At 38.0% G+C, this 279528-nt stretch overlaps 10 protein-coding genes, 4 long non-coding RNA genes, 1 other non-coding gene and 1 pseudogene across 23 annotated transcripts; 7 read left to right on the top strand and 9 right to left on the bottom strand.

The window, feature by feature from the left end:
* The first annotated feature begins 75909 nt into the window (after positions 1-75909).
* LOC142533741 (putative ribonuclease P/MRP protein subunit POP5) lies at positions 75910-81487 on the top strand (annotated as a pseudogene).
* Positions 76040-170340, top strand: LOC142533743 (uncharacterized). 2 transcript variants are annotated; one of them, XR_012816797.1, is made up of 3 exons: positions 76040-76429; positions 169681-169715; positions 170207-170340. It is a non-coding gene; the product is annotated as an uncharacterized LOC142533743 (long non-coding RNA). The 2 variants fall into 2 exon arrangements; XR_012816796.1 differs by lacking the exon at positions 170207-170340 and having other exon boundaries at positions 169681-169778.
* Positions 81974-82683, bottom strand: LOC142533742 (uncharacterized). Its single transcript, XM_075640622.1, has one exon. It carries the CDS (start codon positions 82630-82632, stop codon positions 82195-82197), a length of 438 nt encoding a protein of 145 aa, XP_075496737.1. The 5' UTR covers positions 82633-82683; the 3' UTR covers positions 81974-82194.
* Positions 170341-170671: 331 nt separating the features above from the next.
* Positions 170672-177255, bottom strand: LOC142533740 (transcription factor TGA2.3-like). Of its 7 annotated transcripts, none has more exons than XM_075640618.1 (10): positions 176958-177255; positions 176820-176862; positions 175796-175987; positions 175532-175597; positions 175399-175458; positions 173471-173548; positions 173324-173375; positions 172622-172893; positions 171461-171706; positions 170672-171105 (listed from the first exon to the last, which is right to left on the bottom strand). In XM_075640618.1, the coding sequence occupies exons 3-10, from the start codon at positions 175859-175861 to the stop codon at positions 170965-170967; spliced, it is 981 nt and encodes a 326-aa protein (XP_075496733.1). In that variant the 5' UTR covers positions 175862-175987; positions 176820-176862; positions 176958-177255; the 3' UTR covers positions 170672-170964. The 7 variants fall into 7 exon arrangements, with proteins under 7 accessions (XP_075496733.1, XP_075496735.1, XP_075496731.1 ...); XM_075640620.1 differs by having other exon boundaries at positions 175796-175925; XM_075640616.1 differs by having other exon boundaries at positions 175796-175925; positions 176820-177255.
* Positions 175994-176748, top strand: LOC142533744 (uncharacterized). Its single transcript, XR_012816798.1, has 2 exons — positions 175994-176413; positions 176504-176748. It is a non-coding gene; the product is annotated as an uncharacterized LOC142533744 (long non-coding RNA).
* Positions 177256-190105: 12850 nt separating the features above from the next.
* LOC142533360 (uncharacterized) lies at positions 190106-191485 on the bottom strand. Its single transcript, XR_012816729.1, has 3 exons — positions 191357-191485; positions 190902-191087; positions 190106-190494 (listed from the first exon to the last, which is right to left on the bottom strand). It is a non-coding gene; the product is annotated as an uncharacterized LOC142533360 (long non-coding RNA).
* A 9119-nt stretch (positions 191486-200604) lies between these two features.
* Positions 200605-201566, top strand: LOC142533306 (uncharacterized). The gene is made up of 2 exons (XM_075640033.1): positions 200605-200879; positions 201193-201566. Exons 1-2 carry the CDS (start codon positions 200736-200738, stop codon positions 201355-201357), a joined length of 309 nt encoding a protein of 102 aa, XP_075496148.1. The 5' UTR covers positions 200605-200735; the 3' UTR covers positions 201358-201566.
* Positions 201286-204085, bottom strand: LOC142533305 (UNC93-like protein 1). Its single transcript, XM_075640032.1, has 2 exons — positions 202717-204085; positions 201286-202643 (listed from the first exon to the last, which is right to left on the bottom strand). The coding sequence occupies exons 1-2, from the start codon at positions 203883-203885 to the stop codon at positions 202421-202423; spliced, it is 1392 nt and encodes a 463-aa protein (XP_075496147.1). The 5' UTR covers positions 203886-204085; the 3' UTR covers positions 201286-202420.
* A 9244-nt stretch (positions 204086-213329) lies between these two features.
* Positions 213330-217358, bottom strand: LOC142533507 (uncharacterized). Its single transcript, XM_075640313.1, has 9 exons — positions 216994-217358; positions 216307-216550; positions 216064-216213; positions 214997-215054; positions 214792-214884; positions 214606-214704; positions 214227-214318; positions 213836-213895; positions 213330-213729 (listed from the first exon to the last, which is right to left on the bottom strand). The coding sequence occupies exons 1-9, from the start codon at positions 217200-217202 to the stop codon at positions 213472-213474; spliced, it is 1263 nt and encodes a 420-aa protein (XP_075496428.1). The 5' UTR covers positions 217203-217358; the 3' UTR covers positions 213330-213471.
* Positions 217359-218946: 1588 nt separating this feature from the next.
* LOC142533251 (large ribosomal subunit protein uL6-like) lies at positions 218947-220907 on the bottom strand. Its single transcript, XM_075639941.1, has 3 exons — positions 220461-220907; positions 219406-219528; positions 218947-219236 (listed from the first exon to the last, which is right to left on the bottom strand). Exons 1-3 carry the CDS (start codon positions 220833-220835, stop codon positions 219150-219152), a joined length of 585 nt encoding a protein of 194 aa, XP_075496056.1. The 5' UTR covers positions 220836-220907; the 3' UTR covers positions 218947-219149.
* Positions 220908-229145: 8238 nt separating this feature from the next.
* LOC142532337 (uncharacterized) lies at positions 229146-234221 on the top strand. The gene is given in 6 exon segments (XM_075638655.1): positions 229146-230765; positions 230875-231180; positions 231259-232829; positions 233190-233539; positions 233600-233655; positions 234207-234221. Coding segments are annotated over 6 exon segments (3663 nt in total). The 5' UTR covers positions 229146-229400.
* Positions 234222-234558: 337 nt separating this feature from the next.
* On the bottom strand, positions 234559-236131 carry LOC142532336 (uncharacterized). The gene is made up of 3 exons (XM_075638654.1): positions 236115-236131; positions 235282-236033; positions 234559-235205 (listed from the first exon to the last, which is right to left on the bottom strand). The coding sequence occupies exons 1-3, from the start codon at positions 236129-236131 to the stop codon at positions 234559-234561; spliced, it is 1416 nt and encodes a 471-aa protein (XP_075494769.1).
* Positions 236132-236453: 322 nt separating this feature from the next.
* Positions 236454-240943, bottom strand: LOC142533147 (uncharacterized). The gene is made up of 2 exons (XR_012816685.1): positions 240570-240943; positions 236454-236713 (listed from the first exon to the last, which is right to left on the bottom strand). It is a non-coding gene; the product is annotated as an uncharacterized LOC142533147 (long non-coding RNA).
* Positions 240944-251759: 10816 nt separating this feature from the next.
* Positions 251760-251844, bottom strand: TRNAM-CAU (transfer RNA methionine (anticodon CAU)). The gene is given in 2 exon segments: positions 251760-251795; positions 251807-251844. It is a non-coding gene; the product is annotated as a tRNA-Met (tRNA).
* Positions 251845-270621: 18777 nt separating this feature from the next.
* Positions 270622-272415, top strand: LOC142533860 (heavy metal-associated isoprenylated plant protein 9). 2 transcript variants are annotated; one of them, XM_075640771.1, is made up of 5 exons: positions 270622-270826; positions 270981-271128; positions 271223-271395; positions 271635-271725; positions 271853-272415. In XM_075640771.1, exons 1-5 carry the CDS (start codon positions 270806-270808, stop codon positions 272329-272331), a joined length of 912 nt encoding a protein of 303 aa, XP_075496886.1. In that variant the 5' UTR covers positions 270622-270805; the 3' UTR covers positions 272332-272415. The 2 variants fall into 2 exon arrangements, with proteins under 2 accessions (XP_075496886.1, XP_075496887.1); XM_075640772.1 differs by having other exon boundaries at positions 271223-271406; positions 271649-271725.
* A 3842-nt stretch (positions 272416-276257) lies between these two features.
* Positions 276258-276777, top strand: LOC142532335 (uncharacterized). Its single transcript, XM_075638653.1, has 2 exons — positions 276258-276473; positions 276592-276777. Exons 1-2 carry the CDS (start codon positions 276258-276260, stop codon positions 276775-276777), a joined length of 402 nt encoding a protein of 133 aa, XP_075494768.1.
* Positions 276778-279528: the final 2751 nt, after the last annotated feature.

Here is a 279528-nt window from a genome sequence, read left to right as displayed (position 1 = left end):
AAAACAAATACTGTGACAAGATCGATGCATAAACGAAAGAATATATATGTCCTCGATGATTAAACTCATGAAACGACGGATAACGATGCAAAGGAATGCGAGACTCGATCTGGACGACTCGTGGCACAAATTTTGCTCGAAAAACCAACGTAAATCTTCGGGAATTAGCAAGGGGAAAGGGTGGCTGCTGAAAGGAGGCTCGAGAACCCTAGTTATTCTCCAACTAATGCAACGTGTGTGTGTATGTGTAGGGTGTGTGCGTGAATGTAGTTATAATTAGGTGGAAAATATTGCTTAATTAACTAATTAGAGCTAAAAGTGCTAGATTAAATAATTAGTAACACAAATAATATCGCTTTAATTATTCAATACTACTCAAAGATGAAATAAAATAATTGAGTACCAAGTTTCAAGATTAAATCTCTAAATTTTCAAATTGATATTTGAAAAGCTTAAAATCTCAAAATCACCTAATAAATTAAATTAGGCTTTAAAATTCTAAAATTTCGTAAATTAATTAAAAATACAATTTTCTTGACTTGAAATAAAATACCACATTTTCAAAAATGGTCTAAATCATCACCGGTCTCTTTTCCCAATCCCGCATCGAATATTCGCCTGCAACATAAAACTCAAGAAAATATTTTAACGTGCATCAATTTAACATATAATAATTTAAAATAATGCAAAGATCATAAATCATGCATCGCTAAAATCATTTTAAAAATTAAACAAATAATTTTAAACATTTAATAAATGTAAGGGTTTACGTGTACTGATTTTGGGCTCTACAATTCCCCCCCACTTAAATAAATTTTGTCCTCGAAATTAAATATTACAAAATAACTCTGGATAGCGACTTCTCATATCCACTTCGGTCTCTCAAGTGGCCTCCTCCACTGATTGTTTCAGTCACTGAACTTTGACTAACTTGGTCACTTTGTTCCTGAGTCCCTGCTCTTGTCTGTCTATATTCGGACAGGTCCTTCCTCATATGACAGATCTGGAGCAAGCTGCAATGGCTCAAAACTCAGAACATGCGAAGGATTTGCCATATACGTCCTCAGCATCGAAACGTGGAACACATTGTGTACTCCGGTCATATTCGACGGTAGAGCTACACGATAAGCAAGTGTCCCAACTCTATCCACAATTTCGAAAGGTCCAATGAATCTCGGACTCAGCTTTCCTCTTTTCCCAAACCTCATAACACCCTTCATGGGTGTTATCTTCACGAATACGTGATCTCCTACGGAAAAATCAAGATCCCTTCTTCTCTTGTCAGCATAACTCTTCTGCCGACTCTGTGCGGTCTTCATCTTGTCTCGGATCTTGATCACCACATCTGCAGTCTGCAGAACAATCTCTGGGCCAAGTTCTGATCTCTCGCCGACTTCATCCCAATGAATCGGCGATCTGCACTTACTTCCATACAGTGCTTCGTAGGGAGCCATACCTATAGATGATTGGAAATTGTTGTTGTAGGTAAATTCTACTAGAGGTAGTTTCGATTGCCAATTCCCATGAAAATCGATCACACAAGCTCGCAGCAAATCTTCCAATATCTGAACCACTTTCTCAGACTGGCCATCTGTCTGAGAGTGAAATTTCGTACTGAATAGCAGCTTCATCCCCATAGCTGAATGCAAGCTCTTAAAAAAGGACGATGTGAATCTCGAGTCCCTGTCAGACACAATAGAAACTGAGATCCCGTGCAATCGGACTATCCCCTGGATATAGAGCTCTGCATACTGAGTCATGGAGAAAGTCGTCTTCACCGATAAGAAGTGTGCCGATTTAGTAAGTCGATCCACTATAACCCAAATGGCATTAGATCCTCAGATTGACCTCGAAAATCCAATAATGAAATTCATGTTGATATTCTCTCATTTCCACTCGAGAATATGGAATGACTTAAGCATTCCTGCTGGCCTCCGATGCTCTGCTTTCACTTGATGACAAGTGAGACACTCAAATACAAATCGACGAATGTCCCGCTTCATCCATGGCCACCAATACAATATATGTAAGTCCTTAAACATTTTGGTACTTCCTGGGTGGATAGAATATGAGATGTATGTGCCTCTCTCAAAATATCATCTCTGATCGAATCAACACTTGGCACCCATATCCTTCCTCTGTACCTAACAATACCATCGTACTATATGTAGAGTACACTACCTTCGGCTCCATCCTTCAGTCTCCATTTCTGTAACTGTTCATCTGAAGGCTGACCTCTAAGGATTCGGTCTAGCAAAGAAGACTGGACTGTCAGATTCGATAGATTGGGAGCTCTGCACTTAGGATAAACTTCTAGGCCAAATCTCTGAATCTCCGACGTAAAGAGATCTCTGCATTCACAGCTGTGTTACGCCTGCTACCTTTCTGCTCAAAGCATCTGCCACAACATTAATTTTCCCTGGATGGTAGCTAATTTCACAATCGTAGTCTTTTACTAACTCCGACCACCGTCTTTGAAACGTCTCCTCGTTTTTTAAAGTGCGGAATTTTTTTTAAAAGCTCGCCATTACAAAATAACATTTAAAATAATCGTCTTTATTTTACAATAAAAATCTCACAGTTTAAAATGACCAACATCAAACATAAACGTAAAGGAGTAAAAAAAACGTAATATCCTCAACGTATATAAAATGTTCATCTCCTCTCAAATCTCATAAAACATAATACGGAAAGCATGTGGTCCTCGGGTCTATCACCGTACCAGGTCTGCCTACTCAGAGTTCGGCACCTCCAGTCTCTTCATCATTAAGCTCACCTATATCACACACGCCTAGTGAGTCTAAGAACTCAACACACCTGTACCAAGAATAACAAGTACATATACATAGCACACATCAGTGAAAAATATCATACTCAACATATATTTCATGAACTTAAAATCGTAACGTGAACGTGTTATGTAAAATCATATCGTGTCAAAGCATGTCATCTCATATCATCATATTCGTAAACATGTCGTGTAAAATCATGTCGTGTCAAATCATGCCATCTCATATCATCATATACGTGTCAAGACAGCTCATCATGTCATCAAGGTCTCTTACCAACATCCTAAGGGGTGGCTTGAACCATGGCTAAGGGCACTAGGCCAACCACAATTCAAGCAAATACCTAGGACAACACAAAGCTTCAACCGAGAACTCAAAAATTATGTACTGTGATGTATCGAATTGTTTGCTGTCTTGCATCGTTCCAGTGGCCATATGATCGACCATGGCTCGATCTAGACATGATGAGGTGTTGTATGAACCATGGCTAAGGGCTAGGAGCCAGCCACGATCTACCCAATCACCCAAAATCGAAAGCCAACTCACACAAAAATCAGAAATGAAAAAAACGTGGGGCACTTTGCATCGTTGTTGTATAAATTTGATGGATCCGTGAACCAAGCCTTGAAAGGTTGTCTTGGTCACGTCCTAGAAATGCCAAGGGAGGGTTCCAACCATGGTTACAGGCCTTGGGCCAACCAAGATTCGAACCTTCATCTTCGGCGACCAAACAACAAAATCGAGACCCCAACTTGCATCTATGGGGAGATTTGCTGTCAAGTCCTTACCTAGAGTGCATGGGCTGAAACCAATGAACCAACATGACTCTAACACACTCTAATACATTCCTAGATGCAGCCTGGAGCACTTGGAACCGAGCCAACCTCCTGAAACCACAAAAACATCCCAAACCGTGAAGCATAGAAGAAATGGCCGAGAAGGCTTGTACATAATTTTACAAAGTTGCTGTCATTTTCGATTTTTGCTCCTTAAATTATGAACATATAATGTTTTAAAATATCTATAGGACTTGATTGAAGAGAAATGAACAATATATACATGCCTGGAAATCGGTTTTTGAAAGAACAAACCAATACGACGAACACGGCGCGGCGGAGTCGGAGTTCCTTTTCTTTCTTGTTTTTCTGTTGAAAGTTCTCGATTTTTGCTGCTGTTTTGTCTGAAATTTCGAAGCTTAAGGATGGAGGAAATGCTAGACAATGAAGGGGAAGGTAACAAGGTGATAAATGAGTCAAGAATGCTTTAAGATGGAAGTTTCATGTGAGGGGTGGAATGGCAATAGGAAATATATCTTTTCGGGGGGGGGGGGGGGTGGTTGGCATTCTAGATTAGTGGGTTGGGGAAAGTTAAGGGAATAATGGTGCTAGTATTATCACTAATTGGTGAGTTAAAAAGGGAGGGAATTATTATACCAAGAAGAGCTAATGAAGGGTGACTAGAAGGGAGGGTTACCAAACTTAATTAAATTGGTGAGGGGGTGGCCGAAACTTGCTATGAATTTGCAAGGAAATTTGTTGATTAGTTCTAGTAAACTTTAATTCTTAAGGTTTTAAACACCCATTACACATTTTAGTGAATTAATAAATTAAATTAGGGTAACAATTTCTTGCATGACATGGCTTGGGCTAACAATTTATTATTAAAATGTTAGGTTTTAATTTCTTGAATATATTAGGCTTAGATTAATTTATCCCAATTGGTTACACATTCTAATTTAGGCTTTTAATTAAATATTGGACATGGGAGAACTTAATTAATAACTTAACTCCAATCAACTTAATAAATCTTAAAACATTCTTTAACATTAAAATAAATTATTCCTTGGCTTAAATTAAATTTAGGAGTATTTTCTTTTTATTAATTTTTATCTCAATACTCCAACTCCAGTCCGGCCTCGCTTATTTAATCGAAAAAATAAAACTAAACTTCTGCGATAAAATAAATCATGACTTAACAAATTTTTAAAATGAATAAAACACTCCATAAATATATATAAAAGAATTATTTTTAATTTAAATAATAGCAATTATCCATGGCATATACAAAATCTGATTTTTCGGGTTCTACAATTCTCTCCCCCTTAAAGGAAATTTCGTCCTCGAAATTAAAACCTATCGAATAATTCGGGGTATCGACTCTTCATCTCTGGCTCCGATTCTCACGTAGTCTCCTCCTCCGAATGATTGAGCCATTTGACCTTCGCTAGCTTCACTAGTTTGTTCCGAAGCTTTTTATCCTGTCTGTCTAATTTGCACTGGTCTTTCTTCATAAGACATGTTCGGAGTGAGCTGCAACGGTTCGAAGTTCAAGACATGCGAAGGATTCGCCATATACTTCCTCAGCATAGATACGTGGAACACGTTGTGTACTCCGGCCAGATTCGGCGGAAGAGCAACACGATAAGTTAACGTCCCAACTCTGTCGAGGATCTCGAATGGTCCGATGAATCTCGGACTAAGCTTTCCTTTCTTCCCCCGCATGACGCCTTTCATAGGTGCTATCTACACGAAAACATGGTCGCCAACGGCAAACTCTAGATCTTTCCTCCTCCAATCCGCATAACTCTTCTGTCGACTCTGAGCAGTCCTCATTCTATCACGAATCTTGACTACTAAGTCGGCAGTCTACTGAATAATCTCCGGACCCAATTCTGATTTTTCCCCTACTTCATCCCAATGAATAAGCGATCTACACTTACGACCGTACAGTGCTTCATACGGAGCCATACCTATAGACGACTGAAAACTATTGTTATAGGTAAATTCCACCAATGGCAACTTCGACTCCCAACTCCCTGAGAAATCGATGACACATGCACAGAGAAGATCCTCCAGAATCTGGATAACTCTCTCTGACTGACCATCATTCTGAGAGTGGAAAGCTGTACTAAACAACAACTTCGTACCCATAGCTGAATGCAGACTCTTCCAAAATGAGGAAGTGAATCTAGGATCTCGGTTAGACACTATAGAAGCGGAATAACATGAAGTCTTACTATCTCTCGGATATACAACTCTACATACTGAATCATGGTGAAAGTCGTCTTAATAGGCAAGAAGTGCGCTGATTTGGTAAGACGATCAACAATCACCCAGATAGCATTTGACCCTCTGACTGACTTCGGCAAACCGACAACGAAGTCCATGGTAATATTCTCCCACTTCCACTTGGGGATAGGGAGAGGCTTAAGCATACCTGCTGGTCTCTGATGTTCCGCTTTCACTAGCCGACACGTCAGACACTCGGATACGAAACGTCTGATATCCTTCTTCATTCCGGGCCACCAATACAATAACTACAGGTCTTTGTACATCTTCGTACTCCCAGGGTGAATAGAGTACGGTGACATTTGGGCCTCAGATAAAATATCCGCTCGAATCGAACCGCCGATAGGAACCCACATTCTGTCTCGATATCTCACAATACCGTCGCTAACTGTATACAAGATGCTGTGTAATAGCCAAGCCTGGTGTACGGTACGGTTTAAGTTTTCATAAGTTTATTGACTACTTGGTCAAGTTTAGGTATAGTTTGGATGTTAAGAGTTTCGATTTATGATTTATAGTATGGTTGGTTATAGATGATGTGTACTGCTTTTGTAGCGGCGTTACGATTAAATTCATGATAAATTGTATATTGATCCAAATGAGGTGAGGCCTTTTCTATTAGAAAGATAAGACATAGAGGTGTAACTTTCTTGTTTTGAGTTTTGTTCAAATCATTGTGGAAGGTAAGCCAAAAGTGCCCCGAAGTGTTTCGTGTGTTTCGACGTTCCTCTAGTGACACATGTTGGGAGAATAGGCATAACCTTTTCCTCAGACGTTCAATTATTTTGGAATTTTGAGGGATTCAAGATAAGACATAGAGCTACAACTTTGTAGTTTACCACTTTTCCAAATTATGAAGGGAAGAGGCGTTTCAGAAGCGATCTTTGGAGTGGCAGTGCGCAGAGTGCGCGCCCGAGCGGGAATAAATGTCCGCCCGGGCGAGCCTACTTCGAAAATTTTGGATTTCTGGCCGAGAGTTCTGCGCTCGGGCGGAAAAAGATGTCCGCCCGAGCGGCCAGCGATTTTTTTAAAAGCGTGTTTTTGGAGTTTTAAGTGCTTATATACAAGTGTTGCTCCATTTCTCTCATTTCTCAGCTCTCATTTTCGGATTTCTCTCCTTGGGAAGGCTAGGGTTCCTTATTTATTTCACTTCGTATCTTCGATTCAAGCTTTTAGTTGGTGATTTGAGTTAAGATCGAAGTTCTTCTTGGTGCTAGGAAGCTAAGGTAAGCTTTTGGTGTTGTTATTTCTTGGTTTTGGAAGAGAGATGATATGTGTTTGTTGTTTATGTTGGTTTTATGGATTATTTGGCATGGGTTTATGATTATTGAGTTGTTGATGGTTCAATACATGGTTTATTGTTGTAGGTTTTGTACCAAGATTATAGATTCAAGGTGTTCTTGTGGTTTGAAAGTGGAAATTCATCCCTTGTGCTCACATGATTATATATGTATTGTGTTTCAAAGGTTTTATTGTGTTATAACCTTCATTTGATTCACTATTATGTATTGATACCTTTGTTGTATATTGTGGAGGCAATTGATGTCTCAACTTTGAGAAGGGAATACAAAAGAGAAAGAATATCAAAGTGTTTGATGAAATGTCCCAAAGAAAGAGTTTAAATATTTTATGGATTGATAGATACATAGTCAGAGATTGCATGCAATTAGTTGATCAACGACCATAGGCTTATATCCCTCAGAGTTGTCGATTTATATCGATGGGATACGAGCACCACAGACAGAGTACCTATTGATATCAATCCACCATAGTAAAGAGAAATACCATCTCATTGTTATGCTATTGCTACGATATACATGTTTCAGAGTTGATGGTATTTTATGTTTTCAAAGCCATGTTTTACAGAATATACTATGTATCATTGCTATGTAAGAGTTCCACTTGCTGAGTTTTATACTCATTTCAGTTATTTCATGTAATGCAGATAAGAGTGACGGACCAGGACGTTGATTGTGGCCCGGAGTCATATGCATACGAAGTTGGAAGGAAGATGTTATTTTGCAAGTATTTTTGGATCATGATCATAGGAATGATATTTTGTATTTTGTTATATCATTTGAATGATCATTTATTTACTTTTAAACATTTTATGGTGATGTATTTTGAAACCTTCCTTCATTTTATAAGAAAAATTTAAATTCCGCTGCTACTGTTATTGTAAACGGGTCGAGGTGTCACATTCAGTGGTATCAGAGCACCGTTCTTTGGACAATGCATATGACTTCGTCTACTTTCAACTGTCCGGGTATGTTTTTTTTTGCATCTATTCATTGTTATTTATTGATATGTCTTTTGCGAGCACATTGTAGAGTATGCCTCCTAAGCGTAAGGCGTCAGAGGGTGAGGATAGTTCTTCCTCGAGAGTTGTCGACGAGTTCGGCAAGTTGCTTAAAGAGCAGGCCAAAGTCCATAGCGAGCAGATTCAGCAGTTGCTTCGTATGCAAGGAAGAGGACAGGGCAGAGGCCAAGTGAGAGGCCAAGTAGCTCAGGCAGTTGGCACTGATGCCGTCTTTCTGCTTTTAAGAGAATGGATCCACCGGAATTCGCAGGTAGCAATGATCCGTTTGTGGCTGTCGAGTGGGTCAAGGCGCTTGAAGCAATCTTCGACCATCTTCAGTATGAGGATAAAGACAGGATCAGCTGTGCAGTATTCATGTTGATAAAGGCTGCACGTATCTGGTGGAATGCCACTAAGGTTGGTGTCGATGTTTCAGCTTTGAAGTGGCAAGAGTTCACAGACTTGTTCTATGACAAGTACTTTCCCGACGCACTTCGAGCTAGGAAGGTGACTGAGTTTCTGGAGCTTCGACAGGGAGGCATGAACGTTGATGAGTACATTCTCAAGTTCGAGGAGGGTTGTTTATGTGCTCCGTATATTGCTTCAAATGACAAAGATAAAGGTGCTCATTTCATTCGAGGCCTTAGAGCTGAGATCAGGAGAGATATCAACATGTCCAAGGCTGTGACTTCCAAAGAGATTGTGTCTAAGGCGTTGTTGGCCGAACAAGACGAGAAAGATATCGCCAGAGAGAGGCAGGAGAGGCATCAAGCTGTTGCTCAGAGAGGCCAGGGCTCGAATCAAAGAGGCAAGGATCGTTTCAAAGGGAAGGGCAAGATGGAATCGAGTCCTAGACCACCGCCAGTTCCAGTTGATCCTGAGAAGCCTCTGTGTCCCAAATGCAGCAGACATCATCGAGGAGAGTGCAGATTTGGCACTCATATGTGTTATCGTTGTGGCACAGCTGGACACATTGCTAAAGATTGTCCAAGGGGAGCGAGCAAGGATAAGGTGCAGGGTCGCATCTTTACGATGACCAAGGAAGGTATAAACCATGATTCTTCTGTGATCTCTAGTACTATTTTAATTTCAGGCAGAGTAGCTACGACTTTGATTGATACAGGTGCTACTCATTCTTTTATGTCTGAATTGTTTTTGAGATCTTCGGGTATAGTTCCTTCTATTCTTTCCCTCCAGTTCAATGTTGTTTTGCCTTTGGGAGATGTGTTGTGCCCGACATCGATTGTGTATGCGTGCTCTGTTCAAATTGATGGGCGTATGGTTTTTGCTGATTTGATTGTCATCCCGATGGTTGCATTTGATGTTATTCTTGGCATGGATTGGCTATCAACCTATCGTGCAGTGATTGATTGCGTTGCTAAGACGGTGACTTTTGCAGATGATGGCAATAGGGAAGGTATGCTCGCCAGTGCAGGTACTTCGCTGGTCCTTCCTTTTATTTCTTGTCTTAAGGCTGAGAAGTTGCTGTGTAGAGGTTGTGATGTGTTTCTGGCTCGATTGTGGATGTGGATAGAATGATTAAGTTGAATATAGATGATATCGATGTTGTGAGGGAGTTTGCTGATGTGTTTGAGGATGATGTGCCGGGTTTGCCGCCGGACAGGGATGTTGAGTTTGTGATTGATCTAGCTCCAGGTACGGTTCCTATTTCTAAGGCTCCGTATAGGATGGCTCCTACCGAGATGAAGGAGTTGAAGACGCAGTTGCAGGATCTTTTAGACAAGGGTTTTATTCGACCGAGTTCTTCGCCTTGGGGAGCTCCGGTTCTGTTTGTCAAGAAGAAAGATGGGTCGTTGCGGCTGTGTATCGACTATAGGGAGCTCAACAAAGTGACTATCAAGAACAAGTATCCGTTGCCACGGATAGATGATTTGTTTGATCAGCTGCAAGGTGCTACTGTATTTTCGAAGATTGATCTTCGGTCTGGCTACTATCAATTGAAGGTTAGGGAATCTGATATCCCTAAGACAGCGTTCCGGACCAGGTATGGTCACTATGAGTTTCTTGTGATGTTTTTTGGTCTGACCAATGCTCCTTCAGTTATCATGGATCTGATGAACCGTGTGTTCAAGCCGTATTTGGATAGCTTCGTCATTGTCTTCATCGACGACATTTTGATTTATTCCAAGACCAGAGAGCTTCATGCAGAACATCTCAGAGTTGTTCTTCAGTTGTTGAGAGAGAAGAGGTTGTTTGCTAAGTTGAAGAAATGTGAGTTCTGGTTGGAGCAGATTTCTTTCTTAGGCCATGTTGTTTCGAAGGATGGCATAGCTGTTGATCCAGTGAAGATCGAGGCGATTCAGAGGTGGCCTATTCCTACCACTGTATCAGAGGTACGCAGTTTCCTTGGTTTGGCGGGTTATTATCGTCGTTTCATCTCAGATTTTTCTAAGATTGCCCTGCCGTTAACCAATCTGACGAGGAAGACTGTGAAGTTCGAGTGGTCCAATGATTGCCAGAGTGCATTCCAAGAGTTGAAGGACAAGTTGACGACAGCTCCTGTTCTTGCTTTGCCCAGTGGTTCATAGGATTTTGTTGTGTATACCGATGCGTCGAAGAAGGGTCTTGGAGCAGTGTTGATGCAGCGTGGGAAAGTCATAGCCTATGCTTCTCGCCAGTTGAAGGATTACGAGAAGAATTATCCTACGCACGATTTGGAGCTGGCAGCTGTGGTTTTCGCCTTGAAGATTTGGAGACATTATTTGTATGGCGAAAAATGTGAAACTTTCACGGACCACAAGAGTTTGAAGTATTTGTTCTCTCAGAAAGAGCTCAATATGCGACAAAGACGGTGGTTAGAGCTTGTCAAAGATTATGATGTGACGATTAGTTACCACCCGGGGAAAGCGAATGTTGTAGCAGATGCTTTGAGCCGTAAATCGAGTTCTTCTTTGAGTTCGATGATTCAGCAGCCGTTGTTGTTAGACTTGCAGCGAGAGGAGATAGCTTTGGTGGTTCCGGGGACCATTGCTCGCTTTTCAGCGTTGGTCATTCGGGCTACTTTGACGGACAGGATCCGTAGAGAGCAGGCTGTTGATGTTCAGTTGTCAGAGTTGAGAGCCAGGGCTGAGGAGAGAGGTAATTCAGAGTTTGGAGTGAATGGAGACGGTTTGATGACATTCAGAGGTCGTATTTGTGTTCCTACTTGTGATGATATTCGGCGAGACGTCTTGACAGAGGCACATACCGCACCATATTCGATACATCCAGGCAGCACCAAGATGTATCAGGATCTTCGTAGACTCTACTGGTGGCCAGGTATGAAGAAAGACATTGCCATATTTATTTCTCAGTGTCTAACTTGTCAGCAGGTGAAGATTAAGCACCAGAGACCTGCTGGGACATTGCTATCTTTGCCGATTCCTCAGTGGAAATGGGAGCATATTACGATGGATTTCGTGACTGGTCTTCCCAGAACGCAGAAAGGTTTTAACTCTATTTGGGTTATTGTCGATCGATTGACCAAGTCAGCGCATTTTCTCCCAGTCAAGACGACGTATTCCATGAACCAATATGCCGAGGATTATATAGCAGAGATTGTTAGACTTCACGGTGTCCCTATGTCGATTGTGTCTGATCGTGACCCTAGATTTACCTCAGAGTTTTGGAAGAGTTTGCACAGAGCTATGGGTTCACGGTTAGCTTTCTGTACAGCATATCACCCTCAGAGCGACGGTCAATCAGAGAGAGTTATTCAGATTCTAGAGGATATGCTCAGAGCTTGCACTATTGATTATTCTGGTAGCTGGGATTCTAAATTGCCTCTTGTGGAGTTCACGTACAATAACAATTACCAGGCGACGATTGGGATGGCACCGTACGAAGCACTTTATGGCAGGAAGTGTAGATCTCCCTTGTATTGGGATGAGATTGGTGAGAGGAAGATGTTGGGTCCAGAGTTGGTCCAACAGACTGCTGATGTAGTTGCTGTTATTAGAGAGAGGATGAAGACAGCGCAGTCGAGACAGAAGAGCTATGCAGATGTGCGTCGTAGGCCGTTGCAGTTTGAGGTTGGCGACCATGTGTTTTTGAAGATAGCACCTCTTAAGGGTGTGATGCGGTTTGGCAAGAAGGGAAAGTTGAGTCCGAGATTTATTGGTCCATTTGAGATCTTGGATAGAGTTGGTGATCGAGCTTACAGATTATCCCTACCGCCAGATCTTGACAGAGTCCATAATGTTTTTCACGTATCGATGCTCAGGAAGTATATTGCGAATCCTTCCCATGTTCTTCTCCACGAGCCATTGGACTTGACGTCGAATTTGACGTACCAAGAGACTCCGGTTCAGATACTGGACCGCAAAGTTAAAGTTTTGAGGAACAAAGATATCGGCATCTTTAAAGTTCTTTGGAGGAACCATTTGATCGAAGAGGCCACGTGGGAACCAGAGGATGAGATGAGAGATAAGTATCCTAAGTTGTTCGTGCAGTGACGTAAATTTCGAGGACGAAATTCCTCTAAGGAGGGGAGATTGTAATAGCCAAGCCTGGTGTACGGTACGGTTTAAGTTTTCATAAGTTTATTGACTACTTGGTCAAGTTTAGGTATAGTTTGGATGTTAAGAGTTTCGATTTATGATTTATAGTATGGTTGGTTATAGATGATGTGTAGTGCTTTTGTAGCGGCGTTACGATTAAATTCATGATAAATTGTATATTGATCCAAATGAGGTGAGGCCTTTTCCATTAGAAAGATAAGACAGAGAGGTGTAACTTTCTTGTTTTGAGTTTTTTCAAATCATTGTGGAAGGTAATCCAAAAGTGCCCCGAAGTGTTTCGTGTGTTTCGACGTTCCTACAGTGACACATGTTGGGAGAATGGGCATAACTTTTTCCTCAGACGTTCAATTGATTTGGAATTTTGAAGGATTCAAGATAAGACATAGAGCTACAACTTTGTAGTTTACCACTTTTCCAAATTATGAAGGGAAGAGGCGTTTCAGAAGAGATCTTTGGAGTGGCAGTGCGCAGAGTGCGCGCCCGAGCGGGAATAAATGTCCGCCCGGGCGAGCCTACTTCGAAAATTTTGGATTTCTGGCCGAGAGTTCTGCGCTCGGGCGGAAAAAGATGTCCGCCCGAGCGGCCAGCGATTTTTTTAAAAGCGTGTTTTTGGAGTTTTAAGTGCTTATATACAAGTGTTGCTCCATTTCTCTCATTTCTCACCTCTCATTTTCGGATTTCTCTCCTTGGGAAGGCTAGGGTTCCTTATTTATTTCACTTCCTATCTTCGATTCAAGCTTTTAGTTGGTGATTTGAGTTAAGATCGAAGTTCTTCTTGGTGCTAGGAAGCTAAGGTAAGCTTTTGGTGTTGTTATTTCTTGGTTTTGGAAGAGAGATGATATGTGTTTGTTGTTTATGTTGGTTTTATGGATTATTTGGCATGGGTTTATGATTATTGAGTTGTTGATGGTTCAATACATGGTTTATTGTTGTAGGTTTTGTACCAAGATTATAGATTCAAGGTGTTCTTGTGGTTTGAAAGTGGAAATTCATCCCTTGTGCTCACATGATTATATATGTATTGTGTTTCAAAGGTTTTATTGTGTTATAACCTTCATTTGATTCACTATTATGTATTGATACCTTTGTTGTATATTGTGGAGGCAATTGATGTCTCAACTTTGAGAAGGGAATACAAAAGAGAAAGAATATCAAAGTGTTTGATGAAATGTCCCAAAGAAAGAGTTTAAATGTTTTATGGATTGATAGATACATAGTCAGAGATTGCATGCATTTAGTTGATCAACGACCATAGGCTTATATCCCTCAGAGTTGTCGATTTATATCGATGGGATACGAGCACCACAGAAAGAGTTACTATTGATATCAATCCACCATAGTAAAGAGAAATACCATCTCATTGTTATGCTATTGCTACGATATACATGTTTCAGAGTTGATGGTATTTTATGTTTTCAAAGCCATGTTTTACAGAATATACTATGTATCATTGCTATGTAAGAGTTCCACTTGCTGAGTTTTATACTCATTTCAGTTATTTCATGTGATGCAGATAAGAGCGACGAACCAGGACGTTGATTGTGGCCCGGAGTCATATGCATACGAAGTTGGAAGGAAGATGTTATTTTGCAAGTATTTTTGGATCATGATCATAGGAATGATATTTTGTATTTTGTTATATCATTTGAATGATCATTTATTTACTTTTAAACATTTTATGGTGATGTATTTTGAAACCTTCCTTCATTTTATAAGAAAATTTTAAATTCCGCTGCTACTGTTATTGTAAACGGGTCGAGGTGTCACATGCTGCCCTTGGCCTCATCTCTATGCCTCCACTTCGCCAACTGCTCATCTGATGGTTGTCCACTGCGAATACGGTCTAGAAGAGAAGACTGAATCGTCAAAGTAGATAGACGGGGAACTCTACCTCGAGGATATGTCTCTAGATCAAACCTCTGCATCTCAAACTGAAGAGGTCTCGGAATCGCCATATATGCCATCACTGCGACTTTCCTGCTCAATGCATCCGCAACTACATTAGCTTTGCCAGGGTGGTAGCTAATGTCACAGTCATAGTCCTTCACTAGCTCCAACCAACGCCTCTAACGCATATTCAACTCTTTCTGCGTAAAGAAGTACTTGAGGCTCTTATGGTCGGTAAAGATCTGACACTTCTCTCCGTACAAATAATGTCTCTAAATCTTCAGGGCAAATACTACGGCTGCGAACTCTAGGTCGTGGGTAGGGTAATTCTTCTCATGGATTTTCAACTGAGGAGAAGCATAAGCTATCACCTTCCCATGCTGCATCAACACTGCGCCTAAACCGAGCTTCGAAGCATTGGTATACAAAACAAAATCTCCGGGCCCTGATGGCATGGCCAATACTGGTGCTGAAATAAGAGCTTGCTTCAAAGAATCGAAGTTCTTCTGGCACTCATCGCTCCACACGTACTTAGCCTTCTTCTTTGTCAACGACGTGAGTGGAACTGCGATAGAGGAGAATCTCTGAATAAACTTCCGATAATATCCTGCTAGTCCAAGGAAACTACGGATCTCTGATGCATTCTGCGGCACAACTCAATCTTTGATTGCTGCAACTTTCGCTGGGTCTACCTCGATACCGTTGCTAGAAACGACGTGGCCTAAGAACGCCACCTTCTCTAACCAGAACTCGCACTTACTGAACTTTGCAAATAGCTTGTGCTTTTGCAAGGTCTGCAAAACTGCAGTCAAATGTCTGCTGTGCTCCTCATGATTCTTTGAGTAGACGAAAATGTCGTCTATGAATACTATCACAAACTGATCAAGATACGGATGAAATACGCGATTCATGAGATCCATGAAGATCGATGGTGCATTCGTCAAACCGAACGGCATCACAAGGAACTCGAAGTGACCATAATGAGTCCTAAAAGCAGTCTTGAAAACATCGGCGTCTTTCACTTTTAACTGGTGATAACCAAAACGTAGATCAATCTTTGAGAATACTGAAACTCCCTGCAACTGATCAAATAAATCTTCGATCCTCGGGAGTGGGTATTTTTTTTTCACTGTCACTTGGTTCAAATCCCGGTAATCAATGCAGAGTCTCATCGAACCACCCTTCTTCTTCACAAATAAGACTGGTGCGTCCCATGGCGAAAAACTCGGACGAATGAATTCCTTGTCAAGAAGTTCCTGGATTTGCTTCTTGAGTTCTGCCATCTCTGTCGGTGCTAATCGGTACGGTGCCTTTGAGATCGGTGCGGTGCATGGACATAAGCTCAATAGAAAACTCCAACTCTCGCACGGGTGGCATACCAGAGACGTCATCAGGAAACACGTCTAGAAATTCTCTGACAAATGGGACATCGGAGGCTGACTGACTGGGGGTTTCGGGAACAGATACAAAAGTCGCTAAAAACGCTCGGCACCCTCTATGCATGAGCTTCCTAGCCTGGACACAAGATATTATACGCGGTAAATGAAAGTACCTGTCTGGTTCGAATAAGAACTGCTCTCTCCCAAGCGGTCGGACTAGAACAGATCACCGCTGGAAGTTAATCAAAACTCTGTTCCTTGATAGCCAGTCCATACCCAGAATGATATCAAATTCTGGCATCGGCAATACGATAAGATCCGCATAAACAAGATTACCATGAAGTTCGAGGTCTATGTCCCGGATCACATTAGTAGCTGTCATCTTTTCTCCAGAAGGCAGTACTACCGATTACGCTATATCTAGCCCAATGGTCTTGACCTTGAGGAAATTCACAAAGGTCTCCGAAATTAACGAGTGAGTAGCCCCTGAATCTATCAAGGCATTTGTAGCTGAACCAGCTATAAAAATTTTCCCTGAATGGTTGGAACATCATGCTAAACCAATAATTTTGAAAGTTATAGACATGCGAAGGTCAAAGTTATTCTACTCTAAATTCCCGGAAGTAACACTGATTAGAACATGCAATCCTATCACCAATCCTAAGTTCAAGATCTTAACCCAGACTCCCAAAACATTAAATCTCAAATATAAACTTAAAGCTTTAAGATACTTGTCAAGAGCATCGTCTCTAGGATTGTTTCCGCTGCGTGAAGAGCAAAAACCCTGCCTTGGGTAGGCAGACTCCCCTGAGGGCAATTCTTCAGTAAGTGGTCAGGACTACCACACTTGTAGCACATCCCGGAACCATACCTACAAACTCCAGTATGGCGGCGTGTGCACTTGGCACAGATTGGGTACTCCGAGGACCTCGGGACTACACGTCCTTGCTGCTGCTGTCCTCTACTCTTGGATGGGCCGTGGAAAGGCTTTTCACTCTGATGTTGCTGCTGAGGAGGGCGGTGCAGCGCCTGAAATGGTCGCTTACCATGGCGATCGCTCTCAATATCATTCTGATCCTGCTCTGCAGCTAGAGCCCTGAAGACCGCGACATCATAGGTAGTAGGGTCAGCCACCCTAACATCACGGCGCAAGATCGGCCGCAGAACATCCATAACTTGCCTCAACTTGGCTCCAGCATCATTTGCAATCAGTGGTACAAAATGGCAATCCCTCTCAAACTTACGGATAAACTCCCTAACAGTCATGTGTCCCTGCCTCAGGGTCATAAACTCCCTGGTCAACCCGGAACGCACCTCCTCAGTAAAATATTTAGAGTAGAATACCTCTGTAAAGCGCGTCCAGCTCAGAGTAGTTAAATCCAAGGCTACAAATGCTCCTTCCCACCATAGGCGAGCATCTCCTCCAAACAAATAGGTTGCACAACGAACCCTATCCTCATCTCCAAGCCCCCATAAATACGAAGATAACCTCAAGGGACTTAATCCAGCCCTCGGCAACCAAAGGATCTGTCGTCCCTGAGAACTCCTAAGGCCTCATCTTCATGAACCGTTCACAAATGGCCTCAAGTCCCGTCTGCCTGGCTACCACAGCATTATTCCCCGCTAAACTGTGCGAAGAACTGAGTCATTCCAGCTATCATCTGGGCGTTCATGTCCGGTGGAGGGGGTGGCGGTAAATCTCTCTCCTGCCTACGATTCTCACCGTCTTGCTGACGTTGTTCCTCATCTCTCGTGCGATCATTAATGCGCCTAGGAGGCATATTGTTCCATATATAACCCATACGTAACCAACATGCATAATTCCATTATTTCTTTAAATTCAATTAAATACTGCATAATCAAAATCTTGACATAAAACATTTGATGAAAACATGTTGTTAAAATATTTCATGCTTTAAATGAAATGCTTAAACGTAAAACTTACAGACCGAAGATGTGACTTCATGAGATTCTCGAGATCAGTAGTAGTACAACCCTTTACAAGAACATAGGCTCTGATACCAACTGTAAAGGCCCGTATTTCGTATTCGTAATTTCGCGGAATTACTTAAAATTTTTCTCTTTAAATAAATAAATTGCATCATTCATAAAATAAAATGATAAATAGATTTAACTTTAAAATAGCAGCGGAAGTAAATATTGTGTTCAAAACCACAACTTAAAAATAATTCAACATATTAAAAACTGAGTTTGAACATAAAAAGTAAATGGTGAAATGTGAGGTCCTCGGGTTCCTACTACTGCTGACCCAAGCTAGCTCACTGGTCCCCGCCCTCGGTATCGACCTCATCAGTACCTACAACAATCAAGTCTAGTGAGTCTAAAGACTCAACATGCATATATTGTGAATAACAAGTAAATATACCATAAAATCACGTGCAACGTAAGAATATCGTATCGTAACGCGTAAGGTGAAAATCGTGTCATGAGTAATTATAAATACGTGCATATCTGAAAATCGTACGTAAAAGATTTGCTCGATAGAGCCCTGTTATAAAATACCATATCGAGATTTTTCTAGTAGAGATAATGCTTCAACGCAAGTGGCCCGTAACATAACATGAACGTCTGAGAAGACTAAACCACTGTATACTGGGCGGTATAGATCACCAAAGCCCTTGGACTGGATGTCCGTACCCATATATGAACATAAATCGGTCGTAAGTAACCGGGTGGAGAGATCCCATAAGCGTGAGGTGGCCACAAGACATGTCACATATATCTCAAAAATAAACCTTTTATTTATTTATGCATGTAATATAATTATAACCCTGTTTTTACCAAATGAGTTGGATCGTTCCCAGGCTTGCTGTGACCTAATCCTAACATGAGAAAACATGCAAATAATCTCAACTTGACAAAAACTTCATATCCGAACAAAAAACGAGACAACCGAGACCAACAATCTAATTTCCAACCATGACTCCGTACCAACCTGTACCAACGTCGAACCATCGTTTAGTCATGATCAAAATGCACCTAAAATAATGAAATAATGTTCCTAAAAACTGTAATACACGAAAATAGTGAATGGAGGCCAAAATCGTAAAACGCTCTTTCGAGAGTCATTTTGGCACATTGCACCGTAAATTCTCGTACGACCTCTAAACTTAACCAAATCACAAACAGCCAAAAACATGGCCTTTCTAACTCATTGAGGTACTGTCCAGTCCAAGTACATAGGCTAAAAGCCAACCAAGAACTCGAACCAACCTCCTGAACCGAAACATTGCTGCTGTCCAGAAGCACGGTGGCAGCAGCTTCGTTTTTGCTGTGGTTTATGAAACTAATGGCCATTGGGGCTTGAACCACCGACCAAGGTCTCTTACCAACATCCTAAGGGGTGGCTTGAACCATGGCTAAGGGCACTAGGCCAACCACAATTCAAGAAAATACCTAGGACAACACAAAGCTTCAACCGAGAACTCAAAAATTCTGTACTGTGATGTATCAAATTGTTTGCTGTCTTGCATCGTTCCAGTGGCCATATGATTGACCATGGCTTGATCTAGACATGATGAGGTGTTGTATGAACCATGGCTAAGGGCTAGGAGCCAGCCACGATCCACCCAATCACCCAAAACCAAAAGCCAAATCACACAAAATTCAGAAATGAAAAAAACGTGGGGCACTTTGCATCGTTGTTGTATAAATTTGATGGATCCCTGAACCAAGCCTTGAAAGGTTGTCTTGGTCATGTCCTAGACATGCTAAGGGAGGGTTCCAACCATGGTTACAGGCCCTGGGCCAACCAAGATTCGAAACCTTCATCTTCGGCGACCAAACAACAAAATCGAGACCCCAACTTGCGTCTATGGGGAGATTTGCTGTCAAGTCCTTACCCAGAGTGCATGGGCTGAAACCAATGAACCAACATGACTCTAACACACTCTAATACATGCCTAGATGCAGCCTGGAGCTCTTGGAACCGAGCCAACCTCCTGAAATCACAAAAACATCCCAAACCGTGAAGCATAGAAGAAATGGCCGAGAAGGCTTGTACATAATTTTACAAAGTTGCTGTCATTTTCGATTTTTGCTCCTTAAATCATGAACATATAATGTTTTAAAATATCTATAGGACTTGATTGAAGAGAAATGAACAATATATACATGCCTGGAAATCGGTTTTTGAAAGAACAAACCAATACGACGAACACGGCGTGGCGGAGTCGGAGTTCCTTTTCTTTCTTGTTTTTCTGTTGAAAGTTCTCGATTTTTGCTGCTGTTTTGTCTGAAATTTCGAAGCTTAAGGATGGAGGAAATGCTAGACAATGAAGGGGAAAGGTAACAAGGTGATAAATGAGTCAAGAATGCTTTAAGATGGAAGTTTCATGTGAGGGGTTGAATGGCAATAGGAAATATATCTTTTCCCTTTCTAGTTGAACGAAAGGGAGTTTTAAACACCCATTACACATTTTAGTGAATTAATAAATTAAATTATGGTAACAATTTCTTGCATGGCATGGCTTGGGCTAACAATTTATTATTAAAATGTTAGGTTTTAATTTCTTTAATATATTAGGCTTAGATTAATTTATCCCAATTGGTTACACATTCTTATTTAGGCTTTTAATTAAATATTGGACATGGGAGAACTTAATTAATAACTTAACTCCAATCAACTTAATAAATCTTAAAACATTCTTTAACATTAAAATAAATTATGCCTTGGCTAAAATTAAATTTAGGAGTATTTTCTTATTATTAATTTTTATCTCAATACTCCAACTCCAGTCCGGCCTCGCTTATTTAATCGAAAAGATAAAATTAAACTTCTACGATAAAATAAATCATGACTTAACAAATTTTTAAAATGAATAAAACACTCCATAAATATATATAAAAGAATTATTTTTAATTTAAATAATAGCAATTATTCATTGCTTATACGAAATCTGATTTTTCGGGTTCTACAAAAGACCTTGATTATACTTTAATACAAATGAATCGTAATTCGATGTTGAAACTTGTTTGTTAACACTGTATGATCTAAATTCGTTCCTAGTCAATTCAACCGTCTAAAACATGGATAAAGGTCGCTTGAGCTCGAGACTAGCATCTGTGATGTTGTGTACTGCGTTTCTTGGTACGGGCATAGAGATGTCCAAACATGCAGATGGGTAGTCATATGATGATTATACCGAACAACCCTCCCTCGGACTTTCTGTTGCGTGTTTTCTTGATTGCTCGCAAGCGCACGATATCAAGTTATAGTAAAATGTAAGTAGAGTATCGTTCCCACAAGGAGTGTAAACTAAAAATATATCAATGCTTGTAATTAAAATAGTCTCAACTTTATTTAGAAAAATCAAAAGAGATTTGGTTTGCTTAATCGAATTAATTGAAAACAAAGAATTAATCTAATCACCGAGTTGAGAAATAACAATGAGAGAAAGTATCTAGAGAAATGATTTCACCAAGTTTCCACGATAATTATTCCCAGTTAAATTTATATTCATGAATTACAATTATTTAATGACCAAGAACACTTAATTATTTTATTCCCTCTTTCCCAAGTGACGAATAAAATGTATCAATCAAACTTAGATTCAATTATTTCTAATAAAATATAAGTTTAATTGATAAATGCAAACAATGTTCTTACCTAAGCCTCGCTAAAGTTATACGCCTTACGAACGATATAAACATTCAACGATGTGTGTCTAATGATCTATAATTATATTTCCTCTCCTGAGTTGTAGAATTAATCAGACAACACACACTTTATGGCCAGTAAATTGCAGTAGAAATAAATACAGAGAAACACAATTAAATAAAAATGGAATTCAATCATATAAAATAACCACGTCAAATTATCGTATCCACAAGGCTACATCATTCTCTAGACTGCAGAATTAGTTCATCACGAAATCCAAGTGAAAACAAGACATGTTCAACATTTTAGACATCGCAACACAATAAAATATAGAAAGCGAAAGAAGAGATGACAAATCAGAAGTGGCGTCTCCATCCCCAGATTCGTTGTTCTTCGTCTTCGTGATCTCTATTCGTGCTTCTTTCCGTTTTGTGCGTGTGCTCTGCGGCTCTCGCGTGTCAATTTCTCTCACGACGGCTCTATCGTGTGTTTCTTTCCCAAGGCGACTGACCCCCTTTTCTGACCTAGCTCACGCAATTTATACTTTGCTGGACGCACGGCGCGCGTGGTTGCGCGTGAAGTGGCGCTGGCCGCGCGAATCATCTGGTTGCTGGCTCTTTTCTGCGCGCGCGCGGTGCGCCTGATATGGCGCGGTCGCGCACGCCTCTCGGGTTTTCTGTTGCTTCTGTGTGCGCGCGGTTGCGCGTGAAGTGTCGTGACCGCGCGCGCGCCTCTGGTCAGTGAGCTGCATGTGTGCACGCGGTAGCGCGTGATGTCGCGCGGCCACGCGCGCATCTCTAGCCGAGATGTGCTTGCACATGCTATGCTTGGTGTGTTTTCTTGCTAATTTTGCACTATTTTTATCACTCCTGCAATGATAACAAAAACGAAAAACGCATAATTCCGTTCGAAACTAACATATTTCAATATGGATTCATATATAAATTAAGTGCAAATCTTGCACTTATCAAATCCCCCAAACTTGAACTTTTGCTAGTCCCGAGCAAAATAAAAGTAAAAACAGGAACTCACTCTGTAAAGGCCCGTATTTCGTACTCGAAATTTTGCGGAATTATTTAAAATTTTTCTCTTTAAATTAATAACATACATCATTCATAAAATAAACTGATAAATGGATTTAATTTTTTTAAAATAAGAGTGGAAGTAAATATTGTTTTTCAAAACAATCACTTAACAATAATGCAACATAATAAAACTGAGTTTGAACATAAAAAGATGAATAAACTGAAACATGAGGTCATCGGGTTCCTACTACTGCTGACCCAAGCTAGCTCACTGGTCCCCGCCCTCTGTCTCGACCTCATCAGTACCTACAACAATCAAGTCTAGTGAGTCTAAAGACTCAGCATGCATATATCGTAAATAACAAGTAAATATATCATAAAATTTCGTGTAACGTAAAAATATCGTATCGTAAAGCGTAAGGTGAAAATCATGTCATGAGTAATTATAAATACGTGCATATCTGAAAATCGTACGTAAAAGATTTGCATGATAGAGCCCTGTCATAAATTATCATATCGTAATTTTTCTGGTAGAGATAATGTTTCTACGCAAGTGGCCCATAACATAATATGCACGTCTGATCAGACTAAACCACAATATAGTGGGCGGTAGAGATCATCACAGTCCTTGGACTGGATATCCGTACCCATACATAATCGTAAACCGGTCGTAAGTCACCAGATGAAGCAATCCCATAAGCGTAAGGTGGCTACAAGACATATCGCATATATCTCAAAAATAAACATTTTATATTTTATGCACGTAATATAATTATAACCCTGCTTTTACCGAATGAGTTGGATTGTTTTCACGCTTGCTGCGACCTAAGTCTAACATGAGAAACATGCAAATAATCTTGACTTGACAAAGACTTCATAACCGAACAAAAAACGAGACAACTACGCCCAACAAACTTAGTATTCAATCATGGATTCGTACCAACCCGAACCGACATTGAACCATCGTTTAGCCATGATTAGAATACACCTAAAATACTGGAAAACATAACCCTAGGGCTGTAGTACACGAAAAATGTGAATGGAGGCCAAAATCGTGAAACGCTCTTTCGAGAGTCACTTTGGCACATTGTACCGTAAATTCTCGTACGACTTATAAACTTAACCAAATCACGAACTGCCAAAAACATGACCTTCCTAACTCATTGAGGTACTGTTCAGTCCAAGGACATAGGCTAAAAGCCAACCAAGAACTCGAACATGACCTTTGAATCGAAGACAAAGTTGCTGTCATAACACAATGGCAGCAGCTGCGCTCCCTTGCGTGGTTTGTGAAACCAATGGCCATTGGGGCTTGAACCACCGAACGAAGTCTCTTACCAAAATTCCAAGGTGTGACTTGAACCATGGCTAAGGGCACTTCGCCAACCACAACTCAAGCAAACACCTAGGAAAACTCGAAGTTCAAACCGAGAGCACCAAAGAAAATTCTGTACTGTGATGTATCGAAATGTTTGCTGTCTTGCATCGTTCCAATGGCCATATGATTGACCATGGCTCGATCTAGACATGATGAGGTGTCACGTGAGCCATGGATATGGGCTAGAAGCAGACCACGATCCACCCAACACCCCAAGACCGAAACTCACACAACCCAAACAGAAAAGTGAAGCCGAGGGGCGCTTGCATGTTTTGTTTTAAAAATCGATGGGACCATGAACCAAGCCTTGAAAGGCCATCTTGGTCACGTCCTAGACATGCTAAGGAAGGGTTATAACCATGGCTACAGTCCTTAGAACAGCCATGATTCGAAAACACACTTTAGACAACCCAAACACAAAAATCGAGCCTCAACTTGCAACTATGGGAAATTTGCTATCAAGTCTTGATTCCCGAGTGCATGGCCTTGAACCAATGGACCAACATGACTCCAACACACCCTAGTACATTCCTAGATGCAGCCTTGAGTGCCTGGAATCGAGCCAACCTCCTGAAACCACAAAAACAATCAAACCCGTGAAGCACAAGGAGGAGCCGAGAAAAATCTGTGCAAGTTTTCGAAAAATATGTGCTGTCAAATTCGATGATTTCGTGCTTCATGAACATAATATGGTTTAAAAATGTATTTATGACTTGATTGAAGAGAAAAAAATAAAATATGCATGCCTGGAAATTTGTTTAAGAAAGAAAACAAATTATACGACGAACACGGCGCGGCGGAGACGGAGTTCCTTTTCTTACTTTTCTCTCTTATTCTTCTTGATGCAACTCACGATTTCTTGCTACTATTCTCTCTGAAATTTTCGAATGAGAGTGAGGGAGAATGGCTAGGTAATGGAGGGGGAAGGTTACTAATTAAATGAGGAGGTTGAATGGCAAATCAAATCATTCTATCCTAGTTGCTAGTGAGATATGGAATGAGGTGTGCTATTATTGGATTGAGGGAGGTTTAGGGGGAGGTGATGGCCGAGATTGTGGTGTCTAAAGCAAGGTAAAAATATTGCTTAATCTTGCATTTTAAATTCTTAAAGTTTTATACACTCATTAAGTATTTTAGTGAATTAATAAATTAAGTTAGGATAGTAATTTTCTTGCATGCTTGGTTAAGTCTTAAAATAAATTACTAACATGTTAAGTTACAATTTCTTAAAAAAAATAGGTCTAGATTAATTTATCCCAATTGGTTACACATTTTAATTTAGGCTTTTAATTAATTATTGGTCAAAAAGAACTTATTTACTAACTTACTCCAATTAATTAAATAAATCCTTAAACATTATTTAACATTAAAATAAATTATTCATTGGCTTAAATTAAATATAGAAATATTTTCTTATTATTAAATTTTATCTCAATACTCCAACTTCAGTCCCGCCTCGTATAATTAATCGAAAAGATAAAACTAAACTTCTGCGATTTAAAATAAATGATCATGACTTAACAAATTTTAAAAAATGAATTAAACATCCATAAAAAAAACTACTTTTAAATTTAAATAATAGAAATTATGCATGGCTTATACGTAATCTGATTTTTCGGGTTCTACAACTCTCCCTCCCTTAAAAGAAATTTCGTCCTCGAAATTATAACTTACCGAATAACTCGGGATATCGACTCCTCATCTCTGGCTCAGATTCCCACGTAGCTTTCTCCTCCGAATGATTAAGCCATTTGATTTTCACTAGCTTAACCAGCTTGTTCCGAAGCTTCTTTACCTGTCTGTCTAATATTTGCACTGGTCTCTCTTCGTAAGACAAGTTCGGAGTGAGCTGCAATGGTTCGAAATTCAAGACATGCGAAGGATTCGCCATATACTTCCTCAGCATAGAGACATGGAACACATTGTGTACTCCGGCCAGATTCGACGGAAGAGCAACACGATAAGCTAGCGTCCCGACCATGTCAAGGATCTCAAATGGTCCGATGAATCTCGGGCTAAGCTTTCCTTTCTTCCCGAACCGCATGACACCTTTCATAGGTGCTATCTTCACGAAAACATGGTCGCCAACGACAAACTCTAGATCTCTCCTCCTCTGATCCGCATAACTCTTCTGTCAACTCTGAGCAGTCCTCAACCTATCACAGATCTTGACTACTACATCGGTAGTCTGCTGAATAATCTCCGGACCCAATTCTGATCTCTCCCCTACTTCATCCCTACTTCATCCCAATGAATAGGCGATCTGCTCTTACGACCGTACAATACTTCATACGGAGCCATTCCTATAGACGACTGAAAACTGTTGTTATAGGTGAACTCTGCCAATGGTAACTTCGACTCCCAACTCCCTTAGAGATCGATGACACATGCACGGAGAAGATCCTCCAAAATCTGGATAACTCTCTCTGACTGCCCATCAGTCTGTGAGTGGAAAGCTGTGCTAAACAACAATTTTGTACCCATAGCCGAATGCAAACTCTTCCAAAATGAGGAAGTGAATCTAGGATCTAGATCATACACTATAGAAACGGGAATACCATGAAGTCGGACTATCTCTCGGATATACAACTCCGCATACTGAATCATGGTGAAAGTCGTCTTAATAGGCAATAAGTGCGCTGATTTGGTAAGACGATCAACAATCACCCAGATAGCATTTGATCCTCTGACTGACTTTGGCAGACCGACAACGAAGTCCACGGTAACATTCTCCCACTTCCACTCGGGAATAGGAAGAGGCTTGAGCATACCTGCTGGTCACTGATGTTCCGCTTTCACTAGCTGACACGTCAGACACTCGGATACAAAACGTCTGATATCCTTCTTTATCCCGGGCCACCAATACAATAACTACAGATCTTTGTACATCTTCGTACTCCCAGGATGAATAGAGTACGGCGACATGTGGGCCTCAGATAAAATATCTGCTCGAATAAAATCACTGCTAGGAACCCACATTCTGTCTCGATATCTTACAATGCCGTCGCTAACTGTATACAAGATACTGCCCTTGGCCTCATCTCTCTGCTTTCACTTTGCCAACTGCTCATCTGCTGGCTGACCACTGCGAATACGGTCTAGAAGAGAAGACTGAATCATCAAAGTAGATAGACGGGGAACTCTACCTCGAGGATATGTCTCTAGATCAAACCTCTGCATCTCAGACTGAAGGGGTCTCGGAATCGCCAAATGAGCCATCACTGCGACTTTCCTGCTCAACGCATCTGCCACTACATTAGCCTTGCCCGGGTGGTAGCTAATGTCGCAGTCATAGTCCTTCACTATCTCCAACCAACGCCTCTGACGCATATTCAACTCTTTCTGCGTAAAGAAGTACTTGAGGCTCTTATGGTCGGTAAAGATCTGGCACTTCTCTCCGTACAAATAATGCCTCCAAATCTTCAAGGCAAAAACTACAGGCTGCCAACTCTAGATCGTGGGTTGGGTAATTCTTCTCATGGGTCTTCAACTGACGAGAAGCATACGCTATCACCTTCCCATGCTGCATCAACACTGCGCCTAAACCAAGCTTCGAAAGCATCGGTATACAAAACAAAGTCTCCAGGCCCCTGATGGCATGGCCAGTACTGGTGCTGAGATAAGAGCTTGCTTCAAAGTATCGAAGCTCTTCTGACACTCATCGCCCCACACAAATTTCGCATTCTTCTTTGTCAACGACGTGAGTGGAACTGCGATAGAGGAGAATCCCTGAATAAACTTCCGATAATATCCTGCTATCCCAAGGAAACTACGGATCTCGGATGCATTTTGCGGCACAACCCAATCTCTAAATGCTGCAACTTTCGCTGGGTCTACCTCGATACCGCTGCTAGAAACGATGTGGCCTAAGAACGCCACCTTCTCTAACCAGAACTCGCACTTACTGAACTTTGCGAATAACTTGTGCTTTTGCAAGTTCTGCAAAACTGCGGTCAGATGTCTGCCGTGCTCCTCATGATTCTTTGAGTAGACGAGAATGTTGTCTATGAATTGTAACGTACCGTACTTTTAAACTACTTGAAATTTGCGGAAAAATAAAAATTTTCTTAAATACAAAATAAACTTTCAAATTTGCATTAAAATAAATTTCTCATCTAAAACATTTGAAATAAAAAAAACCACAACAAAATTTGCCAAAAGAAATTATCGTTTAAACATCATAAACACTTCATAAAAATCATAGTATTTGAAACAACATGCATAAAAGCATTCATAAAAACATGGGCGGTCCTCGGGTTTAGCCTCCCGCTCAGTCCAAGCCAGCTCACTGGTCCTCACCCCTCGTCTCCTCAAATGCATCCTTACCTGCATCGATCAAGTCTAGTGAGTCTAAAGACTCAAAATGTATAAACTGGGAGTAACGAGTAATACATAATAAAATCACATGAAACCTTAAAATAGAGCGTACGTACTTGAAACTTGAACTTGCATACTTAAAAACCTGAACGTAACATACTTGAAACTTGTGCATACATACATAAACATAGACTTGCCATCATCATAAGACTTTTCTTAAACATGCTTGCATACTTGTACATACTTGAACATTCATAAATTTCATCATTTTGCGTAGATGCATGTTTCAAAGCAAGTGACCCATACATAAATTCGCCTGATCAAACTAAACCACATTACTGGGCTGACAGGGAAGATCCACTGCCACATACATGAGATCTCCGTTCATTCTTTAACGGGTGGATTGGTCCCCGTTCTTGCTTTAACGCTTCCCAATCCTGATCTAAACCCGTTCATGCTTTAACGGGGTGGAGAGGTCCTCGGCCACGTTCACCGACTTCCAAACCCATTCATAATTTGGTCACGAGACATTTAGCATACCTCAAAAATTTAAAATATTTTTTTTGCACGTCGAACATACTTACTTGGCGTTGAGCGATTCGTTGGATCTCCCTTGGGCCCGCTGCTGCAACATACTAACATGAGTTCAAACACTTATCTTTCATAGCTTAGACGTAGGTACTCGTGCTCACCACCGAAGTAAATAAATAGCTTTTGACATTCTAAATCTCTCAGGACTTGACCTCGCGTAGTAATAATCTTACTAAGCCATGATATAGAACCCAAAACAAAATCCTATATTTTTAAATAAATAAATTTTAACCATCGTACTAAACCATGATATAGAACCCCGAAGCAAATAAAAAAAAATTTTTTAATTTTTTTTAGAGGGGGGTACACGGACCCCGTGTAGAGGTCCGGGTAGGCACGAAAATTTCGTATTTTTGAAGGAAAAAGGACACGAACTCCGTGTCGAGGTCCGGGAAGGGGTCCGTGTAGCCTCTGGACGTGGAAATTCACTAACTTAATGATTCATTCTTCCAACCCAAGCCTAAGGACCATGAACCAACACCTCAAGACTCATCCTAGAATGCTATTACATTGATTCAAACCCGTACAAACACCCCAAAAATCGACAAGAAACTTCAATACAACAATAACCCGTAATTCGACATCGTTTCGCTTCCTACAACTTCTATTACATCCCAAGACAATCCCGACTCAAACGAACCACCAAATATCACCTAAACACATCCCATAACATACCTAAATGCAGTAGCACAAGCCCGGCGATACCCAATCAAGCCTGCAACAAATAACTTCAAGAACATGATGAACATCATTTTCATAAGATCAAAGGTTTGAGCAGTCACACGAAAATAACCACAACTCACTCGTTTCTTGTTCGAAAATTACGAATTTTATATCAAATCGAAGGTATTGAAAAGTTCTACGTTTTATATGTTGAGAATATTTTCAGAAAACGAACCGAAATTACACAGGAACCGAAATGACAGCAAAACGTCTTTTTGAGATCTAAAATACTTCAGAAATCGATTCAATGCATAATCGCTCAAACTTTGCTCATAATAATTAAACTTTTACGCATAACATACATGAAATATCTACTATGACGAGATCGATGCATAAAACGAAAGATTATACATGCCTTTGGTCTTGAAACGTAGGAAATCTCGCAAATCTCGACGATCCGGACACGAGGAAGAAATTTGGAGCTTCTTGCTATTCTCTAATGGTAGATTAGATGGAAATGGAGTTCAAGAACACTTGAGGAGAGAAGGGAAATAAATGAGGGGAAATGGAGGAGAATTGATGGGAATGAATTTTCTTCCGGAGAAGACTTGGACAAAGTCTTGCAATTGGAGGCAAGTGGAATGGATTTAAGGTAATTTAGGAATAATTTAAATATATTGATTATGTTTAAACTAATTAATCAATATATGGTGTAGTCCAAATAAAATTTAGCTTAATCGAGGCTTGAAAATAAATACATAAAATATTCCTAAATTTACAAAAGTTGCACCACAATTAAGGGAAAATAAAATATTAATTGTCATAGAATAAAATACTCCATAATTTAAAAATTGCTTTTAAACTTAAATAAATATTTTTTTTAAATTTAAATAAATGCACGTGTTTTACGTGTACTGATTTTGGGCTCTACAGTTTCTCCCCCACTTAAATAAATTTCGTTCTCGAAATTAAATCATACCAAACAGTTCCGAATAGCGACTTTTCATATCTGCTTCGGTCTCCCAAGTGGCCTCCTCCACTGATTGATTCAGCCACCGGATTTTAACCAATTTGGTCACTTTGTTCCGAAGTCTCCGCTCCTGTCTGTCTAGAATTTGAACAGGTCTTTCCTCATACGAAATATCTGGAGCCAACTGCAACGGCTCAAAACTCAAAACATGCGAAGAGTTTGCTATATACTTCCTCAGCATCGAGACGTGGAACACATTGTGCACTCCAGCCAGATTCGGCGGTAGGGCTACACGGTAAGCTAATGTCCCAACTCTGTCAAGAATTTCAAACGGTCCAATAAATCTTTGACTCAGCTTGCCTCTCTTCCCAAACCTCATAACACTTTTCATAGGTGCTATTTTTACGAAAACGTGATCACCTACGGCAAACTCTAGATCCCTTCTCCTTTTATCAGCATAACTCTTTTGACGACTCTGGGCGGTGTTCATTCTGTCTCGTATCTTGACCACCACATCTACAGTCTGCTGAACAATCTCTGGACCAAGTTCTGATCTCTCACCGACTTCATCCCAATGAATCGGCGATCTGCACTTCCTCCCATACAATGCCTCGTAAGGAGCCATACCTATAGATGATTGAAAACTGTTGTTATAGGTAAACTCCACTAGAGGTAGATTCGATTCCCAATTCCCATGGAAATCTATCACACAGGCTCGCAACAGATCTTCCAATATCTGAATCACTCGCTCAGACTGACCATCTGTCTGAGGGTGGAATGAAGTACTGAATAACAACTTTGTCCCCATGACTGCATGTAAACTCTTCCAGAAGGACGATGTGAACCTCGGGTCCCTGTCAGACACAATAGTAACTGGGATCCCGTGCAAACGAACTATCTCCCTGATATAGAGCTTCGCATACTGCGTCATGGAGAAAGTCGTCTTCACAGGCAAGAAGTGTGCCGACTTAGTAAGTCGATCCACTATAACCCAAATGGCATTGGATCCTCTGATTGATCTCGGCAAACCAACAACAAAATCCATGGTGATATTCTCCCATTTCCACTCGAGAATAGGGAGCGGCTTAAGCATTCCTGCTGGCCTCTGATGCTCTGCTTTCACTTGCTGGCAAGTGAGACATTCAGATACAAATCGGCGGATGTCGCGCTTCATTCCTGGCCACCAATACAGCATCTGCAAATCCTTGTACATCTTGGTACCTCCTAGATGGATGGAATACGGAGATGTATGTGCCTCTGACAAGATATCTTCTCTGATCGAATCAACACTAGGCACCCACATCTTCCCTCTGTATCTCATAATACCATCGGACACTGTGTAAAGTACATTGCCTTTGGCTTCAGTCTTTCAGTTTCAATTTCTGTAACTGCTCATCTGAAGATTGTCCTTTACGGATTCGGTCTAGCAAAGAAGACTTGACTGTCAGATTAGACAGCTTAGGAGCTCTGCCCTTAGGATAAACTTCTAAGCCAAACCTCTGAATCTCTGACTGAAGAGGTCTCTGCACTGACAGCTGTGCTACAATTGCTACCTTTCTGCTCAAAGCATCTGCCACAACATTAGCTTTCACTGGATGGTAACTAATTTCACAATCGTAGTCTTTTACCAACTCCAACCACCGTCTTTGTCTCATGTTAAGCTCTTTCTGTGTGAAGAAATACTTGAGACTCTTGTGATCAGTGAATATCTGGCATTTCTCGCCGTACAAATAATGTCTCCAAATCTTCAACGCAAAGACCACGACAGCTAACTCGAGATCATGAGTCGGATAATTTTTTTTTCATGCACTTTTAACTGTCTGGAAGCATAAGCTATAACCCGACCATGTTGCATCAACACTGCGCCTAATCCGAGCTTAGATGCATCGGTGTACAACACAAAATTGTCTTGCCCTGATGGCATGGCTAAAACTGGCGCCGAAATAAGAGCTTGCTTCAAAGTATCGAAGCTCTTCTGACACTCTTCACTCCATACGAATTTAGCATTCTTCTTGGTCAATGAAGTGAGTGGCACTGCTATCGAAGAAAATCCCTGAATAAACTTTCTGTAGTAACCTGCTAAGCCTAGGAAACTGCGGATCTCTGATGCATTCTTCGGCTCAACCCAATCCTTAACGGCTTCCACCTTTGCTGGATCCACCTCAATACCACTGCTAGATACTATATGACCCAAAAATGCTATTTTCTCCAACCAGAATTCACACTTACTGAATTTTGCATACAACTTGTGGCTCTACAAAACCTGCAATATTGTTCTTAAATGCTGACTGTGCTCCTCATGGTTCTTTGAGTATATAAGAATTTCGTCAATGAACACTATGACGAACTGATCTAAGTAGGGATGAAATACTCGGTTCATGAGGTCCCATAAAAATTGCTGGAGCATTAGTCAGTCCAAACGACATCACTAAAAACTCGTAATGCCCATATCTAGTCCTGAAGGTTGTCTTAGTTTTACTTTACTATGACCTCGAATTCTGACTTTTCTCACAATTTCCAATATTAGAAATGGAGGTTCAAACTTATCGTATCTTACTTTCTTTATACTATACCCGTAATGTTCATCGATCTATTCCCTTAGCATTTATGCAGTTCACCCTAAGAAATCTTAGCACCAAAAGTTACTGATCAACTTCTATCCGTGGTACTACACTCAAAAGTTAAACCTTATCTTAACCACGTAATAATATTGACCTACGATCCTTGAATCAAATCTTTACCTTACGACGCCAAACTTATGTAACTTAGCTATTTATAAGTACATCCCAAATAAAGATTGTTGCTAATCTTAAATTTCGAGTAACATTAATCCATAAAACCCCAAAATATAGAATATCGATATTCTGCTTAGATAATAAAACCTTCCTAGCATCAAACATATGTTAAACTATTTCCTTCCCAATTCCATTATAGTTGAGGCCTAAGACACTTAAACCTTCCTCATGAACGAATGTCACACTTTGACGTATCCTCAATACTTAATTCATTCGAACGTATAAAGCTTAATAAGTTTCCCCCTGTTAATGATACTTATTCTAATAAATCAACTTCACTTATAACCCACAGAATTCTAGAATCCTCGTATAAAGATTTTAGATTTCTTACTCGATAAAAATCATAATATTCGAACATTGGTAACCTATGTTGAATACAACTAATTCCTTTTTGTTTTTATTTCACCCAATATCCCCTATGATCACCTATTTCATAAACTTGAAATTAAAACTTACACAACCCAAGTAGTTATAGATAACCTAATTCCAGTACTCATATCCACTTAATCCTAAGTTTCTTAATGACTTACAAAGATTCCTCAAAACAAGGTGCCTGATAGGGCCTCTTGCCACGCCTATCGACCTCAATGTCCATCTGGTCCTGCCCTGCCGTCAAAGCTCTCGACACGGCAACTGTATAAGTCGTAGGACCAGCAACCCTGACATCAAGGCACAAGATCAACCGCAAACAATCCATACAATGCCTCAGATTCTCCCGGACTTTGTTAGCAATTAGGGGTACAAAGTGACACCCCCTTTTGAACTTCCTGACGAAGTTTGCCACGCTGCTGTCTCCCTGTTGCAGCGACATGAACTCCCTGGTCAGGCGGGAGCGTACTTCTTCAGTTAAGTACTAGTACTCACTGACATTTACGCGCCTTCCCTCCAAAGCCTGGCGCCAGCAGTCAACAAGAAGGTGGCACATCTAACTCTGTCTGCATCATGCAGCTCCATAAACGAAAAGATTACCTCGATGGACTTAATCCATCCTTCAGCTATCATCGGGTCAGTAGTCCCCGAAAACTCCTTCGGATCCATCCTTTAAACCTCTCATAAACTGTCTCCGGTCTGGGCCTCGCCCCTGTGTCTACTGCAGTCTGGTTCCCCGAAAACTGTGCGAAGAACTGGGTCAGCCCTGCAAGCATATGAGCCTGCAAATCTGGGGGTGGAGGAGGAGGAGTGTCTCTCCTATCCTCTCGAGTCTCTCTGTCCTCATCCCTTGATTCCCGGTTAATCATGCGTCTAGGAGGCATACTGTACCCAAAATTTTCCCAACACTTAAACCCAACATGCATGAACATACTACTAATATCATAAGATGCATGTAAATCGAAATTAAAACACGGACATGCTGAAATCATGACTTAATGCTTAATACATAACATAATTCAAAACTTTAAAACTTACAGACTTGAGGTGTGGCTTTGTGAGCTTCTCGCAACTGGCAGTAGGCATAACCCTTTACAAAAACATGGCTCTGATACCAACTGTAACGTACCGTACTTTTAAAATACTTGAAATTTGCGGAAAAATAAAAATTTTCTTAAATACAAAATAAACTTTCAAATTTGCATTAAAATAAATTTCTCGTCTAAAACATTTGAAATAAAAACAACCACAACAAAATTTACCAAAAGAAATAATCGTTTAAACATCATAAACACTTCATAAAAATCATAGTATTTGAAACAACATGAATAAAAGTATTCATAAAAACATGGGCGGTCCTCGGGTTTAGCCTCCCGCTCAGTCCAAGCCAGCTCACTGGTCCTCACCCCTCGTCTCCTCAAATGCATCCTCACCTGCATCGATCAAGTCTAGTGAGTCTAAAGACTCAACATGCATAAACTGGAAGTAACGAGTAATACATAATAAAATCACATGAAACCTTAAAATAGAGCGTACGTACTTGAAACTTGAACTTGCATACTTAAAAGCCTGAACGTAACATACTTGAAACTTGTGCATACATACATAAACATAGACATGCCATCATCATAAGACTTTTCTTAAACATGCTTGCATACTTGTATATACTTGAACATTCATAAATTTCATCATTTTGCGTAGAGGCATGTTTCAAAGCAAGTGACCCATACATAAATTCGCCTGATCAGACTAAACCACAGTACTGGACTGAATAGGAAGATCCACTGCCACATACATGAGATCCCCGTTCATTCTTTAACGTGTGGATTGGTCCCCGTTCATGCTTTAACGCTTCCCAATCCTGATTGAAACCCGTTCATGCTTTAACGGGGTGGAGAGGTCCTCGGCCACGTTCACTGACTTCCAAACCCATTCATAATTTGGTCACGAGACATTTAGCATACCTCAAAAACTTAAAATATTTTCTTTTGCACGTCGAACATACTTACTTGGCGTTGAGCGATTCGTTGGATCTCGCTTGGGCCCGCTTCTGCAACATACCAACATGAGTTCAAACACTTATCTTTCATAGCTTAGACGTAGGTACTCGTGCTCACCACCGAAGTAAATAAATAGCTTATGACATTCTAAATCTCTCGGGACTTGACCTCGTGTAGTAATAATCTTACTAAGCCATGATATAGAACCCAAAACAAAATCCTATATTTTTACATAAATAAATTTTAACCATCGTACTAAACCATGATATAGAACCCCGAAGCAAATAAAATTTTTTTTTAATTTTTTTTAGAGGGGGTACACGGACCCCGTGTAGGGGTCCGGGTAGGCACGAAAATTTTGTATTTTTGAAGGAAAAATGACACAGACTCCATGTCGAGGTCCGGGAAGGGGTCCGTGTAGTCTCTGGACGTGGAAATTCACTAACTTAATGATTCATTCTTCCAACCCAAGCCTAAGGACCATGAACCAACACCTCAAGACTCATCCTAGAATGCTATTACATTGATTCAAACCCGTACGAACACCCCAAACATCCCCAAACATCGACAAGAAACTTCAATACAACAATAACCCGTAATTCGACATCGTTTCGCTTCCTACAACTTCTATTACATCCCAAGCCAATCCCGAATCAAACGAACCACCAAATAACACCTAAACACATCCCATAACATACCTAAATGCAGTAGCATAAGCCCGGCGATACCTAACGAAGCCTGCAACAAATAACTTCAAGAACATGATGAACATCATTTTCATAAGATCAAAGGTTTGAGCAGTCACACGAAAATAACCATAACTCACTCGTTTCTTGTCCGAAAATTACGAATTTTATATCAAATCGAAGGTATCAAAAAGTTCTACGTTTTATATGTTGAGAATATTTTCAGAAAACGAACTGAAATTACACAGGAACCGAAATGACAGCAAAACGTCTTTTTGAGATCTAAAGTACTTCAGAAATCGATTCAATGCATAATCGCTCAAACTTTGCTCATAATAATTAAACTTTTACGCATAACATACATGAAAATATCTACTATGACGAGATCGGTGCATAAAACGAAAGATTATACATGCCTTTGGTCTTGAAACATAGGAAATCTCGCAAATCTCGACGATCCGGACATGAGGAAGAAATTTGGAGCTTCTTGCTATTCTCTAATGGTAGATTAGATGGAAATGGAGCTCAAGAACACTTGAGGAGAGAAGGAAAATAAATGAGCGGAAATGGAGGAGAATTGATGGAAATGAATTTTCTTCCGGAGAAGACTTGGACAAAGTCTTGCAATTGGAGGCAAGTGGAATGGATTTAGGATAATTTAGGAATAATTTTAATATATTGATTAGGTTTAAACTAATTAATCAATATATGGTGTAGTCCAAATAAAATTTAGACTACTCGAGGCTTGAAAACAAATACATAAAATATTCATAAATTTACAAAAGTTGCATCACAATTAAGGAAAATAAAATATTAATTGTCATAGAATAAAATACTCCATAGTTTAAAAATTCCTTTTAAACTTAAATAAATATATTTTTTTTAAATTTAAATAAATGCACGTGTTTTATGTGTACTGATTTTGGGCTCTACATGAATACTATCACGAACTGATCAAGATATGGCTGAAATACGCAATTCATGATATCCATGAAAATCGCTGGCGCATTCGTCAAACCGAAAGGCATCACAAGGAACTCGAAGTGGTCATAACGAATCCTAAAAGCAGTCTTGAGAACATCGGCATCCTTCACCCTCAACTGGTGATAACCAGAACACAGATCAATCTTTGAGAATACTGAAGCTCCCTGCAACTGATCAAATAAATCTTCAATTCTCGGGAGTGGGTATTTGTTCTTCACTGTAACCCTGTTCAATTCTCGGTAATCAATGCAGAGCCTCATCGAACCATCCTTCTTCTTCACAAATAAGACTGGCGCGCCCCATGGTGAAAAACTCGGGCGAATGAACTCCTTGTCAAGAAGTTCCTAAATCTGCTTCTTGAGTTCTGCCATCTTTTTCGGTGCTAATCGGTACGGTGCTTTTGAGATCGGTGCGGTACCTGGCATAAGCTCGATAGAAAACTCCACTTCCCGCACAGGTGGCACACCAGAGACGTCATCAGGAAACACGTCTAGAAAGTCCCTAACAATTGGGACATCGGAGGCTGACTGACTGGGTGTCTCGGGAACATATACAAAAGTCGCTAAAAACACTCGACACCCTCTACGCATAAGCTTCCTAGCCTGGACACAAGGTATTATACGCGATAAAGGAAAGTACCTGTCTGGCTCGAATAAGAACTGCTCTCTCCCAAGCGGTCGGACTAGAACAGATCTCCGCTGGAAGTCAATCAAAATCCTGTTTTTTAATAGCCAATCCATACCCAGAATGATGTCAAACTCTGGCATCGGCAATACGATAAGATCCGCGTAAACAAGATTACCATGAAGCTCGAGGTCTATGTCTCGGATCACATTAGTAGCTGCCAGCTCCTCTCCAGAAGGCAACACTACTGAATACGCTACATCTAGCCCAATGGTCTTGACCTTGAGGAAATTTGCAAAGGTCTCCGAAATGAATGAATGAGTAGCCCATGAATCTATCAAGGCATTTGTAGCTGAACCAGCTATAAAAATTCTCCCTGAAAGGTTGGAACATCAAGCTGAACCCAATAATTACAAGAACTAAACTTATAGACATACGAAGGTCAAAGTTCTTCTAACCTAAATTCCCGAAAATAACGCTGATTAGAGCATGCAATCCTATCACAAATTCTAAGTTCAACATCTTAACCCAAAACATTAAATTTCAAATACAACTTAAAGCTTTAAGATACCTGTCAAGAGCATCGTCTCCGGGTTGGTCTCCGCTGCATGGAGAGCAAAAACTCTGCCTTAGGTAGGCAGACTCCCCTGAGGGCAATTTTTTAGTAAGTGGTCAGGATTACAACACTTGTAGCACACCCCGGAACCATATCTACAAACCCCGGTATGGCGGTGTGTGCACTTGGCACAGACAGGATACTCTGTGGCCCTCGGGACTACACGTCCCTACTGTTGTTGTCCTCTGTTCCTGGATGGGCCGTGGAAAGGATTCTTACTCTGATGTTGATGCTGAGGAGTGCGGTGCGGTGCTTGGACTGGTCGCTTGCCCTGGCGATCTCTCTCAATATCATTCTGATCCTACTCTGCAGCTAGAGCTCTGGAGACAGCGACATCATAGGTAGTAGGGCCAACCACCCTAACGTCACGGCGCAAGATTGGTCGCAGACCATCCATAAATTGCCTCAACTTGGCTCCAGCATCATTTTCAATCAGTGGTACGAAATGGCAACCCCTCTCAAACTTACGGATAAACTCCGTAACAGTCATGTCTCCCTGCCTCAGGGACATGAACTCCCTGGTCAACTTGGAACGTACCTCGTCAGTAAAATATTTAGAGTAGAATACCTCTGTAAAGCGTGTCCAGCTCAGAGTGGTCAAATTCAGGGCTACAGATGCTCCTTCCCACCACAAGCGAGCGTCTCCTCCAAACAGATAGGTCACACAACAAACCCTATCCTCATCTCCAAGCTCCATGAATTCGAAGATAACCTCAAGGGACTTAATCCAGCCCTCGGCAACCATAGGATCAGGTCGTCCCTGAGAAATCCTTTGGTCTCATCTTCATGAACCGTTCGAAGGTAGCCTCAGGTCCCGTCTGCCTGGCTACCCCAGCATTGTTCCCCGCAAACTGTGTGTAGAACTGAGTCATTCCGGCTAACATCTGGGCGTTCATGTCCGGTTGAGGGGGTGGTGGTAAATCTCTCTCCTGCCTATGATCCTCACCGTCCTCATGACGATGCTCATCATCTCTCATGCGCTCAGGAATGCGTCTAGGAGGCATACTGTTCCATACATATAACCCATACGTAACCAACATGCATAATTCCATTATTTCTTTAAATTTAAATAAATACCGCATAATCAAAATCTTGACATAAAACATCTCATGAAAACATGCTGTTAAAATATTTCTTGCTTTAAACGAAATGCGTAAACATAAAACTTACAGACCAAAGACGTGACTTCATGAGCTTCTCGAGGTCAGTAGTAGTACAACCCTTTACAAGAACATAGGCTCTGATACCAACTGTAAAGGCCCATATTTCGTACTCGAAATTTTGCGGAATTATTTAAAATTTTTCTCTTTAAATAATTAACATACATCATTCATAAAATAAACTGATAAATGGATTTAATTTTTTTAAAATAACAGCAGAAGTAAATATTATTTTTCAATACAATCACTTAATGCAACATAATAAAATTGAGTTTGAACATAAAAAGATGAATAAACTGAAACATGAGGTCCTCGGGTTCCTACTACTAGTGACCCAAGCTAGCTCACTGGTCCCCTCCCTCAGTCTCGACCTCATCAGTACCTACAACAATCAAGTCTAGTGAGTCTAAAGACTCAGCATGCATATATCGTAAATAACAAGTAAATATATCATAAAATTTCGTGTAACGTAAAAATATCGTATCGTAAAGCGTAAGGTGAAAATCATGTCATGAGTAATTATAAATATGTGCATATCTAAAAATCGTACGTAAAATATTTGCTCGATAGAGCCCTGTCATAAATTATCATATCATAATTTTTCTGATAGAGATAATGTTTCTACGCAAGTGGCCCATAACATAACACGCACGTCTGATCAGACTAATCCACAGTATACTGGGCGGTAGAGATCATCACAGCCCTTGGACTGGATATCCGTACCATACATAATCGTAAACCGATCGTAAGTCACCGGATGAAGCAATCCCATAAGCGTAAGGTGGCCACAAGACATATCGCATATATCTCAAAAATAAACATTTTATATTTTATGCACATAATATAATTATAACCCTGCTTTTACCGAATGCGTTGGATCGTTCCCAGTCTTGCTGCGACCTAATTCTAACATGAGAAACATGCAAATAATCTTGACTTGACAAAGATTTCATAACCGAACCAAAACCGAGACAACTACGCCCAACAAACTTAGTATTCAACCATGGCTTCGTACCAACCCGAACCGACATTGAACCATCGTTTAGCCATGATTAAAATACACCTAAAATACATCAAAACATAACCCTAGGGCTGTAATACACAAAAAATGTGAATGGAGGCCAAAATCGTGAAACGCTCTTTCAAGAGTCACTTTGGCACATTGCACTGTAAATTCTCGTACGACTTCTAAACTTAACCAAATCACAAACGGCCAAAAACATGACCTTTATAACTCATTGAGGTACTTTTCAGTCCAAGGCCATAGGCTAAAAGCCAACCAAGAACTCGAACATGACCTTTGAACCGAAGACAAAGTTGCTGTCATAACACAATGGCAGCAGCTGCGCTTCCTTGCGTGGTTTGTGAAACCAATGGCCATTGGGGCTTGAACCACCGACCAAAGTCTCTTACCAACATCCCAAGGTGTGACTTGAACCATGGCTAAGGGCACTTGGCCGAACACAACTCAAGCAAACACCTAGGACAACTCGAAGTTCAAACCGAGAGCACCAAAGAAAATTCTGTACTGTGATGTATCGAAATGTTTGCTGTCTTGCATCGTTCCAGTGGCCATATGATTGACCATGGCTCAGTCTAGACATGATGAGGTGTTACGTGAGCCATGGCTATGGGCTAGAAGCAAACCACGATCCACCCAACACCCCAAGACCGAAACTCACACAACCCAAACAGAAAAGTGAAGCCGAGGGGCACTTGCATGTTTTGTTTTAAAAATCGATGGGACCATGAACCAAGCCTTGAAAGGCCATCTTGGTCACGTCCTAGACATGCTAAGGAAGGGTTATAACCATGGCTACAGTCCTTAGAACAGCCACGATTCGAAAACACACTTTAGACAACCCAAACACAAAAATCGAGCCTCAACTTGCAACTATGGGAAAGTTGCTGACAAGTCTTGATTCCTGAGTGCATGGCCTTGAACCAATGGACCAACATGACTCCAACACACCCTAGTACATGCCTAGATGCAGCCTTGAGTGCCTGGAATCGAGCCAATCTCCTGAAACCACAAAAACAATCAAACCCGTGAAGCACAAGGAGGAGCCGAGAAAAATCTGTGCAAGTTTTCGAAAAATATGTGCTGTCAAATTCGATGATTTCGTGCTTCATGAACATAATATGGTTTAAAAATGTATATATGACTTGATTGAAGAGAAAAGAATAACATATACATGCCTGGAAATTTGTTTAAGAAAGAAAACAAACTATACGACAAACACGGCGCGGCGGAGACAGAGTTCCTTTTCTTACGTTTCTCTCTTATTCTTCTTGAGGCAACTCACGATTTCTTGCTGCTATTCTCTCTGAAATTTTCGAATGAGAGTGAGGGAGAATGGCTAGGTAATGGAGGGGAAAGGTTACTAATTAAATGAGGAGGTTGAATGGCAAATCAAATCATTCCCTCCTAGTTGCTAGTGAGATATGGAATGAGGTGTGCTATTATTGGATTGAGGGAGGTTTAGGGGGAGGTGATGGCCGAGATTGTGGTGTCTAAAGCAAGGTAAAAATATTGCTTAATCTTGCATTTTAAATTCTTAAAGTTTTATACACTCATTAAGTATTTTAGTGAATTAATAAATTAAGTTAGGATAATAATTTTCTTGCATGCATGGTTAAGTCTTAAAATAAATTACTAACATGTTAAGTTACAGTTTCTTAAATAAAATAGGTCTAGATTAATTTATCCCAATTGGTTACACATTTTAATTTAGGCTTTTAATTAATTATTGGTAAAAAAGAACTTATTTACTAACTTACTCCAATTAATTAAATAAATCCTTAAACATTATTTAACATTAAAATAATTTATTCCTTGGCTTAAATTAAATATAGGAATATTTTCTTATTATTAAATTTTATCTCAATACTCCAACTTCAGTCCGGCCTCGTGTAATTAATCGAAAAGATAAAACTAAACTTCTGCGATTTAAAATAAATGATCATGACTTAACAAATTTTAAAAAACGAATTAAACTCTCCATAAAAAAAACTATTTTTAAATTTAAATAATAGCAATTATGCATGGCTTTTACCTAATCTGATTTATCGGGTTCTACACACTCAACAAGTAATAATAACGACTAACAGTCATGGATATGCAACCATTGATCTTGGCCTCTGACTAATCCATTTTTATGTAATTCATAATCACTCAAGAGTCACATGCGTGTGTGATATGTCAATGTTCATTACCCAATCAAATGCTCAAATAAATTTACAACACCCATTAGCCTTATAAACTCAAGAGATCTTCAGTTCAATTTAACTCACACTCCATTTAATATACAAATTCACTTACACAGATCTCAAATGGCTTTATTGAGGATTATTTGGCTCAAAAGATATTCAACATAAGTATACCAAAGATGAAGTCACACAATGAGATGCTTTCATGCAAATGATTAAAGTCTATATTCGTTAACCATGTTTATCAGGTATCCATAAGCTTGACTTGAACAACTTTTCTCCACTAGTATATTGGATAAATGTGACAAGGTTAATAGGTCTTGTAGGCTTGTAACGTTAGGCTACGGCTCATGGCTACAATAAAGGTATGGAGATCAAAATTTGAGAGAAATATTTGAACTTTATCAATTTCACTCATTTTCATTCTCTTTTCATTCACTATCCACTTGTTGTATTTTTCTCATTCATATCCTTCCTCTCCCATATATTTCTTTTTCACAACTTTTGATTCCCATCTTTTTTCCTCTTTTTTTTTTCTCTTTCTTTTCAAGGAGCACTTGGATCATTACAGTACCAATGAACTTATTTATCTCAAAATTGGGTAGGATAGTAGGTGTATAAGCTTCAATAGGTAGTTGTTGCGGGCTTGTAAAATAGATACAAATGGGGGCTATTGTTTGTCATTGACACACACCACTTGATTCTTTAGTAGGCTCAAAATGGGACACTAGGGATATTTCATTTTCGTTTGGTAGGCTCGAAGGCTCAAAACGTCTCCAAAGATCGCCTAAATAATTCATATGTCAGTTATTATCCGTATTTCGCCTAGAAAAGTGTTCAAACAAGTTCTAGACTTCCGTCAATCCCTTAGTCAACTCATACAAACCAATCACATGCAATTTTCAATCAAAATGATATATGAAATAGGTGCACGAAGAAAAGACAAGCATCTCAATCTACTCGAGGCTCAATGGGCTAACAATTGATAATGAATAAAGAAGGATGGCCCAAAGACATTGAGAAAAATTTCCTAGATCATATCTGTGTTTGCAAAAGTGTCAGTCAATGTCATGCAAGAATTATTAAAAATCAGACTTCTCTCGTTTAATTAGCATCACGGGCACGCAAATTGTTTCTAAGCACCGATAATATCAACAAACATGACCGTGCAAAGATATTGTTGACTCCCAAGTTATCATGAATACAAATATGCATTAAAACCACGATTTCATTTTCATCATCGGCCACACAATGATATATCCATGACTCTATCTAACGACTCTAGCAAGCAGTAAAGAATTTTTTTTTTCAAAATACTCGACTAGACTTCTACGAAAAACGAAAATTCTAGCCACTGTGCAGGAATAACTAACAATGAAATTAACTAAAAAAAGAGTAACAACTCAAACACTCAATAAGCAAAGCAAATTGACCCCCCCAAACTTATAGTATGCATTGTCCTCAATGTATAATTTAAAAGATAAATGTGACAACACATACCTCTAGCACGAGTGTCAGAACTCGTCGCTCAAATTGTTGTCCGCAGCATCTTCATCATCCTCGTCCATGGGCTGCGGCGGTAGATCTGGTGGTGGGTACTGTGGTGGCGAAGCTGGTGGTGGTGGAAAGGGAGCATGTACGCGGCGCGCGCGGTTGCGCGTGAAGTGGCGCGCCCGCTAAAGCTGAGCGCGCTGCTACGCGTGATGTCGCGCGGTGGCGCGCATAATTCTGCCTCATAATATTTTTTTTAAAACACCTGCAAAAATAAAACAATTGAATCAATATTCAAATAATGAAAATTAAAATTAATAAATAACAGATTAAAATGAAATAACATAAACAAAACGAATGCTTTGTGGGTTGCCTCCCACACAGCGCTTGGTTTAACTTCGTCATCCCGATTGTCACCAATTTATTCAAGGTGGGTCGTGAGAACTTTTGGATGCCTTGATTTCCACCCTTTGTCCTTCAACTTCCATGGTCAACTTTTCTCGTTTCGCGTCAATGATGGCTCCAACAGTAGCCAATAATGGTCATCCTAGGATGACATGAACGTTCTGACTGTTCTCCATGTCAAGTACCACGAACTCTGCTAGAACCTTCAATTTATCGATCTGAAGTTCAACATCTTCCACAATACCCAACGGTGTCATGACTGATTTATCTGCCATCTGTAAGCTTAGTCATGTGGGCTTTATCCTGCTTAATCCAAGTTTCTCGTGGAAAGAACTTGGCATTATATTCACGCTCGCTCCTGAGTCACATATAGCTTTTTCCACCAATTTACCCCCTATTTCACATGGTACAACAAATTCCCCTGGATCTTGCAGCTTCTGGGGAAGATTTCTTCGTGTTCCTTCTGGAAATTCCACTTCCTCATGATCTGCAGATTCAATATTAGTGTATAGGTTCTTGAGATATTCAAGACCTTTTTTCTTTTGAAATTCAGCTTTTAATTGTAAAAATATTTGGGGGTAGGGAAGTAAAGAAATATCAATGCATTGATTTGAATCATACCTCTCATATTTCTTACCTCGGACTCTTTTGGTTGGAGTTGGCTTTTCATCCCGGACAGGTGTGTTATCAACCTTTTTCTCTTCTATGTTTACCCTACCAATCTCCTCGTGCTGTATAAAAACGGCATTCACCTCTCTCAGATTTGGGTCTGCAGTCTTTTGTAATGCGCCTGATGGTTGAGATGTGAGTTGCCTCATTATCTGCCCCACTTGCGACTTAAGGATTTTCAAAGAAGCACCAATATTCGCCATGTGTGTCTCTAGGTTGTCAAGCCTAGACTCAGTCCTAGCCATCCTCTTACCAGATTCAACAACAAATGTTCCAACCAAGTCTTCAAATGGTGGCTTCCCTTCCGCATTTGATGTATTGAACCCGGTGGTGGATTCAGTACATTCTTATTGTTTGCATATGAAAAGTTCTCATGATTTCTCAATCCAGGATGATAAGTATTAGGGGGAGGGTTACCTCGATATCCTCCATAGTTTTTGTTGTTGATGTATTGAACTTCTTCAAGAAAATGTGGTTCTTCAACAACAAGCGGTGGTCCCTCAGTGTTTGATGTACTCACTTTATTCATGGTTGCTATCTGTGTAGTCAACGCTGAAACTTGCGCAGTGAGTAATGTAATAGGATCCACGGCACAAACTCCAGCTGCCCTCTTTACTCCAGACCTCTCAGACGGCCATTGGTAGCTATTAATAGTCATCTGCTCAAGCAAATCATAGGCTTGACCAGGAGACTTGGCAAAGATTGTGCCACCTGCCGCTGCATCCACTGTTGTCCGTGTATGACCATTCAACCCGTTATAGAATAACTCAATCTGCACCCAGTCTTCAAAACCATGATTCGGGCACCTCCGCAACAACTCTTTATACCTTTCCCAAGCTTCATACAACTGCTCGAAGTCAGTCTGTCTAAAAGTTCTGATCTCAATCTTCAATTGTGCAGACTTCGCAGGGGGAAAATATTTAGAAAGGAACTTCGTCACCAGCTCCTGTCATGTTGTGATGCTCCCTAACGGCACTGATTGGAGCCATCCTCTTGCTTGGTCCCTGAGAGAAAATGGAAACAAACGCAATCTAATAATATCGTCAGGAACATTATTAATTTTTACCGTATCTGTGATTTCCAAGAAGGTTCTCAGGTGAACGTGAGGATCTGAAGTAGCAGTTCCAGCAAACTGGTTTTGTTGAACCATATTGATCAGGGTAGGCTTCAGTTCGAAATTGTTGGCATTTATGGTCCCCCGAGCAATGCCAGAATAATGTGCATTGATCACTGGTCTGAAGTGATCTCTGATCGGTATAGCTTATGGCGGCATATGTCTGTCATTCTCTCTATTCTCAGCCATGGCTAGGATTTCTTTCCTTCTAGCTTTTCTTAGCCTCCGTGCAGTTCTTTCGATTTCTGGATCAAAGATAAGCAAGTCAGGGCTTTGCAATCTTCGCATGCACTGTCACACAGAGAAAAATGAATGAATCAGTAAATAAAAATAAAATAAAAATAACTCTAAATTAAAATCTAGACTAATTGGTAACAATACTGATACAAATTCAAATTTGACACTCCCCGGCAACGGCGCCAAAAACTTGTTGCGTATTTTCTTGATTGCTCGCAAGCGCACGATATCAAGTTATAATAAAATGTAAGTAGAGTATCGTTCCCACAAGGAGTGTAAACTAAAAGTATATCAATACTTGTAATTAATATAGTCACAACTTTATTTAAAAAAATCAAAAGAGATTTGGTTTGCTTAATCGAATTAATTGAAAACAAAGAATTAATCTAATCATCGAGTTGAGAAATAACAATGAGAGAAAGTATCTAAAGAAATGATTTCACCAAGTTACCACGATAATTATTGAAACGTCATGTCCTTTTTATTGCTTTAAAAGTACTAAATTTTTTTTTTATAAACACTCGATTTTCGACCATGACAAATAACACATGCAAATATTTTTATAAAATATTTTACCCTTTAAAATAAAATCTCAACCAACTAGCATTTTAAAAATCAAGTGCAATAGTCATAAAATGAAATCGTCAACTATTTTACCCAACCTAAATAAAGCAATAAGTTTGAAAAGTATAGCCCATACTAAACCTCTCAAAAATCTCTCAAAAACATAAATAAAAAGTCTTAAAAATCTTTATCTAAAATCAGTAATCATAAAACATAATGCGGAAATAGTAGAAGCGCGGGTCCTCGGGTTGTGTGCGCCATCAGTCCAGTCAAATCATCCGTCAAGACCTCCCTCAACCTCACCTGCATCCATCACATCTAGTGAGTCTAAAGACTCAACACACCATCATCTTTATAGCAAGTAATACGTAATACAGTCAACATATAACAGTGAAAAATATTTGTACTTAAAATATCGTTTTCATGAAGATGCATAAACTTCAAACATGAACATTTTCGTAAATCTTTTATGATGCATGAACTTTAAATAGAAACATTTTCATAATGATTCATCAACCTTAAGCATAAACATTTTCATGACATGTATAACATAAACCTTAACCTTTTCCTTTTTCCTCAACATGACATGACATAAAACCTTTTTAACATGATCATAAACATTTTCTTTTCCCTTTTGTTGAATTCAGATCGTTAATTGTGACTTTTCTGACATGACATGACATGAAAATCGATGGATCCATCTACGTGAAACCGCAGTACTGGGCGGCGGGAGACCCAGCAACACTCTCACCGGTCAACTGGGCCCTGGCCAATCATGATTGAATAGAAATATGATCGTCGAGGTTCCCTCGGGGGCCTTTTCCCATAAATGGGTTCCCTCTGGGGCCTTTTCCCCTCACGATATTCTCATTCTTCTGTTACCACAAAACCGTTACCACATATTCGCAATGATGGAAACACGATCGTCGGGCTCCCACTGGGACCGTAACCCTCACGATGTCGCCAACATTAACGAATTAGTCACAATCACTTAACTTCCTTCAACATTTACATTCTCATCACTTTATAAAAATCATGAATAGCCTTACATTTTTGTTTTTGAAACCAAGCATGCAACATGTCTTTTAAATGTCTTCCTTAAATCATAAAATCCCTTAAACATTAAAACTCATAATTTAATCATGAACATTTCATAAACATTTAAAAATAATCATAATATCATAAAAACAGCATTTAGGGCACTGCCATGACCTTTACTAATTTCTAGGTGTAAGAAGACCGTTTTACCCCTAGACTCGACATTTTACGATTTCAACTTTTTCTTGATTTCATGACTCTAAGATGTCCCAAATAATTATTTAAGCCTACATGAATTTTTTCATAATTTTATTTGGCCTAAAACTTATACTTTTTCAATTATCTTTACTTAATTGTTTTAACGGTGTTTTAATCCCGAAAAATCCCAAACATTAATATAAAATTCCTAAATTCTAAATTTAGTCTTTTTATATTATTTTAGCCCTTATGGACCATGACTCCACCCCCGTGAGCCGTTTTCCAATTTTTCTTTATTTAAAATCCCTATTTGACACCTAAACTTCGACCCCGAGCCAACTTCCGATTTTCACGAGTTACCCCTGAGCCATGTTGATCCAAAACTTGACAAACCTCCTAACTTAACCTACTGGACCCTTAGACCACCAAGAACCCAGCCCAAACCACAAAAATGAGCCCTCTTCTCCTTACCCCTAAGCTGGCCGAGAGTTGCACCTAGACTAGGACTCTTGTTTTGCTTCTAGGAATCTTCCCCACGCACCCAACCGCTGAACCCACCTGTTGTACACCCTATAAGGACCCTAAGGACTCCCTAGAACCCAACCTTCAAACCCAGGCTACGCCCCAAAGCCCCTTGCGCGACGCTGAACCCTGCGCGCCTCACATGCAATTTCTCGGGTAGAGTCCTAGCATGGCTAGGACTCTTTCCCCAGCCCCTACTCGAGTCCTAGCTTGGCTAGGACTCTCCCCCTGACTCACGACAGACTTTTGTCGAGTACTAGACCAGACCAAGACCAAGCCGCCCCCTTCCCTCAAGAAAACCGAACCCAAAACCCTTTGACAGCAAGTTTCTCGGTTCCTGCTATTTCTTTTCCTTTTTGCTGTGAGTTTGGTGAGTGTGTGTGACTCTAATTCCTGTAAAAACCTCTCTTGATCTTACCTTATGTCATGGCAGCCCCTTAACCAATCAATATGCAATTTATTTGATTCAAAAACCATGTTTCTTCATGCATACATGCAATATTACGAAAATTCTGAAAATAAAGTCTTGTTTTTCATGCACCCAATAATTCAAACCATAATATGATATGATGGATTAGAAAAGGAGATGTATGGCGTGCCTTTGCGTATTATACGCTCGAATAATCGTTGACGACGAAGAACGAGAGAAACTTTGGCTACTTACCTTGAATCCTTCGAAAATCCTTCCTCCAAGTGTGTTGTGTGTGTGCCGTGAGATAGGTGGAGTTGGGAGAGAATATTTTTCAGAAAATAAAAGTGGCCGATTGTTTTGTGTGCAAGGTTTAGGGTTTTAGGTGTTTTAATCTCATATAAACTCTAATTAAGTTACTAACTAGGCTTTAGGCCTATCAAGCCACAATTAAGCCCATTAGTCTTTTAATTAGAATTAAATAAAATATATTAGTAAAGTTTTGGTAAAAATTTTATGAATTAAATAGCCGGGTTGCCAAAAAGTTCGCATTTTAGTTGAAAAGCCAACACCGATAAAATTTACGTCCCGGCGTATAAAATCACCTCTAAACCCCCTATTTTCAAAAATATAAAAAACCATCAACTTTATTTTAAATAATTAAAAATAATTATTTAACAAAAACATTTTACATTTACAGCCCTCGGTCCCCGTTCCTCAATCGTCACTTGAACATTCCTTAAAAATACCATTTTAATGCAACATGTAAAAAAAAAAATTTAAACATGTAAATATGCACAACATAATTAATTCATGCAATTAAAACATTTAATTAAAATACAGGAGAATTTAATAATTCAAATGCATGTGGTTCGCGTGGACCTTTAAATTTTCGGGGCGTTACAAATATTACCAGTTAAATTTATATTCATGAATTTCAATTATTTAATGACCAAGAACACTTAATTATTTTATTGCCCCTTTCCCAAGTGACGAATAAAATGTATCAATCAAACTTCGATTCAATTATTCCTAATAAAATCTAAGTTTAATTGATAAATGCAAACAATGTTCTTACCTAAGCCTCGCTAAAGTTATACGCCTTCCGAACGATATAAACATTCAACGATGTGTCTCTAATGATCTATAATTCTAGTCCCTCTCCCGAGTTGTAGAATTAATCAGACAACACACACTTTATGGCCAGTAAATTGCAGTAGAAATAAATACAGAGAAACACAATTAAATAAAAATAGAATTCAATCATATAAAATAACCACGTCAAATTATCGTATCCACAAGGCTACATCATTCTCTAGACTGCAGAATTAGTTCATCACGAAATCCAAGTGAAAACAAGACATGTTCAACATTTTAGACATCGCAACACAATAAAAATATAGAAAGCAAAAGAAGAGATGACAAATCAGAAGTGTCGTCTCTGTCCCCAGATTCGTTGTTCTTCGTCTTCGTGATCCTTATTCGTGCTTCTTTCCGTTTTGTACGTGTGCTCTGCGGCTCTCGCGTGTCAATTTCTCTCACTGCGGCTCTATCGTGTGTTTCTTTCCCAAGGCGGCTGACCCCCTTTTCTGACCTAGCTCGGGCAATTTATACTTTTATGGACGCACGGCGCGCGCAGTTGCGCGTGAAGTGGCGGGGCCGCGCGCATCATTCTGGTCGCTGGCTCTTTTCTGCGCGCGCGTGGCTGCGCGTGATATGACACGGTCGCGCGCGCCTCTCGGGTTTTCTGTTGCTTCTGTGTGCGCGCGGTTCCGCATGAAGTGGCACGACCGCGACCGCGCGCGCGCCACTGGTCAGTGAGCTGCATGTGTGCGCGCGGTAGCGAGTGATGTCGCGCAGCCGCGCGCGCATATCTGGCCGAGATGTGCTCGCACTGCTATGCTTGGTGTGTTTTCTTGCTAATTTTGCACTAATCAATGACAACAAAAACGAACAAAAACGCATAATTCCGTTCGAAACTAACATAATTCAATATGGATTCTTATATAAATTAAGTGCAAATCTTGCGCTTATCACTTTCCAAGTGGCTATCATTCATCGAGAGGATAAGTCTGTGGTTATGATTGTACACCATTAGTCCTTACGACCCGGGACAACACTGAGGCTCTATATGCTAGGGCTGTGCTTTGACTCGTTTACCGGCTCCAGGAGAGTCATCAGGTGGCGAGGTTGGGTACAGTTGAGACACATATAAGAGTCAGTGCATTGTATTCGGGGATTCATCGCTCACCTACGCGTGTGGATATCTTGTGTGATCTGATTAAATAATAGTGCATTGAATCTCTGGCCAGAGTATGAGATATACGTTAGAGAAGGAGTTCTCAAATAGTACACGCGATGCCACTATTATAATTATCACATAGTTATCGAATTAATATGCAACCCTCGATGAACCAATGGTTGCAGATTCGATCGGGATATATGAGATGAAGGGACCGTACTGTACGTTAATCATAATCGATTGGTTCTTGCAGGCACTATCAGTGATACCTAGGGGATCATGGGGCGATGCTACTAGACGCTCTTAGCATGATCCGATGGGTGCAATCAGAAATGAGTTCTGACATTTTTGATCAAGGTGTTGATGAAAAGAATGGGGCTAACTAGGGTAAACCCGAATAAAGGATTATGTCCTGAATCACAAAGAGATGTGAATGTTAGAGTAGGTGCCCGTCGAGCCAAGTGTTGGCCGAGTGTTCACAATGAAACTCTATGTATAAACAATCTTTATTTTAATAATATTTGAAATTATTGTTTTGGCATATCTTTATCTGTATACTCATGCTAGCTGCATAGATAAAGTCCTTGAATATACAAATAGTAGAAAGAATATGAGATGCTCATATGATGAGTATCATGAAACTCATATTTGCAATACTGTATATTCTAAACAGTTCCTATCATAATTGAATGGTTCTTGCAGGCACTATCATTTGATACCTAGGGAATCATGTAAGCGATGCTGCTAGGCGTTTAACATGATTGGTTGGGTACTATCAGACTTTAGTTCTGATGTTCTTATTATAAAGGAGTTGATAAGTAATAATGGAGCAATTGGGGTATGCTCATATGTTTAGTCACGAATCACATGGAGATGTGAACCCACTGCTAGTTGTATCAATGAACTATTGAGAACCACACAAGTAATAGCTTTCTAGATCCCGTTGAGAAGTAAAATAGTTCAATGTGTTGAACGGCTTGTAAAGGAGTTTATAAGCGTAAATAAAATAGAAGTATGACTTCTATAAGGAGAATGTAACTTTTAATTTGAGGAAGTGTTCCTAAATTAAAAGTTGACCAAAAAAATAATGTATTTGAAAATTGTGATTTTCAAAAATATTATTATGGACTAAATTAAATTAATTCAAGTGTTGAATTAATTAAACACTAGTGGGCCTAGTATAGTCCAAATAATTAAATTATTTCAAGTGTTGAACTAATTAAACAACATTGAGCCTTCTAGAGCCCAATTAGAAATAATTATTCAACTAGTGGGCTTGAGTAAATCAAGTAAAGTTTAATTGGTCTCAAATTTTTTTGAGACAATTAAATTAAAGTCCATGTGCCTTGTAATTGTTACAAGCCCAAATAGGTAAGCATGCATGGGAGGTGAAGACAACTTTTTCAACATCCAATGCATGACATGCATTTGGGATACACAACACCTTTTTGAACAACCAAGAAACTCTCCCTTCTCTCCCCTAGCATGTGGTGGCCGAAATTTTACACCAAAAATTCTCCAAAATTTCTTCTTCAATTGTTGAAGAAAGAAAACACTTCTTAAAGAAAAATCCTCTTATTTTTCTAGTGAAAAATAAGAGGGGTTCTGGCTTGTTGGTGGTGGGCTTAATATTTGAGCAAGGAGTGCTCAAAGGGAAGCTTGTAGATTGTCCTGCCATTCAAGAGCTAAGGTGTTTACACCTTAGTTGGAGCCAATAATCAATCTTTGAGATTGATAGGTAATTTCTTTAAAACACTCTATGTATGATATTTTGTTGTTTTCGTATTTGCTACACACTTAGTGGGTGCTCGGTTTTCATGTCCTTGTTGAAACAAATTTTAAACTTCCGTTGCGCAACCGGGCACCATAACCGATCCCCTTTCAAGTGGTATCAGAGCTATGGTTACAACTTTTGTGTAGCAAATACATGATATTATGTTGAGGTCTATTTCTAACCGCATGAGAGAATCAAAACAACAAATCGATGGCCGGTTTTTGGGCAATTTTTGGGCAGCAAGTTGCTGCCCATTTTGGGCACCTCGAGCTGCACGAGGGGCTGCCCGAAACGGGCAGCAAGGGCAGCCCCTTGGGCTGCCCGAACAGCCCATGTTTTTAAATAAAAAAATTTATTTTTTTGGTAAGTTGGCCGGATTCCGGCGATGGAGCTCCGGCGACGGCAATGACGACTAGGGTTTCCAAAAGTGTTTTGAAATATCAAAGTGTCATGGGCCTTGAAGTTGTTGGGCCATTAGATGGCTAACACAAATTTGTAAATTAAAATGAGCCGAAATGTTTTTGTTGAAAAATGATTTTTTGGGCCCTTAAGTTTAAATCCACAAAAGTTATACATATTATCTCATAAAATAAATAGTTGAAGTTGGACTTTAATTATTTATAATAAATGGTGATTTACAAGAAATTTGGTTATAAATAAATTAATTAGAAAGTAGACAAAGAAGTTTTTATACTTTGTTAATTTAGTTTATAATCGTGGCGGTTAGTGATTAGATCAAGATATATAATATTGGATCAATTGATTATTGTGATAATTAATTGATGGTGTATGATATATGATATTTTGCATGAAGGATGATCAAAAGCCCAAGCCCAAATTGCTAGGTGTATGCTAGGATATTTTGTGTTGAATGATTGTAATAATTATCAAATTTAAAGTGGGCTTGGTTTATGGCCCGTTCCCACCCCATGAGATGTATCCCTTATTTGCCATGAATATTTATTTGTAAATATTAGTATAGTGGAAGATCAAGATTGGAAGATGGTGGCCTTGATGATTATGAAGATCCAAGACATGTAAATATTGGAAGCTTATGTAATAGTTGCATTTGCATCCCATGCATTTCCCTAAGATTGGACCTATGCCCGTGTTTAGCTTACACGGGCCATTAGTTTTGGGGCGATTGATCATCCTTGTTTTGTTTACTATTTATAATATATGCATGATATGTTATAAATAATGAGTATGTGTGTTATTATTATGATAATAACAAAGTTGCATGAATCCGACAAACATACGATCAAACATGGCGAGCTTTTAAATAAAATTAATGATGAGACCTTTCAAAATTAAAAACCCTCATTTTGAATAAGATTCAAAATTAATATCAAGCCCGAAAATGGGAATTATAAAGTTGTTTATAATTTTCATGTCTTCCATCGACAATGGGTGCATGATAAACGCTACCCGTATTCGGGGCTCGGCTCATATTATTAGGGGGCCCTGGACACCGGAAAGCTGTGACATCCATTGACATGGTGATGTGAACTACGTGGAACTCCCATGATTTTGGCTCATATTATTGAGGGAACTCATGGCGACCGTCCATTAAGGTTCAACATCGATGTGTAAGGCTTGACACGTAAAAATGAACGACGTCATATTATTGGGTCCTAATCAAACGTGAGACAAAAGTCTACGTAGAGGATTGCATGGTTATGCAATTGGAAACTACCTCTTAGGAATTGTGATTGGCTGATATTATTTGGGATCATGATTTGCTGATTTGACCTTACGTACCTACTGAGGAAAGGAGTTTCCCGTTTTCACTAGAGGGTAGTGAAAAATATCAAAACAGTGGGAGTAAAAATTTATGAAATAAAATTCCATACTTCATATCTTACTAAATATTTTAAAAAAGTCATTAACATTTATCTGTTTTACTTTTCAATACTTTTTGACAATGTCTTCGATTCGCAATTCGCTATCTGTAATACTCAACAAACACGTATTAACCGGACCTAATTACCTCAATTGGCTAAGAAATCTAAAAATCGTCTTAAATTCGGAAAGGATAGCGTATACACTTACTGAGTCGTCTCCTGTTGAGGCTCCGACTGACTGCACTCCTGAGGAATTACAGACTTACAAGGAATGGTGTGACCATGACTTGAAAGCCAAGTGTTATATGCAGGCTTCTATGAAAGATGAGAATTCGGTTCTTTATGTGGCCTCTTCATCTGATACGAAGACTGGTCCACCTGGGAAGGGAAAGAAGCGTTCTTTCCAACGTCCCAAGAAGAACGTTCCCTTGAAGAGGCAAGCTCCGAATCCCGTTGTGGCAGCCACACCAGTAAAGGCTGACAAGACTGCTGATATTTATCATCACTGCAAAAAGCCTGGACATTGGATGCGTAACTGCGGAGAATATCTTGCCCAGAAGAGTTCTGAAAACGGTATGTTCTATATTGAAGTAAACATTTCAATTAACTCTACTTCTTGGGTATTGGATACCGGCTGTGGCTCGCATCTCAGTAATGATTTACAGAGGATGGGAAGAAGTAGGAGACTTAGAGAAGGTGACACCTTCTTGAGGTTGGGCAATGGAGCAAGAGTTGCTGCCAAGGCCGTGGGAAATGTTTACTTATTGTTGAACAATGATTTTAAGTTGATTTTAAGAAATGTTTTGTTTGTACCTGATTTGGTGAAAAACATTGTTTCCATTTCTATGCTTGATAAAGATGGATATTCTTGTTTATCTAGCAAAGGTGTTTGCAACATTTACAAGAATAAATGTTTAATTGGTACTGGAGAACTTGAAAACGATCTCTATAACTTAAAATTGAAAGATATTCCACTAAACAATGTCCAAGCAATAACAACAACAAACAAGCGAAAGCAAGATACTCTTAATACGGCACAATTATGGCATGCTCGATTAGGACATATTTCCCTAAGAAGGATGAACAAGCTAGTGGGAGTGGGCATGTTTGATATGTATGATATTAATTCTCTCCCAACTTGTGAATCCTGTCTAAAAGGAAAGATGACCAAAATTTCCTTTAAGGGCCATGTTGAGCGCGCCAAAGGGTTATTGGATTTGATCAATACCGATGTATGCAGTCCACTTAGCATCACCACTAAGCATGGACATGCCTACTTCATCACCTTTACCGATGACTTTTCGAGGTATGGGTATGTGTATTTGATGAAATACAAGTCTGAAGCCTTTGAAAGGTTCAAAGAATTCAAAAATGAAGTAGAGAAACAGTTGGGACGAAGCATCAAGACACTTCGATCGGATCGAGGTGGTGAGTACTTGAGTGCCGAGTTCCAAGAGTATCTTAGGGAGAATGGGATTCTCTCGCAGTGGACTCCTCCTGCTACACCACAGTTGAATGGTGTTTCGGAGCGTCGTAACTGGACTTTGATGGACATGGTTCGGTCTATGATGGGGTTCACGGAGTTGCCGCCATCCTTTTTGGGATATGCGCTTGAGACAGCGGCACTGTTGTTGAACAATGTCCATTCAAAGGTAGTTGATAAGACACCATATAAGATATGGATGGGTAAGCCTCCCAAATATTCTTATCTTAGAATATGGGGATTCCCTGCTTATGTGAAGCACACAGTAGGAGATAAATTGGATAGTCGATCTATTTTATGTTACTTTGTGGGATATCCAAGGAACTCAGTTGGATATTATTTCTATCATCCCCAAGAAACAGAGTTGTTTGTTTCTAGGAATGCAACCTTTTTGGAAAAGGAATTTCTATTGGATAGAAAAGGGGAGATGATAGAACTCGAAGAGGTTCGAGAGACACCCAAAATTGAAGAACCCACACCCGAAGAGCCAAGAAAAGAGATACAAGCTCCTAGAAGATCTGAGAGAGTGTCGAGACCACCTATGAGGTATGGTCTGCTTCTTGAAGAGGGCCATGATGAGCCTAACCATGGATGTGATCCAAGGACCTTCAAGGAATGCGTTATCTGATGCCGATTCATCCAAATGGCTTGAAGCAATGGAATCAGAGATGAATTCCATGCATTCGAACCAAGTGTGGAATCTCGTGGATCCACCTGAGGGAATTGTTCCCATAGGGTGTATATGGATTTACAAGAGGAAACTTGGGGCATATGGGAAGGTATTGACCTTCAATGTGCGATTGGTAGCAAAAGGATATACTCAAAGACAAGGAGTTGACTTTGAGGAAACCTTTTCTCCAGTTTCAATGTTCAAGTCTATAAGGATATTGCTGGCCATAGCTGTATGATATGACTATGAGATATGGCATATGGATGTCAAGACAGCCTTTCTTAATGGAGATATTAAGGAAGAGATTTACATGTATCAACCTGAAGGGTTTACATCTGACGGAAGTGAGTATATGGTATGCAAACTTCAGAGATCTATTTATGATCTAAAGCAGGCATCTAGTGTTGGGATGCAACCAAAGTCCCACATTGACATTGGAAGATCTAGAGAAAGATCATGAGTTTATAAAGATGGAATGATATCTCCATTGGTATGAGGCCTTTTGGGTTGTACCAAAAGCAAAATCATGAGGGTTAAAACCCAAAGTGGACAATATCATACCAGTGTGAAGATATCCGGATTCCATTGTTCCTAACAAGTGGTATCAGAGCCATGGTCTAGATCGAGCCGTGTGGGTAGAATCCTCAATACCTAAACGAAAGAGGTGAGGGCTCCCAGTAAAAATCCTTGATTAAACTCTCGGGGTGGTTTATGCTCCCAGTATTCATGTAAGGCGTGCGCTCCAACGCAGTGAAGTGGAGTAACCTCGATTGGAGGACGAATAAGGCTTGAGGGGAGGCTCGGACCATGAGAATAATAGTGGAACTTCGTTTGAGGGGAGGATTGTTGGGATGCAACCAAAGTCCCACATCGACATTGGAAGATCTAGAAAAAGATCATGGGTTTATAAAGATGGAATGATATCTCCATTGGTATGAGGCCTTTTGGGTTGTTCCAAAAGCAAAACCATGAGGGTTAAAACCCAAAGTGGACAATATCATACCAGTGTGGAGATATCCGGATTCCATTTTTCCTAACATCTAGGAGTTGGAACCTTAGATTCGATAGTACAATCAAAGAGTTTTGTTTTACTAAAAATCATGAGGAACCCTGTGTGTACAAGAACGTCAGTGGGAGTGCTGTGACATTCCTGGTGCTTTATGTTGATGACATTCTACTCATTGGGAATGATGTAGGAATGTTGCAATCAACTAAAATATGGTTAGCGAGTAAGTTCTTGATGCAGGACTTGGTTGAAGCATCTTTTGTATTGGGAATACAGATCTATAGAGATAGATCGAGAAGATTGCTTGGTCTCACCTTGTCCACTTACATTGATACCATCGTGAAGCGGTTCTCGATGGATGAGTCCAAGAGAGAACATCTACCAATGTGTCATGACGTGTCCCTATCCAAGTCTATGTCTCCCAAGACTGATGCAGAGATAGCGGCGATAACACGCATTTCGTATGCATCTACAATTGGTAGCATCATGTATGAGATGATATCTACACATCCTGACGTGGCTTTCGCACTAAGTGTATTGAGTAGATATCAATCGAACCCTGGTCTTCCACATTGAAAAGCTGTGAAAGACATCCTCAAGTATTTGAGAAGGACCAATAAGTTGTTCTTGGTCTATGGGGGTGGAGAACTGAAATTGGAAGGCTATACCGACTCTAGCTTCCAAAGCGATATCGATGACTCGAAGTCAACCTCTGGGTTCATATTCGTGCTCAATGGTGCTGCTGTCTCTTGGAAGAGTTCCAAGCAAGACAGTACAGCGGATTCCACCACTGAGGCAGAATACATTGCTGCATCAGCTGCAGTAAAGGAGGCTGTTTGGATAAGGAATTTCGTCCAAGAGTTGGGCGTCATTCCTAATGGAATTGCTCCTGTCCCGGTTTTTTGTGACAACACGGGAGCCATTGCTCAAGCAAAGGAGCCAAGGTCTCATCAGAAGTCCAAACATGTATTGAGAAAGTACCACATCCTCCGAGAGATTGTGGAAAGAGGAGAAGTGTCGATTGACAAACTCGGCTCCGCAGATAATGTTGCTGATCCACTAACTAAGCCTTTACCTGGACCATTATTCGAGAAGCATCGCGAATCGATGGGTTTGAAGCATATGGGTAGTTGGCTCTAGTGCAAGTTGGAGATTGTTAGAGTAGGTGCCCGTCGAGCCAAGTGTTGGCCGAGTGTTCACAATGAAACTCTATGTATAAACAATCTTTATTTTAATAATATTTGAAATTATTGTTTTGGCATATCTTTATCTGTATACCCATGCTAGTTGCATATATAAAGTCCTTGAATATATAAATAGTAGAAAGAATATGAGATGCTCACATGATGAGTATCATGAAACTCATATTTGTAATACTGTATATTCTAAACAGTTCCTAGTCGATTCAGCTGTCGCTAAGAAGGATATAAGCCGCTCGAGTTTGAGACTAGTATCTGCGATGTGATTACCATGTTTCATTTGTAAGGGACATTGTGATGTCCGAGCATGCAGATAGGTGCTCCTGGTAGAGTGCACTGAACAACCCTCCATATAGGACTTTCCAAGTGGTTCTCACTTATCGAGTGGAAACGTCCTATTTTATGGTTGTACATCATTAGTCCTTATGACCCGGGACAACATTGAGACTCAATGTGCTAGCATTGCACTTTGAATTGTTTACCGACTCTCATGGGATCATCAGGTGGCAAGGTTGGGTGTTTTGTCGAAACATATAGGAGTCGATGTATTGTAGTCAGGGATTCACCGCTTACCTTCGGGTATGGATATCCTATGTGATCTCATGTATATGTAGTATGAAATCTTTGAGTAGAGTATGGTGGTAATTATGAAATGGTTTCATAGATTACACCATTGATGCAACTACAACATGACACATAGTATCGATTCTTTGACAGCTCTCGATATACCAATAGTTGTCGAATCGGTCGGGATATACGAGATGAAGGGACCGTACTATACGCTAACCATAATTGAATGGTTCTTGCAGGCACTATCATTTGATACCTAGGGAATCATGTAAGCGATGCTGCTAGGCGTTTAACATGATTGGTTGGGTACTATCAGACTTGAGTTCTGACGTTCTTATTATCAAGGAGTTGATAAGTAAGAATGGAGCAATTGGGATATGCTCATATAAGGACATGTTTAGTCCCGAATCACATGGAGATGTGAACCCACTGCTAGTTGTATCAATGAACCATTGAGGGCCACACAAGTACTAGCTTTCTAGATCCCGCTGAGAAGTAAAATTGTTCAATGTGTTGAACGGATTATAAAGAAGTTTATATGCGTAAATAAAATAGAAGTATGACTTCTATAAGGAGAATGTAACTTTTAATTTGAGGAAGTGTTCCTAAATTAAAAGTTGGCCAAACAAATAATGTATTTGAAAATTGTGATTTTCATAAACATTATTATGGACTAAATTAAATTAATTCAAGTGTTGAATTAATTAAACACTAGTGGGCCTAGTAGAGTCCAAATAATTAAATTAATTCAAGTGTTGAATTAATTAAACAACATTGGGCCTTGTAGAGCCCAATTAAAAATAATTATTCAACTAGTGGGCTTGAGTAAAATCAAGTAAGGTTTAATTGGTCTAAAATTTGTTTGAGACAATTAAATTTAAGTCCATGGCCCTTGTAATTGTTACAAGCCCAAATAGGTAAGCATGCATGAGAGGTGAAAAGTTGGGAGACAACTTTTTCCACATCCAAGGCATGACATGCCTTTGGGATACACAACACCTTTTTGAACAACCAAGAAACTCTCCCTTCTCTCCCCTAGCATGTGGTGGCCGAAATTTTACACCAAAAATTCTCCAAAATTTCTTCTTCAATTATCGAGGAAAGAAAACACTTCTAAAAAAAAAATCCTCTTATTTTTATAGTGCAAAATAAGAGGGGTTCTAGCTTGTTGGTGGTGGGCTTAATATTTGAGCAAGAAGTGCTCAAAGGGAAGCTTGTAGATTGTCTTGCCATTCAAGAGCTAAGATGTTTACACCTTAGTTGGAGCCGATAATCAATCTTTGAGATTGATAGGTAATTTCTTTCAAACACTCTATGTATGACATTTTGTTGTTTTCGTATTTGCTACACACTTAGTGGGTGCTCGGTTTTCATGTTCTTGTTGAAACAAATTTTAAACTTCCGTTGCACAACCGGGCATCGTAGCTGATCCCCTTTCAGGGAACCCACGGCTAGCTGTATCCCTGAACCATTTAGGGTCACACAAGCACTAGATCGTTTGTTCCCGTTGAGAGAATAAATTCAAGAAGTTGAATTTATATTATGATATAGTAAATTCAAGGAGTTGAATTTATGATAATTAAATTTAAAAAAAATAAATTCAAGGAGTTGAATTTATGATATAGTAAATTCAAGAAGTTGAATTTATGAAATTTAGAGAGAATAAATTCAAGGAGCTGAATTTATAAAATTTGAGAATTTAATTTATTAAACTCAAAAATTGAGTTTAATAAATATTAAATTTTGGAGATGATAAATTCAAGGAGTTGAATTTATAATTTAAATATTAAATTCAAATGTTGAATTTATAATGAATTTAATTTATTAAGCTCAAAAGTTGAGTTTATTAAATATTAATGTAAATATAGTGGGAAGTATGTTTAATGGGCTTGTAGGAGTACAAGTCCAACATAATAAATAATTAAAGTTTTAATGGACCTTGATTAATTGATTAATCTAGTTGGACTAGCCTAATTAATTAATCAAGCTCATTAATGTTAATTAAAAGGGCCCAAATATAATATTATGGTAATTAGGTCATGGATGCTTGGTTTAAGTAGGTGACAAAAACCCTAACCTCCATAACACACTAATTTTCATTGTGTGTGATTTTCGAAAAAATCACAACTATAATTCCTCCAAATATTTATTTTACTTAATTAATGATATTAATTAAGTAATCATGAGAAAAGAAATATTAAGATTTCTTTATTCTATTTTTGCATATCACACTTCGTGAGATTCAAGAGATTTTCGGCTCTTCCAAGTTTGAGATTCTTGCTCTCAAAATCTTTTTCTCTTTTGCAAGAAAAATTCGGCTAATCGCATTGAGTCGATTTCTTCTTCGTGTTCTATCTTTACGCAAAACATCTTCTATTTTTCTAGTGCAATTTAGAAGAGGAAGAAATATTCCAGTCGTGGAACCGGATTAGGAGATCGAAGAACGTTTGTATGGATTTACAACAAGAGCTGCGTCAGCTAATACCGGAGTAGTTGATGTCAAGTGAAAAATTCACTAAAGGTATATTACTAAACATCCTTTGTTTGTTTATTTATTTTAAATCATACGAGTGCTCAAATATATCTTGAATGTCAAGATCAAAAATTTTTAAAACTTCGCTGCGTTTTGGGTACGAGAAAATCGAGATCCTACAGTGGTATCAGAGCCAAGATTTTTCTAAATCGTATGGTTTCGATATTAATAATTTGTTTCTAACAACACAAGAAAATTTTTCAGAAAATTGATGCACCATAAAAATTTTATTTTTCCAGAAAACATAAAAAAAAATTCGTTTCTGCCTGGAACTGTTCCGGGCAGCCCGTGCGCACAGGATCGCACACGGGTTCGCGCAGCGTGCGTGCGGTCGGCGCACGACGAAGCGCGCGGCGCGACGCAGCGCGCGGGCATGCGGAACGTCCACAAGCTGCGCGCGTGGCAAGCCAGCAGCGCGAGCACGGCTGTGCGCACATACGCGCACAGCGGGCCTGCGACTGCCTGAAACGTTCGGGCAGTGCGCGGGCAGCGAGGGCGGCTTCCCGAGATCGTCTCGGGAAGCGTACTGAATGGTGGGCTTGAATTGTTTGAGCCCAGGGTGCAATTTCTGATTTTTTAAATTTTGAGCAAAATTGATATTTTTAAAAATTGATTCAATTTTTATTTTGGAAAATTAAATTTTTTTTATAAAATAAATAATTAGAATATGATTTTAATTATTTATGGTAAAATTGAGTTTTACAAGAAATCAATTATTATTGATTTAATTGAAAATTAAATAAAAGTGTTTATTTAATTTATTAAATTCCTTAATAATTGTGGTGTTTAGTGATAAAATTATTAGATATATGATTTATCAATTAATTAAATTGTTTAATTAAATTGATGTTAATATTTGATATTAAATGCACTGAAGGATGATCGAGAGCCTTGACCAATGTGTTAGGTGTATGTTAGAATATTTTACTGTTTTATTCGTTTTTTTTTTAATATTTGATATTATTAAAGTGGGCCTGGTTTATGACCCGTTCCCACCCCATGAGATGTATCCCTTATGTGTCATGGCTACTTAAATGTAATTATTAGAAATTGTGGGAGATCCAGACTGAAAGATGGTGGGCCCGATGAACGAGATGAAGACATATAAAATATTGGAAGCACTTGTAATAGTTGCATTTGCATCCCTGCATTCACCTAGGTTTTGGACCTGGATCCATGTCTGGCTCACATGGATCTAATAGTGTTGGTGATCGATCATCCTTATTTATTGTTGAACGTCATATTATGATATATACAATATATAGTAATATGGATGTATGTATATTATTAAATAATATAGTTGCATGAATCCGGCAAACATACAAATTCATGGCACGCGTTTTTTAAATTAAAATGATGAGACAATTTTAAAAATTAAAATCCCTCATTTTGAATATGATTCAAAATTTATATCAAACTGAAAAAGTAAAAATTAAAAGAGTTTAATTTTTTCTTGCCTTCCATCAACCGTGGTTGCATGTTGATCGCTACCCGCGGACAGTGTCTGGCTCATATTATTGGGGAGGCCTGGACGCCGGAAAGCTGTGACTTCCACTGGACATATGATGTGAATTGAGTGGAACTCCCATGACTTCGGCTCATATTATTGGGGGAACTCATGGCGACCGTCTATACAATTCAATATTGAAGGGTCGGTTTGACACGCGAAAAAAACGACGTCATATTATTGGGTCCTTATTAAACGTGAGGCAAAACACGCGGAGGATGCATAGAGGTGCAATTGAATTCTACCTTTTAGAAATTATAATTGGCTGATATTATTCGGGGTTATAATTGGCTAATTGGACTCTACGTGCCCACTAAGGAAATACGATTTCCCTTTTCCTCAGAGGGTGGTGAAAATGTCAAAATAGTGGGAGGGAGATTTATAAAATAAAATCCATATTTTATATCTTAGAATTATTTTAAAATTATCAGCAACCATTATTTTGTTTCCGTATCAGTATATTTTCGATTTCGTCACGTAATCCATTTTTATTATTAACAAGCTAATCGAATCTAATTTTCAAGACTGGTTGGGAAAATTGTTCTGAATTCGGAGAAAATAGCATACACACTATTGTCAATCCCTGCTGAACTGACAAAGCATGCAAGATGGTAGGACCATAGTATGCAAGCTAAAGTGTAACATGCTCGCTTCTATGTCAAATGAACTGTAGGGACAGTTTGAGGAAAGGTTGAATGCTGCTGACATTAGGATGCACGTGCAAGAGTTGCATGGTGCATAAAACTATGCACACCACTTTCAAGAAGCTCATGACTACACACATGCAAGACAGAGCTTTGACCCATGAGCATGGTGTACATGTGATTGGGCTTATTGAGAATGTGGTAGGCCTGGAATATGTGATTCCTAACGAGTTAATTGATGACATCAATTTGTTGTTTTTTCTCTTCTTCATTTGACGGGGTTATGGTGAATTGAATAAGATAAATGATAGCCTTGAAGAGCTAGTCAATACGCTTATAACTTATGAGATCACCATAAAACATGAAATTTTTGTTTTTCTAATGGGCCTCTCGTCAGACGAAAAATGGCCCACAAGGTAAGGGAAAGAAATGTTCTGCCCCTCACAAGAAAAACAAACCCAATAAGAAGCAAACTCTGAAGGACACTTAAAAGGCCTACAAAGCCAGATAATTCAGAACATATTTATTTCACTGCAAGAAGTCCGGACATAAGAAATTATATGTTCCAGAAATGTTCTGGAAATGATAAGTGAATGTCCAAGTAAACATGATTTTAACAACAAACAAAAGAAAGTTAGATGATCCAAATCCCACACAAATATGGCACGCTAGACTATGTCACATTTCCCAAAGAAGGATGCACAAACTAGCGGGAGAATGCATGTTTGACTTGTCAGACATAAATTCTCTACCTACTTGTAAATCCTGTCTAAAAGAAAAAATGACATCCAATGGAAACGTGGAACGTGCGCATGGTCTATTGGATTTGATCCACACAGATATTTGTGACCCGCTAAATGTTAGCACAAAATATGGGCAATCTTACTTCATTACCTTTAGTGATGACCATTCGAGGTATGGGTATATTTATGAAACACAAATCTGAAGCATTTGAAAGGTTCAAAAAATTCAGATCTGAAGTAGGAAAACATGTAGAAAGGAGTATTAAGAAACTTCGATCTTATCGTGATGGAGAATACTTGAGTGCTGAATTTTTGGGTTATCTAAAAGAGAATGAGATTATCTCACAATGGACTACACCAGCAACACCACAATTGAATGGTGTTTCTGAACGTCGTAATCGAACCTTCATGGACATGGTTCAATCCATGATTGGATTCACTGAATTGCCTACATCATTTTAGGGCTTTGCGCTTGAAACTGCGGCAATGTTGTTTAATAATGTCCATACTAAAGCAGTGGATAAAACATCATATGAGATATGGATGGGAAAAACTCCTAGATATTCTTACATGAGAATATGAGGATGTCCTGCTTACGCGAAGCAGACAGTGGGAGACAAATTGGATAGTAGATCCACTTCGTGCTACTTTGTAGGATATCCAAAGAATTCTGTTGGATATTATTTCTATCATCCCAATGAAGCAAAAGTGTTTGTTTCAAGAAATGCTACTTTTTGGAAAAGGAATTTCTATTAGATAGAAAAGGTAAGATGATAGAACTTGAAGAAATTCAAGATACTCCCTCAACTATAGAAGTTGAACCCATTTCCCAAGAACCAGTAGTTGAAGTACAAGCTGCTAGAAGGTCTGATATGGTTATTAGACCACCTGCAAGATATACGCTTCTTCATGAACAAAGCCGTGATGAGCATTGTGTTGGATGTGATCCAATGAATTTCAAAGAAGCAATATCTGATACTGATTCAACCAAATGGCTTGAAGCCATGCAGTCTGAAATGGACTCTATGTATTCAAATCAAGTCTGGACATTAGTGGATTCACCTGAGGGAATCGTTCTCATAGGATGCAAATGGATCTACAAAAAAAAGCTTGGAGCGGATGAGAAGGTAGTGACCTTCAAAGTAAGACTGGTTGCAAAATGTTATACTCAAAGGCAAAGAGTTGTCTATAAGAAAACTTTTTCACCAGTTGCTATGTTTAAGTCCATTAGAATACTACTAGCCATAGCAGCATGTTATGACTATGAGATATGGCAAATGGATGTAAAGACTGCATTCCTCAATGGAGACATCAAAGAAGAAATTTATATGTAACCTGAGGGATACACATCAGTAGGAAGTGATCATAACGTATGCAAACTTCAGAAATCAATATATGGTCTCAAGCAGGCGTCAAGGAGTTGGAACCTCCGATTTGATAGCACTATCAAAGAGTTTGGTTTTGCTAAGAATCCTGAGAAATCATGTGTGTACAAGAAAGTTAGTGGGAGTGCAGTGACATTCCTTATACTTTATGTTGATGACATCCTACTCATTGGGAATGATGTAGGATTACTGCAATCGACTAAAGTATGGTTAGCAAGTAAATTCTCCATGAAAGACATGGGTGAAGCATCCTATGTATTGGGAATACAGATCTATAGAGATAGATCAAAAGGATGCTAGGACTCACCCAAGCCACTTATATCGATACCATTCTGAAGCAATTCTCTATGGAAGAGTCCAAGAGATTATACTTACCAATGTGTCATGGTATTACTCTATCTAAAGCTATGTGTCCCAAAACTGATGAAGAGATAGAGATGATGACACGTATTCCATATGCATCAGCCATTGGTAGTATCATGTATGATATGATATAGACACGTCCGGATGTTGCTTACGCTCTGAATGTTACAAGCAGATATCAGGAGAATCCTGGTCCAATGGATTGGAAGGCCGTGAAAGATATTCTTAAGTACTTGCGAAGGACTAAGAATTTTTCATGATCTATGGGGGTGGAGAATTGAAATTGGAAGGCTACACTGATTCTAGCTTCCAATGTGACGTAGATGATCAAAATCGACATCTGGCTTTGTATTCATGCTTAATGGTGCGGCTGTCTCTTGGAAAAGTTCCAAGCAAGACACCGTTGCGGATTCCACCACTGAAGTTGAATACATTGTTGCATCTGCTGCACCAAAAGAGGTAGTTTGGATGAGGAATTTTGTTCAAGATTTGGGCGTTATTCCTAATGGAGTTGATCCAGTACCGTTGTACTGGGACAACACTGGTGCCATTGCACAAGCAAAGGAACCAAGGTCTCATCAGCGATCCAAACATGTACTGAGAAAGTTCCACATCATACGGGAGATTGTGAGAAGAGGAGACATATCAGTTGAAAGAGTCATCTTTGTAGATAATGTTGTTGATCCACTTACAAAGCCTTTGCCAGGACAATTGTTTGAAAAGCATCGCGAAGCAATGAGATTAAAGTTTATGGGTAGTTGGCTCTAGGGCAAGTGGGAGATTGTTAGAGTAGATGTCCTGCAAGCCAACTGTTGGCTAAGGATTTTATTGACTCAGTTGTAATTAACAATCTTTATTTTAATATAATTCATTATTTCATGGTTTGTTATTTCTTTATCTGTATACCCATGTTATCAAACATAGATAAAGACCTTGATCATACTTTAATACAAATAAATCGTAATTCGATGTTGAAACTCGTTTGTAAACACTGTATGATCTAAATTCGTTCCTAGTCGATTCAGCCGCCTAAAACATGGATAAAGGTCGCTTAAGCTCAAGACTAGCATCTGTGATATTGTGTACTGCGTTTCTTGGTAAGGGCATAGAGATGTCCAAACATGAAGATGGGTAATCATATGATGATTATACCGAACAACCCTCCCTCGGACTTTTCAAGTGGTTATCATTCATCGAGATGATAAGTCCGTGGTTATGATTGTACACCATTAGTCCTTACAAACCGGGACAACACAGAGGCTCTATATGCTAGGGCTGTGCTTTGACTCGTTTACCAGCTCCAGGAGAGTCATCAGGTGGCGAGGTTGGGTACAGTTGCGACACATATAGGAGCCAGTGCATTGTAGTCAGGGATTCACCGCTCACCTACGGGTGTGGATATCCTGTGTGATCTGATGAAATAATAGTGGATGGAATCTCTGCCCAGAGTATGAGATGTACGTTAGAGAAGGAGCTCTCAAATAGTACATGCGATGCCACTATTATAGTTATCACATGGTTATCGAATTAATATGCAACCCTCGATAAACCAATGGTTGCAGATTCGATCGGCATATATGAGATGAAGAGACCATACTGTACGTTAATCATAATCTACTGGTTCTTGCATGAACTATCAGTGATACCTAGGGGATCATGGGGCGATGCTACTAGACGCTCTTAGCATGATCCGATGGGTGCAATCAGAAATGAGTTCGGACATTCTTGATCAAGGTGTTGATAAAAAGAATGGGGCTAACTAGGGTAAGCCCGAATAAAGGATTATGTCCTGAATCACAAAGAGTTGTGAACCAACGGCTAGCTATATCCCTGAACCATTGAGGTCACACAAGCACTGGATCGTTTGTTCCCGTTGAGAGAATAAATTCAAGAAGTTGAATTTATATTATGATATAGTAAATTCAAGGAGTTGAATTTATGATAATTAAATTTAAAAAAATAAATTCAATGAGTTGAATTTATGAGATAGTAAATTCAAGAAGTTGAATTTATGAAATTTGGAGAGAATAAATTCAAGGAGTTGAATTTATAAAATTTGAGAATTTAATTTATTAAACTCAAAAATTGAGTTTAATAAATATTAAATTTTGGAGGTGATAAATTCAAGGAGTTGAATTTATAATTTAAATATTAAATTCAAATGTTGAATTTATAATGAATTTAATTTATTAAGCTCAAAAGTTGAGTTTATTAAATATTAATGTAAATATAGTGGGAAGTATGTTTAATGGGCTTGTATGAGTATAAGTCCAACATACTAAATAATTAAAGTTTTAATGGACCTTGAATAATTGATTAATCTAGTTGGACTAGCCTAATTAATTAATCAAGCCCATTAATGTTAATTAAAAGGGCCCAAATATAATATTATGGTAATTAGGTCATGGATGCTTGGTTTAAGTAGGTGACAAAAACCCTAACCTCCATAACACACTAATTTTCATTGTGTGTGATTTTCGAAAAAATCACAACTATAATTCCTCCAAATATTTATTTTACTTAATTAATGATATTAATTAAGTAATCATGAGAAAAGAAATATTAAGATTTCTTTATTCTATTTTTGCATATCACACTTCGTGAGATTCAAGAGATTTTCGGCTCTTCCAAGTTTGAGATTCTTGCTCTCAAAATCTCTCTCTCTTTTGCAAGATAAATTCGGCTAATCGCATTGAGTCGATTTCTTCTTCGTGTTCTATTTCTACGCAAAACATCTTCTATTTTTCTAGTGCAATTTAGAAGAGGAACAAATATTCCAGTCGTGGACCGGATTAGGAGATCGAAGAACGTTCGTAGGGATTTACAACAAGAGCTACGTCCGCTAATACCGGAGTAGTTGGTGTCAAGTGAAAAATTCACTAAAGGTTTATTACTAAACATCCTTTGTTTGTTTATTTTTATTTTAAATCATACGAGTGCTCAAATATATCTTGAATGTCAAGATCTAAAATTTTTAAAACTTCCGCTGCGTTTTGGGCACGAGAAAACCGAGATCCTACACCCACCTCCCTCTACCTTCGGTTCACTCTCCTACCCCCACATTTCCAACCTTATAACTCACCAAGGGACTAAATGAACTCCCAAAACCAAGCTAATCCTATAAACTTGCTGCTGCACACGCCATTTCCCGAAGGATACTCGGTTCTCGACTCAACCGCCTTTCACGAGCTACCCTTCACAAGATCGAGCTTCACTCTCAACCACACACCCATGGCTCCCTCTTAGCATAGTACTAGACCATACTGGACCCATAAGACTCACAACTATACTCCCATGCACACCACATCTCAACCCCTTTCGCAAATGCTCAAGAGGAGCCAATCTCAAAGGCACGCTACTCTCGGCCCTTCTCCTGCACAAACCAGCAACCAACGAAACCCCCAAGACCTCCCCTTGACACCATATACAGCCCTTAATCAACCAAAACCGCAGGCCCTTGCGCACCATAAATAAAACGTGAGTAGTGAGTCAAAAGTGCAAGGATTTATGTAAATCTTTCAACTAAAACGTGCACACATGATAGATCGAAGGGTTTCCATGCATTTACACAAACTTTAACATAATATTGGCATGAATGATGCAAGGAACAAAGATGCAAGCATTCCTTGGTGATTTGGAGTGCAAGAATGAGACAAGGGAACCCGGATGACTTTTCCTTTGCAAGAGCAAGAGCAAACCGAAACTTCTCCAATGAAATGCTCTGAAATCGAGGGAGAATGTAGCTGGGGGAAAGGGTGACGGATGATATGCATTTAGGTGGCTGACATGCGTTTAGGTTTTAGGTTAATGAAGGGTTAGTTGCTTAATTAGATATTTAATAATTAGTTAATGGTCACAAATTTCATTTAAAAGTCTAAAAAAAAGTTCTAAGCCTATTAAACTCAAAAGTGGGCCCGTTAAATCTAAACGCACTCTCGAAAAATATTTCGAGTTGGAAAGATTTTGAAAATAATAGCCGAACCATTGAAAGTCCCTCGATTGGATAAAATACACTTAAAAATATTTTAAAATTAATTTATAAAATAAATCGTGTAATTTAGAATAATTTTCTTGAAAATCCTCCGGTCTCCGATCCTCGTTCGAGCATGAAATGCACCTAGAAATTTTAATGCATGAACTTCTAAAATTTCATGAATTAAATCCTATCATGCATGAATTATGCATAAAATGCAAAAAAATAATTAAACATAAATTAATGAAAGGAACATGCATTTTAGGCTTTAAAACAATTTAATAAAATAACAAAGAAATTTAATAACTTGCATGCACGTGGTTTACGTGGACCTTCAATTTTTTGGGACGTTACAGTCTTTGTCTCATGTTCAGCTCTTTCTGCGTGAAGAAATACTTGATGCTCTTGTGATCAGTGTATATCTGGAATTTCTTTCCGTACAAATAGTGTCTCCATATCTTCAACGCAAAGACAACGACAGCTAACTCGAGATCATGAGTCGGGTAGTTCTTCTCATGCACCTTCAACTTCCTGGAAGCATAAGCTATAACTCGACCATGTTGCATCAATATTGCGCCTAAACCGACACAAAATTACCTTGCTCTGATGGCATGGCTAAAACTGACGCTGTGATAAGAGCTTGCTTTAAAGTATCGAAACTCTTCTGGCACTCGTCACTCTATACAAATTTAGCATTTTTCTTATTCAATGAAGTGAGCGACGTTCAATCGAGGAAAACCCCTGAATAAATTTCATGTAGTAGCATGCCAAGCCTAGAAAACTACGTATATCTGACGCGTCCTTCAGCTCAACCCATTCTTTTACTGTGGCCACTTTAGCTGGATCCACCTCAATGCCACTGCTAGATATAATATGTCTCAAAAATGCTACTTTCTCCAACCAAAATTCACACTTACTGAATTTTGCAAACAACTTGCGACTCTGCAAGACTTGCAAAACTATACCCAAATGCTGACTGTGCTCCTCATGGCTCTTCGAGTATATAAGAATGTCGTCAATGAATACTATGACGAACTGATCTAGGTAGGGCTGAAATACATGATTCATTAGGTTCATAAAAATCGGTGGAGTATTCGTCTGTCCAAATAGCATTACTATGAATTCGTAGTGCCCATATATAGTTCTGAAGGTTGTCTAGTGAATATCTGCATCCTTTACCTTCAGTTGATGATACCCAGAACGTAGATTTATCTTAGAGAACACTGTAGCTCCCTGCAACTGATCGAATAAGTCATCGATCCTTGGTAATGGGTATTTGTTCTTGATCGTTACCTTGTTCAATTCTCGGTAATCGATACACAACTTCATGCTTCCATCTTTCTTCTTTACAAAGAGTACTGGTGCGCCCCATCGTGAGAAACAAGAGCAGGTGAATTCTTTGTCTGGGAGCTCCTGAATTTGCTGCTTGAGCTCTGACATCTCTGCTGGAGCCAAACGGTACGGTGCCTTAGAGATTGACACAGTGTCTGGCACAAGGTCAAACTCAACTTCTCTCGCTGGTGGAAGGCCTGTGACGTTGTCTGGGAAAATGTCAGGAAAATATCTGACAACTGGTACATCAGATATCAATGGGGTAGGAGCTTCAGGTGTTGAAATAATACTGGCCAAGAATGCCTGACATCCATTATGTATAAGTTTTTGGGCCTGCATGCAAGAGATCATGTGAGGGAAACTTCTCCACCTGTCTGGCTCAAAAATAAATTGCTCCCTACCCAACGGTCTTACCAACATCGATTTTTTTGAAAGTCAATTAGAACTATGTTCTTCATCGGTCAGTCTATTCCCAAGATAACATCAAATTCTGGCATTGACAACACAATCAGATTGGCGTAAACCAGGTGGCTCTGTAGTTCAAATCGATATCTCTGAGCACACTAGTAGCTGATAACTCCTCCCCTGATGGGACTGTCACGGAGTAGTTCATGTCAAGTCCAATTGGACTTGACATCCAAATAATTAGCGAATATCTCTGAGATAAAAGAGTGAGTGGCCTCGAAATCTAACAAGACCTTCGTGGCTACTCTCTTTATAAAGATATTTCCAGTCAGTAGGGTCGTGTCTGGGTTCGCCTCCTCGGCATGCATGGCAAACACTCTCCCCTGAGTTGGCTGCCTCCACCGCGGGCAGTCCTTCAGCATGTGATCACTGGCTCTACACTTGAAGCATTTACCCGATCCCCATATAAATGGTCCCGCGTGCTGGCGATTGCACTTCGGGCACACCGGATACACACCAGGCTTCTGAGGAGTCTTCTTTTGTGGCATAGGACCTTTACCTTTCGGCGGTCCCTGATATGGCCTCTTCCCCTGCTGTCCCTGGAAAGGCCTCTTAAACTGAGGCTGTTGCTGCTGCTGAGGTACCTGATAGGGCCTCTTGCCCTGCCTATCGTTCTCAATGTTCCTCTGGTCCTATTCTGCCACCAAGGCTACTTCTAAACCCGTTCATAGTTGGTCACAAGACATTTCCACATCGATAACCCGTCCTATTTCAAGCCAATGTTGCGCAGAATGTCCGAATACATATAAGCTAGTGGAACATTATGGCATTGAATCCAAATAGGAATTTCATCAAACACTATATCAGCAGTTTTTTGTAGACCCGTTGGAGCTTTGAACACCATTAAGTCTTTGAAGAAAGTCCAAGGCCCGTCCAACAGCGCATGACGACGGTCAATAGGTGAAGCAAAATCCAACAGAAAGATGTTCTCTCCTATGACCTCGATACGCACCTTTTTCTTGGCCTGTAGGATTCGAGGCATTTGGGTTTTAAAGGTCTCCTGATTAGCTGATTTGGGGGAGAAAACCTTTACCCACAAGGCAAGATTCCGAACGAAGATGGCCAGTAGATTCCAGCTCTTCAGGAATTGTTATCATGTCTTCAGAACTACTAGCAGACAATTTCAACTTGTTCACCCTTATGGAGATTTCCTCAACGTCCATTGTAGAAAGATCCTGATTAGAAGATCCTGTTGTGTGTGATGTTTGTTGTCTGTATTATTTTAATTTAATGTGGCAACAATCATTTAGTAACAGCTCCGCCACAAAGCAATAGCTAGTAACTGCTAGTACTGTTATGGATCATTTACAAGAACCACTTTCATCTACCAAAGTTTTGCCAATTATTTAGTTCTATTCATAACACTGTCGTACGATGTTTTTGATTCAAGATGCAATTATAATAAACATCTTTCTTAACATATACTTTGGTGACAAATATGCTATAAGACATCAACTATGAGGTCAAATTTTACTCGTATTAAAGATTGAATTTGTTCGTTAAATTTGATCGTTAATTAATATAAGAATGAGTTTTAATACAAAAACGCTCGGATAAGTCCAGCATAATAAAAAAAGAAGTGGTTTTGACGTTTGAATAAATGTTGAAAAACACTTTTTTAAAAAAAAATAAAACTAAAAGTAGAAGCAAAAAATCATTCTAACTTATAAAAAAAATACGTTTTAAGTAATTTTAAAACATTTTTTGTTACCGGACAATATTTATCTTTCTAGAAAAGCATTTTTTGAAAAAAAAAAAAAAATAAGTGCATTTAGTCTATTGACAAAACACACTCTAAGTTATGTTTCAATTGTCTAAATATTATCAATATGCGGAGACCTAAAACATAAAAGTGCATGTCTAATCAAGTGGCAAATTTCAACACCATTTGAAATATATAAATTGGATATAAATCATCTACCATTCTTTAAATTATTATTGACCACTACCACCAACTGTTATTATATTAAATTAAATTAATTGAATGCGGTTGAATTAATTATATAGATCATTTAAACCCAAATATAATATTTAAATATTTCATTAAATTTATCAACAAATGGGTGAATGTTGATGCCTTAATGGAATGAAATAGTTAACTATTGTGAATAAAAAGAAAAAAATTTGTAGACTAAATTTTGAAAAAATGAGTTTGAAACGCGTTTTATGTTTATAGCAGTATAAAATCAATGCTCGAAGACGACGTTAGAAAATATTAGGATATTGCAAATTATATATTTATATTTTTTTATCGTATTTAAAAGGATATGCGTTTATATAATTTTATGGTTATTATTATTTATACTATTTATTAAATAATAGCATCCAAAAATAATAATTAAGTTGGTGTCTGAGGTATTTTTGCATCCAATTTTTGCAATATGCTTCGTCCGAAACACTCTCAATCGCATATCTGATTTTTCTTGTTTTCGTTTATTTTTTTGGGAAAAAATTTGCATTTTTTTTTGTGCACTGAATTGTCGGAGTTCATTTTAAAGTAGTCACGTCCGTAGAGAAAGGACATCGAAGCTTCAAATCCGAGACAAGAATGCGAAATCGAGAAAATTAGACGACCAAAAGTCAAAACTGGTTAGCAATTTTGTTCCCTTTTTAAGCCTTCGCGTGTTCTCTTTGGGCAAGAGAGAATTTATGCGAAGACCGCAAACTTAAGGGGTCAAGAAAAGAGGTGAAGTTTGGACTTTTAGCTTATTTGGGTATAGTTTATTTTCCGGATTTATTGCTGGAATTCGTTAGTCCTGTTCTGATTTTGGTGTGATGAAGGGAGACGATTTGTAAGAGAGGAAAAGAGAGCGAACTTAAGCTTGTAAGGTTTTCGTTTGAAGGATGATTGTCTTCTTGTGATAAGATTATGAGTGTTGTATGAGATCTAACCGATTTAATGAATTTTGGTTCTTTCAAGTGTTATGTAATCTAAAATGCTATCACACGCGACTGGTTTTCTTTTTTCATGTGTGAAAAATATTTAGTGGGCGCCGAGCCAACCCTAGCCCAATCTTGCCAAAGCCGCCGACCCTAGCACAATTGTGCTTGGCCGGTACTTGTTTTTGTGTATTTGAGTTTGTTGAGATCCTAATTTGAGTTATTTTATATAAATTACTGTCTGAGTTTTTAGGTATATTTTTAACCTTTTTACGTTGCTTTTGATAATAAATTTTAAATTGCATGTTAATTAAATGTGACTAGAGTAAGTGGCCTCACAAAGAGGAATCTAAATCTACGAAGGGTTCTTATTGAGTTGTATCTTAAGTTTAACACTTATCCTTTTGCGTGAAGGTGGATCGTCATGGTGGGGCTTAAAAATAGATACATGTTGGTGGAGGTATTTCTTGATCCTAATAAAGATCTTATGTTGGATGAACCCATTATAATTACTCAATTCAATCTATCAAAAGCAATCAAAGATAGCATTCAAGCAAACTTTGGCGAATGTGGTCTAGCATTGTCTCAGAATTCTTTTCAAGGTGTCTGCTCTTCCTTTGTTTTTTTTAGTTCACGAATGAACAGTAATTGGGATTATTATATCTTTAGTTTACATGCATGACTTGCCATCTGTTAGAGTAGATGCCCAGCAAGCCAACGGTTGGCTAGGGAATTTATTGACTCAAGTGAAATAAACAATCTTTATTTTAATATAATTTAACATTTTATTGTCTTGTTATACTTTATCTGTATACCCATGCAAACAACATAGATAAAGTTCTTGATTATTCTTTAATACAAATGAATCGTAATTCGATGTTGAAACTCATTTGTAAACACTGCATATTCTAAATTCGTTCCTAGTCGATTCAGCCGCCTAAAACAGGGATAAAGGCCGCTTGAGCTTGAGACTAGCATCTGTGATGTTGTGTACTGCGTTTCTTGGTAAGGGCATGGAGATGTCCAAACATGCAGATGGGTAGTCATATGATGATTATACCGAACAACCCTCCCCCGGACTTTCCAAGTGGTTATCATTCATCGAGAGGATAAGTCCGTGGTTATGATTGTACACCATTAGTCCTTACGACCCGGGACAACACTGAGGCTCTATATGCTAGGGCTGTGCTTTGACTCGTTTACCGGCTCCAGGAGAGTCATCAGGTGGCCAGGTTGGGTACAGTTGCGACACATATAGGAGCCAGTGCATTGTAGTCGGGGATTCACCGCTCACCTATGGGTGTGGATATCCTATGTGACCTAATGAAATAATAGTGCATGGAATCTTTAGCCAGAGTATGAGATGTACGTTGGAGAAGGAGTTCTCCAATAGTACACGCGATGCCACTATTATAGTTATCACATAGTTATCGAATTATTATGCAACCCTCGATGAACCAATGGTTGCAGATTCGATCGGGATATATGAGATGAAGGGACCGTACTGTACGTTAATCATAATCGACTGGTTCTTGCAGGCACTATCAGTGATACCTAGGGGATCATGGGTCGATGCTACTAGACGCTCTTACCATGATCCGATGGGTGCAATCAGAAATGAGTTCTGACATTCTTAATCAAGGTGTTGATGAAAAGAATGGGGCTAACTAGGGTAAGCCCGAATAATGGATTATGTCCTGAATCACAAAGAGTTGTGAACCCACGGCTAGCTGTATTCCTGAACCATTGAGGGTCACACAAGCACTGGATCATTTGTTCCCGTTGAGAGAATAAATTCAAAGAGTTGAATTTATAGTAAATTCAAAGAGTTGAATTTATGATAATTAAATTTTGAGAAAATAAATTCAAGGAGTTGAATTTATAAGATAGTAAGTTCAAGAGTTGAATTTATGAAATTTGGAGATAATTAATTCAAGGAGTTGAATTTATAAAATTTGAGAATTTAATTTATTAAACTCAAATGTTGGGTTTATTAAATATTAAATTTTGGATGTGATAAATTCAAGGAGTTGAATTCATAATTTAAATATTAAATTCAAATGTTGAATTTATAATTGATTTAAGCTCAAAAGTTGAGTTTATTAAATATTAAATTAAATATATTGGAAATATATTTAATGGGCTTGTAGGGGTACAAGTCCAACATATTAAATAATTAAAGTTATTGGTGGACTTTGATTAATTAATTAAACTAACTAGTTGGACTAGCCCAATTAATTAATCAAGCTCATTAATGTTAATTATGGAATTTATGTCAAGGCTATTGTTTTTAAGAAAAGAAAAGAAAATTGACCTAGCCTCCACTAATTCTCTAGAGTTTTTCATTCGAGATTTACCAAGATTTGCATGCCTAAAGAATCTTTCATTAACTTAATTAATTCAATTAATTAAGTAAAATGAATGATTAGTATTAAAATAAGAATATTTCTAATTCTTAGTGATAGAATGCAATTCGGTGGTTTTGTTTTAAAAAAAAAAAACGAGAATTGCTGATCTCTCGAGATTCATCCTTTTCTCTGTTGCAAGAAATTTCGGCCTCCTTACTTTGAGAAAGGGATTGAGCCGTCTCTCATAATTTTCCTCTTCAACGCAAAATATCTTCTACACTTTCTAGTGCAAGTTAGAAGATGAACAAATCATCTAGTCGTGGACCTGATTAGAAGAAAGGAGTCCTTGAAGAACGGATTCATCAAGAGCTAGATCCGCCAATACCGGATTAGTTGGAGCCAAGTGATTTAATCACCAAAGGTATTATTTTCAACTCCCTATGAATGTTTATGATAAAATCATACGAGCGCCCAAACAAATCATATTTTGATTGTCAAAATAAATAAAAATTTTAAAACTTCCGCTGCGTTTGGGCGTGTAGAAAACCGGGATCCAACACCATCTTCAAGCCTGATGTGTTTTTGTTATTCTGCAGTGAAGTATGTGAATCCAATTACAAAAGTCTGCATTTTTAGAACTTCCAGAGAGGAGTACCAGAAGGTTTGGGCTGCGACGACGATGGTTAAGAGTATATATAGGAAACTGTCCGGTGGTTTTCAACTTGCTTGATTTAAGTGGTAGTTGTGAATCCATTATCTATTGAATCTAACGGTGTCCTATAATGTCTGGTGGTATTCAAAATATGTTAATTTTGTGATTAGAAGAGTACGGTCGATCTGAATGCACCATATTATACTTGCATAAACCTTAATTCAATTTTCGTCTCCATTAGGAAGCATCAGGGCCTGCAAAAACATTGCTTTAAAGTGCGATGAATTGAAGTTTGAACAATATAAATTATCGGCCGGTGATCGCTTGACTGCTGATGTCCACCAACATATGCGAAACTGCCTGGAGAAAATCGGAGTTTTGGAGCACTGACACTGAGTGTTGGCAACTGAAGATTCTCTTTATTTTGTTCCTTCCGTGGAGGTTCTTCCATAACCTTCGATTTTAATGCAAGGCAAGTTATGATGTTTATTTAGCCCTTATTTGGTGAATTTAGGTACTGGCATCAATTTTGAATTTTGTAATCAATTGGAAAGAGCTAAACTTCATTGATTGTTTAATGCTGAAGAGATCACAAACTATATCGAGTCGAATTGATTATGCCAAACATTCTCCCAAAAATTACGTTCACAACGCTATGCTAGGGAATTCAAGCTTATGTAGCCCTTTCTTTTGTCTTAAATGGGCTGCCTTTGAAATAAGAATTGAGATAGGAATATACTTGGACCATCTTGGGTAAAATGCATAGGGAATACCCGTTGAAAAGGCTACCCTAAGATTCCCTGTGTTAGATCATAAATACAGATGAACTTTTGTAGACATTCAACAAACTCGGAACAGTTTTGTCCCCATTAATGCAGTGGGACAAAAATTTCCTCGCTGTATCGGAAAACCACTCTGTATACAGAAAATCGCTAGTATCGCAAATTTACAAACAGACCCCCCAATATAAAATATGTAGGTGCCAATCGTTTCTACAACTACATGGATTTTTACTCCACGCATTTTAATATCTCATCATTTAATGATGACACAACACAACTTCTACGTTAGGTAGAAAATTGAACCCATCATTTAGAAGTACTCGTTTTCAATAGGGCAGAGAGGTTGGCTCCCAGCAACTCCACTTCCCCAGTATGAAATTAGTAAATTTGTTCTACGGGATACCCCATATTAAAATGTAACAAATAACGTCAGCCTACTAAACTAACAACGAGTGCAGAAGACCGGTGCAGAACACAACGTACTAAAATTAAGCCAACTTGAGAAATGTCCAATGGATTCGGATAAAGATACAATTTTTAAATTTACGAAGTTTAAAAATGTAATCAAGGTAAGCAGTATCAGTCATCACATGTAATCCTAGACCATTCTAGAGCTACAAAGTTGTTATCGCATTTGCTTCCTGAGACGTGATCGAAGCATCATCCCCATTTAATTTCCAGAGCCATAAAAAATCCAGTGTCCGGAGGCCCGATAGGGGTTCACAAAGAAAGAGGTGGTAACAGGATAGCAACCAAATCAGTCACATTGCTAAGCTAAAGGATGGCTTCAAGGCAAACAGAAGCATATGACTCTGGAGCTCAAATTCCTTTCACAGTTTTGTGACAGGTGATGTCATAGCTCTGTCAAATGAACATCTTCATCATATAATGGGAGAGCACATGTACTTGCCATGTTGTTGGAATGTTTATGACAGGTGAATGACATAGCTTGGCCAGATGAACAGCATCATACAATGGGGAGCACACGTACTTGCCATGTTGGAATGTTTGTGACAGGTGATGAGTCATGAGTGGCATGGCTCGGACAGATGAACATCTTCATCATATATTGGGGAGCACATGTACTTGCCATGTTGGAATGTTTGTCACAGGTGAATGGCATAGCTCGGACATATGAACATCATCATATAATGGGAGTACTTGCCATCGTGCTGGAATGTATGAACCACAAGCTAAAAAGCCAGCTCTTGATTGGAGTAATAGATTGACCGGTAAAACCCCACATGCTCCTGAACCGCAATTCATGGAAGAGAAATATTGTTTCTCCTGCACGACAGAAGAAAGGGAAATGAATTAGAACCTTTTCAAGATATGAAACACATTACTCATATTTCATCAAGACGGAAATTATATATGAAACTCTCCTGTGTGGTACATGTTTTAGCTCCTGCAAAAACAACATAAATTTAAGAATACAAGTGTAGAGCAACTGGAGAAAAATTATAAATAATTAAAGAAATAAATAAAACTAAAACAGAAATAGATTATTTGGTTCCTCCTTGACCTGCAATACAAGGGAAAACCAAAAAAAGGTAAATCAGATGTCCTTCCCGTGAAAAATAAAAATAAAATCCCTTCCTCCTAAACTGAAATGAAATCAACCTGTGTAGAAAATATCAATGATCCACAGTGAATTCGAAATAATAAGTTCTTCGTAAAGCTAAAATACAAAACAATATAGAAACAAACACCAGATAAAACATATATAAGAATATGCATCTGAATATTATTAAGGAAATAAATGAACTGGGAAAGGAAGAAACAAAAGAAATGATCCACAAACACAATACTTACAACGCGGCACAAGTAAGATAAAGAAAGATGAGCAATTATAATCACAGTTAGCGGTGCAGGATCAAATAGAAATGCTAAGAAGACTGATAGAAATCATTCTCGTCAAACCGCAAGCTGTGATACACAATATATGCAGCTCAAACGCCAAACTAAGTCCATATGGATATAGGATCAATAATTTCCTAGGATACCGAGTCTTATGAAATTGGAACAGCTACAACTCAAATGAGGAAATAAACATTAAAGTTTTCCAACATAAAGGAGGACAGACAGTAAGTTCTGCCACTGAAGTACTCAATGAGTTCCTTGGTTCATAACTTGTCCTAGTGGAACTAAACTTGAAGTGTAAAAATGACGACGACTGATTCAAACTATAAGTTATAACATCTAGCTCATATCCATGCCATCACCAATCTGGCTGCAGATGGGGCTAACAGCAGAAAATGATCTCTCAAAAGGGGAGGGATGACACTGTGCATCCCTTCTGCGCTTAAAAGTGCAGCTCTCTGTGGGATCATTCTCAGCATCGAGCTTCCTCCGAACACCTTTCACAGCCTGTTGCTCAACTGGAGTCAAAGGAAAAATCTGCTTGCTCACTCTGCAGAGGGAGCTATGGTTATCATACAAAATTCTTTGGTTACAGTTTTTGTCACAAATATGTGTCAGCCCAGTTATTCTGCAGCGGTAAATGTTCCCACAAACATGTTCATTTTCACATTTCCAGTCACACTTGTGAACAGGATTTGGCCCATCTTGGCCCAGAATACTCGACAAATAAATAACATTTGTAGGAACAGCAACCATAGATTTGCCAAATACCTCCATTGCTTTAGTTAATGCAAATTGTTAGTTCCTCCGAACACCGAATTTATAAAAGAGTTCTGCACATCCAAAACAAGATGACGTGTCAAATTGGATGGAGAGACGCAGAGAGACTCTGGAACATCTAAACTTAAACTCCACGAGTCTCTTTTTCTGACAATGAAGATACTACTAAGCTGTAGAACCAAAAAAAACTCTAAAACACAAAATATGTAAAGCCAAGTGAATTTCGTCCCCTCTTTCTTTCATCACTACATAAACACTCTGCACTCAGACCTCAATTTCCATTTCTTCAATATTGTTTACTCATCGTAGAGAAAAATAATCCATATTTTCCCAAATTTTGTGGATCTGTAAAGAATGAAGGTTCGCACTACCACATTTTTTTCAAAGAAAAAAGTTAAAAGTGCCAAACTTGTACTAATCTAGAAATTTATTTATTTATAAGTATAAATATCTCACTTGTGACGTGGTAAAATACATAAATATATTGAAGACCTTATCCAAATCGAACAAAAAAAACACAAATTAATTAAATATAGCCACTCCCCCAAAAAGAAACATCAATAATAAACAGAAAGGGTAAAAAAAACTCAAACACTGGGAATCAGATCTACGGGAAAAGATCACGCCAAAAACAAAAATACACAAGATCTCCATTCAAACAGGAGTAAACACACCAGTCACACGTAAAATTGACATCACGTCATTTCCAAAACAAAATCAGCTCACAATCCCGATACCAGAGAACGAAAAAGCGGAGAAATCAAAGTAAAAGAGCACTTACTCCGGTTATCGGAAAACCAAACCGCAGCCGCTTCTCCCTCTATATCTCTCACACATACACACACGCACACACTTACGTAAACTGCAGCTCTCTCACACACTCGCCTAGCAAAGTTTGGAGTCGGAGGAAGGAGAAAACGGGAGAGTATTTATAGAGGAAATTTGAGGTGATCCGATTCTCACGTTAGCGAAATAAATATAATTTTGTCTTTTTTTTAAATTAAATATTTAATTAGTCAAAATTGAAATCTATCAGTTTGGTGGAATTTGGACGGCATTCAAATGAAATTACACGTCATCCGAGTTCGCACAGTCACACACAACTCTCATCTTTTCTTCATGTTCATATTTATATTTATATTTATTGGAAAATAATATTTAAAATGTGTGTATTGAATATTTGAATGTTGAATATTTGAATGTTGAAAATAAGAGTTGTAAATATTGAAAATTAGTGTGTGATGATGTAGGTAATGATGTATTTTATTTTTGGATTATTTGTAAAGATTTCCTATAAATAGATCTCTCATTTGTGAAGAAAATCACAATTGAGTAGAGAGAAAAATATTATAAAGTGTGTAGTTTGGTAAATTTTGAGAGTTTGAGATTTTTACTTTTTACCATAAATTTTTACTTTTTCACAACACGTTATCAGCACGAAGCTCTAAAAGTCCTACATACTTTTCCAAGCTCCAAACAGAAGAAAAAGGTAACAAAAATAATTATATTTATTTTACTGTTATTTATTTATTGTATATTTATTTAATATACAATATAATGTTATTATTAGAAATAATAAAAATAAATTTTTCATAAACTTGTTATAAATCCTGGGAGGATGTTAAGACGACATCCCACACTCCCGATAAGGGATACGACAAGTATAAAAGCCTATAAGGTTTTTAAACAAAATAAATTATGACACTCATTATAATATTATGATATGATATACATAATTATTTAAACATGTCTAATATTATATATATCATATTATTACCATAAAATTATACAAATACATATCTTTATTTTTTTTGTACCCCAACGGTCATAAATGGTAAAAAACGGCTAGTTTTTGCCCTATAAATATGATCTCACAAACACATTTCATCACTCCAACTTTCTCTTCTTCTCTAAAAATTATTCATCATCAAATTTTTCGAAGAAAAAAGAAGATGACTTTCTCAAAGATATTTTTAATTATTTTGGTTGTCATACTCACGAGTCTTGTATTTATCGGAGAATATCCTCCTCGTGCGTTTTCTTTATTTTTACAAATACTTGTACTTGTTGTTTATCCGTTACTTTGTATTGCAATAATTATTAACTAATAAAATGCATCGTAATTTTTTTTTAGTACCACCATGTCAAATTTAACAAAGCTCGAATTTGTTGCGCTCGACATCACGGGAAAGAATTATATGCCATGGACTCTAGATGTAGAAATGCATCTTGAGTCATTGGGTCTAAGCGAGACCATTAAAGAAAATGGCATATGCACGTCACAAGAAAAGGCAAGAGCCATGATATTTTTGCGTCGACATCTCGACGATGGATTGAAATGTGAATATCTGACTGAAAAAAATCCCATGGCTTTGTGGAAGGGATTAAAAGAAAGATTCGAACATATAAGAGAAGTTATACTTCCGACCGCCCGGGATGAATGAAATACATTGAGATTCCAAGACTTTAAAAAAGTCAGTGATTACAATTCGGCGATGTATAGAATAATCTCGCAATTAAAATTTTGTGGACATGAGGTCACAGAATCTGAGATGCTTGAAAAAACATTTTCCACGTTTCATGCATCAAATATTACTCTACAGCAACAATATAGAGTACGTGGATTCGCGAGATATTCTGAACTCATCGCCTGTCTTCTTGTGGCGGAAAAAAACAACGAGCTATTAATGAGAAATCATCAGTCCCGACCCACTGGATCAACAGCATTTCCAGAAGTAAATGCTGTAAGTAAAAATAAATTTAAACCTGGAAACCAAAATCAAATTCAAAGACAAGGTTTTGGTCGAGGTCGAGGTCGTGGACGTGGACGTGGACGTGGACGTGGAATTGGCCGTGGTCGTGGTCAAGGCCGTGGTTTTGAAAATAATCGAGATAGTTATTTTTATAACTCATCTCAAAAGAACGTCCCAAACCATCCACAGAAAAGGCATCATGAGAATACAAGTGTTAATGAGAAGCACTCAAAAAGATATGAAAGTTCTTGTTACAGATGTGGTACTCCAGGACATTGGTCCAAAGTTTGTCGAGCCCCTGAGCACCTTTGTAAACTTTATAAAGAATCATTAAAGGGGAAAGGAAAGGAGACCAACTTCACTGAACGCAGTGACCGTTTGAGTGATTCAACTCATTTTGATGCTGGTGATTTTATGAATGATTTCTCTGGAAATGATCAATATGTTGGTGGGATAGAAATGAACAATATTGATGCTGCAGATTTTCTCAACGATTTCTCTGAAGATGAACAATATAATGGTAGAATATAAATGTACAATAATCTATTTTTCATGTATTCATAGAATAATGTTTTATTGTATAATTATGATTTGTGTTATATTTAAATATATATTGCAAGTAATTTATTTCATTGCATATTTTTTTTTGAAGTTCAAATATGGAAAATGCTATGAGCAAAGCTGAAGTTTGCATACCCGATAGTGGTACAACGCACACTATCCTCCGAGATTAAAGATATTTCTTGGAACTAAAACCAACAAAAACAACGGTGAATACAATATCAGGTCCTGTAGACTTGATTAAAGGATGTGGTAAAGCACAATTTTTGTTACCTAATGGTACAAAATTTTTGATCAATGATGCTTTGTATTCACCACAATCGAAAAGAAATTTGTTGAGTTTTAATGATATATATTCCCATGGGTATGATACTCAAACAATGAATGAAGGGAATGAGAAATATATGTGTCTTATCACATATAAATCAGGAAAGAAATATGTGATTGAAAAACTACCAATGCTCCCTACTGGATTGCATTATACACATATAAGTCTCATTGAATCAAACATGGTAGTTGATAATTCTTCGATATTAACCAATTGGCATGATCGATTGGGACATCCTGGTTCAACAATGATGCGAAGAATTATAGAAAATACACATGGTCATCCACTGAAAGACCAGAAGATCTTTCAGAATAATAAGTTTCAATGTAAAGCATGTTCTCTTGGAAAACTTATTATAAGACCATCACCAGTCAAAATCCAAACTGAATCACCAATGTTTCTTGAACGTATTCAGGGTGATATTTGTGGACCAATCCATCCACCATGTGGACCATTCAGATACTTTATGGTATTGATTGATGCCTCCAGCAGATGGTCACATGTATGTTTATTATCAACTCGAAATGTTGCATTTGCAAGATTACTTGCTCAAATAATAAAATTGAGGAATCAATTTCCCGATTATACAATCAAGAAAATTAGACTTGATAATGCTGGTGAATTTACTTCCCAAACTTTCAATGATTATTGTATGTCTATGGGAATCATTGTTGAGCATCATGTTGCTCATGTACATACACAGAATGAATTGGCTGAATCATTGATTAAACGTCTGCAAATGATTGCTAGACCAATGATTATGAAAACAAAGCTCCCTATTTCTATATGGGGACATGCAATTTTACACGCTGCTTCATTAATTCGCATCAGACCAAGTGCATATCATAAATACTCCCCATTGCAGCTTGCATTTGGTAAAGGAACCAGACATTTCTCATCTGAAAATTTTTGGATGTATGGTGTATTTGCCTATTGCACCACCGTAACGAAAGAAAATGGGACCTCAAAGAAAGGTTGGAATTTATATCGGTTATGATAGTCCATCAATCATTCGATATCTTGAATCTCAGACAGGCGACGTGTTCACAGCACGTTTTGCTGATTGTCATTTTAATGAGGAAATCTTCCCAATGTTAGGGGGAGAACAGAAACATACCGAAAAGGAAATTACATGGTATGTATCATCATTGTTACATCTGGATCCAAGAACAAAACAATGTGAAAAAGATGTACAACAAATTGTACACTTGCAAAGAATAGCAAATCAAATACCAGATGCATTTGCAGACACAAAAGGGGTAACTAAATCATATATACATGCTGCAAATGCCCCTGCTCGAATTGAAATTCCAAAGAAACAAATGGAAGATACTCATGATGTCATTAAACGCCTGAAGCGTGGAAGGCCAGTCGGTTCCAAGGATAAAAATCCTCGAAAAAGAAAATTCATAGAGAAACACGATGATCACAAAATAAAGAATGACGTTTCTGAAGAAACACATGATGATCACAAAATAGAGAATGGTGTTCCTGAAGAAACACATGATGATGAAAATGTTATGTCAGAACCACAAACTGACGAGAATCATGAAATCTCTATCAATTATATTAATACTGGAAAAATATGGAACCGAAAAAATATAGATGAAATTGATGATATATTTTCTTATAATGTGGCAATCGACATCATAAATGATAACGAAGATCATGAACCAAAATCTTTTGGTGAATGTAAAAATCGGCAGGATTGGATAAAATGGAAAGATGCCATCCAGGTTGAATTAAATTCGCTAAATAAACGTAATGTTTTTGGACCTATAGTCCTTACACCTGAAGGTGTAAAACCTGTTGGATACAAATGGGTTTTTATTCGAAAGCGAAATGAGAAAAATGAAATAGTAAGATATAAAGCTCGACTTGTTGCACAAGGTTTTTCTCAAAGGCCTGGAATTGATTATGAAGAAACGTATTCTCCTGTGATGGATGCAATTACGTTTCGGTATTTGATTAGCTTGGCGATATCTGAAAATTTAGAAATGCGTCTTATGGATGTTGTTACAGCTTACTTATATGGATTACTTGATAGTAATATATATATGAAAATCCCTGAAGGATTTAAGATGCCTGAAGCACAAAGTTCAAAACCCAGGGAATGTTATTCTGTGAAATTACAAAGATCATTATATGGGTTAAAGCAATCAGGTCGAATGTAGTATAATCGACTAAGTGATCACTTGATGAAAAAGGGATATGTAAATAATTCAATATGCCCTTGTGTTTTCATTAAGAAAACAACATCAGGATGCATAATTATTGCTGTATATGTTGATGATTTAAACATCATTGGAACGAATAAAGAAATTCAAGAAGTTGTGTCATACTTGAAGGAAGAATTTGAAATGAAGGATCTTGGAAAAACCAAGTATTGTCTGAGTTTACAAATTGAACAAAAAGAATGTGGAATGTTTGTTCACCAGAGAAATTATACAGAAAAGATCCTTAAACGTTTTAATATGGATAAAGCAAATCCTTTAAGTACTCCAATGGTTGTTAGATCATTAAACATAGAAAAGGATCCATTCCGTCCATGTGAAGATGATGAAGATATTCTTGGTCCAGAAGTACCATATCTAAGTGCCATCGGTGCCCTTATGTACCTTACAAATTGTACAAGGCCTGATATATCTTTTGCCGTGAATCTGTTGGCAAGATTTAGCACATATCCAACAAAGAGACACTGGAACGGAATTAAACATATATTCCGTTATCTACGAGGAACGACAGACTTGGGACTTTTGTATTCAAAAGATGCTAATCCAAGTATAATTGGTTATGCTGATGCTGGATACTTATCTGATCCACACAAGGCACGTTCCCAAACTGGATATGTATTTACTCGTGGAGGCACTGCAATATCTTGGCGTTCTCAGAAACAAACGCTCGTAACAACTTCATCAAATCATGCCGAGATTATTGCACTACATGAAGCAAGTCGTGAATGTGTGTGGTTAAAATCAATGACCCAACATATCCAAATTTCATGCGGATTATCATCTGATGAGAAGCCTGTGATACTATATGAAGATAATGCTGCATGTGTTGCTCAAATGAAAGAAGGATACATAAAAAGCGACAGAACTAAACATATTCCTCCTAAGTTCTTCGCATTCACCAAGGAGCTTGAGAAGAATAGATGTATTGATGTTCGTCACATTCAATCAAGTGAAAACTCATCAGATCTCTTCACAAAGGCACTTCCTACGTCAATATTCAGAAAGCACATATATAATATTGGGATGCGCAATCTACGAAATTTGTGAAGAATTGTTCATGTCAACATCAGGGAGAGTTTACGTGACTGCACTCTTTTTCCCTTACTATGGTTTTTATCCCAATGGGTTTTTCCAAGTAAGGTTTTTAACGAGGCAGTATAAAAACACGTAATGAAGACATCATCGTATCATGATCATCATCACAAGGGGGAGTATTGGAAAATAATATTTAAAATGTGTGTATTGAATATTTGAATGTTGAATATTTGAATGTTGAAAATAAGAGTTGTAAATATTGAAAATTAGTGTGTGATGATGTAGGTAATGATGTATTTTATTTTTGGATTATTTGTAAAGATTTCCTATAAATAGATCTCTCATTTGTGAAGAAAATCACAATTGAGTAGAGAGAAAAATATTATAAAGTGTGTAGTTTGGTAAATTTTGAGAGTTTGAGATTTTTACTTTTTACCATAAATTTTTACTTTTTCACAACAATATTTATATTCTCCACTACAATATTTTGATAAAACATATATTATATATTAATTTAAATTATTTTATTATTTCCAAATCACTTTATAAAAAAATATTTACAATGAGTAGCAAAGGTTTTATTTTGAAGCGGCTTTGAACTCGTCGTCTTCATCTTATTGAGAGAAATTTATGCTACTTACGTGCTTTCAAATGTATTTTTAAGGGTTATTCGAGTTGCGATCGAGGAACCGAGACCGATGGCTGAAAAATGGAAAAATATTTTATTAAATAATTAATTTTAACTACTTAAAATATGATTGTTGCTTTTTCATATTTTTGAAAAATAAGAGTTTTGAGGTTATTTTATACGTCGGGACGTAAATTTTATCGGTGTTGGTTTTTCAACAAAAATACGAACGTTTTGACAACCCGGCTAATAGATTCACAAACTTTATTAAACAAAATAATTTTTAATATTTTAATTAAACACTAATGAGCCTAATTAAACTCTACTAATGGGCCTAAGCTTGTTTAGTGATTAATTAAAGTATATAATATACAAACTGAAACGTCTGCTATTCGTTTTCTTAAAACGTACTAAATTTTTTTTTTCCAAACCTCACTAAATCGGCCGAGATGCATAATCACATGCATAAAATATTTTGGAACCATTTAAAGTAAAACAACCAACTATTTTACCAAACCTAAAAACATTATTTGAAAAGTATAGCACATACTATAACCTCTAAAAAATCACTCGTAATTAAATCGTCGTAAAAATATCTTTAACATCACTTAAAATCATAAATCATAACTAATGCAGAAAACTAGCGTCGCTCCTCGGGTTATGTGCACCTTCAGTCTAGTCAGATCAACCATCAAGACCTTCATTATCATAATTATCATAATCACCTGCATATCTCACACCTATTGAGTCTAAAGACTCAAATACTACATATACATATCACATGCACCGTAAAAATACTTGTACTTAAAATATCATTTTCATGAAGATGCATAAACTTTAAACGTCACATTTTCGTAAACATTTTCATGATGCATAAAATTTAAATAAAAACATTTCTTGATGATACATCAACTTTAAACATAAACATTTCCATAAACTTTTTCATATCATCATAAACATATCCTTATTCATCATATTCATATTTATGTTCATATCATCATCAACATATACATATTCCTTTTTTCCTTTCGTTGAATTCAGATCGTTAATTGTGACTTTTGTGTTCATCTACGTCTACGTGTTGGGCGATGGATCCATCTACATGTAACCATAGTACTTGGCGGCGGGACACCAGCAACAGTCTCACCACTGGGACTTGGCCTTACGTATTAACATATCATCGTATTCGTATTTCTATCTATGGAAACATGATCGTCGGGCTCCCACTGGGACCATAACCCTTACGATATCTCCAACATATCATCGTATTAGTTACAATTACTTTACTTCCTTCAACGTTTCATATCCTCAGTCACTTTAAAAATTTAAACATGCATATAACGTTTTTCTTTTAAACCAATCATACAACATATTTTTTAAATGTCCATAATTAAACCATAAAAATCCCTGAACTTTTAAAAACCATAATTTAACATATAAAAATTCATATACATTCAACATAATCATATTAACATATAAAACAGCATTCAGGACACTGTCATGATGTTTACTAATTTCTTGTTGTAAAATGACCGTGTTACCCCTAGACGCATAATTTTTCGTATTTATCCTTAGACCTCGCAACGACGTTTCAAATCGTCCCAAACTTATCCTAATACCTTAAAACACTCCCATAAATATTTCTTAGGATTAACACTTAGCTTTTCGATAGGTTCCTCGATTTGTTTTTAAACTTAGACATATAACCCGGTTTTGACTCGTATGGACTCGAAACTTAACCAAACTTGAACCAAAGCTTAATAAAACCTAAATAACCCATATTCAACCCAAATCAAGCCAATTAGAACCCATGAACAGCCTAGGATACCTACTGAAATTTTGTTCTTATTCCTTTGAAAACCCTAGCCACCCTAGCCTTGTAATTTTCGATCCTAGCCCTCAAGCGACTCGACCAGCCCCTATGAGCCCTTCCTAGGACCTTGACTGAACCCCTAACATGCTGCTGGACAGGACCTAAAAGACCTAGAACCTCAGCCCCTCAACCCATCAACTAAGCATGCACCCGTTTCCCCCAAACCCGTCCAAACGCATGCACATCTACCTTGCCCTTCGAGCCACCCTCTTGCCACCATCTTAGGAACATCATGCAGTCCACTTAAGTCTACTGGACCCTCCCTAACCGCAGCTAGCAGCCGTGACCCTCAAAGACTCCTAGTCGAAGAGTCCTTTCCCTTAAGGAGTCTATTTTCGTTTTTATTCCTTCCCTATTTTTTTCAGCCCTTGAACATACACCTAGGGACCCTTTAACATGTGAAAAAACATCCCTTCAAGTACCCCACCATGACAGCCCCTTTGTGCATCATTATGAAGAGTTTTAAAAAAGGAAAACTCTAGTTTTATGCATAATAAGCCATAAAAACGAAAATACGAAGTAGTGTTTCATATTTTTCATGCAAACATGCATCAAACATATAATATAGTGTGATAGATGAGAAAAAGGAAGATTAAGGCGTGTCTTTGCGTATTTTACGCACGAAAACGAAGCGAAGATGCGAAGAACGGCGACGTAGACACCTAGGCTCAGAGACGGATGTATTCCTGGGCTGTAGCCCAGCACACTTTTTTAATAATTTAGCGACGGTTTTTCAAAAACCGTCGCTAATATTTGCGACGGTTTTACTACCGTCGCCGATGTGGATCGGCGACGGTTTTAATTACACCGTCGCTACTAGTGACGGTTTATTCAAACAGTCGCTAATAACACTCGGTTCAATGAGTCATCGGTGGAACTTCTTTCTCTTAGTACAGCTTTAGATCCTAAAAATTCATTTGACTCATTTAACAGTGATGATATTTGCAAGCTTGCGAAGAAGTTTTATCCTGGAGATTTCACAGATCAAGAAATTGTTGCTTTGGAGTATGAATTGATACATTATAAACTTGATGTGATGCAGAATTTAAAGGTTTCTACACTTGTTGAGTTGTGTCAGCAATTGACCGAGAGTGGACGGTCAAGTGTTTATGTTATGTTGACTAGACTGATTCATCTTGTTTTGACATTACCTGTGTCTACTTGCCACTACTGAGCGGGCTTTTTCAGCAATGAAGCATGTGAAGACGGCACTTCGCAATAAAATGGAGGATGACTTTCTTGCCGATTGTTTGACACTCTATATTGAAAGAGATTTAGCTAAACATATTGATGTAAATTCTATTATTGATGAATTTTATGTTTTAAAATCTCGCAGGGCACAACTTCGTTGAACGATATAATGTAATTTTTTTTAATAATATATAACTTATCATATTGACTTCAAGCCCCCCAACTTTTATTCCTGGATCCGTCCCTGCCTAGGCTGAATTTTTCTTCAAAAGACCAAAGCTTTTCCTTTTTGATTGTGATGTGTGTGCCGTGTTGCTGGTGGGGGAAGAATTGTGGAGCTTTGGGTAGTGGAGGCGTGAGTTTTTGTTTCAATATGTAGGGTGAATTGCACTTTATATATTAAATAAATACTAACCAAACACTAAGTACTAGCTTAGGTCCACTAACCATGTTAATTAGGCCCATATTGTCCATTAGTGTTTAATTAAAATATTTAAAATAATTTTGCTTAAATTAGTTTGTGAAATTATTAGCCGGGTTGCCAAAACGTTCATATTTTTGTTAAAAATCCAACACCGATAAAAATTATGTCCTAGCATATAAAATCACCTCAAAACCCCATATTTTCAAAAATAAGAAAAAGCATCACCCATAATTTAAATAATTAAAAACAATAAAAACATTTTCTATTTTTTAGCACTCGGTCTCCGTTCCTCGATCGCAACTCGAATAACCTTTAAAAATACATTTTAATGCAACCATGTAGAAAATATATTTTAAACATGTCAAAATGCACAACATAAATTTTAAACATGTCAAAATCCACAACATAATTAATTTATGCAATTAAAACAATTAATTAAAATACAAAAAAATTTAATAATTGCATGCATGTGGTTCGTGTGGACCTTCGAATTTTCGGGGCGTTACACAAACCCTCCCCATTAAACCCTACAACCCCACGCCCCCAATTCCATACAAACTCTCTCCTCAAACAATTCTACGCGGCACACACCTAATATTCATCAAGGGAAAATTCGAAAGTTGCAAGGGAGATCAAGCCAAGGTCGTTCGTCACCGTTCTTCGCAATCGTCAACGAATAATCGTGCGTGAAACACGCAAAGACACACCATATTCTTCCCTTCAAACATCTATCACATCATAGTAATTATCTTAGCATATTTTGAAGGAAAATATGGACACATAAGTTGTTATTTTCGTAACTATATGCATACATGTTCTAAACTTGTGATTTTCGATTCCAAAAACATGTTTCTATGTTGTCAAGGGGCTGCCATGGTTAGGGTGTTGATCAAGGGTGTTTTACACACGTGTTAGAGTCCTAGAACACGCACACAAGCACTGCAAACAAGAACCGAACCAAGTTGGAACCACTTTCTGTCATAAGAGATCATAGGGGCTCGGTTGTGGACATGGGTGCTTGGCTTGGCTTTGGTTGGGACCAGGGCTTGGCTAGGTTCCATGAAGGGTTCATGGTAGGGTCCTATCCATGCTAGGACTCGAGTTAAGAGGGCTGGGGAAGTGTCCTAGAAAGCTATGACTCCCACCCGAGAAAGCCATGTTGTGCGCGTTTGGTGTAGCAGCGCGCATGGGCTCAGGGGCTCGGCCAGGTAGCTCGGGCTGGGCTAGGTCAAGGGGTTAGGGTCCTAGGAGGGTGCTTGAGGGGCTGGTTCGAGGGCTGGCTCGGTTGGCTAGGTCCTAGGCGCGATGGAAGAGTCCTATGTCTAAGGGAGTCTCGGCCAACTCATGTGTTGGTCTTGGTGGTTCGGTTTTGGGGCTAGGGTCAAGTCCTTTGGGTCAACACAAGTCCAATAGGTTCCTAGGTGGTCTGGCTTGAGGTCGGCTCATGATGGCTCGAGCTTGGCTCGAGAAAATAACAAGAAGGCTCGAGGATGGCTTCATTCGAAGGTTAGGGTTTTGTTCTTTGAGAAATAAATCGAAACATGGCTCATGGGGGTCGAGTCGTGGTTCACAAGGGATAAAATAATATAAAAAGTCTAAGTTTTGAATTTATGAATTTTATATTAAAGTTTGAAATTTTTCGTGATTAAAACGCCTTAAAAATGAAATTAATTAAAAACCTAGTATTTAAGCTAAATAAAATTATGTGAATTTCAATTTAGGCTTAAATAATTATTTGGAACATGTTAGAGTTAATGAAATTAAGAAAAAGTCACAAACGTGAAATTTTACGTCTAGGGGTAAAACAGTAATTTTACACTCGAAAATTAGAAAACGTCATGGCAGTGTCCTGAATGCTGTTTTATATGCTAATATGATTGTTTTAAATGTTTATAAATTTTTATATGTTAAATTATGATTTTTAAAATGTTTATGGATTTTTATGATTTAATATTGACCTTTAAAAGATGCGTCGCATGCTTGGTTTAAAAGAAAAACGATATTTTATGCATGTTTTTATTAAGTGATGAAAATACGAAATGTTGAAGGACGTGAAGAGATTGTGACTAATACGATGATATGTTGGAGATATTGTGAGGCTTATGGTCCCAGTGGAAGCCCGCCGATCGTGTTTCCATGGATACGGATACGTTAATATGTTAATACGTTGGCCAAGGCTCACTTGACGGGTGAGAGTGTCGCTGATGTCCCTGCCGTCCAGTACTGTGGTTTTGTATAGATGGATCCATCGCCCAATACGAATACAAATACGAGTCACAATCACGATCTGAATTCAATAAACACGAATATGAATATGGAAATGTTTATGATGAATATGAATATGAACATGTTGATATGAAGATGCTTATGAAAATGTTTATGTTTAAAGTTTATGCATTATTATGAAAATGTTATTTCAAGTACAAGTATTTTTCACTGTTGCATGTGATCTGTATACGTATTATGTTGTCATCAAGATTATTGGGTGTTGAGTCTTTAGACTCACTAGGTGTGATGGATGCAGGTGACGTTGATAATTATGATGTTGGAGGTCTTGATGGTTGACCTTGCTGGACTGACGGGGTACATAACCCGAGAACCAGCGCTTCTATATTTTTCCGCACTTATGATTTATGTTTAAGACTTTTGTTAAAAGATTTTACGACTATTTAGTTATGCTTTTTGAGAAGTTTTTAAGAGGTTGTTAGTTGATAGCGACTTTGCTATTTTAGGAATTTCAAGCGTTCGACGATTTCATGTTTTGACTATTTTTTTTGATTTTCAAATACTAGTTGGTTGTTTTATTTTAAAAATGGTACAAAAATATTTTATATATTTGCTAAAGGGTTCGGCCGATTCAATAGTAAAAAAAATAAAAAAAATTTCTAGTACTTCTTAAGAAAACGAGTAGCAGCCGTTTCAAAAACTGTTAGAAGAGGGCCAGGAGGGTGTCCCGACATAGCCCCTCCGACGCTCAAGTCAGAGACTGAGGATATAAATGGAGAGTAGCTAAGGGTGCTGCTTAAAAATAATATAGTGAATATGAATGAGTTGGACACTCAAACATGGTATTTATAGGAGAATACTCAGGTCTGTCATGGGCCTTCTACCTTGGCTAGGGATGGGCCGAGGCCCATGATCCGGTGTGGGATCGATTTGGATGGGCTCATCCCTAGGATATCACCAGTCTCCTCCTCTCATGTCGAACCGAATCGCAAGTTCGAAGTTCGATTACTTGCATGGTTTTCGGCTTACAACATGTGAGTTGTGTATTCTTCTCCTGCCGCTCATTAGTCTCCAAAAAATTGGAAATAAATTAAATCACCTTCCCAACTCTTCTCATCTACTAGAGAAGCTCGAGTAGGTAAAATTTAAATTTTATCCTCTTCCACTCTACTAGACGCAGCTCAGGTAGGTAAAATTTAATTTTTCTCCTTCCCAACTCTTCTCCTCAATACCTCTTCCTTGCTACACCCACGCCTAGCACACTCGCCCGTCCCCGACAGTCACAGCCCTCGCCAACCCTCTCCAGTGCCGGCCCTCTAGCACGTATTCTCACCCAAAACCTCCCTTCTCGCCCCTCGCTCCGTCCGCCCATCGCCTCACAGCCCCGCTCGCCCTCCTCGAGCCCTCGCCCAACATTCTCTCGCCCGCCTCCACCCTCACGCAGCTCCACCTTACGCAGCCCCTCACCATCCTCGCCACGATCTCCCTTCGCCTCTCAAAAGCCCTAGCCTCCTCGCCCACGCCCGTCACCGCCCAAGCCCTCGCCTGCATCTCGCCTTGCCCGGCCAGTCACCACCCGAGCCTGTCTCCTCGCCCTCGCCTTCCTCTCCCACGTTCAGCCTCTCTGCAGGCCTTCCACCTTCCTCGTACAACCGCTTCGCACATAGTCCCCTCGTCCTTTGCTCGAGCACTCGCCCTGCGCAGCTCTCTCCCATCCTCTCCCAGCAGCACCGCACCTCGCACCCCAGAGCGCTCGCCTATGCACACTCTCGCCCATAGCTTCCTCCCACGGCTCGCCCCATGCAACGTCAACATCCCCTTGCCCACATCTCCCCTTAACTGCGCGCACGTCTCGACAGCCTCACAGAGCCGCCTCGCCAATCCCGTGGTCGTCCCCTTAAACAGCTCCCTGCCTCGCCTTCACACAGCCTTCGTCTGCATGCAAGTCCCGCCCATCATTGCTTATTCTCCTCTCTCTAGCATCGCCAGCAACCTCGCAACATCCCTCGCCATTCGCCCTTCGAGTGCTCGCCGCGCCTTCAGACCCTTGCCATCCTCGCCCATCTTCGCCTAGCAGCCCGCGCCCAGCAGCCGCCCCTCGCCCTTCCTTGAGTGCTCGCCCAATCGCTCCATGCTCGCCATTCCATTCTTGACCTCCGCCCCCTACGAATGATTGTGTGGATTCTGAAGAGCTTTTGGGGCGTTGTCCCCAAGCCCCCACGACAAAATAAATAATTATGAAAATTTTCTAACACAGTATGCCCTCATCGCTCCCATCTTCAAAGTCCTCTACTAAGTTAAAAACCAGTAGGTAAAATTTAATTTTCAACTCTCCACCTCTTTTCCTTCTACTAAGTTCAACCGAAGTAGGTAAAATTTAATCTCAATCTCCTCACCTCTGCTCCTCTCTACGAGGCTCAGCCCAATTAGGTAAAATTTAATATCAATCTCATCACCTCTACTCCTCTACTGGCCGATGCCTTAGTAGGAAAATTTAATCTCAATCTCCTCACCTCTGCTCCTCTACTAAGCGATGTCTTAGTAGAAAATTTTAATTTCAATCTCCTCACCTCTGCTTCCTCTACTGAGTGATGCCTTAGTATAAAAATTTAATCTCAATATCCTCACCTCTGCTCCTCTACTAGGCGATATCTTAGTAGGTAAAGTTAATATCAATCTCCTCACCTCTGCTCGTTTACTAGGCGATGCCTTAGTAGAAAAAATTTAATTTCAATCTTCTCACCTCTGCTTCTCTACTAGGCGATGCCTTAGTAGGAAAATTTAATTTTTCTCCTCCCCAACTCTGCTCCTCTGCTAGGCTGATGCTTTAGCAGGAAAATTTAATTTCAATCTCCTCACTTCTGCTCCTCTACTAGGCGATGCTTTAGTAGGAGAATTTAATTTTTCTCCGGCAATCTGCTCCTCTCCTAGGTGATGTCGTAGTAGAAAAATTTAATTTTTCTCATCTAGTCTGCTCCTCTACTAGGCGATGCCCAAGTAGGTAAAATTTAATTTATATCACACTCATAATACAACAACATCCATTAACTGAATAGAAGAAAATGGCTTTATTGAATTTTAACTGATTACATATGACAAATCAAAAAAAGAAATACCAACGATAAAATCACGAATGATATTTCCTAAGGTGGCAAGTATTATAGGACCTCTTTAAAGTCTTGCCTTGAGTATTCTCCAAGTAATAAGCTCCAGAATTAAATTTATTGATCACTCTGAAAAGACCCTCCCATTTTGAGTCCAACTTTCTCCTCTGCTCTTCTTGTGCCTTCATCCGGACCAAGTCACCCACTTCTTCCTTTCCTAATCATGTTAAGCTTCACACGCGCTCTTTTTCCCTCTTCCCTCACTACCTCTTTATAACACCGACGCAGTGACTTTTTGATCCCCGCACAAGACTCCAACTCCTTTTCCCACATGAAACTTAAGCTTCTGATAATAAGTGGAAGCTGTGGCTCTGAATCATTCAGGGCTTGTCATCCTAGAATTCCATTATACATTGAAGGGGTATCCACCACGGTGAAGGCTATCATTTTTGTTACCTGTAGAGGATCAATCCACAAGGATAGGGGGAGAAAAATTTGACCCAAGGGCAGGATGGCGTGTCCTGCAAATCCATACAGTGGGTGTAAAGACCGGCTCAAACTCAAATCCTTCTACCTTCATTTGATTAAACGTGCTCTTGAAAAATACGTTTACGGAGCTTTCATTATCAATAGATATACTCGCCACATCATAATTGGCAATGGTGGCCGTCACCACCAATGCATCGTTATGTGGAGTCACAACGCCTCGGAGGTCTTCCGGCCCAAAGCTGACGACGAGGTCTTGTGGTAAGTCTGCACCCATAGATATCTCATAGTTCTCCAACCTTCTCCCATGTGCTTTCCGAGCTCGCCCAGAGTCTCCATCAGTAGCAACCCCCGAGATCATATGAATCATTCATCTCGTAGGGTGGTTATCCTCATTCATTCTCCTCCTCAGTTCGACGGGCTCTTGAGGGACATCTTGACCTCGACCTTCCTCTCTCTGCTCCCCGACCCTTTGATTTATCCATGGAGAGCTTCGACCACGCCTAGGGGACGGGCGAGACCTCGGTCGACTCCCGGATGAGGATTCTTCTTGTCTGTCCCACGGAGGCAATCTAGCATTGGTCTCAACCCTTTGCGACTTCTCCCACCTCCCCTCGGGCTCCATCACCTTGTCATTATTCCTATTCATAGGAACATGGGATGAGAATTGTCCTCTGCCCCTAGCTTTATCCTCCTCCCCCTCGCCCGCACCTCTCTTCCTACCTCCTTTTTTCCGCTCCCTCAACTATACTTCCCTCATGTCGTTGCTCCATTCCCTTGTGCCGTTGTGCATCCTCCATATTCACGTACTTTTCTGCCCATGATAAAATATCATCATAGCTCAACGGAGGTTTCTTAACCAGTGATTTAAAGAATTCCCCTCCTCTCAGTCCTTGGGTAAAGGCACTTATCATGATGTCAGGAGAAGCATCTGGTATCTTCAGCGCTGCATCGTTGAAACGCCGGATAAATTCTCGCAATGTTTCAGCTTATTGCTGCTTCATCACGAACAAGCTCGGATAATTTTTCTGGTGCCTTTTGTTGCTAGAAAATCGGTGCAAGGTGTTAAACCATTACTGGGCTGATCTCACCAATGTGCCCAGGAACACCTTGCACCTAACTCCATCCGAGTACTGATGTAACAAAGCTGCATTCTCAAATCTTTCCAAGTGTTCTTTTGGGTCAGTACGCCCATCATACTGTTAGAGTAGGTGCCCGTCGAGCCAAGTGTTGGCCGAGGGTTCATGTTTAAACTCTATGTATAAAAAAACTTTATTTTAATAATATTTGAAATTATTGTTTTGACACATCTTTATCTGTATACCCATGCTTGTTGCATAGATAAAGTCCTCGAATATACAAATAGTAGAAAGAATATGAGATGCTCATATGATGAGTACCATGAAACTCATATTTGGAATACTGTATATTCTAAGTAGTTCCTAGTCGATTTGGTCACTATTAAGAAGGATAAAGGCCGCTTGAGTTTGATACTAGAATCTGCGATGTGAGTACCATGTTTCATTGGTAGGGGACATTGTGATGTCCGAGCATGAAGATAGGTGCTCCTCGTTGAGTGCACTGAACAACCCTCCATAAAGGACTTTTCAAGTGATTCTCACTTATCGAGTGGAAACGTCCTAGTTTATGGTTGTACACCATTAGTCCTTATGACCCGGGACAACCTTGTGACTCTATATGCTAGCATTGCACTTTGACTTGTTTACCGACTCATATGGGGTCATCAGGTTGCAAAGTTGGGTGTTCTGTCAAAACATATAGGAGTCTATGCATTGTAGTCGGGGATTCACCGCTTATCTTCGGGTATGGATATCCTATGTGATCTCAGGTGTATGTTGTTTGAAATCTCTGATCAGAGTGTTGATGGTAATTAAGAAAGGGATTTCTTATATTACAACATCGATGCATCTACGACATGACACATAGTATCGATTCTTTGACAGCTCTCGATATACCAATAGTTGTCGAATTGGTCGGGATATATAATATGAAGGGACCGTACTGTACGCTAACCATAATAGAATGGTTCTTGCAGGCACTATCATTTGATACCTAGGGAATCATGTAAGAGATGCTGCTAGGCGTTTAACATGATTGATTAGGTACTATCAGACTTGAGTTCTGACGTTCTTATTATTAAGTAGCTGATAAGTAAGAATGAAGCATTTGGGGTATGCTCATATAAGGACATGTTTAGTCCCGAATCACATTGAGATGTGAACACACTGTTAGTTGTATCAATGAACCATTGAGGACCACACAAGTGCTAACTTTCTAGATCCCGTTGAGAAGAAAAATAGTTCAATGTGCTGAACGGCTTATAAAGGAGTTTATAAGCACAAGAAAAAAAATTGAAGTTTGACTTCTATAAGGGGAATGTAACTTTTAATTTGTGGAAGTGTTCCTAAATTAAAAGTTGGCCAAGTGAATAATGTATTTGACAATTGTGATTTTCATAAACATTGTTATGGATTAAATTAAATTAATTCAAGTGTTAAATTTATTAAACACTAGTGGACCTAGTAGAGTCTAAATAATTAAATTAATTCAAGTGTTGAATTAATTAAATAGCATTGGGCCTTGTAGAGCCCAATTAGAAATAATTATTCAACTAGTGGGCTTGAGTAAATTCAAGTAAAGTTTAATTATTCTCAAATTTGTTTGAGACATTTAAATTAAAGTCCATGGACTTTGTAATTGTTACAAGCCCAAATAAAATTGCATGCTTGGGAGGTGAAGGGTTGGAGGCATCTTTTTCAACAAACAATGCAAGGCATGCTCATGCAACACTTTTGACTTTTTACGCAACCAAGAAAATATCCTCCCTTCTCTCCTCCATGAGATGGCCGAAATTTCCACTTTCACTTCTCTCCTAATTTTTCTTCTTCAATTGTTGAGGATAGCACAACCTTCTCGAAGAAAAATCCTCTAATTTTTCTAGTGAAAAATTAGAGGGGATCTTCCTTGTTGGTGGTGGGCTTGATTTTTGAGCAAGGAGTGCTCATAGGAAGCTTGTATATTGGGTCAACCATTCAAGAGCTAAGTTGTTTAACAACTTAGTTGGAGCCATCATCAATCCTTTGTGATTGATAGGTAAAATTACTAAACACACTATGAATGTCATCTTTGTGTTTTTGTTATTTGCTACACATAATAAGGGGTGCTCGGTTTTCTTGCTTGAAAAATATGATTTTTTGAAAATTCCGTTGCGCTTCCGGGCACTGTAACCGATCCCCTTTCAAGTGGTATCATGAGCTATGATTACTATTTTGTGTAAGCAAATACATGATATTATATTGAGGTCAATTTATAACCACATGAGATAAGCGTTGCAACAAATCGAAGGCTAAAATAGGGGCTATTTTCGGCCCCATGTTACTGCCCATTTCGGCCGAGGGGCTGCCCGTTTCAGGCATGGGGATGCCCAAAACCCCCATTTTTAAAATTAAAAAAAAATTAGCATGTTTGTCCGAATCCGGGGACGGAGCTCCGACAACGGCTATGACGACTAGGGTTTCCAAAAGTGTTTTGGAATATCAAAGTGTTATGGACCTTGAGTTGTTGGGCCATTAGATGGCTAACATAATTTGTGAAATTTAAATGAGCCAAAATATTTTTGGTGAAAAATGTTTTATTGGGCCCTTAAGTTTAAATACACAAATTTGTATATATTTTCTCATAAAATAAATAATTGAAGTTGGACTTTAATTATTTATAGTAAATTGTGATTTAAAAAAAATTCAGTTATAAATAAATTAATTAGAAAGGAGGCAAATAAGTTTGTTTACTTTGTTGATTTAGTTTATAATCGTGGTGGTTAGTGATTGGATCAAGATATATAATATTGGATCAATTAATTATTGTGAAATTAATTGATGGTGTATGATATGTGATATTATCCATGAAGGATGATCAAAAGCCCAAGCCCAATTTGCTAGGTGTATGCTAGGATATTTTGTGTTGAATAATTGTAATAATTATCAATTTATAAGTGGGCTTGGTTTATAGTCCGTTCCCATCCCATGAGATGTATCCCTATTTGCCATTGATATTTATTTGTAAATATTAGTATAGTGGAAGATCAAGATTAGAATATGGTGGGCCTTGATGATTATGAAGATTGAAGACATGTAAATATTGGAAGCTTATGTAATTGTGCATTTGCATCCCATGCATTCCCTAGGATTGGACCTAGGCCCGTGTTTGGCTCACACAGGCCATTCGTTATTGAGGCGATTGATCATCCTTGTTTAGTTTACTGTTTATAATATATGCATGATATATTATAAATAATGAGTATGTGCGTTATTATTATGATAATAACAAAGTTGTATGAATCCGGCAAACATACGATCAAACATGACGAGCTTTTAAACAAAATTAATGATGAGACATTTCAAAATTAAAAAACCCTCATTTTGAATAAGATTCAAAATTAATATCAAGCCCGAAAAGGGGAATTATAAATGTGTTTATAATTTTCATGTCTTCCATCGACAATGAGTGCATGATGAACGCTACCCGTGCTCGGGGCTCGGCTCATATTATTGGGGGAGCCCTGGACACCGGAAAGCTGTGACATCCATTGACATGGTGATGTGAACTACGTAGAACTCCCATGATTTCTGCTCATATTATTGAGGGAACTCATGGCGATCGTCCATTAAGGTTCAATATCGATGGGTAAGGCTTGACATGTAAAGATGAACGACATCATATTATTGGGTCCTAATCAAATGTGAGACAAAAGTTTACGTAAATAGTTGCATGGAGATGCAATTGAAAACTACATTTTAGAAATTATGATTGACTGATATTATTCGGGATCATAATTTGCTAATTGGACCTTACGTACCTACTGAGGAAATGAGTTTCCCGTTTTCACTAGAGGGTAGTGAAATATGTCAAAACAGTGGGAGCGAAAATTTATGAAGTAAAAGCTCATACTTTATATCTTACTAAATATTTTAAAATAATCATTAACATTTATCTGTTTTACCTTTCAGTACAAATTTTGACAATGTCTTCGATTCGCAATCCGTTATCTGCAATACTCAACAAACACGTTTTAACTGGACCTAATTACCTCAATTGGCTAAGAAATCTGAAAATCGTCTTGAATTCGGAAATGATAGCATATACACTTACTGAGTCGCCCCTTGTTGAGGCTCCGACTAGCTCCAATCCTGAGGAATTGCAGAATTACGAGGATTTGTGTGACCATGACTTGCGAACAAAGTGTTATATGCAGGCTTCTATGAATTATGAGCTGCAGAGACGTTTTGAGGATGCAAAGAGTGCTGCTGACATTCATTTGCATCTCAAGGAGCTCTTTGGTTAGCAGACTCGACCTCTTTGGCATGCTACCGTCAAGGAGCTGATCACTTTATGCATGCGAGATGGGGCCTCGGTTAAGATGATTGGGCTTGTGGACAAGCTCGTTGGCATGGATCTTACATTGCCTTTGGAGTTGACCACTGACGTGTTGCTCTTGTCGCTGCCTATCTAATTTGATCCTTTTGTGGTGAATTTCAACATGAACAAGCTGGAGCCTACCCTTGAGGAGTTGGTGAATACGCTTGTTACCTTTGAGTCCACTATCAAGAAAGAGAAGTCGGTTCGTTATGTGGGTTCTTCATCTGGTACGAAGACTGGCCCACCTGGGAAGGGAAAAAAGCGTTCTTTCCAACATCCCAAGAAGAATGTGCCTTTGAAGAGGCAAGCTCAAAATCCTGTTGTGGCAGCCACATCAGTTAAGGCTGACAAGACTGCTGATGTATGTCATCACTGCAAGAAGCCTGGACATTGGAGGTATACCTGCAGAGAATATATTGCCCAAAAGGGTTCTGGAAACGGTATGTTCTATATCGAAGTAAACATTTCAATTAACTCTACTTCTTGGGTATTGGATACTGGCTGTGGCTAACATCTCTGTAATGATTTGCAGGTGATGGGAAGAAGTATGAGACTAAGGGAAGGTGAGACCTTCTTGAGGATGGGCAATGGAGCAAGAGTTGCTGCCAAGGCTATTGGAGATGTTTACTTGCTTTTGAACAATGATTTTAAATTAATTTTAAGAGATGTTTTGTTTGTACCTGATTTGGTTAAAAACATTGTTTCCCTTTCTAAGCTTGATAAATATGGACATTCTTGTTTATTTAGCAAAGGTGTTTGCAACATTTACAAGAATGAATGTTTAATTGGTATTGGAGAACTTGAAAACGATCTCTGTAACTTAAAATTGAAAGATATTCTACTAAACAATGTCCAAGCAATAACAACAACAAACAAGCGAAAACAAGATAATCTAAATTCGGCACAATTATAGCATGCTCGATTAGGACATATTTCCCTAAGAAGAATGAACAAGCTAGTGGGAGTTGGCATGTTTGATATGTCTGATATTAATTCTCTCACGATTTGTGAATCCTGTGGAGCGAGCCAAATGGTTATTGGATTTGATCCATACCGATGTGTGCGGTCCGCTTAGCATCACCACTAAGCATGGACATGCCTACTTCATCACCTTTACCTATGACTTTTCGAGGTATGAGTATGTGTATTTGATGAAATACAAATCTGAAGCCTTTGAAATGTTCAAAGAATTCAGAAGTGAAGTAGAGAAACAATTGGGACGAAGCATCAAGTCACTTCGATCGGATCGAGGTGATGATTACTTGAGTGACGAGTTCCAAGAGTAACTTAGGGAGAATGAGATTCTCTCCAATGGACTCCGCCTGTTACACTGCAGTTGAATGGTGTTTTGGAATGTCTTAACCGGACTTTGATGAACATGGTTCGGTCTATGATGGGGTTCACAGAGTTGCCGCCATCCTTTTGGGGATATGCACTTGAGACAGCGGCACCGTTGTTGAACAATGTCCATTCAAAGGCAGTTGATAAGACACCATATGAGATATTGATGGGTAAGCCTCCCAAATATTCTTATCTTAGAATATGGGGATGCCCTGCTTCAGATAAATTATATAGTCAATCCATTTTATGTTACTTTGTGGGATATCTAAGAAATTCAGTTGGATACTATTTCTATCATCCTCAAGAAACAAAGGTGTTTGTTTCTAGGAATGCAACCTTTTTGGAAAAGAAATTTTTATTAGATAGAAAAGGGGAGATGATAGAACTAGAAGAGGTTCAAGAGACACCCACAATTGAAGAACCCACACCCGAAGAGCCAAGAGAGGAGATACAAGCTCCTAGAAGATCCGAGAGAGTCTCGAGACCACCTATGAGGTGTGGTCTGCTTCTTGAAGAGGGCCATGATGAGCCTAACCATGGATGTGATCCATTAACCTTCAAGGAGGCGTTATCTGATGCTGATTCATCCAAGTGGCTTGAAGCAATGGAATCTGAGATGAATTCCATGCATTCGAACCAAGTATGGAATCTTGTGAATCCACCTGAAGGAACTGTTCCCATAGGGTGTAAATGGATTTACAAGAGAAAACTTGGGGCGGATGGTAAGGTATTGACCTTCAAGGCGCGATTGGTGGCAAAAGTATATACTCAAAGACAAGGAGTTGACTTTGAGGAAACCTTTTCTCCAGTTGCAATGTTTAAGTTTTTAAGAATATTGGTAGCCATAGCTGCATGGTATGACTGTAACGTACCGTACATTTACTGTAACGTACCGTACATTTACTACTTCAAAATTTGCGGAAAAATTAAAAATTTTCTTAAACATAAAATTCATACAGTCGTTACTTATCATTCAACATAATAATATTTAAAATCAACATCCCATACTCAAATTTTCCAACAAAGTACTTATTCCAAATTATCTCACAACCAACATAAAAACATAATATTTTAAAGTTTTCATAAAACATAAACATAGTGGTCCTCGGGTTTAGCCTTCCGCTCAGTCCAAGCCTGCCCCTTGGTCGCCACCTCCTGTCTCCTCATCAACATACTCACCTGCATCGATCAAGTCTAGTGAGTCTAAAGACTCAACACGTATAAACTGGAATAACGAGTACTACATAATAAAATCGCATGCAACTTAAAAATAGAACATACATAACTTCAAACTTGAACTTGCATAATAAACTTGAAACTTGCATAATAAATTTAAAACTTTCATAATAACCTTAAAACTTGAACATACATACTTTGAAACTTGAACTTGAATAATAGCTTGAACTTTGCATAATAACTTTGAATTTTGCATAATGACTTTGAACATACGTACATACATACTCTGACGTGCCATCATCATAAACTTTCATAAACATACTGCATACTTGAACATAATTGAACATACGTAACTTCATCATTTTCGTAGAGGATGTTTCAAAGCAAGTGACCCTTAACATAATAAATATCTGATCAGACAAACCACAGTACTGGGCTGACAGGGACGTATCCACTGCCACATACATGAGATCCATGTTCATAATTTAACAGGCCAGTTGATCCACGTTCATAATTTAACGCTTCACAACCACGATCTAACCCGTTCATAATTTAACGGGCGGATTGGTCCCCGTTCATAATTTAACGCTTTCCAATCCTAACTTCAAACCCGTTCATAATTTAACGGGGTGGAGAGGTCCTCGGCCACGTTCACCGACTTCCAAACCCATTTATTTTTTGTCACAAGACATTTAGCATACCTCAAAAACTTCAAATATTTTCTTTGCACGTCATACATACTTACTTAGCGCTGAGGGATTCGTTGGATGTCAATCGTGTCGTTGCTGCAACATACTAACATGAATTCATAAGCTTAACGTGTACAACTTAAACGTAAAAGTCATGCTTAATCTCAAGCTAAATAATTTCTTAGAACATTCTATAATTTCTCACCACTTGACCTTGTAAAACATTAATGTTAAATCATACCATAACACCTCAAACCAAACCTTAAGTGATAAAATATTTATCTCAAAAACTGAAGCTACACGGACCCCGTACCCAGGTCAGGCCCCGGGTCTGTGTAGGTACTGCCTCATATGTGTCATGTAAAAGAAGGAGCACGGACCCCGTCCCTAGGTCCGTGTACGGGTCCGTGTCTGTGCGTTTAAATATGTGTCGAAGAAATGAGAAGGCACGAACCCCGTGCTAACCTCCGTCTCCGGGTCCGTGTCCGTCTGCCCAACGAATTATTTGATGAAAATTTTATGACATGTCTATTCTCCCAATTAACACATAATGCATCAAGATTCCACACTATGAGACCATTCTAGGACATCCATAACAATGAACTAAACTTTTATAATCACCCTACAATTTATACGACCCAAAAATACTGTCATTTATATTAAAGTTTATTTCTTACGACTTCTTAATAATTCAAGCTTTTAACGACATGAATCGAAACCTCAAAAATACTCTAAACATCATTACTAACTTTCTTATATGCAGCAACGATCACCCATCGATCCCCAACAAAGCCTGCAACATAAAAACTTCAAGAACACATTAAAATTCATAACTTTCTTGAAACACGATTTGAGCAGTCATACGAAAAACATCATAACTCACTCGTTTGTAATCCAAATAACTCGAATTTTATATCAAATCGAACGTATCAAAAAGATCTACGTTTTTGTAGTTGAAAGTTTTCTCAAAATATGTACCGAAAAATTGCAGTTTTCGAAATAACATCAAAACAGGAATTTTCGGATCTAATTTGAGCAGTCATACTAAAAACACCATAACTCACTCGTTTTTAATCCAAATACTTGAATTTTATATCAAATCGAACGTATCGAAAAGATCTACGTTTTAGTTGTTGAAAGTTTTCTCAAAATATGTACAGAAAAATCTCAGTTTTCGAAAGACCATCATAACACGAAATTTCAACTCCAAAAATACTTCCAAATACATTCGGTAGATTTTTCTGCTCAAACTTCTACATCATACATACATTTTTATGCTTAAAAACAACTTAATACATAATATGACATGATCGATGCAGCAAGAACAGATTATACGTGCCTTTTGATATTTAAAAATACCGTAACGACGATACCGAAGCGGAGACGATACGGAAGACGATCCGGGACTAACTTTGCTCGAATTTTTCTTGAATAACCTCAACCAAAAGATGCTGGAATATTGCAAAGAAAAAAAAAGATGGACGTGCTCTTGGAAAGACAATTTGATAAAGAAAAGTGGAGAGGAACCAAAAATAATAATGGAGAGAAGAGTTTTTAAAAACTTTCTTTTCTCCTTAGTCAAATAGGTTGAATAACATGTGTTTTGTTTTGTGTGTATATGTAATATACGTGTATATGTATGTGTAAAGGTGTGAGTGTGTGTGTGAGTCAAATTGTGTGTGCTTGCATGTTTAAATAAATCATTTAATAAATGATCATTTTAAGGATTTTAAATTAATATAATAAAAATACTAATTAATCAATTAGTATACTAAATAAAAATGATGATTCTCTACTAAAAATAATACATCCTTAAATTAATAAACTTTAAAAGTTTAAAATTCTAAAATAACTTAATATTCAAATTAGGCTTTAAACTTCATAAATTATTTAAAAATGGCCTCAAGCCTAACTTAAAATAAAATACCACAATAATATTTACTAAAATCGTCCCGGTCTCCTTTCCTTGATTCCGCCTCGAATAAACATCTGAACATAAACTCAAGAAAATATTTTAACGTACATTAAATAAACATAAATAATTAAAATAATAAATTTCATAAATTAAATGAAAGTATGCATTAAAATCATAAAATACATAAGGAATTTAATAACTTGCACGCACGTGGTTCATATGGACTTAAAATTTTCGGGACTTCACAATGACTATGACATATGAAAGATGAATGTCAAGATAGCCTTTCTTAATGGGGATATTAAGGAAGAGATTTACATGTCTCAACCTGAAGGGTTTACATCTATCGAAAGTGAGCATATGATATGCAAACTTCAGAGATCTATTTATGGTCTTAAACAGACATGTAGGGGTTGGAACCTCATATTCGATAGTACAATCAAAGAGTTTGGTTTTACTAAGAATCCTGAGGAACCCTTTGTGTATAAGAAGTTCAGTGAGAGTGCTGTGACATTCCTGGTGCTTCATGTTGATGAGAATGATGTAGAGATGTTTCAATCAACTAAAATAGGGTTAGCGAGTAAGTTCTCGATGCAGGACTTGGGTGAAACATCTTTTTTATTTGGAATACAGATCTATAGAGATGGATCAAGAAGATTATTTGGTCTCACCCAGTCCACATACATTGATATCATCGTTAAGCGGTTCTCGATGAATGAGTCCAAGAGAGGACATCTACCAATGTGTCATGGAGTGTCCCTATCCAAGTCTATGTCTTCCAAGAGTGATGCAGACATAGCGGCGATGACACGCATTCCGTATGCATCCGCAATTGGTAGTATCATGTATGGGATGATATCTACACGTCCTGACGTGGCTTATGCACTAAGTGTAGTGAGTAGATATCAATCGAACCCTAGTCTTCCATACTGGAAAGCTGTGAAAGACATCCTCAAGTATTTGAGAAGGACCAATAAGTTGTTCTTGGTCTATGGGAGTGGAGAACTGAAATTGGAAGGATATACCGACTCTAGCTTCCAAAGCGATATCGATGACTCAAAGTGAAGCGTCCACTACTCGTTTTCCTAAAAAGTACTAATTTTTTTTGCTTTTCACAATTAAAATCAGCCGAACTACTTAAATATATATATAAATATTTTGCACCATTTTAAAATAAAACAACCAACTAATATTTAAAATCAATGGAAATAGTCAAAACATCAAAATCGTAAAACGTTTTACCAAACCTAAAAAACAATAATTTGAAAAGTATAGCCAATACTAAAACCTCTCAAAAACCTCTCAAAGCATAAATAAAAAGTCGTAAAAATCTTTAACATAATCATAAACGTAAATGCGGAAGACTAGAAGCGCAGGTCCTCGGGTTATGTGCACCTCCAGTCCAGTCAGATGATGCATCAAGACCTCCACTACCCTAAACATCATACTCACCTATATCGGCCATATCCAGTGAGTCTAAAGACTCAACACAACATATTCTTGATAACAACTAATACGTATAAAATCACATACAACAAAAAAATACTTTTACGTAAAAAACATTTTCATGACTTGCATAAACTTAAACATAATCATTTTCATACCGAAATATTCATATTCGTATTCATATTATAAACATATTCATATTCATAATCATATTTGTTGAATTCAGATCGTTGATTGTGACTTTCGCATTTGTATTTGTATTGGGAGATGGATCCATCTACATGTAACCACAGTACCTGGGCGACGGGGACATCAACGAATCTATCACCCGTCAACTGAGCCTTGGTATTACCTATTAACATATCATCGTATCACGTGTTCGTATTAGTCACAATATCTTCATCTCCTCCAACATTTCATATTTCCATCACTTTAAAAATATCATGCATAATCTATCATTTTTCTTTTAAAACCAAGCATGCAACATGTCTTTTAGCCTCAAAATAATATCATAAAAATACATAAACATTTAAAATCAACATTTTAACATATAAAACAGCATTCAGAGCACTGCCATGACGTATACTAATTTTTGGTTGTAAAATTAGCGTTTTACCCCTAAACGTAAAATTCCTCGAATTTGACTTTATCTTAATCTCATTGACTCTAACATGTCACAAATAATTATTTAAGCTTAAATTAAAATCTCCATAATTTTATTTAGCTTAAATACTAGACTTTTACATTAATATTTATTTATTCGTTTTTAATATGTTTTAATCCCGAATAATTTCAAAATTTAATATAAAATTCCTAAATTCAATACTTAGACTTTTTATATTATTTTAGCCCTCGTGAACCACGAATCGTCCCCTGTGAGCCATGTTTCGATTTATTTTCCAAGTTGAAAATCCTAGACCTACGATCCAAGCCATCCTCGAGCCATGCTGGACCAACTTCGAGCCACACCTCCTATAGATCCCACTGGACCCTAAGACCCAAACGAAACTGACCCTAACACGAAACCGAAGCCAAGCAACCAGGGACAGCTCTTGGCCGAGACTTCTTTTGTGCATGGACTCCAAGTTTGTGTGCCTAGGACTCTAGCCATCGACCCAGACCTTGAACCAGCCTCTTGTTCACCCACCTAGGACCCCAAGGAGTCACCCTAGCCCAACCTTGAGCCCCCTGGCCGAGCCTCCAACCGTTGCACGGCTGCTGCACACACACACGCTTGTATGTGCTGCCCTAGGACTCCAACCCCAGCCCTCTTGACTCGAGTCCTAGCATGACTAGGACTCCTTCCCTAACCCCTCATGTGACTCTAGCCCAGCCCTGGTCCAACCGAGACCCAAGCCAAGCGACAAGTCCCAAAACCGAGCCCCTTTAATAACATGACTGAATTATGGCACCAGCTTGTTCTATTCTTATGTGCAGTCTGTGCGTGCATTTTCTAGGACATTAAGACGTGTGTAAACATTCCCTTAACCCTTCCTAATCATGGCAGCCCCTTATAGTGCATAAAAGTCATGGTTTGGATAAAAAAATCAAGTCTTTAAATTCGTGTTCATGTACAAAAACGAAAACCATAAAAGCGCCTCTTGTTTTTTTCATGCAAAACGAATTGTAAATAATTACTATGGTGTGAATGATGAGTGAAAAGAAGAATATGACATGTCTTTGCGTTTTAAACGCACGATTTTTCGTTGACAATCGCGAAGAACGGCGACGGACGACCTTGGCTTGATTATCCAATGAAAGCTTCGAAATTTCTCTTCTAAATATTGTGTGTGTGTGTGTCGTGTAAATTGAAAGGAGAGTTTGGAGTGAATTCTGAAAGTGGGGCGTGGGGTTTGGAGGGTTTAGGGTAGGTTTTTAGCTTTAAATATTGCTTAAAATCCTAATTAAACTCTAATTGCTAGCTTAGGCCCATTAAACATGTTAATTAGGCCCATTTAGCCCATTAATGTTTAATTAAAATATTTTGTTTAGAAAGTTTGTGAATTTATTAGCCGGGTTGCCAAAACGTTCGTATTTTTGTTGAAATATCAACACCGATAAAATTTACGTTCCGGCGTATAAAATTACCTCAAAACCCCTTATTTTCAAAAATAAGGAAAAAACATCACTCATTTTTTAAATAATTAAAAATAATTACTTAATAAAAATATTTTCTATTTTTCAGGCCTCGGTCTTCGCTCCTCGATCACAACTTGAATAACCCTTAAAAACACATTTTAATGCATGTAAGTAAAAACTACTAAATCATCATATAAACATGTCATGTAATCAATTAAGCAATTAAAATCATTTACTTAACTTTTTTTTTCATATTTCCTAGATTTGCATGCAGTTGGATTATGTCGTCTTAATTTTGGACCTTACAATTCATTCCCCCCTTAAATAAAATTTTGTCCTCGAAATTATTACCGAATAACTCCAGGTAGCGACCCTTTAAGTCCCTCTCGGTTTCCCAAGTAGCTTCTTCTTCCGAATGATTCAGCCACTTGACCTTGACCATTGGAATGACTTTGTTTCGGAGTCTTCTTTCTTGCCTTGCCAAGATTTGGACAGGTCTTTCCTCATATGTAATATTCGGAGTCAATTGTAGAGGTTCATGATTTGGCACATGTGATGGATTCGACATGTACTTTCGCAGTATCGAAATAAACACACTGTGAACTCCAGAAACATCGGTGGCAATGCCACTCTATAAGCTAGTGTCTCAAACCTCTCCAAAATCTCAAACGGACCAATAAATCTTGGACTAAGCTTGCCTTTCTTGCCAAATCGCATAACACCTTTCATCTGTGCTATTTTCACAAATACATGATCTCCCACTGCAAACTCTAAGTCTCTTCGTCTCTTATCAGCATAACTCTTTTGTCGGCTTTGTGCAGTCTTCATTCTCTCATGAATTTTGACTACAAGCTCGGCAGTCTCTTCAATCACATCCGGACCAATCTCTCTTCTTTCACCAACCTCGTCCCAATGAATAGGAGATCTACATTTCCTTCCATAAAGTGCCTCAAAAGGAGCCATCACAATTGATGATTGATAACTATTATTATAGGTGAACTACACTAGAGGTAATTTTGTTTCCCAACTGCCTTGGAAATCAATAACACAAGCTCGTAGTAGATCTTCTAAAATTTTTATAACTCTCTCGGACTGACCATCGGTTTGAGGATGGAAGGCTGTACTAAATAATAACTTGGTCCCCATCGCTGCATGCAGACTTTTCCAAAAAGATGACGTAAATCTCTGATCTCTGTCAGAAACAATAGACACCTATGCAGACGAACTATCTCTCGAATATATAACTCTGCATACTAAATCATGGTGAAGGTCGTCTTAATAGGTAGAAAATGCGCTGATTTTGTAAGACGATCCACTATCACCCATATAGCATTGAATCCCTTAATAGTCTTCGGCAATCTCACAACTAAAATCCATCGTGATATTTTCCCATTTCCATTTGGGAATAGGAAGTGGCTTAAGTTTCCCCGCTGGTCTTTGATGCTCTGCTTTAACTTGTTGACATGTCAAACATTCGGTCACAAAACACAAAATATCACGCTTCACGCCCTGCCACCAATATAATAACTGCAGATCCTTGTACATTTTCGTGCTTCATGGATGAATGTAATATGGTGTGTCATGAGCTTCCTTCATAATGAGACCCCTCAAAGAATCGTCACTAGGAAACCATAAACGATCTCGATAACGAACTATACCATACACCTCAGAATATAACTTCCGGCCCTTGGCTTCATCTCTTGCTCTCCATTTCTGCAATTGCTCATCAATAGACTGTCCATCACGAATTCTATCCTCTCAAAGTCGACTGTACCGATAAGAGGGCAAGATTAGGGGCCTCGCCCCTAGCATAAACTGTAAGCTCAAACCGCTGTATCTCAGACTGCAACAGTTTTTGGAATGATATTTGAGTGATAACTGCTGCTTTTCGTCTCAATGCGTCTGCCACAATATTAGCTTTTCCCCGGATGATAGCTAATCTCACAGTCGTAGTCATTCACTAATTCAAGTCATCTTCGCTGTCTCATATTCAATTCCTTTTGGGTGAAGAAGTATTTCAAACTTTTATGATCGGTGAATATTTTGCACTTCTCCCCATGTAATGCCTCCATATCTTCGATGCAAAAACTACCGCTGCAAGTTCAAGATCAGGAGTAAGGTAGTTTTTCTCGTGAATTTTCAGCTGTCTCGACGCATAATCTATAACTCGGTCATTTTGCATCAGAACTGTGCCTAAACCAAGTTTAGAAGCGTCGGTATAGAGAACATACTCACCTTGCCTCGATGGCATAGATAACATGGCACTGATATCAAGGCTTGCTTTAACTTGTCAAAACTATCTTGACACTCGGATCCCCTTACAAACTTGCATTTTTTTTGTCAAGGCAGTCATAGGTACCACTATAGATGAGAATCCCTGAATGAATTTGCGATAATAGCCAGCTAGTCCCAAGAAATTGCGAATCTCGGTAACGCTCTTGGGTACTGGCCACTCTCTCACTGCCTCAACTTTACTTGGATCCACTTCAACGCCATTACTAGAAATGATGTGGCATAAGAATGCCACTCTATCAAGCCAAAACTCGCACATGCTGAATTTTGCATATAAATTTCTATCTTGCAGTACTTGCAGTGTTGTCCTCAAATGACAACTATGCTCCTCTTTATTCTTCGAATAGATCGATATATCATCAATGAAGACTATAATAAAATGATCTAGATACGGCTGAAATACGCGATTCATGAGATCCATGAAGGCTGGCGCATTGGTCAACCCAAATGGCATGACCATAAACTCGTAGTGCTCATATCTAGTATGAAAGGATGTCTTGTGAACATCCGACTCTTTCACTTTCAACTTATGGTATCCAGAACGAAGATCAATATTTGAGAATATCGATGCTCCTTGCAACTGATCAAATAAATCTTCGATTCTTGGTAAAGGATACTTGTTCTTGACGGTGACTCTATTCAGCTCTCGATAATCAATACAGAGTCGCATACTACCATCTTTTTTCTTCACAAATAATACTGGTGCGCCCCATGGAGAATAACTAAGGCGAATAAAACCCTTGTCTAGCAGTTCTTGGTTTTGATCTTTTAATTCTTTCATTTCAGCGGGTGCTAGACGATAAGGTGCTTTAGATATATGAACAGTGCCCCATCATTAACTCAATAGAAAATTTCACCTCACGATCGGGTGGAATGCCAGAAACGTCTTCGGGAAAGACGCTAGGAAAATCTCTGACAATATCCATATCTTCCAATTTATGACTGATAAGAGCATGTGCGGTAGTGACACATGCTAGAAAAGTTTGGCATCCACGTCTAATAAGATTGCTCGCACATAGACAAAAGATAATGCGCGGCATTTGCTTATTTCTCACCGCCTCAAAGACAAAAGATTTACCACTAGGCGGTCGAATAGACACTGATCGCTGACGAAAATCAATCGAAGCTCCATTCGCTGATAATCAATCCATACCGAGTATCATATCAAATTCAGGCATAGGAAGTACAATAAGATATGCCTGAACCACATCTTTGAATAAACGAAGCTCCAAATTCTTGACAATTTTAGACGTGAGCATTTGATCACCGGAAGGAATAGAAACTTTGAAACCCAATCTCATATCCTCATGAATAATATTCAGTTGTTTGATGAAGGTTTCAGATATGAAGGAATGTGTAGCTCCCGAATCTAGCAGTGCATAGGTTGCTACACCTTGAATGATAATCCTCCCTGCGACGAAAATGTCTTTTAAATCTTTTCGTGTTGAAGCTTAAGGAATTTCTATCATTAATTTTCAAAGTTATGTGAAGATTGCGTGTTGAACTTAAAAAAATTGCAATTTAGCCCTTCAATTTTTTTTGCAATTTGCATTTAGTCCCCAAATTTTCGAATATTTACAATTTGACCCTTATATTTTTGAAAATTCACATTTTTGGTCCCTTAAATTTCGAAAATTACATATTTGGTCCTTAAGAATTCAGAAATTACATTTTCGGTTCTCAACTTTGGATAATTGCATTTAAGCCCCTATACTTTTCGGTAATTTGCAATTAGGATCCTTAAGCCTTTCGGTAATTACATTTTAGTCCTTACATTTTTCGGAAATTACAACTCGTCCCATAAGTTTCGAAAATTACACATTGACCCCTCCATAAATTCGAAACCCTATTCAAACCCTTAATTATGATTTTTCTTTAATTTTGGCCCTAAAATTTTTTTTGGAATTATTACATGCTTCACATAAATTAAGGCACAAAATCAATACCAATTCTATGGTTTCTAAAATCATATCTTAATTTCCAACTAAGGTAGAGCATGCAACCTAATTTCTACTAGGTTATATTGAACCCAATTCAATTCTAATAACCAATTTAACATTTCATGCAAATAAATGCAATATAAAAATGTTAAATAACTAGATTACCCATAATGAGCGTAGTGTCTGCCTCCTCCTCAGCTTCCTCTGCATTCATAACATATGCTCTTCCAAAAGTAGGTGCATTCTTCTTCGGGCAATCAGCAACTTTGTTCCCTTCCTCCTTGCATATGAAGCATTTCAAAGATCCCCAAATGCATTTGCCATAATGTAAACGATTGCACTCCTTGCATGGTTGTCTATCAGCAGGCTTAGGTGCTCCAGGATTTGGTGACTTTTGTGGTCCTTGCTTCTTGACCTGTCCTTGGGGCTTTTGAGGCCCTGGAGGTCTAGGAGGACCCGTATATGACTTCTTGTTTGGCTGATTGTGTTGTTGGTGATGCTGTCTCTTGCGCCACGCATCAAAATCAATCTCTTTGAAGGCTTGCTCGGCTTGAAAGGCATAGGCACTCGCAGTAGCATAATCAATAGGACGCATCATCATAACATCACGAAGAATAACAGGTCGTAGGCCATCAAGAAAGTGCATCAACTTCTCAGCAGCGTCCCTAGCAATAAGGGGTACAAAGTGGCAACCCCTATCGAATGTCCTCACAAACTCAACAACAGTCGAGTCTCCCTGACGGAGGCTCATAAACTCCCTCTCTAGTCACCCTCTAATATCAGCAGTAAAATATTTCTCATAAAAGATCTCCTTGAATCAAGCCCAAGTAAGAGTAGCAATATCAATATCATGCTCGGCTCCTTTCCACCATAAAGAAGCATCATCCTTAAACATGTAAGTGGCACACTGTCAAAGGCCCTAGAACTTCTTGCTTGAAAATTTGCGGAAAATTAAAAATTTTCTTTTTAAAAGAACTTAAATGGCCTCATTCATAAAATCACTGGTGAATCAAGTTCAATATTTCAAAATATTGCAGCGGAAGAAAATAAAGTTTGCCAAAAATCACAATTTAAAAATATCCAAAGACTGATAAAATGTTTGCGGAATAAAATAACAACTGCTGCTCTGAGGTCCTCGGGTGCCACTACTGCCCACCCAAGCTGGCTCACTGGTCCCCGCCCTCGGCCCTGGCCTCATCAGTACCTACAACAATCAAGTTTAGTGAGCCTAAAGACTCAGCATGCATATATCGCAGGTAACGAGTAAAAATCTGAATTAAAATATGCATGAGATAACATATCCTGTCCTGAGGCATGCTGAAAATAATCTGTACTGAGCAATTATAATACGTGCATAACTGAACTGATAATCACAGTAAAAAAATATTTGCTCCTTGGAGCCTGTACTGAAATAACTGATAAAATTTTCTGTTGAGATTATGTTTTACGCCTATGGCCCCTGCACTAAGCTGAACTGATCGGTAACTGGCTACCGGGGAGGCTGAAACTGAACTGAGCTGGCCGATCACTGGCGACCGGGTGGTACCATACTGAACTGATCGGTCACTGGCGACCGTATAAAATAACACTCCCACATAGTGAATGAACCACAAGCCATATCACATAAATCTAAAAAATAATCATTTTCTATTTAATGCACGTAAAATAATTAACTGGCATAATGAAAATGTCCCGTAATTTTACCAACTGGATTGGATTGGATCGTTCCCAGGCTCGCTGCAACCTAACTGTGCCATGAAAAATATGCAATAGCTTAACTCGACCAACTATGCAATTTAGTTCAAAAGATGCGACTATGACGCCTAATGACTTCGCATTTAAACATGACTCCGAGCCAACCTGAACCGACACCGAACCGACGTATAGTCATGATTAAAATACGCTGAAAAATCATAAAATGATGCTCCTAAAATGATAGGGTCGAAATCTAGGTGGAATGGAGGCCAAAACACGAAACGCTCTTTCGAGAGTCAATTTGGCACATCGCACCGTAAATTCTCGTACGACCTCAAAAATGATCCGAATCACAAACGGTCAAAAACATGACCTTCCCAACTCAAAGGGGCACTGTCCAGTCCAAGGCCATAGGCTAAAAGTCAACCGAGAACTCGAACGAGCGACCGAACCGACACAGCAACTTGCTGTAAAATTCCAGCAACTGTACCATTGCGTAACGTGTGTTGTTTTCGAGACTACCGGCCATTGGAGGCGTGAACCACCAACCAGAGACTCTTACCAACATCCCAAGGAGTGATTTGAACCATGGATAAGGGCCCTAGGCCAGCCAAAATCCGTGTCACACCATAACTCAACCGAAACTCCAACCGAGAACCAACGTGCATGCGTGTGTAGTGTTTTGCTTTGATCGATGTCTTGCGTCGTTCCAGTGGCCATTTGATTGACCATGGCACAATCTAGACATCTAAGAGCATGGTATGAACCGTGGCTATGGGCCATAGGCCAACCAAGATCCATACCAAGCAACCCAAAACCGAAATGCATATGCTGAAATTTGAAGGGGCCGAAGGGACATGGGGGCTGTTGTGATGTTTTTATTTAAAACCGAGGAGCCATGGACCAAGCCACCAAAAGGGTGACTTAGTCACATCTTAGACATGCTAGGGGAGTGACCTAACCATGGCTATAGGCCCTTGGGGCAGCCAAGATCAGATCCTTCCTCCTTGCCATCAAAACTGAATTTCGAAACTCATAATGGACCAAATGAGAGGTTGCTGTCCATTTCTGAATTTCCAGCAACCGGGGGCTTGAACGAACGGACAAATCTGATTCTAATGCATCCTATTACGTGTATAGATGTCGCCTTGGGAGCCTGGAATCGAACCAATCACCTGAAACAACAAAACTCAGAAAAACGTGAAGCTTGTCATGAAAGGGCCGAAATCTACATGCATTATTTTCTGAAAATTCTATGATGTATTTCGGTTTTTGCATGATAAAACATGATCATGTACTGAAAAATAATTGATAATATGACTTTATTGAGGTTTGAAAGAAATCTAGACATGCCTGGTTTCGTTTCGAAAGAAAACGAACGAAACGACGACGACGCGGCACGGAGGAGTGGAACGCTACTCTTGTTCTTTCTAGTTCTCGATTTTTCTCCCTTTCTCCCTAGCTATTACTCACGTTTTTTCTACTGAAAAGGGGTCTGATTTCGGTGGGGAGGGAGTGTGATGGAGTGGTTATGAGGGGTGAGGAGGATGGTGCAAGATATAAGGATCATATCAAGACCAAGTCTTCATGCATTTGAATTTTGAATTTGAATTGCTATCAAATGATCTCTTGGGTGATTCTAGAGTATAGTGGCCGATTTCTCTCTTGTTTCTAGACTAGGATATGTCCACTAATTAATTACATGGTGCTCCCAAAAATCCTAGATTTATCCTACTAATTACATGCAAAGAAATGGTCAAAGTTGATGAGTTGGCAATTGAATCCTCTAGTAACCAAGGGGTGGCCGAAATCTACTAATAAAATGAATGTGGAGTGTTGTTTATTTACTAGATTAATAACTCTAAAAAGCCTCACTAATCCCTTAATTAATTTATTGAATAAATCCTTAATTAAGTAACTCAAATGAGCTTATTTTCTACTCACCTCAAGTTGCATAAATAAATCCCCAAATCTCCTTATTAACTTAAATTAACTTACTTGCTAGCTAAATTAACTTCTGGAAATATTTCTCAAATCCTAAATTCTATCTCAAAACTCCAACTCCAGTCCGGCCTCACTGAAATAATTGAAATGATAAAAATCAAACCACTGCAATGAAATAAAATAATTAACTTCAAACAAATGCATTTAAAATAATCATGCGATGAAGTCAACTAAATTTTAAAAATCTAGAATTATGCATGTCTTATACGTCTACTGATTTACGGGTTCTACACACACCTTACACGGTCAGCATCCCCCCATATCCAGATAACGAAGGTGCACCTCGAGTGCAAGAATCCAAGCCTCAGCAGCAAAGGGATCAATGGTGCTAGAAAATTCCTTCGGCGCTAGCCTCTGGAACTGGTCATAAACATTGTGCTATGGCCTAGGAGCATACTGAAATTGCTCAAAGAAACGGGTCATGCCTTCAAGTGCGCGAACAACAGCATCCCCATTAGGAGGTGGGCGAGGATTCTCTTCACGGTTCTCATTATTCTCAGCTTGATTCTCAATAACAGGGGCACGTCGGGGAGGCATTGTATTTGAATGTTTTCCAGATACTAACGTAACCAACATGCATTTAAATCTAAGTTTCCTAATCATGTATCATATCCTAATCCATTAAGCAATTAAAGCATACAAAGCATATATACTCAAAAAGCTAGTGAACATGTGACGTAAACATATTATTCATGTAATCATACAGGAAACATCATAATAAATCATATAAAACATGTAAATTTACAGATTGATGCTTGACAACGGAGCTTCCCGGCACTGATGATGGCACAACCCTTTACAGAACCATTGCTCTGATACCAACTGAAACGTCCACTACTCGTTTTCCTAAAAAGTACAAAATTTTTTTTTATTCTCACAATTAAAATCGGCCGAACTACTTAAATAAATATATAAAATATTTTACAACATTTTAAAATAAAACAACCAACTATTTAAAATCAAAGGAAATAGTCAAAACATCAAAATCGTAGAACGTTTTACCAAACCTAAAAAACAATAATTTGAAAAGTATAGCCGATACTAAAACCTCTCAAATCATAAATAAAAAGTCGTAAAAATCTTTAACATAATCATAAACGTAAATGCGGAAGAAGACTAGAAGCGCAGGTCCTCGGGTTATGTGCACCTCCAGTCCAGTCAGATCATGTATCAAGACCTCCACTACCCTCAACATCATACTCACCTGTATCGACCATACCTAGTGAGTCTAAACACTCAACACAACATATTCTTGATAACAACTAATACGTATAAAATCACATATAACAGTGAAAATACTTTTACGTAAAATAACATTTTCAGAACTTGCATAAATTTAAAAATAATCATTTTTATAAACATTTTCATATCGACATATTCATATTTGTATTCATATTCATCATAAACATATTCATATTCGTTGAATACAGATCATTGATTGTGACTTTCGCATTCGTATTCGTATTGGACGATAAATCCATCTACATGTAACCACAGTACCGGGCGACGAGGACATTAGCGAGACTCTCACCCGTCAACTGAGCCTTGGCCTTACATATTAACATATCATCTTATCACGTGTTTGTATTAGTAACAATTCCTTCACCTCCTCCAACATTTCATATTTCCATCACTTTAAAAAAATCATGCATAATATATCGTTTTTCTTTAAAACCAAGAATGCAACATTGCTTATAGCGTCAACATAATATCATAAAAATCCATAAACATTTAAAATCAAAATTTTAACATACAAAACAGCATTCAGAGCACTATCATGACGTGTACTAATTTTCGGGTGTAAAATAACCGTTTTACCCTTGAACAAAAAATTCCTCGAAGTTGACTTTTTCTTAATCTCATTGACTCTAACATGTCCCAAATAATTAGACTTTTTATATTATAAAATTCCTAAATTAAAAACTTAGACTTTTTATATTATTTTAGCCCTTATGAACCAAGAATCGACCCCCGTGAGCCATGTTTCGATTTATTTTCCAAGTTGAAAACCCTAGACCTACGATCCAAGCCATCCTCGAGCCATATTGATTTTTCATCGAGCCAAGCTCGAGCCATTCTGGACCAACTTCAAGCCACACCTCCTATAGACCCTACTGGAACCTAAGACCCAAAGAAAACTGACCCTAACTCGAAACCGAAGCCAAGCAACCAGGGATAGCTCTCGGCCGAGACTCCTTTTGTGCATGGACTCCAAGTTTGTGTGCCTAGGACTCTAGCCATCGACCCAGTTCTTGAAGTAGCCTCTTGTGCACCCACCTAGGACCCCAAGGAATCACCCTAGCCCAACACTGAGCCCCCTGGCCGAGCCACATACCGCTGCATGGCTACTGCACACACGCACGCTTGTCTGCGCTGTCCTCGGGTTGGAGTCCTAGCTTGCTAGGATTCTCCCCAGCCCTCTTGACTCGAATCCTAGCATGGCTAAGACTTCTTCCCTGACCCCTCATGTGACTCTAGCCCATCCTTGGTCCAACTGAGACCCAAGCCAAGCGACAAGTCCCAAAACCGAGCCCATTTGATCACATGACAGAATTATGGAACCAGCTTGTTCTATTCTTATGTGCTGTCTGTGCGTGCGTTTTCTACGACACTAGGACGTGTGTAAAATTCCCTTAACCCTTCCTAATCATGGCAGCCTCTTATAGTGCATAAAACTCATGGTTTGTATAAAAAATCAAGCCTTTAAATTCATGTTCATGTACAAAAAATAACCATAAAAGCGCCTCTTGTTTTTTCATGCAAAACGAATTGTAAATAATTACTATGGTGTGGATGATGAGTGAAAAGGAGAATATGGCGTGCCTTTGCGTTTTAAACGCACGATTTTTCGTTGACGATCACGAAGAATGACGACGAACGACCTTGGCTTGATTATCCTATGAAAGCTTCGAAATTTCTCTTAAAAATATTGTGTGTGTGTCATGTAAATTGAGGGGAGAGTTTGAAGTGAATTCTGAAAGTGGGGCGTGGGGTTTGGAGGGTTTAGGGTAGGTTTTTAGCTTTAAATATTGCTTAAAATCTTAATTAAACTCTAATTGCTAGCTTAGGCCCATTAAACATGTTTATTATGCCCATTTAGCCCACTAGTGTTTAATTAAAATATTTTGTTTAGAAAAGTTTGTGAATTTATTAGCCGGGTTTCCAAAACGTTTGTATTTTTGTTGAAAAACCAACACCGATAAAATTTACGTCCCGGCGTATAAAATCACCTCAAAACCCCTTATTTTCAAAAATAAGGAAAAAATATCACTCATAATTTAAATAATTAAAAACAATTACTTAATAAAAACATTTTCTATTTTTCAGTCATCGGTCTCCGTTTCTCGATCGCAACTTGAATAACCCTTAAAAATACATTTTAATGCATGCAAGTAAAAACTACTAAATCATCATATAAATGTGGGGCCCTTAGCTCCTAATCGTTATTACAACACAATCTGATTAGGGTTAATTAATTACATCGGAAAACGAGTTTAAATTTTCTTTACGATGAGCCCAAAACATCTTATTTGAATACTAAAAATAGTATTTCATCTCACATCATAAAACACGCCCACACGTAATCAAGATCAACTACAAACAAACAACTCATATCCTTGAGACATGCCCCGGTATATAGATACACATACATATATAATGGGAAACAAAGCATAAAACCTCAGCTTAAACTGTGACTCCCTCCAGAAGTACCCTCTCCGGCCTCCTGATATCCTGGAGTACCTGCCATTGTCCACACACAAAGACAACAACAGCCCCCCTTGGGGGTGAGCAAAGCTGCGTATGGAACAACCATCATATATACAACAGATATCTACACGATGATATATGATATGCAATGCATGTATGTCGTGGAGGTATCAAGTCAAATGCCCATCCACTGAGCACATGTCAGAATCAAACGAATCGCTATCAAATCAATGCTCGAGCTGGCACACCGGCCTCAATCAGGGATACTCGTATGATAGCGTCGACAAAGCACCATCAAATCTCAAATCTCAATCAATCATCGGGGCCACAAATGACTATGCTTTAAGGGTCATATAATACCAAACATAGCATTGTGTTTACAAACCCCAGAATCAAATCAAATCATATCAGGGTATCCAAGGATCATAGCTCAACGTGTATGTCATGTATCGATGTATGCATCAAACGATGTGTGTTAACAAAATATTTATTTTATACATCGATATTCCAATCACAATGTCATGTATGCCACATCAAGTCATCACATAAGGCATATAGACATATCTTCTCAATCAAAGCAATCAAACATATATCATATGATACAGATACCTGTCGTATGTTACCCGGTCGCAACATACCTCAATTCTTCGTTTCCAGTCCACTGTAGCTTTAGATTTCAGTATAAAAATCTATCTACATCAATAACATCATTCAAATTCAATAATATAAGTTTCAATTATCTTTTGAAACTTCAAAAATTCATATCAAATCGAAAGCATAACATAATTCAATTCCGACTTCAAAACTTAGTTTCTTGTCGGTTATTCTAACGCATATATTTATCATAATTAATAATAACTGACAAATAATTCTTCAATCTCAATCAAACGATTAAAATTCTCTAATTATAATAAATTGAGAATAATTCAAAATAACATCACTATAATCATCTCTTCTTCGTTAAAATCATACACTATTTAACAATCTTCAGTTTCTGTATGATTTAACAATTTATCGGATTTATTCCAGAAATCGACGAATTTCAAACATCACCAAAACTATAAAATTTATACCTCAAATCGAAGACCTCGTGTCAACGATCCCAGAACTGAAGTCGGTTCGTCGATTTGATACACGGATAAATCGCACGATCGAAAAGAAAATCAAAAACTCATTTATCTCACATTTCTCTCTCGATCATTTTCTCTGTATCTTTCAAAATGATAAATTTGATTTCAAAATTATCATTTTATTTATTTATTTTTTTTAATTTTAATATTATATTATATTATATTAATAAAATAATATAATATAATATATAATATTTAACATTTTAACATCGATATATCACTTTGGACCAGTCAAACGATCCTATTTTTCAAAACTCAAAACATAAAACTTCTATATCTTTGAGTTTTCTACGTTATATCCAAATCTCAAATCATTTGGACTTCATATGACCCAGATATGTCATATTTAGTTCTTTAAAATTAATTCATTATTTTTCAACTTTACGAAAATGCCATCAAAATAAATTGAATATTTTTCAACTTATTTACAAAAATGTCATCAATACTATTTTATTTCGGGGTCTCACATTTCTCCCCAAATTAAAAGATTTCGTTCTCGAAATCTCAAACATCTCTATATACATAACATTAGAAATCATATAATATGTCACCAATTATAGTACATATCAAAACTAAAATCAGTAAATGGATCACTATACATTGAATGCAATTGAACATGTGGAATAGAATCAAACAAGTGCGGATATGATTCTCGCATCTTGTTTTCCAATTTTCACGTCGACTCCTCCACACCATGTCGTGTCCATTGCACTCGAACTAGAAGAATCGATTTATTGCGTAATATCTTCTCCTTTCGATCCATAATACGAACAGGTTGCTCAAAATAAGAAAGAGATGGATCGAGTTCAACCTCATCAAGTGCAAGTACATGTGATGGATCTGGTTCATACTTTCTCAACATAGAAACATGAAATACATCATGAATGGCAGATAAAGCTGGTTGCAATGCCAATCGATAAGCAAGATCCCCAACTCGATCAAGGATCTCGTATGGTCCAACATAACGAGAAGACAATTTTCCTCGCATGCCAAATCGAACCGTGCCTCTAAATGGAGATATTTTCAAAAACACTTTATCACCTTTCTGGAATTCCAAGGCTCATCTTCGTTTATTCGCATAACTCGCTTGACGATCCTAAGCAGCTTTCATCCGTTGTCGAATCAACTGAACCTTATCATTCATTTCCTGTATCATTTCAGGTCCAGTCAATTGTCTTTCACCAATTTCATCCCAGAATAACGGTGACCTACATTGTCTCCCGTATAAGGCTTCAAACGGTGCCATACCAATGCTCGTTTGAAAGCTATTATTGTAAGAAAATTCAACCAATGGTAAGGCATCTTGCCATCCCATTCTAAAATCCATCACAATAGCACGTAACATATCTTCTATGTTTGAATTGTACGCTCAGTCTGGCCATCAGTTTGAGGATGATAAGCAGTACTCATAGCCAAACGCGTACCCATCGCTTCTTGGAAACTACCCCAGAATTTAGAAGCAAATCTGGGATCACAATCAGATACAATTGAGACTGGCACACCGTGCAGTCTCACAATATTCTCGATGTATAAACCGGCCATTCTCTTATAAGGATAAGTCCGCTCATACGGAATGAAATGTGCAGATTTCGAAAGCCGATCAATAATAACTCAAATAGCATCATAGCCCTTGGGCGAACGAGGTAAATGAGTCACAAAGTCCATAGCAATATGTTCTCAATTCCATTTCGGGATTTCAAGACTATGGAGTAATCCTCCAGGTTTCATTCTCTCGGCTTTCACTTGCTGGCAGACCAAGAATTTCGAAATAAACTCAGCAATGTCCTTCTTCATACGTCTCCACCAAAATTGAGGTCTCAATGTCAAATACATCTTTCGACCTCCAGGGTGAATACTGTATTTGCTACAATGTGCTTCTCGAAGAACGGCAGATTTCAAATCAAAATTATCAGGAACTACCAGCCGACCATTAAGTCATAAAGAGCCATCAATAAAAATCTGAAATCCATACTGATGTCCGGCAGATACAAGTTCTTTCGACTTTTGGATCTGAGCATCTCTTCGTTGGGCCTTTCGGATTTTCGATATCAAGTTCGGCTCAATTTGTAATGATGAGACAGTGACAGAATTCCAATTCGAGTGAAAAGTCCAACCAGAAGTACATATATCCTCGTGTACTTTGGCGACACAAACAGATGCTAAAACAGAATCATGAACTTTCCGACTAAGGGCATCCGCAGTAACATTCACCGATCCAGAGTGATATTGAATCTCACAATCAAAATCCTTCAGGAGATCCATCCACCTGCGTTGCCTCATATTCAAATCAGACTGAGAAAAGAGATATTTCAGACTCTTATGATCTGAATAGATAACAAACTTTTCTCTGTACAAATAATGGCGCCAGATCTTGAAAGCAAACACAATGCGGCCAATTCAAGATCATGAACAGAATAACGTGTTTCATGAGATTTCAATTGACGAGACACATAAGCAACCACTTTGCCATGTTGCATCAGAACACAGCCCTAAACCTTTACCAGATGCATCTGTGCACACAACAAATCCTCCGGTACCTGAGGGAATAGTAAGCACATGTGTTGTGGTCAATCTCGTCTTCAATTCAAGAAAACTAGCTTCACATTCATCTGACCAAATGAATCGCTGATTCTTCTGTGTCAGTTGAGTAATAGGTTTAGCTATTTTCGAAAATCCTTCAATAAAACGACGATAATATCCAGCTAAACCCATGAAGCTACGGATCTCAGGAACATTCGTAGGTCTTGGCCAATTCAATACAGCTTCGACCTTCGCAGGATCAACAGATATGCCATGTCTCGAAATGACGTGGCCCAAAAATATCACTTTGTCCATCCAGAATTCGCATTTGGACAATTTAGCATATAAATGGCTATTGCGAAGAGTTTGAAGTACCAGTCTCAGATGTTCAGCATGCTCCTTTTTCGATTTCGAATAGACAAGAATATCATCAATAAACACGATAACGAATCGGTCAAGATAATCTCGAAAGACATGATTCATTAAATCCATAAAGACAGCAGGAGCATTCGTGAGACCGAAAGGCATAACCAAGAACTCATAGTGGCCATACCTGGTACGGAAAGCAATTTTAGGCACATCTTCGTCTCTAACTCGTACTTGATGATATCCAGAACGAAGATCAATCTTAGAGTAAACAGAAGTACCCTGAAGCTGATCAAATAAATCATCAATACGAGGAAGTGGGTACTTGTTTTTCACAGTAGCCCGATTCAGTTGTCTATAGTCGATACACATTCGCATAGTACCATCCTTCTTTCGAACAAATAAAACTGGAGCTCCCCAAGGTGATACACTCGATCGAATATATCTCTTATTGAGAAGATCCTGTAATTGTTCTTTCAATTCTTTCAATTCCAGAGGTGCCATGCGATAAGGAGTTTTCGAAATAGGTGCAATCCCCAGTATAAGATCAATACTAAACTCAACTTCTCGATTAGGAGGAAAATCAGGAATCTCATAGGGAAATACATCCGGGAATTCCATCAGGAATCTCAATAGCGTAGATGAGATAACCATCATCTCCGCTAAACAAAAGTCGAGACATTTCCAAAGAAGATATAAATGGAATTTTGGCTTGGGAACCCTTGCCATAAAAATTCCACTTAGGTCCATCAATAGGTCAAAATCGAACCACTTCATGAAAACAATCAACAGTAGCTCGATTTGTTGTCAATATATCCATGCCAATAATACAATCAAAGTCGTGCATTGGGAGGACAATCAAATTCGGGAATATCACATTATCCTCATAAATCAATACACAATTATACACAACTTGCTCAGACAAAATAATCTTTCCTGCTGGCGTGGCTATTGACAAGGTATCATACAACAGAGTACACATAATATCATGGGATGCAACAAATGCATGAGATATGAATGAGTGAGATGCTCTTGTATCAAATAAAACACGTGCAGGATAATCGCAAAGCATGCAAATACCTACAATCACACCACCAGGAGCTTCTTTCGCCTGATCCTCAGTCATAGCATACACTCGAACTTGAGGAGGGACTTGAGCAGTCTGGCCACTAGGTCCTCGATATCGTGGAACACTTGACTGCTGGAAAGAGGGAACATGAATAGCAGGTCTCATCATACTTGGGCCATCTCTAAATCCTGGCTGGGGTTGAGAAGAAGTCGTACCCCTGTTCGGACATACTCGAGAGAAATGGCCTTCCTGCCCACACTGATAACAAGTGCCAAACATACCTCGACACTGCTCGATAGTATGTTTACCCCCACAATGGCTACAATAAGGAGCAATCACAGGACTCCCTCGCTGGGATCCACTAGAACTTGAAGAAGACGAAGAAACAGAACCAGTCTTCTTAAACTTCCTACCTCTCGGACGCAAGGTAGGCTGCTGAGCTGACACTGGAGGTGGAGGAGTATACTGTGGACCTCCTCGCCTAAGTCCAGCCTCGGCTGCCTTGGCTCGTTCAACTGCCTCTGCATAGCTGATAGGCAAACCAAAAACAACAAAAGTATATAAAGCAGGATGCAATCCATTCACAAACCTGTTATATTTTGCTTTTGCATTCGCAGCTACGTGAGGTGCATATTTCAACAGCGTAGAAAACTTCGAAGCATATTCTGCAACAGTCATCGTTCCTTGCTGCAGACTATTAAATTCATTCTCTTGGGCAGTATAATAGGAAGGAGGAGAATACTGCTCCAAAAATTGGGCCTTGAAGACATCCCATGTGACTTTAATCCCGGCTTCTTTCAATCCAATCTCAGCGGCTTCCCACCAAGATTTAGCTCGGTCTTTCAATTGATACAAAGCAAGTTTCATTCGCCGAGCCTTAGAATATTCAACGATATTAAAATGTGCTCGATATCCTTCAACCAGGCCTCTGCTTTTTTTGCACTCTCAGTGCCAAAGAACTTCGGTGGTTTCAAATCCTGGAATCGAGCCATCACTAAATCCATGGACAATCCTTCAAATTGTCCAACTATCCTCTCAGTACTGCTACTCGCAGTTTCATTCGTGGGATTCATCTACAAATCAGAGGATGAATATCACAAATCAATATCAATTTCACATCATCATCATCTCATATCATCAATCTCATCAATAACTTACTCAAACTAAATCAAGTAGGAGCAAGTAATACAAATAAATCAAACACATGCGCACAATTCATTTGTGCCTATTCAAGTGTACACAAGACTCAATCGAGCATTCCCAGCTATGCTCTGATACCATACAATGTGGGGCCCTTAGCTCCTAATCGTTATTACAACACAATCTGATTAGGGTTAATTAATTACAGCGAAAAACGAGTTTAAATTATCTTTACGATGAGCCCAAAACATCTTATTTGAATACTAAAAATAGTATTTCATCTCACATCATAAAAACACGCTCACACGTAATCAAAACCAACTACAAACAAACAACTCATATCCTCGAGACATGCCCCGGTATATAGATACACATACATATATACTGGGAAACAAAGTATAAAACCTCAGCTCAAACTGTGACTCCCTCCAGAAGTACCCTCTCCGGCCTCCTGATATCCTGGAGTACCTGCCATTGTCCACACACAAAGACAACAACAGCCCCCCTTGGGGGTGAGCAAAGCTCCGTATGGAACAACCATCATATATACAACAGATATTTACACGATGATATATGATATGCAATGCATGTATGTCGTGGAGGTATCAGGTCAAATGCCCATCCGCTGAGCACATGTCAGAATCAAACGAATCGCTATCAAATCAATGCTCGAGATGGCACACCGGCCTCAATCAAGGATACTCGTATGATAGCGTCGACAAAGCGCCATCAAATCCCAAATCTCAATCAATCATCGGGGCCACAAATGACTATGCTTTAAGGGTCATATAATACCAAACATAGCATTGTGTTCACAAACCCCAAAATCAAATCAAATCATATCAGGGTGTCCAAGGATCATAGCTCAACGTGCATGTCATGTATCGATGTATGCATCAAACGATGTGTGTTAACAAAATATTTATTTTATACATCGATATTCCAATCACAATGTCATGTATGCCACATCAAATCATCACATAAGGCATATAGACACATCTTCTCAATCAAATCAATCAAACATATATCATATGATACAGATACCTGTCGTATGTTACCCGGTCGCAACATACCTCAATTCTTCGTTTCCAGTCCACTGTAGCTTTAGATTTCAGTATAAAAATCTATCTACATCAATAACATCATTCAAATTCAATAATATAAGTTTCAATTATCTTTTGAAGTGTAGTGCCCAAGAATCAATACACGTAAAACTCATGCATCTATTTAATCAATTTCAAATGAGTTTTAGCCATGCATAATTTATGAAAATGCATTATTTTAAATTATTCATGTTTATGGTGATGCACGTTAAAATATTTTTCGAGTTTCCTGTTTCAGGCGATTATTCGAGGCGGGACTGAGGAAAAGACCCGGTGACGATTTTTGGCAATTTAAAATGTGGTATTTTATTTTAACTTATGGATGTGGCATTTTAAATAAATTTATTTAGCTTAGCATTTTAAAGACTAAATTATGTATTTAGTGGTTTAAGAGCTTGAAACATTTTAAAATTAGCCTTTTTGTGTGTGTTATTTTAAATTAGGAGTTTGTTTAAAATTTAGTGTGTTTTTATTCTAATTAGGAGATTATATTTAAAAAGGTTGTAGAGATAGTATTCTATTTAATTTGTTAATTGAGTAACACTTTAACTAGCATTTAAATTAACATTTTATTAGTATGTTAATTATTTAATTAAGCCAAATTTTAATACCCTAATCTAGCCACACACACCGATACACACACACTTACACACATTCAGAATTTTATTATTTTGAAAAGAAGCAAAACCTAGGGTTCTCCTTCCCCAAGAGCAGTCGCCCCCTTTCCCTTTATTTTCCAGAAAGTTTTCGGCAACTTTATTGCCAGAAAAATCGAGCCAAGCCGTCCTGGATCGAGCCTCGCACCGTCTCCGCTTCGATATCGTCGTTTCGGTAACGTTTGATATCATAAGGCACGTATATTCTCTCTTTTGCTGCGTCGATCATGTCATATTATGCGTTGCGTTATTTTATGCGTAAAATTCATGTATATTGTTCATAGTTTGAGCGGTTATTTGTTTGGATCGATTTTGAAGGAAAAACAAATTTTAGATCTAAATCACGTTTTTGCTGTTCTTGTTAAAACTTGGAGATTTCAGTCAAGATTTTGAGAAAACTTTCAATAAGAAAAATGTAGAACTTTTTGATACCTTCGATTTGATATAAAATTCGAGTCATTTGGATAAAAATTGAGTAAGTTATGGCGTTTTTCGTGGGACTGCTCAAACTGACTTTTACGTAAATTGTGTTCTTGAAGTTTAATTGTTGCAGGCTTCGTTGGGAATCGACGGGTGATCGTTGCTACGTCGAGGTATGTTTAGTTCGATGTTGGGATGATTTTGGTGTCTTTTTTTTGTGTCGTTAAGCACCAAGTTGAATCAAGATTCGAGGAAGAAAATGGTGTCGAACTTCGAGTTGTGTCATTAGTTGTTGATTGTCACACTTGGGAACAATAATAATGGCTTACATGGGTTTGGTGCAATGTCGTGATGTTCTAGGATGGGTCTCGAGGTATCGAGTCACGGTTGGGTGATCGAAATAGGAAGAGGAAGCCACAAGCACTTGAATTCTCGTAGGTACGCGTTCACAGTAGCTACACGGACCCCTACACGGATGAGGGCACGGGGTCCGTGCCTTTGGGTTTCACTTAGTGTACTTTTCTAGTGCCTACACGGATGTCTACCCGGACCCTGACACGGGGTCCGTGCCTTTGTTTCCCTTCGGTGTCTTTTTACAGAGTCTAGACGGACCTTCAGACGGACCCTGACACGGGGTCCGTGTCCACCCCTCCTTTCAAGTTCTTCTCACCTGAACCTACACGGACCCATAAATGGAGGTAGGCACGGGGTCCGTGTCCTTCATATTTTGGGAAAATTTCTATAGTATGCCTTGAGGTTTGATGTCATGGTCTAGTACAATGATTTACAAGGTCGAGTCATGGGAATTTTAGAACGTCCTAAGGAATTGAATGAACTTGTAAGTAAGTAGGATTGATACGTCTAAGCTATGCAAGTTTAGTATGCAGTTTTATGTTAGTATGTGCAGCAGCGACGACCTCGATCGAAGTCTAACGAATCCCTCAACGCCAAGTAAGTATGTTGACGTGCAAGAAAATATTTTAAGTTTTTGAGGTATGCTAATTGGCTTATGACCAAATTATGAATGGGTTTGGAAGTCGGTGAACGTGGCCGAGGACCTCTCCACCCCGTTAAATTATGAACGGGTTAGATCGTGGTTGGAAAGCGTTAAATTATGAACGGGGACCAACCAGCCCGTTAAATTATGAACGGTGATCTCATGTATGTGGCAGTGGATAAGTCCCTGTCAGCCCAGTACTGTGGTTTTTCTGATTAGGCGTTTATTATTTATGGGTCACTTGCTTTGAAACATCCTCTACGCAAAAAAAAAATGAAGTTATGTATGTTTAAGTATGATCAAGTATGTAAGCATGTTTATGAAAGCTTTCAAGTTATGAAACGTCTATGTACGTATGCAAGTTCAAGTTCATTTCAAATCCCATCTTCAAGTATGTATGTTCTATTTTAAAGTTGCATGTGGTTTTATTATGTAGTACTTGCTATTTCCAGTTTATACGTGTTGAATCTTTAGACTCACTAGACTTGATCGATCCAGGTGAGTATGTCTATGAGGAGACCGGAGGTGGCGACCAAGGGGCAGGCTTGGACTGAGTGGAAGGCTAGACCCGAGGACCGCCCATGTTATTTTAACATTTTTATACAAGTTTAAAATACTCTGATTTTTTTATGTTTCGGTGAGAGATGTTTGGGACAAGTATTTTTTTAGCAAGTTTTATTGGTGTTGGATGATTTCAAAGATATTTTTATGAACGATGAGTTGACGACCGTATGGATGTTTATATTCAAGAAAATTTTTAATTTTTCCGCAAATTTTAAGTAGTAAAGAATACGGTTCATTACAGTTGGTATCATAGCGGTGTTCCTGTAAAGGGTTATGCCTACTGCCAGTCGCAAGAAGCTCTCGAAGTCACACCTCAAGTCTGTAAGTTTTAGTTTTTGCATTATGTATGTAGTAAGCATTGAATCATGAATTCAGCATATCCATGTTTTGAGTTTAGATTTCGTGCATCCTATGTCATTGATACCATGTTCATGCATAGTGGGTTTACGTGTTGGGTAATTGATGGGACAGAATGCCTCCTAGACGTGTGGTTGACCGAGAAGCAAGGGAAGAGGATCGAGAGACCCGAAATGAGGAGAGAGCCAATCCTCCACCTCCACCGCCAGATAGGCAAGCGCAGATGCTGGTAGGAATGACTCAGTTCTTCGCACAGTTTGCGAGAAATCAGGCTGCAGTTGGCGCGGGGGAGAGGCCTAGACCAGAAGCGGTGTATGAGAGGTTCCAGAGGATGAATCCTAAGGAGTTTTCGGGATCTACTGACCCGATGGTAGCAGAGGGATGGATTAAGTCCATCGAAGTGATCTTTGACTACATGGAGCTGCAGGATGCAGACAGAGTCCGTTGTGCCATTTTCCTTTTAACAGGCGATGCCAGACGTTGGTGGGACAGTGCGTCGGTGGCAGTTAATTTGCCGACGTTGTCCTGGAATGGATTCAAAGAAGTGTTCTTCACCAAGTACTTCACTGAGGAAGTACGATCCCGGCTGACTAGGGAATTTATGACGCTGCGACAAGGAGATAGCAGTGTTGCAGAGTTTGTTAGGAGGTTTGAGAGGGGATGTTACTTCGTGCCTCTCATTGCGAATGATGCCCAGGCAAAGCTGAGGTATTTTATGGATGGTTTGCGGCCGATCTTGCGCCATGATGTGAGGGTAGCTGGCCATACTACATATGCAGTTGCCGTTTCTAGGGCTTTGGCGGCAGAACAAGACCAGCGGGATATTGAGGCAGACAGGCAGGGCAAGAGGCCCTATCAGGCCCCACCGCAGCAGCAACAGCATCAGAGGCCTCAGTTCAAGAAACCTTACCAGGGGCAACCGGGAAAGAAACCCTATCAGGGACCGCCGAAAGGCAAGGGTCCTATCCAGCAGCAGGGGGCGCCTCAGAAGCTCGGTAACTTCCCAGTGTGTCAGAAATGCAATCGCCAGCATCCCAGGTCAGTGCTTATGGGGATCCGGGAAATGTTTTAAATGTGGAGCTACGGACCGCATGTTGAAGGAGTGCCCACAATGGAAGCAACCAACGCAATGGAGAGTTTTCGCCATGCATGCTCAAGAGGCGAACCCAGACACTACCCTTTTGACTGGTAATTTATTTAATTCAGTACAGTATTGATTTCTTTGCCTTGCATGTCTAGTTTTAATTGGGAATACTAGTGTTTTAGTTGGAATTTTGAGTGTCTTTTGTTGCATGAGGTTTATGGTAGAATTTTTGGGATATAAGTTAGTTTGTTGTGCTAACGCATCTCAGGGAATATTTTCATTAAGAGATTAGCCACAACGGCACTGATAGATTTAGAAGCCACTCACTCCTTTATCTCGGAGACTTTTGCTAATCATCTGGACATTAAGTCCATTGGCCTAGACATGAATTTTTCGGTGATATTCCCATTCGAGGAAGAGCTGTTAGCAACCAGCGTGATCAGAGATATCGATCTGGAATTGCAGGGCCATCTAGTATATGCAGATTTGATCCTACTGCCGATGCCAGAGTTCGACATTATTTTGGGAATGGACTGGCTGACAAAGAACAGGGTCCTGATTGACTTCCAGAAAAGATCAGTATTGGTTAGGCCCCTGGGCATGGAACAGTTTCTATTTGAGCCAGACAGATGGAGAAGCTTCCCTCGCATGATTTCGTGCATGCAAGCGAGGAGGCTGATTTCCAAGGGGTGTCAGGCCTTCTTGGCCAGTATTATTTCAGCGCCTGATGTGCCCACTCCATCTTTATCCGACGTGCCAGTAGTCAGTGAATTCCCAGACGTCTTCCCAGACGATGTTTCAGGTCTTCCACCAGAGAGAGAGGTGGAGTTTACCATTGATCTCATGCCAGGCACAGTGCCAATCTCTAAGGCGCCTGTACCGACTAGCTCCAGCTGAGATGTTAGAGCTCAAACAGCAGATTCAGGAGCTCCTCGACAAGGAATTTATCCGCCCTAGTTTCTCACCATGGGGCGCACCAGTGCTCTTTGTAAAGAAGAAGGATGGGAGTATGAGGCTGTGCATCGATTACCGAGAGTTGAACAAGGTAACGATCAAGAATAAGTACCCACTCCCTAGAATCGAAGACTTATTTGATCAGTTGCAGGGAGCTACAGTGTTCTAAGATAGATCTTCGATCAGGGTATCACCAGCTGAAGGTGAAGGATGCAGACGTTCACAAGACGGCCTTCAGGACCAGGTATGGGCATTACGAGTTCTTAGTAATGCCATTTGGATTGACGAATGCTCCAACAATTTTCATGGACCTCATGAATCGAGTATTTCAGCCCTACCTTGATCAGTTCATCATAGTGTTTATTGACGATATTCTCATATACTCGAAGAGCCATGAGGAGCATAGCCAGCATTTGAGGACAGTGTTGCAGGTTTTGTAGCGAAGTTCAGTAAGTGAGAGTTTTTGTTGCAGAAAGTAGCATTTTTGGGACATATATTGTCTAGCAGTGGCATTGAATTGGATTCAGCAAAAGTAGCAGCCGTTAAGGATTGGGTTGAACCGAAGAATGCATCAGAAATCCGCAGCTTTTTGGGTTTATCCGGTTACTACAGTAAGTTCATTCGGGGATTTTCGTCCATAGCAGTGCCACTCACTTCACTAAACAAGAAGAATGCTAAATTCGTGTGGAGTGACGAATGTCAGAAGAGCTTTGATACTTTGAAGCAAGCTCTTATTTCGGCGCCAGTGCTAGCCATGCCAACAGGGCAAGGTGAATTTGTGCTTTATACCGATGCATCTAAGCTCGGATTAGGCGCAGTGTTGATGCAACAAGGTCGGGTTATAGCTTATGCTTCCAGGCAGTTGAATGTGCATGAGAAGAACTACCCGACGCACGATTTAGAATTAGCCGCAGCCGTCTTTGCGTTGAAGATTTGGAGACACTACTTGTATGGCGAGAAGTGTCAGATTTTCACTGACCACAAGAGTCTGAAATACTTCTTCACGCAGAAGGAACTAAACATGAGACAGAGGCGATGGTTGGAACTGGTGAAGGACTATGATTGCGAGATTAGCTACCATCCGGGAAAAGCTAATGTTGTGGCAGATGCCTTGAGCAAGAAAGTTGCAGTCATAGCTCAGTTATCAGTGCAGATACATCTTCAGTTTGAGATTCAGAGGTTTGGTTTGGAAGTATACCGTAAGGGCAGAGCACCAAGGCTATCTAATCTGACAGTCCAGTCTTCTCTGCTAGACCATATCCGGACAGGTCAGTCTTCAGATGAGCAATTACTGAAATGGAGACTGAAAGACGAAGCCAAGGGCAGTGTTCTTTACTCAGTGTCAGATGGTATCGTGAGATACAGGGGCAGAATGTGGGTGCCTAGAGTTGATTCGATCAGACAGGATATTCTGACAGAAGCACATGCATCCCCGTATTCTATTCATCCAGGAAGTACTAAGATGTACAAGGACCTGCAGATCCTGTATTGGTGGCCAGGGATGAAGAGAGACATCCGCAGATTCGTATCAGAATGTCTTACTTGTCAGCAAGTGAAAGCTGAACACCAGAGGCCAGCAGGGATGCTTAAGCCGCTCCCTATTCCAGAGTGGAAATGGGAGAATATCACTATGGACTTCGTCGTTGGATTGCCTAGATCAGTCAGAGGCTTTAATGTCATTTGGGTTATTGTGGATCGACTCACGAAGTCAGCGCACTTTTTGCCAGTAAAGACGACTTTCTCCATGACGCAGTATGCGGAGCTTTATATCAGGGAGATAGTCTGTTTACATGGGTTCCCAGTTTCGATTGTGTCCGACAGGGACCCGAGGTTTACGTCGTCCTTCTGGAAAAGCTTACATGCAGCCATGGGGACAAAGTTGCTGTTTAGTACGGCTTTTCACCCGCATACAGATGGCCAGTCTGAGCGAGTGATTCAGATTTGGAGGATTTGCTGAGAGCCTGTACGATTGATTTTCAGGGGACTTGGGAGTCTAAGATACCACTAGTGGAGTTTACCTACAACAACAGCTTCCAATCATCTATAGGTATGGCTCTCTATGAGGCGTTGTGTGGACGGAAGTGCAGATCACCAGTTCATTGGGATGAAGTTGGTGAGAGAGCAGATCTTGGTCCAGAGATAGTTCAGCTAACTACAGATGTGATGGTCAAGATTCGTGACAGGATAAAGACCGCCCAAAGCCGTCAGAAGAGCTATGTCGATAAGAGGAGAAGAGATCTCGAGTTTGCCATAGGAGATCACGTACTCGTCAAGATAGCACCTAAGAAGGGTGTAATGAGATTTGGGAGGAGAGGCAAGCTGAGTCCGAGATTTATTGGGCCGTTCGAGATTCTGGACAGAGTTGGGACAGTAGCTTACCGTGTAGCCCTTCCGCCGAATCTGGCCGGGGTACACAATGTGTTCCATGTTTCTATGCTGAGGAAGTACCTTGCGAATCCTTTGCACATTCTGAGCTATGAGCCGTTGCAGCTTGCTCCAGACCTGTCATATGACGAGCGACCGATTCAAATTCTAGACAGGCAGGAGCGCAGACTCCGGAACAGGGTGACTAAGCTAGTAAAAGTTCAGTGGCTAAACCAATCAGTGGAGGAGGCCACTTGGGAGACAGAATCAGATATGAGGAGTCACTACCCGGAGTTGTTCGGTAAGATTTAATTTCGAGGACGAAATTTTTATAAGTGGGGGAGGAACTGTAGTGCCCAAGAATCAATACACGTAAAACCCATGCATCTATTTAATTAATTTTAAATGAGTTTTAGCCTTGCATAATTTATGAAAATGCATTATTTTAAATTATTCATGTTTATGGTGATGCACGTTAAAATATTTTTCGAGTTTCCTGTTTCAGACGATTATTCGAGGCGGGATTGAGGAAAAGACCCGGTGACGATTTTTGGCAATTTAAAATGTGGTATTTTATTTTAAGTTATGGATGAGGCATTTTAAATAAATTTATTTAGCTTAGCATTTTAAAGACTAAATTATGTATTTAGTGGTTTAAGAGCTTGAAACTTTTTAAAATTAACCTTTTTGTGTGTGTTATTTTAAATTAGGAGTTTGTTTAAAATTTAGTGTGTTTTTATTCTAATTAGGGGATTATATTTAAAAAGGTTGTAGAGATAGTATTCTATTTAATTTGTTAATTGAGTAACACTTTAACTAGCATTTAAATTAGCATTTTATTAGTATGTTAATTATTTAATTAAGCCAAATTTTAATCCCCTAATCTAGCCATACACACCGATACACACACACTTACACACATTCAGAATTTTATTATTTTGAAAAGAAGCAAAACCTAGGGTTCTCCTTCCCCAAGAGCAGCCGCCCCCTTCCCCTTTATTTTCCAGCAAGTTTTCGGCAACTTTATTGCCAGAAAAATCGAGCCAAGTCGTCCCGGATCGAGCCTCGCACCGTCTCCGCTTCGATATCGTTGTTTCGGTAACGTTTGATATCATAAGGCACGTATAATCTCTCTTTTGCTGCGTCGATCATGTCATATTATGTGTTGCGTTATTTTATGCGTAAAATTCATGTATATTGTTCATAGTTTGAGCGGTTATTTGTTTGGATCGATTTTGAAGGGAAAAAAAAAATTTAGATCTAAATCACGTTTTTGCTGTTCTTGTTAAAACTGCGAGATTTCAGTCAAGATTTTGAGAAAACTTTCAATAAGAAAAATGTAGAACTTTTTGATACCTTCGATTTGATATAAAATTCGAGTCATTTGGATAAAAATTGAGTGAGTTATGGCATTTTTCGTGGGACTGCTCAAACTTCGACTTTTACGTAAATTGTGTTCTTGAAGTTTAATTGTTGCAGGCTTCGTTGGGAATCGACGGGTGATCGTTGCTACGTCTAGGTATGTTTAGTTCGATGTTGGGATGATTTTGGTGTCTTTTTTTTGTGTCGTTAAGCAACAAGTTGAATCAAGAGTCGAGGAAGAAAATGGTGTCGAACTTCGAGTTGTGTCATTAGTTGTTGATTGTCACACTTGGGAACAATTATAATGGCTTACTTGGGTTTGGTGCAATGTCGTGATGTTCTAGGACGGGTCTCGAGGTATCGAGTCACGGTTGGGTGATCGAAATAGGAAGAGGAAGCCACAAGCACTTGAATTCTCGTAGGTACGCGTTCACAGTAGCTACACGGACCCCTACACGGATGAGGGCACGGGGTCCGTGCCTTTGGGTTTCACTTAGTGTACTTTTCCAGTACCTACACAGGATGTCTACCCGGACCCTGACACGGGGTCCTTGCCTTTGTTTCCCTTCGGTGTCTTTTTACAGAGTCTAGACGGACCTTCAGACGGACCCTGACACGGGGTCCGTGTCCACCCCTCCTTTCAAGTTCTTCTCACCCGAACCTACACGGACCCATAAATGGAGGTAGGCACGGGGTCCGTGTCCTTCATATTTTGGGAAAATTTCTATAGTATGCCTTGAGGTTTGATGTCATGGTCTAGTACAATGATTTACAAGGTCGAGTCATGGGAATTTTAGAACGTCCTAAGGAATTGAATGAACTTGTAAGTAAGTAGGATTGATACGTCTAAGCTATGCAAGTTTAGTATGCAGTTTCATGTTAGTATGTGCAGCAACGACGACCCCGATCGAAGTCCAACGAATCCCTCAACGCCAAGTAAGTATGTTGACGTGCAAGAAAATATTTTAAGTTTTTGAGGTATGCTAATTGTCTTGTGACCAAATTATGAATGGGTTTGGAAGTCGGTGAACGTGGCCGAGGACCTCTCCACCCCGTTAAATTATGAACGGGTTAGATCGTGGTTGAAAAGCGTTAAATTATGAACGGGGACCAACCAGCCCGTTAAATTATGAACGGGGATATCATGTATGTGGCAGTGGATACGTCCCTGTCAGCCCAATACTGTGGTTTGTCTGATCAGGCGTTTATTATGTATGGGTCACTTGCTTTGAAACATCCTCTACGCAAAAAAAAACTAAGTCATGTATGTTTAAGTATGATCAAGTATGTAAGCATGTTTATGAAAGCTTTCAAGTTATGGCACGTCTATGTACGTATGCAAGTTCAAGTTCATTTCAAATCCAATCTTCAAGTATGTATGTTCTATTTTAAAGTTGCATGTGGTTTTATTATGTAGTACTTGCTATTTCCAGTTTATACGTGTTGAGTCTTTAGACTCACTAGACTTGATCGATGCAGGTGAGGATGTCTATGAGGAGACCGGAGGTGGCGACCAAGGGGCAGGCTTGGACTGAGCGGAAGGCTAGACCCGAGGACCGCCCATGTTATTTTAACATTTTTATGCAAGTTAAAATACTCTGATTGTTTTATGTTTCGGTGAGAGATGTTTGGGACAAGTATTTTGTTAGCAAGTTTTATTGGTGTTGGATGATTTCAAAGATATTTTTATGAACGATGAGTTGACGACCGTATGGATGTTTATATTCAAGAAAATTTTTTATTTTTCCGCAAATTTTAAGTAGTAAAGAATACGGTTCGTTACAAGAAGTGTCGATTGACAAAGTCGGTTCTGTAGACAATGTTGTTGATCCACTAACTAAGCCTTTACCTGGACCATTATTCGAGAAGCATCGCGAATCGATGGGTTTGAAGCATATGGGTAGTTGACTCTAGTGAAAGTTGAAGATTGTTAGAGTAGGTGCCCGTCGAGCTAAGTGTTGGCCGATGGTTCATGTTTAAACTCTATGTATAAACAATCTTTATTTTAATAATATTTGAAATTATTTTGGCACATCTTTATCTGTATACCTATGCTTGTTGCATAGATAAAGTCATTGAATATAAAAATAGTAGAAAGAATATGAGATGCTCATATGATGAGTATCATGAAACTCATATTTGGAATACTGTATATTCTAAACAGTTCCTAGTCAATTCGATCGCCATTAAGAAGGATAAAGGCCGCTTGAGTTTGATACTAGTATCGTCGATGTGAGTACCATGTTTCATTGGTAGGGGACATTGTGATGTCCGAGCATGCAGATAGGTGCTCCTCGTTGAGTGCACTGAACAACCCCTCATAAAGGACTTTCCAAGTGGTTCTCACTTATCGAGTGGAAACGTCCTAGTTTATGGTTGTACACCATTAGTCCTCATGACCCGGGACAACATTGTGACTCTATATGCTAGCATTGCACTTTGACTTGTTTACCGACTCATATGGGGTCATCAGGTGGCAAGGTTGGGTGTTCTGTCAAAACTTATAGGAGGCTACGCATTGTAGTCGGGGATTCACCGCTTATCTTCGGGTATGGATATTCTATGTGATCTCATGTGTATGTAGTTTAAAATCTCTGATCAGAGTGTTGGTAGTAATTAAGAAAGGGGTTTATTAGATTACACCATTGATGCAACTACGACATGACACATAGTATCGATTCTTTGACAGCTCTCGATATACCAATAGTTGTCGAATCGGTCGGGATATATGAGATTAAGGGAACGTACTGTACGCTAACCATAATAGAATGGTTCTTACAGGCACTATCATTTGATACCTAGAGAATCATGTAAGCGATGCTGCTAGGCGTTTAACATGATTGGTTGGGTACTATCAGACTTGAGTTCTGACGTTCTTATTATCAAGGAGTTGATAAGTAAGAATGGAGCATTTGGGGTATGCTCATATAATGACATGTTTAGTCCCGAATCACATTGAAATGTGAACCCACTGCTAGTTGTATCAATGAACCATTGAGGGCCACGCAAGTGCTAACTTTCTAGATCCCGTTGAGAAAAAAAATAGTTCAACGTGTTGAACAGCTTATAAAGGAGTTTATAAGCACAAGAAAAAAATTATAAGTATGACTTCTATAAAGGGAATGTAAATTTTAATTTGTGAAAGTGTTCCTAAATTAAAAGTTGGCTTAGTGAATAATGTATTCAAAAATTGTGATTTTCATAAATATTGTTATGGACTAAATTAACAAGTGTTGAATTAATTAAAAACTAGTGAACCTAGTAAAGTCCAAATAATTAAATTAATTCAAGTATTGAATTAATTAAATAACATTGGGCTTTATAGACCCCAATTAGAAATAATTATTCAACTAGTTGGCTTGAGTAAATTAAAGTAAAGTTTAATTGGTCTCAAATTTGTTTGAGACATTTAAATTAAAGTCCATGGACTTTGTAATTGTTACAAGCCCAAATAAAATTGCATGCTTGGGAGGTGAAGGGTTGGAGGCAACTTTTTCAACAAACAATGCAAGGCATGCTCATGCAACACTTTTAACTTTTTACGCAACCAAGAAAATATCATCCCTTCTCTCCTCCATGAGATGGCCGAAATTTCCACTTCACTTCTCTCTTAATTTTTCTTCTTCAATTGTTGAGGATAGCACAACCTTCTCAAAAAAAAATCCTCTAATTTTTCTAGTGCAAAATTAGAGGGGATCTTCATTGTTGGTGGTGGGCTTGATTTTTGAGCAAGGAGTGCTCATAGGAGGTTTGTATATTGGGTCAACCATTCAAGAGCTAAGTTGTTTGTTGGAAACTAAATTTCAGTGATTTGACAAACTAAGCATCGAATTTATTGGACTAACTAATCAAGTTACCAGGCTTCGCGAATCAACTATCACTTGCCTAACTGATGATTAATGTGCTTAATATTAAAGGCAAATGATACCAACGCAACTGATTTACGCAACTGAATGAGCAGTCGACTGACTGATCAGTCGTAAACCTATCAGTCGATATATTCAGCCGAAAACACTCAAGCTATTATCCTTCAGCTGATCTCTCAGTTGTACACGTCATCAGTTGAGAACGACAACCCACAAATAGTACAACAGAATGCAACTCGTAGTGGAACGCCGCATTTCAGAGATTGCAGTGTACGAATGTCAGAGAATATTGACGTGGCAATCAACGGATATATGGATTCAAACATTATTTAATATTACCGTTGAGAGGGAAGCCTATAAATAGGTGAAGAGGGCAGCCGAGAAAATATACGAACTACTATTCTATTCAAGCTTGCTGTTACTCTGCAAAAATCAACTCGTATTCAAATGCCAAAAGCTCACTCTTATCAGATATATCAGTAGCAATCAAGGCTATATTTACGAGCTTGTTAGCACTTTGAAATCTTTGTTAAATTCATTCAGTCGTGTTAAATTTCAGTCACGCACTGCAAAAGTTTTTGTGAACTAAGAGTTTCAGTTTTGGCAGTGTTAAGTCCAAACTGAAGTGGGTCAGTACAACTCTTGTATTCGATCAATGTCTTTTAGTGGAAATCCTATCTTCGTGATAGAAGAGGTGACATAGGAGTTATTCTATTCTCCGAACATCCAGAAACAAACCGTGTGCATTTTCATTTCAGTTATTACTTTCAGTTAGCTATTCTATCTCTCAGTCAGTTTACTTCCGCAATCGTTTTTCTCTGTTAAACTGATTGTTATCGACTGACGAGATACCGAGCGTCGGTTTGTCACTAAACTGAACTATATATTCGAAAAGAATACAAAATACGTGAGTGTTTATTCAACCCCCCCCCCCCCCCCCCCCTTCTAAACACTTATCACCTTATAACCGATCCTTTCAAGTGGTATCAGAGCAGTTGTATCTCGTCTCAGAATATTTCTACTCAAACTGATTATCATGGCATCTTTCAATAAAATCCCTATGTTCTCCAGAGAAGACTTCGATGATTGGAAAATCAGGATGCAGGCTCACTTAGCTGCACAAGACGATGACATGTGGTATGTCATCACTGAAGTCCGATGAAAATATTGAAAGCCAACACAGCAGTTGCAATCACCGATGGGGCACCTTATAGAATTGAAAAGCCCAGAGATGAATGGACTGCCGAGGATAAAAGAAAAGCAAATTTGGACAATGTAGCAAATGATATACTGTACAAAACGCTGAATAAAATAACTTTCATCAAGATCAAAATGTGTAAGACAGCTAAAGAGATTTGGGAAAAACTGATCCAACTTTGTGAAGGAAATGAACAAACAAAAGAGAATAAACTTTCTGTTGTTGTTCAGAAGTTTGACAACATAAAGATGAGAGATGGAGAATCGATGCATGAGTATGATGAAAGAGTCAGTTGTATCATTAATGAACTTAATGCACTTGGAAAAGTGTTTACCAACAAAGAAGTTGCCTTAAAAGTGATCAGAGGTCTTCCCAAGGAGTGGGACGTTAAGACCATGGCAATGAGGGAGTCCAAGGATCTAAACAAGGTTGAACTTCATGATCTATTCGCTGATCTGAAGGCCTATGAGTTTGAGCTGCAAACTCGAGAAGGAGAACCTTCTACTCCAGCAGCCACAACAGCCTTAGCTGCTGTCAGAACAGAACCAACTGGTTCAGTCGAGAAGGTTGCTGATCAACTGAGCAATGATGCTATGTCATTGTTCATCCAAAAATTTGGAAGGTTCATGAGGAAGAATCAAGGGAACTACCAGAAGCATTATCAAAGAAACAATTCTAAAGAGGAATCAAATGCTTGCTACAACTATAACAAATCCGGTCACTTCATTGCTGACTGTACCAAACCCAAGAAGGACAGTCAAGGCTCAACTGAAAGAAAGAAGAAGTCATATGAGCACAAAAGGAGATACAAGGATGATAAGAAATCTTTCAGGAAGAAGCATGAGGTACTCTTAGCTGAAGAGAGTAAATCTAAATGGGCAGAAACTGACAGCGAAGAGTCAGAGCCAGAAACCTCATGCAGTTCCAGTGATGGTGAAGAGGAAGTGAAGTGTCTAACGGCTGGTGATACAGAAGTGGAGTCAAGCAGTCAACAGGTATTTGACTTCACCTCAACTGATTTCGCTAGAGAAGAACTTATCTCAACTCTTCATGACATGGTTAATGAGTACCACATGCTTGCCTTATCTTTTGAAAAGGCCAGAGCAAAGCAAACTGATCTCATAGACAATAAAACTAAAACTGATGAATCAGTTGATGAGTTGAGTCTAAAAAGGGAGATTGCTAAGCTCAATGCTGAAAAAAGCAAGAATGAATCAATGATTCAGAATTTGATGCTTGAAAATTCAAAGCAAACTGAGCTTATTCAGGCGTGGAACAAATCATCTGCTGCATTAACTGATATACAGAACTCTCAGAAATCAGTTACTGATAAAACTGGTTTAGGGTTCAGTAACCAAGATGAAATGTCTTCCAATGATACTCAACCAAAACTGAATATGGATAAAGGGAAATACATTCACTTTGTCAAATCAGTTGTGGTACAAGAACAACCTGAGCCAAGTAAACTGGTTGAACAGCCTACTGAAAGTACGAACAAGGCTAGAAGATATGGTATTGGTTATAGCCCAAAAGTTTTAACTAACTCACGCAGTTAGTCGTCAAAAAGATTCAGCAAGAATTATTCAAATGGCTACTCCAATTACTATAACAACAAGCCAGTTCAGAAAAGATATCGGCTGAACAATCAGTTGAACAAAGTTAAATCACATGTTGTCTCACCTGCACACTACACACCAAGCACACACAAATTGAGAAAGACAATCTGGAATACAGCAACTGGACAGTCAGTCAGACTAATCCAAGTCTGGATTCCTAAAGTACTAATCAATGTAGGACAAAAATAAATAAGGGGACCAAAATTATATCTTGTGTGTGATTGTAGGTAACAGGTACAAGCAAGGAATCAATCTGGTACTTGGATAGTGGATGCTCACGACACATGACGGGAGATGCAAACTTGTTATCTCAACTGATCAAGTACATTGGACCAAACATCAGTTTTGGAGATAATTCCAAAGGTAAAACTGTGGGTAAGGGTAAGCTTATCCATGGTAACTTTATCATAAATGATGTTTTATTAATTGAGAATCTCAAGTATAATCTGATTAGCATTAGTCAGTTATGTGATAATGGATTCTCAGTTCAATTTGACAAACATTCGTGTTCAGTCAGAGACTCAACTGATGAGGTCATCCTAACTGGCAAACGGTGTGGAAACACTTACAAAGTCAGTTGGAATGATCAACCTTATGTACCAGTATGTTTTATTGCTTCAAAATATTCTAAAAATTGGTTGTGGCATAAGAGATTAAACCACCTGAACTTTAAATCTATTGAATATCTGAGTAATCACGATCTTGTCACTGGTTTGCCCAAAATGGATTTTACCAAAGATAAAATTTGTTCAGCATGTCAGTTTGGTAAACAAGTTAAATCTTCTTTTAAAAACAAGGGCAGTAAATCTTCTTCCCGATGCTTAGAGCTGTTACATATGGATCTATTTGGTCCAATACCAGTCATGAGCTTAGGGAGAACGAAATACACCTTGGTGGTTGTGGATGATTTCTCAAGATTTACTTGGGTTATTTTTCTAAAATCCAAAAACAAAACTGCTGCGCAACTGATCAAGCTTTTCAAAAGACTATTAAATGATAAATCAGTTGGAATTGATAGAATCAGATCCGATCGAGGAACTGAATTCATCAATCAAATTCTTTAAAATTTTTTAGAAAATGCTGGAATTAAGCATGAGATCTCAGCAGCTAGAACTCCTCAGCAAAATGGTGTAGCTGAGAGGAGAAATCGAACCCTCAAAGAAGCTGCTAGAACAATGCTTGCTGATTCTGGTATTTCTCAAAGGTTTTGGGCAGAGGCAGTAAACACTGCGTGTTATACTCAAAAAAGATCGATGATTAATAAAAATCATTTGAAAACACCTTATGATATCTGGCATGGACGAAAAAGTGTGGTTTCTTACTTCAAAATATTCGGCTGCAAATGTTTTATTCTTGACAATGGGAAAAATCATTTAAAAGCCTTTGATGCTAAATCTGCAGAGGGAATATTTCTGGGATATTCATCAGTCAGCAAAGCTTATAGAGTGTTTAACAAGAGCACACTAAATGTTGAAGAATCTATACATGTTGTTTTTGATGAAACTGTACTAACTGACAAGCCAACTGATCCAGTTGAGCTAGTGAATAGATTTACAGATATCAGTTTGGAGGATGATCATGAAGAAGAAAATCACATCAATCGAAACATCCTTCAAACACCAGAACCTGAAATTGTGGATCAATCAGTTGAACAGGAAGCTGTTCCTGATAATCAGTTGGCAGAGCCTATTGAGGATATTCAATTACCAACTGATGCAGCATCAACTGAAACTGAAGAAAAACACCCGGTTGCAAACTGAAGCAGTTGCTGACTTGGATACAAAAAATGCTGAATACAGATGGAAGAAATCACATCCTCCAGAATTGGTAATAGGTAACCCATCTGATCTGGTGAGAACTAGAAATTAGGTGCTCAACTTATTTATTCATTCAGCTTTCATATCGCAATTGGAACCAAAGAAAACTGATGAAGCTCTTGCTGATCCAAACTGGACAAATGCAATGCAAGAGTAGCTGAATCAGTTTACCCATAACAATGTCTGGAACCTAGTTCCAAGACTAGTTGCAAAAACTGTTATAGGTACAAAATAGGTGTACATGAATAAACTGAACGAAGATTGTTCAGTTGTGCGCAACAATGCGAGACTGGTAGCACAAGGATACAGGCAAGAAGAAGGAATTGATTATGATGAAACATATGCACCAGTTGCAAGACTAGAAGCTATAAGAATATTCCTTGCCTATGCTTCATTCAAGAATTTCAAAGTCTACCAGATGGATGTAAAGAGTGTTTTCCTAAATGTTCAGTTGCAAGAGGAAGTCTACGTTGAACAACCTCCAGGTTTCATCAATCACCTTTTTCCTGATCATGTCTACCATTTGAACAAAGCCTTATATGGCCTTAAACAAGCTCCAAGAGCTTGGTATGAAACTTTTTCAAAATTTCTAACTGATCACGATTTTTCTGTTGGATCAGTTGATAAGACATTGTTCAAATTTTCAAAGAATGATCACATTTTACTCGTTCAAATTTATGTTGATGACATTATATTTGGGTCAACTAACCCCAAATTATGCAAGAAATTTGCTAAGTTGATGCAGGATAAATTTGAAATGAGCATGATGGGTGAACTGACATTTTTCTTGGACTGCAAGTGAAGCAACTCGAGACAGGCACTTTTATCAGTCAGACTAAATACACGAAGGAGTTGCTGAAGAAATTTGGCATGGAATCGTGTTCAGCTGCAAGTACTCCCATGAGTTCATCAGTCAAACTAGACACTGATCAAGGGGGAATATCAGCTGAGGCGACACTTTACATAGGTTTAATAGGTTCATTATTGTACCTAACTGCTAGTCGTCCTGATATTATATTTGTTGTCTGTATGTGTGCCAGATTTCAAGCAAACCCTAAGCAATCACATTTTTCAGCTGCCAAACATATTTTAAAATATTTGAAAGGCACTCAAAATATTGGGTTATGGTATTCTAAAGACTCCTCTGTCAATCTAGTTGGTTATTCAAATGAAGATTATGCAGGATGTAAGCTTGATCGAAAAAGTACAAATGGATCATGTCAGTTTCTAGGAGACAGATTGATCTCTTGGTTCAGAAAGAAGCAGACATCCATTGCTACTTCCACAACTGAAGCAGAATATCTTGCTGCTGGAAGTTGTTGTGCTCAACTGCTCTGGATTCAGCAACAACTGAGAGACTATGGAGTCATTGCCAAAGAATCGCCCATATTTTGTGACAATACAAGCACGATTGCTATTACCTACAATCCAGTTCTTCACTCTAGGACCAAGCACATATATGTCAGGCATCACTTTATCAGAGATCATGCCTTGAAGAAGGACATAAGACTGGAATATGTCTCAACTGAACAACAAGCAGCTGACATCTTCACCAAACCATTGCCTGAGACTAAGTTTTCTCACTTTCGCAATATACTTAGATTAATTGATTTATCATAATCAGTTTTACTGCTTATATGTCAGTTGTCAATTAATTTGTGTTATATATCAGTTCTTAATTTCTAACTGATGTCAGTTTGTTATTTGTCAACTATTATGTTCAGTTCGTGATTTATTTATCAACTGTTGAGATTAACTTTTGCAAGAAAATAAAAGACAAAGATAAACTGATAAAAATTTTATTCATTGAAAGAAATAAGCACGGAGTACATCGAAATATTCTTTCTCAACAGCAGACCTCCACTTGGCCAACCAACCGGTTAAACCTCCAGTGGAAGTCTTAAGGAAGCTATCTAATTCTGCTATTTGTTCCAGGATCTTCCTTTCCTTCTAGAACATTAGTAGGTAGACACCTTCATCTGCGAAGAAGTTCACTTCATCAGCAACGCGCAAACGCTGCCGATATTTCTTTATTTTTGCCAACAATTTGGGGGTGGTAGCATCTCCACACTCATAAAGGAACTGGAGTCCTTGAAGCTTTTCCCAGTATTGGAGAATCTTGTGGAAGACCTCATCTTCAATAGCAGTCTTCCTTTTCTCCAAAGCTGCGTCCATAAACGCTTTGGCCATATCAGGAGTATTCGAGCTACTTGCACCTGCCATTTTAAGTTTTGGATACTTATTTGCTAATATGATTGAAACTAACCAAGTTATTCTTATTTATAGCCCAGGGTCAAGGAAACTGAAAGGACGAAATATTTACGGCAGACGAATCAGCATACGATTTACTTTAATTCACCCTGCTTAATTTTTCGGAATTTATTTATGCATTTATTGAGGGGGAATGACGATTTAAAAAATTTAACTGAGAAGACAATAGTTAGTGGTTTTCAACTGAACTGACTAAGTTCTCAACTGGTCAGTCAGGAGCTAATTTAACTGATCTTCTCCGATACGTTAACTAATAAATCGAAAAAATATTCTATATTAAGTGACGTGACTGATTATCAAAGCATTAAATGATGTCTTTCAACAAATAGTAGGTTGAAACGTGGACCCTTATAATCCATGTAATTTCAACACACGCTTTTGCCACACGTACACACGTCTTTTAAATCAAAATTTTCTGGACTAACACGTGTCCAAGAATTTAAACAGTCACGTACATAAGTACTTTGCCCGCTCCATTTCAGTTTTTCTTTCTTATGCTTACCTAAGATTCTATGAGGAAAAGCAAATTCAAGCTTTCTTTTTCGCAGAAAATCATTCAGTTCTAATGGCAAATCAAATTCCCGCTCACATGTTGAATGCTATGGCTATCAATTTTGAATTAGTTCTATCAGTCAAAGAGGTCGATGTCAAGAACAGTCTTTCTGAAGCTAGAATCAGTTGGACTGAGGAAATTTCTGGGACAATTTTCTCAGGAAATCTACCCAAAGGAACTTCATGATTTCTACTCAAATGGGTGCGTCAATTCTGATGGGAATATCATCACTACTGTCAATGGTCAGTTGTTGACCATTTCTGAAGAATCTTTTGGAGAAATGTTCTTATTGCCTACTGATGGGCTCAACAACGTTTCTGAGGTTAATACATCCGATATTGAGGAGATGCAATCATTGTTGTCAGCTGATGGTCGGAAAATCAAAGTTTCCGATCCAAAGAAAGAGTTGAAGCCAGAAATTCAACTGCTGGCTGATATTGTGGCTAAGAGGATCTTCGCTAAGGCCGGTTCTTTTGCTGCCCTTACTCTTGAAAAATTTCAAGCAATGACTGTAGTTATGGCTGAAAAGAAGGTGAACTGGAGGCATATCATCTTCACCATTCTATGCAACATGCTCAAATCAACCAAGCAGTCAAGGGGATATGCAGTTCAAATCAGTTATCTTTTGAAGGTCAAGGGGTTATTGGCTGATAATGCTGAAAAATCGGTAAAATTCAAAGTCTTCAACGCCAAGAATGTTCAGCCACCCAAGACTAAACTGGACATCTCTCCTTATCAGTTTTTAAATATCAAAAAGGAGATAGGGATGCAGCAGGATGTTCTCAAGCCAGTAAAGAAGGGAAAAACTTTGGCTCAGCTGAAAACAATCAAGAGAAAATTGATTGTCAGTGACTCAGATTCTGAGAAGACACCTTCGCAGAAGATTACAAAGAAACAAATGACACAAAAAACCAAGCCGGTAGTAATGTTGGAATTTTTCACATCTGATAGATTGAATCAATCAGACGCTCAACAGCCTATTCAGGCTATTCCTTTAAAAGCCATTCCAGCTGATGTTTCAGCTAAAGATCAGTTACCTCCACCAACTGATCCATCCAAAAAGGTCATCAGTACAGCTAGTACAAAGAAGTAATCAGCAAGAGTTTTAGCTCATTTGATCAATATCAATTGACTTACCATCCTTGCTCCTGCTCGACCCAAAGGAATCAAAATTCAGGAACTAGTGGATGCTACTCATTCTGGACTGAACATTCCGCACATTCTCTCTGATGAGAAAGGCAAGGGCAAGTTAATCGAAGAGCCTAGGCCATCAAATGCAATTCAAACTCACATTGACCTTATCTAGGAACAGGTCAACGCATTTACTGAATCCAAACTGAAAATTTATAATGCTTGGACGAGTTTCAGAACTCACACGTTTGCCAAACAGTTGAAAAAGAAGTCTAAACTTAATAAATTCATCAAATTGGAAGCAACTCTTATCAAAATGGTCAAAGCTGCTACCATTGTTCAGGCTCTGGGGAGAAAAAATTATTTCTTTGATCAAATAAGAGCCAAAAAGTTGGGTCAACTGATTGACAAGCTCAAAAGCAACTACATTCCTACAAGAAGTAACTACATTCCTACAAGTCCAACTGCTTATAATGATCGAGCTTGTGCTTACTCAGTTGGACACAGATCTTATTGCTCTGCAATCGCAGATAAAGTTTAGGGAACTGGATCAGGAATTAGTCAATCATGAAGGCACTTCAGAAGAATAAGAAGACGAATCGTCATCACAACCCAAAGCGCCATCCCAGAACAAGCTGCTGCTACAACTATAGAGCCAATTCAGGATGTGCCTCAATCTTCTACTGCTGCTGATCCTCAACTTTACTCGGACGCTGACTTGGCACATGCTGATATCGATGAAATCATTCAGTCAGTAACCCAAGAACTTCAGACAAATGAGCCTTCAACTGAATCAGTTGATCTCCCAACAAATGAAGCAGCTACAGATGCTAATATCTCTGTCTCTGCTGAACAAGATTTTCAAACTGATGTGCCCATTCACTCACTTGTTGAACCGAATATAGAAAATGTTGACACTAAGGAGGCTCAGTTGCATGTTGATGAACAGCAACAAGTTTCAGTTGCACAAAAATCAGAACCACCAGTCACTGACCCTCCAACTGAAACTACCACAGATCATCAACTTAATCATCAGGACAAATCATCTGCTGACACAGTAGTTTTTGACAGGACTATGGTGGTCTTTGATCAAACTACTAAGGAACAGGAACCAAAGATGACTGAACCTGTATCTCCTCATCCATCCTCAGACATGGATTTAGTACTTGAAGAGATTCAGGACATTTAGCTCAACATGTCAAAAATAATGCAAGAAATCAAGGAAATTCAAAGCACTCAGCTTGCTCACTCTCTGAAGCTGAACTCCTCTAGTGCATTCAATTCAGAGAAACTGAAATCAATTCAAACTGCTGTGACCTCTATCTCCTTTGCGATCGACGAACTTAAAAAGAACAGGGGCTTAGCTGAAAGTCTCTCACTTACTCAAGACTCAATCAGCAAACGAGTAGAATCTATGGAGACATCTGTCTCAAAGAAAATCGACTTGCTGCAAACCACTGTACCAACTGCCGTCAAAGATATTGCAGCTGATGTTAGGATTTTTTCTCTCAAAGTCGACGTGCTTGACAAAAAGTGGGAAGCAGCTAGATTGATGAAGGAATAAGAGAGGATACAACTGAAGAGACAACTATTGTCAGTTATTATTTTCTTTGTACCAATCTGTACACTAGAAAAATTATTTTATCTACAAGGATTTAAAGTATTCTCTTTACTTCAGCTGATCAGTTTATTAAATTCCAAATTTTGTCAATCACCAAAAAGGGGGAAATTGTTGGAAACTAAATTTCAGTGATTTGACAAACTAAGCATCGAATTTATTGGACTAACTGATCAAGTTACTAGGCTTCACAAATCAACTATCACTTGCCTAACTGATGATTAATGTGCTTAATATTAAAGGCAACTGATACCAACGCAACTGATTTACGCAACTGAATGAGCAGTCAACTGACTGATCAGTCTTAGATATTCAGCCGAAAACACTCAAGCTATTATCCTTCACCTGATCTCTCAGTTGTACACATCATCAGTTGAGAACGACAACCGACAAATAGTACAACAGACTGCAACTCGTAGTGGAACGCTGCATTTCAGAGATTGCAGTGTACGAATGTCATATAATATTGGCATTGCAATCAACGGATATATGGATTCAAACATTATTTAATATTACCGTTGAGGTGGGAAGCCTATAAATAGGTGAAGAGGGCAGCTGAGAAAATATACGAACTACTATTCTATTCAAGCTTGCTGTTACTCTGCAAAAATCAACTCGTATTCAAATGCCAAAAGCTCACTCTTATCAGATATATCAGTAGCAATCAAGGCTATATTTACGAGCTTGTTAGCACTTTGAAATCTTTGTTAAATTCATTCAGTCGTGTTAAATTTAAATCACGCATTGCAAAAGTTTTTGTGAACTAAGAGTTTCAGTTTTGACAGTGTTAAGTCCAAACTGAAGTGGGTCAGTACAACTCTTGTATTCGATCAAAGTCTTTTAGTGGAAATCCTATCTTCGTGATAGAAGGGGTGACGTAGGAGTTATTCTATTCTCCGAACATCCAGAAACAAACTGTGTGCATTTTCATTTCAGTTATTACTTTCAGTTAGCTATTCTATCTCTCAGTCAGTTTACTTCCGCAACTGTTTTTCTCAGTTAAATTGATTGTTATCGACTGACGAGATACCGAGCGTCAGTTTGTCGCTAAACTGAACTCTATATTTGAAAAGAATACAAAATACGTGAGTATTTATTCAACCCCCCCTTCTAAACACTTATCACCTTATAAACGATCCTTTCATTGTTTAACAACTTAGTTGGAGCCATCATCAATCTTTTGTGATTGATAGGTAAAATTACTAAACACACTATGAATTTCATCTTTGTGTTTTTTTATTTGATACACATAATAAGGGGTGCTCGGTTTTTTTGCTTGAAAAATATGATTTTTCGAAAATTTTGTTGCGCTTCCAGTCCACCGTAACCGATCCCCTTTCATATACTCTCCCATGCTTGACTGTCAAAAAATTGGGGGAAGCCCTTCTTCCAAAATGGCGGGGGAAAATGGACTCTCTTTCTTGAGCGCTGGAGCTCTGTTTCCCAATTGCTGCCTCAATATTCTTATCTACATCCACATCTCCTCCATCTCCGGATTCTCTCCACTGGGGAGAGACCGCGTTTGTTCGGCCCTGCTCTGACGACCCTCCGCATTCTCCTCTCGCTCCTGGCGAGTGGCCTGCTCTTCGACAAACATAGATTCTTTGTTATTCTTCATGGCCTCGTCTACTGTCTTGTTAATGAATTGACCCAATTGTTCCAGGGTCAAGTTCCCCACATTCTCATCGGGACGAAGTTCTTTGGCCCTCGTCTCAGGAGGAGGTTGTTCGGCTCTCGTCTCATAACGAGGTTGTTCTTGTCTCGTCTCAAGACGAGGTTGTTCGTGTCTTGTCTCATGACGATATTGTTCGTGTCTCGTCTGAGGACGTGACGATACTGAATTAGTTCTTCTACTTCCTCTTTGGCCTACCATCTCTACGTCTCAGCTCAAGTGTTCCCATAGACGACGCCAAGTGATACTCACTAAAAATTTAGGGTCTGATTCCAACAAGTGAAACTAGTCCAAACGCAGGCTTCGAATTTTCCCTGAGCCTGAAATCACGAAGAAAATCATTAGAAGGGGACCAGGAGGGTGTCTTGGCATAGCCTCTCCGACGCTCAAGTCAGAGACCGATGATATAAATGGGGAGTAGCTAAGGGTGCTGCTTAAAATGTAGAACCCGTATATCAGTAGACGTATAAGCCATGCATAATTCTAGATTTTTAAATTTAATTGACTTCATTGCATGATTATTTTAAATGCATTTGTTTGAAGTTAATTATTTTATTATTTCAGTTCAGTAGTTTGATCTTTAGCATTTCAGTTATTTCAGTGAGGCCGGACCGGAGTTGGAGTTTTGAGATAGAATTTAAGATTCGAGAAATATTTCCAGAAGTTAATTTAGCTAGCAACCAAGTTCACTTAAGTTAGAAAGGGAGGTTTGAGGATTTAATTTAATTATTTGAGGTGATTAAGAAACGAACTCATTTAAGTTATTTAATTAAGGGGTTAGCTCACTAAAATTATTTAAAGGATTAGTAAGGCTTTCAAGGATTATTAGTTGACTAGATAATCAACATTTCCCTTTATTTTATCATGCATTTTTCGGCCACCCTTAGTGCTAGAAGATTCATTTTCCAACTCATCAACTTTGACCAATTCTTTGCATGTAATTAGTAGGATAATTCTAGGATTTTTGGGAGCACAATTTAATTAATTAATGGACATATCCTAGACTAGAAAATAAGCAAAATTTCGGCCACTACCTCCTAGAAGCATCCACCAACTCATTTGATATCAATTCAAAATTTAAAATTCAAAGGGGAGTGGACTTGGTCTTGATTCTTCCTTATATTGTGCACCCTTCTCCTCACCCCTCATAACCATTTTTCCCCCCTCTCCTTTTCGAAAATTCAGAGTGAATTCACACTCATTTTCAGTAGAAAAATCGTGAGGTACCTAGCCAAAAAGAAGAGAGAAAAATCGAGAGCAAGGTAAGGTAGAAAAGAGAAGCGCTCCACCTCCTCCGTGCCGCGTCGTCGTTGTTTCGTTCGTTTTCTTTCGAAACGAAATCAGGCATGTCTAGATTTCTTTCAAACCTCAATCAAGTCATATTATCATTTATTTTTCAGTTCATGATCATGTTTATTCAAGTAAAAATCGAGATCCATGTCAAAACATTTTGAAACCACACATGCAGAATTTTCGAATTCCTTGGCAAGCTTCACGGTTTCTTTTGTTTTGTGAGTTTCAGGTATTGGATCGACTCCCGGCTCCCAAGGCGGCTTATATACATGTATTAGGATGCATTAGGACCATGTTGGTCCATTCAAACCAGCCCCATGCTTGCTGGAAATTCAGAATGACAGCAACCTCTCCATAGGTGCAGAAATGTTGTTCGAAAAATTCAGTTTCTTGTCATGGAGGAAGGATCTGATCTTGGCTGCCCCAAGGGCCTATAGCCATGGTTGGATCACTTCCCTAGCAATTCTAAGACGTGACTAAGTTGCCCTTTTGGTGGCTTGGTCCATGGTTCATCGGTTTTTAATCAAAACATCACAACAGCCCCTATACCCCTTCGGCTACTTCGGTTGGACAGCTTTTGGTTTCGGTTTGTGTTTGCTTGGTATGGATCTTGGTTGGCCTATGGCCCTTAGCCACGGTTCATATCATGCTCCTAGATGTCTAGATCGTGCCATGGTCAATCAAATGGCCATTGGAACGACACGAGACATCGATCATAGCATAAACACTACACACGCATGCACGTTGCTCTCGGTTGGACCCTTCGGTTGAGTTATGGTGTGATGCGGATTGTGGCTGGCCTAGGGCCCTTAGCCATGGTTCAAATCATTCCTTGGGATGTTGTTAAGAGTCTCTGGTCGGTGGTTCACTCCCCTAATGGCCGATAGTCTTGAAACCAACGCAAGTCTTGTAGTTGCGCAGCTGCTGGAAATTACAGCAAGTTGCTGTGTCGGTTCAGAGGCTCGTTCGAGTTCTTGGTTGGCTTTTAGCCCATGGCCTTGGACTGGACAGTGCCTCATTGAGTTAGGAAGGTCATGTTTTTGACCGTTTGTCATTTGGATCATTTTTGAGGTCGTACGAGAATTTACGGTGCAATGTGCCAAATTGACTCTCGAAAGAGCGTTTCGTGTTTTGGCCTCCATTTCACCTAGATTTCGACCCTATCATTTTAGGAGCATTATTTTATGATTTTTCAGCGTATTTTAATCATGACTATACGTCGGTTCAGTGTCGGTTCAAGTTGGCTCGGAGTCATGATTAAATGCGAAGTCATTAGGCGTCATAGTCGCATCTTTTGAACGTAAATTGCGTAGTTGGTCAAGTTTAAGCTATTGCATATTTTTCATGGCACAGTTAGGTTGCAGCGAGCCTGGAAACGATCCAATCCAATCCAGTTGGTAAAATTACGGGACATTTTCATTATGCCAGTTAATTATTTTACGTGCATTAAATAGAAAATGATTATTTTTGAGATTTATGCGATATGGCTTGTGGTTCATTCACTATGTGGGAGTGTTATTTTATACGGTCGCCAGTGACCGATCAGTTCAGTATGGTACCACCCGGTCGCCAGTGACCGGCCAGCTCAGTTCAGTTTCAGCCTCCCCGGTAGCCAGTTACCGATCAGTTCAGCTTAGTGCAGTGGCCACAGGCGTAAAACATAATCTCAACAGAAAATTTTACCAGATATTTCAGTACAGGCTCCAAGGAGCAAACATTTTTTACTGTGATTATCAGTTCAGTTATGCACGTATTATAATTGCTTAGTACAGATTATTTTCAGTATGCCTCAGGACAGGATATGTTAACTCATGCATATTTTTCAGATTTTTACTCGTTACCTGTGTTATTATGCATGCTGAGTCTTTAGGCTCACTAGACTTGATTGTTGTAGGTACTGATGAGGCCAGGGCCGAGGGCGGGGACCAGTGAGCCAGCTTAGGTCGGCAGTAGTGGCACCCGAGGACCTCAGAGCAGCAGTTGTTAATTTTTTTCCGCAAACAATTTTATCAGTCGTTGGATATTTTTAAATCGTTGTTGTTGGCAAAACTTTAATTTTCTTCCGCTGCAATATTTTGAAATATTGAACTTGATTCACCAGTGATTTTATGAATGAGGCCATTTAAGTTCTTTTAAAAAGAAAATTTTTAATTTTCCGCAAATTTTCAAGAAAGGAGTTTTAGGCTCTTCACAGTTGGTATCAGAGCGGTGGTTCTGTATAGGGTTTCACTACTACTGACCGCGAGAAGCTCACGAATCCACGTCTTCGGTCTGTAAGTTTTTCAGTTCAGCATTTTAGTTAAAGCATGAATTAGTTTGTCAGCATGCTTCCAGATTTTCAGTATTTCAGAGTTCATTTAAAATAAATTATGGAATTATGCATGTTAGTTACGTATGGGTTATGTTGGAACAGTATGCCCCCTAGACGCATTTTAGAGCGCAACAGAGAGGAGGAGCCTCGCCGAGAAGACAGGGAGGAGCGTAGACCAGAGGGAGACCTACCACCTCCTCCACCGCCCCCACCGGACATGAGTGCCCAGATGTTAGCTGGGATGGCACAGTTCTTCGCACAGTTTGCGGGGGGCAATGCCGCAGCCGTAGCCGCAGTCGCAGCCAGGCCGACAGGGCCCGAGGCTGTGTATGAGCGATTCATGAAGATGCGCCCGAAGGAGTTCTCTGGGGCATCTGACCCCATGGTTGCCGAGGGATGGATCAAATCCCTCGAGGTTATCTTCGATTTTATGGAGCTGGGGGACGCAGACCGAGTCCGATGTGCCACCTACTTGTTCATTGGAGACGCCCGCTTATGGTGGGAAGGAGCTTCGGTAGCCCTGACATTGGCTACACTTTCTCGGACCCGCTTTACGGAGGTTTTCTACTCCAAGTATTTTGCTGAGGAGGTTCGCAACAGGCTGACCACCGAGTTCATGAGTCTGAGACAGGGGGATATGTCGATTACGGAGTTTATCCGTAAGTTCGAGAGGGGCTGTCACTTTGTGCCCCTGATAGCGAATGATGCCAGAGCCAAGCTGATGCACTTCCTGGTGGGTTTACGGCCGATCTTGCGCCGGGATGTTAGGGTATCTGACCCTGCTACTTATGAGGTTGCCGTCTCCAAGGCCTTAGCCGCAGAGCAGGATCTGCGGGATATCGAGAAGGATCGCCAGGGCAAGCGCCCAGTCCAGGCACCGCACCGCCCTCCTCCTCATCAGCATCAGCAGCAGAATAAGAGGCCTTTTCATGGACCGCCCAGGAACCGAGGCCAGCAGCAGCAGCGGGGACGCCCAGCCCCGAGGACTCAGGAGCACCCAGTCTGTCCCAGGTGCTCACGTCGCCATCCTGGAGCATGTATGGCTGGCTCAGGAAAGTGTTTTAAGTGTGGCAGTCCAGACCACATGTTGCTGCAGTGCCCTCAGAGGAATCTGCCTACCCAAGGCAGGGTTTTTGCTCTCCATGCCGCGGAAACCAACCCGGAGACTATGTTGTTGACAGGGAGAATTTTTATATCTGGTTCCGCTACCAAGGCCTTGATAGATTCAGGGGCCACTCACTCATTTATTTCGGAGGTCTTTGCAAACTTTCTCAAGATCCAGACCATTGGGCTAGATACAGCCTTTTCAGTAGTGTTGCCGTCAGGCGAGGAGATGGCAGCCACCAATGTTATCCGAGATATAGACCTTGAGCTGCACGGTAATCTTGTTTATGCGGATCTGATTGTGCTACCGATGCCGGAATTTGACATCATCCTAGGGATGGACTGGCTATTGAGGAACAGAGTGTTGATAGACTTCCAGCGGAGATCCGTTCTTGTCCGACCGCCTGGAATGGAGCAGTTCTTATTTGAGCCGGACAGGTACTTTCCTTTACCGCGCATTATTCCTTATGTTCAGGCTATGAAGCTCATGCATAGAGGGTGTCGGGCATTTCTAGCGACCTTTTTATCTGTCCCCGAGGAACCCAGCCAGTCAGCCTCAGATGTTCCGGTTGTCAGAGATTTCTTAGACGTTTTTCCCGAAGACGTCTCTGGTATGCCACCAGAGAGAGAGGTGGAGTTTTCCATTGAGCTTATGCCAGGTACGGCTCCGATATCCAAAGCGCCGTACCGTCTAGCACCGACAGAGATGGCAGAGCTTAAGAAGCAGATCCAGGAACTTCTCGACAAGGAGTTCATTCGCCCGAGATTTTCTCCATGGGGCGCGCCAGTCTTATTCGTGAAAAAGAAAGATGGCACGCTGAGGCTTTGCATTGACTACCGGGAGTTGAACAGGGTTACAGTGAAGAATAAATACCCACTGCTGAGGATTGAGGATCTGTTTGACCAGTTGCAGGGAGCTTCGATTTTCTCCAAGATAGATCTGCGTTCCGGTTATCACCAGTTGAGGGTGAGAGGTGCTGATGTTTCGAAGACAGCTTTCAGAACTCGTTATGGTCACTACGAGTTCCTTGTGATGCCGTTCGGTCTGACGAATGCGCCAGCGATCTTCATGGATCTCATGAATCGCGTATTTCAGCCGTACCTCGACCAGTTTGTGATAGTGTTCATAGATGACATTCTCGTCTACTCCAAGAATCGGGAGGAGCACAGCAGGCATCTGACCACAGTGTTGCAGACATTGCAGAAGCACAAATTATTCGCAAAGTTCAGTAAGTGCGAATTCTGGTTAGAGAAGGTGGCGTTCTTGGGCCACATTGTTTCTAGCAGTGGTATTGAGGTAGACCCCGCAAAAGTTGTAGCAGTCAGAGATTGGGTTGTGCCTCAGAATGCATCCGAGATCCGCAGTTTCCTTGGGCTAGCAGGATATTACAGAAAATTCATTCAGGGATTCTCATCCATTGCCGTTCCACTCACAGCACTGACCAAGAAAAATGTGAAGTTTGTGTGGAGCGAGGAGTGTCAGAAGAGCTTCGATACTTTGAAGCAAGCTCTTATCTCAGCACCCGTTTTGGCTGTACCGTCAGGATCCGGCGAGTTTGTCCTTTATACCGATGCTTCGAAGCTTGGTTTAGGTGCAGTTTTGATGCAGCGTGGGAGAGTGATAGCGTATGCTTCTCGACAGCTGAAAATTCATGAGAAGAATTACCCTACCCATGATCTGGAGTTAGCGGCCGTAGTTTTTGCTTTGAAGATTTGGAGGCACTATCTGTATGGAGAGAAGTGTCAGATCTTTACCGACCACAAAAGCCTCAAGTATTTCTTTACGCAGAAGGAGCTGAACATGCGTCAGAGGCGTTGGTTGGAGCTTGTGAAAGACTACGATTGTGACATTAGCTACCACCCGGGTAAAGCTAATGTAGTTGCGGATGCTTTGAGCAGGAAAGTCGCAGTGATGGCTCATTTGACGATGCAGAAACCTCTTCAGATTGAGATGCAGAGGTTTGATCTTGAGACTTATCCGCGAGGTAGAGTTCCTCGTTTATCTACCTTGACCATTCAGTCTTCCCTTTTTGACCGTATTTGCAGCGGTCAGGCAGCAGATGAGCAATTGGCACAGTGGAAGAAGAGAGATGAAGCCAAGGGCAGTGTTTTGTATACAGTCAGCGACGGTATTGTGAGATACCGAGATAGGATATGGGTTCCTAGCAGTGATTCTATCCGAGCAGACATCTTATCAGAGGCCCATACGTCCCCGTACTCCATTCACCCTGGGAGTACGAAGATGTACAAAGATCTGCAGCTATTGTATTGGTGGCCAGGAATGAAGAAGGACATCAGGCGTTTTGTATCCAAGTGCCTGACTTGCCAGTTAGTGAAGACCGAGCATCAGAGACCAGCAGGTTTGCTCAAGCCTCTTCCTATTCCCGAGTGGAAGTGGGAGAACATTACCATGGACTTTGTGACCGGATTGCCGAGGTCAGCCAGAGGATCGAATGCTATCTGGGTGATTGTAGATCGTCTTACCAAATCAGCGCACTTCTTGCCTATTAAGACGACTTTCACCATGGTTCAGTATGCAGAGCTGTATATCCGAGAGATAGTCCGACTCCACGGTATTCCAGTTTCTATCGTATCCGACAGAGATCCCAGATTCACTTCCTCGTTTTGGAAGAGTTTGCATTCGACTTTGGGTACGAAGTTGCTGTTTAGCACAGCTTTCCATCCGCAGACAGATGGACAGTCGGAGCGAGTTATTCAGATCTTAGAGGATCTTCTCCGGGCTTGCGTCATTGATTTCTCTGGGAGGTAGGAGTCGAACTTACCATTGGTAGAGTTCACCTATAACAACAGTTTCCAATCGTCTATAGGTATGGCTCCGTATGAGGCGCTGTATGGCCGCAAGTGTAGATCTCCTGTTCATTGGGATGAAGTAGGAGAGAGAGCAGAGTTCGGTCCAGAGATTGTTCAGCAGGCAGCAGATGTAGTAGTCAAGATCCGTGATAGAATGAGGACTGCTCAGAGTCGACAGAAGAGTTATGCCGATCAGCGGAGGAGAGAGTTAGAGTTTGCAGTGGGCGATCATGTCTTCGTGAAAGTGGCACCTATGAAGGGTGTCATGAGATTTGGCAAGAAAGGGAAGCTCAGTCCGAGATTCATTGGACCGTTTGAGATCCTCGACAGAGTTGGGACGCTAGCGTATCGTGTGGCTCTTCCGCCGAATCTGGCCGGAGTACACAATGTCTTTCACGTCTCCATGCTGAGGAAGTATATGGCAAATCCTTCGCATGTGCTGAATTTCGAGCCGTTGCAGCTTACTCCGAACTTATCTTATGAGGAGAGACCCGTGCAGATCCTAGACAGACAGGAGAAGAAACTTCGGAACAAGCTCGTTAAGCGAGTCAAAGTCAAATGGCTCAACCATTCAGAGGAGGAAGCTACGTGGGAGTCTGAGCCGGAGATGAGAAGTCGATACCCTGAGTTATTCGGTGAGTTCTAATTTCGAGGACGAAATTTATTTAAGGGGGGAAGGATTGTAGAACCCGTATATCAGTAGACGTATAAGCCATGCATAATTCTAGATTTTTAAATTTAATTGACTTCATTGCATGATTATTTTAAATGCATTTGTTTGAAGTTAATTATTTTATTATTTCAGTTCAGTAGTTTGATCTTTAGCATTTCAGTTATTTCAGTGAGGCCGGACCTGAGTTGGAGTTTTGAGATAGAATTTAAGATTCGAGAAATATTTCCAGAAGTTAATTTAGCTAGCAACCAAGTTCACTTAAGTTAGAAAGGGAGGTTTGAGGATTTAATTTAATTATTTGAGGTGATTAAGAAACGAACTCATTTAAGTTATTTAATTAAGGGGTTAGCTCACTAAAATTATTTAAAGGATTAGTAAGGCTTTCAAGGATTATTAGTTGACTAGATAATCAACATTTCCCTTTATTTTATCATGCATTTTTCGGCCACCCTTAGTGCTAGAAGATTCATTTTCCAACTCATCAACTTTGACCAATTCTTTGCATGTAATTAGTAGGATAATTCTAGGATTTTTGGGAGCACAATTTAATTAATTAATGGACATATCCTAGACTAGAAAATAAGCAAAATTTCGGCCACTACCTCCTAGAAGCATCCACCAACTCATTTGATATCAATTCAAAATTTAAAATTCAAAGGGGAGTGGACTTGGTCTTGATTCTTCCTTATATTGTGCACCCTTCTCCTCACCCCTCATAACCATTTTTCCCCCCTCTCCTTTTCGAAAATTCAGAGTGAATTCACACTCATTTTCAGTAGAAAAATCGTGAGGTACCTAGCCAAAAAGAAGAGAGAAAAATCGAGAGCAAGGTAAGGTAGAAAAGAGAAGCGCTCCACCTCCTCCGTGCCGCGTCGTCGTTGTTTCGTTCGTTTTCTTTCGAAACAAAACCAGGCATGTCTAGATTTCTTTCAAACCTCAATCAAGTCATATTATCATTTATTTTTCAGTACATGATCATGTTTATTCAAGTAAAAATCGAGATCCATGTCAAAACATTTTGAAACCACACATGCAGAATTTTCGAATTCCTTGGCAAGCTTCACGGTTTCTTTTGTTTTGTGAGTTTCAGGTATTGGATCGACTCCAGGCTTCCAAGGCGGCTTATATACATGTATTAGGATGCATTAGGACCATGTTGGTCCATTCAAACCAGCCCCATGCTTGCTGGAAATTCAGAATGACAGCAACCTCCCCATAGGTGCAGAAATGTTGTTCGAAAAATTCAGTTTCTTGTCATGGAGGAAGGATCTGATCTTGGCTGCCCCAAGGGCCTATAGCCATGGTTGGATCACTTCCCTAGCAATTCTAAGACGTGACTAAGTTGCCCTTTTGGTGGCTTGGTCCATGGTTCATCGGTTTTTAATCAAAACATCACAACAGCCCCTATACCCCTTCGGCTACTTCGGTTGGACAGCTTTTGGTTTCGGTTTGTGTTTGCTTGGTATGGATCTTGGTTGGCCTATGGCCCTTAGCCACGGTTCATATCATGCTCCTAGATGTCTAGATCGTGCCATGGTCAATCAAATGGCCATTGGAACGACACGAGACATCGATCATAGCATAAACACTACACACGCATGCACGTTGCTCTCGGTTGGACCCTTCGGTTGAGTTATGGTGTGATGCGGATTGTGGCTGGCCTAGGGCCCTTAGCCATGGTTCAAATCATTCCTTGGGATGTTGTTAAGAGTCTCTGGTCGGTGGTTCACTCCCCTAATGGCCGATAGTCTCGAAACCAACGCAAGTCTTGTAGTTGCGCAGCTGCTGGAAATTACAGCAAGTTGCTGTGTCGGTTCAGAGGCTCGTTCGAGTTCTTGGTTGGCTTTTAGCCCATGGCCTTGGACTGGACAGTGCCTCATTGAGTTAGGAAGGTCATGTTTTTGACCGTTCGTCATTTTGATCATTTTTGAGGTCGTACGAGAATTTACGGTGCAATGTGCCAAATTGACTCTCGAAAGAGCGTTTCGTGTTTTGGCCTCCATTTCACCTAGATTTTGACCCTATCATTTTAGGAGCATTATTTTATGATTTTTCAGCGTATTTTAATCATGACTATACGTCGGTTCAGTGTCGGTTCAAGTTGGCTCGGAGTCATGATTAAATGCGAAGTCATTAGGCGTCATAGTCGTATCTTTTGAACGTAAATTGCGTAGTTGGTCAAGTTTAAGCTATTGCATATTTTTCATGGCACAGTTAGGTTGCAGCGAGCCTGGGAACGATCCAATCCAATCCAGTTGGTAAAATTACGGAACATTTTCATTATGCCAGTTAATTATTTTACGTGCATTAAATAGAAAATGATTATTTTTGAGATTTATGCGATATGGCTTGTGGTTCATTCACTATGTGGGAGTGTTATTTTATACGGTCGCCAGTGACCGATCAGTTCAGTATGGTACCACCCGGTCGCCAGTGACCGGCCAGCTCAGTTCAGTTTCAGCCTCCCCGGTAGCCAGTTACCGATCAGTTCAGCTTAGTGCAGTGGCCACAGGCGTAAAACATAATCTCAACAGAAAATTTTACAAGATATTTCAGTACAGGCTCCAAGGAGCAAACATTTTTTACTGTGATTATCAGTTCAGTTATGCACGTATTATAATTGCTTAGTACAGATTATTTTCAGTATGCCTCAGGACAGGATATGTTAACTCATGCATATTTTTCAGATTTTTACTCGTTACCTGTGTTATTATGCATGCTGAGTCTTTAGGCTCACTAGACTTGATTGTTGTAGGTACTGATGAGGCCAGGGCCGAGGGCGGGGACCAGTGAGCCAGCTTAGGTCGGCAGTAGTGGCACCCGAGGACCTCAGAGCAGCAGTTGTTAACTTTTTTCCGCAAACAATTTTATCAGTCGTTGGATATTTTTAAATCGTTGTTGTTGGCAAAACTTTAATTTTCTTCCGCTGCAATATTTTGAAATATTGAACTTGATTCACCAGTGATTTTATGAATGAGGCCATTTAAGTTCTTTTAAAAAGAAAATTTTTAATTTTCCGCAAATTTTCAAGAAAGGAGTTTTAGGCCCTTCATATAAAAATAATATAGTGAATATGAATGAGTTGGACACTCAAACTTGGTATTTATAAGAGAACACCTAGGTCTGTCATGGGCCTTCTACCTTGGCTAGGGATGGGTCGGGGCCCATGATCCGGTGTGGGCTCGATTTGGATGGGCTCATCCCTAGGGTATCATTTTCCATCCCCGTTGAAATCTTGGACAATCCAGAATACCGTCGCCGCCACGGTTAAAACAGGTAAAATTGTTGTTACCTACACTACTTCCTCGATCTACCACCCTGAGGCCGTCTAGGTTGTGCGGTAGGCCGCCGCCTAGGGAAGTTTAATCTAAGGGGGCGTTTGGTTCATGGGATTAGGTGGGTTTATGATTGTTAAACCCACCTAGTCAAGCGTTTGGTACGATTTTTATTTAACCAACTCAATCCCTCCTATGAATGATTAGGTTGTATAAGGTGTGATAAAATAAGCACTCCTCACCCCCTAAGATTATTTATCCAACTCTTAATTCATTCTATTTTTCCAATTTTACCCTTCTCTTATATCCAAACTCACCGCCACGACCGACCGCCGTCGCCGCCGGCCGACCGTCGCCGCCGCCTACTGCCGGCCGACCGCCGGAATACCGTAGACGCCGCAGTTCGATCGTCGCCGTCGGTCGACCACCTCCGGCCGGCTGCCACCTACTGACGGCCGACCACCGCCGCAGCCGGCTGGACGACCGTCGGAACCGCCGACCACCACACCGATGCCGCCGCCGGAGTAAAGAAGGAAAAAAAAAAGAAAGGACAATTTTGTCATTTCATCAAAAAAATCAAAATTATCCCACACTTAAAAATCATACCAAACATAATACAATTTTACATTATATATTACATTTCTATCACAATCATTTCTTTTATCATTTACATACTAATCATTAGTTTATTTTATCCTCCAAACCAAACGTAGCCTAAGAGTGTAAGACTCTAAAATTAATTATCTGGTAATTGACATAATTTAGAATAATTATTGAATCGTTAAAATTAAATAACTATTTATGCAAAAATAAATCAGAAAAATGTGATAAAATATGTATTTTTGAATATTGAGCATTTAAACCAAATTAATACATATTAGATCTAAAATAACAAACGCTTATTAATATACACAAAACCGTGTTTAATTTACATAAGTTACAATAAATAGAAAAAAAGAAATAGAAAGAAGACAACCCAATCCCCGACCGTTTTCCAGTCGCCTCTCGATTCCAGCCATATCCTTCCTTTTTGTCTCGTCGTGTCTGCCGAATTTGTCAGAAAATGGGCGTCGACCTACCCTAGCCCAATCTTGCCAAAGCGATGCTAGTGGGCACTGACCCTAGCCTAATTGTGCTTGGCCGGCACTCGTTTGTGTCTATTTGAGTTTGTTGAGATCCTATTTAGAGTTATTTTATATAAATTGTTGTCTGAGTTTTTAGGTATATTTTAAAATCTTTTTACGTTGCTTTTGATAATAAATTTTTAATTGCATGTTAATTAAATGTGATTGGAGTAAGTGGCCTCACAAAGAGGAATCTAAATCTACGAAGGGTTCTTATTGAGTTGTATCTTAAGTTTAACATTTATCCTTTTGCGCGAAGGTGGATCGTCATGGTGGGTTTTAAGAATAGATACATGTTGATAGAGGTGTTTCTTGATCCTAATAAAGATCTTATGTTGGATGAACCCATTATAATCACTAAATTCAATCTATCAAAAGCAATCAAAGATAGCATTCAAGCGAACTTTGGCAAATGTGGTCTAGCATTGTCTCAGAATTCTTTTCAAGGTGTTCCTTTGTTTTCTTAGTTCGTGAATGAACAGTAGTTGTGATTATTATATTTTTAGTTTATGTGCCTGTGACTTGCCATCTTTTTATTATTATGGAGTGAAGTATGTGAATCCCAATTACAAAAGTCTGCATTTTTAGAACTTCCAGAGAGGAGTACCAGAAGGTTTGGGCTGCGACGGCGATGGCTAAGAGTATAGGAAACTGTCCGGTGGTTTTCAACTTGCTTGATTTAAGTGGTAAGTTGTGAATCCATTCTCTTGAATCTAACGGTGTCCTATATTGTTTGGTGTTATTCAAAATTTGTTAATTTTGTGATTAGAAGAGCACGGTCGATGTGAATGAACCATGTTATTCTTGCGTAAACCTTATTTCAATTTTCGTCTCCATTAGGAAACATTAGGGCCTGCAAAAACATCGGAAGATTCTCTCTTTATTTTGTTCCTACCGTGGAGGTTCTTCCATAGCCTTTGATTTTAACGCAAGGCAAGTTGTGATCTTCAACCAATAAACATGTAGATGTTTTTTTCCAGTATATAAATGGATTGCAGTATAAAGAAAACATTATCAAAATGACCCACTTCACAAAATACCGGAGTCTAGACATATTAATAATCAGTCTGCCATTTACGCCACCTTTTTTCTTCTCATTCAAAATTCAAGCACAAAATTACATTTGAATCATCATTTCCAATGAGAATACATTCAAAGGACCTCTGTACTCATATCAAACTAGACTGTAAAACAATCAATACAACTAACAAATTAGAAATTACACATACACCACATCGGAGTTGCACAAAGCAGTCCCCGACATTAATTCACTGAAGAACACTGCATCGGAAAATTCCAACACCGCGTATTGGTAACATGGCAGCAATTAGAAAACGATGTTACTCTCAAGGGCGAGCAAGCCAAAGAGAGCTAAGGGCTCTAAGCCGAGAGAAATAGTCGCTAATAGCAAGGAGGGCACGAGCTGACTGGCGAGTTGTCAGTATACGATGCATTTGTTGGAGAGTTTGTTGCCGCAAATTGTCAGCCTGAAACAAACAATCACATTGCTTAAACGCTAAGCTGTTGAAGACTATCACCTCACAAGCATATTGCACAAAGACTACAACAAAATAACTAACTTATTTTGCTGGTCATTTAAATAAACTTATTTTACTGGTCATTTAAATAATTTCGTCCTCATTATCCACGCATAAAGTGCGATAAACTTTATGTTGGGTCAACAAATATATAAGTAGATCCAAAGATAGGTTTTATAAACTATACTGTATTTTTGTCCTACACATTCCCCTATTTACATAATAGGATTGCAAAAACAATAGCCATGCATGCACCATGATAAAGGTTTAATGTTCTCAGTAGAAGTTTGATAACAAATCAGACCTGACGAATGAAGCCCTCGAGAGTTCCCAACTTTCCCATGGCCATGGCCATTTGACCCATGTAGTTGGCAACATTTCCGGATGAACTCGATTGGCAGAGAGAACCAGCTAACGTCTCTGCCAAGGACTGCTGCAATGCCTCCATTCCCTGTGACAATGCATCTTCTGCCTGTTGAGAAGACTGTTGCAAATTGTTCATGGCCAATAACTGCTGCTCAGTTAATGGTTCCAAATGATTTATAAGTAGCTGCAACCAGGAAGGCCAATACTCATAATGTAGAACGACCTATAAGTAAAATCTACAAATGGAGAAGGGCATTCAACTTTATGAAACATGTTGATAGAATATCACATTATCACGCAGTTCACATACAAGACAAAAACAAAATATAAAAAATAAAGGTAACATATATTCAAGAAAATTATAACCTCCTGATTTGAGTCAATTGTGCTACATTGATTTAGAATCTTGTAGAGAAAAGGAGTGTTATGCGTTCTGACTTAATTTGTCTCATTTCTATTCAGGCATACTTTATCTTCTTACACTCTTCTTCTTATGTTCTTAAAATTGTGCTTTCAAGTAAATGTATATTCGTTTTTTTTTTGAAATTTTAGTCATTCTTTCGATGTGACGCTGATTTGACATCAATGTCACACTGACTTGTACAGTTTAACGTCAATACTCCAGATGAAAAAGAAAAATATAGGACTAAGACTGAAATTTGACAACTTAGATGACCAAAGCCGCAAATAAACAAACATAGATGGCTAAAATTTCATTTTTCGTGATAAAGCACGATAATCTACATAGTTATGGTATAAAACCAAATGCTTATCATTTTAATTAAAGATACAGCAGATGGTAACATACAAACTAAATCTTCTAAACCAGACAATGGTCCAGCTACTCTTCTTAATTGATGTTCCACATAGACAGTAAGGTAGGAGAAGAGGGCAATTCTTTCCCTAAACAGATATCCTACCAACCACGTATTAAGCAAATACTGAATGGAGATGTATTTATATATTTGTCAAGAAAACACATCAAAATGAATTAAACCTCCAGGCATTTACAAGGAGGGATTCAGTACAAATGAAATTCAGCTTAATGATGAAACTGGGGGGGGGATAAGCAAAAAACTAAAATAAATCGATGTGACACCTTAAGAAGTTCAGATGAACGGAAACCACCAAGCCAAAGGAAACACCTTTCAGCAGGTGTTTTCCACATGCCTGACAAAATATGAAAGACGTCGGTCTTTGCAGCATCCCCTTTTAACCTAAAAATGCCATCATATTGTGTAGTGACTCCCTCCACTATTATGCGAAGTTCACCATCACCAGCATGTGAATTGACAGCACCTCTAAGCTCACTAATCCGCCGGTTGTGGTCCTCCAGCCACCGTGCATATTCAACATCAAAGGTCAATGCACCTACAAACATGAGATTAATATTTTCACGAGACTAAAAGTTGCTCAAAGAATGAGACAGAAAAAACACAGAACAAAGATTCAATCTAATATGTTCTGAATCCAGCCACTGAGCAAGCGATCACATTTTTTTCACTCCATCTATTAAATCAAAAGGTGATAGAATTCCATATCTTTGTTGATTTGATTAAATTGTTTTTCTTTTGGTATTTATAATCTCAAACCTTTTGACCATTCTCCAATGTCAATACTCATTTTCCACATTTTTAGTGATGATATACCCACTACCCCTTTTAAAAAAATATGATACAACCCTCTTGAGTTATTTCCTTTTTCTTCTTCAGAAACATGAACGCATTTAGCAGAAAACACTTCGATAGATTTGAATGAAACACCTCCCTAAGCATCAGAGATCAATATGAGATAATCACACCGTTTCCTCCAATTGATTGAGCTTGATCTCCTGAACTTGAAATAAATACCCCCTTCAACAAACGAAAACTCATTCACTAAGTAAAAAAAAGGCGACCTAGAAAAACTGAAAACATTTATAAAATGAACAAAAGAAGACAGGAAAAACCTGCTGCCTAGCTCGCTGGAGCTCTTGCTCAAGTTGCGTCAATTTCATTCTGCTGCTCTCTAGTTGTTGAACATAGGCCTAGATGCCAATATAAAGAAAAAAGAGACAAACAGATGTAAGATAATGTTAAAGTCGACACGTGAAACATATCAATCATATTACATCAGAAGAGAATGGCACTCATATGCTAATACGAAGAACAAATTTTTTTTTATAAGAAACGTTTTTTTATTAATGATATGATAAGAACTAAGTACATCAGGGGACTAGTGGTCCACTTTCATCATGAAGTACATAATATAAAGATTGTATTAATGATACACATAAGCTCAATCTCGCAAATATATCTAATATCGAGACATTCTTGAAGTCATCATGAGTGCCGATCAACATAGCAACTTTGATCTTGATTTTTTCCCATAAATGTTCTCTAGTTTATTTCTTATCCTAAAAAATTCTTCTATTTCTTTCCAGCCATACTATCCAGCATATGTAATGAACCACAACTTGCCAAAAAATTCTTCCCCTCGTACCCGTTAGTTGTCCTAAATCCATAGAGAATAAATCCCTCGTTGACTTCAACATCATCCAAACCAATCCAAGCTCTTGCAAAGCTCTAGCCCACAATCCGGTCGTGAATGGACAATGGATGAGAATATGATCCTAAGTATCTATTTCATTTCTACACAACACACACCAATTTGGGCACATAGCAATTGAGGGCCACTTTTTTTGCATCATCTCCGAGGTTGTTAGCTTACCCTGAGTTGCTGTCCAGAAAATACCTGAATCTTTTTTGGAACCAGAACCTTCCAAATATGATGGAAAGGAAGAAAAACGGGAAAATGAGTATGGGGAAAAAGAGACTCGAAGAAAGATTTGACTGAGAAAATACCAGAAGAATCCCCTCTCCACACACGAAAATCATCTACCCTTTCAATCAACCTAGTTCTCTACACCTAATAACTCGGACAACTGAAAAAGCTCTTCATCTATGACAACTCTTCTAAAATGAAAATCCCATGATTGAGAAGACGTGGCATTATCAAAATGGACAACATGAAAAATAAGCAAATTATCAACCGCTGATAACTGAAATAATGCCGGAAAAAAGTTCTTCAAAAGAATAATCCCCCCACCACCTGTCTTCCCAAAATCTAACCTTGTTACCTCCTCTCACCTTAATTGAAACGCGCTATTGAAAAGTCGGGTATATTCGGGAAATAAACTTGCATGGGCACCTGAACGTAACGTTTCTTGCCAACCCCCCATCCCACCCATTCTCTTGTAAACCATATATATTAACAATGATTTTCTGCCACATCGTCCCATTTTCCGCATAAAATCTCCACCACCACTTCCCCAACATGACCTTGTTTCTCAAGATAATATTCCCAACACCCAATCCGCCTTTTTCCTTATGTTTGCACACATGTTCCCACGCTATCAAGTGGCTATGTACATTTCCATCCGCTCCATCCCATAAAAAGTTTCTTGAAATCTTCTCCATCAACTCCGCTATACCTTTAGGCACCCTAAAAAGAGACATGTAATATATCGGAATTGCATTTAAAACTAATGATATAAATGTTAATCTTCCCCCTCTTGAACTTTTTAATATTCCAACTGCTGTATCAAAATGCAACAAAAGGATGCTAAACAGACAAAATATTGGTTCATTAATATGTACAAACTGACTACCAAATCTGGAAATTACATACCAAAATGCCACAGGAATCCAAGTAATTACATCCGACCATACTACTGACAGGAGTCATTTACCACTTGTAATTTAAAATTTTATAAGAAGACAACCCAGTTATGCAGCTTGTGACCAGAGGTTAGTAATAGAAGAGAACTACATAAGACAGAAGGAACATTTGAAGCAAAAAATGAGACGCACATGATCCGCTTACTAAAAATCTAACCTTTTTTCTCAAGCGGCTTTTTCTTGCAGCTTCACGATTTTGAGCAAGCCTCCGTAAATTCTGCATGAGGTAGTTGAGATCGCACATCTAAATTAAATTATCTACAAGGGCATTCAATTAGGAATTCAAAAACCTTTTGATCTCTGGACTTATCATTGCCATTGGAAGCCACGGATGTCAACAAAATATTGCTTTCAAACTGTGGAAGAAACAAATTACTTCGTCAGTTTGATAACAAGCCACTGTTCTTACTTTACCAAGATCCATTTTGAAATATGAAAACTCGTGGATTTATGGAGAAAACCTATCTACATCTCTTTGTCATGTGCCATAAAAGAACAACAGTAAAAAAAGTTTTTTTTTGCATATCTCAGTATAAAAGCGCTTTGGAGGTTACCCTCATATTCTGATCGTCAGCACCATCATCTGTAGAAGTATCAGTCATAGTACTGGCATCTGCCATTTTTAAACCCCAAAATCTCCTCTATTAATATTTCAAACTGAAACGAGAACACAACTCCACTCCCCTGAGGAAAACGTGAATCAGAATCTAATTTCAAGCATATGGTCCAAACTGCAGGAACGTGTGCTGCAAAAGCGAAGTTACATGATGAAATAAAACATTTTTGAGCAAGCGGTTCAAGAAAAATGCAAATGTCAACAGGTAATTGTAGAGCGGTCAAATGCATTACTCTCACGAGTCCCTTGTTAGATAATAAAGTGTTAATACCGCTTGTCCCAAAAGCTTGAGCTAATGGAAGTAATCAATAATTGTATAATCATAATTTTAACACCCCTGTGTATTCCAAAAAATGGAGAACATGCACTCAGAATTTCGTATCCAAAGCACACCCAATGCATATTGATCTGGCATTAAGCAAGATCAATTTAATAAAATATACGGGGCAGGTTCTACCTCCTAATTCTGACACCATGTTGATACCACACAGCTAAAAGGACCTAGCTCTGATGGCACGTTTAAATTGCTAATCTTGAAAGCTCGGACTTACGAGAGGTAATATAATCAACAAAAAGGCAAGCTAAAAGGACCTAGCTCTGATGGCACGTTTAAATTGCTAATCTTGAAAGCTCGGACTTACGAGAGGTAATATAATCAACAAAAAGGCATCTCCCACCTAAGATCATTAAGCTGGAACTAAATATATAATATCCCACTTCAGCCACAATTGTGCAGGAAAAACTACCACCTATCCTACCACTTTTACCATAGTGTGTAAAGTCCTCTACAGCATTGACACTAAATATTTTTCACACATGAAAAAAGAAAACCAGTCGCATGTGATAGCATTTTAGATTACATAACACTTGAAAGAACCAAAATTCATTAAATCGGTTTGATCTCATACAACACTCATAATCTTATCACAAGAAGACAATCATCCTTCAAACGAAAACCTTACAAGCTTAAGTTCGCTCTCTTTTCCTCTCTTACAAATCGTTTCCCTTCATCACACCAAAATCAGAACAGGATTAAAGAATTCCAGCAATAAATCCGGAAAACAAACAATACCCAAATAAGCTAAAAGTCCAAACTTCACCTCTTTTCTTGACCTCTTAAGTTTGCGGTCTTCGCGTAAATTTTCTCTTGCCCAAAGAGAACACACGAAGGCTTAAAAATGGAACAAAATTGCTAACCAGTTTTGACTTTGGGTCGTCTAATTTTCTTGATTTCGCATTCTTGTCTCGGATTTGAAGCTTCGATGTCCTTTCTCTACGGAGGACGTGACTACTTTAAAATGAAGTCCGACAATTCAGTGCACAAAAAAAATATGCAAATTTTTTTCCAAAAAAATAAACGAAAACAAGAAAAATCAGATATGCGATTGAGAGTGTTTCGGACGAAGCATATTGCAAAAATACCTCAGACACCAACTTAATTATTATTTTTGGATGCTATTATTTAATAAATAGTATAAATAATAATAACCATAAAATTATATATACGCATATCCTTTTTTTTTAAATACGAAAAAAAATATAAATATATAATTTGCAATGTCCTAATATTTTCTAACGTCGTCTTCGAGCATCGATTTTATACTGCTATAAACATAAAACGTTTAAATGAGTTATATAATTAATTCGACCGCATTCAGTTAATTTAATATAATATAATAACAGTTGGTGGTAGATGATTTATATCCAATTTATATAGTTCAAATGGTGTTGAAATTTTACCACTTAATTAGACATGCACCTTTATGTTTTAGGTCCCCGCATATTGATAATATTTAGATATTTGAAACATAACTTAGAGTGTGTTTAGTTGAAGAAATCAACGGACTAAATGCACTTACCTTTTTTTTTTTGAAAGAAAAATGCTTTTCTAAAAAAAATAATATTTGTTGGTCACAAAATAGTGTTTTAAAAATACTTAAAACGTGTTTTTTTAGAAGCTAGAATGATTTTGTTGCTTCTACTTCTAGTTCTATTTTAAAATAAAAACAAAGCGTTTTTCCACATTTATTCAAACTTCAAAATCACTTCTTTTTTTATTTTGTAAAAGCGACTTTAAAATATTAGACTTATCCAAGTGTTTTTAAGCTACAACTTTTGTATTAAAACCAACTCTAATATTAATGAACGATCAAATTTAACGAACAAATTCAATCTTTAATACGAGTAAAATTTGACCACATAGTTGATGTCTTATAGCATATTTGTCAACAAAGTGTACGTTAAGAGAGATGTTTATTATAATTGGATCTTTAATCAAAAACATCGTCGACACTGTTATCAATAGAACTGTAAATAATTGAAAAAACTTTGGTAGATGAAAGTGGTTCTTGTAAATGATCCATAACAGTACTAGCAGTTACTAGCTATTGCTTTGTGGCGGAGCTGTTACTAAATGATTGTTGGCTTGCCACATTAAATTAAAATAATATAGATAACAAACATCACACACAACTTTGCATTTAACTCCACTTATTGCTAACACCTTATTTAATAATAATTAATAAAATAAATATATATGGTTTGTGTGATATATACCATGGCGCTTTGCCAAAATCAACGTGAAAATCATGAGCAAATCCCTTTTTATTACTTTTTTTATTATTCCGAATACATTAGTTTTACTTCCATGAAAGATACTACACTATAATGATTTGACAAGCGATTATTTTAGGGGCATCAATATATATGTTATATGTATTGGATTAATTTTTTTTAATCGAATTACATGTGTTTAAGTTTTTGTTATTTATTTTCATATTTTGTTCTCTTATAAAACAGATGTATTTGAGAGAAATAGTGTTTCGTAAAAGAAATTTAGCGTGTTTTAAATATCCTTATCTATGATATATTACTTTAAAAATAAGAATTACAAATTGACCGAGATCATAAAAATTTAAGCTCTCGTTACCATCAGTGATATATCAATGTCACCCAATTTGTGATGTGCCCAAATTTTTTTATTGATCTTTTAGGCGTTTTGATTCGATTTTGTTGAGTTGGGTCTATTGGATATATGGTTGTGTTGAGATTTTCATAAAGTGATATTTTTAAGCCAGGGTTTCTTACTTGATATTATAACATAGATAGATCATCATAAGAACTAATAACCACTAAGATACATTTATATATTATATAAACTAAATATTTATGATGAATTTTGTGCAAAGATAAAATTTAAGCCGTGTACCAATTGATTTATGAATATTTTGGGAAAATAGATCATAGAGTTATTGAATTGAATCAACAATTAAACTTAGTGTGCAATTAATATTTTTTTAAAAGAATAATTGAATTCTTAGGTCGTTTCAAAAATTGATGGTGTGTGGTCCTTGAATTCACCATTGCTAACCCACCAAAAAAAATTCCAATCCTCTTAAAAGCAAACAGCAACCCTAATGTTTCACACAATTTCATGAATTCACTTTCATTTTTATTCTTTTATTTTTGATGTAACAGCTTGATGAATAAATAACATGGCCAAATTGGAGGATCAGCTAAGTCAAAATGAGCATTCTATTTATGTGTTGCAGCTGAACTTCACCAAATGTTCATTAATTGGATGTGCATTTATGCTGTAATAAAAATGCTGCCATTACTGTTGTATTATTTATTAACATCAGAAGGAGAAACTAATAAATTAACCACAAATGCATGCAATGAGTTTTTGTCTGTAAAAGAACCCCCATAATAAATAAATCCATTAAAATTTTGTGTTCTCTTCTGCAAAAGCATGGGGAAAAGTTACAATTTAACCAACTTCACTCACCTACGTTCTCCAGGATCCATCCTCTCACAAAGTAATACACAAAATCACAAAGATTTTCAGAAGACTTTAACGGCGAGACGGCACGCACATTCCCTTCCTTCCCATGTCTTTCTCTTACAACATTGCGGGTGCCAGAGTACGCTCATAAAAAAGATGGGTACGATCAAGTTTGTTATGGCCGAACCTTAAAACAGTTTAGCCGAATCAAAGAAGACATTATCTTTAGCATATAAACAGGCAGCCTACAGGCAGTGGAAATGCTTAAATAGCTGGCTAAATCATGGAACTTTTTCAGATATGCAAGAAATACTAATATTATTTAGCAGCGGGATATGGACATTGTAACTATATATAATCTCAAAATCTTTAACTGGAGGTCGGCCCATTGTGAAATTTTTATATTAGATCCACTAGATTACTCGTAGAGTATTACAAATGATACATCAGTTATGTACCTTCAACGACAATATACATCGAATAATAACAAGATAGTAACAGGATTAAAAGCAAAGCTGTGTTTTTGTCAAACAGCTTATTCATTGGTTAGCCTGAAATCTACACAAGATCATTTTGTCCCTCATTCAACAATAACATTACATCTCTTCGTAACCTTTCTTATTCAGTGCTTCCAAAACATGATCTTGATATTGCAAGAGCAATAGAAGAGAACACAGTAGCAAGGAAGTGAATCTTAAACGAGGGTTCGGCTCACAATTACGCCAACATGGTCTACACTTCGGAAACCGAAATGACAAAGAGGGAGCCGACAAAACTACTGCACAAATTTTTGAAACATAGAACCATTCTACGCAAAATCTTTGCTCTTTCACTACCTTACAACCAAAAAAATTAAGATGTCTCTTTTCCACTTACGGGTATTCTATTTAGGATGTTGCATTCAAATGGCGTTGATCTAAGGCAAGAAACCTCTTTATCTCGCTTATAACCGTTCCAACCGAATGAATATTACTAAAAAGGTATCTATTTTCTTTCTGAGAGCATAGTTGAACCCAGTTCTTCAAATCCAAGGTGGATATTTCAAACATCAAAATGGAAACATATTTAACATTTGGGACAATTTTCTATTTGATAGCATTCCGTCCGAACACCTTATAAATCATAATCTCAGTCTTTTGGCTTAAAAAACGGCACTAAAGCTTTGTTTCCACAACAAATTGAACAACCCACAGTTCCAAAGCCAAAGCACTTTCAAGTTACTTAGAAAGTAAATTAGAAATAGCCATTAGTTGATGCAATTGGACAGACAGGACCAATAAATATACATACAGAAAAAGAATCTGAATCATTCGTCAACACATAAAAAACCATACAAGTAGAAAGAAATATCCTCTGAATGTCAGAAAAGAATCATAGAATCATCTACTCAGCTAATTAGTAAAAGACTACGATTGTGAAATTAGCTACCATTTAGGGAAAACTAATGTTGTGGCAGATGCTTTGAGCAGAAAGGTAGCAGGTGTAGCATAGCTGTGAATGCAGAGATCTCTTTAGTAAGAGATTCATAGATTTGGCCTAGAAGTTTATCCTAAGGGCAGAGCTCCCAATCTATCGAATCTGACAGTCCAGTCTTCTTTGCTAGACCGAATCCTTAGAGGTCAGCCTTCAGATGAACATTTACATAAATGGAGACTGAAGGATGGAGTCGAAGGCAGTGTACTCTACATAGTGTCCGATGGTATTGTGAGGTACAGAGGAAGGATGTGGGTGCCAAATGTCGATTCGATCAGAGATGATATTTTGACAGAGGCACATACATCTCATATTCTATCCACCCAGGAAGTACCAAAATGTTTAAGGACTTACATATATTGTATTGGTGGCCATGGATGAAGGGGGACATTCGTCGATTTGTATCTGAGTGTCTCACTTGTCATCAAGTGACAGCAGAGCATCGGAGGCCAGCAGGAATGCTTAAGTCATTCTATATTCTCTAGTGGAAATGAGAGAATATCAACATGGATTTTGTTATTGGATTTTCGAGGTCAATCTGAGGATCTAATGCCATTTGGGTTATAGTGGATCGACTTACTAAATCGACACACTTCTTACCGGTGAAGACGACTTTCTCCACGACTCAGTATGCAGAGCTCTATATCTAGGAAATAGTCCGATTGCACGGGATCCCAGTTTCTATTGTGTCTGACTGGGACCCGAGATTCACATCGTCCTTTTTTAAGAGTTTGCATTCAGCTATGGGGACGAAGCTGCTATTCAGTACGACATTTCACCCTCAAACAGATGGCCAGTCTGACAGAGTGGTTCATATATTGGAAGATTTGCTGCGAGCTTGTGTAATCGATTTTCATGGGAATTGGCAATCGAAACTACCTCTAGTGGAATTTACCTACAACAACAGTTTCCAATCATCTATAGATATGGCTCCCTACGAAGCACTGTATGGAAGTAAGTGCAGATCACCGATTCATTGGGATGAAGTCGGCGAGAGATCAGAACTTGGCCCAGAGATTGTTCAGCAGACCGCAGATGTGGTGATCAAGATCCGAGACAGGATGAAGACCGCATAGAGTCGCCAGAAGAGTTATGCTGACAAGAGAAGAAGGGATCTTGACTTTTCCGTAGGAGATCACATATTCGTGAAGATAACACCCATGAAGGGTGTTATGAGGTTTGGGAAAAGAGGAAAGCTGAGTCCGAGATTCATTGGACCTTTCGAAATTCTGGATAGAGTTGGGACACTTGCTTATCGTGTAGCTTTACCGTCGAATCTGACCGGAGTACACAATGTGTTCCACGTTTCGATGCTGAGGAAGTATATGGCAAATCCTTCGCATGTTCTGAGTTTTGAGTCATTGCAGCTTGCTCCAGATCTGTCATATGAGGAAAAACTTGTCCGAATATAGACAGACAAGAGCAGAGACTCCGGAACAAAGTGACCAAGTTGGTCAAAGTTCAGTGGCTAAAACAATCAGTGGAGGCCACTTGGGAGACCGAAGTGGATATGAGAAGTCGCTATCCAGAGTTGTTTTGTAATATTTAATTTCGAGGACGAAATTTATTTAAGTGGGGGAAGAATTGTAGAGCCCAAAATCAGTACACGTAAACCCTTACATTTATTAAATGTTTAAAATTATTTGTTTAATTTTTAAAATGATTTTAGCAATGCATGATTTAAGATCTTTGCATTATTTTAAATTATTATATGTTAAATTGATGCACGTTAAAATGTTTTCTTGAGTTTTATGTTGCAGGCGAATATTCGATGCGGGATTGGGAAAAGAGACCGGTGATGATTTAGACCATTTTTGAAAATGTGGTATTTTATTTCAAGTCAAGAAAATTGTATTTTTAATTAATTTACGAAATTTTAGAATTTTAAAGCCTAATTTAATTTATTAGGTGATTTTGAGATTTTAAGCTTTTCAAATATCAATTTGAAAATTTAGAGATTTAATCTTGAAATTTGGTACTCAATTATTTTATTTAATCTTTGAGTAGTATTGAATAATTAAAGCAATATTATTTGTATTACTAATTATTTAATCTAGCACTTTTAGCTCTAATTAGTTAATTAAGCAATATTTTCCACCTAATTATAACTACATTCACGCACACACCCTACACATACACACACGTTGCATTAGTTGGAGAATAGCTAGGGTTCTCGAGCCTCCTTTCAGCAGCCACCCTTTCCCTTTGCTAATTTTCGAAGATTTACGTTGGTTTTTCGAGCAAAATTTGTGCCACGAGTCATCCCAGATCGAGTCTCGCATTCCTTCGTGTCGTTATCCGTCGTTTCGTGAGTTAAATCATCAAGGACATGTATATTCTTTCGTTTATGTATCGATCTTGTCACAGTATTTGTTTTGATGCTTATTGTGTGTAAAAATTCATGTGTGATATGAAAAGTTTGAGCAAAAAATGATTGGATTGATTTTGAAACGATTTTTAGATCTCAAAAACCGAGTTTGCTGTCATTTTGCTTACTGTGAATTTTCGGTCAACTTTCTGGAAAAACTTTAAACATATAAAACGTAGTATCTTTTGACACCTTCGATTTGACATTAAATTCATAATTTTTGGACAAGAAACGAGTGAGTTATGATCATTTTTGTGGGACTGCTCAAACTGTGAAATGTCTGTGTCACAAAACCCATCACCCTTTGTTATTTTGAATTCTGCGACTTATAGGTTGGTTTTCTGGAAATTTTTTCAACATATGATTTATAGTACTCTGTGTTATCTTCGATCTGATAGCAAATTCTTAATTGTCTGATACGAAACAAGGAAGATATGATTTTTATCGTAAAATAGCACAAGCTGTAAAATTTCTGTATCACAAAACCCGTCACCCTCTGTCATTTTGAATTCTGCGACTTACAGGTTGGTTTTCTCGAAATATTTTTCAGCATACGATTTGTAATACTCTGTGTTATCTTTGATTCGATAGTAAATTCGTAATTGTTTGATAAGAAATGAGATAGATATGATTTTTATCGTAAAACCGCTCAAGCTATGAAAATTTGTACATGTTCTTCACGTTTTCTCAAGTTTTGGTTGCAGGCTTCGTTGGGATCTCCTGAATCTTTGCTGTTGTGGTTAGGGCAGCATGTCAAGAGCGTTCCAACGAAGCCCTCGATGTTTTTAAGTGTGTTCGACGTGCAAAAAGAAAATGTTTTATTTTTTAGGTATGCTAAATATCTTGTGACCAACTATGAACAAGTTTGGAAACCGAAGAACGTGTCCGTGGACCTCTCCACCCCGGTAAAGTATGATTGGGTTTTGATCGGGATTGGAAAGTAGTAAAGTATGACCAGGGACCAATCCACCCAGTAAAGTATGACCGGAGATCTTATGTATATGGTAGTGGACATCCCTGACAACCCAATATCGTGATTTAGTCTGATCAGACACATTTATGTATGAGTCACTTACTTTGAAACATATCTCTTTGCAAAATGATGATGAATGTTTAAGTATGTATGATTCAAGTATGTTTATGAAAATGTTTATGAAATGATGGCATATCTACGAGTATGTTTTATGTAAGTATGTTTAAGTTTTAAGTTATGTATGAGCTACTTTAAAATGCATGTGGTTTTATGATATGTTACTTGTTATTCTCAGTTTATACATGTTGAGTCTTTAAACTCACTAGACTTGATCGATGCAGGTGAGGACGAGTTTGAGGAGGCGAGAGGCGGGAATCAGTTAGCTGGCTCGAACTGTGCGGTGTACTAACCCGATGACCGCTTAGTTTTCAAGGATTTTTATGCATGTTAATTCATTTACTTTGATTTTTAAGGAAATTATTTCATGTTGCTTAAAGCAAGTACTTTTGCAAGCTCGTTACATTCTAAATATTTTGTCAAACATTTTATTTGTATTGTATTTTGAAAGATGATTACTTATCTAAGAATATTTTTATTTTTCGCAAAGTTTAAGTATGTTTAAAAGTACGGTAAGTTACAAATAACCACTAATATATATTTATATATTATATAAAGTAAATATTTATGATGAATTTTGTGTAAAGATAAAATTTAAGCCGTGTACCAATTGATTTATGAATATTTTGGGAAAATAGATCATAGAGTTATCGAATTGAATCAACAATTAAACTTAATGTTCAATTATTATTTTTTTAAAAAAAATTAATTGAATTCATCGGTCATTTCAAAAATTGATGGTGTGTGGTTAGGGATGTAATCGAGTCGAGCCGAGCCGAACTCTTGAATGTTTGAGCTTGGTTCGTTTATAATCGAGCCGAGCTCGAGCTTTATTTAACGAATATATGCATGGCTCACGAGCTTATTCAAGTCTTTATCGAGCCTAAACAAGCTTAATAAATATGAATTATACATTTAAATTTTCATTAAATTAATTAAAAAATAAATTGTATATTTAAAGAAAAATATATTATTCCTATTAAAATTTGTAAATTTATTATAATAAATAAATTTAATAGATTTTTTTATATATTTCATAAATAACATGCAAAATCAATAAATCAAATATCAAAACTATTATTTTTTCATCTAAAAGATTACTAATGAACTTACCAACGAACATGTTCACGAGCTAATGAGCCAAATACTGTAAAGCTTGAGTTTGGTTTATTTATCTTAACGAGCCTCATTAAACGAGCTCAAACGAGCTTTTATCGAATCGAGCTTCGAATAGCTCACAAACGGTTTGGTTCGTTTACATCCCTATGTGTGGTCCTTGAATTCACCATTGCTAACCCACCAAAAAAAATTCCAATCCTCTTAAAAGCAAACAGCAACCCTAATGTTTCACACAATTTCATGAATTCACTTTCATTTTTATTCTTTTATTTTTGATGTAACAGCTTGATGAATAAATAACATGGCCAAATTGGAGGATCAGCTAAGTCAAAATGAGCATTCTATTTATGTGTTGCAGCTGAACACTTCACCAAATGTTCATTAATTGGATGTGCATTTATGCTGTAATAAAAATGCTGCCATTACTGTTGTATTATTTATTAACATCAGAAGGAGAAACTAATAAATTAACCACAAATGCATGCAATGAGTTTTTGTCTGTAAAAGAACCCCCATAATAAATAAATCCATTAAAATTTTGTGTTCTCTTCTGCAAAAGCATGGGGAAAAGTTACAATTTAACCAACTTCACTCACCTACGTTCTCCAGGATCCATCCTCTCACAAAGTAATACACAAAATCACAAAGATTTTCAGAAGACTTTAACGGCGAGACGGCACGCACATTCCCTTCCTTCCCATGTCTTTCTCTTACAACATTGCGGGTGCCAGAGTACGCTCATAAAAAAGATGGGTACGATCAAGTTTGTTATGGCCGAACCTTAAAACAGTTTAGCCGAATCAAAGAAGACATTATCTTTAGCATATAAACAGGCAGCCTACAGGCAGTGGAAATGCTTAAATAGCTGGCTAAATCATGGAACTTTTTCAGATATGCAAGAAATACTAATATTATTTAGCAGCGGGATATGGACATTGTAACTATATATAATCTCAAAATCTTTAACTGGAGGTCGGCCCATTGTGAAATTTTTATATTAGATCCACTAGATTACTCGTAGAGTATTACAAATGATACATCAGTTATGTACCTTCAACGACAATATACATCGAATAATAACAAGATAGTAACAGGATTAAAAGCAAAGCTGTGTTTTTGTCAAACAGCTTATTCATTGGTTAGCCTGAAATCTACACAAGATCATTTTGTCCCTCATTCAACAATAACATTACATCTCTTCGTAACCTTTCTTATTCAGTGCTTCCAAAACATGATCTTGATATTGCAAGAGCAATAGAAGAGAACACAGTAGCAAGGAAGTGAATCTTAAACGAGGGTTCGGCTCACAATTACGCCAACATGGTCTACACCTCGGAAACAGAAATGACAAAGAGGGAGCCGACAAAACTACTGCACAAATTTTTGAAACATAGAACCATTCTACGCAAAATCTTTGCTCTTTCACTACCTTACAACCAAAAAAATTAAGATGTCTCTTTTCCACTTACGGGTATTCTATTTCGGATGTTGCATTCAAATGGCGTTTATCTAAGGCATGAAACCGCTTTATCTCGCTTATAACCGTTCCAACCAAATGAATATTACTAAAAAGTTATCTATTTTCTTTCTGAGAGCATAGTTGAACCCAGTTCTTCAAATCCAAGGTGGATATTTCAAACATCAAAATGGAAACATATTTAACATTTGGGACAATTTTCTATTTGATAGCATTCTGTCCGAACACCTTATAAATCATAATCAGTCTTTTGGCTTAAAAAACGGCACTAAAGCTTTCTTTCCACAACAAATTGAACAACCCACAGTTCCAAAGCCAAAGCACTTTCAAGTTACTTAGAAAGTAAATTAGAAATAGCCATTAGTTGATGCAATTGGACAGACAGGACCAATAAATATACATACAGAAAAAGAATCTGAATCATTCGTCAACACATAAAAAACCATACAAGTAGAAAGAAATATCCTCTGAATGTCAGAAAAGAATCATCTACTCAGCTAAAGTATATCAAAAATTCAAATTGAACTCTAACCTCAAATATCACAAAATAGTCCAACACAACGCATTCAGAGAAGCCCTGAAATCAAAGAAGCCCAAACAATACAAACACCCCGAGTAATATGAGCCAAACAATGTGAACCAACAAAAGGGCCTGTCCCGCTGTGCCCGATCCGCCATTGCCAACCTCACAAACTCCCAATTTCTTGACGCGTGCTCCGGCGCAGTGAGCATCGGTGCATCCACACCAATAGGTGACGCCGTCATCCCCGCAAACCGGATCAGGCCGGAAACATTTCACCGGGCATGAATTTTGGTCCGTATTCGACGGGCAGAGGTCATTTTCCTGTGGATCGGAAGGTAGCTGTTTGATGACATCAGCGTCTGATCGGACAGTGGGAGCGAGAAGGGTGGCGAGAATAACAACGAGGAAGAAAACCGAGTAAGATGTTTCGGCGAACAACTGCATATCGGAGAGCTTTAAGATATCAATTAAAGCTCACCGATTGAAAAATATATCGTTTGACTCACACCTCTCCACGATAGCGATGAAAATGATTTCTGGTTTCAGCGGAATTGGATTAAAAGTGCAAGATTTTCCATTCTAGGGTTTTGCTCTCGTTGGTGGGAAATGATTTGGGCGTTTTCAAGAAAGAGAGGAATTCCTTGTGGAAGACGTCAACAATGTGCTTATTCCGTTCCTTTTCTGCAAACCGTTTCAATTCAAAATATTGGGTAAAGTTATTCTAAATGGACTATAATTTCTAATTTACAAACTGGGATTTTTTTAATTAAAATTTTAAAATTTTTTCTTATATGAAAATAATCAAATTAAAAAATATCATCGATCAATCTTAAATTCATAGATATAGTAATTTTGTGCTAAGTTGATACATGTTTAATCGTTGTGTCATGAAAATAATCATCTATCGTGGTCCTCGAAGCTTCTATCATCTGAGAAAACAAATTTGTTATTCAGCTTCAATTATAGATCTTGATTTAGTTTCGATTTTTTCCTATATAATATCAATATCTTATGAAGTTTATTTTTATTTATTTATTCATTATTCAGTACTCTTCTTGCGTATTAATATTTTAAATAAAAGTATGTAATTAAAAACATAAAAGAATACAATAATTTGTTATAGACATTCGACCATAAAACACTTGTATTTATTCTCTAACTACGTAACCCAACTTAGAGTATTAGACATATATGTTTTATATTTTTCTCGGCCTTAAGATTTTAAAGGCGACAACATGGAATGCACCGACTTTATTCACCGTCGATTTATATATTTTTTCAACTTTTGTCGTTGTCGAAAGATCATAGAACAATTCACATTCTCGTGGGATACAAAAGCAGCATATACTATGTTTTTTTACAAATCAGAACAAAAATAACTATAATTAAACATAAGGCTCACAAATCGGATGAAATTGTGAGAACAAAAATGAGTTGAGGTTGACTGAGTTGTATTATTGGCTCTTAATCACTTTTCGTTCAAAAAATGTCTCTAATTTCTTCAAATGCATTGGAAGTCTTTATTTGAACTCATTACCAAAATTTACTCGGAATGGTTGATTAGTAGGTGGACAAAGTCTTGTTATAGATGACCCAATCCATCAACAATACAACCGGTCTCTCATGTTAATGTCAAAACTAATGACTCCGGGAAAAGATAATAAGCCCAAAATGTCGGTCCAATGAGGATAAATATAAAAAGCCCAACTCTATGTTTGCCATTAAAACCATCAATCATTATGAGTTACGACCCAATCCCACTAAATATTTGCTATTTTGAGATATCCATAAAATCAATTCAAGAATTCTATTATTAAAAAAAAATGATTTGGAACCAAACAGCTTAGGTACATGCGTACGTGCAGCTTGATTTTGACTCCAAATTTTGTTACAATTCGAATGAATTGCATCTAATTTGTATTTGGAATGATGGAGTTCACAAATGCATATCTCATAATATTATCAAATACTTTATCTGAAATTAAATTATATGTGTACTCAAATTCTTTTAACCTACTAGAAAGTTTCTAGGATGAGTAAGTTAAGTGTACTTAATTTATACCGAAATATCGATATAATCAGTATGTTAGATATATATATATATATATATATCGAAACTTTCGGTATACAGTATCGGTATAAATATTTTTAATTTCGTAATTTTCGATACGATATACAATATAAATTTTTTAGTAGGGTACGATATACCACCCTGGTCTGAGTGGCATAATGCATAAAACAAAAAAGGATCGACCCTGAACGCAACAATAAATGCCCTCCCCTAATTATAATCTAAAAAATTCTTTTAACACTTTATATGAATTTATACTTTCTATTCTATATAGGGAAATACCATCCGTCCAAGTGTGAATAAGCTTGAATTCCCTAGCATAACGTTGTGAATATAATTTTTGGAAAAAGTTCGGCATAATCAATTCCACTCGATTTTGTTTGTGTCGTAAGTTTGTGATCTTCGCAGCATTAAACAATCAATGAAGTTTAGCTATTTCCAGTTGATTACAAAACTGATGTCAGTAGCTAAATTCACCAAATAAGGAGTAAATAAATATTATAACTTGCCTTGGATTAAAATCAGAACTATGGAAGAACCTCAACCAAGATAGAACCCGATATGTACACAGGAAGGAACAAAATAAAGAGGATCTTCAGTTGCCAACACCTCAGCGTCAATGCTCCAAACCTATGATTTTCTCCGGGCAGTTTTGCCAACCCGATAATTTATGCTGTTCGAACTTCAATTCGTCGCACTTTAACGCAATATTTTTGCAGGCCCTGATGCTTCCTAATGGAGACGAAAATTGAATTAAGGTTTATGCAAGTATAACATGGTGCATTCGATCCGACTGTACACTTTTAATCACAAAATTAACAAATTTTGAATACCACCAGACATTATAGGACACCATTACATTCAAGAGACAATGGATTCACAACTTACGACTTAAATCAAGCAAGTAGAAAACTACATGATAGTTTCCTATACTCTTAACTATCGCCATCGAAACTCAAACCTTCTGGTACTCCTCTCTAGAAGTTCTAAAAATGCAGAATTTTGTAATGAAATTCACATACTTCACTGCAGAATAACAAAAACATGAAGATGGCAAGTCATAGGCACATAAACTAAAGATATAATAATCACAACTACTGATCATTCATGAACTAAAAAAACAAAGGAAGAGCAGACACCTTGAAAAGAATTCTGAGACAATGTTAGACCACATGCGCCAAAGTTCGCTTGAATGCTATCTTTGATTGTTTTTGATAGATTGAATTGAGTGATTATAATGGGTTCATCCAACATAATCTTTATTAGGATCAAGAAACACCTCTATCAACATGTATCTATTCTTAAACCCCACCATGACGATCCACCTTCACGCAAAAGGATAAACGTTAAACTTAAGATACAACTCAATAAAAACCCTTAGTATATTTAGATTCCTACTTACTATAATCACATTTAATTAACATGTAATTAATAATTAATTATCAAAAGCAATGTAAAATGGTTTAAAAATATACCTAAAAACTCAGAAAACAATTTATATCAAAATAACTCAAATTAGCAGCTCATCAAACTCAAATACACGTAAATGAGTGCCGGCGAAGCACAACAAAACATAGAACATTCAACAAAATACCTAGAGCCGACGCCCAATTTTCGACCAAAACCGACGGACACGGCGAGAAAAAAAGAAAGATATGTCTGGAATCGAGAGGCGACTGGAAAAGGGTTGGGGATCTGATTGTCTTCTTCTCTATATTTCTTATTTTCTATTTATTGTAATTTATGTAAATTAAACACGGTTTTGTGTATATTAATAAGCGTTTGTTATTTTAGATCTAATACGTATTTAATATGGTTTAAATTCTCAATATAAAAAAATACATATTTTTATCACATTTTTCTGATTTATTTTTTCATAAATAATATTTAATTTTAACGATTCAATAATTATTCTAAATAATGTCAAATTATCGGATAATTAATTTTAATATCTTACACTTAAAAATTAAAATTTTAAGGTTAGGATTACTTAGTGAGATGACTTAAGCGTTTTATCGGCAGCCTATGCACTAGGCGGCGGCCGACGCACAAAAAAAGTGCTAGTCGGTCAGCCTAGGCGACCTTAGGGCGGTAGATCGAGAAAGTAGTTTAGGCCAGAGCAATTTTATCTGTTATGACCCTGGCGGCGATGGTATCCCGAAGTTTCCAAGATTTCAACGGGCAGAAGAACTGTGAATATTCTAGGCATTATAAAATTTGTGAGAAGATGTCATATACGGTTAAAAAATACTAATATATAAAGTGTCAGTTAATGGGCTCGTATGTAGACAAGCTCATTGCCTTAAAAATGGGCCTAGTCTATTGACTTAAAAATGGGCATTTCGACTAAAATGAGCATCTTAACTAAAATGGTCTATCTAATAACTAAAATTTCAAAAATTACTCCTATTTTTTAACACCTTAGTAGCGCCCGCCTGACATAGAGCCTAGCAAATTTTAGAATATTGGATGAGATTATATGTGAATAAATCATCTTTGAACTATTAAAATAATTTTATAGAACGTGGAATAAAGTATGAATAAGCAATAGCATGTTTACTTTAGTTTATTATATTATTTTCGGGAATAACGGATATTAATGTAATTTTTCTCGTTGGAAAAAGTTTTAGTTAAAAAATAATTATTTATCACATCTTTCAATTATGATAAATCATCAAGGTTTAAAGTTTAAATTAGGCAAGTTTGAATGAATTTTATGAGTTAATACAGACCATTAAAAACACGTAAACATGTGATTGATGTGATTATTAGTATACTCTTATCCTTATCGTAGCAAGTAAACACAACCTAAATGTATGTATACTTGTGATCATCATTATTTTATTGTTCTTTTGCGACACTCGAGATGACCACTCATCGATTTGAGAAAATCGAGATATACATACAAAATATAACCAACACTTCTTAATTTTACCTACACCAAATGAGCCCAAACCAAGCTCATAACACCTCTTTTCTTGGCACACCTTGCAATAATCCAAAAATAAATTATACAGACAAAGCACACTCAACAGATACAATGAAATAAAACAAATCCTAGGCCTATTCGACAAAATAAGCAAAAAAAAAAAAAAAATCAACCCATACCATGCTCTAAAGAATCCGATGATGCTATTGTATGTGCAAAAAAAGCTGGATCGTAAAAAAAAATCCAGCTTTCACACGGATTTTGGTGGATAATTTCTCATAATTTTCATCACAAACAAAATTACTTGACTACATCTATTGTAGTGTTGGGATCGGTAAATAGTTTAGAGGGAAAGTGAATGAACTCTTTCAAATTTTGCTTTCTAAAATTGGTTTTCAACCATTTTGAAGCGATTGAAAATTCTTCTCAAACTTCTTAGAAGTATGAACCACTGTAAAGTGCGGAAAAACGGTTCAAGATCTCTAATGATAGCTTAAAATTTGTTGGCAAACTTTATCAACAAATATAGTGAAAAGTAAGTGCTTGCAGAAAGTAAAGACACAAGGTTTTTTATGGATGTTCAGAGATGAAAACTCCTACGTCACCCCTTCTTCCTCTTTAGAAAAGATTTCACTAAAAGACTTTAGCTTTATAAAAACTTTTTGCAACAACCCACTTCAATCAGAACTTATCACACTGCCTGTGTTGAAACTCTTAGTGATCACTTTACAATTCTGGATTTAAAGAACATTCGGTTCACCAGACACCACGACTTAAACAAATAACCAACTACAAAGAGTTTTGGCATCTCAACTCTCTTTTATAATTAAGCCATAACCTAATTAACATAATTAACATTAATGAGCTTGATTAATTAATTGGGCTAGTCCAACTAGTTTCATTAATTAATCAAAGTACATTAAGAACTTTAATTATTTAATATGTTGGACTTGTACTCCTACAAGCCTATTAAACACACCTCCCACTATGTTTAATTTAATATTTAATAAACTCAACTTTGAGTTTAATAAATTAAATTCTCAAATTTTATAAATTCAACTCTTTGAATTTATTCTCTCCAAATTTTAAATATCATAAAATTCAACTCCTTGATTTTACTATATCATAAATTCAACTCCTTAAATTTATTTTCTCAAAATTTAATTATCATAAATTCAACTATTTGAATTTACTATGTTATAATTTTATATAAATTCAACTCCTTGAATTCATTTTCTCAACGGAAACAAATGATCCAGTGCTTGTGTGATTCTAAATGGTTCATGGATACAACTAGCCTTGGGTTCACAACTCTTGTGATTCAGGACATTTTTTTATTCGGGCTTACTCTAATTCGCCTCATTCTATGTATTAACAATTGATCATGAGAATTTTAGAAATCATATTTCTGATTAAACCCATCGAATCATGGTAAGAGCGTCTAGTAAAATCTCCCCATGATTCCCTAGGTATCACTGATAGTGCCTGCAAAAATCAGTCGGTTATGATTAACATACAGTACGGTCCCTTCATCTCATATATCAAGATCGAATCTGCAACCATTCGTTCATCAAGGGTTGCATAAGAATTCGATAACTACGTGACACATATTTGAGAATAAATAGTGGCATCGTATGTACAATTGGAGAACTTCTTCTCTAATGTACATTTCATACTCTGGCCAGAGATTTCATGCACTATTATTTCATCAGATCGGACAGGATATCCACACACGTAGGTGAGCGGTGAATTCTCGACTACAATGAACTGGCTCGTACATGTTAGAGTAGATGCCCTGCAAGTCAACGGTTGGCGAGGAAATTTATTGACTCAAGTGCAATAAAAAATCTTTATTTTAATACAATTTAACTTTTTTATGGTTTTGTTTTAATTTATCTGTATACCCATGCAATCAGCATAGATAAAGTTCTTGATTATACTTTAATACAAATGAATCGTAATTCGATTTTGAAACTCATTTGTAAACACTGTATAATCTAAATTCGTTCCTAGTCGATTCAGCCGCTTAAAACATGGATAAAGGCCGCTTGAGCTCGAGACTAGCATCTGTGATGTTGTGTACCGCGCTTCTTGGTAAAGGCATAGAGATGTCCAAACATGCAGATGGGTAATCATATGATGATTATACCGAACTACCCTCCATCGGACTTTTCAAGTGGTTATCATTCATCGAGAGGATAAGTCTATGGTTATGATTGTACACCATTAGTCCTTACGACCCGGGACAACACTGAGGCTCTATATGCTAGGGTTGTGCTTTGACTCGTTTACCGACTCCAGGATAGTCATCAAGTGGCGATGTTAGGTACAGTTGCGACAGATATAGAATCCAGTGCATTGTAGTCGGGGATTCACCGCTCACCTACGGGTGTGGATATCCTATGTGATCTAATGAAATAATATTGCGTGGAATCTCTTGCCTGAGTATGAGATGTACGTTGGAGAATGAGTTCTCCAATTGTAAATGCGATGCGACTATTTATTCTCAAAGATGTGTCACATAGTTATCGAATTATTATGCAACCCTCGATGAACCAATGATTGCAGATTCGATCGAGATATATGAGATGAAGGGACCGTACTGTACGTTAATCATAACCGACTGGTGCTTGCAGGCACTATCAATTATACCTAGGAAATCATGGGGCAATGCTGCTAGACGCTCTTACCATGATTCGATGGATTTAATCAAAAAATGGTTTCTGACATTCTCATGATCAGTGATTGATACATAGAATGGGGCAAATTAGGGTAAGTCCGAATAAAGGATTATGTCCTGAATCACAAAAGGTTGTGAACCCACAGCTAGCTGTATCCCTGAATCATTGAGGTCACACAAACACTGGTTTATTTGTTCCAGTTGAGATAATAAATTCAATGAGTTGAATTTATAAGAAATAAGTTTGATATGATCAATCGATAAGCTTATAAATAAAGTTTATAAAAGCTTATAGAAATTTTGAGAGCATGACTGCTAAAATAGTCAAAGGGAGTGCATTTGCCTTATTTGGACATTGGTGATCTCGAAATTAAAGTGTGCATCATAATAACAATAATTGAAATTGTCATATCTATGATATTGGATCGTCGATCGGGATTATGATGAGATTAATGTAATGAGAGTATGGATCATGGGCTTGTAAGAGTATAAGCTCATCATGCAAATTTATTAAAGTTCAAATGTGCTTTAATAAATAATTATATTTTAATTGAGTTAAAATATAAGCCATTAAGTTTTTATAAAATATGGTATTGATTTATGTAATATGAAAATATTCATGATACCATAATTTTATAAAACTTGCACACAAAGTTAAATAATATTAATGCATGATATTTTCAAAATATGTGCATTAAAGATTCGAGATTGGCTAATATATATGGCATGCAATTAGAATCCATAATTAACTTAATTAAGTAAAGCTTGGATTAAAAAATAATTAAGGATTTGATTATTCTTATTTTTGCACAAGAATCTTTCGAAAATTTCAAGAAAATTTGGTATGGCATCCGAAAGGCTTTTATGCAAAAATACATCGGCTCTTCCCATTATTCAAGGGCTGCTATAGAAAAGTTTGTTTCTGTTTACAAGAAAAATTCGGCTTGAGTCGATTTTTTCTTCGTGTTCTATCTCTACGCAAAATATTTTCTGTATTTTCTAGTGCAAGTTAGAAGAGGAACAAGTAATCCAGTCGTATATCTAATTCAGAGATCGAAGATGGATGTTAGAAGAAAGTTCGTAGGGATTTACAACAAGAGCTACGTCCGCTAATAATGGAGTAGTTGGAGCCAAGTGAAAATTTCACTAAAGGTAAATTTTTGAATTTCCTATGAATATTTAATCTTAAAACCATAGGAGTGCTCAAACAAATATTTTGATTGTCAAAATAAAATAAAACTTTTAAACTTCTGCTGCGTTTTGGGCACGAGAAAACCAAATCCAACAATACATGCGTCGCAACTGTACCCAATCTCGCCACCTGATGACCCTCCTGGAGTCGGTAAACGAGTCAAATCACAGCCATAGCATATAGAGCTTCAGTGTTGTCCCGGATCGTAAGGACTAATGGTGTACAATCATAACCACGGACTTATCCTCTCGATGAATGATAATCACTTGGAAAGTCCTAGGGATGGCAGTTCGGTATAATCATCATATAACTACCCATCTGCATGTTTAGACATCTCTATGCCCTTACCAAGAAATGCATTAAACAACATCACAGATGCTAGTCTCAAGCTCAAGCGACATTTATCCATGTTTTAGGCGGCTGAATCGAGTAGGAACAAATTTAGGTTATACATTGTTTACAAATGAGTTTTAACATCGAATTACGATCCATTTATATTAAAGTATAATCAAGGTCTTTATCTATGTTGATCACATGAGTATACAAATAAAGAAATAACAAACCATGAAATAATGAATTATATTAAAATAAAGAATATTTATACAATTGAGTCAATAAATTTTCTAGCCAACAATTGGCTTACAGTGTATCTACTCTAACAGTTACGACCCAATCCCACTACATATTTGCTATTTTGAGATATCCATAAAATCAATTCAAGAATTTGATTCTTAAAAAAAAATGATTTGGAACTAAACAGCTTAGGTACATGCCTACGTACAGCTTGATTTTGACTCCAATATTGTTACAATTCGAGTGAATTGCATCTAATTTGTAGTTGGAACGATGGAGTTCACAAATGCTTATCTCATAATATTATCAAATATTTTATCTGAAATTAAATTATATGTGTACTCAAATTCTTTTAACCTACTGGAAAGTTTCTAGGATGAGTAAGTTAAGTGTACTTGATTAAAGATAATTTTGAGATAAGTAACCGGTGAGAAGTTTTCAGGGTATATGTTAGTGAAAACATAAGCACGCTATAAGGACTCGTGTTGGTACGACGAAATTCTTCAAATTTAGGGTGTTACAACTCAAATTCTTTTAACCCACATGATTCTTGTCCGAGTTAGGGATGGGGAAAAATACTGAATTTTCAGTATATCGAGAATATCGTATCGAAAAATGACGATTTACCGAAATTTTCGGTACGATATGATATCAATACGGAAATATAGTAAAGACATAAAATTTGAAATTTTCGATATATAACAAAATACAAAATAATATATATAAATTAAAAATATATATAATAATAAATAATAAAATTAATTTTTTAAAAAATATAACGTATTTTTGGATATAAAACTGTATACATTGATATTATACCGAAATATCGGTATAATCGGTATGCTAGTTATATATCGAAAATTTCGGTATACAGTATCGGTATAAATATTTTTAATTTTGTAATTTTTGATACGATACACAGTATACATTTTTTAGTACGATATGATATATCATCCTAGTGTGAGTGACATAATGGAGAGAAAAAAAGGGTCGACCCTGAACGCAACAAAAAAATGTCCTCTCCAATTATAACCTAAAAAATTCTTGTAACACTTTAAATGAAGTTATACTTTTGATTCTTTATAAATAAATGGCTGATGTCACGGGTTAAACCAAAATATCATCAGACTTAATGTTATGATTTAGTTCATTTAAAGGCTTTTCTTAAAACATATATGGAGCCCATATAAATTTTAAAAATTAGTTTCCGTTGATCTGGGATTTTAACGTAGTTCGGTACAGCCGACACACATCTATGAGGTCACGCCCAACTATCAAGCAAATCTACTAAACTTCTGTAACGATCTATGAGGCTGTACCAACATGGGCCTCGGCCCATACCCATGCACCACTACTGGTCATGGGTCGTTAGGATGGTCCAGCATGGGTCTCGCCCCATGTTCATGCACCGCCACTCATAGAATATCTCACTCTTGGAAAATAGTTTCTTTCGTCTCCCCCAACACTTGAACCCACGACTTTCAGGCATAAGTACCTAGATTCTTAAAGTGTTGACAACACTTTAAGAATCTAGGTACTCCCCCAACACTTGAACCCACGACTTTCAGGCATAAGTACCTAGATTCTTAAAGTGTTGACAACACTTTAAGAATCTAGGTACTTATGCCTGGATGTCCTGAGTTCAAGTGTTGGGGGAGGCGAAAGAAACCATTTTTCAGGAGTGAGATATTCTATGAGTAGTGGTGCATGGGTATGGGCATGGACCGAGGCCCATGCTAGACCATTCTAACGACCCATGACCAGTAGTGGTGCATGAGTATGAGCCGAGGCCTATGTTGATTCATCCTAATGACCCATAATCGTTACAACTTTGGTATAATTACAATCATACAATGACTTAAACAATTAAAAGACTCCCTCTTTTTTATGATGTCTTAATCTGATCTACGATCAGCCTCTACCCTACGTCGGACACATCACTGGACCAGAAAGAAAGATTGAAAAACATGTTCATTATACTCTACATAGCGAGTACTACCCATCTTCAAGATCAGCCAACTCGAACTTCCTTCGAAACAACGGATTGTTCTCCCCCAAAAACTCAAATTCTTCTCTCAAAAAATGTTTGAATGAATATATTGTAAAAAAAGCAATAATAAATAATCAACAAACCGCTCAAAAAGATTTGACAATGAAAGCTCTCGACCTTCCTTGGTGCACTTGGCCACGCTTGAGAAGAACATTTCTTTATATAAAACATCACATTATATCCAAAACATACATTATTTTTTTAAATCTTGCATCATATCTTATTGTATCCATCCATATTATCTTCAACAATGAAAAGATATATATATATATACAACAAAATATTTCCTTCAATTACCTCTCCATCTCCAAAATTTTCAAATCAATATTTTAAATTTACTTATCAAAATAACTTCAAAAATTAAGCAAACAAAAAATAACATCTAACCGTTTCCAAAAAAAATTGGTCGCCATTTCCCTTGTGATATCTCTTGTTGCAAAAACAAACATAATTATTGCATTGTTTATTTATGAACATCAAGAATTGTGATTCTGAGTAGTGGCACAACTAAGGGTGTTCAAACTTCGGATAAAATCGAAAAAACCGAAAATCCAAATCGAAGAAACCGAACACTGAATCAAACAAAAACAGAATTTTATAATTCGGATATAATATTAAAACCGAAATTTATTTGGTTCGATTTCGAATTATATATGTCAAAACCGAACCGATCAAAAAAACCGAAATTTCATTAAATAAATAATTTTATTTTTGTTATATATTTTTTGAGATGATATTAGTGAATGATAAATTATTTTGAATAATATTTAGTTTATTGTTGTTTATGTAATTCATTTAGACTTTAAATTTAAATGTTTTACTAAGAAATCATGTAAAAAGATAACATATTATATTTTACAATATATATATATATATCTTATTACTTTAAATAATTGTATCAAAATCGAAATAATCGACCGAAATAACTAAACCATTTCGGTAGAAAACCGAACCGAACCGAAGAAAAATAGTTCGGATATCAGATTATATATTTATAAAACCGAAAAAACCGAAATAAAAAACAAAAATAAAAAACCAAAAATCGAACCGAACCAATCGATGAACACATATAGGCACAACATCTATTATTGACATTATATTATATGGTTACCTTTATTTGATAATAAAATACGCATAAAACCGCCATCAATATTATGTATAATAATAGTTAATTCACACATATATTTCAGTTTTGTTAGCATATAATCCAAAAAGAGCTGAATAAAGTAAAGTATTTATGAGAGCCATAAGTCCAACGAAAATCCTCTTCTTGGAACAAGAAAAAACATCCTCCAACCGTAATAACTACCTTCTAAAACAAGGCCTCCCACTTTCCAAACAATATGCCAGCCGAAAAGATCGTCCACAAACTGGCTCCCATGTTCCAACATCTTCACACCTATATAAACTCCACCCTCTCCTCTTTCAAGATTCAGCCTCAATATCGGAAAACAAAGAAAAATAAGTGCATTAAAGTAAGCAAAAGCTTTTTGTGCACCACCCTCTTTGCTCGCTTAGCTCAATCGTCCCACCAAACCCGAGAATAATCATGGGAGGCTGCGCGAGCAAACCCAAGGACTTGGATACCAAGGAGGCACCCGTCCCTGTTGAAGCACCTGCCTCTGCTGAGGCCCCAGCTATTGCTGAGACCCCGGCTGTCCCAGAAAAGGCTGAGGCCGAGGCTGTTCCAGAGGTAAGCATTCTTAATCTTCCTAGATCATGTCACTTACTTTTAAGAGTATTTCATGGCTAGTTTCTTATTTGGCTTTGCGATAACTGAGCCGATATTTGCTCTTGGAGGGAAGCTAGAATTCTATATCAGGCTCAAAACACATTTGTACATTGTGTATCATAAAATCATTTCAAATGCCAAAGAAAATAGATGGAGGATGGTGCTACCACCTCCACCTCTGTTGATCACAGAAATAAGAGATATTCTATACCTTCCTCTTTATCATTAAATTACTGACTCTTAGTCCTCACGTTTTTTGCGTTGATTTACGTAGAAAAAAAAAGATGGAGATGAGAAAGAGGAAGAAACATTGGTAGATCTATCTGAACCAGCTCTAGAAGCCACCACGGAGGAGACAGCAGCAACCGAGGCTGTCGCCGTGGAGGAAAAGAAAGAGGAAGCAACAACTGAGGAAGCTGCCCCAAAATCTGAGAACTAAAGTGATGAAGAACCAGTAGTTAAAGCTTAAATATATCGATTAAATAATAAATAATAAAAATGAGGGTTAGGGATGATTCTGTATTGCGTTATTTATCATTAGGTGAAATAAATTCATAGAGGCTCGAGGAATAAAGCTGTACCGGCACAAGAATTATGGTAGTTATCTGAATTCATTTTGCAAAATAATTAAAATCTGTGTTTCTATTATAGTTTCTTAGGCTCTTTTGGAACCAGAGATGCTTTCAGTAATAGAGGTCGCTATCATTCTCCTAACAATGTGCTCTCAATTAAGATCATAGCATATAGTAAGAAACTGATAAAGAAAATTACGAGTAAGCCGTGGAGAAACGATAAATAACTCATGATCGAACATAAGCAAAACTAAGAACGATTGACATCTGAATAAGACTCAAAGAGGTGGTTCCATGCGATTATATTTATCTATCACATCGTTTTCTTGTCCACGCCCTCTGTTCTTTTAGCTGTTGGAAGTATCGATGTTATGTCAGGAGATCACGACGTGTGAAAGCAACTGGATAATCAAGAAAATGTGCTGAGATCATATAAATCACTTATTCTATGATCCTCTTAGAGGTTATATCGATCAAAGTTCAAGCAGCACATAATTCACCAGGCATGAAATTATTGAGCATTTCTGAAGTTGAATATTACAGGAATTCCGAAATCGATGAAAGAGACGTAGCTTAGCGAAACGTTCAAAATCAAGGATTAATTCAGAAACTCGAGAAAGTTTTATGATATACTTACTTGAGGGTCATTGATCTGGTAGATCACACCTCAACTCTTATGCATAATAACTGAAGAACATAAAACCAAGTGGATCACACACCAAGAGAACGGTAACTTTTATTGATTGAAACCAAATAAACAAACAATATGAAACAAAAAATTGCAAAAACATGAATTGCAATAATCAATCTTCTCATGAGGGTACTTATCACATTGAGGTTCACCACGGTCTCACGTAAAATAAAAAATTATAATTTTTGTAAATAAAACTTGTACATTCAGAATTAGACGATAAACATGCTACGATATCATCAATGAATGCCAGGGAGCGCCACACTGTCCTTAGTTTCTCCGTCAGTTTCGTCGTCGTCGTCCTTGACAGCTCGCAAGATCAGTATAACTAACAAAGGATAACTTATAGTGGTGAGTGCCCAGTTTGTGACAAGTTCATTCAGAAACGGCACATTATGTGCGTCGATTTGCCAAGCAACTGCGCCTCCCGCACTCTGCACTCCCTTGTAGAATCCTACGTACCTGATGAAAAAGAAAAGCTAACTCACCAATTCTTTATTACATAATCGCATAGAAAGAAATTATAAACTGTTACCTGCTAAGGACCTCAGAATCATCAGCCAATGCTCCGATCACCCAATAGACCATACTCTGAAACATGGCATCAAGCAATCCGTAACTGAAGTACAACATAAATGGGCCTGCAAAATTACTCCCTCCCTTGAAATCAAGCTTCTCGGTCGGCAAATGACCACGCCGGTAATCCAGCTGCTTGGCTAGCCCGCCACCCCAAATAGCAGTCCCAAGAACAGCCACAATCCCAATACCAAGCAACCCCCTAGCCCTCCTACTCTTAAAACTGAAATCCATAACGTACCCAATAAACACAGAACCAATCATCTGTGCACCCCAGTAGAATATATTGTTAAAACCTCTAGTCCTAAGATTGAACAGCTGCCCATTAACATTATTAAATTGGTAACTATAGAAAAAGTTACTAGCCCAAGAGGCAGGCACCAAGAGCAACATCCTCCAGTCAAGAAACAATTTCAGAATCTCACTAGCCTCCACCGACACACTCGAGTATTTAATATTCGTGCAATGCGATCCATCATCACGCACGACACGGCTAGGGTGCAATATTGACAGAGATAAAATAGTTCCAATGGCCATAAAAAGCATGAAACCAATATAGGTACCATCATTGACGGACTGTGCATCAGTCCTATGGTAATTCATTACAAAAGGAATCAAACCACCCACCACACCACCCAAGTTAAAAATACTCCAAAACAAAGAAATATAAATACCCTTTCTATTATGCGGCGGATACGATGTCATAATGGCACCCTGCGACGCCCACAGAAGGCCGGCGCCGATCCCAAGGACCCCGCCGGCTACAATGGCGAATGCCTGGTGCTGGTAATGATTGTAATACAGAAACGAGCCAGCATACAAAATATACGTGGAGCAGCCGCACACAAGCGTGAGCTTTGGGCCCAAGATGTTGTAGATTCCTCCGCCCAGAATACCGAACACCGCGAAGGTAGTGTAGAGTGCCGTATTAGCGTTGTTCGCAGCATTCGGGTTCACCTGCCCACCGCCGCCCATGCCCGACAATGCATTAAACATACCCGGGCAGCAGAAACACACAAACCCGATCAACGCAACCTGAACAAGGGGCGAATTGTAGCGGAAAACCGATCGTTTAAAGGGGATCTCTTCCGACCCTTTTGCTGTCTCTTCATCTCCTTGCAAACCCATCTCGGATTTCGATCGACAAGAGAATATGCGGGATTTCGCAGGGCGGAGAGTGTGAGCGGGGACGAGAATTTAATTTGGAATTGTTGAATAAAATAATGCGTGACGATGAATCTGATACGATTGTTTTAATGGTTCCTTTTCGTGCATCAACTGACAACTGGATGAGATGGGGAAGATCAAAGGATCTCTTGCACAAAGACAAAAATGCGATTCAAAGAATATATTATGTCAACTTCATCAAAAGGCATAATAGTAATTAACTTTTGCAAAAAAAACATCCTTCACCTCTACTAAACTTTTGGCATTTTTTACTCAAATTTCCAACGTCAAATTCTTGTTTTATGTTATAATTATCTCAATCTTATCTAAATTTAACTACAATCAATTTCAATCTAAAATATTATACTTAAAAATAACCATGATTATGATTACAGAAATCATCTTTAAAAATTTTAATTTTTAATATAATATCTAGATCTTACATACAACAGGTTTGGTATAAACTTTTCTTGTATGCTATTGTCGAACGGAAGGATTATGTCCTTGTTTTCTCAGATGCATAGCCAAAAACCATCACACATTGGGAAAAAACCAAAAACATGCCATCACACCTATAAATTGTTTTTTTTAAATATAATCATTAAAATGACATTGGTTGTGAAAATTTGGGTAGAAAGATTGGGATTGAAAAAGTATTATCTCGGAGTCCAATTTATTTTTTATTTTCATATTTATTATATAAAGTTTCTGCACGTGGGACCAACAAGTGGTATCAAAGCTTTGGTTTAAAATTTCTTAAAATTCTCGGTATGCTTTGTGGTTGCAGCCTAGACTGATCTTCCACATCAGAAAAAATATTTTTTTGAGATTTTTTATTAAAGCGAGATTATTTTGTCCAGTCTACTAAATGGTTATAGACATAATGGCAGACATGTACGAGATAACAAAATTCAATGACAACAATTTTATGTTGTGAAAAATAAAGATACAAGCATTTTTAAGAAGGGAGAATTGATTGGTGGCTATTAGAGAAAGACCGGTTGAAATGACGGACGATGGAAAATGGAATTAGATGTGTGATAATAATGTTTCCAATTTACACTTGGCTATAGCAGACGAAGTACTGTCAAGCATGTCTGAGATAAAAACAACAAAAATTATCTGGGATAATCGGACAATGATGTACAAGGTCAAGCCATTACACAATAAGATTTTCCTAAAGAGAAGACTTTATGCTATTCGGATGAAGGAATCTTCATCAATGACTAATCATATCAAACACACTAAATATTCTATTTGTCTAACTCACTTCTATGGGGTATAAAATAGATGAAATTAAACGTGCGGAGCTTCTACTTCAAAGTCTACCAAATTCATATGATCAACTTATTATCAATATAACTAACAATATTCTTTCGGGATTTTTAAAATTCGACAAAGTCTTAACTGCGGTTCTCGAAGAAGAAAGCCGGCGCAAGAATAAGGGAGATAGGTTGGTAACTTTGAAGCAGGCAGAGGCTTTACCGATAATAAGATGAATATTTATGGACTATGATTCCAGTAGGAGTCAAAGACGATATAGATAAAATTCTAGAAGTAAGAAGAAAAATATTTACTGCTTTAACTATGGCGGTAAAGGGCACTTCAAGAAAGAGTGTATGAGAGAAGATTTCTTAAGGAAATGTGGCCAGTTCTTCAGGCGGTGGTGAAATATTATTCAGCGAAGTGGCAATAGTTGCAGAATGCAGGCACAAATTTTATGACATGTTGATTATTGATTCAGGTGCGACGTGGTACATGACGTCTCAGAGAGAATGGTTTGATTATTATGAATCAGTCTCACAAAGATCTGTATTAATGGGAAATGATCATGCCTTGAAAATCTCTGGGGTCGGTACTATCTGATAAGTGCAATTTTTGCACTTAAATTATTCTCATAATGCATATAGATTGTTAGTTTTCTTGGACAGAATTATGCGGTATTGTTATTTTTGGTGTGCTTGCAGGAATCTAGGTGAGGCTATTACGTGGGCGTGAAAGGAACGAAAATGGCGCTTAGAAGAAAATTGTGAGCAATGGTCCAGGACTGAAGGCAGCAAGACCCGCGCATATGCGCGGATCAGAGTCGCGCTTATGCGCGAGAGACACAGCAGGACACCTATCAAGGCAGAGAACCTCGCGCATATGCGCCATTCAGTGTCGCGCATATGTGCGAGAATCACCCATCGAAGACAATGAACAGAGGACTCCGCGCATATGCGCGGAGCAATGGCGCGCATGTGCGCGCAGAAGAAGAAACCTGCCGAACAAAACAGCAAGACTCGCGCATATGCGCGAGCAAGGGGCGCGCATATGCGCGCGACGCTAACTTCAGAGTTAAATAGGTTTTGACGTGGGCTTTGGAGGGGGTTCGGAATTTTTGACACAGCCGACAGAAGTGATCTAGGAGACTAAAAAGCGAGAGCCAACGACGGAGCGCGAAGAACGGAGACTGAAGACGCTTAATCCGTACACGGAGACGCACTTTCATCTCTCTTCAACACGTTTCTAATTCGGTTCTTTACTTTTACGTTTTTAATGATTACAAACAGGTTTTGTATTGATTTAAATTCGAGTATGAACAAATTTTATTTTCTAGAGATTGACGTAGTCTCGGTTGAACCTATGTTATTGACGTTTTGAATTTTCATTGAATTAATTCATCGTGTTTATTTGTGATTTCTTGTCGTTAATGCTTTTGAATTACTGACCATAATTCGATCGATCAAATAATTAAGATCTAACACTCGAGAGAGGGGATTGAAATTAGGACAGTGGAAATCATATCGTTAGACGTTTATAACGTGCAAAAGACGTATAACTCTGACGAATCCATAAGAGAACCTTGTTTGCATTTATTACATGTTACATGATTTTGAATAGACATATTAAAATCAGTAATAGGTAATACAGTTCTATTTATCACTTGAAAAAGAGAATAGGAAATTGCGAGTTCTTGGTTAGTTAACATGATGCGATTTAATAATATGTTAGTCAATTTTAATTTAGCATAGGGGAGACCAGACAAAATCATATCTCTAGATTGATCTACTCATTGAACTTCAACTGCGTGCTAAGAATTCTCTGATTCGTTATTTGTTTTGAATTGATTATCAACTATCTATTTGAATTCTCTAAATAAAGTTGAACTATGTAAATTATAGTAATTAATATACAGTTTTAAATAATTACTCCTCGTGGGATCAATATATGTACTCAAACCAGTACTAAAACTTGACACGATACACTTGCGGTAGTGAAAATACGCAACAATATCAAGATAAAAATGTTTGATGGTACCATTCGCACCATACAAGAGGTACGACAAGTGAAGGGACTGACGAAAAATATTTTGTCTTTGGGGCAATTGGATGACGTCGGGTGCAAAATCCGTATCGAGAATAGAATCATGAAAATTGTGAATGGTGTGCTTGTGGTTATGAATGCGGAAAAGGTTGTTGCAAATATGTATGTACTTTTGGGAAAAATACGCAAAGAAGTGCTTTGAAATCTTTGAAGATCTTGAAAACATATGATTTCTTCTTGATTAGATACACCCAACACGAGTTGAACTTGATTCAGAAAAAAAAATCAAGTGTCTGAGAACTGACAATATAATAGAATATATCAGTGACGAATTTGATATATTTTATCAACATGAGGGCATCAAAAGACTGATCATGAAGGCTTACACAACTCAACTAAATGGAGTGACGAAGTGGATGAACATGATATTGTTGGACATAATAAGAGCTATGTTGAGGACTACAGGTCTAGACAAGTCATTTTGGGCCGAAGCAGTCAAAACCGCTTGTTATATTATTAATCGTTCTCCTTCAGTAGCGATTGATCTGAAGACTCTGATGGAGATGTGGACTAGGAAGTCGGTTGATTATTCTCATTTGCATACATTTGGAAGTTATGTGTACGTTCTGTACAATGAGCAAGAAAGATCGAAGTTGGATTCGAAATCCAGAAAATATATCTTCTTGGGTTATGCTGATGGAGTTAAGGGATTTCTCTTGTGGGATCCTACTGTCCACAAGCTTGTTATCAACAGATATGATATATTCGAGGAAGATAAAGTAAAGAGAGACAAATGCACGCTGAATTCAGAAACTACTATATTTCAGGTGGAAAATAAGACGGACGAATGTCAAATTTCTTGTGAAGTAATACAAGAGCACGAAGAACTAGAACACGTTGAATATGAGATTTCCAATGTGAGGCAGTCAACTCGAGACAGAAGACCACCAGGTTGGAATATTGTCTATTATGAGAGGATGGTATGCCATCGAGTTTCCACGAGGCTACTTAAAGGTCAGATGTATCCTTGTGGATGATAGAAATGCAGGAAGAATTAGAGGCATTAGACAAGAATAAAACTTGGAACCTTGTTACAATCCCACGAGGAAGGAAACTCATTGGTAGTAGATGAGTCTATAAGATCAAGCGTGATGGCAATAATCAAGTGGAGCGGTATCGCGCTAAATTGGTGGTAAAAGGGTATGCTCAGAAAGAAGACACTGACTTCAATGAGATATTTTCTCATATGATTTGGCTCACAACAGTCAGAGTAGTGTTGACATTGTGTGCGGTGTTTGACCTACATCTAAACAGCTAGATATAAAAAACTGCATTTCTTCATGGATATCTTGAAGAAGAAATCTATATGCTCCAACCAGAAGGTTTTGAGGAAAAATACAAAGAGAATTCGATTTGCAGGTTGAAGAAATCTATGTACGATCTCAAACAGGCGCCGAGGTATTGGTACAAGAGATTTGATTCATATTTCATGAGCCTTTGATACAACAGACTGAGTGCAGACCCTTGTACATATTTCAAGGTATATAGTGATGATTATATCATTTTGGTGTTATATGTGGACGATATGTTGGTAACAGGCCCCAACAAATATCAGGTCCAAGGATTGAAGACACTGTTGACTAGGGATTTGATATGAAGGATTTGGGAATTGCTAACAAGATTCTAGGATGAAAGTTCAGCGATACAGGAGAAACAGAAAAATTATATGAAGAAAGTATTGATGCGATTCAACATGCAAGATAGTAAGTCAATTTTGACCCTTCTTCCTGTTAACTTCAAGTTATCCTCCGAAATGTATCCTAGCAGTGAAGAAGAGAAGATGGAGATGTCTCGAGTATCATATGCATCAGCAGTGGGAAGTTTGATGTTCACCATAATCTTTACAAGACCGGACATTGCTCAAGCAGTGAGAGCAGTTAGTCGGTATATGGCAAATCCTGAAAGAGAGCATTGGAGTACTGTTAAAAGAATCCTTAGATACATTAACGATACCTCAAATACTGCATTATGTTATGGAGAATCAGATTTTACACTCAGGAGCTATGTCGATTCAGATTATGCAGGTGATCCTGATAAGAGGAAATCTACTACGGTTATGTGTTTAAACTTGTAGGGGGAGCTGTAAGCTGGGTTTCAAAACTGCAAACAGTTGTGGCATTATCTACAACATAGTAAAAATACATGATAGTTACTCAAGCTTGCAAATAGGAAATATGAATTAAAAGGTTATTGGAGGAGATCTGACACAAACAAGATAATGTTCCTTTATTTTGTGACAGTCAGAATGCCTTGCACGTCACAAAGAATCAAGTCTTTTATTCCAAGACTAAACACGATGGAGTTTAATTTCACTTTGTGCGGGAAGTAGTAGAAGAAGGAAGTGTGAATATGCATAAGATCTATACAAAAGATAGCATAACTGATGTTCTGATCAAGCCAGTGAACATAGATAAGTTTGAGTGGTGTAGATCCTCAAGTGACCTAGCAGAAACGTAAGCAGCAAGTAATGGCTAGATTGAAAGAATGTGTGGAGATGTATTTGATTTTCAATCAAATCTCCAAGTAGGAGAAATGTCAGCAAGTGATTTAGTAAAAAAAATTCGATAATATGTTAGGTAGGTTGCATACATCATTTAATGAGGCAGCAAAGAACACATTTTTGGCAGCGAATTTGAAATATACATTCAGACGAAAAATTGCATCTATAAATAGATGCAATCCTCCATAATTCAATTATCCTGTAAGGTCCAAAATACTATAACGTAGTCCAACTGCATGCAAATCTAGTAAAAATGGAAAATGACTAATTAAATAGTTTTAATAGCATGAATTAATTATGGTGTTCATGGTTACATATTTAAAATATAGTTTTATATTAGAATGCATTAAAATTGTGTTTTAAAGATTATCCGAGGCGTGATCGAGGAACGGGGACTGAGGACTGAAAAAAAAATATTTTTATTAAATGATTATTTCTAATTATATAATATATGGTATATGTTATATGATATTTTCGAAAATGAGATGTTTTCAGATGTTTTTATACGTCGAGTCGTATTTTAAACCGGTATTCTATTTTCGTCGAAAATAGGAACTTTTCGATAACTCGGCTAATATTTTCACAAACTTTCCAAAACAAAATATATTAAATATTAACTAATGGGCTTAATGAGTCTATTATACTTGGTTAATGGGTCTAAGCTTGTACCATGTGTTTTAATTAGAATAAAAAGCCTAAAACCCTACCCTCAAGCCCCATAACCACACGCCCCAACCCCTCAAAGCACTAGGACTCTTCCTTCAGCTTTCAAGCACACACCACAGGTAAATATTGAGAGGAAGTCACAGTTTTTGAAGGGAAAATCAGCAAGGTCCTCCATACGTCGACATTCTTCGCATCTCAATCCATTCGCCTTAATATCTTTTTCTCATCTATCATACCATATTATATGTTTGAAGCATTTTTGCATGAAAAATATGTTGCCCTTGTATTTATTTTTATTTTTATGCCATATTATGCTTAGAACATGTGTTTTTATAATTTAAAACTCTTGTTAATGGTGAATGAGGGGGCTGGCAGCATAGGGCTTTGGGAAGGGATGTTTCTCCACACGTTTAAGGGTCCCTAGATGCATAGGTAAGGGATGTACGCAAGGGAAACAAGCTGGAATGAAAATTGGGATCATAGGGCAAGGGAAACAAGCTGGAATGAAAATTGGGATCATAGGGCAAGGGTTCGACTTTTGGGAAAAACTAGGAAGGGGGCTGTGCAAGTGTCTTCCAGGAAAAGGGATGGGCTCATGAGGGTTCTAGCCTCGAGCTATGGTGGTCCACGCAAGGCTGGAGAGGCTAAGAGTGGAAGGTCGCACGGCTAGGGCACCACCTAGACGCGGCCACGCGCAAAGGAGATAACCATGCATGTCCTCGTGCATGGCTATAGAGGGCTGGACTATGAAGGTCTTAAGGGGATCGATCTAGGTCCTAGGAGGGTTGGTCAGGGTCTGGTCCAATCAATTAGGGTCTAGGTGCAAAGGAATTGAGGTTGAGGTGAGCTAAGGTTCAACCAACCTAGGAAAGAAAATTCAGTAGCAATTCTAGGCATGTCCAATGGTTTAATAGGCTTGAATTGGTTTGTATATGGTCTAGTTAGGTGTTAATAAGCTTTGGTTCAAATTTGGAAAAGTTTGGTTAAGTTTCGCGTCAATACGAATCAAAACCGAGATTTATGTCTAAGTTTATATACGATGAAAGGAAAATGTTTAAGTTTATGTTCATGAAAATCTATTTTAAGTAAAAGTATTTTCAATGTTACTTGTAAATGTATATATATTATTTGTTATCATGATTAAGGTTTGCTGAATTAATAGACTCACTAGGTGTGATCGATGCAGGTGAGCATGATGTTGATGGTAATGGAGGACTTGATGGTTGAACTGGTAAGACTTCGGTGCACATAACCCGATGAGAGTCTCTGGTTTTCTGCAAATAAAACTATGTTTATGCTTACTTAAAGATTTTTATGCCTTATATGCTTTTGAGAGGTTTTTGAAAGGATGTTAGAGTTAAATTTATCTTGGAATAATGTTAGGTTAGGTTGATTGACGTTTACGATTTTATGTTTGAATGCTTTTCGTTGGGATTTTCAAATATCAGGTTGGTCGATTTTTTTAATAGTTGTAATATATATATGTGTAAAACATATATATTTATAAAAAAAATTCTAGTATATTTTAAAGAAAAAAGAGTAGTGGACGTTTAATATTCCTTAATCGAGTTCTCTATCATCTTATAGCATTTAAGTGTTTCGTTCTAGTAATATTTGTGAGGTGTTTGTTCTCCTATATTAAGAGAGTGTGTTCTCTTTGGGAACACATTGAGTGATTATACACCATAAAATATTATAGTTGATTGTTTTTCATCTTGTCCATGATTTTTATCCAAATAATTTTTAGGAATTTTCTACGTAAATCTCGTTGTCCAATTTGTTTTGTATTTTCATATTTATTATATCATTTTACCGCACGTGAGACTAACAAGTTTATCAAAACAATACTAATAGATTCATTGATATTTTGTAATGTTTCAGTACCCAAATAATTGAAGGGGGAAATGGATTGGCGTAACAATTGGGACACAACGCAATCAATAGGTCGTAATTACAATTGCGGTCGCCATAAGCTATCTCCGGTGATAGTGAAATATGGAATGGTTATGTTATTAAAATATCACATTTGACTATGAACAATTGTCATTATATGCTTAGCTGAATTCGACATAATAATTAATACATCCAGCCGGCAGGCCGGCTAACTGTTTATTCCTAAAGCCCAAGACCATTAATTAAATATTCAAATAATGCAGCCCAATTACAATAACCGAGAATCAAACTAATACGGGTTGAGTTGACCATTCCAATTTCAGATATTGATAATTAACTACTTTGAAAAACGACATTGATCTTATTTTTTTAAAAAAATCAAATATTCGTTTTGAATCGTGACATTTTTTCAAAAGAAATTTGCAAAAAAAATGTGCAAAATTCATAAAGTTAGATTTCAAATTCATGGTCAAACAAATGTTATATTTTGTTAAATATTTCGTTTGTCCTATCCATATATAATTAGTTTTGTACAAGAATGAACCACATGAAAATACGAAAGCATGATAGAATCTGAAATTTTAGTTTAAATAACTATATTCCATGTATTTTATTCAAAATAATTTATAATAATATTATATTCCATGAAATAGAGTCTGAAATTTTAGTTTAAATAATTAAAAAGTTTGGAAATATAAAAGAATCACGCCAGGATAACAACAAATAATTCTAAATGGCTATTCGGAAAAGTTACAGAACATTTTCTAAAAGGTATTTAGGAAGTAGATTTTAAAACTCCTTGTGATTCATAACAATTAATACTAGCATTCGAAAAAGTAAAGAGAGAAATAATAATTGTGGAACAATGGTGTTTTGGACAAGTGATTTGAAATCCTAACGAACTTGTTTGGAAATATTGTTCTTGTCCGTTGGGTCTCAAGGCCATAGGCAATGAAAGAGCTCTCTCAAAAAGAATATACTTACTCAAATCTACTTTCTACGCAGTTTTCGATTCTCATAATTTCTCACGGTAACAAAATATTGGGACAGAGCTCATCACTGTAAAAAGAACGCTAAAAAGAAATTTTTTTTCGAATAGAGTTGGCAATTGGCATAACCTCATTATATTCCACTTTTATCCTTCTTTGGCCTTTGCAGTGAAAAAACAGGGTCGCCCGCACGGCTATTACTATCTTCGGGACCAGCTTCATCACCAGATTCCCAAGACGGAGTGTCACTTTTAATCTGCTCCATCATGTCAGGATTCTGGGGAGGTCCGCTGGGCGATTTGTTGCCAATCAAGTTCTTGTACACAGTGAGGGCTTGAGCCATCATGCTGGCAGGATTGGAGGGACTCGAGGGAAGTAAAATAGTCGTTCCCTAGATCAGTGAAAATAGGGAAAATGTTCAAAACAGTAATGTTTATTGGACATTGACGCTACACTTAACCTTACTATAACATGACCTGGGATTGAATGTGCCTCACCTCTTTTGCAATCTGACTGAAGGCATGAACATATTGCTCGGCGATTTTTAAACTTGCTGCCTGCAAGTTCAATGCATGATCATCCTCAATGAATATCAAACGGCTAATGCCAAAAGCTTTATTGGATTACATACAACTAATTTTAGCAAAAAGAATTATCGAATAATTTTTTAACCCCACCCCCACACACCAAAAATATAAATGCGGGCCACCAAAACTAGCAATGGGGAATGAACGTTTTTTACATCTTCATCAAGTGAAAATGAGGAGGTTAAGGATGTCAGAAAATAGAAGCAAAAATAATCAACTTCAAGAGCTACAAAAATTTTCACCATAAACATGATTATTAAACTGGTTGATTACAGAGATTAAAGAAGATGAAAAAACTGACCTCGACACCCCCAGTTCTCTTAAGCGACTCTGACACCATATCAATCCCTTTTGCAGTTGCTTGTGATCTAGCAACGATAGCTTCTGCTTCTCCTATTATAGCATAAATTCAAGAGGAAAAAATTCAAGGGATTCAGATGGTAAAAGTCAAACGTACTGGCAAGATGTACAATGTCATGGATTATAATATATTAACATTCACCAAAATCTACACGAAAATGATAGCCAATGTTAGTGATGACTGATTATCATCGATAGCAAACCGAGTATCCTCCACAGTAACATATAATGGCTGAACATCATTCAATCATTTGGGTTCCAATTATTCAATGTTATTGAATAGTTAAACAAAAGCTCGAGTAAGCCACACGGTAACCAACCTTGAGCTCTGTTAACTTGGTCCAGCTTTGCAGCTTCTGATGCAAGGATCACTGCATTCTTCTTTCCATCAGCGATATTAATGTTTGCCTGCCTTTCTCCTGTTTATATATGAACAGTAATTAGCTTTCCACAACTATGAAACATGAAAAGTTAGCATACCAAGAGAAGAAAGTAAAATCTATTACCTTCAGACTCCAAAACTTGAGCTCTCTTTTTGCGCTCTGCTTCAGCCTGCATCTCCATTGCAGCCCTTACTCCACGCGGAGGACATATATCCCCTGAAATCGGAAGAGGGATCGTTGAACATGTCGCAGCAGGAATCCATGAAAATTTTTGCTAGAACAAGCAGTCAAATAATTATTCTTAAAAAGGAAAAAAAACAGTACTCACTTATTTCATAACGAAGGCACTTTAGACCCCAATCTTGTGCAGCTTCATTGATAGCAATCTACACCAAACATATTTTCAAAACACTCTGTAAAGTATTTGAAGAGGTGGGGCGCAGCTGACTATCAAGTAACATGAAAATATTTTGTATAGCAAGATGAATGGCCACCAAAAAACACACATACTAATTATATATATTATTTTACTGTTAGTCATGCACACATACTTGATATACTTAATATTTATAGGGTATGTTTGGTATGAGTGATAAGCAAATGATAGATTGTTAAACTCATGTTTGTCTCATTTTTTATTGGTCCAATTAATCAAGAAGGTCATGATAAAAAAAACCTATTTGGGTGAAAAGACATCCCATTGTTTTGGGAGGATTGAGAATCCAATTATATATCCTTACCTTAAGTTTTGTCATCAATCCAATTAGTTATCCTATCCTACATACCAAACATAGCAATAGTGAATATCAACTGACCAGAAGGCATGCACTCCCTTGAAATTTCTAGTTTACACTTTCCTTTTATCTGGAAAGTTGCTATATACACAGGATAAAACTGTTAAGTACAAGCAAGCCTCATATTACTATCAAATGCTAGAAGAAAGTCTGTCATGACTTTTAAGATAACTGAGTTTACAAAACATACAAGAACACAAATATCAAACATGTTGCATCGACTAACTTTCTGACATAATGACACAGATTAATCTACTCTGATTCAAACACCACCTTGCTTCATATTTTACACAAGTCTGTCTAGCATCATTATCATAAGTGCCCCCTCCAACCAAAATATCTTGTTTGCTTGTCATAAATACACAAAAACCAAGTACATGTTAAAGAGTATACAAACATCTACCGACATCCTTTTTCATTTGATAAATACTAGTGACGAATACTGATGTGATAAACTGTATAGTAAGCCAATATCAACTACAACAAACACTTAAATCCCAGTAATTGCAAGAGCAACGACAAACTAATCCTTTAAATGCAAGAAAAACCTATCTTGTTATTGCAAGAATCAATAACTAAAAGCCCAGTATCAAATACTCACCACAATTTTATCGTTAAGAGTATCCCTTTCCTCAAAAGTCTTGTCAAGAGTTATCTTACCAAGCTCACTCCTCATGGTTGTCTGCGCGAGTTGAATCACTGCATACAATGGATTCTCAACTCCATAAGATGCCAAGTGCGGGTCCACTATCTTCAGAGGAAAAAAAGTAACATGTTCTATTCAGAAGTTCATTTCCAATCCAAAATAAACCCCATCAAATTGCATGCAGATAGATATACGCACCTTAACATAGAGAACCCCATCAATTTGGATGCTAACATTGTCCTTGGTAATGGCAGACTGATCAGGAATGGGAATTGCTTCTTCTTTTAGTGAATGCACGTAACCAATCTTGTCAACCAGTGGAATCAACAAGTGGATTCCAGGAGTCAAGGTTTTCACATACTTCCCAAATCGCTCAATAACAAATGCTTTCTTCTCAGGGACAATTCGAATTCCCCAATTCACCGGTGGTTTAATTTCATAACTTGATCAAACATCAAACTATCAGTTACATGATCGGTTGGTCAGAAAGTAGTATAAGTTTTGCATTATCAATTGATTCGACAAGATTTCAAGCATATTAAAATAAATACGGGACACAATTTATGAATGCATTATGTTAATTCCTTGATCCACTCAATGATGATTTTATTTACATCCATCATGTAGGATAACTTTACAAGCATCGTCATTCTCTTTCATTTTTGGCGATAAATAACCAAAAAAAAAAAAAAAATTGTAACAATAGTATTTATTAACACTAGGTTAGCACAAAATAATCAACAAAAAAGCAGCAGCAAATATAACCTCGTGATGATAACGGAAATACGAACTGAAATTATTAGCAATGCAGCTACAGAATTCACGTCAAACGCTGACAAAATAGTAAATAAATCGGAAAGAACATTGACAAGTCAGTAAAAGTACCTAGTGTGGGGGTCGCGGGAGTAACCGATGTGGCGAACGGGTGCAGAGAACGGAGCGGAAAGATAACGAGTAGACATGCAAGTAGAAGGCTGCCTGAGAAGCGGCGGAGGCGCGGTGGAGATAGCACGTGAGCTGATCGGCGATTGAGGCGCGAGGAGGTACTTGACAGTTCGAAGCTTGTAGAGAGAGCTGGATTTGACGGTATTCATGAGGAATTATGTGGAGGAAGATGGCTTGATTGGGAAGAAATTGGGTTTGGGTGGGAAATTGAAGGGAAGCCCTATTTAAACCCATCGCGGCTTGTTGAACAAGAAAACTGGATATCACCAGCCAAACGCGGCCTCGGCTTCCTGGGAAGCAGCGCACGAGCTTTGGGTTTTACTTTTACACATATCTGGTATTTATTTTTAAAATATTCTCTCTTAATTTATTAAATAAATATTTTGATGATATTTTACTTGATTTTTTATCCTTCATCTGGTGAAATTGAACGACCAATTTTTCTTTTATTTCGTAATCCATAAAAAAATTATCGTCTTGCATTGCACAACGTAATTAAATTGATTTTATGGATCATCACAAACAACATGATCTGAGCTGCTGTGAAAGTAGACTTAATTTATAGTCAGAGTTTAGCATACAAAGACATCACTAATATATCATGGAGAGATTGGTGTTTAAAATCGAATGACGATTATATTATATTGATTTGTAATAATTGTAAATTATTCAATCAAATATTAACAAACATATAGGCCCAGTTTGGTTAGCCTTATTAAGGTGGGATTGTTTAGTTATCTTTTGTTTGCTTTCGTTTATAAATGTGATATTGACTATTAGTTAGATAAACTTTACTGTTCTCCTTGGACAACAAATCCATGCATTTATTGTGGATAGTATTTATCCTGCTGCTCACATAACGTTTATTGACCAAAATACCCCTTCTCTATATTAAAAAAAATGCAAGTGGCCTACGGACACGTCATTCTCCTTCTTCCTTCTGAAGAATCGATGGAAGCGCAGTACCTTAGAAATCGAAAGTGGTGAACAAAAAATCCTCATTTCTAAGTCCGATCTGTTCAATTTTCAAGTTTGTTCGAAGGTAAAACTCGATAAACTAACGACTTTGAATCTATGTGTGAGTATTGGTTATGTATTTATTCGAAGGTAAAACTCGATAAACTACAACTTCGGTTCATATCTTTCACGGATCTGACCTCGACTTACGATCTTGAAGGAAGAACGATGTGGAAGAGGTTTTCATTTCCCGTCAGATTTTTTGGGATACAGAGCGATGCTTAGGGGAGAAGTGAACAATTATGGCAACTATATCCCATTTCTTCGAAAGATCTGAATAAAAATAAAATTTATTTAAATTAAAATATTAAAGGGTATTTTGGTCAAAAATCAGTTTATCAACATTTTATCCCTCTTGTTTATTTCACACCACACATGATATTATATATATCTCAAATTACATATATTAACTTATCAAACATTTATCAATCAAATTATCAATCATTCAATTATCACATCCTAAAAACCAAGCGAACCCACGGTGTATTGCATATAATTAAAGGCTCCTGCGGTTTCATCCTAATGATTTCACCAACCTTGAAATGCTCATTCACAAATCACTCCGAATCCTACTTTTAGTTGTTAAATATCATCATGTAACTAACTAACATTAGTTCCTTCCAATGGGTGAATAATTTTTTTTAAAATGATAATTAAATTGGCAAAATTTGGATTTCAAATACAATCTTAAACACGTCAAATACATATTAAATCAAACTACATATGGACTTCTATTCATTATCTAACTTTCGGCCAAATAAATGCAATGGATTTTGGGTCTTGGATTTCAAAGCTGCAAACCCGAAGTCCCAAACGCACCCTAACAATATTTAGTCGAACTCATATATTAACTCGAAACACAAATCACACGACCTATGCTACTAATTTCAAGGGTTCATTACTGCTTGGGGCAAAATCAACCATGCCAAAAGGCATTTCTTGATACAAAACTATGTTAATCCATCATCTTCAAAAAATGTCCAAAGGTAATATTAAAACAAGCATTAAATTAAAAACAAGCCCAAGATAAAAAAAAAGAAAAGGAACCGATCCAAAGGGTGATCCTATGCCTTAACTACTCATTCTTCCTCAGCAATGGCTCCCTTCTCACTAACATAGATACCGTCGAGGAATTTCCGGATATCCTTGTTCTTCACATGACATTTCTGTCCAATAAACACAGACATCAGTCTCAGGTTAAGGCGTGAGAAGCAGGCAAAATAAAGTACTTCATCCAAACCCAAACAGATATATAATATTAGAGGAAAGAATTATTATATTCACGTGTATAATCCAAACAAATTTAAGTCCTGTAGAAAAAGATTCTTCGTGTACCTGGTTTATCAAGGCTGCAGATCTAGAAACAAGCTCAATGTCATTCCCATCCAGAATCAATTCATCCTTTACTTTTTCAGATCGCACAATTGAAACCCCTTCAAGCATATCCACCTTCCTCACCTGGTATAAATAATAAAAGGAAAATGTAAAAACTGGCCCAACTTGGCATTGATTCAGTGATAAAAAGCCAATAAATACACAAATACACTACCAGAAATGTACCCCGTAATCTAAGCAGTGCGCACCAAGAACAAGTAATAGGAATTCAAGAATAACCAATTACTTGCATGTAATACAGAAACAGAACAAGTACATATCACTTATCCACACTAGTGAAAATGATACATATAACAAATTCAGAACATTGGTAAAGTATTTCAAACGGAGAATCAATTCAAATGTTTCATTCATATCATTCAATCAATGCTATATTTTTCTACACATTACAAGTTACACGAACTAAATACATATCAAGGTTCCTCTACAGCAAACATAATTCCAAGACAAGATAGCAGAGATCAAATCCAAAAAATAGAATCCAAATGTATAATTATAAAAAGAACTCTACCCAGCACATGGCAACATAATGCAATACACGTTTTCCAGCTAAAAAGATTCAATACACATCCTCAAAGCTGAACATTTATACTTCCAACTCTACCTTGAAACCGATACTCAACTTTAAACAAATCACAACAATTCTGACAAAAAAAATATCATTCGAACATTAAAAACCAGAAAATAACACTTTTAATCGAACCAACAGTTCAAGATGAACCTACATTTTACTTAGTAAATCATGACTGGCTAAATTCCAAAGATTGGTGAAATCGACCAATAACGAACAGAAACAGAGAGCAAATAAACAAGACACTCACCCGTTGATCCAATCAAAACCCTTCGAACAACTAAATGCAACAACACACCACATATTCAGACATCCAACCAAAGAAAAACATTACCAAATAAAGTCAAACTCATCACCAGAAGAAACAAAAAATTTCACAAGCGAACATAAAATAATCATAAACGACGCACGAAAAACGACATGCCTTCTTCTCTCCGAGGAAATTACGGATCTCAATGGCCTTCCCGGTGTTGGTGATGGAGGCGTTGATGGGAAAGTGAGCGTAGACGAAACGCATCTTGTAGCGGTATCCAACGGTGACACCCTTGATCAGATTGTTGACGTGGCTGAGGGCGGTGCGGATAGAGGCGGAGGTCTTCCGCGATCCGAACCAAGCGTCAATCTTGAGCTTCTTCTTGCCAGTGGCCTCATCGGTAATAAGCTCAAAATCGAGGTTCAAATGCTTGAAGTTGCGGGAGAGCTTCCCCCTGGGGCCTTCAACCTCGATCATTTTGGCCTTCACCTTGATCTTCACACCTTCTGGGATATCCATGGAGTCGGAGGAGAGGATTGTCTTCATCTTCCGCGAGTGTTTTCTTCCTTCTCTCGACTCACAGCGTGAAGTGGGGGAAATGGCGGAAGTTGAAACCCTTGGGGAGAAAATTTATACCCAGGTTGCGTGGAAGCCCTAGATTTTTTGTGGGCCTTCTATATATTGGGCCGTTAACGTTCTCTAATAAAATCAAATTACGGGCCTCGAGTAAGCCCCGGAATACTTGTTCAGTTCACACTTATGAATAACTAATTCAAGGATAAAATCAAGTGTTTTCCAAATTTTGGAGATCGTATTTTTGTTATTTTAAATCGAAAATTTCTATATTATATACCTTATATATATGTGCACACACCATGGTTTTCAATTCCATTATGTTTTGAGGAACTAATCAATTATTGGCAAAAAACTTGTGTGAGACGGTCTCACGGGGGTCGTATTTTGTCAGACATATCACTCATTTGGATCATTCATAAAAAAATATTACTTTTTATTCTAAGAGTGTTACTTTTTATTGTTAATATCAGTAGGGTTGATCCGTCTCACAGATAAAGATTCATGAGACCGTCTCACAAAAGACCTAATCTCAATTATTATAACTTACAAATAAATCCGTCTCAACGCAAAAAATAAATAAAATCGATCCATGATATCTGAGTTTGAGTTTTGAAGAATTTTGACATATGGAGAGGTGTTTGCTATTGTTGAGTAATAAAAGTTTTTGAAACGTAATATTTCGACTAATGTTTATGGTTTAAAAGTTTGAGTTACGAAAATAATACTAAATATAGATTTCGATAAAATGGAAAGACATGAATCTTACTAGTTACAACTGTGCACTTATTATTATGATAATGAATCTTCAACCGCTATTTTTTTATGCGAATTAAGTACATCTGTATAGCTAACGTAATTTTTTGCAAATCACGCTAGTTAAATATGAATTGCTCTGGCCATACTAAGTTAATTTTGTTGATTCTACATTTATTTATAGTTTCTATGTGTCCCAGTGGAGTTCTCAGTTTGAACTCTTGCGGCTTGTGTATTTAAAATTCTTATACATCAAACAAAGTTATAGTGAGATTTTTGGGCTTGAATTAATAATAAGAAACTAATAAGAAATTAAGAAATTAAGAAAGAATTCTTAAAGATGATGATGATGATGAATTAAGAAATAATTTTTTTGATGAATATAGAGAGTGTGTGGAGAGTTTTTGCTTATTTTAAAGTGATTCTTCTAGAAATTATTTTGAAATGAGTGAGAATATGTGAGGCTCATTTACTCTAATGACAATTAATGATCAAACAATAATGGTTTGACTTAAAGCTACAGCGGAAAAAGGTTTAAAATACTTTAAAACGGACCTCAGGGCAAAGAAAAATTTCGGCATGACCTTCCCATAAGTAGGACATCCCGAAAACTCAAGCAGCAGTTTATATCAAAATATACTCCAACTAGAGTCGTTAAATTAAAAACCGAAGTTAAACAACATATAGTCGCACTGGCCAGGACTACGCAGAAATTAAAACTTACCAAGTACTCACCAGATCATAAATATCACATAGTCGACTCAGAACATCACAAGAACAACCAAATATCACTACAGATACACAGGCATCTCCCCGACAAATAAAGTACAATACATGACTAAGACAAACTCAAGACATACATATAGACTAACTGGGAGACTCCACTGAACAGAACCAAGCAATCCAACCTCAATCCCGAGCTCCACTGACGGAACTTCGGCTTGACACTGCAAAACGACTCGGGAGATCTACCATGGTGCCCAATAACAACCACAGCAGCCCCCCAGTAAACAACTGAGATTAGAATTCTTGTATGAAACAGTTCAACAATAACAACAATAAACATAAATCATGCATAATCATATAATAAAATGTAATATGCAATGCATGAAAGGCTCAACGAATAATCGAGATAACAGGAGCCAACAAACAGTACGATAACAACTGGAATAATGCTCGAGCAACAACACAGGGGAGCTACATCGTCATGCAGCTAAACCGCCCTGCCAAGTATGCGAGGTATGCCAAGCTGTGATGAATAACACCCCTGACTCGGCCTCCATACAGCTGATACGATATAACCGGATGGCACAACAGAATGAACTAGATGACACAACCCCAGCGCTCACCTCAAAAGGCTGCACTAACAACGGGATTGTTCAATTACATCTACGGTCTCATGTGTATAGGCCTATCAGCCACACTATGATCCCGAGATGAACAACAGTGCCAGATAACAATGAATATCAACAACGGCTAACAAGAACTATAGGGCTCAACATGAATGTCATAACAGTATGCCTATGCTAAATGCCAATAATATGTCACAATAATAAACATATATCACAACGAAGGCATTTAACAAATTACCACAGTCAACAAGTCATAAACACGATCAATGTAACACATAATGACAATTAAACATAATTTATGTTTTACCGTCGTATGTTACTGAGCTGTAACATACCTATACCAACTTGACAATCCAATAACAACTTCACTTCAAGACCCTCAGCCTAAACAAAGCAACAATAAGCCAATCATGAAAACTAATTTCATACCAATGTCCAATTTGGCAAAAAAAGCATAAAATTCGTAATTCGCTCAATATTAACTCAAATCAATATCCGCCAATTGAAAATGAAAGATAACTCGAATATCTAACTTTTTTAGAAGAAATCATCTTCCAAATCTCAGTAGATTAATCACAGAATTATCAAGAACACACTGCCACTCAACAGATTTTCGGACATAATTCTCCTACTGAGCAGTTTCAGAAAAACCACCATAACTTGCTCAATTCTTACTAAAATTTAACGATTCTGATATCATTACGAAGACAACACATAGCTCTACAACTTTTATTTTAACCAAAAACCCAAAATCTGAGTGCATATATGCCATTAAGCCGAATTATAGTAGGTGTTGTACACAGCTCCAACACAGAATTCCATTTTAACACGTTTTGGTAGAAAAATCATATCAAATCCGTTTCTTATCAAAATTTGATGATTCTAGTGGCTATAGAAAGCTAACAAACTGAACTACAAGTTCTATTTGAATCACAAGTCGAGATTCTTAACGCACGATACACAAAACTTCGAATTTCAGAAGCACAAAAACCGAACTCACCAAAATACTGCACAGAAACAGGACTCACGAAATGGAGCTTCGATCTGCTCGCTTCCTTGCTAAAAATTAGTGTTTTATGGCTCAAAATGAAGGTACTGATGTAAGGAAGACAACCCCTCAAACCGATCGAGATTTCGACGCCGGACGGAGGAGATATCACGACTTTCCTGCAGCTGCTCCAAGGGTTGCGGGAATTGGGTTTCTTCTTTCTTTGCTTTTTCCTTCTCTCACTTTAAAGGTAAGTTGTGTATAGGTATATGTATATTTATATATATTGTGTATTTGATTACTAAAATAGTAACTCAAGCCCATTAATCCCGGTCTGTAATTATTTTTCTCCCGTGTGTTATTTAAACTCTATATGTATTTTATATCGTTAAATTCTCCGATATTCTAAAATACATATTTTTAACACACTTCTTGAATTTATTTGGCATAAATAATTATTTTAATTTACAACTCAATAATTATTATAATTATGCCAAATTACCGGATAATTAATTATAGGGCCTTACACTTCTCCACCCTTTAAAAAAAATTTCGTCCTCGAAATTTCTGTTTATACACATACATCTTGCACACGATATAAAACCAAGAATACATTACTAAGAATCAAACAGATATGGATAAGATGCTCTTATATTCTCTTCTGTTTTCCACGTTGACTCTTCTAAACCATGCCTCGACCACTGAACTCGTACAAGTGGGATAACTTTATTGCGTAAAACTTTAACTTTACGATCCAAGATACAAAAATGATACTCAGTATACGATAGAGAAGGGTCGAGTTCAACCTCATCAGGATGAATCACATGAGACGGATCGGGCTCATACTTACGCAACATAGAAACATGGAAAACATCGTGGATGCCAGACAATGACTGGGGCAAATTCAAACGATAAGCGCAAGTCCCAATATGCTCAACAATCTCGTAGGGACCAACGAAACGAGGTGACAACTTACCTCTCATACCAAAACGAATAACATCTCTAAACGGAGAGATTCTCATAAACACAAAATCTCCAACTTGAAATTCTAGAGGTCGACGACGTCTGTTAGCATAACTAGCTTGCCGATCTTGGGCAGCTTTAATTCTCTGACAAATCAACTGGACTTTATCATGCATTTCCTGAACAATGTCAGGTCCAGTCAACTGCTTCTCACCAAATTCATCCCAACAAAGAGGTGATCGACATCGTCTGCCGTACAAAGCTTCAAAAGGAGCCATACCAATAGTCACCTGGAAACTGTTGTTATATGAAAATTCTACTAGTGGTAAAGCTTCCTGCCAACTGTCTTTAAAATCCATGACTACAGCTCAAAGCAGATCCTCGAGTGTCTGGATTGTACGCTCTGTCTGACCATCTATCAGAGGATGGTACGCAGTACTCATCGCAAGTCAGTGTACCCATTTCTTTTTGAAAACTAATCCAAAACTTTGATGTGAATCTAGGGTCACGATCTGAGACTATTGCAACTGGAACTCCATGAAGTCTCACAACATTTTCAATATACAGACGAGCCATTTTCTTGTACAAATACGTCCTCTCATACGGAATAAAGTGTGCCGATTTAGATAATCTGTCGACAATCACCCAAATAGCATCGAAATGACGAGAAGTAAGTGGCAAATGCGTGACAAAATCCATAGCCATGTGCTCCCAGTTCCACTGAGGAACCTCAAGACTATGCAGTAATCCTCCAGGTCTCATTCGTTCTGCTTTGACTTGCTGACAGATCATACAACGAGACACAAACTCAGCCACATCCTTTTTCATATTCTTCCATCAAAACTGAGGTCGTATAATATGATACATTTTCCTGCCTCCTGGGTGGATACTATATCGAGTACAATGAGCTTCTTAAGGATGGCTGCACGCAATTCAGGAATATCTGGGACAACCAATCTACCATTCAACCGAAGAGAATCATCTGAGTGAATTGAGAAACCAGATTGGTGTCCTTGAGATACTAACTCATAAGATTTCAGAACTCGATCATCAGTTTTCTGAGCTGACTTTACAATCGGAATCAACTCTGGCTCAATAGAAATCTGAGACACACAAACAACATTACCTTGGATTTGAAAATTCAACCCAGAGGTGCAAATATCCTCTCGTAACTTAGAAACACGAATCGATGACAAATTAACATCAACAACCTTACGACTCAAAGCATCGGCAATGACATTCACTTTTTCCGGATGATACTGGATCTCACAATCATAATATTTCAAAAGATCCATCCAACGTCTCTGTCTCATATTCATATTTGACTGAGAGAACGGGTACTTCAAGATTTTGTGATCAGAATAAATTACAAATTGCTCACCAAACAAATAATGTCTCCAAATCTTGAGAGCAAAAACGATATAAGCCAATTCCAAGTCATGAACAAGATACTTAGACTCGTGCGGTTTCAACTGACGAGAACCATAGGCCACAACTCTGCCATGCTGCATCAGTACACAACCTAATCCTCGATTTGATGCGTCGGTACAAACAACGAATCCCCCAGAACCACTTGGAATGGTAAGAGCTGGTGCAGAAGTCAATCTTTTCTTCAACTCAACAAAACTTGACTCACACTCATCGGACCAAATGAATCTCTGATTTTTCTGAGTCAGTTGAGTGATAGGTCTAGCAATATTTGAGAAATTTTCGATAAATCTCCGGTAATAACCAGCTAAACCCATGAAACTACGAATCTCTGGCACATTGGACGGTCATGCCCAGTTCAGAACAGCTTCCACTTTACTTGGATCGACAGAAATACCATGTTGAGATATGACATGGCCCAGAAGCACAACTCTATCTAACCAAAACTCACACTTGGATAGCTTGGCGTACAACTGCTTCTTTTGAAGAATTCGAAGAACTATTCTCAAATGTTTAACATGCTCTTCTTTAGACTTGGAATAAACAAGAATATCATCGATGAATACAATCACAAAACGATCGAGATATTTACGAAATACTCGATTCATCAAGTCCATAAACACAGCAGGAGCATTGGTCAAACCAAAAGGCATAACCAAAAATTCAAAGTGTTAGTATCTCGTGCGAAAAGCTGTTTTCGGCACATCTTCTTGTCTAACTCGCACTTGATGATACCCAGAACGAAGATCAATCTTAGAATACATCGAAGTACCTTTGCAACTGATCAAATAAGTCGTCAATCCTAGGGACTTGATATTTATTCTTGACAGTAGACTTATTCAGTTGCCGATAATCAATACACATCCGCATCGTACCATCTTCTTCTTGACAAATAGAATCGGTGCACCCCACGGTAAAGAACTCGGACGAATATAACCTTTACTCAACAAATCCTGTAATAGTTCTTTCAGTTCTTTTAGCTCAACAGGAGCTAAACGATATGGTGCTCGAGATATGGGTTCAGTTCCTGGCATTAATTCGATACTAAACTCAACTTCTCGCTCTGGTGGAAAACCAGGAATCTCTTCTGGAAACACATCAGGAAACTCACAGACTACAGGAATATCAGAAATCCGTCGCTCATCTTGCGATAGATCAACAGCATAAGCCAGAAAACCTTCATGACCAGAATTTAACAATCGATTCATCTCAATGGCAGAAACTAGAGGAATCTTGGCTTGAGAACCACGGCCATAGAAATTCCATTTAGGAGCAAAGCTGATGCAAACGTGGTTGTTCAAGCACCAAAGAAAGCATGGGAGTCGTTGGAGTTGCCCGAAGGACCTATAACGAGGGGACGAAGTAAGAAGTTTAAAGATGCACTTCAAGGACTCATGATGAGCTATCAAGGAAGTCCTACAAGTTGGATGTCTAAATTAGAGGAGGTTGGGAATCATGTGAATAATATTGGAGGTTTTTGGAATGTTATTCAAGTGCAATTGCCGAAGGTGGAGCGCACCCTCGCCAGTTCAGGGACTGCACCCGCGGTCCATAATAATCAAATTTAAGAGAATATTGCCGAAGCTATACCGCACCCGTGGTCCTGAAGGCGAGCGCACCCGCGGAAGGCGAGCGCACCCGCGCTCCTAAAAGGACCGCACCCACGGTCCTTTGCATCCGAACTTCGCCGAAGCGGCACCGCACCCGCGGTCCAGTATGCAGCGCACCCGCGGTCTATTGTCAACTTCCATGTCAAAGTTGCTAGTTATCTTCTTTAATGCTTTCTACACTACTTTTTATGGGTTTTATTAATTATATAATGCATTGTAATGACCAAAAACGAGATTATTAAATATTGATATCAAATACATTGAGTTCTCTCAATTTTCAAAGCTTTTAGCTTTGTTCTTCACAAGAAGAAAATCAAATCAAACTTATCAAAGATTTTCATCTTTGTGGCGTTTATCGATTGTTCTTCGCACGGATTGTCAAAACAAGTTCTTTGAAGGTTCGTTTGAAATTCAATTGTTTTATCGTTGATATTTGTTGCTAAGTTATAATCGCTTAGAGGTGAATATCACAAAATCGTTACTTGTTTCAAAAGATCGGGACAACATAATCGTTCCTTGTTTGTTATTGAATTGAGGGTGCGATTTCTATATTCGTGCTTGCCTTTCATTCGTACGAGGATTCGTATCATTTGGTATCAGAGCTTTGGCTCATTGAATTCAAGTAAGTATCGTTGTTGTTATTTTTCAGATCTGTCTCAAATTTCATTCTGTTTTCAGATCTGTGGTATCCTTTTGTTTCTATTGTCATATCTACCAAAAACAAAAACAAAAATTTGTTCTATTTTAAGTTTTGTGTTATCCTTTGTTCTATTTTAAGATCTGTGTTATTTCTATCATCTTTTGATAATCGAGAATTCCCGAAAAATTTGTTCTGTGTTATTCTGTCGTTCTTGTTTTTGTGCAATCCATGTGAAACAGTTGCAAGTGTTCACAAGTTGAATCTTGTTAGTTTGATAAAAAAAAAATAAATAATATATATATAAAGATTGAGCACACCTTTGAGAGAACTATCAAATTCTAGTGAAAAACATTTGAGTGCGAGTGTTATTTCTTTGGAGTGATCGTGAGAATTTGGGTGAGGAAAATCTTTTATTTCTACTAACATTTTATTGCAGGTACAAAATCTGAAATTAAAATGGAGAGGGAAGTAGGAGAGAGTTCGAACCAAGGGTTATCTAAGGTTCAAATGGAGGCGTTATTTGGGCATTTTAGTAGAATGTTGAGGGCCGAGTTGGATCCTTTATATGAGAGGTTGGATAGGCTTGAAGTTAGTACGAGTGAAAATAAATCTAAGCCTAAAGGTTTGGGTAGAGTGGATGAAGAAGAGAATGATTATGATTTGGAAGGAGAAGAGGAGAGCCAAAACGAGAATTGGGGTAGAAGCGGAAGAGGTAGAGGATTTGGTAGGGGAAGAAGAGAAGCCTTACGTGGTAGGTACGATGATGGGAATAAGGAAGATAATAACATAGGTAGCATTAAGATGAAAATTCCGTCGTTCCATGGTAAGTCGGATCCAGAGGCTTATTTAGAATGGGAAAAACGAGTTGAATTTGTGTTTGATTGTCACCATTATTCCGAACAAAAGAAGGTTAGGTTGGCCGTGGTTGAATTTGTTGATTATGCACTTATTTGGTGGGATCAATTAGTGACCACTAAGAGAAGATGCAATGAGAGGCCTATAGAAACTTGGGCGGAGATGAAAAGCGTAATGAGGAAGAGGTTTGTACCAAATCACTACTATAGAGAAATGTTTAAGAAGTTACAAACTTTGAGACAAGGTGTGAAAAGTGTTGAGGACTACTATAAAGAATTGGAAGTAGTCATGATTAGAGCAAACATAGATGAGGATAGTGAGGCTACTATGGCTCGTTTTCTGTGTGGTTTGAACAGGGAAATTCAAGACCAAGTGGAGCTTAGACATTACTTGGATCTAGATGAAATGGTGCAAATGGCGATAAAAGTGGAGCAACAACTCAAAAGGAGAGGAGTTGGTCGTACCACACAAACTGGGAATACATCAACACCTTGGCGTTCCAACGCTGTTAAACGTGAAGAAAGCAAGGTAGTGGTCAAGCCCAAAGTTGACATTAAACAGGAGGCGCCTAAGCAGGGAATGCAAGGTAAACCTGAAACTCCTATTAATCATTCTAGAGATATTAAATGTTTTAGGTGTCAAGGAATTGGACATATTGCTAGCCAATGTCCCAATAAAAGGGTGATGGTGTTGAATAATTATGGGGAGTATGAATCTCATAGTGAGGGAGATGATGGAGAGGATGAAGATGAGATGCCTGCATTAGAGGATCCTGATGAGGGATATGAAGCAGTTGTGGGTGAGGCATTAGTGACTAGGCGTATCATGAGTGCCCAAGTCAAAGAAGAGGAGACGAATCAGCGAGAAAACTTGTTCCATACTAGATGTTTTGTCAGTGGCAAAGTTTGCAACGTTATTATAGATGGAGGGAGTTGTACCAATGTTGCTAGTCTTGAGATGGTTGAAAAATTGAGCTTGCATACTTTGAAACATCCTCAACCATATAGGCTTCAGTGGTTGAACGACTGTGCTGAAGTGAAGGTGAACAAACAAGTTTTGGTTGCATTTTCGATTGGGAAGTATGTTGATGAGGTATTGTGTGATGTAGTACCAATGCATGCTTGTCATATTTTGTTAGGAAGACCATGGCAATATGATAGGCAAGTGACACATGATGGGTTTAGAAATAAATATTCTTTTGTACTCAAGAAAGAACCCATTGTTTTACTTCCTTTGTCCCCAAAACAAGTGTTGGAGGACCAATTGAAAAAAAATAAGAGAGATGAGGCCAAAAGAAAGAGTGAATTAAAAGTGAGATGACCTTTGAAAAGAAAAATGAAATGGCTAAAAACAAAAGTGATAAAAAAATTGAGATAGCCATACAAAAGAAAAATGAGGAAAAAAAAATGAGAGGAAAGAGACCAAAAAAAAAATATATATGGTCCAAAAGAGTGACATGAAACAATTGCTGCACACACATGATACACTTGTGTTGATTCTTTACAAAGAGATTCTCTTTAACACAAGTGATATAGCCGGAAATCTTCCGAGCATTGTTGTTTCCCTTTTGCAGGAGTTTGATGATATATTTCCGGAGGAGCTACCTCAAGGAATACCACCATTGAGGGGGATTGAGCACCAAATTGATTTTGTGCCCGGAAGTGCATTACCAAATCGTCCAGCGTATAGAAGCAATCCGGAGGAGACCAAGGAGCTTCAACGGCAGGTAAGTGAATTATTAGATAGGGGTTTCGTGCGTGAGTCCATGTCTCCTTGTGCTGTACCTGTTTTATTAGTTCCTAAGAAAGATGGCTCATGGCGTATGTGTGTAGATTGTAGGGCAATCAATAACATAACCATTAAGTATAGGCATCCCATACCTAGACTAGATGATATGTTAGATGAGTTGCATGGTGCTTGTATTTTTAGCAAGATTGATTTGAAAAGTGGATATCATCAAATTAGGATGAGAGAAGGTGATGAGTGGAAAACGGATTTTAAAACCAAGTACGGGTTATATGAGTGGATGGTCATGCCTTTTGGCTTAACTAACGCTCCTAGCACTTTTATGAGGTTAATGAACCATGTCTTGCGTGCATACACAGGAAAATTTGTTGTTGTTTACTTTGATGATATCCTAGTATATAGCAAAGACTTGGATGAGCATGTTAATCACTTGAGACTTGTGCTAATCACACTAAGGGCTGAAAATTTATATGCTAATTTAAAGAAATGAGATTTTTGTACAAACAAACTTGTCTTCCTTGGTTTTGTGGTAAGTTCGCAGGGGATACAAGTGGATGAGGACAAGGTAAGTGCTATTCGAGATTGGCCAACGCCTGCTTCTGTTGGTCAAGTTCGAAGCTTTCATGGTCTTGCAAGCTTCTATAGGAGGTTTGTAAAAGATTTTAGCACACTGGCGGCACCGATGACGGCAATGATTAAGAAGAACGTTCCATTCCATTGGGGCGAAGAGCAAGAGAAGTCTTTTAATATTATTAAACAAAAGTTAATTAATGCGCCTTTACTTGTTTTGCCTGATTTTTCTAATACTTTTGAAATTGAATGTGATGCTTCAGGTGTAGGTATTGGTGGTGTTTTGATGCAAGGAGGACGACCAGTGGCGTATTTTAGTGAGAAACTCAATGGAGCAGCGCTGAACTATCCAACGTATGACAAGGAGTTGTACGCGCTTGTGAGGACTTTGGAGGTGTGGCAACACTACTTGAGGCCTAAAGAGTTTGTGATTCACACGGATCATGAGTCTCTTAAGCACCTTAAGGGGCAGCAGAAGTTGAACAAGCGGCATGCTAAGTGGGTGGCATTCATAGGTACATTTCCCTACATAATCAAATACAAACAAGGTAAGGATAATGTAGTGGCTGATGCACTATCACGGAGGTACGTATTAATCTCTACCTTGGAGTCGAAAATCTTGGGATTTGAACATATGAAAGCGTTGTATTTGTTGGATGAGGATTTTAAGGAGATATTTGAAACATGTATGCATGGTCCACATGACAAATTTTATTTGCATAATGAGTTTTTATTTAGAGAAGATAGATTATGCATTCCTAAGTCATCAATTCGTGAGTTACTTGTGAGGGAGGCACATGGTGGTGGTTTGATGGGGCACTTTGGTGTGGCTAAAACTTTGAGTTGTTTGCATGAGCATTTTTATTGGCCACATATGAAACGTGACGTTGAGCGTATTTGTGATAAGTGCATTACTTGTAGACAAGCTAAGTCTAGAACACAACCACATGGATTGTATACACCACTTCCCGTCCCTAGTGAACCTTGGGTTGATATTTCTATGGACTTTGTTTTGGGGTTGCCTAGGACAAAGAAGGGGAGAGATTCTATATTTGTTGTTGTTGATAGATTTTCTAAGATGGCACATTTTATTGCTTGTCACAAAACTGATGATGCATCTCACATTGCGGATCTATTCTTTAGAGAAGTCGTTAGGTTGCATGGCATGCCTAGGACTATTGTTTCGGACCGTGATGTTAAATTCTTGAGTTATTTTTGGAAAACGTTATGGACTAAACTTGGCACAAAATTGTTGTTTTCTACTACATGTCATCCTCAAACGGATGGACAAACTGAAGTTGTTAATAGAACTCTAGGAACACTTTTGCGTGCTATACTCAAGAAGAACTTAAAGAATTGGGAGGATTGTTTACCCTTTGTTGAGTTTGCTTATAATCGTTGCGTGCATTCTACTACAAATTATTGGCCATTTGAAATTGTATATGGTTTTAATCCTTTGACTCCGTTGGATTTGATGTCTTTACCTGTGAGTGAAAGGTTGAACATGGATGGAAAGAAGAAAGCTGAATTCGTTAGAAGTTTGCATGAGAAGGTCAAGGATAACATCGAGAAGAAGAATTTACAATACACGAAGCAAGCCAACAAGGGAAGGAAAAAGATGGTTTTTGAAAAGGGAGATTGGGTGTGGTTGCACTTAAGGAAGGAAAGATTTCCAGAAAAGCGACGTTCAAAACTCTTACCTAGGGGTGATGGACCATTTCAAGTGCTTGAAAAGATCAACGACAATGCCTACAAATTAGACCTAGCAGGTGAGTATAATGTCAGTTCTACTTTTAATGTTAGTGATCTTTCGTTGTTTGATGTAGGAGATGATCAAGATTTGAGGACAAATCCTTTTCAAGAAGGGGAGAATGATGCAAACGTGGTTGTTCAAGCACCAAAGAAAGCATGGGAGTCGTTGGAGTTGCCCGAAGGACCTATAACGAGGGGACGAAGTAAGAAGTTTAAAGATGCACTTCAAGGACTCATGATGAGCTATCAAGGAAGTCCTATAAGTTGGATGTCTAAATTAGAGGAGGTTGGGAATCATGGGAATAATATTGGAGGTTTTTGGAATGTTATTCAAGTGCAATTGCCGAAGGTGGAGCGCACCCGCACCAGTTCAGGGGCTGCACCCGCGGTCCATAATAATCAAATTTAAGAGAATATTGCCGAAGCTATACCGCACCCGCGGTCCGAATGCGAGCGCACCCGCGGAAGGCGAGCACACCCGCGCTCCTAAAAGGACCGCACCTGCGGTCCTTTGCATCCGAACTTCGCCGAAGCGGCACCGCACCCGCGGTCCAGTATGCAGCGCACCCACGGTCTATTGTCAACTTCCGTGTCAAAGTTGCTAGTTATCTTCTTTAATGCTTTCTACACTACTTGTTATGGGTTTTATTAATTATATAATGCATTGTAATGATAAAAAACGAGATTATTAAAGATTGATATCAAATACATTGAGTTCTCTCAATTTTCAAAGCTTTTAGCTTTGTTCTTCACAAGAAGAAAACCAAATCAAACTTATCAAAGATTTTCATCTTTGTGGCGTTTGTCGATTGTTCTTCGCACGGATTGTCAAAACAAGTTCTTTGAAGGTTCGTTTGAAATTCAATTGTTTTATCATTGATATTTGTTTCTAAGTTATAATCGCTTAGAGGTGAATATCACAAAATCGTTACTTGTTTCAAAAGATCGGGACAACATAATCGTTCCTTGTTTGTTATTGAATTGAGGGTGCGATTTCTATATTCGTGCTTGCCTTTCATTCGTACGAGGATTCGTATCAAAAGCTAGGCCTGAAACGAACTATCCCTCGATAACAGTCAACACTGGCATGATTTGCAGTCAAAACATCCATACCAACGATGCAATCAAAGTCATGCATAGGTAGGACTATAAGATTCAGATATAGAACATTTTCATCGTGAAACAAAACCGCATTGAACACCACATTATCAGTGATAATCATTTTGCTCATCGGAGTAGCAACAGATAGATTGGAATTCATAGTAGTGGTGCGAAGATCATGCGAAACGACGAATGCATGAGACACAAAGGAATGAGATGCTCCAGTATCAAATAACACTCGTGCTATAAAACCACACAGAGTACAGTTACCAGTAATGACAGTACCTGGAGCTGCCTGAGCCTCATCCTCAGTCAAGGCAAATACACGAACAGGTGATTGATTTTGCTGACCACCTTGCCCTCTGGACTGATTTGAAGGGCGACTAGGCTGGTGGAGAGACTGAGATACTGCTGGGAATCTATTACTTTGAACTCCACTACCTGTCTGGGCTGCTTTCCCCGTCTTACTAGGACAGACTCTGGCAAAATGACCCGGCCGACCACAAACATTTGCAAACCCCTTGAACTCCAACACACTGATTACTGGAATGCTTGCCTCCACAGTGATCACAATAAGGTCCACTATAGCGATATCCACCACGGTTCCCTGAACTCCCCGAACTCGAAGAACTAGAACCAGGCTTCTTAAATTGCTTACCACGTGGACGAAGAGATGCGGAACCAGATTGATTGAACTGTTGCGTTCCCGAATGATGATGTTGGGTAGGAGCTCGATTGCCACTCCTCTTAAGACTAGCTTCAGCCCTTTTTGCTATTTCCACTGCTTCAAGATAATTCAGTGGCTTACCGGTAGAAACAAAATGGTGCAGATGATCGTTCAATCCTTCAATGAAACTTTCGATGACAGCAACCTGACTCGCAGCAACATGAGGAGCATATCTCAACATAGCATAAAAAATATCCTCATACTCCGCAACTGACATATCGCCCTGCTTCAAGTTATGAAACTCCGAAGCCTTAGAACTGTAAAATGAAGGAGGACAATAACTTTCCTTAAAATTCAGCTTGAATATATCCCACGATGGAACAATCCTCTGAGCATCTAAAGTCATCAATGTAGTAGACCACCACATTTTGGCACGATCTTTCAATTGATGCACAGCTAATCTCAATCGACGCTCTGAAGGATACTCGATCAAATCAAACAATTCCTCAATCTCAGAAATCCACAGTTCTGCTTTCTCAGCTCCCTCAGAACCACTGAATCGAGGTGGATGCATAGAATGGAAACGCGCAACTAACTCATCCATCCTAAGCTGGTCTAGATGATCAGCAGCTTGCTCAAAAAAAGTATCATCAACAACATGGACACGAGGTCTACCACGTCCACGACCTCGACCTCGAGCTAGAGAAATCTCATCAACAGGAATTTCTCCACCTCCCTCTATTCTATACGATAAAAAACCAAAACAATTAGAATGGAAGTAAACAAATCATATAATCACATAAGCATGTTGTCAAGTAGCATACACAGGCGCAACAACCATTTTAGTGCCAAGACTCAAGTGTCCTAAACTCTAGTTCGAGCGTATCCTAGTTTACGCTCTGATATCAAGATGTGAGGCCCATTTACTCTAATGACAATTAATGATCAAACAATAATTGTTTGACTTAAAGCTACAGCGGAAAAATGTTTAAAATACTTTAAAACGGACCTCAGGGCAAAGAAAAATTTCGGCATGACCTTCCCATAAGTAGGACATCCCGAAAACTCAAGCAACAGTTTATATCAAAATAAACTCCAACTAGAGTCATTAAATTAAAAACCGAAGTTAAATACCCTATGGCAGGACTGGCCAGGACTACGTAGAAATTAAAACTTAACAAATACTCACCAGATCATAAATATCACAGAGTCGACTTAGAACATCACAAGAACAACCAAATATCACTACAGATACACGGGGCATCTCCCCGGCAAATAAAGTACAATACAAGACTGAAACAAACTCAAGACATACATATAGACTAACTGGGAGACTCCACTGAACAGAATCAAGCAATCCAACCTCAATCCCAAGCTCCATTGACGGAACCACGACCTGATGCTACAAAACGACTCGAGAGATCTACCATGGTGCCCAATAGCAACCACAACAGCCCCTCTAGTAAACAACTGAGGTTAGGATTCTTGTATGAAAAATTCAACAATAACAACAATAAACATAAATCATGCATAATCATATAATAAAACGTAATATGCAATGCATGAAAGGCTCAACGAATAATCGAGATAACAGGAGCCAACAAACGGTACGATAACAACAGGAATAATGCTCGAGTAACAACACAGGGGAGCTATATCGTCATGCAGCTAAACCACCCTGCCAAGTATGCGAGGTATGCCAAGCTGTGCTGAATAACACCCCTGACTCGGCCTCCATACAGCTGATATGATATAACAGGATGGCACAACAGAACGAACTAGATGACACAACCCCAGCGCTCACCTCAAAAGGCTGCACTAACCACGGGATTGTTCAATCACATCTACGGTCTCATGTTGTAATGTCCCGAAAATTTGAAGGGTCATGTAAACCACATGCATGCAATTTATTAAATTTCTTTGGTAATTTATTAATTTGTTTTAAAGCATTAAATGCAGGTTTATTTCATAAATTATGGGTTTAATTATTTTTATGCATAATTATTGCATAATAGAATTTTATTTCATGAAATTTTAAAGGTTCATGCATTAAAGATTTTTAAGTTGCATTTCGCGCTCGAACGAGGATCGGAGACCGGAGAATTTTCAGGAAAATTATTTTAATAACATGATTCATTTTTATTAATTAATCTAAGATTTTTTAAAGGTATTTTTCAAAATTTGAGATTTATTGGGTATTTTTAACCGCAGGATTTTTATTTTTAACGGTACGTAAATTTTATCGAATCGGGGGACTTTTTGAGGGTTCGGCTAATATTTTCAAAATCTTTCCAAAACGAAATATTTTTCGGAAGTGTGTTTAAATTTAATGAGCTTATTTTTAAGCTTATTGGGCTTAAAACCCTTTTTATTTTAATTGAGACTCATTAGTACACATTTTAATTAACCTAAACTACAATTAAACTAAACCTAACCTACCCTACACCATTTACCCATCCCACCATCCGACAACCCCTCACTCCCTCATTATTTAGGTGGTTCAGCAGCATTTCTTCTATTAAATTGCAAGTGGTTGCTTCTGTTTCCTTTATTCTTAAAAAAAATATATATATAATTCCTCCGGTGCTCCTCTCTTCATTCCTCTTGCGTTGATACATCATAAGGCACGTACTATACCATCCTTGCTGCATCATTCACGTGATATATGTCTGAAATGTTAGTATCATGCGTAAGATTTTTCGATTCAACCATGTGTGTGTGAGATTTTCGGTTTCTATGTGTATTCATGAATCATACGATTTTTGTTCACGTTTTCTGAAATTTTGAGTGCAAGGGCTGCTGTCTTGAACGTCTAGGGGCTGTTAGTGGAGTCAAGATGATGGCATGGGGTTCGGGTTTGTTGCTGGACGCAGCAAGGTGAGATCGAGGGGATGTTTTCTTGGTTGCTCTCGGTTAGGGGCTGTGGGTAGGATAGGAGGAGAGCTGGTGGTGTGATGGTTGAACCAAGGCTTGGACCAGACTCTGGTGGGTCTGAATCACAGCCCAGGAAGGCCAAGCCACCGCTGGAACCACCTGAACCAACGGCCGTGAGCACTAGAGGAGGGAAGCTCGGGTGGAGTGGTTTTGAGGAATTCTTTCGGTGCTGTGTTTTAGACTGCATGGGGTTGGTGGCTCGGTCATAATAGGTTCCTTAGGGTCTGGTCTAGGTCCATGTTAGGCTGGTTCATGGCTGGTACGCTGGGTTTGGCTAGTGCGTGAATTTTTGGGAAGATGAGTGTGCTAGAGTGCAAATAAGGAAGGGACCGAACTTTAGGTGGCTTTCTGGAATTTTCAGCCGTGGGTTTAGAGGCTTGGTTACATTGTTTTATGAATTTTAAGTGTTTGTAAGATATGGTAAAAAGTTTGGGAAAATTCGGTTAAGTTTCGAGTCGATTCGGGTTAAAACCGGTCCAAGTTTTAAAATGAATTGGTTAAGTTATGAAATGGGCTCAAGTTTATGTCTAAGAATGATTATAAATATGTTTTGGGACATTTTTAGGAGTTTGGTAAGATTCGGATCAAAATAATGAGTTTGGAATTATTCGGGATTTAATCGCCGCACGAAAGGGTAATTAAAGAATTAATTTAAACGTCTAGATATAAGCTTAATAAAATTGTGGAAAATTATATTTAAGCTCAAATAATTATTAGAAGTCTAATTTTTTTATTTGGGAATTTTATGCTAAGGTTTGGTTTAATTCGGGATTAAAATGTATTAATATGTTATATTTAATGATTAATTTAAAATTCAAAGATTTAAGCCAAATAAAAATATGAGAAAATTCATGTAGGCTTAAATAATTATTTGGGACATGTTAGAGTCAATGAAATTAAGAAAATATCAAAAACGTGAAATTTTATGTCTAGGGGCAAAATGGTCATTTTGCACCCGGGGTGAGATTTTGGTCTTGGCAGCGCCCTGAGCACAAATTATGATATTTTTAAATGTTCATGCATCACGTTTATGATATTTATGAAATTATGATAAATACGGTGCATGCTTGGTTTAAAGGAAAAATTACGTATATGCATGATTTTATCAAGTGATGAATATGATGACACGTTTTGAAGGAAGTGATTTAGTTGTGACTAATACGATGACATGATGATATGATTGGAGATATCGTGAGGGAAAAGGCCCTAGAGGGAGCCCGTTTACGGGAGAAGGCCCCAGAGGGAGCCCGACGATCGTATTTCCATTGACATGATATGATGATATGATAGGCCAGGGATCAGTTGACGGGTGAGAGTGTCGCTGATGTCCCCGCCGCCCGGTATCGTGGTTACACGTAGATGGATCCATCGACTGACATGATGACATGATGATACGAAAGTCACAGCTAATGAACTGAATTCAATTAAAAAGAAAATGTATACGTATATGATGACATGCTTTAATACGATATGATTTTACACGACACGTTTACTTATATGATAACATGAGATGACATGTTTTGACACGTATATGATGATATGAGATGACATGATTTGATACGATATGATTTTACACGACATGTTTACAAATATGATGACATGAGATGACATGCTTTTAAGTTCATGAAAGATATGTTGAGTATGATATTTTTCACTGCTGTGTGCTATGTATATGTACTTGTTATTCCTGGTACAGGCGTGTTGAGTCTTTAGACTCACTAGGCGTGTGTGATGCAGGTGAGCTAAATGTTGAGGAGACTGGAGGTGCCGAACTCTGAATAGACAGACCTGGTGCGGAGACACAACCCGAGGACCACATGTTTTCCGCATTACGAATTATGAGATTGAGAGGAGATGAATATTTTCATACGTTGATAATTTTAAGATTTTTACTCGCTTATGCTTACGTATGATTTTGGATGAGTTTGGTTAATTTAAACTGCGCTATTTTTATAATCAAATAAATACGATTATTTTAAATGTTATATGGAAAATGCGAGCTTTTATTTAAAAAAAAAATTATTTCCGCATTTTTAAAATTGTGTGAGACGTTACACATGTGTATAGGCCTATCAGCCACACTATGATCCCGAGATGAACAACAGTGTCAGATAACAACGGATATCAAAAACGGCTAACAAGAACGATAGGGCTAACATGAATGTCATAACAGTATGCCCTATGCTAAATGCCAATAATATGTCACAATAATAAACATATATCACAACGAAGGCATTTAACAAATTACCACAGTCAACAAGTCATAAACACGATCAATGTAACACAGAATGACAATTAAACATAATTTATGTTTTACCGTCGTATGTTACTGAGCTGTAACATACCTATACCAACTTGACAATCCAATAACAACTTCACTTCAAGACCCTCGGCCTAAACAAAGCAACAATAAGCCAATCATGAAAACTACATTTCATACCAATGTCCAATTTGACAAAAAAAGCATAAAATTCGTATATCGCTCAATATTAACTCAAATCAATATCCGCCAATTGAAAATGAAAGATAACTTGAATATCTAACTTTTTTTAGAAGAAACCATCTCCCAATTCTCAGTAGATTAATCCTAGAATTATCAAGAACACACTGCCACTCAACATATTTTCGGACAGAATTCTCCTACTGAGCAGTTTCAGAAAAACCACCATAACTTGCTCAATTCTTACTGAAATTTAACAATTCTTATATCATTACGAAGACAACATTCGTGTTTTATGGCTCAAAATGAAGGTACTGATGTAAGGAAGACAACCCCTCAAACCGATCGAGATTTCGACGCCGGACGGAGGAGATATCGCGACTTTCCTGCAGCTGCTCCAAGGGTTGCGGGAATTGGGTTTCTTCTTTCTTTGCTTTTTCCTTCTCTCACTTTAAAGGTAAGTTGTGTGTAGGTATATGTATATTTATATATATTGTGTATTTGGTTACTAAAATAGTAACTCAAGCCCATTAATCCCGGTCTGTAATTATTTTGCTCTTGTGTGTTATTTAAATTCTATATGCATTTTATATCGTTAAATTCTCAGATATTCTAAAATACATATTTTTAACACACTTCTTGAATTTATTTGGCATAAATAATTATTTTAATTTACAACTCAATAATTATTATAATTATACCAAATTATCGGATAATTAATTACAGGGCCTTACAGAAGCAAAAGTAGGAAGTGTTTGGAAATAAAAGTTTAAAGCTAATTTAAACTAAAATTTGAGGGTTTGGAGAAAAATTGATTTCAAACTTAATTTATGTAAAATGACAACAATATCCTTAACCTATATAACATTGTCTTTTTTAGTTATTTATATGTTGGTAATCATACCATCCACAATGTATTTATATAATTATTATTACATTTTGAATATTTTGATCAAAAATAAATTTTTTATAACATGAATGTCTGAAAATTTATATAAGATTAATAAAAAATTTAAAAATGAAAATGAAAGAATTTGTATAAATTCACAAAATATGTAAAAAAAAATATGGAAATATAAGTTAAATAAAAATGAATTATATATTTTTAAAAAGTTAATGTTTGTAATAAAATATGATTGGAATTTTATGAATTTTATTCGAAACTCTTAAAAACACGTATATAAATAAAATTTAACATTTTTAAAAAATATATATAAAAATTAAGAGCAATTGTAGAATATAATAAATTTTTTAAAGATACAAATGTTGAAAAAAAAAAACAGAAACGAAACAAAATATCTCATTGAAGAAGGAAAAAAAGATATTTCAGAAACACTCAAAACACACTTTCGGTCAGCTAAAAGCCAAAAAATGCTTCAAAGATCTATCAAACACTTTCAAAGTCATTTAAAACATGCAATGACTCATATTCGATATCGATGGGTCAACTCAAAGGAAGCTAGCATTTTATTGTCTAAGAATGTGAGCTCGCCAACGGGGATGGCTATCCAAGGGCTTAGTAATCTTCCCTTCTGACATAGAGGCGTTTGCATATCATTTCTTAATTTTTCGCTTATGAATTCGGTATGCCAATGGTTGAGCTTCCATTTCGGGATTGGACCAAGTAGGGTAAGTGCATTTATATCTTGTGGTTGTTGTTGGGTTGTCTTAATATACATGATACAACATCGTGGTTTCGAATTTTATGTTAAACTTCAATCTTAATCTGTTATATATTTTTATTTGGGCAAAAATTTTTGTGAAACGATCTCACAGGTCGTATTTTATGAGACGAATATCTTATTTGGGTCATCCATGAAAAGTATTACTTTTTATACTCAGAGTACTACTTTTTATTGTGAATATCGGTAGGGTTTATCCGTCTCACATATAAAGATTCGTGATACCGTCTCACAAAAACCTACTTTTTTATTTGTTTGTAATTTTAGTAATTTCTCCGATATGTTGCTGGAATATGCAGTTCTACACCAATATTCCTTATGAGAAATGACAGAAATTGTTATTGAAAGACATGATACTAAAACTCAAATTTGATGATTAAAATCGCAATTATATAAATATAATTTAACAAAATTGGAATTTTTCACACAATTAAACAGAGAATAAGAAAAATAAAAGAGATTTAATTGGATTTAAAGGTACTTTTGTAATTGTCATGCAAAATGTGAATATTGTGGGTACATACAGCAGCATAAACTAAGGAAAGCATCTCCTATAAGATGGTGAACCTCTGCAGAATTAAGAGCAATATAGCAGTAAACCAACTCCTCCATCTGCTTCCAGTCCTCTATCCCCACATTCTCTATCATCTCAACTATGGATTCCCTCATCTCCGAGAATGGATCGGCCGAATACTTCACCGCGCATACGCAGTCTCGGAACGCCTCGCAGCAAACGTCGTCCGGTAACTTGGCCGGAAAGCTCACAACCGATCTACGCCGCCGCATGCCGTGCATGTATTTCTTTCTTTTTTCCAGAATATATTTCTCCATTTCTGCACGTTAGAGGCTATAGAATGTGGGATGTATATATATTTAGTGTCCTGAAATTGTTGAGCGGAGAGGTGGATCGGAGGGATGTGTGTGCATATAATAAATGCATGGCGGGGGCCCTTCCATGGGGGAGGAAACACGGAGACCCGTACATGTGGGCAATGGAGGGGCTCGGAACACGAGAGCTGGGCAGGGAGTGGGGGTCACGTGTTTCGGGGACCATTTTCAGCGCTGCTCGCTCATCAATTTTTTCAATATTCAGTAATTTTCAAATCAAACTAAATGAATAAGAGTAGGCATCGTTTGGTATGCTTATAAGATAATTATTGATTTTTAATCTTTTGTCCACGCGTGATATAATCAATTGGGAACGGAACTGATGATGTTTGATTGATTTAAATTTTTTGTATTTTAAAATTTAAAATAATTATAAATTTAATAATATTTAAATATAATTTGTAATTTGAATAATATTAAAACTAATTTAATTAATAATAATCATATTTTAAATATTATTATATTATTTTTAATCGTAATATTATATCTATTACTAACCGTTATTTAATATTTAAATGTGTATTATTATTTTAATTATCACAGTAAATGCATATTTATGTTATTAATAAATTTTAATTATTTTTTATAATATTAATGGATTTTTTAGTTGTTTTCGAAATTGAAAATAGTAAAAATTTAATAATTAATATAACATTTTAATTTTATTTATTATTTTTTAAATAAATTAATTCTAGAAACTTTATTTATTTATTCAAGCATTTTATAAATATTACTAATTAATATTTTATCAGGACATTTAGTAATCATAATATAATTAACAAAAATAATCAAGAAATATATATATATATATATATATATATATGTATGTATATGAATTTTTTTTTGTCTAACGTTCAAAGTTTGATTTTTGTACACTATTTTCTAGTTTTTGGATTTTTGGCAAGTTGTTGATGTGAATCAGACAAATCAATAATTTCTGATTTCACGTCAGCTTAATATCAGTTTTCTGAGAAATATGATTGGAAGCAAAAAATTAAATCAAAGTTATTAAACCAAAACCAAAATTTGAAAAATAAAGTGGACATAAACCTAAAATTTTAAATGTCAATTGACCAAAAAAGTTTTTTTCCCATGTATGAAATAATCTCAATTTAATACGTACAATAAAAAAAATTATATTATTATTTAGAATAAATTTACTAAAAAAAGAACTACGACAAAGAATGTCTGACTGTCTTAGTTTTTATAACTTCCTCTATAATGCCTAAAAATAATAATCGAACAATTTCAATTCAAATTTAGATAGAAAATATAAGTTGAAATTTGACATACATGACAACAAATTTTTGGTGTAACAATAGAGAAGTTCTCCAATTGATCATGTCATCAGACCAACCTTCGGAAAGGCATCAAGTATCTCAGAAAATTGTAATATGATTGTCAGTTTTGAAATAATTTTAGACCTGATTTGTATGTAATATACATGCGTATAGATATGCATACCATTTTTGTGTGGCGTGGAAAACTTATGATAACTCAAATTTTTTAAATCATATAGTAGCTCAAACGACATTGTTCGATCGTTCTACTCACTAAAAACACTTATTGCACATTAACATACTAAAATAGATTAAATTTTTTTTTATTAATGTACAACATATGTGAAGGATTTGACTTGACTTGTCTTTGAATTGAACCAAGTTTTCGGGTTTCTCACTTTCCGTCAAACTGATTCAATCTGTTTGGCCCAAATCAACTAAACAAGGACCCAACTTGGCTGGGAGCAATTTAATTAAGCAAAATCCATGAAGCCCAAACCACAGCCCAATATAAGAAGGTCCCAAGTGAAATTGCAGTTGGCCCAATGAAGAAACGTAGTATCAGTTGCTGCCATTGCCCGATGTGGAAGAACGTGGAGTGATGGGGGAAGGGAAAACTGCTGTGCAGAATGTGACAAAAGTGAGGGAAGGAAATCAGAAAAGGCCCCCGACAAAATCAACACAAAAATCTACAGCAAAGCTCTGCAGAATTCTCTCAATTCTATGCATGTTTATTTCAATTTTCAGCAGTCAAGTATTTGAATTTTTTACATATTCCTTCAACTTTCTTGTAAAAACGTTGATCAAGTTCATAGCAACATAATTATATTTGATGTTGTTAATGGATCCTTCTTGTCATTTTGTCATATTCCTCATTTTTGTTTGTGTTTTTGAGCCATTTCGAAGGAGTTAGAACTTACGACCGAATCGAGACCTACAACGTTTGGTAAACGAAGTCAGATCATTTCACAAATTCGGCACGATCACGTGCCTGGCACGCCCGCGAATTTTTGAGACAAACAAATTGGCACGCCTAGTGGGACCAAATGCCTCCAAAGCGTACTGAGAAGAATGAGGGAATTCCTCCATCACAGGGGAAAGTTCATCGCTCACAGGAAGAAGAAACTGATGCAGATGGAAGAACTGTTGAAAGACTAGTACACCAGTTCGAGGAAGAGACTATTAAGGAAGGAATTGCTGTTTTTGGTGGTGATGGGTCTTCGCCGAACTTCATGTTGGCCATGGAGAAAAATATCCGTAGCGATCTCAAGGAAATGACTCAAACTTTCGCTACTGTCATGATGGAATTTGTGGCAGAAATGAAGGAATGGAGAAAGTCTGCAAAAGGCGAAGTGGTTATACCAGAGACTGATAAACTTCAAGAGAATGACGTCAAGCTGCTGAAAGATCAAGGCCAAGGTTCAGGAGTTTCTCAGGCAGGTGAAAGTCGCCGCTTGGGGGAAGCACGAATTCCTGAATCTGCCAGGGAAGGGAGATACACTCCTCCGCACAAAAGGGATGAGGAGTTGGGGTTGAAATTCCAAAACGGCAGCAACAGTAAACAAATGGCTGGTAACGTGTTCTCTGTGACGTCTCCTAACTTACATCCAGGGATGTATGTTGATGGGGGAATGCGTGGATATTCAGCGCCATGTTTGGGGAATAACACTCGGGGGGCAATCTATCCTCCTCACCATTTGAGACAAACTCCAGCGTTGGATTTTGAGATGGTACGTGATGTGATTCAAGAGTTGTATAGCCCAGGAGTGATGCCAATAAACCGACCAGAATTCCATAAACCGTATCCTGATATTGTGGATCATGAAAACCCTTACCCAAGAGGATACCGCATTCCATACTTCACGTTATACTCCGGGGAAGACGGCCAATCCAGCTTGGAACATGTGGCCAGGTATACAATTCAGTGTGGGGAATTGGCAAATTTGGAGAACTTTTCTAATTACAAGTTACGTTTGTTCCCCAATTCCCTGACCAGTACTGCTTTCACATGGTATGCAACATTACCTCGAAATTCTATTATGACTTGACACGATATGGAACGTCAATTCCATACACAATTCTTCCGGACAGTACCTGAGATTAGTATAGCGGAACTGTCAAGGGTGGTCCAAAACCCGGTGGAATCTGTCGATGATTTCATTTGTAAGTTTAAGAAGGTGAGGAGCAGATTCCGAGTTTTCCTCCCTGAATCAGAATACGTGAAGATGGCACAGCGAGGACTCGATTTTGAACTTAGAAGGAAGTTCCAAGGGATGGAATTCCGTGATTTTTATGAACTTGCTGCCAAGGTATCAAAGTATGAGGAATTGTTACGAGAGGAGAGTCATAAAAGAAAGTCTACAGTGGCCTCTTATTTTCAGAAAGTGGAGGAAGTTGCATTGGCAGAAGTAGCAAACTCCGGATCACGGATTGTCCCTTTCTTGAAACGCAAAAGTGAAGAACTTTCCAAGAAAAACATTCCTCCAGTGCAAACACCCTATACTTTTGATGCATCAAAGACAGAGGAAATTTTTGATCACTTGGTGAAGGAGAAGTTTATAACATTCCCCTCAGACCACAAGCTGCCCACTAGGGAGGAATTGAAAGGAAGGGATTACTGTAAGTACCACAACTCCTTCAACCATAATACTAATGCTTGTTGGGCTTTCACGAATGTCTTGCAAGAAAGAATCAACAAGGGTATCCTGAAATTCCCCGAGAAAAAGGAAGCAATGATAGTGGATGAAGATCATTTTCCCCCGATAGCCAATGTGAACATGAGCAGTACTGATTTGCGCTTCTTGATCAATGAGAGGAGAAGGAGTGGAAACAGGGACATGTCCATTAGGCCAGGAATTACTATAAAGAAGTGTTGGGTGCCTCGAAAAATGATGTTTGAGGTTAGGGAGAAGAAAATAGAAACTTTTAATGGGAAAGATCGCTATTACAGTGGGGAGGATCTGCATTATACTGGAGGGAATATGAGGTATGACAGGGAATCCATGGCCAAAAGGCCGGAGAACCAGTACCTCAGAAGGAGCCCATATTCTTGATCGATGAATAACGAGAGAAGAAGTGGCCAGCAGTCATTTCATAAGATAATACAGAGGCCATCTCTTCTGAGCACCGATAAAAAATATGAGAGGAATTCCCGCTTTGTTGTTTCCTCCCAGAGTAATCCCTGATGGTGTACGGAGGCGAGTAGAACATCCAAAATTCCCAAAGCCTCTTTCTAGAACCCAAAAACGACGTTTGTTGAGAGAAAAAGCTGCTGAACGTAGGTCTAGGGTAGAGGAGTCATTTAAAGAGAAGAAAAAATTTGGAGGAAGGCTACTGAAGATAATGAGGAGGAAGATGATGATCTATTATCGGAGGAAGACAGTGAACTAGTCAAGAGGGCTACTTTCAAAGTGGGGAAGATTTTGGTTTCATTTGAGTGTGCCACTGGCTCGTTAATGTTGCCAGAGGAATTCAAACGCAAAAGGATGTATGAATCCGAGGTGTTCGCTGGAAATCAAAATGGTACACAACCTGTTCAGACTGATATTTTGAATGAAAGCGTCGGTGTTTTTGTCGATGAAGAGAAAAGAGTATTGATGAAGCGACCCACAAATGAAATGACTCAGCATCTCAAGCCACTCTATATTGTAGTGCATGTGAATGGAAAGTCTTTGTCTAGAGTGTTAATAGATAATGGGTCTGCTGTGAATATTTTGCTGTACAGAATTCTTCAGAAATTGGGGAAGAAGGTGGAGGATTTGATTCCCACCGAAGTTTCTGTGGCGGCTTTTACTGGGGAGTCTACAAAAACTTTGGGAGTATTGCCAGCAAACATCACTGTAGGGTCCCGATCTTCGTTGTCACCCTTTTTCGTGGTAAATTCCAGTGCAAGTTTCCACGCTTTGTTAGGAAGGGATTGGATTCACTCCAATCATTGTGTACCATCATCTATGCACCAGTTACTGTTAATGTGGAAAGAGGATGAAGTGGAAGTGATACAGGCTGATTCACAGCCGTATCAATCGAATTCCAATGCCGTGGAAGCTAGATATTATGATGGAGCATTTGGTCCAATCAAATTTTGTAACTACAAGATGCATGGACAACCAGGAGCAGTGTACATGGATACTCAAAAGGTTAAAGAAATAGTTGAGAAGGTTCTCAAACCTACTGCCATGGTCTCTCCTAGACCCATGGTTCGACCTATTATCGAGGAGGTCGATGATTAAATTCACTAAGGAAGAGATGGAAGTGGCTGCAACTTCCGAGAGGAAAGCCACTTTGCAGCAGCTTGTGAACAAAGTGCAACCTCAGGAGTTGTGGGATATCGATGGGGCTGGAGCTATATTTGAGGAGGAATATGGATGTAGCAAGGAAGAAGAGTTACAAATGGAGGATTTAATTTTAGCTCCGGCTCAGATGAAAGATCGACAGCCGGAGATAGAGGTTTTATAAAGATGGAATAGATGAGAAGTATTGTACAAAGTAGGCTGGATAGCCACTTTGGCTAATTTTGAGATATTGACTCGTAGAAAGTTTCTGTAAATATGCGAGGAATAGGCTTTTAAGTCATTCCTTGCTGAATTTGTTTGTAAATACGGATGAAGCATTGTGAATAAATAAAATCATTGCTCATGGAATCCTTTGCAGCTGATATGGTTTTTGAGAGGAATTATGTGTTGTCTTGGTAGTCGAATTGATGACGTGTAGAGCACGTTTATTACGTATTCCGATACTTTGATGTTGTTTGGAAAGTATGGGTGATAGTGAGCAATGGTGATCGCATATTGTGATAATATTGAAGAAAACAGGCAATTTAGCCGTTTTTTTTAATTTATTTTACAGAAATTCGGGCAGAGTTTCCCTTGTAAACGTGACATCCCAGAAATACAAATATGTGCAAACACCTGTGGACAAACCCAAGCAACAGATATAACATAATTCCATCAACAAAGTTCGATTTCCAGGTATTATCCAACATCCAAAATCCAACATTACGCCAAATCATGGCAAAGAAATACAACAAATCAAAAGATCTACCACAGAGTGGTCTGGTCCGAACATCAAACAAAATACTAAAATAAAATGTTAATGGTGGTGCGTGAGCATTCAAGAAAGGTCAAGATGGCGCAATTCCTCCCACTTGGACAGACACTCTGCATGAGTATGTTATGCTGCTTTCAAGGGGTCTTCCCACTGCTGGTAAGCATGCTTTGTTGCACCAGATCATCACCCAAGTGCTGGATATTGGCCTTGAGCTTATCGGAGAAAACTTTCAAGGCTTCATTGTCATGCAGAAGGGCCATCATGTTGGTTTTATGCTGAGCGAGTTCGGCCTCCAATTTCTTTACCAGCTCTTCCTTGGAGTCAAAGTTTGTATTCTTCTATTGGAGAGTTGTTAGGATAACCTTTTCTCTGCTTTGAAATCTCTCACTTGAATCAACGTCTCCGAACAAATGAGGCTTGAATCCTGAGAAGCTGAAAACATTGAAGGTAGATTATTTAAGATATCATGCAGTGAGTGTTGCTCATCAAAAACTCATTCAGACATATTCACAAACACATCGAGTGCAGCATGAAAATGTGACATATTCTACAATGTTTTTGTGATGGAGGATTGAGAAAAATGACAAAATATACCTACCTTGAGAAGGTGTGGCTTGATGCGAAGGAGGTTGACGATTGCAATTTTCAGAAACTTGGATGTCATCACAATAACGACATAATCGGCGGTGGTATGGGATATGTGATCTTCGTGAGCAGTTATAAGTTGTCTCAAGGCGAAGGAGGATATGTTCTGAAAAGCAGTGAAGAATTGGAGGATCTTGGGAGAGGAAGGCAAGGAAGAAGTTTAGGAGGAAAACCACACTGCTATCTTTTCTTTTTTCTCCTCCTCTGCCTCCTCATCATATATGTCGTGTTAGCATTTGGGCCCAACTTATAAATGAGCTAATACATTAGAATTATTACATATATAGCCAAATTGGCTACGGGGGGCAATTGTTTGGCCCAAATCAACTAAACAAGGACCCAACTTGGCTGGGAGCAATTTAATTAAGCAAAATCCATGAAGCCCAAACCACAGCCCAATATAAGAAGCCCAAGTGAAATTGCAGTTGACCCAATGAAGAAACGTAGTATCAGTTGCTGCCATTGCCCGATGTGGAAGAACGTGGAGTGATGGGGGAAGGGAAAACTGCTGTGCAGAATGTGACAAAAGTGAGGGAAGGAAATCAGAAAAGGCCCCCGACAAAATCAACACAAAAATCTACAGCAAAGCTCTGCAGAATTCTCTCAATTCTATGCATGTTTATTTCAATTTCCAGCAGTCAAGTATTTGAATTTTTTACATATTCCTTCAACTTTCTTGTAAAAACAGTTGATCAAGTTCATAGCAACATAATTATATTTGATGTTGTTAATGGATCCCTCTTGTCATTTTGTCATATTCCTTATTTTTGTTTGCGTTTTTGAGCCATTTCGAAGGAGTTAGAACTTACGACCGAATCGAGACCTACAACGTTTGGTAAACGAAGTCAGATCATTTCACAAATTCGGCACGATCACGTGCCTGACACGCCCGCAAATTTTTGAGACAAACACAATCAAAAAAAATTATTTATAAAAAAAATAGTGTTGAAATTGAAATAATAATCGCCCAGATCAAAATTATAAATATATGTATATATATAGTGAGAATCTGAATAATTATAACTCGGATCTTATTTTTTTTAAAAAAGAAGATATTAGAGAAATATAAAAAATTATGTCAACAATACTAATTTATTTTAAAATTTATATATTTTATTAAAAACATCTCATGAAATCAAATTCATAAATATATATATATATAGCTGAGAATCTGAATAATTATAACTCGGATCTATTTTAAAAAAAAGAGAGGATATTGGAGAAATATAAAAAATTATGTCATACAATACTAAATTATTTAAACTTCATATATCTATTCTATTCTATTAATGTTGAGCAATGATAGTAACTACCTAGGAGTAAACCAACTTTTTCTTCCAAATTTACCCTTATATGATACTATTATTACACTTTTGTTTTTTGTTATTTTGTTTGTTTTTTTTAAATTTAACACATACTTTTATTTTTATTTTAACAATTCAAATATAAATTTAATCACTTCATAAATTTTCAAATTACACTTTAGTCCATCGATAATGATTTTACTGTAAAAAAATAAACGGTGAATGCTCCACGAAAATGTGAAAAAAATTTTGGGGTGAGAGAGGCTCGAACTCTCGACCTCAGGATAACTCAGAAGCTATGAGACCTACGCGCTAGCCAACTGCGCCACCACCCCAATGTTGTAATGTTTTACATTTTTTATATATCTATTTTTTATTTTTTGAACTGCTTATTTATTATTATTTTTTTTTATAGGGATTCCTCCGTAGTAGAAAAAAAATAGTATAAGAATATAATATGTTTAGTAAGTGTAAACAAAAAGCATTCTCACAACTTGGTTGAGATAAAATTTCCATATTCATATTTTGCAGATAATACAATTCAATCTTGTAATCTACAGACAGTCCAGGACAGAGCACCCGAATATATCAGGCCAAAACACCCAGACAATCCAGGACAGAGCACCCGGACAGATCAGGCCAGGTCATACTCATCCTATCATATTAAAATCTATACAGGGAAAATATACTTCTCTGCTCGGGTAGATTGCCCACCCCAGCTCACCCAATCTACATGGACAATTTAAATTTTCTCTGTCATGCAATAATTTAATTTATTTTTAAAGGGAATACAACATGTAACTTGTCCTAAATTTTAAATTCCAGCTATAAAGCAAAGTAATAATCCACCAACTTTAATCTGCTCTCTAAATTCTTTAATTAGTTTCCTTCTTTCTTTGCTCTTCTCCTTTCCCCCAAAAAGGCACTTTTTCTCCTACACAGTGATGGGATTATTGTGAAATTGCTTCTTCTTTGTTTCTTTCTTTTCAAGAAAAAAAAAAACAAGTTAAATCAAAATGGGTGGCTTAGCTTTTGATCATTCCTTTGTTTGCCACATGCACCATGTCTATATCCTTCCAATCCCATTTGTGGTAGCCCCTTCCTAACAACTTCTCTCTAATCAAACTCAGATGATCAACAACATAATAATTCTCTACTTTCAATTAAATTTTTTTTTACATATAAAACAGATTTTCTCTAAATTTATGAACCTCATCCTTGAAAGATATACCAAATTTTTAGATCCTATCTTGCAATCAAATCAATAAGATGGGCATAAAGTGAAAATTTCTTGAATTGTTTCATCACCAATTTTAGGCAGCATAAAGTGTACATGTGCCAATGTTTATATATCTTGGTCTTTTTGGGAGATGTAAGTGTGAAACAAATGTCCAACGCTGAGTCATTTCCACGCCAAACCTGATAGGAGAAATGGGCTAATCCAGTCATCATTTGGTACAAACTTGGCAACTTTTCTTGGTGTGAAATCTTTTTTCTGATAATGAATAAGTTACACAATGAACCATGCAAAAGATTCACCTTTCTATTTTGCTACCAAAGTGTGGTCATGAAAGAGATGGGACACCACATTTCTTTTTTCACTTTCTCTTCGTGTTTGGTCATGTGGTAATGGTGGGTGAAACTAACAAATGTAAGGATCCCACCATCTAACTCCACTTAGGCATTAATGAGCACTACTTTCACCCATATACGTCTAGACGTATTCGATAATAAACTTCAAATTCACAACTTAATGGATTTCGTGTACGTACTATACGTGACAAGAAAATTATTTATATATGACATGGATAAAATTAAACCGTTATAACAACTTGTGCAGTGTGCACACCTATTAAATGATAATATAACGAAAAATAAATTATCCTTTTGCAAATATCATGAACTTAACCAGTCGATAGGTTCTTGAAATGCTAAAAATATATATATTTATGGCCCTAAGAAAGGATCATGTGTTATATATCTAAAGTCATTTTCCCCATCCCAAAAACTGTACAAAAAGATTAGTATATCAAAAACTTTCCAGATTGCTAAACTGGGAGGTGAAACACCCCATGTGGCACCAACTTCTTATAATGTAGATGGTTAATCATTCAAGTCTACTTTCTAGGCATTCCTTAGTTGAAAACAAATCAAATTAGTACAAATTAAATAAATTAAAAATCTGTGGTTTAATAAAAATTAAATGAATTTTCTTTTTTTTTTTATTTTTAATTCGGAACGAAAATGGATATCCCTTTATTTTCTTGCAAGTAAAATATAATGGTAAAATAGACAACCCACTTTCTAGTTGGGTGGATAACTAATGGCCTAGATTTGTGTCATTGTTGGCAGTGGCCAAGTGAGAGGATATTCTTTCTAATTATATTCTATATTTTTAAGGTAGTTGCATGTTTTTCTGTAATATGTAACAGAAATAGATTTCAAGGCTATCTTTTTCTTAAAAAAAATAGAGGGTTTTTAATTTTGAGACTCGGTTATTGGTGCTACAAAGGGAAAAATCCTTGTATGATGACGCTGTATCGGTTATGTGTCACCAATTTTTTAATGACATAGCACCGTCACAGCCGTGGAAGCAAAAAAGTCATAAAAGAATTAAGATATATGGCTTCTCTTGGAAAAATATTTATAAAATATTTTAAAAAATTATAAAATATTTAAACTTATTTTAGGAATATTATGTGCTCCAACAACTATATTATATAAATTCTTCTTTAGAGTTGAAAATATGCTTGGAAAACTGTTTTTTTTTTTTAAAAAAATTTAAAATTATAAAGGTTTTTAGACAACTATTCTATACACAATTTTTTAAATAGGTAGGGGAGTATATATGAAATCCCGAACTCGAAAATTTGTCATATATAGGAAAATTACAATTTTAGTTTGTAAATTGACTTATTTTGAGTTTTTTTAGTATTATAACTTGTTAATATTTGGTTTTCATCCAATAAATTAGAATTTTTTTGTTTTTGTCTTCTTTTCACCACCACAATATTTTTCCTAGATTTTGAAATATTGAGTGTCTTCTTGTTTTATTTTTCCTCTGTGTTTCTGTTTAAATTTATTTTAATATATGTAATATATGTTTATTCTCACTACAGGAGTTAAATAAAAGAATATCAGTGTCAAATAAAAAATATTAGATTAAGTGTTAGATCCCTTAGTTTTGGTGATGAAAAACAATAACTTATTGTATCAGTTCAAGCTACCGTTTGATATGTATTAAATGCACTCAACAGCTTCAATATAATCATTTCAACCGACCTCGTAATACTAAACTACTCAACTGCCTCTTGCACACTAGTCTGTGATAAACTACTCAACTATTCATTGTATCCAAGAATATCTATAAATGATTGACTTAACAAATCTTACAAGGAATTATCTATTTTTTCAGAAACATTGGTAGACTGAATTACCAATAAACATAATGTCAGAAGATCAGAATATTTTCATCAAAGTCTACGTACATAGCTAGTTACGTTATGTTGTTAGTGGTCGTTTTCTATCACATTTGGTAAATGTTAATCTGCTCATTAAATGAAAGATAAGATAAAGCAAGAAAGGACGACGACAACAATGTCTTTGCATTAATGCCTATTTAATGAGTTACAATCGAACGTTGAACGAAAAAATTCATAAAATAATATAAATAGAGAATGCCAAGAAGAGCAAATCAGATAGAAAATCAAGCTTGCATTCTTAAAAAGACTTTCGATCACATATCACTTGGATACTTGCTCACTTGCTCATCAGTCCTCGTTCCAAAGAATATTTATTCAGATCATCAAGGATCTTCAAGGGTTTTTGTCAAACTACTCGACCATTTCTTGCCAAGATCATTTGAGAAGTTTTCAATTCAGGCAGTGGATGAGTCCTGAAATTGAAGCAGGTTGTTACAAGTTTTGTAAAACCAAAGCCTTCCTTCCATAAGTGGAAGAAGAGATGACGTAGGAGTTTGAGTCTTCAACATCCATAAAAAACACTTGTATTATTTCTTTACTGTATTTATTTATCTTATTTAAATTGACTTATTTGAGTATAAATTAGTCATAAGATTCATCGGACTATTTCCGAACAATCTATGGTCCGACCGGTTCTTAAGATTTGAGAAAATCTGGTTTTGATATTTAACACCATCAAGACTGGTCGCAATATTTGACATGATTTAGAAGAAAATTTTAAAGAAATTATTGTAACCCACATGACACGTGATATCAGAGCTGGTTTCTCTCAACCTCTGATATTCATATACTGATATGGTTTCTTTCAACAAAATTTATATGTTTTCAAAAGAAGATTCTAATGACTGAAAAATTCGCATGCATGCACACTTATTTGCATAGGACGATGACATGTGATATGTCATCAATGATGGTCCAGTAAAAACCTAAAGAAAAAAAAACTATGTCCATAACTAAAGGTGCTCAACATATTGCGACAACTTCCTGTACTAATTCGTCATATCATGTATTGCATGTCAGTTGAACAAGCAAGTGAGATCTACCTTTAAAAACAAAGGAAGTAACACATCCACCAAATGCTTGGATTTAATGCATATGGACATATTTGGGCCAATACCAATGAAGAGCATATAGGGAATGATGTAAACTTTAGTGATAGTGGATGACTACTCCCGATATACTTGGGTAATTTTTCTACCGTCTATAGATTAAAACACTTCAAATTTGATCAAAGTCTTAAAACGATTGTGAAATGAAAAATTTATTGTGATAGATAGGATAAGGAGTGATACAAGTACTGAATTTACAAATAAAACTCGTGGATCATATCTACATGATCAAGGAATCAAATACAAGTTCTCAGCCGCTCGATCTCCTCAACAAAACGGTGTTGCAGAGAGAAGGAACATGACTTTGAAAGAAACGATTATAATAATGATTTTTAATTCAAATGTTTCTCAAAGACATGGGCAGAAGCAGTCAATACAGCTTGTTATACTCAAAACAGATATATGATTAATAAAAGATATAACAAGACTACTTATGAGATCTGGAATGACATAAAACCAGATATTTCATATTTCAAGATATTTGATTGAAAATGTTTCATTCACAAAATGACAACTCATGTCATCGATGCTAAAGATGATGAAAGATTATTTATTGGTTATTCATCTATCAGCAAGGCTTACAAAGTCTTTAACAATAAGTCTCTGACTGTTGAAGAAATATTCATGTTATTTTTGATGAATCTACTGTATGTGCAGCTCAAGAAAATATAACATTGATGAGATAAGTCAAAGATTGAAGAAAATTAATCTCATTTATGAAAGTCACAGTGAGGTCGAGCTTATGATACAAAATAAAGAGACTCATGTAACCGGTCTAGTAATTGTTGAGGGAAACTCTACATGTAACATACCGTATTTTTAACTAATTGAAATTTGCTGAAAAATAAAAATTTCTTAAATAAATAATAAACTTTCAAATTGCGATAAAAATAATCTGCTCGTCTAAAATATTTGAAATAAAACAGCTACAACCAAAGTTTGTAAAAGCACTTGTTTAAACATCGTAAAGTAGTTTCATAAAATCAGAGTAACTAAATTAACATTCTTAAAATTCTTAAAAACATAGACGATCCTCGGGTTTAGCCTCCGCGCAGTTCGAGCCGACTCACTGGTCCCCACCTCTCGCTTCCTCGTACTCGTCCTCACCTGTATCGATCAATTCTAGTGAGTCTAAAGACTCAACATGTATAAATTGTGAATAACAAGTAATACGTAATAAAACCACATGCATTTTAAAGTAGACCATACATACTTAAACTTGAACGTACTTATATAAACATAGACGTGCCATCATTTCATGAAACTTTTCATAAACATACTTGCATCATACATACTTGAACATGCATAACATCATTTCGCGTAGAGATATGTTTCAAAGCAAGTGACCCATACATAAATGCGTCTGATCAGACTAAACCACAGTATTGGGCTAGCAGGTATGTCGACTACCACATACATGAGATCCCCGGTCATGCTTTACCGGGTGGATTGGTCCCTGGTCATGCTTTACCGCTTTCCAATCCTGATCTAAACCCGGTCATGCCTTACCGAGGAGGAGAGATCCCTGACCACGTTCACCGCCTTTCAAACCCGTTCATCATTGGTCACAAGACATTTAGCATACCTAAAAAACATAAACATTTTCTTTTGCATGTCGAATATACTTACATGACGTTGAGGGATTCGTTGGATCTCGCTTGGGCTACTGCTGCACATACTTACTCAATTTCAAGCACTTAATTTTTTTCATAACTTAGACGTAATAGTCGTACTCACCCCCGAAATAACAATTGACTTATGATGTTCTAAGTCACTCGGGATTTGAACTCGTTTAATCATCGTACTAAACCATGACATCGAACCCCGAAACAATCTCTATATGAAGTGTGCAAATTTCCCAAAACATAGAAGACATGGAACTAAAATAGTGGTTTAAAAATTATGGACAAGCGCCTAGGCGCTGGTCAGTATTGCGCTGCGGCGCTGCCGAGTGCCTAGGCGCTAGATGTGCCGCACCACTAGCACTGCGGTGCCACAAGGGCAGCGCCGCGGCGCTAGTCCTACGCAGAACGGGCGTTGCGGCGCTCCTGCAGAGCATTGCGGCGCTAACCCTCCGCACAACCGACACAATGAACGCATTTTGATGAAATTTCTATGCCACGCCCAACCAAATCGAACTGATGCAACGAGACTCATCCTAGAACGCTATGTCAATTATTCAAACTCAGACAGACACCCCAAAACAACGAAGAACAACATACAACGTAACACAACCCATAAACACGGATTTTTTTGCCACCAAATGCCTCTTACGACTTCTAATGCAACCAAGTACCTAACGACATGAAATGAAGCACCAAAAATTTCCCAAACACTACACTCAACATGTCTAGACACAGCAGTGATCAACCGATGATTCCCAACGAAGCCTGCAACAAAAAATTATCAAGAATACGTAAAGAACACATTTTCATAACATCGCAGTTTGATTAGTCCCACGAAAATGATCATAACTCACTCGTTTCTTGTCCAAAAATTACGAATTTACTGTCAAATCGAAGGTATCGAAGAGTACTACATTTTATATGTTGAAAGCTTTCAAGAAAATCAACAGAAAATTCACAGTAATTAAAATTACAGTAAACTCAGTTTTTGAGATCTAAAAATCGTTTCAAAAACATTTCAACCATTTTTGCTCAAATTTTGCATATCACACAAAAATTTTTGTACACAATAAACATCAAAACATATAATATGGACAAGATCGATGCAAAAATGAAAGAATATATATGCATTTGATCTTTAAAACTTACGATACGGCGAATAGCGAAGCGACGCGGTGCGGGAAGCGATCCGGGCGATTTGAGGCACGATTTTGCTGCTAAAATCAACGTGTGGTTGCTGAAACAATTTGAAGTGGAGGGTGGCTGCTGGAAAGAGAACTAAGAACCCTACAAATTCTCTCCAAAAAGAAATGAAAGGGTGCAAGAGATATGTGTATGTGTATCTCGTGTGCGTGTGTGTGTAAATCGTGTGTGTGTGTTTTTAATCAGGGGAAATTAGTGGCTAATTAAATAAATTAAAATATATCTAACAACTATTTAACATGCTAATTAAAATGTTAAACCAATTAACAAGTTAATAAAATTCTAATCCAATATTAACTTTACTAAAATCCATAATTGAAATAAAATACCCAAGAAACAAATCTTTAAAAGTTTTAAAATCTTCAACTAGTCAATTTAGGATTTTGAAAGGCTTAAAATCTTAAAATCACCTAATAATTAAATTAGGCTTTAAAAATAATGCTAAAACTTCATAAATAATTTAAAATAATGATTTTCTTGACTCGAAATAAAATATAACATATTACAAACCGCCCAACTCGTCGGCAGTCTCTTTTCCTCGATCCAGCATCGAAAATTCGCCTGCAACATATAACTCAAGAAAATATTTTAACGTGCATCAAATAATAATTTAAAAATGCAAATCATTAATCGTGCATTGCTAAAATCATTTTAAAATTAGATAAATAATTTAGCAATTTAAATAAATGCATGAGTTTTACGTGTACTGAGTTTGGGATCTACAATTCCTCCCCCACTTAAATAAATCTCGTCATCGAAATTAAATCTTATCAAACAATTCTGGGTAGCGATAACTCATATCTGCCTCGGCCTCCCAAGTGGCCTCCTTCACTGTTTGATTCAGCCACCAGACTTTGAGCAACTTGGTCACTTTGTTCCAAAGTCTCCGCTCCTTTTTGTCTAGGATTTGGACAGGTCTTTCCTCATACGACAGATCTGGAGCCAACTGCAACGGCTCAAAACTCAAGACATGTGAAGGATTTGCAATATACTTCCTCAGCATCGAGACGTGGAATACATTGTGTACTCCGGCCAAATTCGGCGGTAGAGCTACCCGATAAGCAAGTGTCCCAACTCTGTCAAGAATTTCGAACGGTCCAATGAATCTCGGACTCAGCTTGCCTCTCTTCCCAAACCTCATAACACCCTTCATAAGTGCTATCTTCACGAATATGTGATCTCCTACGGCAAATTCGAGATCTGTCTTTCTCTTGTCAGCATAACTCTTTTGACGACTCTGGGCGGTCTTTATCATGTCTCGGATCTTGACCACCACATCCGCAGTCTGCTGAACGAGCTCTGGTCCAAGTTCTGATCTCTCACCGATTTCATCCCAATTAAGGATGTAAACGATCCAAACCAAACCAAACAGTATCAGGCTTGAGCTTGGTTCATTTAAGATTGTTTGAGGCTCGAGCTTGATTCGAGCTTTTATTATGAGGCTCGAGCTTGGTTTGTCTTGAAATTATCAAGCTCGGGAAAAGCTCGAGCTCGGCTCGTTAAAAGCTCGTTTAGCATGTTAATCAAGCCAGGCTCGAGCTTGATTCATTAATAGCTCGTTTAGCATGTTTAACAAGCCTGACTTGAGTTCGGCTCGTTTTCGAGCTTGTAAAGCATAAAATTGAGCTCGAGTTTGAGCTTGATTCGAAATTATGAAAAATTAAATATATCTATAAACTAATTTTAAATCAGACATAAAAATGTGAATTCATTCATAAATAACCAAAACGACACAAATAAGAGCTAAAAACATAAATCAATATATTATTGAACATTCCAAAATAATACATCTAGAATATTCATCATATACTGATATCACCATATAAATAACAATGAAATAATTTCACCCGTTTAATACTTCAATTAAGTCTGGTGAGAAAGTAGAGAAGACGTCAAAGAATCCATTAAAATCAGGAATTATAAAATCATCTCCAATAACAACTAGTCAAGTGTCCTGCAAAGTTCATAATAACATTATTACTAATATTTTTATTTGTCTTGTGTTCAATTCCATCCATTGACATTAGTACTAATATTTTTATTTGTTAACTCAACAAATGAGTCAAACTCAAGCTTACGAGCCACCTAAATGAGACGAGCTCGAGCTCGCGAGCCTATTATCAAAAATGTTCACGAGCTCACGAGCCGAATATCTTTAGGCTTGAGCTTTGTTTGATTAATTTTTCGAGCTCAAAATCGAGCTTGAGCTTGACTTGATATAATTAACAAACGAACTCAAACGAGCTTTTTATCGAACCGAGTTTTGAATAGCTCGCAAACGGTTTGGTTCATTTACATCCCTAATCCAAATGAATCGGCGGTCTTCACTTCCTTCCATACAGTGCTTCATAGGGATCCATACTTATAGATGATTGGAAACTGTTGTTGTAGTTAAATCCACTAGAGTTAGTTTTGATTCCCAATTCCCATGGAAATCGATCAGACAAGCTCGCATCAAATCTTCCAGTATCTGAATCACTTGCTCAGACTGGCCATCTGTCTGAGGGTAGAATGCCGTACTGAATAGCAACTTCGTCCCCATGGCTGCGTGTAAACTCTTCCAAAAGGACGATGTGAATCTCGGTTCCCTGTCAGACACAATAGAAACTGGGATCCCGTGCAATCAAACTATCTCCTTGATATAGAGATCTGAATACTGAGTCATCGAGAAAGTCATCTTCACCGGTAAGAAGTGTGCCGATTTAGTAAGTCGATCCACTATAACCCAAATAGCATCGGATCCCCGGACCGACCTCGGCAAACCGACAACGAAATCCATGGTGATATTCTCCCATATCTACTCGCTCATAGGAAGCGGCTTAAGCATTCCTGATGGCCTCTGATGCTCTTCTTTCACTTGCTGACAAGTGAGACATTCAGATACAAATCAGCGGATGTGTCTTTTCATACCTGGCCACCAATACAGCATCTGCAAATCCTTGTATGTCTTGGTACCTCCTGGATGGATGGAATACGGAGATGAATGTGTCTCTGACATGATATCATCTCTGATCGAATCAACATTAGGCACCCACATCCTTCATCTGTATCACACAATACCATCAGACACTGTGTAGAGTACAATGACCTTGGCTTCATCCTTCAGTCTCCATTTCTGTAACTGCTCATCCGAAGACTGGACTGTTAGACTAGACAATTTGGGAGCTCTGCCCTTAGGATAAACTTCTAAGCCAAACCTCTGAATCTCTAACTGAAGATATCTCTGCGCTGATAGTTGTGCTACGACTGCTACTTTCCTGCTCAAAGCATCTGCCACAACATTATCTTTCCCTGGATGGTAGCTAATTTCACAATTGTAGCCTTTTACCAACTCTAACCACCGTATTTGTCTCATATTCAGCTCTTTCTACGTGAAAAAATACTTGAAGCTCTCGTGATCCGTGAATATCTGGCATTTCTAGCCGTACAAATAATGTCTCCAAATCTTTAATGCAAAGACAACGACAGCTAACTCGAGATCATGAGTCGGGTTATTCTTTTCATGCACTTTCAACTGTCTGGAGGCATAAGCTATTACCCGGCCATGCTGCATCAAAACTGCACCTAAACCGAGCTTAGATGCATCGGTGTACAACACAAAGTTGCCTTGCCCTGATGGTATGGCTAAAACTGGCGCTGTGATAAGAGCTTGCTTCAGAGTATCGAAGCTCTTCTAGCAATCTTCACTCCAAAAAAATTTAGCATTTTTCTTGGTCAATGAAGTTAGTGGCACTGCAATCGAGGAAAACATCTGAATAAATTTCCTGTAGTAGCCTGCCGAGCCTAGGAAACTGTGGATCTCTAACGCATTCTTCGGCTCAATCCATTTCTTAACTGCTGTCACCTTATCTGGATCCACCTCAATGCCACTGCTAGATATTATATGACCCAAAAATGCTACTTTCTCCAACCAGAATTCATACTTATTGAATTTTCCAAACAACTTGCGACTCTGCAAGACCTGCAAAACTGTACCCAAATGCTAACTTTGCTCCTCATGGGTCTTAGAGTAGATAAGAATGTCGTCGATGAACAATATGATGAACTGATCTAGGTAGGGCTGAAATACTCGATTCATCAGGTCTAAAAAATCGTTGGAGCATTCATCAGTCCAAATGGTATTACTAAGAACTCATAGTGCCCATATCTGGTTCTGAAGGCTGTCTTATGAACATATGCATCTTTTACCTTCAAATGATGATACCCAGATCATAGATCTATCTTAGAGAACATTGTAGCTCCCTGCAACTGGTCGAACAAGTCCTCGATCCTTTGTAGTGGATATTTATCCTTGAGCGTTACCTTGTTCAATTTTCGGTAATAAAAAAATAACCTCATGCTCCCATCTTTCTTCTTTACAAAGAGCACTGGTGCGTCCCATGGTGAGAAACTAGGGGGATGATTTTTTGTATAGGAGCTCCTAAATTTGTTGTTTGAGCTCTAACATCTCAGCTGGAGCTAAATGGTATGGTGCCTTAGAGATTGGCACAGTGCCTGGCACAAGGTCAATGACAAACTCCACCTCTCTCTCTCTGGTGGAAGGCCTGTGACGTCATCAGGAAAAACATCAGGAAAATCTCGAACTACTGGTACATCGGATATTGACGTAGTGGGTACGTTAGGAGCGGAAATAATACTGGCCAAGAATGCCTGACACCCCCTATGAATAAGTTTACGTGCCTGCATGCAAGAGATCATGCGAGGGAAACTCCTCCATTTATCCGGCTCAAAGAGAAATTACTCCATGCCCAACGATCTTACCAGAATTGACCTTTTCTGAAAGTCAATATAAACTAAGTTCTTCGAAAGCCAGTCCATTCCCAAGATAATATCAAATTCTGACATTGACAACACAATCAGATGGGCATACACTAGGTGGCCCTGCAGTTCAAAGCCGATCTCTGACCACGCTAGTAATTGATAATTCTTCATCTGATGGGACTGTCATTGAGTAGTTCGTGTCGAGTTCAATGGACTGGACATCCATATGATCAACGAACGTCTACGAGATAAAACAATGAATGGCCCCGGAATCTATCAAGGCCTTCATGACGACTCTCTTTATGAAGATATTTCCTGAGAGACGTTAGCACAACACACAAAACTTATATCCCAAATAAAAATCTTAACCTCATGCATAGTTGGAAATTTCTAACCCAAGTCACCAAAAATACGAAGCAGCACACTAATAATCCCAAGTCAAAATAAAAAATTCATAGAAACAATAATACGGTGCTGAATTAAATAGGTTACCAGTCAGAAGAGTCGTGTCTGGGTTCGCCTACTCAGCCTGCATGGCAAACACTCTCCCCTGGGCCAGCTGCCTCCACTGCGGGCAGTCGTTTAGCATATGATCACTGGCTCCATACTTGAAGCATTTACCATAACCCCATAAACACTGGCCCATGTGCTAACTGTTGCACTTCGGGCACACCGGGTACTCACCAAGCCTCTGAAGAGCCTTCTTCTGTGGAATAGGACCCTTGTCTTTCGGCGGTCCCTGAAACGACCTCTTCCCCTGCTGCCCCTGGAAAGGCCTCTTAAACTGTTGTTGATGCTGCTGAGGTGCATGATAGGGCATTTTGCCCTGCCTATCATTCTCGATATCTTTTTGGTCCTGCTTAGCCGCCAAGGCTCTTAATACCACAACAGCATAGGTAGTAGGACCAGCAACTCTCACATCAAGGAGCAAGATCAGCCGCAACCCATCGATAAAATGCCTCAACTTATCCCAGGCATCATTCGCAATTAGGGGCACAAAGTGACACTCCCAGTCAAATTTCCTGACAAACTCCACCACGCTGCTGTATCCTTGTCGCAACGTCATGAACTCCCTGGTCAGGCGGGAGGGTACATCCTCAATGAATTACTTGGAGTAGAAAACTTCTTTGAAACCATCCCACATCAAGGTCTGCAAATTTCACTGACACAGACGCGCTCTCCCACCACAGCCTAGCGTCTCCTGTAAAAAAAAAAAGTGGCACACCTGACCTCGTCCGGATCCTGCAAATCACCTCGATGGACTTAATACATCCCTCAGCTATCATCGGATCAGTAGTCCCAAAGAACTCCTTCAGATCCATCCTATTGAACCTCTCATATACCGCCTCTGGTCTGGGCTCACCCCTGTATCTACTGCAGCATTGTTCCCTGCAAACTGTGCGAAGAACTGAGTCATCCCTGCAAGCATCTGAGCCTGCAAATCTGGCGGTGGACGAGGAGGAGTGGTCATCTCCCCATCATGAGCCTCTCTGTTCTCTTCACCCGCTCCTCGTGCAATCATTCGTCTAGGAGGCATACTGTTCTAAAATTTACCAACACGTAAACCAAAATGCAATAACATAATATCAATAACATAAGATGCACGTAATTCCAATTTAAACATGTACATGCTGAAATCATGATTTGATGCTTACTACATGAAAGAATTTTAAAACTTTAAAACTTACAGACTTGAGGTGTGATTTCGCGAGCTTCTCGCAACCGGCAGTAGGCATAACCCTTTACAAGAACACCACTCTGATACCAACTGTAACGTACCGTATTTTGAACTAATTGAAATTTGCGAAAAAATAAAAATTTTCTTAAATAAATAATAAACTTTAAAATTGCGATAAAAATAATCTGCTCGTCTATAATATTTGAAATAAAATAACTACAATCAAAGTTTGCAAAAGCAATTTTTAAACATCGTAAAGTAGTTTCATAAAATTAGAGTAACTAAATTAACATGCTTAAAAATTCTTAAAAACATAGACGGTCCTCGGGTTTAGTCTCCGCGCAGTCCAAGCCGACTCACTTGTTCTCGCCTCCTCGTACTCGTCCTCACCTGCATCGATCAAGTCTAGTGAGTCTAAAGACTCAACATGTATAAAATGAGAACAACAAGTAATACGTAATAAAACCACATGCATTTTAATGTAGACCATACATACTTAAACTTGAACGTACTTATATAAACATAGACGTGCCATCATTTCATGAAACTTTTCATAAACATACTTGCATCATACATACTTGAACATGCATAACATCATTTTGCGTAGAGATATGTTTCAAAGCAAGTGATCCATACATAAATGCGCCTGATCAGATGAAACCATAGTATTGGGCTGGCAGGGATGTCCACTACCACATACATGAGATCCCCGGTCATGCTTTACCGGGTGGATTGGTCTCTGGTCATAATTTACCGCTTTACAATCTTGATCTAAACCCGATCATGCTTTACCGGAGTGGAGAGGTCCCCGGCCACGTTCACGGGCTTCCAAACTCGTTTATAATTGATTAGAAGACATTTAGCATACCTCAAAACATAAACATTTTCTTTTTCACGTCGAACATACTTACATGGAGTTGATGGATTCGTTGGATCTCGTTTGGTCTACTGCTGCACATACTTACTCAATTTCAAGCACTTAATTTTTTTCATAACTTAGACGTAATAGTCGTGCTCACCCCCGAAATAACAATTGAATTATGACGTTCTAAGTCACTTAAGTTTTGACCTCGTTTAATCATCTTACTAAACCATGACATCGAACCCTGAAACAATCTCTATATGAAGTGTGCACATTTTCAAAAACATGGAAGACATGAACCTAAAATATTGGTTTAAAAATCATGGACAAGCGCTGGGCAGTACTGCGCTGCGGGGCTGCCGAGCGCCTAGGCGCTAGGCACTAGCGCCACGGCACTAGAAGTGCCTCACCACTAGCGCTACGGCGCCACAAGGGCAGCACCGCGGCGCTAGTCCTGCGCAGAACGGGCGCCGGTGCTAACCCTGCGCACAACCGACACAATGAACGCATTTTGATGAAATTTATATGCCACGCCCAACCGACTCGAACCGATGAAACGAGACTCATCCTAGGACGCTATGACAATGATTCAAACTAACACAAACACCCTAAAACAACGATGCACAACATACAACGTAACACAACCCATACACGAATATTTTTGCCACCAAATGCCTCTTACGACTTCTAATGCAACCAAGTGCCTAACGACATGAAACGAATCACCAAAAATCGCCCAAAGACTACACTCAACATGTCTAGACGCAACAGTGATCAACCGGCGATTCCCAACGAAGCCTACAACAAACAATTCTCAAGAATACGTAAATCATACATTTTCATAACATCGCAGTTTGAACAGTCCCACAAAAATGATCATAACTCACTCGTTTCTTGTTCAAAAATTACGAATTTACTGTCAAATCAAAGGATCAAAGAGTACTACATATTATATGTTGAAAGTTTTTCGAGAAAATCAACCGAAAATTCACAGTAATTAAAATGACAGCAAACTCGGTTTTTTGGATATAAAAATTGTTTGTTCCAACTATTTTTGCTCAAACTTTGCATATCACACATGAATTTTTGTACACAATAAACATCAAAACATATAATATGACAAGATCGATGCAAAAACGCAAGAATATACATGTCTTTGATCTTTAAAACTCCCGATATGACGAATAACGAAGCGACGCAGTGCGGGAAGAAATCAGGGCAACTTGAGGCACGATTTTGCTGCTAAAATCAACGTGTGATTATTGAAATAATTTGAAGGGGAGGGTGGCTGCTAGAAAGAGATTGTTTTAATTCTTGAGGCACGATTTTGCTGCTACAATCAACGTGTGGTTATTCAAATAAACATGTAACAATTTAAAATAATGCAAATCATTAATCGTGCATTGCTAAAATCATTTTAAAATTAGATAAATAATTTATCAATTTAAATAAATGCATGGGTTTTACGTGTACTGATTTTGAGCTCTACACTACAGGACCAAATCAAGGGCTCGAAGAACCGGTTGTGCAAAATGATCCAATAAGAGAGGATGGAGAGATTATAATTGAAGGGAAGGTTCAACCTTAAACGGATCCACAACATCTTGGACCAAACTACCAGTGGAGTAAAAACCATCCACCCAATTTGGTCATTGGTAACCCTTCTGCTCCTCTTAGAACTAGGAAACAAATGATTGGTGAGTTATTGCATGCAACTTTTATCTATATTCTATATTGAACCAAGGAAGATTGATGAATGTTGGAACTTTTCACGTTAGCAATCTTGATTTTGATGATAACAAAACTTGTTAATTGTGTTATTAATGATCTACCTTAGTGTGCAGCATATAGGATCACTCACGAGATGTTTATATCGCAAAACTGAAGACCCAACTGATCGCACAAAATGAATCAGTCTAAATGGTTACGTCAAATGAGCAGTCCAGCTAATTGTCCAGTTGATAGGTGATTCAGCAGGAGAACCTCAGAAGCCTTGCCAGCCGAAAAAGTGTCCAACTGATGAAGAAACCCAGCTGATCAGTCCAACTGAACGAGTGTGAAATCAATTCAACTGACGAGTCAACTGATTTAACCAGCCCAACTGAAAGATCAGTTCAAATGACCTGTTCGAAGCATTAGTCATAATCTTTCAGTTATGGATGTAGACAAATTTTTTCAAGTGGAATCCAGCTGTACGTAAAGGTACAAAGCCATTATCCAGTCAAAGGACAATAATGGACGTTGCATCAGAACATTAAAGACAAAACGTTTCAGAAGGGCAGTCGGAAAGTCGAGACACAAAGTCCAAGAAACGAATTCAAGATGCAACGGATACTACACATGAGTCTCACTGTACAATCAGTTTTCCCGCCTATATAAAGAGAAGATCAGTGAAGACTCAACAAGAAGAACAACAAGAAGAAGAGTGAGCAAAAAGAAGCATTTAAGCATATACGAGAGAAAAGAAAGGGCACACATTGCACATCAGCTTTCAGAAGCAATCAGCCCATAGGGAACTCTTAACAGATATATCAGCTTAGATTAGAAGCGTATTTCCCTCAATGTGTGAAACACTCTCAATCACTCAAATACAATCTTGCACAAAGACGTTAAACTTGTGTATGTAGTCTTTCTCACATAGACATTAAAGAAGTGTTGACTGGAAGGTGCTGCCTTCAGTCTAGTCTAGGAGTTCAGTTTAGGCAGTGGATAAGTCCTAGCTGAGTGGGTTTGTACAAAGAGTTGTATAAATCAAAGTTTTCTAGTGGATCCTACCTGAGGCGGTAGAAGGGGTGATGTAGGAGCAGTTGAAGTCTTCGAACATGCATAGACATATCTTGTGTATTTAACTGTTTAACTATTGCTTTCAAACTGTTTGAATCAGTTAGAGTATCCGTCAGTTCAGTTGTCACCATAACTGAACTGATGAATGCAAAAACTAATATGTCCCTTTTCGGTTATTCAGTTTACATAAGAAAAAATGATAAAACAATCTTCTTCACGAAGAATTACTTCGAGTTTCTTCCGCTTGGTTTTTAACCAAACTCGATTTAATTCATCGGTGTTAATATTCATAGAACACGAGCTATTGCAGCTCATTGGAGAATATTTTGTTTGAATCATCCCAAAGATGCTCAGCAAACGATCCTTTAATGAAGCTCCAGCAGATGCTAACTGAACAAAAGTCATGCAAGAAGAACTCAATCAGTTTGAGCGCAACAAAACTTGGCATCTAGTTCCTCGACCGGACAAGCAAAATGTTATTGGGACTAAATAGGTGTTCATGAATAAACTCGATGAGAATGGAACTGTTGTGAGAAACAAAGCTTGTTTTGTAGCCCAACGGTAGCAACAAGTTGATAGTATTGACTTTGACGAGTTAATCGCACCTGTTGCAAAACTTGAGGTCATAAGTATTTTCCTTGCATATACTGCTTTTAAGGACTTCAAAGTCTATCAAACGGATGTGAAGTTAGCATTTCTAAATGGTTTTTTGCAAGAAGAAGTCTATATTGAACAACCATAAGGTTTTATTAGTCTTGCTCATCCTTGATATATCTTTAAAATAGATGAAGTTTTATATGAACCTAAGCAAACACCTAGAGCTTGATATAATACTCGCCTTAAATTTTAATTGATCACAATTTTGTGATACGAACTGTCGACAATACCTTGTTCAAATTTACCTAGGGAGATCATATCATGTTAGTTCAAATTTATTTTGAAGATATTATTTTAGGGTCAATTAACCCCAAACTTTTCGAGAAATTCTCTAAGCTTATGGAAGAAAAATTGGATATGAGCATGATGGGAGATCTTTCTTCCTTGGATTGAAAGTCAAACAATTTGACAAAGAAATATACATCAATCAATCCAAGTATACCAAAGATCTCATTAAGAAATTTGGGATGAACAACTGTTCTATTACATCTACCCCTGAGCGTATCAATCAAGTTAGACAAGACAAAGGGGGAATTCCAGTCGAGTTAGCAATGTATCGCAGTCTTATATGTTCATTGTTATATCTAACCGCTAGTTGACCGGATATTATGTTTGAAGTATGTCTTCATGCTAAATCCCAAGCTGCTCTTAAACAATATCATTACACTGCCTCTAAAAGAATTCTAAAATAACTTAAAGACACTCTTAATGTGAGTTTTTGGTATCGCAAAGACTAAAGTTTCAATCTTGTTGGATATTTTGATGATGCAGTTTTCAGTTTTTTTGGAAAAGAACTAAAGTTTGAAAATTAAAACGAAATCCACATTCCCCTCCCATAATCTTTTGTTGCCTACCCACCCTAAACATTTGGAACTAACATTAAAATACATAAAAAAAATTAAAAAAAATTTAAAACAATTATTAACTATTAAGCTTAAAGAGGTTAGATGTCCAATATGTAATTAGTGGCCCTGCATGTGCTCTCCCCTACTTTATTCTTTACAATCTCACACATTTTCTCGTATAAAAAGCTCGCTGATTCTCTCCATTAAACCTCCCCCCACCTCCACATTTTCTATCCAGAAATTTCTTCATTGTTTTACAAACTCATTTTAGTGATCAACAGTTGGAAACTATGGGTGAAGAAGACAAAAAGGTCTTTGCATGCTGCTTAGTTTTACTGAAATTTTATGCAAATTTAGCTTTAATATTACTTGATTAATCTGATGAATGTGGACTTTATGGTCTGATTTCAAATGGGTTGTGTCTTTTTTAAACTTTTTTTTGTTATTTTAATCTGTGATTTGCAGGGACAAACTAGTCCAGAGGAGAAGAAAGAAGAGAAAACAGAGGAGAAGAAAGAAGAACCGAAACCAGCATCCCCTGTGGTTTTGTTCGTTGATTTGCATTGCGAGGGATGTGCGAAGAAAATCCAGAGGTCTATTTTGAAAATCAAAGGTCTCCTAATTTCACCTGAGTCGATCTTTCTTGGTCTTTTTTCAGAAATTTTTTTCCATCAAGATTTAAGCAGAATTGGTTTTTTTTTTTTCAGGAGTGGAGGAAGTGAAGATTGAGATGGCTAAAAATGAAGTAACGATAAAGGGAGTTGTGGAGGGTCAAGCCGTGTGCAACATGATCACGCAGAGAACAAAGAGAAGGGCAAAAGTTTTGTCGCCGTCGCCACCAGCTGAAGGCGAACTTGTACCAGAAGTTGTTGCTTCACAAGTATTATTATTGTCTCAAGTTTCTAGCACAATTTATATGACTAAAATGTAACATTGTTAGCATTGACGCCTGACCTGATATACTGAGCTAATATAAAGTTTCAAATATTTGAGTTGTATCATTATATCACTAAAAACTTTTGTAGTTTTAAATATTTAAGTTGTATCATTATACTGACAATAATTTTTATCAAGACAGTCGATTTGACTGTTACATGACATTTTTTCTCCGAATTATAGGTCGCCGGATTGAGTACTGCGGAACTGATAGTGAACATGCATTGCCAAGCCTGTGCAGATCAGCTCAAGAAAAGGATTCTCAAAATGAAAGGTGCTCAGCATACTATAATTCTAAATAATTAACCTTTTACATTATGATGTGAGTAACTTTACGCATTAATTTCATTTATTTTTTATGATTTAGTCATGAAATATATATGCTTGACTCGTAAAAATAGGCGTGAGAACAGCTGAGACGGAGTTAAGCTCGAGCAAAGTCACGGTGACAGGAACCATGGATGCTGGTCGGCTCGTCGACTACGTCTACCGGCACACCAAGAAGCAAGCCAAGATTGTTCCCCAGCCGGAACCCGAGAAGCCCTCAGAAGAGAAACAGAAGCCGGACGAGAAATCGAAGCTGGAAGACGAGAAAAAAGAGGAAGGAAAAGAGAAACCAGTCACTGCTGATGGAGAAGCACCGAAGCCCGAAGAGAGTAAAGACCAGCCGCAGCAAGAGGAAAAGAAGGACGGCAGCGGTGGCGGGGAGGATGTGGCGGCAGAGCAAGGCGGAGAAGATGTCCAAACCAATAATGTGGAGGAGCAATCCATGCATAAATTGATGTATTATTATAATTACCAGCCATCTTATGTGATTGAAAGAATTCCGGCTCCTCAGCTCTTCTCGGATGAGAATCCAAATGCATGCTGCATTGTATAATAAGGAAAATAATCTTTATACTTCTTTTTATTTTATATTTTATCTGCATTAATGAATTATATGACATATATTAGTGTTCTGTAATATTTTATTTTTATTAATCTATGGTATATTATAATCATAATAAAGATTTTATTGGACTTATAAATATATAGTCTACTCATGTTGTAAATTTGTAATACATATAATTATTAGATTAAATTTGGAAAAAATATTCATATGACATGCCTTTTATAAAAAATAATACGGAATTATATACCTTATATAGCATAATGCGGAACATAAATACATGACATGTTCAAATATTGGGTTTTAAAACGGAGTTTTCCGGTAATAGGGACTATCCACCGGTCACAATGCAATAATAAACCAAGTTTTATTTTATGTAACAAGCTAAAAACTTTTTGTTAGATTTATTTCGTGGGCTCATATAATTTAATTAATTGTACATTAACAATCTAGACTCAATCAGATAATCTAATTAATTATGGGTTTCCAAAACATTAAATAAATTGGTATGGTCCATTTTATGTGTAGAAACTCATCCCAATTAAGTCTTCTATGATGGGCCGAAGACTGTTAATTTTATATAAGGTTATGGTCCCCGAGACACATAGAATAATACAGAATATATATGTCACACATATTCTAAATATCTCTAGTTCTCTCATCTAAGGCAAGAACTAGGTGGTCGATTCTCTGTTGCCTTGGGAGATTCAGCAAATCCAAATAGAAAAACTCACATTGGGTAACTCCAACGGTAGATCAATCAATGGATTTTGGTACGTGTTTATGTCATTTATATTTTCTGATATTTCGACATAAATTCCTGAGGTGTTGTGATATGTGGATTTAATCACATGATTTTTATATTTATTTTATTAAATATCCAACAAGTTGTATCAGAGTCGCGTTCATGTTGAATTATGAGAAATTTTGTTTATTGATTGATCGTGAAAATTCGAATTATTTGATATCTGAAAAAATTAATATATTATTTTCATGAATAATTCAAATCAATTTTGTGGGGAAATCAAAATCTGAACAAATATGGTCAAAATTTGAAATCCCCAAAATTCTAAATCAAATTTTTGTTCAAACCTTATCTCTAGTTTTGAAATTAATCACGCATAAGGAATCCAAATCCCACAATTGAAGTTACTCGCTTAAACTCCGTGACTGGTCGACTACTATGCCACCGGTGGATGCCGGAAAGCACTAGAGTTATGATTTGTGCATTTTTGGTTGAATTTAAGACCTTGTGTGGTTGTCCAATCTTGAAATATATTGTTAAAGTTCAAAATAAATTATGTTTCAATTTATGCAAAAAATATCCGGCTCAAAGGAAAGTCATTTTTTGGTCAAATTGCAAACACTATAGATAATTTTAAAGTGCATCTAAATTTATGTGGAAAACAATCGGCTCAAAAGAAAATTATTTTCCGACCAGATTTTAGGTACAATATATATTCTTCAAGTGCATTTATATTTTGCAAAAAATAGTCGGCCCAAAGAAAAACTATTTTTTTTCAGATTATAAGCACATAATCATATGGTTTTAAGGTGTATTAAAACTATGCGGAAATTAATCGGCCCAAAGAAATATTATTGTTTTGCTAGATTGTAGAAATATAATATGATATTAAATTATATTAAATTTATACGGAAAATGATCAGTCCAGATTAATATCATTTTCTGGCCAAATTTTAACAGAATATGTGATAATGTGTGAGGCCCGGGGCCGAAGAGGGCGGGGGGTGATCGCCGGTGCCATCAGTTGCACGGACAATGAGCGGCTCCTGGCAGGCTTCTAGGTGAAGGGAACATGAATGAACCGAACCCACACGGGAATGAGAGGGATTCCGAGACTGTTCAATGTAATGGACTGTACAATTGAAGAGGGCTTAAAAGATTTGATTTGTACTACTCATATCACGAAGGTGTATCTTCTTTTCGGTAGCTCATCACATAAGAACTCCAAAGTTAAACGTGCTTGACTTGGGGCAATTTTGGGATGGGTGACCTCCTGGGAAGTTTCCCAGGGTGCGTGTGAGTGAGGACATAAGCACGCTGGAAAGACTCGTCTTGATACAGTGAGGACAGTCGTCGAATCTGGGGCGTTACAAGTGGTATCAGAGCCGACCTCTCTTAGTACGGTGTGGTTCGGGGACGAACCAAGCGGAAGCTGGTGGGCATGTGAGGCCCGGGGCCGAAGAGGGCGGGGGGTGATCGCCGGTGCCATCAGTTGCACGGACAATGAGCGGCTCCTGGCAGGCTTCTAGGTGAAGGGAACATGAATGAACCGAACCCACACGGGAATGAGAGGGATTCCGAGACTGTTCAATGTAATGGACTGTACAATTGAAGAGGGCTTAAAAGATTTGATTTGTACTACTCATATCACGAAGGTGCATCTTCTTTTCGGTAGCTCATCACATAAGAACTCCAAAGTTAAACGTGCTTGACTTGGGGCAATTTTGGGATGGGTGACCTCCTGGGAAGTTTCCCAGGGTGCGTGTGAGTGAGGACATAAGCACGCTGGAAAGACTCGTCTTGATACAGTGAGGACAGTCGTCGAATCTGGGGCGTTACATAATGAATATGTGATAATTTTATATTTATCCATGCCTGCAATTGTCGGTCCAAATAAAGGCATATTGTTGGTCGAATTTATTATCAATATTCAATAACCATGATATGTAAATGCGCCACTTAGAAAGTGTTAAGAAAATATTATTCCAAAGAATTTTGGAGTATGACAAAAACAAGACAGCACGAAAACAGTTGCGGTTTGTATATGAGATATGCATTAGTTCAACCGCTCGGCTCATTAGCTGGAATATCTTCCTAACCGGCTAATGCTCAAAGAAGTCTCAACAGCTTATTTCAGACCGCTAGCAGATTCAGCTTGGACATTTATGATCATCAGAACCAGATAATTAAAGAGAACCATTTATTGCTCAAAGACATTCTCTGACCGGCTTAAATACATTCAAAGTATTATACCGCCTTGAAGTCAACGTATACATACATCAGGTCCAAGAATGATCCGCATTTATGTCTCTATCCCAGAAAAGATAGACCAAGTATAGACTTCAAGTTCTGATGAAAGAAGACAGTTACCATAAAGGGAACTCCTCAGGAAAAGCACTTCAGAACTACGCTGATAAGAAGCAACATTAAATGCTTTTATGAAAAATCATTTAATACTCATAAAGACGATAGCAACACATCTGTTCAGTGGATCATGTTAACGTTGCTGCATCCTTTCCGATCGATCGCATATATTAAAGAAGGTCGAAACCAACACTTCTGTGAACCGTCTTCCGCACTAAACAGTGGTTCACGTTTCCAACCGTTTGAGAAGAATTGTTTCAACCGCCTAAAAACGGTCGAAACCAACACTTTAAAAAGAGAAAATTTGAAAGAGTTCATTCACTCACCCTCTAAACTCTTTCCCGATCCTAAAAAGTGGTATCAGAGCGGGGTTTTCTCAAACACTGATATCTTTTTGAACACTTATGACTTCTTTCAATAAAATTCCGATGTTTTCTAAAGAAGATTATGACGAGTGGAAAATTCGTATGCAGGCACATCTAGTAGCTCAAGATGATGATATGTGGTAAAGTATCACTGATGGGCCGATGAAAATCTTGAAAGTTAATACAGCTGCCACTACGATAGCAACACATCTGTGAACCGTCCTCCGCACTAAACAGTGGTTCACGTTTCCAACCGTTTGAGAAGAATTGTTTCAACCGCCTAAAAACGGTCGAAACCAACACTTTAAAAAGAGAAAATTTGAAAGAGTTCATTCACTCCCCCTCTAAACTCTTTCCCGATCCTAACAAGTGGTATCAGAGCGGGGTTTTCTCAAACACTGATATCTTTTTGAACACTTATGACTTCTTTCAATAAAATTCCGATGTTTTCTATAGAAGATTATGACGAGTTGAAAATTCGTATGCAGGCACATCTAGTAGCTCAAGATGATGATATGTGGTATATTATCACTGATGGGCCGATGAAAATCTTGAAAGTTAATACAGCTGCCACTACAATCGAAGGTGCTCCTCAGATGGTAGAAAAGCACAGATCCGAATGGACAGCTGAAGACAAAAAGAAGGCAAATCTGGATAACGTTGCAAAATACATCCTCTACAAGACTCTGGACAAAAATATGTTTGCCAAAATCAAAACTTGCACTATTGCTAAGGATATGGGAAAAACTCACTTAACTATGTGAAAGCAACAATCAGGCGAAAGAAAACAAGTTAACTGTTGCCATCCAGAAGTTTGATAATGCGAAAATGAAGCCAAGAGAAACTCTGGTAGAATTTGATGAACGGTTCAGCGGTATTATCATCGAACTCATTTCATTAGGAAAAGATTATTCTAATCGTGAATTTGCCTTGAAGGTTATGCGAGCTCTTCCCAGAGAATGAGACATAAAGACTATAGCAATGCGAGAATCCAAAGATCTAAACAAGATGGAACTTCATGACCTCTTCGCCGACCTTAAAGCGTATGAGTTCGAGCTTGGGATACGAACTGAAGAAAAACCATCCACCTCGCAACAAACGAAGGCATTGGCAGCTACCACAGTGACTCTTCCGGCCGAAGAGTCCACAAGTAAGAAATCAGCCGAGCAATTAAGCAATGAAGCCATGTCTTTATTTGTTAAAAATTCAGTAAATTCATGAGTGAGAATCAATCACAGATGAATAAACCTCACTTCAACAAGGACCATACTGATGATGGTCAAACTTATTTTAACTGTGGAAAGAAAGGACACTTTATTGCAGAATGCAACAAGACAAGAAAAGATGAAAAGAAATCAAGTGACAGAAGACGAGTTAAAGACAAAAAAGATTCATCAAAAAGAAGAGTCAGCGAGTCTTAGTTGCAGAAGAAGATAAAGGCAAATGGGCTGAATCAGAATCTGAAAAATCCATCTCTGAAGAATCTTCAAGTGAAAGCGAAGATGAGAAAGTAGAATGTCTCATGGCCAAAGAAGATCAAGAATCTACCGATAAAATGGTATTTGACTTTAACTCTGATGAATTCACACGAGAAGATATTGTCACCGCACTTCACGATATGGTAAATGAGTTTAAGAGGCTATCACAGCAGTTCAATGAAGCCAAAACAGAAAAACAAAACTTGAAAAACAAGTTAACTCTCTATAGCTGTTCGTAGCAAAAAGAGGTTGATAGTTTGAGAGTAAAGTTAAGTCTGTTAATGGCTCAGAACGATGACCTGCGAAGATTGTTCCATGCCACGTTAAAAGAAAATAAACTGTAATATCCGAAAAACCAATATGCGTATATATGTGCATAATTTCTATTATTTAATTTTAAATGGTTATTTTTTTAAGAAATGATTGATTTAATTGCATTTAAATCATTTACGTTATTTTTAAGGATTTTAAATAGCGTATTTCAAGTTTTAGCTTTTTAGATATTTAAGCGAGACCGGACCGGAGATAGAAAATCGGAGATGAATTTTATGATCCAAAAATATTCCTAAATTTATTCCGAGCTAATAAATAATTTATTTTGTTGAAATCAAGTGGATTTAAGTCTACTTTAATTAATTAATCACCAATTTAATTGTAGGCTTCTTAATTCATCTAGATTGTGCTTAATTAACTTTTAATCAAGCTTATCTAACATAGGATTTTACTTAGCAAAACTTAAATAAAATCTTACACTAATTGAGAAGACAAGTCTCGGTCATCTCCACTCCACACAATTCCAATGAATACCATTTAACTCTCAACAACAAGAAAACAAAGGCCAACCAATCAACATGCATGTTTTTCCCCCCAACTTGGCATCATTTACTCCCCCATGCACACCATATTTGACCACAAGCCTTCACCATCTTCTTCACTTCCCCTAGAACAAAATATTAGAGAATTAGAAGCTCCCATTCTTGGCCAAGACAACAACAATAGCAAGGTGTCTTCATTTTCGTTGCAGTGTCTCCCGATCCGACGTATTGTGTTGTTTATTGTAAAAACAACTTAAGGCATGTCTATATTATTTCTTTGCTCTTCAATCAAGTTATATATCTATTTTTAAACCATTACATGTGCTTGATCCATGACAAAACCGAAATCATGTCAAGAACATTAGAAAAAAATCTGTGCAGAATGTTTTCTCGGCCACCTTCATGCTTCACGGTTGTTGTTGGTTTTGTGATTTCAGGGGTTGGCTCGGTTCCAGGCACTCAAGGCCGCATCTAGAAATTTACTAGGGCATGTTAGGGTCATGTTAGTCCATTGGTTCCAACCCCTATACACTGGAGGAAGAGATTTGACAGCAACTTCCCATAGCTGCCATTTCGAGTCTCAATTTCTGATTCTTGTTTGTCTAAGGCAAGGGTTCGGTTCTTGTTTGGCCTAAGGCCTATAACAATGGTTTGAACACTTCCTCAGCATGTCTAGGACGTGACCAAGACGACCTTTCATGGCTTGGTTCAGGGTCCCATCGGTTTTAAAAATAAAACAAGAACAGCGCCCCATCGGTATTCATTTTTCTGGTTTTGGTTGTGTGTGTTGAGTTTCGAATTTATGGTGTCAAGTGGGTTGTGGTTGGCTTCTAGCCCTTAGCCATGACTCATACAACACCTTAGCATGTCTAGCATGGACCATGGTTAACCTCATAACCATTGGATCCTACATTTGACAGCAAAACAAGCAAGACACCCCACGCGTGTGAGGTGTGTTCTCGGTTTGAGCTTTGTATTGTCCTAGGTGTTTGGGTGGATCTTCGTTGGCTTCTAGCCCTTAGCCATGGTTCACACAATACATCATGATGTTTAGATCATGCCATGGTCGATCATATGGCCACTGGAATGATACATGACAGCAAGAACAAGCAACACTCCCCACGGTACAGCATATGTGTTCTCGGGTGAAGCTTTGGATTGTTTTGGGTGGTTGCTTGGATTTTGGTTGGCCTAGGGCCCTTAGCCATGGTTCAAGCCACACCTTAGGATGTTGGTAAGATGCTCTGGTTGGTGGTTCAAGCCCCAATGACCATTAGCCTTGTAAACGAACCAACACAAGCAAAGCTGCTGCCGCTGGAATTTTACAGCAGATTGGGCTTCGGTTCAGAGGTCATGTACGAGTTCTTGGTTGGCTTTTAGTCTATGGCCTTGAACTGGACAGTACCTTATTGAGTTAGGAA

Source organism: Primulina tabacum, chromosome 18 (assembly GCF_025594145.1).
Source record: "Primulina tabacum isolate GXHZ01 chromosome 18, ASM2559414v2, whole genome shotgun sequence".
NCBI lineage: Eukaryota > Viridiplantae > Streptophyta > Magnoliopsida > Lamiales > Gesneriaceae > Primulina > Primulina tabacum.
This window is presented reverse-complemented; position numbering and strand designations above follow the sequence as displayed.

Excerpts from the sequence above, each read along its gene's own strand:
- LOC142533742 (XM_075640622.1), bottom strand. The coding sequence starts at position 82,632 with ATGGAGGTATTTGGCAAATCTATGGTTGCTGTTCCTACAAATGTTATT.
- LOC142533740 (XM_075640616.1), bottom strand. The coding sequence starts at position 175,861 with ATGGCAGATGCCAGTACTATGACTGATACTTCTACAGATGATGGTGCT. Across the intron at positions 173,549-175,398 it reads AAAGCCGCTTGAGAAAAAAG|GCCTATGTTCAACAACTAGA; the intron begins GTTAGATTTTTA and ends ATTGGCATCTAG. Across the intron at positions 171,707-172,621 it reads GTTCATCTGAACTTCTTAAG|CTACTTATAAATCATTTGGA; the intron begins GTGTCACATCGA and ends TCCTGGTTGCAG.
- LOC142533306 (XM_075640033.1), top strand. The coding sequence starts at position 200,736 with ATGGGAGGCTGCGCGAGCAAACCCAAGGACTTGGATACCAAGGAGGCA. Across the intron at positions 200,880-201,192 it reads AGGCCGAGGCTGTTCCAGAG|AAAAAAAAAGATGGAGATGA; the intron begins GTAAGCATTCTT and ends TGATTTACGTAG.
- LOC142533305 (XM_075640032.1), bottom strand. The coding sequence starts at position 203,885 with ATGGGTTTGCAAGGAGATGAAGAGACAGCAAAAGGGTCGGAAGAGATC. Across the intron at positions 202,644-202,716 it reads GATTCTGAGGTCCTTAGCAG|GTACGTAGGATTCTACAAGG; the intron begins GTAACAGTTTAT and ends CTTTTTCATCAG.
- LOC142533507 (XM_075640313.1), bottom strand. The coding sequence starts at position 217,202 with ATGAATACCGTCAAATCCAGCTCTCTCTACAAGCTTCGAACTGTCAAG. Across the intron at positions 214,885-214,996 it reads GTGCCTTCGTTATGAAATAA|GGGATATATGTCCTCCGCGT; the intron begins GTGAGTACTGTT and ends TTCCGATTTCAG. Across the intron at positions 214,319-214,605 it reads CCAAGTTAACAGAGCTCAAG|GAGAAGCAGAAGCTATCGTT; the intron begins GTTGGTTACCGT and ends ATGCTATAATAG.
- LOC142533251 (XM_075639941.1), bottom strand. The coding sequence starts at position 220,835 with ATGAAGACAATCCTCTCCTCCGACTCCATGGATATCCCAGAAGGTGTG. Across the intron at positions 219,529-220,460 it reads ATTTCCTCGGAGAGAAGAAG|GTGAGGAAGGTGGATATGCT; the intron begins GCATGTCGTTTT and ends TATTTATACCAG. Across the intron at positions 219,237-219,405 it reads CTGCAGCCTTGATAAACCAG|AAATGTCATGTGAAGAACAA; the intron begins GTACACGAAGAA and ends TTTATTGGACAG.
- LOC142532336 (XM_075638654.1), bottom strand. Across the intron at positions 235,206-235,281 it reads CGCATCTCTTCGTCCACGTG|TGGACCTTATTGTGATCACT; the intron begins GTAAGCAATTTA and ends ATATCGCTATAG.
- LOC142533860 (XM_075640771.1), top strand. The coding sequence starts at position 270,806 with ATGGGTGAAGAAGACAAAAAG. Across the intron at positions 270,827-270,980 it reads TGGGTGAAGAAGACAAAAAG|GGACAAACTAGTCCAGAGGA; the intron begins GTCTTTGCATGC and ends TGTGATTTGCAG. Across the intron at positions 271,726-271,852 it reads AAGGATTCTCAAAATGAAAG|GCGTGAGAACAGCTGAGACG; the intron begins GTGCTCAGCATA and ends TCGTAAAAATAG.
- LOC142532335 (XM_075638653.1), top strand. The coding sequence starts at position 276,258 with ATGTTTTCTATAGAAGATTATGACGAGTTGAAAATTCGTATGCAGGCA. Across the intron at positions 276,474-276,591 it reads AGAAGGCAAATCTGGATAAC|GCGAAAGAAAACAAGTTAAC; the intron begins GTTGCAAAATAC and ends AGCAACAATCAG.